At 41.4% G+C, this 288,358-nt stretch overlaps 3 protein-coding genes and 2 non-coding genes across 5 annotated transcripts; all 5 read left to right on the forward strand.

Annotated features, from left to right (window-relative positions):
- The first annotated feature begins 11,499 nt into the window (after positions 1-11,499).
- On the forward strand, positions 11,500-13,713 carry LOC128052658 (disintegrin and metalloproteinase domain-containing protein 29-like). Its single transcript, XM_052645232.1, has one exon. It carries the CDS (start codon positions 11,500-11,502, stop codon positions 13,711-13,713), a length of 2,214 nt encoding a protein of 737 aa, XP_052501192.1.
- Positions 13,714-25,442: 11,729 nt separating this feature from the next.
- LOC128052927 (U6 spliceosomal RNA) lies at positions 25,443-25,549 on the forward strand. The gene has a single exon (XR_008199878.1). It is a non-coding gene; the product is annotated as a U6 spliceosomal RNA (small nuclear RNA).
- A 10,312-nt stretch (positions 25,550-35,861) lies between these two features.
- LOC128052659 (disintegrin and metalloproteinase domain-containing protein 20-like) lies at positions 35,862-38,042 on the forward strand. The gene has a single exon (XM_052645233.1). It carries the CDS (start codon positions 35,862-35,864, stop codon positions 38,040-38,042), a length of 2,181 nt encoding a protein of 726 aa, XP_052501193.1.
- Positions 38,043-46,389: 8,347 nt separating this feature from the next.
- On the forward strand, positions 46,390-241,858 carry LOC128052660 (disintegrin and metalloproteinase domain-containing protein 20-like). Its single transcript, XM_052645234.1, has 7 exons — positions 46,390-48,465; positions 188,925-189,093; positions 197,679-197,789; positions 204,644-204,694; positions 205,639-205,822; positions 205,925-206,024; positions 241,673-241,858. Exons 1-7 carry the CDS (start codon positions 46,390-46,392, stop codon positions 241,856-241,858), a joined length of 2,877 nt encoding a protein of 958 aa, XP_052501194.1.
- On the forward strand, positions 158,325-158,396 carry TRNAW-CCA (transfer RNA tryptophan (anticodon CCA)). The gene has a single exon. It is a non-coding gene; the product is annotated as a tRNA-Trp (tRNA).
- Positions 241,859-288,358: the final 46,500 nt, after the last annotated feature.

The following is a 288,358-nucleotide window of genomic DNA, read 5'->3' on the forward strand; positions in this document are numbered from 1 at the left end:
TAAATGGCAAATAAGCAGAGGAAGGAATCCTCAAAATCATTTTTCATTAGGAAATTGCCAATTAAAACAACAATGAAATACTCCTACATACCTGTTAGAATGAGTAAGATCCAAAAAACGTACAATAAAAATTCCTGCTAAGGATGCAGAGCATTCATTACTGGTAGAAGCACTATGGTACAAACAAGTTTAGAAGATGGGTTATAAATTTCCTACAGAGTTAAATATAGTTTTACCATAAAATCCAAAAATCATACTCCTCAGTATTTATGCAAATGATTTGAAAACTTATGTTTGTACAAAAACTAGAATTTTTTTGATAATAAAAAATTGTTATCAGCTCTATCCACAATCAAAAAAAAACAAAAACAAATCAAAGTGACTTCCAATATGTGAATAAATAAACACGCTGATTTTATCAACACATTGGGATAACATTCAGTAATAAAAAGAAATGAACTATAAAGGAAATGGCAGACCACTCCAGTATTCTTGCCTGGGAAATCCCATGGACAGAGGAGCCTGGAGGGCTATAGTCCATGGGGTCACAAAGAGTTGGACATGACTGAGCAAATACACAGACACAGGAAGCAACAACAACAAAAAAACATGCATGAACTTTAAGTGCATACTGCTAAGTGAAAGAAAACAATCTGAAAAAGCTACGTAGTATGATTTCAGTTACATGATATTCTGGAAAATGTAATAAAAAGGCAATAAAAGAACTAGCGTGTGTTAAGAATCTAGGGTAAGTGCATAATTCCCCATTCCTTAGATATGGGCTGCACAAAATGACATCTTTTTAAAGAGTACAATATGAAAAAATGGAAAAAAGAGTAACTTTACAGTAGAGAAATTGGACAACACTACCAAGCCAGAAAAGGCTGGGAAAGATTGAAGGCAAAAGGAGAAAGGGGCCGCAGAGGATGAGACGGTTAGATGGCATCACCTACTCAATGGGTATGAATTTGAGCAAATCCAGGAGACAGTGGAGGACAGAGGAGCCTGGTGTCCTACAGTTCATGGGGGTCTCAAACAGTCAGATGTTTCTTAGCAACTGAGCAATGAACAACAAAAACAACCAAGCCAGATGATCAACTTCAACAGTGATATCAGTTGTTAGTAAGCACCCCGATATACTGTGATGAAATGGAAATTTACGTCTGTGACCTTCCTTACAAAAACTTATAATCTCAATCTAATCGTTTTTTAAAAATCAGATAAGCCTCAATTGAGGGGTATTCTGCAAAACAACTGCCCAGAGCTCCTCAATATGTCAAGGTCATCAAAAACAACAATGTCATAGCCAAAGGAACCTGAGAAGACACAATGGCTTATCATAATGTGGTGTCCTGGATGGAGTCTCAGAATTAAAAACAGGCATTAGCTAGAAAATACGGACATCTGAAATAAACGTGGGCTTTAATAATGTGTCAATACTGGTTTGTTAACTGTGAAAAGGGTAATATAACATTTAATTATATAATATATTAATATATAAGATATAATTATATAAATATATATGATATAATAAAAATATAGAAAATTTAATATAAGATGTTACTTATGAGGAAAATGGGCATGAGCGTATATGAGAACTACGTACTGTATTTGCAATTTTTCTGTAAATCTAAAACTGTTCTAAAAAGCAGTTTTGCTTTTTTTCTTTTTTGCTACTAAAATATCATGGTGATCTTGCTCCTTTCCTATGTTCAAGCCTCCAAGGCTAAAAAATATATCATTGAATTAACTAAATGAATCTTCAGTCAAAAATAAGATGAAGGGAAATAACTTACAATGAGATGGGGCGGGGCAGAATACTTTAAGCAATTTTCTCTTTTAAAACTGTTCAACTCAAGTGTTTAAACTGTTCAACTCAAATGTTCACAAGAATATTCTGTTTTAAATCACTAAATCTGAAAGAGTTTTCACACCTCTTGCCCTTACGCCAATAAAAAGGAACCAGGAAAAGTATCCATTTCAAAGGAAAGTGGAAGTGGCTATTCAGTTCATTATGCAAAATCTTGTGCTCCCAAAAAAACGGAGAAGTGAACCAAACAGAAGATAAAATATCAAGAAAATTGATGACAAAAATTACTTTGAAAGGTTTAGAAAAAAGCTGAAAATTCTTAGTATGTATTTTCTGTTTTCTTGCTTGCAGAAAAACAAATAGAATCAAAGTATTAAGGTGCAGATGTGTCTAAAGATATGGAATCACACAATAGAAACACTGTTTCAAAGACAATCTTTAATGAAAATCAACTTCCCTCCAAATCCATTTCAGAAAATTACTTCCTGTTTAGTATAAAAGAAAGCATCTTTTGTAGATCATTAAACAGAATGAACTGGAAACTTGTGAAAACATTGTTGGTTTTATTTAAAAATAATAAAACTATTATTTAGCAAATATTTAACATGGTAGGCATTGTCCAAAATATTTAACTTCAATTATCTCATTTAACCACCAAAACCATCCCAGGAAATATACATTTCATTTCTATTTTACAAAAAAGAAACCAACTCTGTGATAGTTTAATCAATACATCTAGTAAGCATAAATGCTGGTACTACAGCCTAGCAACAATGCTTCAGACTGATATCCACTTTATAACACTGCCTCCTAGTCATAGGTTACGTAGCCTACAGAAGCTTTGCTTCAATCCAAAGAGGATATAAATTCGTAGATATATATGTTGGGAAGATCCCTTGGAGAAGGAAATGGCAACCCACTCCAATACTCTTGCCTGGAAAATCCCATGGACAGAGGAGCCTGGTGGGCTACAGTCCACGGGGTCACAAAGAGTTGGACACGACTGAGTGACGTCACTTTCTTTCTATGCACACACATAAATGTATAAAGCAAACATTAACAGACCTAAGGGGAGAAAAAAAGAGCAACACAAAAATAGTAGAGGACTCCAACACAACACTTTTATCAACAGGTAGATTATCCAAGCCAAAAATCAAAAAGGAAACATTGGACTTAAATGACATATGTCAGTATCCCCTGCTTAAGATAAACGTCAAAAGCCTCAACAAAATATTAAAATCAGAAAACTGAATTTAGCAATACATTAAAAGGATCATAAGTCATGATCAAGTAGAATTTATTTCCAGAATGTAAGAGTGATTCAACAAACACAAATTAATTGGTATTTTTATACCACATATAAATGATAAATGATAACAAAATAATATGATTGCCAATAATCATTCAATCAACTTAACAGATGCAGAAAAATCCCTTGACAAAATTCAGCATCTATTCATGATAAAAACGCTCAACAAATGGGGTATATAGAGAACACTCTTCACAATAAAGGCACACTTCAACACAATATATGACAAACCTACAGCTCTTCCCACACTCAAGGTTAAAAAGTTGAAAGCTAAAAGTATTTTTGCTAAGATAAGGACCAAGACAAGGATATCTAGTCTTTCCACCTTTATTCAACTTAGTATCAGAAGTCTAAACCAGAGCAAATAAGCAAGAGAAGAAATGAGGCATCGAAATAAGAAAGGAAAAAAGAAAAGTATCATATTTGCAGATAACACATTATATATAAAAAATCCTAAGTACTCCACCAAAAAACTGTTGGAACTAATAAATTTAGTAAATTTTCAGAATAGAAAATCAATACATAAAAATCTGTTGCATTTCTATATACTAATAATGAACTATCAAAATGAGAGATTAAGAAAACAATCTCATTTTCCACTGCATTTACTAATGGATAAAGATACTATCTTTATACGCTTATTTGCCATCTCTATATCTTTTCGGTGGAATGTCTGCTGAAACATTTTGAATATTTTTTAAATCTGGGGGTGTTTTTTTGTTTGTTTGTTTTTTATTATTAAGTTTGAAGAGTTCTTTATATAAACCAGGTACAAATCCTTTAACAATTATTTGCAAATATTTTCTATCAATCTGTGACATGTGTTTTCATTCTCTTAAGATATTCTAGAGCAACTGTTTTTAATTTCATTAAGTTCCAATTTATTGTATTTTGTTTTATTTTACAACCGAGCTTTTGTTATATCTAAAAACTGTTTTCTAACAAACAACCCCAATCAAAAAATGGGCAGAAGATTTAAACAGACATTTCTCCAGAGAGGATATACAGATGGCCAACAGGCACATGAAAAGACTCTCATATCACTAATTATTAGAGAAATGCAAATCAAAACTATAATGAGGTACCATTGCACACCAGCCAAAATAGCCATCATTTTAAAAGTCTACAAATAACAAATACTGGATTGTGTAGAGAAAGGACAACTTTTCTGCACTGTTGGTGGGAATGTAAATTGATGCAGCCACTATGGAAAACAGTATGGAGATTCCTCAAAAAACTAAAAATAGGATTGCCATGCATGCATGCTAAGTCGCTTCAGTCATGTACAAGCTCTTTGTGACCCCACGGACTGTAGCCTGCCAGGCTCCTCTGTCCATGGGATTTTCCAGGCAAGAATACTGGAGTGAGTTGCCATGCCCTCCTCCAGGGGGTCTTCCCAACCCAGGGATGGAACCTGCAACTCTTTATGTCTCCTGCATTGGCAGGCAGGTTCTTTATCACTAGCATTACCCAGGAAGCCCAGAGCTGCCCTATAATCCAGCAATCCCATTTTAGGCATATATTCAGACAAAAGTATAATTCAAAAAGATACACGCATTCCTATATTCATAGCAGCACTATTTACAATAGCCAAAACATAGACAAAACTTAAACATCATTCATTGACAGGTGAATGAAATGAAGAAGATGTGGCATCCTCACAGTTACATCCTACATGGTCTGAAGAAGAATCAAGAGAACAAAGCACATCGATTCATATAAAATTAGTGGCCAGATTGGAGTTAGTGTGTTATATGCCAGGTGATCTCTGCGTGAGCATGAGGAGAACAGCAGCCACCAAAGGACAAAACACATTCACAGAACAGAGGCTTTGTTCTCTCCTCACTGTGCTTAGAAGACATACAAGCCCCTTAAAAATGGGAGAAATTTCCAGAGAAAAGAAAGGGGGCAAAATATTGAGTCCTCTGAGTGTAAATTCAAGCTGAGAGAAAACACTGAGAAGGCCAAGTGTAATTTGAGTTGCTGACAAGTCTCTCTCTAACACAAGGGAGAAAAAAATCCTAGAGATATTAGTTCAATTACAGAAAATCAAGAAGATGCGTGCCTACCATACCATTCTTTCAGTTCAGTTCAGTTCAGTCGCTCAGTCGTGTCCGACTCTTTGCGACTCCATGAATCACAGCACGCCAGGCCTCCCTGTTCATCACCATCTCCCAGAGTTCACTCAGAATCGAGTCTGTGACGCCATCCAGCCATCTCATCCTCGGTCATTCTTCTCCTGCCCCCAATCCCTACCAGCATCAGAGTCTTTTCCAATGAGTCAACTCTTCGTGTGAAGTGGCCAAAGTACTGGAGCTTCAGCTTTAGCATCATTCCTTTCAAAGAAATCCCAGGGCTGATCTCCTTCAGAATGGATTGGTTGGATTTCCTTGCAGTCCAAGGGACTCTCAAGAGTCTTCTCCAACACCACAGTTCAAAAGCATCAATTCTTTGGCGCTCAGCCTTCTTCACAGTCCAACTTTCACATCCATACATGACCACAGGAAAAATCATAGCCTTGACTAGACGGACCTTAGTCAGCAAAGTGATGTCTCTGCTTTTGAATACACTATCTAGGTTGGTCATAACTTTTCTTCCAAGGAGTAAGCATCTTTTAATTTCATGGTTACAGTCACCATCTGCAGTGATTTTGGAGCCCAAAAACATAAAGTCTGACACTGTTTCTACTGTTTCCCCATCTATTTCCCATGAAGTGTTGGGACCAGATGCCATGATCTTCGTTTTCTGAATGTTGAGCTTTAAGCCAACTTTTTCACTCTCCTCTTTCACTTTCTTCAAGAGGCTTTTTAGCTCCTCTTCACTTTCTGCCATAAGGGTGGTGTCATCTGCATATCTGAGGTTATTGATATTTCTCCCGGCAATCTCAATTCCAGCTTGTGTTTCTTCCAGCCCAGCATTTCTCATGATGTACTCTGCATAGAAGTTAAATAAGCAGGGGGACAATATTCAGCCTTGACATACTCCTTTTCCTATTTGGAACCAGTCTGCTGTTCCATGTCCAGTTCTAACTGTTGCCTCCTGACCTGCATACAGATTTCTCAAGAGGCAGGTTAGGTGGTCTGGTATTCCCATCTCTTTCAGAATTTTCCACAGTTTATTGTTTAGGGTCATAATTATAAAGTTCATCATCCTCTATTTCTCTTTATTATAATAGTGCTATAGTGATATAATTCACATTAAGTTCAGCCTTTAAAGTATAAGATACAGTGGTTTTGAGTATATTCACAGTTATACAGCCTTTACCACTAAGTATCTGTTGCTTTGTTCTTCTAGTTGTTTAGTTACTAAATCATGTCTGACCCTTTGTGACCCATTGACTGCAGTGCGCCAGGCTTCCCTATTATTCACCATCTTCCAGAGTTGGCTCAAACTCAGGCCTGGAAAATCCCATGGACGGAGGAGCCTGGTAGGCTGCAGTCCATGGGGTCGCTAAGAGTCAGACACGACTGAGCGACTTCACTTTCACTCTTCACTTTCATGCATTGGAGAAGGAAATGGCAACCCACTCCAGTGTTCTTGCCTGGGGAATCCCAGGGACGGGGGAGCCTGGTGGGCTGCCGTCTATGGGGTCGCACAGAGTCAGACATGACTGAAGCAGCAGTACAGCGCAGCAGGTCCATTGAGTTAGTGATGGTATCCAACCACCTCATGCCCTGTCGCCCCCTTCTCCTCCTGCCCTCAATCCTTCCCAGCATCAGCATCTTTCTAACAAGTCTGCTCTTCACATCAGGTAGCCAAAGTATTGAAACTTCAGCTTCAGCCTCAATCCTTCTAGTGAAGATTCAAGGTTGATTTCCTTTAGGATTGACTGAATTGATTTTTTTGTCCAAGGGATTCTCAAGGGTCTCCTCCAACATAATTCAAAAGCATCAATTCTTCAGTGCCCAAGCTTCTTTATGGTCCAGCTCTCACATCCATACATGACTACTGGAAAAACCATAGCTTTGACTACATAGACCTTTATCACCAAACTGTAGTCTCTTCTGTTTAATACACTGTCTAGGTTGGTCATAGCTTTTCTTTCAAGGAGCAAACGTCTTTTAATTTTGTGGCTGCAGTCACCAAGAAAATGAAATCTGCCACTGTTTCCACTTTTTCCCTATCTATTTGCCATGAAGTGATGGGACTAAAGGCCATAATCTTAGTGTTCTGAATGTTGAATTTTAAGCCAGGCTTATTACTCTCCTCTTTCACCTTCATCAAAAGGCTCTTTAGTTCCTCTTTGCTTTCTTCCATTAAAGTAGTATCATCTGCATATCTAAGGCTGCTGATAGTTCTCCTGGCAATATTGATTCCACCTTGTACTTCATCCAGCCCTGCACTTCTCATGATGTGCTCTGCATATAAATTAAATAAGTGGGGTGATGATACTTGACATACTCCTTTCCCAATTTTGAACCAGTCTGTTGTTCCATGTCCAGTTCTACTGTTGCTTCCTGACCTTTATACAGGTTTCTCAGGAGCCAGATAAGGTAGCCTGGTATTCCCATCTCTTTAAGAATTTTCCACAGTTTGCTGTGATCCACATAGTCAAAGGCTTTAGTGTAATCAATGAAGCAGAAGTAGATTATTTTGGAATTCCTTTAGTTATTCAATGATCCAGCAGATGTTGGCAATTTGATCTCTGGTCCCTCTGCCTTTTCTAAACCCAGCTTGCACATCTGGAAGTTTTCAGTTCCCATATTGTTGAAGCCTATCTTGGAGGATTTTGAGCATTACTTTACTAGCATGTGAAATGAGCACAATTACACAGCAGTTTGAACATTCTTTGGCATTGCCCTTCTTTGGGATTGGAATGAAAACTGATCTTTTCCAATCCTGTGGCCACTGCTGAGTTTTCCAAATTTGCTGACATATTGAGTGCAGCACTTTTACAGCAACATCTTATAAGATTAGAAATAGCTCAGCTGGGATTCCATCACCTCCACTAGCTTTGTTAGTAGTAATGCTTCCTAAGGCCCACTTGACTTCACATTCCAGGAGGTCTGTCTCTAGGTAAATGACCACACCATCAGGGTTATCCAGGTCATTAAGACCTTCTTTGTACAGCTCTCTGTGTATTCTTGCCACCTCTTCTTAATCTCTTCTGCTTCTATTAGGTACTTGCTGTCCTTTACTGTGCCTATCTTTGCGCAGTTTTCCCTTGGTATCTCTACTTTCTTGACAAGATTGCTAGTCTTTTTCATATTATTGTTTTCCTTCATTCCTTTGTATTCTTCACTTAAGAAGGCTTTCTATCTCTCCTTGTTATTCTTTGGAACTCTGCATTCAGATGGGTATATCTTTCCTTTTCTCCTTTGTCTTTAGCTTCTCTTCTTTTCTAAGCTATTTGTAAGGCCCTCCTTATACAACCACTTTCCCACCTTGCATTTTTTTTTCCTTGAGGATGGTTTTAATCACCACCTACTATACAATGGTACAAACTTCCATCCATAGTTCTTCAGGCACTCTGTCTACCAGACCTAGTCCCTTGAATCTATTCATCACCTTCACTGTACCTCCACTATATAGTCATAAAGGATTTGGTTGAGGTCTTCTTATATCTAAAGTAAATGTTTTTTCCACTGGACAGCATATAATTGAGTCCAATTTTTTTATACCCATTCAGTAACTCTCTGTCTTTTGATTGGAGAGTTTAATCCATTTATATTTTAAGTTATTATTTGATAAGGAATGATTTGATGTTGTGATTTTATTCTTTGTTTTCTATTAATCTTTTTTGTTCGTCTGTCTTCCTCCCTTGTTGCCTTCCATGTCATATTTTGTTGATTTTTTGGTATTTTACATATATTAATTCCTTTCTGGTTTTTGTGTGTGTGTGTGTGTAACTTCTATAGCTATATTTTTTTGTGGTTAACTTGGGGCTTACATAATATATCACTGTTAAAGTATGCAATGTTTTTAAGTGCAATTGCATGCAAAAACTCAACACTGTAACTTCTCTTCAGTTCACATTTTATGTTATTGTCATTATAACTTAGATATCAGTTTTACTGTGTAGGTTTTTTAGTTTTAGTTACTTATAGTTCTTTCATCTTTTACTTTGATGCATGCGTGCTAAGTGACTTCAGTTGTGTCCAACTCTTTGTGACCCTATGGACCGTAGTCTGCCAGGCTCCTCTGCCAGGCAAGAATACTGGATTGGATTAACATGCCCTCCTCCAGGGGATTGACTTTGATTCTAAAATTAAAAGTGTTCACCATATGAACACCCACTGTATGAATATCCAACATATGAACACCATATGTTCACCCACCATAATTAAAGTAATAATGTATTCTAATTTTGCTATAGATGGGTTTATATTTATGTGTTTTTGTATGAAATATGTATGTATATTTCATACTTTTTTATACTACCATGTTGTTCTTTAGCATTCTTTCAACTTGAAAAACTCCCATTAGCACTGCTTATAAGGCAATTGTAGCAGTGATAAACTCTGTCAGCTCTTGCTTGTTGTTTGGTGATGTCTTTGTATCCTCTTTATTTTTTTCAAAGACAGTTTTGCCAACTATGGCATTCTTAGTTGATAGGTTTTCCCCTTTCAACATTTTGACATCACCCCACTCCCTCTAGACTTGCAAGATTTCTGCTGAAATATCTGCTCACAGTTCTATGGTGGTTCTTTTGTATGTGACATGTTTGCTCTTACCACTTTCAAATTTTCTTGTCTTTAACTTTGCACAGTTTTAATGAATCTTCATTCTGGATTTAACTGTTGTCACTGGGCCATATTCAGATCTGGAGATGTGAAGAACAGAAGCCAATAGGCTATGTCTCCTATGTCATTTGGTGAAGGGGTGGGATATTTCAGGCTTTATGAATGATGCTGCTATGTTTAATATAGGGTTCCATTCTCTGTCATAGTGTTGAGCTGAGGTTGGATCAAATTGTTGGGATTTTGCTGCTGCCTCTGAAGGCAGATCTGTTACCTAGATGTTGAATGAGGGTTAGGCTGGCCTGCCAGGGCTTTATATTGCCAGTGCAAGTGGGCTGAACAGCCCACTAGTTCTCTGATTGTGGAATGTGTTTTGAGTTGGCCTACAAATATCTGAAGTTGTCACTCTGGGTGAATCAGTCACGTTTGACTTGCTCAAGAGTAGATGCTGGAGCATCTTACTGGTTCTTTGTTGAGTTTTTCATTCTCTGTCATTTTTCAAGAGAGAGGAAAATTATTTTTGAGGCTTTTTTTCCTGCTTTTGTCTATGCCTAATGGTGATTCTGTATTAAAGACCTCTCTAGCACTTAATTTGCGATAAATATGAGCTATGGCACCCTACTGCCATTCCTCAAGTCTGGAGAGCTCTAGTCAGTCTGTCTTTTGCTTTTTAGCTTTCAGAGGTATTTTTTGTCTTCCGTTTAATTATATCCAGAGTATTTAGTTGTATTTAGAGAAAGTAAGCAGAAAAACATGGGCCTACACCACTTTGTTCCAAAAGCAAAATTGGTTACAGATATTGAACAGTGTTCTACATTAAAATGTAATCAAATGTAAATAGCTTTTCAGTAACACTCCAAGGAACAATAAAAGTCAAGTTGACCATTATTTACTATATAAAGAATTTAGTTAGGCTTTATAGGAGATACTAACATTTATGAAAGACGTAGATAATACTCGAGTATTACTGATATGACAAGTCTAGTGAGGAGAGTAATGTAGGAAAGACAAAAGGAAGCTAAACATTTTATTGTAGGGAGGGAATGGTAGGTACTATAGAAAGATTTTAAAATAACAGGAGACATTTGCTGAGTTTTTGTGCTGTTGTTGCTTTTAATATGTATCTTAGGTAATTGAGTAATTTATGGCTTGAGGCTGAAAAAAGCAGGTGTTACTACTTATATCAATTTAACATATGTAAATTAGGATAATCCCAGCAATCCAGGACTTATGGTCACCTTATCCTTAAGATTTTTTTCTTTGAACTATTTATTGTGGAAATATTTACATATATACATATATTTAGAGAATAGTATAATGGATCCTTAATCGCCCATCATCCAAGTTCAATAACTATAAATCTATGGCCAGTTTTCAGTCTTATAGACTCCCCCAGTGCCTCTCTGCCTTATGAATATTTAAAAACAAATTCTGTGCAGTTTCTAGAGTCATTCTGTGATGAAAACAGTAATCACTTTTATTGTATGTGTTTCCTTTTCTCTCTTTCAGGCCCTTTTCTAACCATCCCCATCCATATGTTGTATTTTGTTTTACTTATAGTGCCGATGTTCTAATGATTCCACTCTTCCAGAAGACAAAGACTTAATGATTAGTTCTGCAGTTCAGAATAAGGAGCCAGACCAACTGTGACTCCCAGCCCTGCCTTCCTTCCTCTCTGAACCAATAATGGTAGCTTCATAATGACTGTGATCAAATCTCTGTTGTATATGAGGATCGTACCCCTGCTACACTGCCTTGGAGTGTTTCTGTTTTTTACAGGACACACTCAGGCTGAGAATTTCCAATATCACAGTCCCCCAGAAGTGGTCATTCCTTTGAAGATAACTGGCACTAGCAGAGGCATGAAGCCTCCAGGTCGGCTCTCTTACAGCCTGCATTTAGGGGGTCAGAGACACGTTTTCCACATGAAGGTCAAGAAACATTTGCTGTCCAGACACCTCCCAGTGTTCACCTACTCAGAAGAGGGTGCTCTCCTGAAGGACCAACCTTTTGTCCAGAACGACTGCTACTATCATGGTTATGTGGAGGGGGACCCAGGATCCCTTGTTGCTCTCAGTACCTGTCTTGGTGGCTTTCGAGGATTATTACAGATAAATAATGTTGTTTATGAAATTAAGCCCATGATTTTTTCTACCAAATTTGAACACCTGGTGTATAAAATGGAGAGTGAAGAGACCCGATTCCCAACTGTGAAATCTGGTTTTGTGCAAGAGGAAACTGTAGAGCATTTTGAGTTTCAAGAGACTGGTAATTTTACTCTGAAACAAAGTCATTTTGAAGGCTGGTGGATCCATTCATTCTTTGTTGAAATGGCAGTGGTGGTGGACTATACTCTATATAATTATTTTAAAAAGAATGTCTCAAAGGTGAAGGAAGATTTATTTGCTATTGTAAATATAGTGGATTCCATTTATCAGGTATTTGGTATGAAGGTGTTACTAATTGGTTTGGAGTTCTGGACTCAAAGAAACCTTGTTGAAATAGATGCTGTTCAGAGAGCTCTGAGAGATTTTTGCGTCTGGAAGGCTAATAACATTGATGCTCGCATAGAACATGACACTACACATATTTTTATGCAGAAGACATTAAGAGGACTAAGTGGTATAGGCTTTATCGCAGGAATGTGCAGACCACACTTCAGTTGCGCAGCTGTTACTTTTGCAAACAAAACCTTGGCCATTATTGGAATTGCAGTGGCTCATCATTTAGGTCATAATTTGGGAATGACTCATGATACTATATTGTGTGTGTGTTCAGCAGGTTACAATAGATGTATAATGCGTCATGACAACCCACCAATAGCGAAGTTTAGCAACTGTAGTTATTCTTTTTTTTGGGGATATGGTGTACAGAAGGCAAAATGTTTGCGGTACACTATATACACAAAGGACATATTTTCAAGAAAGCGCTGTGGAAATGGTGTTGTTGAAGAAGGAGAAGAGTGTGACTGCGGATCTTTTCAGCAGTGTTCAAGAGATGCCTGTTGTCTGACAAACTGCAGTCTGAGTTTTGGGTCTGTTTGTGCTTTCGGGCTTTGTTGCAAGGACTGTAAGTTCTTGCCATCAGGAGAAATGTGTAGAAAGGAGGTCAATGAATGTGATCTTCCAGAGTGGTGCAATGGATCATCCCATATGTGCCCAGATGATGTATATGTAGAGGATGGAATTCCCTGTAATGACATTTCTTACTGCTATGAAAAGAGATGTAATGATCGCAATGCACACTGTAGGCAGATTTTTGGCCAAACAGCAAAGAATGCAAACGACAGCTGCTACAGACAAATAAACACTCAAGGTGACCGTTTCGGTAATTGTGGAACCCAAGGCCCTTCCTATCTAAAATGCAATATGTCGGACATCTTCTGTGGAAGAATTCAGTGTGATAATGTGGCAGAAATTCCTCTTCTGACAGAGCATTCTACAATGCATGGAACTCGCTTTAACAATGCCACCTGCTGGGGTACAGACTACCATTTTGGGATGGGCATACCTGATATTGGTGAAGTGAGAGATGGCACAGAGTGTGGCCCAGAACATGTCTGCATTGGAAGGAAGTGTGTCCATATCTCTCGCTTGGATAGTAATTGTTCACCTACGTTCTGTAACTTGAGGGGGATCTGCAACAATAAACATCACTGCCACTGCAACTATAAGTGGGACCCTCCTAACTGCGTAAAACGAGGCGATGGAGGTAGTGTTGACAGTGGCCCACCACCTAAGAGAAAGAAAATACCCAAGATTTACGTGGCAATAGCATTATTTATTTCATTGTTAATTTTATTATGTTGTCTTCTGTTGCTTTGTATGAGGAAAAAGCCTAAGGGAAAAAAGGGGAAAAATCAGCCTCAAGAGGAAAATCCGAAGCAAAAAACTCCAAGTCAACGTGGGAAATAAAAACAATTACTACCCAAAAAATGTATCTGAATAGATATGCATTAAAAAACGTAACTCCTATAATGTTCCTACTTATTCTCCTTTATTTTAAACAATTAGAAATTTTATTTTTCTTGAGATTTATTTCTGTATATTTTCTAGAAAAAGGCATGACACATGGATGGTTTACCAGTTTTTAAGTTACTGCTTTTCAGCTCCTAAGCTGCTTCCCATTTTGTATTCTGCATTATAGTAACCACATTTCTGCAGTATCAGCCCTCAGATCTGTGGTAGGGTGAATGCCAGGGACTTGGAAATCTGGGTGATCTGCTTCCTGTATGTCAGTCTTATCTCAATAACAGATTTTACAGTGGCAATTATACTTCATTTCAATATCCTTTTAAAAAATTCAATCCAAAATAAAGGGAAAATAAAACAAAACAAAATTCAATCCAGACCAACCTCACTATGGGTCTAAAACAAGCTAGCAGAGCTGGCTAGGACTGAGCCCCAGATCTTTGATCTTTCTACCAATGTCTCAAATTCTTTGCACTAGCCTAGGAGTACCTGCAGGAAGAGCTTTGAGTCTTATTTTTGAGATCCATGGAGCCAGTCCTACAGTTCTCTAGATTCAAGTATCTCAATCTCTTCTTTTTACTCTTTGGCTCCATGAATGAAATCACCATCTTTAATTGGTATTTTATGGCTATTAACCAGTTACTAGCACAATGCCTCCCTTTACTTGCTGTGTTCCTAAGTAGCTTTGGTACCCAATTTCTTATATTCAATTATATCCCCCTACAATCACAAAGTATCCTTTTCTGGCTGAATTCTGTTGCAGTACTCATCTTGGTACTCTTGAGAAACCTGTATGCAGGTCAGAAACAACAATTAGAACTGGAGATGGAACAACAGACTGGTTCCAAATAGGAAAAGGGGTATGTCAAGGCTGTATATTGTCACCCTGCTTATTTAACTTCTATGCAGAGTACATCATGAGAAACACTGGGCTGGAAGAAGCACAAGCTGGAATCAAGATTGTCGGGAGAAATACCAATAACCCCAGATATGCAGATGACAACCACCCTTATGGCAGAAAGTGAAGAAGAACTAAAGAGCCTCTTGATGAAAGTGAAAGAGGAGAGTGAAAAAGTTGGCTTAAAGCTCAACATTCAGAAAATTAAGACCAAGGCAATCTGGTCCCATCACTTAATGGCATGGGGAAACAGTGGAAACAGTGTCAGACTTTATTTTGGGGGGCTCCAAAATCACTGCAGATGGTGACTGCAGACATGAAATGAAAAGACACTTACTCCTTGGAATGAAAGTTATGACCAACCTAGATAGCATATTAAAATGCAGAGACATTAATTTGCCAACAAAGGTCCGTTTAGTCAATGCTGTGGTTTTTCCAGTAGTCATGTATGGATATGAGAGTTGGACTCTAAAGAAAGCTGAACACAAAAGAATTGATGCTTTTGAACTGTGGTGTTGGAGAAGACTCTTGAGAGTCCCTTGGACTGCCAGGAGATCTAACCAGTCCATCCTAAAGGAGATCAGTTTTGGGTGTTCATTGGTAGGACTGCTGTTGAAGCTGAAACTCCAATCCTTTGGCCACCTGATGCAAAGAGCTGACTCATTTGAAAAGGCCCTGATGCTAGGAAAAATTGAGGGCAGGAAGAGAAGGGGATGACAGAGAATGAGATAGTTGGATGGCGTCACCACCTCGATGGACATGAGTTTGAGTGGACTCGGGAGTTGGTGATGGACAGGGAGGTCTGGCATGCTGCAGTTCATGGGGTCTCAAAGAGTCGGACACAACTGAGTGGCTGAACTGAACTCATCTTGGTATAATGAAGAAAGTGGGACTGAAGAAATATCCATTTTTTTGGTTTGTTTGCTAAAGTTTTTCTTTACCACTGCCCTCAACTATTTTGGGGAAATTACTGAAATCTACCTCAAGTTTCCAACAAAATTTTTAAAATTACAGAATGGTAATAACAGTTGCCTCTAAATTTCTGGGTTTCTTTAATTATAAAATGGAATAAGAGAGATACTTTCAATTTTAGGTAAGTCTCTGTAGACAAGCAATTTTTCTGAAAATAACAGCCATACAATGCCAAGTACATTTCTGAAAATGACATATATTTTGAAACAGTCACAGAAATGTGGAGGAAATGAAGATTAGAAGATTTAAAAATTACAAGGAAGAGAAAACAATTTGAAGTGTCAGTACGTTTTTCCCTGGAATAGAAATGTTTGTTCCATGTAACTTGATGACTTTGAATATTAATTAATGATCAAGTTTGACCTATCCAGTTCTAATTCCTCTGTTGAAGAAAAAGAAACCTGAAAAACTCTTGGTGTGTAGAATACACTAGATTCATAAATTAGGCACTTAAGGGCATCAAACTCATAATCAGTTTTTCCCACATCACTTTTGCTGAGTTTAGATTCATTTGCTGGGCAATAGGTTGAAGTCTTTAAGGACAGCGTTATCTGCAGTCTATTGTAGTTAGGGAGAGAAGACCTAGTGGAACGGAGTTGGACTCAAGAACAGGTAAGTTCTTCCCCTTTAAAACATTTGGCTGATTTTGAAGGAGCTTGAGGTATAAGCTAGAGAATTTAGTTTTGAAGATTTGAGTATTAGAACATAGTCACCCATTGGTTTTGCAGCTGAGAAAATACAGGCTTATGGGTTCCCAGTAGGAAGTACAGTAAGGTATATATGTCTTTCCAAAGCTACACTTATTTCTGACCAAAGTCAATTCTCTGTTGTATTAAGTTATCATTCAGCCTATCTTCCAAACAGGGAAAAAATATAAACTTCTCAAGTTGAAGGTACGTCTACTCTGAACTCCTATGGTTCCTTATATATGGAGCATGTGTGAAGTGAAGTGAAAGTCGCTCAGTTGCGTCTGCCTCTTTGCAACACCATAGTCCATGGAATTCTCCAGGCAAGAATACTGGAGTGGGTTGCCACGCCTTCCTCCTAGCATACAACAAAGCATTATTACATATATAAAAGGAAAAAAGGTCAATAACAAAGAGAAAACAACAACAAAGAGTAAAAACAAAGATAGAAGCCAGCTGAAGGATGACCCAAAGAGTGGAAAAGACGATAATGAAGAAAAATACCTATGACTACTATTTCAGAGAAACTAGAAGAAAAATGAACAAGACCACATGAAAGATGGTAGATTCATTTCACCAGAAAATTGGCATCTATGCAGACTTGTTATATACATATTCTAGAGCTTAAAAATAAAATATCTAAATTCAGAAAATCAGTGGACAGTTTGAATCATAGACTGCATTGTAAAATTACCTAAATTAGTTAACTATAAAAAAAAGTTAGTAAAAAAAATCAGTGACTAACAACATAGAAAAAACATTAAAATACAGAAATGATGTGTGAAACAGATCAATAAATCTGAAAACACTAAAAAGGAGCATCATTTGAGGAAAAAGAATTGAAGTAATAAAAAACATATAATGAAGGAGAGTTTCCCCAAAGTATGAAAATATATTAACCTACTGCTTTAAGGAAATCAATGGACTTCAAGCAGAACAAGCACATGGAAATACACACCTAACCACCATAATAAAACTATTGAACAAGAGGCACTGAGAAATCTTAAGAGCAGCCAGAGATTTTTTAAAAATCCATATCTTAAATGACAATAAAAGAGATGATTAACTTCAACAAAAATGATTGAGTGCAGAAGACACTGAAATAACATATTTACTCAGTAACTTGCCATTGTGTGTGCTGCTGTGTTCAGTCATCCAGTCACGTCTGATCCTCTGCGGCCTCATGGACTGCAGCCCACCAGGCTCCTCTGTCCATGAGATTCTCCTGGCAAGAATACTGGAGTGGCTTGCCATTTCCTCCTCCAAGGCAGGGATTGAACCCACATCTCCTGTGTGTCCTACATTGGCAGGCAGGTTCTTTACCACTGAGCCACCTGAGAAGTTACTAAACTGGAATTCTTTTGTTTGTGAATAGACTGTTCAATAATGAAAAACAAAACTTTCCTTTGGCAAACAAATCATTGCCAGCAGGCTAACACTCAAAGAAATACCACTTTGGGGTTTTTTGTTTTTCCAGTCAGGAGAAACATGATACCAGAAAGAAACGTGAATGTTCAGGTAGGTGCAAATATATTTGTCGCAAAAGTTACTGCTGCTGCTGCTGCTAAGTCGCTTCAGTCGTGTCCGACTCTGTGCAACCCCAGAGACGGCAGCCCAACAGTTTCCCCCGTCCCTGGGATTCTCCAGGCAAGAATACTGGAGTGGGGTTGCCATGTCCCTCTCCAATGCGTGCAAGTGAAAAGTGAAAGTAAAGTCGCTCAGTCTTGTCCGACCCTCAGTGACCCCATCGACTGCAGCCTTCCAAGCTCCTCTGTCCATGGGATTTTCCAGGCAGGAGTACTGGAGTGGGATGCCATTGCCTTCTCCGAGCAAAAGTAGGGAGGTATGTAAATAGAGATAAAAGGTCTAAGCTTCTAGCAGTACTGGGAAGAGGTAACTTAAGGATGTGTATTATACTATATGATGTGTAGATGCATGTTGCAAATCTAGGGTAATCATTCAAAAGGATTACACACTTAAGAAATGTATTGTAACAAGAGGCATAATAAATGACATTTATTTCTACAAATACAGGCAAGTGAGGGGAAAACAAGCATAATGCAGACATGTGGAATAAAAAAATAGATGACTGGTAGATATAAGATCTGTGTAAAATGGATCACATTAACCAGGTAGAAATGGAGAAGGAAATGGCAACCCATTCCAGTATTCTTGCCTGGGAAATCCCATGGACAGAGGAGCTGCAAGCTACAGTCCATGGGGTCACAAAAAATCAGACATGACTTAGAGACTAAACCACCACACCACCAACCAAATAGAAGACTGACGTATTTCAGAGTCAATAAAGTATAATTTCTAGCATTATGCAGTTTATTAGAAACCATTTAACAGCAAAGACATAGAGTGTAAAACTTTAAAAAAAATTCATGCACATGTTAACCGAATTAAATTGGTATAATCCTTTTAATGGGCTTTCCCAGGTGCTCACTGGTACAGAATCCACCTGCCAAGCAGGAGACGCAGGTTTAATCCCTGGGTCAGGAAGATCCCCTGGAGAAGGAAATGGCAACCCACTCCAGTATTCTTGCCTGGGAAATCCCGTGGACAGAGGAGACTGGTAGGCTATGGTCCATGGTGTTGCAAAAGAGCCAGACATGACTTAGCGACTAAACAACAACAATAACAGTTCTTTTCATATCTGATGACAAAGACTTTAAGGCATAAAGCATCATGACAAAGAAAGGGCAATATTTTGTGATGATAAAAGGTAAATTAACAGGAAGATATGACAATCTTAAATGTATATGCATCCACTAATAAAGACAGGGAAGTACAGAAATAAGCAAATCTACAATCACCAACAGGGGCACTTTTCAAACAGTTCTCTCAATAGTAACAGAAAGAGTAGAAAATAAACCCTGCAGGCCCAGGAGATTTTCAATACATAGTTAACAAACTTGATATGATAGATATACAAAGTTGTACAAGGGCTTCCCCACCTACAATGCAGGTGACGCAGGAGAGATGGATCCGATCCCTGGGTCCAGAAGATCCCCTGAAGGGGGACATGGCTACCCACTCCAGTATTCTTGATTGGAGAATCCCATGGACAGAGGAGCCTGGTGAGCTACAGTCCATGGGGTCAGAAAAGAGTTGGACACAACTGAGATGACCGAGCAAGCACACAAAGATACACAAAAACAAACTTGATAAAATAGGTATATAAAGATCAGGACATTTTCAATACATAATTAACAAACTTGATATAATAGTTATATAAACTTGATATAATTTAACCAAACATGGCTAAATTCACTTTAATTCATCTGCATATGAGCTATTATCAAGGTCAACCTAATGATGGGCCAAAGAGAAAGTCTCAACAAATTTCACATGGTTTTAATTTTAGAAAGTATATTTTCTCTAAACATTATAGTTAAGCTGAAAGTCAATAGCTTTAAGTGAAAGTGAAAGTGAAGTCGCTCAGTCATGTCCAACTCTTTGCGACCCATGGACTCTAGCCCACCAAGCTCCTCCGTCCATGGGATTCTCCAGGCAAGAATACTGGAGTGGGTTGCCATTTAACCCGGGTCTCTCACATTGCAGCCAGACGTTTTAACCTCTGCACCACCAGGGAAGCCCCTAATAGCTTTAAAGATAACTAGAAAAACTCCAACTGTCTGAAACAGTTCTGACTCTAATCCCACATCTGACCTCAATTAATATTCTGCACCCAACTTCAATGCGTGTATGGGGGTGGGCTGTTTCTTACACCATCAAGCAATTCTCCTGGGCCAGTTGGGTGTTCTACAATTCAACTCAGTTCTAATACTACCTTGAGATAGTGTCAGATCCCAGAGGTTAAGGGCTTAGTCCTATATGATTGCTTTCCCCTCCTTCAGATTCCAATCATAAGTCTAGACTGTAACCTGTGTTTCTGACCAGCCAGCTGTATATATGTTGGACGTTCCAATGACCAAGTTCTTTGAGATCAGTTAATTTGTCAGAACAGCTCACAGAACTTGGATAAAAATTTCACTTACTAAATTACCAGCTTATGATCAAAAGATATAACTAGAAACAGACAGATGGAAGAAATGCCTAGGGCAAGATACACGTGAAGGGTGAAAGGCTTCCATGGCTTCTCCAAGTGCACCTCTCTCTTTGAATCTCTATGTGTTCAGCAACCCAGAAGCTCTTTGAACTTCACCCTTATGGAGTTTTATGGAGGCTTCATTACTTAGATATGATTCATTAAATTATTAGTTATTGATGATCGAACTCAAGCCCCAGGCCCTTTCCCTTCCATGGAGGTGAGAGGCGAGGGAGATTGAAAATTTCTACCCAGTAATCACAAGGTTTGCTTTCTGAAAGTCGCCCTCATTAACGAAACAAAGGGCAACTTTATTCCTCTCAACCCTTAAAAAATTCCAAGGTTTTTAGTAGCTCTGTGACAGAAACAGGGAATTAAGCTCAAATATATATGTCTTCTCATAAATCACAATATCACAACTGGAAATAAACTATATATTTCCAAATAATTATATGTCAAGGAGAAATTAAAACAAATTAAGGAATAATTTGAATTGAAATCCAAATAACTACAATATATGTAAATTACACAGTATTTACACTAAAGCAGTGTTTTATGGGAGATGTGCAGTAGTATATAGCTCAGCTGCTAAAGAATCCGCCTGATGCAGGAGACCCAAGTTTGATTCCTTGGTTGGAAAGATCCCCTGGAGAAGGGAAAAGCTACCCTCTCCAGTATTCTGGCCTGGGGAATTGCATGGACTGTATCATCCATGGGATCACAAAGAGTCAGACACGACTGAGCAACTTTCACTTTCACAGCCTTATATACACATGTTGGATAAAAAAAAAAGGAAAAGACTGAAGATGCATTGATTTAACCTTATATGTCATGAAGTTAGAAAAATAATACTTTAGATTTAAGGCAATTAGAAAGCCATAATAAATTAGGAGAAGGAATCAATGAAATTAAAACAAATGCACATGGAGAAAATCAGCAAGCAGAAAATTTGGTTCATTAAATAAACTTAAAATATCAAAACTCATGAAGAAAATAAAGAAAAAACACAGGTTACCATGAGCATAAATAGAAAGGGAACATCACAAATGAACATGTATAATGAAAAAATGAAAACTTGACAATTTAGATAAGTAAGTTTATTGTACAAGTCAAATTACCAAATCAACATCAGAAATAAATATATTAAAGAGATTTAATTAGTGTTTCAGAGAATTGGTCAAATAACCTTTTCAGTGAAATCTTTAAAAACATAAGAAATATATACCATTACTTTCACAAGAACTTTATGAAAACGAATAGTTAAAATTGCTAAAATGATGATACACTCCAAAGTAATCTAGAGATTAAATGTAATCCCTATCAAAATACTAATGGAATTTTTCACATAAATAATTCTAAAATCTGTATGAAAATATGAATGATCCCAAACAGCAAACACCATAAAAAAGAACAAAACAGGGGTTATCACACTCCGTGACTTTAAACTATACTCAAAACTATGGTAATCAAAACAGTATAGTACTGGCAAAGAAGCTGATACACAGATCAATGAAACAGAATATAGAGCCCAGAAATGAATCTACACTTATATAGGCAATTAATCCACGACAAAGGAGGTCATACAATGGGGGAAAGATAGCCCCTTCAATAAATGGTGTTGGGAAGACTGGAAAGCTATATGCTAAAGAAAAAAACTGGACTACTTTATCATATTATAAATAAAAATAAACATGGATCAAAGACAAATATAAGACCTGAAACTGTAAAACTTCTAGAAGAAACATAGGCAGTACACTCTTTGACACAGCTTTGGCAATATTTTTTGCATCTGTCTCCTCAGGCAAGGGCAACTATTTCACTTAGTGTAATATCTTCAGTTTACATGTGTCAGAATTTTATTCCTTTCAAAGTCTGAATAATTTTCCATTGTACGTATTCTCCACATTTTATTTATCCATTCATCTTTTGAGAGACATCTTCATTTTTCTAACTTATTAGGGGTTTTTTTTTACATCTAACAAATATTTAAAAGGAGATGTGAGATATTCAGCCAAAATGATTTCAGAGATTAAGTGAAAGTTCAGGCATGAAAACATAAATCTGAAAGTCCTGGCATAGGCCTTGATGATGTCATACTGAGACAGAGTGTGGTCACGGGGATCAAGTTCAAGTTACCAGAAATACCTTCCCTTGTTCCTGATTTCACAGAAGAGAGACAAGATATTTGTGTGAATACTGACCAACAAGGACTGATCCAGTCCTTTAGGAGATTTCACCTGTGTGAATACTTTGCCTCTCAACCGAAGGAGTCAGATTTCACAGAGATTGTCTAGTCCTCATGCAGGGTTATTATTATACAAAGATGGTGCTTCTGGAGCCAAGAAATGGGAATAATTGGTTGTATTTACTGTTGTTTCTAGAAGTAATTGTGGTTCCTGGGGAACACCTGTCATATCTGCTAGAGCTAACATTAGGCAGCATCAACTCCTGGCCAGAAAGAGACTCCAATCCACCATTCACGGACCAACTGAACACAGGTCCCCTCAGAAGTAAACCAAAATTTTACCTCATTTTTGTGTACCTATAATACACCAGGCACTCTATAACAGTTATATCTAATTATCACAAGGGTCTTATGAAGTAGGGATACCGTCTGGTGTACTGTAATACTTGGGAAGATCCCTTGGAGACGGCAACCCACTCCAGTATGCTTGCCTGGAAAAACCCCATGGACAGAGGTACCTGACAGGCTACAGTCCACAAGAGTGCAAAAGAGTCGGACACAACTGAGCTACTAAGTTGCCACAGCAATAAATACTAGTAAATAAAAAGAGACAGAGACAGGAAAATAGAGTGTGGTCAGCATACAAGGGTGGTTTGCTAGGAATATTCAGGAACTTCAACATGAGATCATAGAGCTACAAGAAAACTCAGAAATTTTGTTCAAGGATAAAATTACTGAACAGAAGGAATACTTTACTGAAGAGACTCAAACTATAAAAGAGAGCTAAACAGAAATTTGGAAACTGAAGAATTCAATAAGTGAGATGAAGAATGCATTGGAGGCCTTCCCTGGTGGTCTGCCTGCCAATGCTGAGGACATGGGTTCAAACCCTGGTCTAAGAGGATCCCACATGCGGTGGAGCAAATAAGCCCATACATCACAGCTACTGCAGCCCACACACCCTAGAGCCTGTGCCTCACAAAAGAAGCCACTTCAGTGAGAATTCATGCACTGCAACTAGAGAGTAGCCCCTGCTCCCTGCAACTAGAGAAAGCCCACACGCAGCAGTGACAACCCAGTGCAGACTAATTAATTTATCTACTTACAAAATAACTGTAATATATAGTGGAATTATATGTAATTTTGTTCTGCATTTCCAAGTCTCCTGTAAATAAGCAAATAAACGTTTTAAAATAAAGAATGCATTAGAAAACATTAGAAATAGCACAGACCATATGAAAGAGAGAATTAATGAGCTAAAAGATGGAAATCTAGAAATTATACAGATTGTAGAGGAGAGAGAATTAAGATCTAAAAAACATGAAGAAATTCTATGAGAACAATCAAACTCTATCAAGAAGGGCAACATTAGTACATAAGGAGAAGGTGGGGAGAAGAGAGCAGAGAAATGAAAGAAGTAAACACTGAGAACTTCCTAATCCTGAGGAAGGAACTGGATATTCAGGTCTGTGAAGCTAAGAAAACAGCTAATTATTACCTCAATGCAAAAAGACCTTCTGCAAGAAACACTACATTAAAAAAACTGTTAAAATCATCCGTATGTCTTCTTTGGAGAAATGTCAATTTAGTTCTTTGGCCCATTTTTCTATTGGGTCATTGATTTTTCTGGAATTGAGTTGTATATGGATGGCTAACAAACACATGAAGAGATGCTCAACATCACTCATTATCAGAGAAATGCAAATCAAGACTACAATGAAGTACCATTTCACACCAGTCAGAATGGCTGCCATCCAAAAGTCTACAAGCAATAAATGCTGGAGAGGGTGTGGAGAAAAGGGAACCCTCTTACACTGTTGGTGAGAATGCAAACTAGTAGAGCCACTATGGAGGACAGGGTGGAGATTCCTTGAAAAGCTGGAAATAGAACTGCCATATGACCCAGCAATCCCACTGCTGGGCACACACACCAAGGAAACCAGAATTGAAAGAGACACGTGTACCCCAATGTTCATCTCAGCACTGTTTATAATAGCCAGGACATGGAAACAACCTAGATGTCCATCAGCAGACGAATGGATAAGAAAGCTGTGGTACATATACACAATGGAGTATTACTCAACCATTAAAAATAATACATTTGAATCAGTTCTAATGAGGTGGATGAAACTGGAGCTGATTATACAGAGTGAAGTAAGCCAGAAAGAAAAACACCAATACAGTATACTAACACATATATATGGAATTTAGAAAGATGGTAATGATAACCCTGTATGCGAGACACCAAAAGAGACACAGATGTATAGAACAGATTTTTGGACTCTGTGGGAGAGGGAGAGGGTGGGATGATTTGGGAGAATGGCATTGAAACATGTATAATATCATATATGAAACGAGTCACTAGCCCAGGTTCAATTCATGATACAGGATGCTTGAGGCTGGTACACTGGGATGACCCAGAGAGATGATAATGGGGAGGGAGGTGGGAGCGGGTTTCAGGATTGGGAACTCATGTACACCCGTGGCGGATTCATATCAATGTATGGCAAAACCAATACAGTATTGTAAAGTAAAAAAAATAAAATAAAATAAATTTTTTAATAAAAAATTTAAAAAATAAATAAATAAAAATTTAAAAAATTGTTAAAATCAATGGCAAAGTCACCTCAGATTAAAAGCTGCCAAAGTCAATGACAAAGAAAAATATTTAAAGGCAGTCAGGGGGAAAAGGGAAGTAACCTACAAAGAAACTACCACTGGGCTATCAGCTGATTTCTCAGCAGAAATTCTACAGGCTAAGAGAGAGTTGTTCCATGTAGGGTTCGAACTGTTTCTTTTTGACCTGCATACAGGTTTCTTGGGAGACAGATAAGGTGTTCTGTTATTCCCATCTCTTTAAGAATTTTCCATATTTTGGTGCTCGCTTCGGCAGCACATATACTAAAATTGGAATGATACAGAGAAGATTAGCATGGCCCCTGCGCAAGGATGACACGCAAATTCGTGAAGCGTTCCATATTTTTAGACATACGGATGGCTAACAAACACATGAAAAGATGCTCAACATCACTCATTATCAGAGAAATGCAAATCAAAACCACAATGAGGTACCACTTCACACCAGTCAGAATGGCTGCGATCCAAAAATCTGCAAGCAATAAATGCTGGAGAGGGTGTGGAGAAAAGGGAACCCTCCTACACTGTTGGTGGGAATGCAAACTAGTACAGCCACTATGGAGAACAGTGTGGAGATTCCTTAAAAAATTGCAAATAGAACTCCCTTATGACCCAGCAATCCCACTGCTGGGCATACACACCGAGGAAACCAGAATTGAAAGAGACACATGTACCCCAATGTTCATCGCAGCACTGATTATAATAGCCAGGACATGGAAACAACCTAGATGTCCATCAGCAGATGAATGGATAAGAAAGCTGTGGTACATATACACAATGGAGTATTACTCAGCCGTTAAAAAGAATACATTTGAATCAGTTCTGATGAGATGGACGAAACTGGAGCCGATTATACAGAGTGAAGTAAGCCACAAAGAAAAACACCAATACAGTATACTAACACATATATATGGAATTTAGAAAGATGGCAATGACGACCCTGTATGCAAGACAGGAAAAAGACGCAGCTGTCTATAACGGACTTTTGGACTCAGAGGGAGAGGGAGAGGGTGGGATGATATGGGAGAATGGCATTCTATCATGTATACTATCATGTAAGAATTGAATCGCTAGTCTATGTCTGACGCAGGATACAGCATGCTTGGGGCTGGTGCATGGGGATGACCCACAGAGATGTTATGGGGAGGGAGGTGGGAGGGGGGTTCATGTTTGGGAACACATGTAAGAATTAAAGATTTTAAAATTAAAAAAAAAAAAAAAAAGAATTTTCCATATTTTGTTGTGACCCACATAGTCAAAGGTTTTAGTGTAGTCAATGAAGCAGACATAGATGTTTTTCTGAAATTCTCTTGCTTTTTCTATGGTTCCTCTGCCTTTTCTAAATCCAGTTTGTACATCTGAAAGTTCTCGGTCCCCATATTGTTGAAGCCTAGCTTGAAGGATTTTGAGCAATACCTTGCTAGCATGTGAAATGAGTGCAGTTGTGAGGTACTTTGAGCATTCTTTGGCATTGCCTTTCTTTGGGATTGGAATGAAAACTGACCTTTTCCAGTCCCGTGGCCACTGCTGAGTTTTCCAAATTTGCTGACATATTGTCAGCACTTTCACAGTATCATCTTTCAGGATTTTAAATAATTCAGCTGGAATTCTGTCACTTCCGCTAGCTTTGTTCATATTAATGTTTCCTAAGACACACTTGACTTCGCACTCCAGGATGTCTGGCTCTCTAGGTAAGTAACCACACCATCATGGTTATCCCGATCATTTAGACCTTTTTTGTGTAGTTCTGTGTATTCTTACCACCTCTTCTTAATCTTTTCTGCTTCTGCTAGGTCCTTGCCATTTCTGTCCTTTATTATCCCTATCTTTGCATGAAATGTTCCCTTGATATCTTCAATTTTCTTGAAGAGAATTCTAGTCTTTCTTATTCTATTGCTTTCCTCTATTTCTTTGCATTCTTCACTTAAGAAGGTATTCTTATCTATCCTTGTTATTCTCTGGAACTCTGCATTCAGTTGGTTGTATCTCTTTTGCCTTTCGCTTCTCTTCTTTTCTCAGTTATTCATAAGGCCTCCTCAGACAGCCATTTTGCCTTCATGCATTTCTTTTTCTTTGAAATGGTTTTGTTCACCACCTCCTGTACAATGTTATAAACCTCCATCCATCGTTCTTCTTTCATTTTTATTCTGCTTGAAATATTTTCTGATTTTCCTTGTTATGGTTTCTTAAGTACACTTAGCATTTAAAGGTGGACATTTAATTTCCAAATACATGGGGTTTTTTAAGTACCTTTGATATTAATTTCTCATTTTGATATTAATTTCTCACTTAAATGCTTTCTTCTTTGCCATCACCCTCTGTTTTTTCAGTCTTCTAACTTTATTGAGGTTTTCAATGGCTAAGTCAAAGATCTCTCTTGGTAAATGTCACATTGCACTTGAAAATATGTGGGTTATTTTCAAATATCATTTGATATTGATTTCTAACATAATTTCACGATAAGAGAACAAACTCTATATGATTTCAACACCTTTAGACCATGAACTTTTTGCACCTTGTTTTATGTCCCTGAATAAGATCCAGTGTCTCCTAGTTTATAATCTATGGGAACTTGAATAGAATGTGTATCCTACTGTTGTGTGAAAATTGTATAAATCTTAATTATGTTGAATTGGTTCATGGTGCTTTTCATGTCTAATATATCCTTCTACCTTTCTGTATATTCACTCTATTAATTTTTAAGAGTTTGATAACAAAACTCCAACTAAAAATATTAATTTATCTACTTACAAAATAACTGTAATATATAGTGGAATTATATGTAATTTTGTTCTGCATTTCCAAGTCTCCTGTAAATGTGTTACCATACTTTCATAATTTAAAAAAGGAAAGAGGAGAAATAACAATAGTTTCCACAGATATACAAAGGCTTATAAGAGAATATGATGAATAGCTGTAAGCTGACAGACTGTATATATGACTGGTTTCCTAGTTAAAGAAATAGTTTTGGACCAGGAGAGAGCATCATATAAAAACTGAATTATGCAGCCTCAAGGCAGGGAAATTCCAGAACCTATGAGAGAAGGGTAGGATAGAGCCTTCCCTAGTGCCTTCAGAAGGAATAGAACTTTGTGGTTCTATTGATACTGATATCGGACTATTCACTGATACTGGACTTCTCGTCTCCAGAATTGTAAGGCAATAAATTTCTGTTATATCACTCATTTTGCTATACTTTGTTAGAGCAGACCTAGTAAAATAATAGAGAGATGAACAAAGTCACAGCCAATTTGGCCATTTTTAAAAGTAGTTGTGATGAAAGCCAGAGAGAAAGTGAAATTTTCCAAAATTGGAAATAGTACAGATATAGACATCCTAATGTGGAAAGGTAACAGAAAGAAACCAGCAGACTCCAGACTTGTAGACCTGCCAATGACCTTCTCTGGGTCCCAGACATAAAATCGCAAGGATTATCAATAACCTTGCTTCCCTGGTTTGCTCCAGCCAACCTGCTATTTATCATTAATTTATGACATCAAGTTTTAACTGCCATTTAGTAAATTTGCCTGTTAAATTTATTCCCACATTGTTCCCTTACTCAACTCTTTCTTCTTCTAAATTTAGCTGACCTTTTTAATGACAATGTTTCCATAAGAGATTAATTATGTGCACACATGAAGTGTCTCTGAGTTATTCAGTGACCTAAAAAGAAGTAGGGGAATGATCAAAGTATTGAAACTAAAGTGCTTATAATGTATGTTTGGAGCTCAGTGGTTGAGAGTCAGGAATACATACCAATTTATTCATACTTAAGAGTAATTAAAATTAAAGTTTGAAAGAGATGTTGGAGCCACAGTGAGGATGGGCTTTAGCCAGTTGTCACCATCTGTAGAACTAGGAGACTCTTGTTACTGAGCAGTTAAATCCAGAATTTAATCAAATCAGAGTCAAAACAGAAAGGGGTTTAGATTTCTCTTTGTCATATGAGGTCTGGAAAAAAAAAACTCTGTCCATAGAAATAAGCTTTACAGACTCTATGGACATGGCTATAGCTAGAAAAGACCACAGGAATTACTAATTCATCTGATAAGTCATCCAAAGAATTTGACTGTATAGATCTGTAGCACCAGCATTTATGTATGTCTGAAGACACACACACGTGAGTCTTTACCAAGCATTTAGATCATGAGAGGGAACTATGGCACTGATTATTTCATATTTTACTCTGGTTCGTTTGGTTGAGAGCCACAAAACTATGTTATTCATATTCTGGAGAAGAGTGGATTAAGCTATACATGAAAGTGCGAAGGGATGTGGTAACTGGGGTACAAAAGATAGATGAATTTGGTCAAACTGTGAGGAGACAAAAAGAATTTATGAAAAATGATGCACAACAGTCTACTTGGCAGGCTCTGTACCACTGTACACCTCAGTGCGTCATTAAAGATACTGTTATATTCTCTCAGAAGATGTGGCCTCTCTACTCATTGTATAAATAATGTAATGGGGGAAATGTAGTATTGCTTAAATATTCTTTGGAATTTGTTCTCCTGCTGCCTGCTTGTAAGATGAGATATTAGGAATAAATTCTGATGATATCATGCTACTTAAGTTCATGCTCAACAGTACTCTATCACTCATAAATATTTCATTTTTTAATCACAGTAATTCATATTCCATAACATTTCTAAAGTATATACCAAGAGAGACATGGAGAATAAACCAGCATATTAGGACTATACTTACCATTTAGAAATACCAGCCTCGAAAATTTCATTTAGTGACCATGCTTTCTTCTCCTGGGTTCTTAAGATTTTGTGAAATATTCCTCCCATTTAGTACTAGAAAAGTATCCAAGTACCCTAGGAACTCAGGTCACTTTAATGGTGACAATAGTGTTTGGCCTGAAACAAGTCTCCCACCAAGAATTTGCAACAATAAAGCAAACACAAAGTATCATACCAGATCCTGTATTAAACACCACAAAATGCAGAATTATTGGAATTTCAGTCAAAACTAACATTTTTGAAATGTAATAATTACAACTTGAGAAAACAAATAAAATGGAGCTTTCAGCTGAAAGCCCTATGTATTGATGAAGGAATTTAGAATCAGAAAGTGAAGAATATGAAAAACAAAACTCAAATTATTGCAAGCATAAAGAACTGAAATATTTTTTTACTTCATTCTTTAGTCTAAAGTATCAGACTATGTCATCCCAATTGGTAATTTCCTCCTTTGATGCATTCCCCCACTAGAACTCTATTTTCCAGCATTGTTGACAGTTTGTTGTAGGAATAAGGAAAGTAAGCAAAAAGGTTTAATCTAGTTTGAGTTGAGGATTTTAGGTGACAGTGGTTGAAAGTGATGGAGCCTAGAGGTAACCATGAAGATTAAAAGTAAAATGGAAAAAAAAAATTGGAGAAAATTAGAAAGATTGAATAGCAAATAAACATATTGAGTAATAGTTACAATTAATTTTTTATATAAGCATCAATACAGTCATGGGTGCTAATAAGATAACATCAGAGGTGAAAAGGAGTTGCAGTGGTAAAATAACCTGAGTGTTGTATGGGTTGTCTGCATGCTTGCTTAAAAGAAGATATGGCTAAAATTAGACCGTAAAGAATCTGCCTGCAGTGCAGGAGACCTGGGTTTGATCCCTGGGTTGGGAAGATCCCCTGGAGGAGGAAATGGCAACCCACTCCAGTATTCTGACCTGGAGAATCCCCAGGGACAGAGGAACCTGGTGGGCTACAGTCCAGGTGGTTGCAAAGAGTCAGACACGACTGAGTGACTAATAAATCAGTAAATCACACAGATGTCCAAACTCTGACATTTCCATAGGATTGATTGAGAGTTAGTTGGTGTAAGAGTGAAAAAGAAAGATAAATAGCGGTGCGATGAGACAGCTACTGGTTCAGTGGATTGAAAGTGGCTTAGGTAATCCAAGCAAATTGCAACCAGAACACTAGTGCATGTATCATACAGGAATTCTAAACACAAAAATTTTCTTTTTTGCTGACTTCACATTGTTGACAGGTTTAACAGAACTGGGTAGGAATAAGTATAGAAGTGTGAGGAGAGAGGAGGTTTCTGTTTCTTTTCATGAAAATAAAATTCCAAGAGGAAAAGAAAACTGATTCTAGAGAAAAGACATCAAATGTAGAACCAAGGTTTTTAAAAAATTGAGCAGAAATGGGCACATGGTCCAGGATATGACAGGTCCGCCTGGAAAATCCCATGGAAGGAGGGGCCTGGTGGGCTGCAGTCCACGGGGTCGCTAGGAGTCGGACACGACTGAGCAACTTCACTTTCACTTTTCACTTTCATGCATTGGAGAAGGAAATGGCAACCCACTCCAGTGTTCTTGCCTGGAGAATCCCAAGGACGGCGGAGCCTGGTGGGCTACCGTCTATGGGGTCGCACAGAGTCAGACACGACTGAAGCAACTTAGCCACAGCAGCCGCAGCAGAATCAGGCAATTAACATTTCTATAGGACCTACTATCAGAGAAGGCAATGGCACCCCACTCCAGTACTCTTGCCTGGAAAATCCCATGGATGGAGGAGCCTGGTAGGCTGCAGTCCACGGGGTCCCTGAGGGTCGGACACGACTGAGTGACTTGACTTTCACTTTTCACTTTCATGCATTGGAGAAGGAAATGGCAACCCACTCCAGTGTTCTTGCCTGGAGAATCCCAAGGATGGCGGAGCCTGGTGGGCTGCCATCTATGGGGTCGCACAGAGTCGGACACGACTGAAGCGACTTAGCAGCAGCAGCAGCAGCAGCAGGACCTACTATGAAGTCTGTATTTGGTCAGGGTGTTCTACAACCCTCAAAGGTGACTTCATTTTCTTCTGTTTTTGCAGTTTGTCCAGCTGTTCTTGATATCATTACTTCAGGCCGTCTGTGTACTTAAATGATTTGACAAAGATGGTTGGATATTCATTAGATAAATAAAAATGGACATTTTATGTGAAATGGTGAATGCAATTTTACAAATACCTACTGTGCATCTTTGCCTCAACCCCTCTGTCTCAATTTGTACTCAAGACCATCAAATTATTTAGGCTTATTTAGTTCTCTTATGTCTCCTAAGTGTGTAGAACAATGTCAGCAGATTATGTGCTTTATTAATATTTTATTCAAGGAAGAATGTAACATCAGTGTTGATAAACAGGCATTGTGCTAGTACCAGTTTCCTCATTTTTACAAATGTGTGATATTCCTGTAAAACTTTGTGTATAGGTATTCTTCATATAGGCTACATACTTTTTATAAAATTTGTACATAGGAAGGTTGAACTTGGAAGTTGGTTACCTTGTAATCCTAAAAATGAGGGAACTTAGATGTTTTTGCCCTTGTAGAAAATAATACCTGCCCCAACATTTTCCTCCCTCTTTTAGTGACTGACTGATTTTCCTTGCATTTCTGCATTTATTTGGCCTTCAGTATATGGTTGTCCCTTGGTATCCACGGGGAAGTGGTTTGAAAATCCCCCATGAATACCAAAATCCACAAATGCTCATGACCTTATGTAAAATGTTGCAGTGTTTGTGTATAAGCTACTATGCACATCTTCCCATATACCTCAAATCATCTCCAGGTTACTTCAACTAACTAATATGAATTAAATGTTATGTAAAAAGTTTTAGATAGGATGCAAATGTTACATAAATTTCTGTCAGTGTGCAGCTCAAGTCTTGCTTTTCAGAACTTTCTGGATTTTTTTCCTACATACTTTTGATTCACAACTGGTTCAATCTGGAGAAGTGAACTTTGTAGATAAAGAAGGCCACTGTGCTCCCATCTCTAACTCTTACTTTCTCAGCAAGCTGGATTTCCTCCAATTATATATTTCCAGATGATTTGAAAATGTTGTCCTTCTTTAGAGAATAATCAAATACAAACATATCTGAGACACAAAAAAGCATAGTAAGTTACCCAGGGCCAAGCAAGGAGTAGGTGAGAGTGTTAGGGTCTGAACCAGGCTTATGTGTATCCAATGTCCTTCTACTAGCTAAACCTTAGTAGAGTCAATACAGCACTCCTGGTTGAAGGGGTCATCTTCTAATAAATAAAATCTGTATGCTTGATGAAAATATTTATTTCAGAACTATACGAAAAAATTCCAAAATGGCATAAACTTTGCAGAGATCTTTTGAAAATATCCAATAAAACTGCCTTAATTTTTTTCCTTAAAAAAAAAATTACTGAACAACACCCATCACAATGCATGGTCCTCCCATCCCAAATATAAAACTGCCTATTATCGAGTGACCCCACTACTCTATGTGTAAGACAATTGATTCTCTGATCCTTAGAGTTGGACAGAATTAAAAGAAAAAGCAGAATATATTAAGAGGTGGCAAGAATACACAGAACTATACAAAAAAGATCTTCATGACCCAGATAATCACGATGATGTGATCACTCACCTAGAGCCAGAAATCCTAGAACGTGAAGTCAACTGGGCCTTAGGAAGCATCACTATGAACAAAGCTGGTGGAGGTGATGGAATTCCACTTGAGCTATTTCAAATCCTAAAAGATGATGCTATGAAAGTGCTACACTCAATATACCAGCAAATTTGGAAAACTTCGCAGTGGTCACAAGACTAGAAAAGGTCAGTTTTCATTTCAATCCCAAAGAAAGGCAACGCCAAAGAATCAAACACTGCACAATTGCACTCATCTCACACGCTAGCAAAGTAATGCTCATAATTCTCCAAGCCAGGCTTCAACAGTACATGAACCATGAACTTCCAGATGTTCAAGCTGGATTTAGAAAAGGTAGAGGAACCAGAGATCAAATTGCCAACACCCAGTGGATCATCTAAAAAGCAAGAGAGTTTTAAAAAAAATATATACTTCTACTTTATTTATTGAGTGTGCCAAAGCCTTTGACTGTGTGGGTCACAACAAACTGGAAAATTCTTCAAAAGATGGGAATACCAGACCACCTGACCTGCCTCCTGAGAAATCTGTATGTAGGTCAAGAAGGAACAGTTAGAACTGGACATGGAATGACAGACGGTTCCAAATCAGGAAAGGAGTAAGTCAAGGCTGTATATTGTCACCCTGCTTATTTAACTTATATGCAGAGTACATCATGAGTAATGCTGGGCTGGATGAAGCACAAGCTGGAATCAAGATTGTGGGAGAAATATCAATAACCTCAGATATGCAGATGACACCACACTTCTGGCAGAAGGCAAAGAAGAACTAAAGAGCCTCTTGATGAAAGTGAAAGAGGAGAGTGAAAAAGTTGGCTTATAACTCAACATTCAGAAAACTAAGATCACGGAATTTGGTCCCATCACATGGCAAATAGATGGGGAAACAGTGGAAACAGTGACAGACTTTATTTTCTTGGGCTCCAAAATCACTGTAGATAGTAACTGCAGCCATGAAATTAAAAGATGCTTGCTCCTTGGGAGAAAAGTTATGACCAACCTAGACAGCTTATTAAAAAGCAGAGATATTACTTTGCCAACAAAAGTCCATCTAGTCAAAACTATGGTTTTTCCAGTAGTCATGTATGTATGTGAGAGTTGGACTATAAAAAAAGCTGAGCACCAAAGAATTGATGCTTTTGAACTGTGGTGTTTGAGAAGACTCTTGAGAGTCCCTTGGACAGCAAGGAGATCCCACCAGTCCATCATAAAGGAAATCAGTCCTGAATATTCACTGAAAGGACTGATGCTGAAGCTGAAACTCCAATACTTTGGCCACCTAATGTGAAGAACTGACTCATTTGAAAAGACCCTGATGCTGGGAAAGATTGAAGGCAGGAGGAGAAGGGGAAGGAGGAGGCAGAAGGAGAAAGATTGAAGGCAGGAAGAGAAGGGGACGACAGAGGAGGAGAAGGGGATGACAGAGGCTGGTGGCATCACCAACTCAATGGACATGAGTCTGAGTAAACTCTGGGAGTTGGTGATGGACAGGGAGGCCTGGTGAGCTGCAGTCCACTGGGTAGCAAAGAGTCGACATGACTGAGCCACTGAACTGAAAAGAAAAAGGGAAAACAGAAGGTAGGACAGGTAATAATTAGTTACATGAATGAGAGAAAATAATGATATATGTATTTTTTTAATCTCTGTCCTAAGTAATGTGACTAATTTACCATTGAAATGGAAAAGAATCACTATAAAGTGGTAATTATACTCAGTCAATATGTATAAATAAAAATTCCCTTTATTTTTTTATAAATGAAAAGAAGATATATATCCTCCTTCCATTAAGGCCTTTTTGTCTTACTTATTTCTGCAGACATGTCCACACAGTGTCATATATTTAGAGGACAGAACAATGAAGCACTATCTGTCCTTCCTCAAGGTTCAAGAAGTGTCACCCTAGGCCAATCACCACTGCTTTGGACACCAACAGCCTCACTCTGCCTCACCTTACTTGACGGCAATGCAATGCAGTATCATGAGCCATGCCTTTAGCCAAACTTGTAGTTATTTTAACCCGTGCCCTTCTCATCACCCTGTGCCTTAATTTGCTCCTAACTCCCAGATCTGTCTCTGCTCTTGTCTTTTTTTTTTTTTTTTTTTTTTTTTAGTGTTATGGCTCTGGCATGGTGACTCTGACAGAAAACAGATCAAAGGCTTGTGCTGTACACCACCAGCTCACAGTGATGTGGCCTGCTCTGTTCTTAGGTTCTCACCACTGGCTCCACATGATGTCATAAATGGCTGGGGGTAAGACCCTAGTGTATGTGAGGATCAGTCTCCTCCTGCTCTGGTTGGAGGTGTTTCTATTCCTTTCCGGATCATCCTACATTGAGCACTCCCAACACCATGGTCTTCCAGAGGTGGTGGTACCCTTGAAGATAACATACACTGGCAACGGCATGAAGCCTCCTGGATGGCTCTCTTACAGCCTGCGTTTTGGAGGCCAGAGACACATTCTTCACGTGAAAGTCAACAAGCTTTTGTTCTCTAAACACCTACCAGTGTTCACCTACACAGACCAACACGGGCTAACAGAGGACCAGCCTTTTGTCCAGAATGACTGCTACTATCAGGGTTACATGGAAGGGGATCCAGAATCCCTGGTTGCCCTCAGCACATGTTTGGGGGGCTTTCAAGGAACATTACAGATACATAATGTTGTTTATGAAATCAAGCCCAAAAGTCTTTCTACCTCATTTGAACATCTGCTATACAAGATGGTAGATGATACAGAACTTCCTCCCAAGAGATGTGGATTAACAGATGAAGAAATAGCACGACAACTGAAATTTCTTCAAGAGAGTGTTAACTATACTTTGAAGCAAAGTGGGTATGTTGGCTGGTGGACTCACAGGCGTTTCCTTGAACTGGCAGTGCTGGTAGACCATGGTCGGTATCTTTATCACCAAAGTAATACCTCAAGTGTACAGTCTGAAGTATGCATGGTTGTCAATGGAATAGATAACTTTTTACAATCACTGGATGTTAATGTGGTTTTGGTTGGAATCGAGATCTGGTCTAAAGACAACCTCCTTCCAACAACAAACATAAGTATTCTCTTGGAAGAATTTTGCAAATGGAAGAAAAATAGTTTTAATACCCGCTTACCCCATGATATTGCACATATTTTCATAAAGGAAAATTATGGTCACCTTCTTGGCTTAGCCTATGTTGGAACTGTATGTAATCAACTTTATAACTGTGGGGTTGACAGCTTTCTGAATGACAAAGTGCAAGAGTTTGCATATATTGTATCACATGAGATTGGTCACAATCTGGGTATGCGACATGATGATAAAATATGTAAATGTGGAAGTAAAAAATGCATAATGTTTCCAAGTAAAACCGTGACAACTCGATTCAGCAACTGCAGTTATGCTTCATACTGGAACGTTGTTGGAAAAGTGAGCTGCATGCGCATTTCACCAAATCCAGAGAATATCTTCAGGCAGACACGCTGCGGGAACAGTGTGCTTGAAGAAGGAGAAGAGTGTGACTGTGGTTCCACATATACATGTGCAAAAGACCCCTGCTGTCAGTCAGACTGCACTCTGAGAGTTGGGGCTACTTGTGCTTTTGGCCTTTGCTGTGAGAACTGCACACTGATGCCATCAGGCACCGTGTGTAGGAAAGTAGAAAATGAATGTGATCTTCCAGAGTGGTGCAATGGGACATCCTATCAGTGTCCAGAAGATGTGTACATGCAGGACGGGACCTCCTGCACAGGCGGTGGTTACTGCTATGAAAAGAGATGCAATGAGCGCAATGAACAGTGTAGGAAAATCTTTGGCAAAGAGGCCAGGAATGCAAATGAGAATTGCTACAAGGAAGTAAATAGCCGAGGTGACCGTTTTGGTAACTGCGGTCTCACAGCCAGGTCATATATACCATGTGGAATCCCAGATATTCTGTGTGGGAGGGTTCAGTGTGAGAATGTGACAGAAATCCCCCTCCTGAGAGATCATTCTACTGTGCATTGGACTCGAATAAATGGAGTCAACTGCTGGGGTACAGACTACCATCTTGGGATGACCATACCTGATGTTGGTGAAGTGAAAGACGGTACAGAGTGTGGTGCAAATCATATCTGCATCGAAAGGAAGTGTACTTTTATGCCCAATTTCCAAAATGATTGTTCACCTGAGACCTGCAATATGAATGGAGTCTGCAACAACAGACAGCACTGCCACTGCAACTCCGAGTGGGACCCTCCCCACTGCCAGGAGAAAGGTATTGGAGGTAGTGTGGACAGTGGCCCACCGCCAGGCAGAGAAGAAGCGCAAGACCACCGTTACCTGCTGCTATTTCGCTTGACTCCTTTCTTTTTTATGTTATTTTGTTTGTTAATTTGGCTGTTTAAGAAACTAAAAGAATTAATTGGGCAAGAAGAGAAAAGTGCTCCAGCTGAACCTCAGTGAGAAGGACAATATGTTGAGACAATACTTAAGGAAAAAGTACTAAATGTTCTGATTTCACCTAAGGAAAAAGGGAAAAAGTTCCAACTTCATCTTAGAAATAAAAGCCTAGATTTGTGATTAAAAAAAAAAAATTCAAAATCTTTGAAATTTCTCACTTTTTTGTTTTTAGTTTAGTAGACATGTTACAGCATGTGTCAGAGATCATAGAAAACCCGAGATATTTCAGTATTCTGGATCATAAATATTACCAATTAAACAATGAGTAAAACTATGCTAATTCCAGAACATTTTGTTATTTTAAGCAATTTAATGGTTAATTTTTCATAAAATTACCTGTGTGTTTCCTGAGCAAAAGCACAGCTCACACAGTGTGTATGTGTGTGTACTTTTAATTTGCTATCTCTTAATTCTAAACATCCTTCTCCTTTGTACTCTGCTTTGTCACACAGTGAATGGAAACCTACGAATCTCATTTCTTTTTGCCAGTCCTCTTATTATTCATTTCTGCTAACAGAACTAGAGGGAGCCTGGGCAGACTGGACACCTGGGAAAATTTTCAGCGCTGTTCATGTCAGTGTTGTATCATGAACAGCTCTTTCTTTACAAGAAGGTAAATTTCAGTCTGCGTTTTATTACTATATACTCAAATATACATATACTGAGTTTTCATATCTATATATAATAGTACATTACATTATATTTATATATTAGTGATTCCTTAACAGACATTACTTTTCAGCTTCAGAGATACTGGCATGGCCACCAAGCATCTTACCTTTGTTTTCAGTCCCAGGTCCTTGAGTTATCAAATACCTGAGTCTTAGAGGGAGGCCTAGATCCATGGGCCCTATTCAAAACATGTAGGTTTATTAATACTACCTCTTCCCTTCAAGCCCCAGCCCAAGCAGTAACAGCTACATCTTCTTCTTCATAACTCATTGCTATCCCCGTGGTGTGCATTCCTCTCTGAACTCTGAGTGATACAGTATGTGGCATAATGGATAACACAGAAAGGAGTCTGACATCAGAAGATTCAAAATATTCACACTATGGTGCTTGCCATCTTGGGGACATAATTTAAACTTAGAATAACTTTAAAATCAGAAAAAAAGAGGAAAATTATATGTGCCACTCAAACTTCATAACTTTTATTTCTAAAATGGATGAAGAACATGCTTGTAATTCTCTTTAGGATATGTAAGTCATAGCAACCATCTTACCTCTGGAACAACCCTAGATAATACCAACTGTATTTTAAGAACCAAAGTTAAGGACATCGGAGAGCTGAAGCAACAACATAGAGTAAAAAAAACTAAAACTTCAGGCATCAAAAAGGATTTCTGAAAATTTGGACACTTGCTAGCTATGTTTTCCCCTGAGCACTTGCTGATACTGTATGTGATTTAAGCATTCGGTCTGGCCCAGTGAAAGGACATCAGCTGAAGGAAGAAGCACCCAGTGCTCTTAGTTACTAGCCAGGGCTAGATTCACAAGTTAGACATTGAGGGGCCGCTAAATCATAATCATTTTTTCCCATGTCTCCACCACAGCTGACCTCCCTGCTCATGCTGAGAGTCCATACCGACACCTGCCAAGCCCGCAGAGCAGTTCCACAACGGTTCTGGAGCAAGGGGCAGAGCTAGAGACAGGGGTGCAGTTCTTGGCTGTGAGAGACAAAAGGGGCTTGTGATCATGGCTGCATCTGAACAGAGACATGGATGCTTACACAGTCAATACACTGGGCCTCCATCTGTTCATGGGTCCTACTTGCTTCACATCCTCTTCCTTGTAGGCAAAGGTCCTGGGGCGATGCAGAGGGAGAGAAAAACACACACTTGATGGGAACAGAGCCAGATCAATTCTGGCTCTCAGGGCTTCTGCTCCTGAAACTTGCTATCAGACCCCCACCTCTGACAGGGTGTTGATGGCCACTAGGCAGAGATGAAGTCTTGCCTCACACAAGGCACTGGCTCTAGCCCCTTCATATGCAGCCCCATCACCTGCCAAGGCTGTAGTAACCAGGAAAGTCATGTATCTACATCAAGTCTGTACTATCATCAAAGGTACTGGACACACACAGCCCATATAAGGAAGCTCACATGTAAGAACCTCAAAAGATAACTGTTTTACCTAAATTATTAGAGGCAGAGAAAGTTAAGCAAAGTGAAAAGGCAGAGAAACTACTCTCAACTGAAAAAAAAAAAGCAACCACTGAAAATAATGAAACAGAAATCAACAATTTATCAGATAAGGAATTCAAAATATTGGTGGTAAAAATGTTAACTGAATTAAGAAAAATGATTTAAGCAGTGCCTGTTTTAACAATGAACAAGAAGATATAAAAACTATGCAATCAGACATGGATAATTCAATTATTGAATTTTTTTAAAAATTGTATAAAGAATGAATAGCAGAATGAGTGGTGTTGTTATTCAACTAAGTTATGGCCAACTCTATGACACCATGAACTGCACCATGCCAGGCTCTTCCATCCTCCATGATCTCCTGAAGTTTACTCAAATTCAGATCCATTGAATCAGTGATGCTATCTAACCATCTCATCCTCTGCCACCCATTTCTCCTCCTGCTCTCAATCTTTCCCAGCATGAGGGTCTTTTCCAATGAGTTGACTCTTCGCATCAGGTGGCCAAAATACTGGAGTTTCAGCTTCAGCATCTATTCTTCCTATGAATATTTAAAAGGTGCCTTTTATTCTCTCATGTCATGTAAGATCTCAAATAAAAATCTTTTCTCAGCGATCAAGTTACTTCCCATGGCTACTCCCTCTGATAGGGCTGCTGCTACTAAGTCGCTTCGGTCCTGTCTGACTCTGTGCGACCCCATAGATGGCAGCCCACCAGGCTCCCCCGTCCCTGGGATTCTCCAGGCAAGCACACTGGAGTGGGTTGCCATTTCCTTCTCCAATGCATGAAAGTGAAAAGTGAAATTCAAGTCACTCAGTCGTGTCCAACTCTTAGCGACCCCATGGACTGCAGCCTATAGGCTGCTCCATCCATGGGATTGTCCAGGCAAGAGTACTGGAGTGGGTCACCAGTGCCTTCTCCTATGATAGGGCTAAAGCTAGAAAAGACCATGTGTGTGTGCTCAGTTGTTTAGTCATGTCTGACTCTTTGTGAACCCATGTACAGTAGCCCACCACTCTCCTCTGTCCACAGGATTTTCCATCAAGAATACTGGCATGGGTTGCCATTTTCCCCTCCAGTGTATCTTCTGACCCTGGGATCAAACCCAAATCTCCTGCATTGGCCGGCGGGTTCTTAACCACTGAGCTTCCTGGGAAGCCCCGTGGGTACTATTAATCCAATTCCAAGGAATTCAAGGCCTTAACAAGTTCTTGTTTATTTTCTGATGCACAAATGATGACTGTTTCCCCAAATCCCTCCTGGAATCAAGCAGTCTTATTAATACAAGAGTGTCAAATTAACTGTAAAATGAAGGGAGAGAAAATGGGAACAACCTATGCCACTACGATGCCATCACCACCCACACTCTACTTTCTTCATCTCTCTCTGCTTTGTAATCTCTTTGTGCCACTTCTTTACTGACAACAGTTCTTGCTAATGGATGAGGCACACTTATTTACACATGTGAAATGTCTCTAAGTTATCCTTGACCTTAGAGTGAAAGTCATAGATGGTTACTGATGCCTCAATCCTTGAGCAATGGTTTAAACCAGATCAAACGTATTTCTGGAACTTGAAGCAATTCAACTGTTTCATGATGAGGTTCTGTGCTGACGAAATAATCTGAGATGAGGGAAACAGTATGAACAAAAGCTCTAAAGTATGAATAAAAAACACGAAACACTTATACTACGTGCAGGGAATACATGGGATGGGAATAAGGTCTATAGTCAGGTTTATTCATACTGAGGAGTAATTAGAGTATGATGGAGAAGGCAAAGCCAGAATGTGGAAGACCTTTATCCAATTGCCACGGTCTTTAGAACTGGAGGAGCCTTGTTGCTAAGCACTTCAATCTGGAACATAAAGAAAGAAGAGATGAAAGGGGAGAGATTTTTATTGTTCTTTGTCACGTGATGTTTCAATTTAAATCTTTGTTCACAGACCTTGGCGGCATAAACTATCACAAAGTTATAACTACAAAATACCATGGTAACCGTTAATTTTACCTGTGGTAAGTCTTTCAAGAATTTAACTGTGAAGGGAAAAGTGCTAGAATTTGTGCATGCATGAATTCACAAACACACATCCATACAAACACAACATGATTCTTTGTGAACTTTTCGAAACTAGAGGGGTGTCTATGACCTATATTATGTCCTATTCTGCTCTATTCTACTTGATTGAGAGTTGAAAAATAGTGTTAAAATGCATTTTTGCAATTTGGGAAATACTGAATTGAGGTGTAAATGAAAGGGAGGAAGCAGGTGATAATTATGATACCAAGATGACTGGATTTGATGAAGCTATGGAAAAGATGAAAAAAGGAATCTATGAGATAACGTGGCAGTCTAGGTTGAAGTGTGTGCTAGTATACGGCACTGTACCGCATTACTAGTGAAAGTGTTATATTCCCTCATGAGCAGGGCCCCCAGAGTCCCTGACTAGGACTATGTAATGACTATCATCCTTATCCTCATCCCATGTATTCCCATATGTAGAATGTAGAGGTGAAAATTGCAAGGATTCTGCTTTAGAGGTTGGTGTCCTAAAAAAGATCCCATTTAAGGAATCCATTTAAGGATCTTCCTTCATTATGGAGCCTTGATATTTTGTGAAATATGCTCCTCTTTAGTACAAGAAAAGTACCCTAATACCCCAGGATCTCAGGTTACTTAAATGGTGAAAAAATAATAATAATCTAAAAAGTTAAGTCCCCCACCAACTAGCTGCAACAATAAAGGACAGAAGTATCAAATTCTGCATTAAACACACACAAAATAAAAATTTTGTGGCTTTATGGTTTAAAGTACCATTCTTTAAATTCAATAATAACTACTCGTGGAAATAAAGACAGTAGATTGCTAAGCTGAGGGTCGTAGGTGCTGAAGAGAAAATTTAGAAAGCTAGCGGGTTAAGAAACAACATTATTATATCCAGGCAGAAAAGAAAATTTAGAAAACTAGCAAGTTAAACAATATTACTATATGCAGGCAAAAAAGCTCAATGCATTAAAAACAAAGTGTTGAAGAAAGTATCAGTTCATTATTTCATCATTTTGACTGAAATATCAGGGATCTCAGGCTTCCCAGGTGGCTCAGTGGTAAAGAATCCACCTACTAATGCAGGAGATGAAAGAGAATACAGGTTCAATCCCTGTTCAGGAAGATCCCCTGGAGTAGAAAAGGGCAAGCCATTCCAATATTCTTGCCTGGGAAATCCCATGAACAGAGAAGCCTGGTGGGCTACAGTCCACAGATGGCAAAGAGCTGGACATGACTCAGCACATAGCACACACACCAGGTACCTCATGCCAATTTTAGCCTGCCTTTTACTCATTAATCACCACAAACATACTCTGTGATTTACTTCCTGATGAGTTCTGCAGTTTTTGGTAAGAGTGTGAAAGCAAGTGAAAAAAATCTGCACTAGTTTGGGTTGAGGATTTTACTCAACAGTGGTTGAATTGATGGGATCTAAAACAAGACTACAGTAGTAAAATGTCAAATAAAGGGCCCTGAAAAGGGGAGAAATGATGAAAAGTTATCTTCATCCTTTATAAATCTGAGGAGTGAATTTTTATTAGGAGTAAGGTTGTGGTTGCTGCTGCTGCTGCCGCTGCCAAGTCACCTCAGTCGTGTCCAACTCTGTGTGACCCCATAAACGGCAGCCCATTAGGCTCCCCCGTCCCTGGGATTCTCTAGGCAAGAACACTGGAGTGGGTTGCCATTTCCTTCTCCATGCATGAAAGTGAAAAGTGAAAGTGAAGTTGCTCAGTCGTGTTCGACTCAGTTTCATAATATGTAGGAGTTAGGGCAGTTAAGGTGATATGAAGATACAGGCCATGTCCTTAAGTCAATGTCTAAACATTGTTGAAAATTAGCTATGAAATTAACCTAGACGTTCACTCACTTGGTACCCAGAAGATAAGTGAAATTATTGGTGGATAATACCTTAGTAAATCAGATGCCCAGTTCTTTGAGGTTTGTGTAGGACTGATCTGAGAATTGGTTTAAGAGTAAGAATGTATTGTAAATGGTAGCTTAGTGAGGGGCTTCCCTCGTGGTTCAGACAGTAAAGAATTTGCCTGCAATGCGGGAGACCTGGGTTCAATCCCTGGGTTTGAAAGATCCCTTGAAGGGAGAGCCTGGCAACCCACTCCAGTATTCTTGTCTGGAGAATTCCATGGACAAGTGCCAGGTGGGCTACAGTCCATGGGGTCACAAAGAGTCAGACATAACTAGACGATCAAGCACAGCACAGCTTAATGAGGGCTAGCTGTTTAGAGGTCTGGAAGTATGTTTGGTCATCAGAGCAAATTACTAACAAATGTGTAGTCTGTATGGCACATGGTGATTCTGAGAATGGAAATCTTCTCTGCTGGGCTACACATTGTCACCTTATCCTTTTGATTTAAAGGTTTAGCAGAATTAACTAGGAATAAGAGGTTTTCTGTGAAGAAGTGTGAGCACACAGGACATTGTTTCTTCCTTTTATGAAATGAAAATTCCATAAATGACAGGAAAATGATTCCAGAGAAAGGAAGTCAAGGAACATAGAAATGAAATATTTTCTAATTAAGCAGAAATGACTACAGGATCTAGTAGATGGTAGGTCCTTCCTTAATCACGCATCTTTCATTTTTATACCTAGTGTGGGAAGTAGACTAGATCAACCTGAATTAGAATCCTCAGAGCTAGCTTTTCCGTGTTTTTTGCAACTAGGCCAAGGGTTCTGACTGTAAACAACAGAATTATTTTCATGATCTAATAAAGACAGTGGATACTTCACTAGGTAAGTTAAAGCAAGCATTTTAAATATAAAGTATTGAAAGCGCTTTTAAAAATTCCAAATGTGCTGTTTCCCCTAAAACCTCTGTTCAAATTAGAGCTCTAGACCAGTTAATAATCTTGATCTGTGTGTTCTTTTATGTTTTCTAAGTGTATACCATCATGTATGAACATTACATGTTTTTGAAATGCTTTATTCAAAGAAGAAAGCAGAACATCAGTATTGCCAGCCAGGCATGTTATCAGATTTCATGCTAACAAATATATGATAACACATTTGTATTATGGAGATCATCATAGATGGTATTTTCATATGGTATATGTATTATCTGTTTTTATTATGAAATAATACATTGTGAGGTTGCACTCAGGAATTGATGACCTTAAAATCCTATAATGTGGAGACTTCGATGTCTTTGCCACTCTAAGACAATATTTCTTTACTCCAAGCTTTCTTCCTTCAAGGAGCCACTGATTTCCCTTTTACTTCTGAAGGTTAATTTGCATTCAGTACATTCCAATTTTCAGTTGCTACCCTCCCAGCTGCACTGATTTCCTTCCATTTTATAAGGGTACAGGTTTTTAAATGCTGTTCTTCTTAACAGTATAATAGAATATAAATACATTTGAGTTTCATCCATCAACAGCCCAACATATTCCCCCTCCCAAGGCCACCTTGGTCATTGAATTAGGTAGCATTACAGTAGATCCTCAAAGCTGTGAAAGTTAGCAATGTTGGACTCCTGCAATTTCATAGATTTAGGTGAAGAGAAATGCAGAGGGCTTAGGACAAATAATAACTTGTTACATGGAAATGCATTATATGGACAATGAGAAAAAATAATATCTGTGAATAATATTTATATGTCTCCTGAGTATTATGATTAAATAATCCTCACTTGTAAGTAAAAGGAAGACCTATAGTTTATTATCAAAACATCCAAATGTGTAACACAAGACTCCTTTATCAGAATATGATATTCATTCATCTTTCCAGTAAGACTCTTTTGTGTTATATATTGTGGAAATTTTGCACATATTAATAGATATAAAGAACTGTATCACGAATCACTATGTGCCCTTCCTCTAGATTCAACAAATGCCATCGTAGGCCAGTCACCATTCTTGTGTACTCACAGTCTCACTCTGCCTCACCATAACTTACGAGCATGTCAGGCATGTCTTAAGCCAAACTCTCATTCATCCTAACCTGTACCCTTCCTTTTTCCTCTGTCTTGGTTTGCTCATAACTCCCACCCAGTCCCTGTTCTACTCATTTGTTTTTCTTTTAGTGCTCCTGCTTTGACCGCATGACTTTGCCAGAGAACAAACTAAAGGTTAACATTGAATACATCAGCTCAGATGGAGGAGACCGAACCTTGATGTATCCCGTCCTGCCCTCTTTTTCTACCAATGGCTACATATGATGGCTCCGCAATAGGTGTTGGTGAGTTCCTGGTGTATATGAAGGTTACTCTCCTGCTTCTCTGGCTGAAAGGATTCCTCTTCCTTCCTGAATGGCCCCAGGTTGGGCACTCCCAAAGACTTGGCCCCCCAGAAGTGGTGATCCCCCTGAGGGTTACACCCACTGACAGAGGCATGAAGCTTCAAGGCTGGTTCTGTTACAAACTGCATTTTGGGGGCCAGAGACATGTTGTTCATATAAAGGTCAAGAAGAATTTTTTGTCCAAAAACTTCCCAGTGTTCACCTATGCAGACACGGGTGTTCTCCTGGAAGACCAACCTTTTGTCCAGGATGACTGTTATTACCGTGGTTATGTGGAAGGGGACCCAGAGTCTCTGGTTTCCCTCAATAACTGCTTCGGGGGCTTTCAGGGAATGTTACAGACAAATGACATTGTTTATGAAATTGAACCCAAAAGGTTTTCTCCTGCGTTTGAGCATCTAATATATAAGCTAGACAATGAGGAGACAAATTTTTCATATTTTAGATGTGGGTTAACAGATGAAAACATAGCAGGCCAATTGAAGTTTCAAGGAAGCATTAATTCCACTTTGATGCAAAGTGGCTATACAGGCTGGTGGACCCACAGGTACTTTCTTGAAGTTGCAGCGGTCATAGATCACACTCGATATGTTCATCATGAAAGCAATACTTCGCTTGCGCAGGAAGAAGTGTTCCTTGTTTTAAATGGAGTAAGTGACCTTATGAAAGCACTGGGTCTGGAGGTACTTTTCAAGGGAATGGAGATATGGACTGAAAAAAGCCTTATTGCCATAGAAAGTGTTAACAAGGCCTTGGACGACTTTTGCAAATGGAAGCAAAAGGGCTTCCATACCCGTGTGCGCCATGATCTGGCGCATGTTTTTGTAAAAAAGAATTATGGTGAAACTCTTGGCTTGGCCTTTGTTGGAACAGTGTGTTCAGGTCGTTATAGCTGTGGAATTGAGACTTTCCACAATGAAAGAATTTTTACTTTATCTTATATTGTGACTCATGAGATGGGTCATAATTTGGGTATGAATCATGATAATATCAAAATATGTAAATGTGGAGCACCAAGGTGCATATTGTTTCCATATGTAGCATTAACAACTAAATTCAGCAACTGCAGCTATGCTGATTATTGGAACCTCGGTCATAGAAGACATTGTTTGTACACAGCACCAGATCCACTTACAGTCATCAGGGAGACACGCTGCGGAAACGGTGTGGTTGAAGAAGGAGAAGAGTGTGACTGTGGACCCTTAAAGAAGTGTAACACTGATCCCTGTTGTCAGTTAAACTGCACTATGACAGCTGGTGTAAACTGTGCTTTGGGGCTTTGTTGCCATAACTGCACATTCATGCCACCAGGCACCGTGTGTAGGAAAGTAGAAAATGAATGTGATCTTCCAGAGTGGTGCAACGGGACATCCTATCAGTGTCCAGAAGATGTGTACATGCAGGATGGGACCTCCTGCACAGGCGGTGGTCACTGCTATGAAAAGAGATGCAATGAGCGCAATGAACAGTGTAGGAAAATCTTTGGCAAAGAGGCCAAGAATGCAAACGTGAGTTGCTACAGGGCAGTGAATACCCGAGGTGACCGTTTCGGTAACTGTGGTATCACAGCCACCTCATACGTAAAATGCAACATGTCAGACAGCCTGTGTGGGAGGATTCAGTGTGAGAACGTGAAAGAACTTCCTCTAATGAGCAATCATACTACTCTGCATTGGACTAAATTCAATAATAACACTTGCTGGGGTATAGACTACCACCGTGGGATAGGAACAGCTGATATTGGTGAAGTGAAAGATGGTACCATGTGTGGTCCCCGAAACACCTGCATCAGAAGGAAGTGTGTCTCTTCTTCCACCATTCCACGTTTTTGCTCACCTCAGCTCTGCTCTTTGAGGGGAATCTGCAACAACAGACATCACTGCCACTGCAATGCCGAGTGGGACCCTCCCACCTGCCAGCAAAAAGGCAGAGGGGGCAGTGTGGACAGTGGCCCACCCCCTGCCTCCCAGACAGAAGAAAGGGTAGAAAAGAGTAACCCGCTGCCATATTTACTGATTCCTTGCTTGTTTCTACTACCATGTCTGTTGCTTTTGCTTTTGCTTTTCACGAGACGAAAAAAAACAGATGATAAAGCAGAGAAGCCTGCTCCACCTAAAACTACGTAAAAAATAGACATGTGTTACGGTTTCACTTAGGATGTAAGCACAGAATATTCTAACTTTACCTAAGGAAGAAACACAGAATGTGCCCACTGAAAAAACAACAAAGAAGGAAAAACCAATAGCTCCTATTTCAAGAGACTACCAAAGCCTCATGATCTTTCCCAAGTATTAAACTGTAATCTCCTGGAAGTAACAATGATATAACATTTGTCCTAGATCATTGGCGGAAAATTCCAACTTTTCTAATCATTTGGGACCGTAAACAACCAGTAAACAAAATTTGCTAATCCATTATTTTAAGCGATTTTATGTGGTCAGTTTTTATGGAATTATTCTCTGTGTGTGTCTTAAGCAGAGACAGTCGGTGGATGGTGTTCATGTGTGTGCCTGATTTACTGTTCCTCTATCCCACATGCCCTTCCTCTTTGTACTCTGGCCTTGTCACACAAGGACTGGTAACCTACAAATTATATGTCTTATATGCCAATCCTCTCCTGTTCCTTTCTGCCAATGGCAGGAACTAGAGAAAGATTTGAAACCCGGGGAAAATTTGATTTGTGTTCATGTCAGAATTGCCTCATTAACAGCTTTTGCCTTAGCATCAACCACAATTTCTGCTATATACATATTTGGTTACACTCAGAACCAGCAAGACTATAAGTCTCAGACACACTGGCACTGCTACCAAGCATTGTAGCCTCACAGTTTTGAGTCCCAGGTCCAAATCTTCACCAAATCCCTGAGTTTCCTGTACCAGGTAGGCTAACCCTTTCCTCGGGGATCACATACTAGACCCACAGGACCTACTGCAAAGATTCCAAGAAGACTACCTCTTCCCTTTGATTTTAAAAGGGAGTTTAATTTCATTTTTAATTTTGGCTATTCTACTTCAGTTTAAGATTCTCCATTTGGTCTGAAATATTCATTTTTATTCTATGCCTTCACTGATATTCAGAGTGGCCTTTTCTACAGCTAGTATTTGGTCAAAATGTGCTTGACTCCCAGTAGCCAATGAGAGTTTCACTCTTTTTTAATAAATTTCACTGTGGCCTGGAAATGTTTCAAGTCTGCCCATACCATACTCCCATTGTTCTAAGTGGATAGTTACTCCTTAGCACATGTGCATAGCCTTCTAGACACACGCTGATGACTCTGATCCCAGGAGGAATTTTCTTAGCTGTGCCCTTCTTTGGTCTCATTGTTACATTTCTGAGGGACTGTTATTATGTTTGTTGCTATTAGATTCATAAAGCTGGCAGTCCACTTTCAAATGCTGGACACCAAAACCTCCACTATTTGCAACAATGAAAGAAAGTTGAAAGTGTTAGTTGCTCAGTCATGTCCGACTCTTTGGGACCCCATGGACTGTAGCCTGCCACACTACTCTGTCCATGGGATTTCCCAGGCAAGAATGCTGGAGTGGGTAGCCATTTACTTCAGGGGATCTTCCTGACCCAGGGATTGAACCTGGATTTCCTGCATTGCAGGCAGATTCTTTACCCTCTGAGCCACCATAGCAGATATTTAAACATGAAAAAATTACTAAGAAACATACATAGGATGTGTCATTTTAAGTAAAACTATAAATGAATAATATCAATTTATAAAAAGTAAACATCTGATTAACAAAATGAAATTAATAACAAATGTATAATTTTCTCTACATTTTACCCACAGACAGTAGTCCTCAAAGGTAAGCTGCTGAGTGTTAAACCTTAAGGAACAGATCTCAGTTATTCACAAGCAGAAATTACTTTATAGGATAAAACTAAAGGATAAGGTATTTCATTAATATTATGCATCCAGTAAAAATCTGGACAAAAACAATACAAGAAAGAAATACTGACTTCATGTACAGAGATTGAGCAAAAGTAACAAATAACAAGTATATCAAATTCAGCAAAAATGAGGAAATAACATCTTAAGCAGAAGGAAGAAAATAACATTTTCATAAAGTAGGGGTTTTTTTTAAAGGCAAGCATAGTTTATATAATTTCTTACTGGATATTAAAAAAAATAAAACATATGCTCATCACAGCACATACAAAAAAAAAGCGTTAAATAACATTTCAACTCTTCTGACAATGAAAAGTATTTCATAGCCAAGTAGGAATAAAAGCAAGCTTTCCTGACCTAATAATAAATGTCATTGAAAACTAATCATTAAACATTCTTTAAAATGAAGTTCACAGTGAAAAGGAATACATGAATGTTGTTTTTTGTCACCACTTACGTTAACTTTTAAATTGTTATTGAGGTATAGTTGATTTACAATCTGTTAGTTTCGGCTGTACAGCAACGTGAATGTCACTATTCATATTAACTTTTTATTTCAGGACCCAGAAAAATTAGATTGAGAATTTAAAACTATGGAACTGAAAAATAAACATAAAAACTGTCATTAAATGTAGCTTACATGAATTTCTACATATAAAATTCTACTATGAAAGTTCTAAAAGCTAAGAAAAAAAGTTTAGAAAATACAAAATATTTTAATCAATACGTAAAGGATTCTTACAGGTCAATACAAATAGCAGTTGTCATATATATTAAAAATCAGTGAATAGAGAAAACAATGTCGTAAAATGTAAACATTTAATGGAAATATAGGAGATGTATACATTTTCTGATAAGTTGAACTAATTTCATCATTTTTAAAGGAATTATTCCTACTGAGTTGAACGATTCTATGAAGACCTACAAGACCTTTTAGAACTAACACCCAAAAAAGATGTCCTTTTCATTATAGGGGACTGGAATGCAAAAGTAGGAAGTCAAGAAATGCCTGGACTAACAGGCAAATTTGGCCCTGGAGTACGAAATGAAGCAGGGCAAAGGCTAATAGAGTTTTGCCAAGGGAATGCACTGGTCATAGCAAACACACTCTTCCAGCAACACAAGAGAAGACTCTGCACATGGACATGACCAGATGATCAACACCGAAATCAGACTGATTATATTTTTTGCAACCAAAGATGGAGAAGCTCTATACAGTCAGTAAAAACAAGACCAGGAGCTGACTGTGGCTCAGATCATGAACTCCTTATTACCAAATTCAGACTCAAATTGAAGAAAATAGGGAAAACTGCTAGACCATTCAGGTATGACCTAAACCAAATTCCTTATTTTACAGTGAAAATGAGAAATAGATTTAAGGGACTAAATCTGATAGAGTGCCTGATGAACTATGGACAGAGGTTCGTTGACATTGTGCAGGAGACAGGGATCAAGACCATCCTCATGGAAAAGAAATGCAAAGAAGCAAAATTGCTGTCTGAGGAAGCCTTACAAATAGCTGTGAAAAGAAGAGAAGTGAAAAGCAAAGGAGAAAAGGAAAGATACAAGCATCTGAATGCAGAGTTCCAAAGTATAGCAAGGAGAGATAAGAAAGCCTTCCTCAGCGATCAATGCAAAGAAATAGAAGAAAACAACAGAATGGGAAAGACTAGAGATCTCATCAAGAAAATTAGAGATAACAAGGGAACATTTCATGCAAAGATGAGCTCGATAAAGGACAGAAATGGTCTGGCCCTAACAGAAGCAGAAGATATTAAGAAGAGGTGGCAAGAATACACAGAAGAACTGTACAAAAAAGAGCTTCACAACCAAGATAATCACGATGGTGTGATCACTCACCTAGAGCCAGACATCCTGGAATGTGAAGTCAAGTGGGCCTTAGAAAGCATCACTATTAACAAAGCTGGTGGAGGTGATGGCATTCCCGTTGAGCTATTTCAAATCCTGAAAGATGATGCTGTGAAAGTGCTGCATTCAATATGTCACCAAATTTGGAAAACTCAGCAGTGGCCACAGGACTGGAAAAGGTCAATTTTCATTCCCATCGCAAAGAAAGGCAATACTAAAGAATGCTCAAACTATCGCACAATTGCACTCATCTCACACGCTACTAAAGTAATGCTCAAAATTCTCCAAGCCAGGCTTTAACAATACACGAACCATGAACTTCCAGATGTTCAAGCTGGTTTTAGAAAAGGCAGAGGAACCAGAGATCAAATTGCCAACATCCACTGGATCATCGAGAAAGGAAGAGAGTTCCAGAAAAACATCTATTTCTACTTTATTGACTATGCCAAAGCCTTTGATTGTGTGGATCACAAGAAACTGTGGAAAATTTTTCAAGAGATGGGAATACCAGAGCACCTGACCTGCCTCTTGAGAAACCTATTTGCAGGTCAGGAAGCAACAGTTAGAACTGGACATGGAACAACAGACTGGTTCCAAACAGGAAAAGGAGTATGTCAAGGCTGTATATTGTCACCCTGCTTATTTAACTTCTATGCAGAGTACATCATGAGAAACGCTGGGCTGGAAGAAGCACAAGCTGGAATCAAGATTGCCAGGAGAAATATCAATAACCTCAGATATGCAGATGACAACCATCCTTATGGCAGAAAGTGAAGAAGATCTAAAGAGCCCCTTGATGAAAGTGAAAGAGGAGAGTGAAAAAGTTGGCTTAAAGCTCAACATTCAGAAAACGAAGATCATGGCATCTGGTCCCATCACTTCATGGGAATAAGATGGGGAAACAGTGGAAACAGTGTCAGACTTTATTTTGGGGGGCTCCAAAATCACTGCAGATGATGACTGCAGCCATGAAATTAAAAGACGCTTACTCCTTGGAAGAAAAGTTATGACCAACCTAGATAGCATATTAAAAAGCAGAGACATTACTTTGCCAACAAAGGTCCATCTAGTTAAGGCTATGGTTTTTCCAGTAGTCATGTATAGATGTGAGAGTTGGACTGTGAGGAAAGCTGAGCGCCGAAGTATTGATGCTTTTGAACTGTGGTGTTGGAGAAGACTCTTGAGAGTCCCTTGGACTGCAAGGAGATCCAACCAGTCCATTCTGAAGGAGATCAACCCTGAGTGTTCTTTGGAAGGACTGATGCTGAAGTTGCAACCCAATGCTTTGGCCACCTCATGCGAAGAGTTGACTCACGGGGAAAGACTCTGATGCTTGGAGGGATTGGGGGCAGGAAGAGAAGGGGATGACAGAGGATGAGATGGCTGGATGGCATCACCGACTCGATGGACATGAGTTTGAGTGAACTCCGGGAGTTGGTGATGGACAGGGAGGCCTGGCGTGCTGTGATTCATGGAGTCGCAAAGAGTCGGACAGGACTGAGTGCCGGAACTGAACTGAACTGATTCCTACTGAGATTTCAAGTAATTATTTGACCAGGGTAATAAGCAACCTAAAATTATGTTTACTGGAAACAATCACAAAGAAGTAATTATAATTTGGAGTGATGTTCAACTAATTTATTTGCATCAGCCTGGCTTCCACTGCAAAATAGAAAAACTCCTCCACTACATTAAAAAGGAAGATTTAATACTGGGAATTGGTTGAGTACAAAATTCACACTAAGGGCTAGAGAAAGAGACTCTAAACTTGAGTCTGAAAGGACTCATAGACCAAAATCATAAAGCTGGGTCCTCCTGAGAAACAGAACCAAGAGGTGATACAAATATGAGTGAACCAGAGAAGAAATGAATGGTCCTCTTGAGACAGAGACAATAAGTGGAATACCTGAACTTTTTTTTATTTTTGAGGTAGGCCTACCTTCAGAGTGAAGTGAAACAACAGCTCTCCTCAGAACTTGGCCCACCGGTTTCCCACAGGAAGTTACACTTTCTGCTCTCCATTTCACGCGTTCCTTGATGACAGAGCTCAGAATTGGTCACCGGAGTATGGAGGCTGAGAGGCCCCAAAATCTGTAGTCAGCAAACTGGAAAACCAAAAAGTAAGTGGAAGAGCTGTAGGCAGGGGTAACTTCCAGTTGGGAACCCAACTGGCAGTTCCATGAGAAAGGAAGGTGGCTTCAGAAAGAAATATCAAATATCCCATCTGCCTGTTGTCTCTATCTTTGAATACTGTTCATTCCTTTTCTAAGTCACTTATAATCTCACCTTGATAGTCTGTGTTCTAAGTACCAAATTATAAAGTTCACCAACACCAATTTGCCATATCTCAAAGTAAGAGAGAAAAGCAAGGAGGAAAAAATGATAATGCTGCTTAATTTATAATATATGCAAGGATATATAAAACAGATGCTATGTATGTGTATTAGGATGACAGAGATTCCGTTTCCATTTCTTGTTCTCTTTGCCCTCAGCTGATGTCTGTTTTGGCCAGGACCTTTACATGATGGGGTGACTCACTCAGAACTTTTTAAAAAGCCACTTTCTGCCTGATGAAACAGCAGAATTAATCTTATTGCATATTTCTCCCTGTGTTACTGAACAATGCAAGTCCAAGTGTCCGACACACAGTGAGGCCAAACAATGCTAAAACACTGGAGTTTGGAAGAGAGAAAGGTTTTATTACAGGGCCATGTAAACAGATGAGTGCCTCACGCTCTACAAACCCCCCAAATTACTGAAAGCTCTCATCAAAGCCCTTTTGAAAGCAAAAAAAGGTGAGGGAGGGATGAGGTTAGTTGTTGCAAATCTCCTGGCTTAGATTCTTTGATCTTGAGGTCAGGTCATGGCCAGGCGATGATGTTTCTGTAAATCTCTACCAAATGAATCTTGTTCTCTGACTTGACAAGAAAGGGCAAGCTCCCAAGGTACAACTTTCACCCTCCAAGGTCCTGATCTTGGCTAAGAGGAGACAGAGCTCAGTTGGCAGCTCCCTCAGGGCTGGGTCCCCAGACTCCACACAGCTGTCTTCTCTAAAGAAGCCAGGGGCCCAACGTAGCTGGCTCTCAGGCTTCTCATGACACCCAAAGTGAGAGACTAGGTCCCACAGACTGCGACCCAGCAGACTGCCACTGCTATTAGGTTGCAGAGAGCAGAATGGGAGAGAGGTTCACTGCTGCCCCAAGGCCTGGGCTGAGGCTAGTGGGTGACTTTGGTGAGGGCTCTGAAGCCCTGCAGGACACAGCCCCAAACATGTTCTCTAGGGCCCCCAGCTCATCTGCTGGCCCAAGGCTGGGTGACCTGAAGGGCCTGGAAGGGAAGGCCAGGATTCACCTCTTACCTCATTCCCCACCTCACGACCACCACTCCACTGTTGTCTGAATCCCCTCACTAACTGTGGTTTCTTAACAGTTGGTTGCCTTGGGCAGGGCCCACTGCTGCACTGCCCAATGGCTGAGCAGGATCCACTGCCTGGTAACAGGGTGCAGAGTAACGATGCGCAGCAATGACTGCCGTGCTAAAGGCCGAGCTCACTGTGCTCTGTTACACTTCAGGACACATCTTTTTATTATTATAAGTGATAAAATGGGGAGCTCATGTAAAGCATTTTTGGTGAACACTGAGACATGGAGATTGTCTTAAACAAGAACTAAACCAGCTACGTTTACAGAATTCAATTTTTACTAGAAAGAACAACCAATTAACAATAGTTAATCAGTTCTAGTTATCTGAAGGGTATTTTCTCTTAAAATGAACAAAGCCTATTGTGATAGCAACTGACAGTTATTTTTGTTAATGATAACATTTAAGCTTTCAAATATTAGAATTTTGCAAAATGTGGAACCACCACATTTTCTAACAATGTCTTTCCTGATGAGATTAGCTGTGACTTTTTTTAATGTTTTTCTTCTTTTATTGAAATGTATCAAATGTGGAAGCTTTTTGTTACTTAATAATTTTCCAAAGTGGTAAAATATTCATCCAAAAAGTAAGATATGCCAATAAATTTTAAATGTAACTGGATAAAATTATTATGGATATGCTTTCATTTTCATTGACTGCAGCTAACATTTAAGAAATTACCATTTGTTGAGTTTTGAAATAGTACTTGACGAAAATATCCATAATTATCCAAAAATATTGATACTCCTCTCTTTTCCAAATGCATTTTTATTTCTGTGAGGCTAGATTTTGTTCATAAACTTTAACCAGTAAATCACATGACAAAAAATTAAATTCAAACATCAGATATATAAGAATCCATTCAACATCTCTTTTATTAAACCTGACATTAAAAACTGTCACTTTTCTCTTTACATTTTTGCTTTGGAAAATATATTTGTTCTTCATTAAGTATATTAACATGTAATGTTTTATTACTATCATTTAAAATTAGCTAATACATGCTTTTTAATTCCTTCCTTTTAATTTTAATACAGCGAATATAAACATATATACCCAGTGTTCTCAAATACTTTCATTTCATATTATTTAATATAACTTAATGAATTTATCAGTAAGGATTCCATTCAGCTATAAATAATACAGAGATGAAAATAGGGAGTGAAACAAGACATAAGTTAAATTTCTCTTTCATGAAATATTGAGGATTAAGCAACTGAGAGTTAGAATAAAGTACCCAAAGTATTTTAAGACTGGCCTTACCAGGTAAAGCTCATGGTTTAGAACTTATTATGATCCAATATGGAATTCCAGCTATTAATTTCTATTCCCAGCATCACCTTGAAAAAATGAGGAGAAAAATACCAAACATACACACTAGCTATCTTTTAAGAAAGTCAGTCAAAAACTATCACAGGTTGCTTCCTCTTCTGTCTCATTGTCAGGATACAGTTATACATGGCCAGCTATATGTGGCTGCTTGGAGGCTGAAAAACCTAGAGTTCACTCTGGAAAGTCATATGTATACAACCCACACATTTGGAGGATTAGTTCAGTTCAGTTCAGTCGCTCAGTCGTGTCCCACTTTTTGTGACCCCATGAATCACAGCACGCCAGGCCTCCCTGTCCATCACCAACTCCCGGAGTTCACTCAGACTCACATCCATAGAGTCAGTGATGCCATCCAGCCATCTCATCCTCTGTCATCCCCTTCTCTTCCTGCCCCCAATCCCTCCCAGCATCAGAGTCTTTTCCAATGAGTCAACTCTTCACATGAGGTGGCCAAAGTACTGGAGTTTCAGCTTGAGCATCATTCCTTCCAAAGAAATCCCAGGGTTGATCTCCTTCAGAATGGACTGGTTGGATCTCCTTTCAGTCCAAGGGACTCTCAAGAGTCTTCTCCAACACCACAGTTCAAAAGCATCAATTCTTCGGCACTCAGCCTTCTTCACAGTCCAACTCTCACATCCATACATGACCATGGGAAAAACCATAGCCTTAACTAGATGGACCTTTGTTGGCAAAGTAATGTCTCTGCTTTTTAATATGCTATCTAGGTTGGTCATAACTTTCCTTCCAAGGAGTAAGCGTCTTTTAATTTCATGGCTGCAGTCATCATCTACAGTGATTTGGAGCCCCCCAAAATAAAGTCTGACACTGTTTCCACTGTTTCCCCATCTTATTCCCATGAAGTGATGGGACCAGATGCCATGATCTTCGTTTTCTGAATGTTGAGCTTTAAGCCAACTTTTTCACTCTCCTCTTTCACTTTCATCAAGAGGCTTTTTAGTTCTTCTTCGCTTTCTGCTATAAGGGTGGTTGTCATCTGCATATCTGAGGTTATTGATATTTCTCCTGGCAATCTTGATTCCAGCTTGTGCTTCTTCCAGCCCAGCGTTTCTCATGATGTACTCTGCATAGAAGTTAAATAAGCAGGGTGACAATATACAGCCTTGACATACTCTTTTTCCTATTTGGAACCAGTCTGTTGTTCCATGTCCAGTTCGAACTGTTGCTTCCTGACCTGCAAATAGGTTTCTCAAGAGGCAGTTCAGGTGCTCTGATACTCCCATCTATTTCAGAATTTTCCACAGTTTCTTGTGATCCACACAATCAAAGGCTTTGGCATAGTCAAGAAGGCAGAAATAGATGTTTTTCTGGAACTCTTGCTTTTTGGATGATCCAGCAGATGTTGGCAATTTGATCTCTGGTTCCTCTGCCTTTTCTAAAGCCAGCCTGAACATCTGGAAGTTCATGGTTCATGTATTGTTAAAGCCTGGCTTGGAGAATTTTGAGCATTACTTTACTAGCATGTGAGATGAGTGCAATTGTGTGGTAGTTTGACATTCTTTGGCATTGCCTTTCTTTGCGATGGGAATGAAAATTGACCTTTTCCAGTCCTGTGACCACTGCTGAGTTTTCCAAATTTGCTGACATATTGAGTGCAGCACTTTCACAGCATCATCTTTCAGGATTTGAATTAGTTCAACTGGAATTCCATCACCTCCACTAGCTTTGTTCGTAGTGATGCTTTCTAAGGCCCACTTGACTTCACATTCCAGGATGTCTGGCTCTAGGTGAGTGATCACACCATCGTGATTATCTTGGTTGTGAAGATCTTTTTTGTACAGTTCTTCTTTGTATTCTTGCCACCTCTTCTTAATATCTTCTGCTTCTATTAGGTCAGAGATTAGTAATGGTATGCAAAAAAAAAGGGTTCAAACAGCAAGTTAAAACTCTGTTCTTTCCCTAATTTGCTACATGATTTGTTTCCTATTGAACTTTCTGAAAGACTTTCCCTCAGCACTACTGTTGGGCCCTACTCTTAGGCCTTCCTCTCAGGTTAACAATAGTACCTACCTACTGGTACTAACAGTATGATAATACTTGGAAAGAGATTAGAAAACTGTATGGCATGTTTTATTCACTATTTGTGCCTAGTCATTCGTAGTGTCTGACTCTTTGTAACCCCACAGACTGTAGTCCAGCAGGCTCCTCTGCCCATGGGATTCTCCAGGCAAGAATACTGGAATGGGTTGCCATTTCCTTCTCCAATTCACTGTTTCAGTATTGTTATACTTGCATATGGATTCCCGCATGGCTCAGAGGTAAAGAATCTACCTGCACTACAGGAGACGCAGGTTCAATCCCTGGGTTGGGAAGATTTTTGGAAAAGGAAATGGCAACCAGCTCCAGTATTCTTGCCTGTAAAATCCCATGAACAGAGGAGCCTGGTGGTCTATAGTCCATAGGACTGCAAAAGAGTTGGACATGACTTAGTGACTAAAACAGCAACATTCTTAAATATAGGCAAGTTTTATTACTACATGCAAAAGACATGTTTTAAGAATTTTAAATATGATGATGTTCTTGGAGTACTTCAGGATAACCTAGATGACTAAAATTCATGATATTCCCTGCATATCATTTTTTTCTTATTGAAAAAGCTGTTAATACACATTCTAATGTATTTAGGGGAAAGAGTAAGATAACAATTTCCAGTTATGATACGTAAGAGAAATGGCTCTATATTACACATGTAATACAGAGTTTTTCTGTGGACTGTAAGATATAAAAAACCTCTGTTAATTCTTATGGATTATTTCAGATAGTTTCTATTTGTCATAATCGAATCGCCAGTCTATGTCCGATGCAGGATACAGCATGCTTGGAGCTGGTGCACAGGGATGACCCAGAGGGATGTTGTGGGGAGGGAAGTGGGAGGGGGGTTCATGTTTGGGATCGCATGTACACCCGTGGTGGATTCATGTCAATGTATGGCAAAACCAATACAGTATTGTAAAGTAAAGTAAAGTAAAAATAAAAATTTAATTAAAAAAATAATAAAGCAAACATTCAAGGCCATTCTAGCCTGATGGAATGAATAGGGCATCAGCATGCTAGATCTGGGAGTTCTACATTCTTAAACTCTCAATCTATAAGGACAGACAAACAAAGTAAGATGTGGACATGATCAGAAGCTAAGGGAATATAAATTTCAGGAAATCTGCTACTGTCAGAAAATGTTAGAGAATGTCCCTCAGGAGTAACATAGTTTTCTTGCCATTTCAATATTCTTACAGTGCAGTACTGAAAATATATCATTAGTTTTCAAACCACACTTGGACAGAAATTGACAGAAAGTGTTCTTGCAACTCTTAGATTTAATTTCAGTAAGAATATCAGGACAGATGTACAGAACAAATATATGGATACCAAGGGGGGATAGGGGAGATAGGATGAATTGGGAGACTGGGATTGACACATATACAATACTGATACTCTGTATAAAATAGATAACTAATGAGAACTCACTGTATAGTACAGGGAACTCTATTCAATGCACTAAGGTGACCTAAATGGGAAATCCAAAAGGGAGAATATATGTATATGTATGGCTGATTCATTTTCCTGTATAGTAGAAACTAGTACATTGTAAAGCAACTATATACTCCAATAAAAATTAATTTATATAATAGGTTCCAGTTTCATCCACCTCATTAGAACTGATTCAAATGTATTCTTTTTAATGGCTGAGTAATACATCAAAAGAGACACAGATATATAGAACAGTCTTTTGGACTCTGTCGGAGAGGGAGAGGGTGGGGTGATTTGGGAGAATGGCATTGAAACATGTATAATACCATATATGAAACGAGTCGCCAGTCCAGGTTCAATGCATGATACTGGATGCTTGGGGCTGGTGCACTGGGACGACCCAGAGGGATGGTACAGGGAGGGAGGAGGGAGGCGGGTTCAGGATGGGGAACACGTGTATACCTGTGGCAGATTCATGTTGATGTATGGCAAAACCAATACAATATTGTAAAGTAATTAACCTCCAATTAAAATAAATAAATTTATATATTTTTAAAATTAATTTAAAAAACACTCAGGGTAATTTCATTTCTTTCTGTATTTATTTTTTAATACAAGTTGTCAGCCTATTCTCCTGGACTACTAAACCTAGAATGAATATCAAAAATCTGTTAAATCTTCAGACAATGTTGGGAAATTTTGTGGTTGTTGTTGTTATGTGGTTTGGGGTTTTTCTTTTAAACGTTAGCCATGATGAAACTGACCTGATTAAATCATCCTGAAGTGTTCTTGCAACTCTTAGGTTTAATTTCAGTAAGAATATCACAGCACTCTAAAAAATTATCATTTGAAAAATACATTATTTTTAAATTATCTTCAAAAGTGCATTCTCTATCTCCTAAAGCACAAATCATTATAATATATCAAACTACCAAAACATAGATATTTGTAACTGGGTTTGTGGATGTAAAAATCCATGATTAGTTATGAATTTGGTGGAAATATCATAACAAAGTTTATTTTCACACATGTCCTAGGGGTACATCAGATCCTCTTTCTTTCAACTGGCTACTATACATCCATAAGAAATTACATAACTTGAAGTTTTTCCAAACAATATATATTTAAATAACATATTTTGATTTGAGATTTAGCTTTTACCAAGAGAGCTAATATGGGCTTCCCCGATGGCCCAGTGGTAAAGAATCTGCCTGCAGTGCAGGAGACACAGGTTCATTCTCTGGGTTGGGAAGATCCCCTGGAGGAGGAATGGCAACCAACTCCAGTACTCTTTCCTGGAGAACTCCATGGACAGAGGAGCCTGGCAGGCTACTACCCATGGGGTCACAAACAGCTGGACACAACTGAAGCAACTTAACATGCATGCACATAAGAGAGCTAGTATTACTTATTTCTTCACCTCTGAATCTGTCCTATTTACTATTAAAAACCAACTGAAACAGATTATGATCTGTATGGTATCTTAATCTTGTCATGTTCCATACTTAAGTTACAATTAGTTTAAAAATGGACTTCAGTCAGTCTGTAAAGTATCAGAGAAGCCCTTTTATCTGATAGGCCTTAATTTTGTTTATTGTTAGGTCAATAGGAGTCTATTATAATTTGTTTTTGTATAGACTCAGGTCAACAAACTAAAAATGCCATTCATAGTTTCAAATAATATTTAAAGACATGCAAATAGGTTAAAATAAATGAAGGGAAATATCACTTTCTAAACTGAAATTTGAAAAAATCTGAAATGAGAATATTACCATCAGTGATATTCTCAAATGGTGATATTCTCATTTCAGATTCAGCTCTCTCAAATGAGATCATTATAACATTTTGTTTAGGCAATATTATGACAGGCCATCTCATAATAAGAATGCTTAATTTGATGCTTGTATCAGCAGAATAAACACAATAATGATGTCACCTATCATTTGCAAATGACTTACACAGGATGACCTTCCACAAAAGGCTAAAACTAAGAAATATTTAAAGGCTCACTGAGTGCTATTTAATCATATTGCCTAATGAACACTATAAATTACAGAGCCAAGACAAACGTGGAAATCAGACTTTTAACATGTAGCAGAATATCGAAAAGTAAAAAAACGTTAGATAAGTGGATTTGTTGGGGTTTTTTTTATTGAGATTCTTTATATACATGGCTACAAAGAGTGTACCACTGAGCTATCTTTGAACACAAAATCTGATATTGGCAGTAACAGAGACTAAACATAAAGGTCTTTATGCAGATTAAAATATTATAACTGGTAGAAAATATAAGCATCTACTTGTTATTAAATATCAACCAAATTAATTTAATTTCCTTAGGAGTGAGCAATGTCAAAGGTTATAGACACTAAATACTTAACATTCTATAATAAAAGCTTTAAATGTTCTCTTGATTCTCTTCATCTACAAAAGCAGTTTTCCATGTCCAACCTTAGTTTGAACAAAATAATCAGGTTATAAATGATGCCAAGCTAAGGGAAAGTAGTCAAAACAAATCCCAAAGTGTTTAATTAGCATGTTGGCTCACTAAATCAAGACACCAAATAACCTATTGAACTTCATTATACAAAGAACTCGTTTAAACAACACTTCTGTAAGCTACCTGCTCAAATTTATCCTAACTTTATGTCTGCACACACTGGTGAATGAAGAATAAGCCCTAGATATCTTCAGATAGTAACATTTATAATTGCATCTGTCCCCGTAAAAGGTGGGGGCATTCATAATACTCAGATAACTGAGATCCCTTTTCCCAGAGGCTTTTTTCTCTAGAGGAAGTTCAGTTCAGTTCAATCGCTCAGTCGTATCTGACTCTTTGTGACCCCATGGACTGCAGCACACCAGGCCTCCCTGTCCATCACCAACTCCTGGAGTTGACTCAAATTCATGTCCATTTAGTCAGTGATGCCATCCAACCATCTCATCCTCTGTCATACCCTTCTCCTCCCACCTTCAATCTTTCCCAGTATCAGAGTCTTCTCAAATGAGTCAGTTCTTCACATCAGATGGCCAAAGGATTGGAGTTTCAGCTTCAACATCAGTCCTTCAGTGAATATTCAGAACTGATCTCTTTTAGGATGGGCTGGTTGGATCTCCTTGCAGTCCAAGGGACTCTCAGGAGTCTTCTCCAACACCATAGTTCAAAAGCATCAATTCTTTGGCACTCAGCTTTCTTTATAGTCCAACTCTCACATCCATATATGACTACAGGAAAAACCATAGCCTTGACTAGACAAGATCTTTGTTAGCAAAGTAATGTCTCTGTTTTTTAACATATTGTCTAGGTTGGTCATAACTTTTCTTCCAAGGAGTAAGCGTCTTTTCATTTCATGGCTGCAATCACCATCTGCAGTGATTTTGGAGCCCCAAAAAATAAAGTCTGACACTGTTTCCACTGTTTCTCCATCTATTTGACATAAAGTGATAGGATTGGGTGCCATGATCTTTGTTTTCTGAATGCTGAGCTTTAAGCCAATTTTTTCACTCTCCTCTTTCACTTTCATCAAGAGAAAGGGGGTCCTGAAACTTCACAATCTAATGCCTAATGATCTGAGGTGGAGCTGATGTAATAGTAACGTTAGGTAGGCAGAATAATGAAAAGGAGTCCAAAATGGTGGTGGCTAAAAGACAAGGAAGGGAAAAGCCTGCAAAAATAGAACAAAAGAAGGTCCGAGGACCACAGTGAGGACCTCAGGTAAAACAAACAACACTCCTGGCTGGCTCGATTTACATAGGACAGGCCCAGGGGAGAGAAAAACATATAAATAGAGGAGCCAAAGCTAGCTCGCTCGCTCTCTCCCCCACGTGCTGGGGCACTCTTCTCCTCATGTCTTTTGGATTGACATGCTCTCACGCCTCGAAGATGGATTTTCTTGCTATCTTCTAAATAAAATAGAGCTGTAACACTGATTTGTCTAAGAGCTATAACATGGTCCATTCGAGACCTGAGAGCTATAACATGGTCTATCCAAGACCTGAGAGCTGTGACAAGCCGAGGGGGCTTTAATGTCCGTCACCCCAAATCTTTGTTGTGACGAGACAAAGAACCGAGGAACATACACTCGCATGGCACCTATGGTGCCGTGACTCGGATGTAACCTGGCTGAAACAATCTCTGCATGGAAGAGGCCAAGCACAGCAGGAGCCCAACTCAGCGAAGCTCCCACAGTAGAGGCAGAACGTGAAGAAAATCCAGGGCAGGGGAAGGCCCATCGTGCTGGAAACCAGGACAGCAAAAAACAAACTCAGCAGAAAGCTCACACAGCCCAGTCTCAGATTCCAGAAGACTCCGGTTAAGGTAAGAAGTCCTCGTTCCTATGGCTGGAGGGACATGCCTAACGAAATCTTAATTCCTATCCAATCTCTCGTTTCTTGTTTCCTCAAACCTCCCACGAACAGACTGGCGGCAGGGGACACAATTGAGGGACTCTGGAGAGGCTACTCCTCAGCATGTCCCAAAGGTGCTATTGGCTGAGCCCCAGTAGCTGTTACACAAGCTGGTGGTGGTTCTTCTGTCCTTTCTCTTCTCTGTGCCAAGGATCAGACCAATGAAACTGAGCACTGGTCAGATATTTAGCAAATTTGCTGGCGGGCTATGAAGGGGATTCCTTGGCACGTTTTCCCCACTGCTTTTTCCTCCTCTTCTTCAGCCCTCTCCTGGGACTTGAGCCTGACCAAAACCCAGAATGGCTTCAGGTAATAAAGCTCAGGCTCTGGGGTCTCATTGCAAATACTCATTAAGAGTCAAAGCGATAGATAAGAGGTAGACTTGTTAAGATTCAGAGAGAAGCGCCCACTCTACAGGGTACCAGCCATGGAATGCGGCCTGGCATATGAGTGGGGTGAATCCATATGCTAATAAGTGAGAGGATCATCCCAGCCATTGGGGAACCACCCACTCCTCCATCTTTTGATAGTGCCTTAGAGCTGTCCTGCCACATCTGGGTGTGTCTGTTGGCTTATAGCTTGGAGATTAAGGTTGACTTGAATTTGACTTGTCATCTTGGACCCAACTGATTTTAATTGGTTTACATTATACCCTTGTGCTATGTCATTCTTTCAAAGGTTGTGCTCTGCCCCCTTCCCTCCTGTTTCATGCTCTTTTCCTGAGCCCCATCCAGACCCACAAGGTTGCCTCTACAATATTCTGGAGAGACAACCAGAAAATAGCTGGCCTTGGGAGGGAAATACTCTATAATATCCAACCCCCTAATCCTACCCAGTACTGGTCACACTGGAGATCTTGGGGATGCCCAACTCCAGTCCGGGGGTCCCAGGAGGTCATCACGCCTTGACCTGCCTAGGGATCTGGTCCTCTAAAGGTTGTCACGCCTCAACCTGCTCGGGGATCCACCAGTCCCAGGGGTCCCAGGAGGTCATCATGCCTCAACCTGCCCAGGGACTCAATTCTTGGGAGGCCATCACGCCTCGACCTGCCCGGGGATTCAATCTCTAGGAGGCTGTCACACCTCAGCCTGCCTGGGGATCTGCACCCTGACCCGGGGACGCCTGGCTCTCAGGTTGCAACAGTGCTAGGTAGGGTGAGCTTACATCATATCTATTCCCGTCCACGGTGGGCAAACTAGCAATGAGTTACAAACCCCTTAATTCTACCCAGCACTGGTCACGCTGGAGACCTTGGGGACGCCCAAACTCCAGTCCCGGGGTCCCAGGAGGTCGTCACGCCTCGACCTGCCCAGGGACCCAATTCTCAGAAGGCTGTCAGGCCTCGACCTGCCTGGGGATTCGATCTCTAGGAGGCTGTCACGCCTCAGCCTGCCTGGGGATCTGCACCCTGACCTGGGGACGCCTGGCTCTCAGGTTGCAACAGTTCTGGGTAGGATAAGCTTCAAAAAGCCTTACCCCTAAGAAAGTCCACCCATAAAAATCAAAAGAGGTCTTTTTCTTTTCTCCCTGTCATGACTGTCTTTCAGATGGGAAATAACCAGTCCACTTCCCAGCAGACACCCTTGAGATGCATCCTTGATGATTGGAAGCCGTTCGACCCTCTAGCTCTAAGGAGAAGTCACTTGAAATTCTTTTGTGCCACTCTGTGGCCACAGTATCCACTGAGGGACGAGGAACACTGGCCGGAGGATGGGACTTTACATTACAATACCATCCTGCAATTAGAATTATTCTGTAAAAGACAGGGAAATGGACAGAGATCCCCTATGTCCAAATTTTCTTCCAGCTAAGAGATATGAAGGAACTCTGTCTTAAGTATGCGATTGTTGTATGCCCTAAAAGTGAGCCCACTAGGCAAATGATGTTAGGCACAGGCAACCAAGAAAAGGAACCCCCTCATGAAGGCTCACCTCCCACAGCTCCCGAGTTGCCTGGTGCTCCTTGCTTGTATCCAAACGTGCCCCCATATCCGGGAGCACCCCCTCCACAAAAGCCAGCTAGAGTGTGTTCCTTAGTTGAAACTGGAGGAGAAATCGGACCAACCCGGGTCCATAAGCCCTTCTCCCTCTTAGAACTAAGACAGATCAAACAAGACCTGGGAAGCTATACAGATGACCCAGGCAAATATATAGATACATTCCAACATATTACCTTGGCCTTTGTCTTGACGTGGAAAGACATCATGGTCATATTTAGTCAAACTTTATCTGACCCTGAACATACTAGGGTCTTAAAGGAGGCCAGGAGGTATGCAACAGGGCTTCACATGTCCAGTGATAGGTACCCAGTATGGGAAACTACAGTCCCCTCCTCTGATCCTAATTGGAATTATAATGACCCTGAGTGCATCTGGGAAAGAGATCATTTTCTAATCTGTGTGAAGGCAGGACTGAAAGCAGCCCAGCAAAAAGTAATTAGCTATGCCTGGGTCTCAGCAATAACTCAGGGGCCCAATGAGAACCCTATTGCCTTTCTGGGAAGGCTAAAAGAGGCACTCCAAAAGTTTACCAACCTGGACTTAGACTCTTACAAGGGACAAGTGATTTTAAAGGACAAATTCCTGTCCCAATGTGCATCAGATATCAGAATTAAGTTACAACAGCTACAACAGCAGGACCCTGCTGCCTCTTTAGATGAGATGGTCCAGACAGCCACCAATACCTTTTATAACAGAGAACAGGAGAAGGAGGCCAAGGCCCAGAAGAAGGAGAGAAAGAAAGAGACAAGGCATGCCCAGATGCTGGCTGCCCTCCAGGAAATCCCTATGGCAAATACCAAGTCCTTGAAGGACAAGGCACGAGACAAATCCTGATCTGTAGACAGGCGGGGCATTGGGCCAAAGAGTGTCCAAACCGTGACAAGTCTTCTAGAATGGCTTGCCACAAATGCCATCAACTGGGACATTGGGCAGCACTCTGCCCTCGGGACCCAAGAGCCTCAAGGTCAAGCGCCAAGCCTACCCTCACGATGGTTCGAAGCAGCCCGTTCCAGCCAGCCCGCCTGTCACAGATAACCATCACGGGGCTGGAGCCAAGGGTGCAACTGGATGTGGCAGGTAGGTCTGAGAATTTCTTGGTTGACACAGAGGCTACCTACTCTGTCTTGATCTCCTACTCCGGAGCCTTCTCCCAAAACTGTACCATTTTGGGTGCTACAGGAAAAGCAACTACTAAAAGATTCACCCAAGCACTTCTTTGTTGCTGGGATGGACAAATATTTTCCTACCAGTTTCTGGTGGTCCCTGAGTGTCCTATTCCCTTATTGGGAAGAGATATACTCACTAAACTGGGGACCATCCTTGTGATAGGGAGTCTTTCAGCCCCTAGAGCCCTGCACCTCCTGGTTACTACTGAAGAACCCATTACACCTTTAATAGAGAGGGACCAAAAACTATGGGAAGACAAAATTAACCCCAAGGTGTGTGACCAGGGGATTCCTGGATGAGCCCACCAAGCTGAACCGGTCATCATTGTCCTCCGAGATCCCACTTGGTTTCCTAACTGGAAACAATACCCTCTCAAAAGAGAAGCTCGGGAGGGACTACAGCCTTTAATAAATAAATTTCTTGCTTGTGGGCTATTGGTCCCCACCAGTTCACCATGGAACACCCCAATATTCTGAGTAAAGAAAAAAGACGGAACTTGGCAAATGGTTCAAGATCTCCGGATCATAAATGAAGCTGTAGTCCCCCTCCATCCCACAGCACCCAATCCCTATGTAATCTTGGGAGAAATCCCACCCAGAGCCAAGTGGTTTACAGTCTTGGATCTCAAAGATGCATCTTTTTGCATACCACTGGCTAAAGAATCCCAATATCTTTTTGCCTTTGAGTGGGAGGCCCCAGGAGAAAAACACCAACAGATGACTTGGACAGTATCACCTCAGGGGTTCAGAGATAGCCCCCACCTGTTTGGACAGGCCCTTAGCCGGGATCTCCTAGATCTGGACCTGGGACCTAATGGGAAAATATTACAATACGTAGATGACCTACTAATCTGCTCTCCAGATGAGAAAAGTGCCCAACAACATGCAAATCAGGTTCTGAACTTCTTGGCAGAAAGGGATATAAAGTCTCCCGTGCTAAGGCACAGATGGTCGAGACAAAGGTCACTTACCTGGGAGTTCAAATTACACACGGGTCCAGGAGGCTGTCCTCTGATTGGGTACAAGGAATCCTCCAGTTGCCCTCCCCCACTGCTCGAAAACAATTACGAACTTTCCTGGGGCTAACTGGATATTGTAGAATCTGGATACCCAATTATGGCCTAATTGCCCAGCCCTTATATGAAAGCTTAAAGGGACGAGATGATTCAATCCCACTGATGTGGGGAACTCCTTAAAAGAAGGCAGAGGCTACACTAAAACAGGCCTTAACTCAGGCACCTGCCTTGAGGCTGCCAGACCCAGAAAAAGCATTCCAACTTTATGTCCATGAAAGAGAGGGAATAGCCTTGGGAGTGTTAACTCAAAGGTTGGAATCTGAGCCCCAGCCTGTAGCTTACTTATCCACAAAGCTCGATCCAGCTACCCGAGGCTGACCCCCCTGCCTTCGAAATCTTGCAGCTATTGCAATCATGATAGAAGATGCTTTAAAACTCTCCTTTGGGGGCAAACTAACTATTTTTACCAGCCACCAAGTAAAACAACTCCTAAATGGGAGAGGCCATTTATGGATGTCTGATCAAAAAATCCTCAGATATCAAGTAATGCTGATGGAAAATCCAGGCCTCACTATATCCCCTTGTGAGGTTCTTAACCCAGCCACCCTCCTGCCTACCCCTGAGGGCTCTCTCCCCTTTTACTCTTGTCTAGAAACCTTGGACCTCTGGACAAAACCCTGAGAGCGGTTGTCAGAAGATCCTCTGACCAATCCTGAGGAAATCTGGTACACTGATGGAAGCAGCTTTGTCTTGGATGGAAAAAGAAGAGCCGCGTATGCAGTAGTCTCCAATTTTGAGACCATAGAGGCTAAGCCTCTGCCACCAGGTACTTCAGCCCAATTAGCTGAACTCATAGCCCTGACTCGAGGTTTAGAGCTGGGAAAAGGAAAAAAAATAGCCATTTACACTGATTCCAAGCATGCCTTTCTGGTGCTACATGCACATGCGGCTATTTGAAAAGAAAGGGGCCACTTGACCACCCGAGGGTCCCCAATCAAATCTGATGATCAGATTCTTCGACTCCTGGAGGCAGTCCATCTTCCCACTGAGGTTTCAGTCTCCCACTATAAAGCATACCAAAAAGGGATCACAGAAGTGGCACAAGGGAACCAAGCAGCTGATCAGGCAGCTAGGAGAACAGCATTACAGACTCCTAAGTCACTTCAGTCGTGTCCAACTCTGTGCCACCCCATAGACAGAAGCCCACCAGGCTCCCCCATCCCTGGGATTCTCCAGGCAAGAACACTGGAGTGGGTTGCCATTTCCTTCTCCAATGCATGAAAATGAAAAGTGAAAGGGAAGTCGCTCAGTCATATCTGACTCTTAGCGACCCCATGGACTGCAGCCCACCAGGCTTCTTCGTTCATAGGATTTTCCAGGCAAGAGTACTGGCATGGGGTGCCATTGCCTTCTCCGCAGCATTACAGAACCATGAACTAACAGGGATTGCCACCTTAGTTTCACAGACTAATTTGCCAGAAATTCCTTAATATACTGAAGGTGAGACTCTTAAAGCTAAGAGCAAGGGCTTTCAAGAAGATCATATGGGATGGTTCCAAAAGGAGGGACTCCTTTTTCTGCCTGAGAACCTCCAATGGAAGTTGGTTAACTCCTTACATGCCACTACTCATAGGTCCTTCAGAGGAACAGGCTTCCAAACAACTATAAGACAGGTGGTCTCCTCTTGTCCCACTTGCCAATTAAACAACCCCCAAGGAACTCAAAGACCCCAGCTGGCCCAGCCCGTCCAACGACATAGGGCCTACCCAGGAGAGGACTGGCAGATAGACTTCACCCAGATGCCAGTTTCTCAAGGGTATAAATACCTATTAGTCATGATAGATACATTCACAGGATGGATTGAAGACTTTCCCACACAGACTGAGAAGGCTGAGGAGGTGGTAAAAAAAAAACTGCTCCATGAAATCATTCCAAGATTTGGTCTGCCCAGGTCATTACAAAGTGACAATGGGACATCATTTACTTCTAAGGTCACCCAAGAGGTCTCAAAAGCATTCAGTTCAGTTCAGTTCAGTTCAGTTGCTCAGTCGTGTCCGACTCTTTGCGACCCCATGAATCGCAGCACACCAGGCCTCCCTGTCCATCACCATGTGCCAGAGTTCACTCAGACTCACGTCCATCGAGTCCATGATGCCATCCAGCCATCTCATCCTGGGTCGTCCCCTTCTCCTCCTGCCCCCAATCTCTCCCAGCATCAGAGTCTTTTCTAATTGGGCATTACTTATTATCTCCATTGTGCCTGGAGGCCTCAATCTTCAGGAAAAGTAGAAAGAGCCAATCAATTCTTAAAATCAGTGATAAAAAAGATAACCCAGGAGACCTCCCTGGGATGGAGGGAGGCTTTACCATTAGCTCTCCTCCACACCCGCATGGCCCCTAAGGAACAGCTTGGTCTTGGTCCTTATGAGATGCTATATGGGAGACCTTTTGTTTATGTCAATGTCCTCTTCCTAGATCCAGAGGTTCAGACCCTCCAGTCTTATACTATGGCCATTGGGCAATTCCAACAGGATATACGCTTGTGGGATATGAACCAGGACCCAAAAGATTCTAAGGAGTCAAGACTATATGCTCCAGGAACTCAAGTTCTAATGAAAGTCTGGGAAGATGGGTCCCCAAAGGCTCAACTCCAGCCCACATGGAAGGGCCCCTACCCTGTAATACTTTCTACCCCCATAGCAGTCAAGGTACCAGGACATGACACCTGGATTCACTACTCACGAGCCAAGCCATGGAAAAAAACAGAAGAGGATACTCAATACACCTGTGAGCCCCTGGGAGATCTCAGATACCTATTCAGGACTACCAGTGAGTGCCATTCTAATGAATTCCCCCAAAATCTAGTTTCCGGGGATAAGATTTCTCAAGATAGCTCTAAAGAGCCAACACAGCTTGACAGAGATTGTACTCCAAAACAGACAGGAGATAGATCTCCTGATCCCTGAACAAGGAAGGAGGGACTTGAGCCATCCTGGCGATGTGAATTTAAAATTGACTAATGCCGCTACTAGTCCTTGTTATGCTACATTGATGATTCTTATGATTATTCCATGTACTGTCAATTGTCTAACCTGTTTCGTCTCTGCCCAGGTCAACAAGCTACAACATGCAGTGCCAGTTCAACAAAGATATAAAACTACAGCCGACCACGGAAAATACCACACACCCTTAGATGGACACTGCTATAAGGACTCTCTGAGGCTTGAGACTAGCAAGATGGGGAGGCCCAATACCCCTAGCCATCCCAGTTCAGCAGGAAGTAGCCAAAAAGACCTCGACACCCCTATTCCCAAAGAATTGGGCCTCCCATCTCTTGAGGAGGGAATGTTAGGTAGGCAGAATAGGGAAAAGGAGTCCAAACTGGCAGTGGCTAAAAGACAAGGAAGGGAAAAGCCTGCAAAAATAGAACAAAAGAAGGTCTGAGGACCACAGTGAGGACCTCAGGTAAAACAAACAACACTCCTGGCTGGCCCAATTTACGTAGGACAGGCCCAGGGACAGAAAAACATATAAATAGAGGAGTTAAAGCTAGCTCTCTCTCTCTCTCTCTCCCCCACGTGCTGGGGCACTCTTCGCCTCATGTCTTTTGGATTGACGTGCCCTCACGCCTCGAAGATGGATTTTCCTGCTATCTTCTAAATAAAATAGAGCTGTAACACTGAGCTGTAACACTGATTTGTCTAAGAGCTATAACATGGTCCATTCGAGACCTGAGAGCTATAACATGGTCTATCCAAGACCTGAGAGCTGTGACAAGCCGAGGGGGCTTTAATGTCCGTCACCCCAAATCTTTGTTGTGATGAGACAAAGAACCGAGGAACATACACTCGCGTGACAGTAATAATAGAAACAAAGTGCACAAAAAATGCAATACACTGGAATCATCTTGAAACCATCCCCATTTTCTTGGTCTGTGGAAAAATTACCTTGCACGAAACCCATCCTTGGTGCCAAAAAGATCAGGGACCACTGCTCTAGAGGAGTGAACAATTTCAAATGGCTTACAGCATAAACTACTTAAATAACTTGGCAAGCCAATCTGAGCCATGCCTAAGGAGTCAGCTTAGTCCCAGAGGAGTCAGGTCAAATGCTTGTCTTTAGCCATTCTTCAGAGGGAAGCTCTTCCAAAGGGAAAACCAACTGCTGAAAAGCTAGTACAGTTTCATTTTAAGCAAACCCTTCCTGAAGAAACTGGGTCCAAGGCATTTTCAGCCAGCTTCGGTTGAAACAGTCTAATCTCAAAATCAGACCTAAGTGCCAAATGAGGACTTGCATACAGAACAGGGGTCTTCATCAGACAAACCTTTAAATGGAATACGAATAAAGCCTGAGAGCTTTGAGAGAGTAACAGGCAGGAAGGCCAGGGGTCTCCAAATGGAGGAAATAGGCTTCAAGTGTCAGACATTTTTTATCTCTCTCTTAAATGGCAGGAGGAAACAACTAGTGTTATATTTTTTCTCCTTCTCTATACAAAGAGGTTTCTCTTAAAATGATACCTGGTTCCACCTGAACTTAACTTTTCTCAAACCTTGAGCTAACCAATGCATTTTTCTTATGGAGATGTTTGTCTTAAGCTATCTTAATGTACTGTGTATTTACCCTAGATTCTGTCTTCAAGTCAGTTAGACATGACTTGACAAACTATGTTAATGAACTCTATATTTGTATGGAAATCTGCCTTTCTTCAAGATTCATGTCAATTGTTTTATGGCCCAGGATGACTCACCTGGTGCCAATGTTATCTCAAAATGCATGCTGTGGGTGAAGGGCCTGGTGCCATTCTCTGAGTTTTGAGACATTTCCTTTCTTTAATTAGGAGACTATATAACATCCTATATATATCCTAGCTATATAACATCCAGCTAATGATTAGCAGGGGGGTACTCTTTCTGCCCCCTTGTGATGTCTATGTCAGAAGCTTCCTCCCTCTCTTTTATACTTTAATAAAACTTTATTACACAAAAGCTCTGAGCGATCAAGCCTCATCTCTGGCCCCGGATTGAATTCTTCTCCTCCAGAGGCCAAGAATCCCAGAGTCATCTGTGGTTCAGCAACAACCTTTCAGCTTCAAAAGCAGAGAAGGTGTGAGCTCTCAGATCCAGGAGAAAGATACACCTTCAGATTCCAGGATGGCAGGAAAAGCAGTGAGCAACCGTGGGCTCAACTTGGAGTACACACCTGTTGGTTCACTGTCAGAGTCTTCTCTGGGTCCCATTAAAGGAAGAAACAGAACAGGCTCCATCTTGAAAGCAGGACTCCATCTTGGGCTGGACTGTGGACTTTAAGCTATATGCCCACTATCTATGGAAATGACATACCAACTGGAAAACCAGACCCCCCAGATGGAAGAGCCCCAGGGCTCGTACTTAGACTCTCTGTAGCCAAAAATAATACCCTAATTATCTGTGTACCGAATAGAATCATAAATTCTATTATGCTTATTGGGGTATGACCACAGGCCTATTGATAATTGTCCACTGTTAACTACCTAGGCTTAAGGCATATGAATCAAGGGTTAGCTTTGATTGTATCTTTCTTTTCCTTTGTTCAGACTAGTTTCAGGGAATTTGGGGAGGTGGGTTTAGGCACGTATATTTAGGGTATATAAGGGTTTCACACAAACTGGTCAGGGTCCTTAGCTTAGAGGAGACTCTGCTTCGGGCCCATCGGTGTAATAAACTGCACACCACTAACTGCATTGTCCTTCTGAGTGAGTTTGTTTCCCAGAACGCGTGGCTACACCATCAGTTCAGTTCAGTTCAGTCGCTCAGTCGAGTCCGACTCTTTGCGATCCCATGAATCGCAGCACGCCAGGCCTCCCTGTCCATCACCAACACCCAGAGTTCACTCAGACTCCTGTCCATCAAGTTGGTGATGCCATCCAGCCATCTCATCTTCTGTTGTCCCCTTCTCCTCCTGCCCCCAATCCCTCCAAGCATCAGAGTCTTTTCCAATGAGTCAACTCCTCTCATGAGGTGGCCAAAGTACTGGAGATTCAGCTTCAGCATCATTCCCTCCAAAGAAATCCCAGGGCTGATCTCCTTCAGAATGGACTGGTTGGATCTCCTTGCAGTCCAAGGGACTCTCAAGAGTCTTCTCCAACACCACAGTTCAAAAGCATCAGTTCTTCGGCACTCAGCTTTCCTCACAGTCCAACTCTCACATCCACACACGACCACTGGAAAAACCATAGCCTTGACTAGATGGACCTTTGTTGGCAAAGTAATGTCTCTGCTTTTGAATATGCTATCTCCGTTGGTCATAACTTTTCTTCCAAGGAGTAAGCATCTTTAATTTCATGGCTGCAATCATCATCTACAGTGATTTTGGAGCCCAAAAAATTAAAGTCTGACACTGTTTCCACTGTTTCCCCATCTATTTCCCATGAAGCCATGGGACCAGATGCCATGATCTTCGTTTTCTGAATGTTGAGCTTTAAGCCAAATTTTTCACTCTCCACTTTCACTTTCATCAAGAGGCTTTTTATTTCATCTTCACTTTCTGCCATAAGGGTGGTGTCATCTGCATATCTGAGGTTATTGATATTTCTCCCGGCAATCTTGATTCCAGCTTTGCTTCTTCCAGCCCAGTGTTTCTCATGATGTACTCTGCATAGAAGTTAAATAAGCAGGGTGACAATATACAACCTTGATGTACTCCTTTTCCTATTTGGAACCAGTTTTTTTTCCATGTACAGTTCTAACTTTTGCTTCTTGACCTGCATATAGGCTTCTCATATGGTATTCCCATCTCTTTCAGAATTTTCCACAGTTTATTGTGATCCACACAGTCAAAGAAATAGAGGAAAACAACAGAATGGGAAAGACTAGAGATCTCATCAAGAAAATTAGAGATACCAAGGGAACATTTCATGCAAAGATGGGCCTGAAAAAGGACAGAAATGGTATGGACCTTACAGAAGCAGAAGATATTAAGAAGACGTGGCAAGAATACACAGAAGAACTATACAAAAAAGATCTTCACGACCAAGATAATCACGATGGTGTGATCACTCACCTAGAGCCAGACATCCTGGAATGTGAAGTCAAGTGGGCCTTAGAAAGCATCACTACGAACAAAGCTAGTGGAGGTGATGGAATTCCAGTTGAGCTGTTTCAAATCCTAGAAGATGATGCTGTGAAAGAGCTGCACTCAATATGCCAGCAAATTTGGGAAACTCAGCAGTGGCTACAGGACTGGAAAGATCAGTTTTCATTCCAACCGCAAAGAAAGGCAATGCCAAAGAATGCTCAAACTACCGCACAATTGCACTCATCTCACATGCTAGTAAAGTAATGCTCAAAATTCTCCAAGCCAGGCTTCAGCAATACATAAACCGTGAACTTCTAGATGTTCAAGCTGGTTTTAGAAAAGGCAGAGGAACCAGAGATCAAATTGCCAACATCTGCTGGATCTCGAAAAAGCAAGAGAGTTCCAGAAAAGCATCTATTTCTGCTTTCTTGACTATGCCAAAGCCTTTGACTGTGTGGATCACAACACCATAAGGGCCACCAAAATATTTACCTGAAATAAACAGACTGCCAGATAGTTCCCCAGGAAAGATGAGTATATCAGGGATTAGCAGAGAATTGAAGTTTGGGGTCTGTAACCACGGTGAACTACATTCAAGTCCCCACACAGCAAGGGAAGGACAAGACTTTTACAGAGAGGAAAAGGAAGTGGTGAGAGCTATAGTTAATGAAGAGCCCTTGACTTCTCAGTGAGCCTTTACCAGCAAAGAGACGTCTCTCTTCCTGTTGGGCTCTGCTATGTAGCAAGACAGGAGAGAGCCCCCTTCTGGTCTCCCAACTTTATTTAATTGAGGTTTCTGTTCATTAATTTTTTTATAAGTCTTTAAAAGTTTAAGTGTCCATATGCAATTAGACATGTTGCTGGCCAGAAGTAAGAAGATCCGGTCTACATCCCCAGCTCTACACAGTATCTCACAGTGCAGCACAGGACAAGCCTTCTATTGCTCTGATCTTTCATGCTCTCTACAAAAAAAAAAAAAAAGAATTAATGGTCTTTATTACCCTTTGTTCTTCTTCAGAATGACATGATATGTAATGGGATATGGTAAGTAGATGTGCCTGATTATTGTAAAATGGTTGAAAAGGGATAACTTCGGTAAAAAATAATCTTTAAAGTTTTTAACTATAGTCTCCAAATTGTTGTGAATACACTATGAGGTTCGATCAAGATTCTTGCCTCATCAAGAGGCCACACTTTGCCCCACATGGTCCTGCTGTCTGGCTATGTGTAACTGGATCAAAGTCCAGGGTAAACTCAATATAAAGTGAATCCTCTAAATGTGAAACACACGGAGATTTTTGTAGACAATAAGGAAGCACAGAAGTAGACAGGCAAAGAAACAGGAAATGGTAAACAGAAACTGGCAGCATTCCAGAAAGAGTAAGTAGGAAAAATAAGATGAACTCTATGATATCAGAGGCTAGGCTGGATTTCCATTCAAATTTTAGTATCTGCTAAACAACATTTGTTTCTATCCCAGCATTATTCTAATAGGAAAGAAAGGGTATGAGAGACTTAGGGTTCAAAACAGCAACTAGGTGAAATAAGATGGGTTCATTTCAAAAGAAACTTTTTAACTACCAGTGCACTCACTTCAAAGATTAGAGCTTTCATCTTTTGTCACAACAGTCTCTCAGAGTAGCCAGTATTAATTCCTTTTCTATTACAGTTCTTTAGTACTGAACTCACAATTTTCAAGTATACTCAAATCATGCATTTTCAGCAAAATGGAACAGTATAGTTTCAAATTAATGATTTAATTGAAATTACTTCTGCCCCCAGTGATTTCCATCCCTGCAAACATGGAGAACACATGCATTGGGAGACCTTACCAACTGACCTGGAATACTAACTGACACATTTCTCAAAAATTTTATTTTAAGAACTTGTACATTAATAAAACAGATTCCACACTTCTCTTGACAATAGAAAAAATAAGAAAAAAGGTCCATGGTGTGCTTGTAATTTTAAATTAGTGTCTTTCCCAGAGCTAACTCTTAAAATATAATTACATGCTGTAGCATTTTGTTTTTGACAGAAGCTATTGTCAAGGACATCAGCATCCACTGAAGTTGTTCTTGTTTACAAACAATTGGCGGTGTTTAAGTACCTCCATTGCATAAATATGAAACTATCTTAACATCCTTTTACTGGAACAGCACAGACATTGCTCAGTCTTTAAGTCTTCTCCTTCCTACAATCTGTCCACAAGCACTGACTTTCAATGCAAGAATTTACAGTCTAATCAAAATAACTGGGTTTCTGTTGCAAATGGATAATTCAGCCTAGTAAAGAGATACACAGAGCAAAAGACATGACTGAATATAATACATCACAAAAGATCACAATTAGGAAGAAATCATTGTGATATTCATTTTTAAAGTACAATTATTCACATAAACTCAAACTTAGAAATCCTCTTGTTTGTGACAACAAAGAGAAGTCCCCAAATTAAATATTACTGCTGTGTGTCTCGGTATATCTAGGAATTCTCCTCAAGTATCATATTTTTCTGTTCTTATTTTCAATTCATAACATGTAAGTACATAGGTAACTTAACATTTATAAAATACAGAAATATGGAAAGTCTCTTGCCACAGCATTTATTTTTGAATAAAGCATGACTTCTATAATAAAACAGCATTGCTTAATCCCTGATAACATCCCATCTTTATATTTCTCAATATTTACAAAAGGTAGAAAGATGATCAACAGCTATAAAATGCCCCTGTCCAACTAGTGTAATAGATCCAAGGTAGAATTTCCCTTTTAATCAAATCAGAGCACAAAATTTTAACATAATCAAGTTTTTTGTTTTTCATATTTTTACTACAGATTTGCATTTTGTGATTCCTTTCCCACTTTATAATTTTTGCCAGAATTTTAAAATTTTATTTATTTACTTAAAGAAACAAATGTTCCCCTCAAGCTGGGTGGATTTCTTGTTTATATAACTAACTGTTAAGCTCAGGAAGTTATACAATTCTTACACATCTCTTACACATCTCCTAGAACAGAAATTGTAAACACTAACTTCAAAACCTCCATTTCTAATAAGATTTTCATTTTCATGCTGAATACCTTAGGCCTGTTGAGGTTTCCTTGTAAACTCACAAATTAAACACTCTACCATGGAGTTTATGTTGTCATTGTGTGTTCATACATACATTTACATCCTTCTAGCAGTGAGTATTCAATGAAAATATGAATAAACTAGATGAATACAATTTTCCCACTGCCATTTGCTGTGTGATGTTCTAGAAATAGTAAAGTATTCACTCTAAAATTCTCTGAGTTTGAATTTTGCTGTTTTCACTTTTGGAGGTAAGTTCTTTGCCATTCTTGTTTAAACACAATTTTGACTTTCTCGGTTCAGTTCAGTCACTCAGTCGTGTCCGACTCTTTGCGACCCCATGAATCGCAGCACGCCAGGCCTCCCTGTCCATCACCAACACCCAGAGTTCACTCAGACTCACATCCATCGAGTCAGTGATGCCATCCAGCCATCTCATCCTCTGTCATCCCCTTCTCCTCCTGCCCCCAATCCCTCCAAGCATCAGAGTCTTTTCCAGTGAGTCAACTCTTCACATGAGGTGGCCAAAGTACTGGAGTTTCAGCTTCAGCATCATTCCCTCCAAAGAAATCCCAGGGCTGATCTCCTTCAGAATGGACTGGTTGGATCTCCTTGCAGTCCAAGGGACTCTCAAGAGTCTTCTCCAACACCACAGTTCAAAAGCATCAATTCTTCGGCACTCAGCTTTCTTCACAGTCCAACCCTCACATCCATACATAACCACTGGAAAAACCATAGCTTTGACTAGATGGACCTTTGTTGGCAAAGTAATGTCTGTACTTTTCAATATGCCATATAGGTTGATCATAACTTTCCTTCCAAGGAGTAAGCGTCTTTTAATTTCATGGCTGAAATCACCATCTGCAATGATTTTGGAACCCCAAAAAATAAAGTCTGACACTGTTTCCACTGTTTCCCCATGTATTTCCCATGAAGTGATGGGATCAGATGCCATGATCTTCATTTTCTGAATGTTGAGCTTTAAGCCAAGTTTTTCACTCTTCTCTTTCACTTTCATCAAGATGCTTTTGAGTTCCTCTTCACTTTCTGCCATAAGGGTGGTGTCATCTGCATATCTGAGGTTATTGATATTTCTCCTGGCAATCTTGATTCCAGCTTGTGCGTCTTCCAGCCCAGCGTTTCTCGTGATGTACTCTGCATAAATGTATACAAAATATTTCAGAAATAAATTACTTTTACTTGTAGCCATTCCATGCTATAAGAATAGCTCTAATTATTTCTTCTCTGGTAGTTAAAAATCCTTTCAGCAGTTGGCTGAGAAAAATCAATTACATGTTGATCTCAATGTTTCATTCTGGTATCCATTTATGGATTACATTTCATAGAATGTGCTCATAATGAAGAAAAACCATGCCATTGTCTAGATTTATTGTTTTAGCTGATAGTTAATTAAGCAAAACAAAGTCAATATTCATATATTTTCACCAGTGAGGAAGAAAAACAATTATAAAGCAGCCCCAGATGAGAAGGCATGATTCTGTATACATCAACGTTAGCTCTGCACCACTTAGTTGTTTAATATCTGGCAAATATACACTTCTTCTAAACTTCAGTTTACCTGTAAAGAAAGTTACGCTGGACTGTGTCTTTTCAAAAAAAAAAAAGAGAAACTTCCTAGTTTAATACCATGTATTTTAAGTCAGAAAACTGAAGAGCATAAACCCAATTTGAACACTCTGAAAACACATCATATAAAATAAGCCTGAACACCCTGATCCACTGCAAATGATTCAATTTACATAATGAGGCAGGGAAAGTAACACTAGAGGCTTAGTCACATGTTGTTTGTTTACATGGAAATCAAGGATTTCCTGCTGCCCTTTAAAGAAATGGAAAGAGATTGCTGGTTATGAAATTCTATAAGAAAACTCGATAAATCTTTCTTGATTCTATGTGTGGTTTTATACATAGCTAGACTTCCCTGGTGGCTCAGACGGTGAAGTGTCTGCCTGCAATGTGGGAGACCTGGGTTCGATCCCTGGGTCAGGAAGATCCCGTGAAGAAGGAAATGGCAACCCACTCCAGTACTCTTGCCTGGAAAATTCCATGAACTGAGGAGCCTAATAGGCTACAGTCCATGGGGTCACAAAGAGTTGGACACGACTGAGCGACTTCACTTTCACTTTCAACGTAAAATCAATTTATGAAGTATATGTTTAGCAATGTCTGGACAGGTAACAGGTGTCTGGGCTACAGGAATACATGTTTAACTTTACTGTCTTTACTGACTTCCTGATCTCAGAGAAAAGATTTGTGTTTTTCAATGGTAGCATCCTGAGACAGAGCCCTCCCTCTCATACACTCTGATCTTCTCCAAGACTTTAGAATGTCAATCTGAAACAGGTAATTCTGAGCTTTCAGTCAGTTAGCTGTCCACTACAAATCCCTACTCTCCTTCAGCAGGGTAGGGCTATGTCTACAAAGCGACTGCTCAGCCCATCTGCATTTCCCAGCTCCTCTTCTGGGGGAATTGTATTGTGGCCACATAACTAAATCTGGCCAGTGAACTGTGAATCCAGTTATATGTTACACTTTTGACATAAGAAGAGAATTTGCCTCATCCATCCGCTGTTTTTCTTTTTGCTAGCTAACAGCAAAGGACTGCAATGTTCCAGGAGATGGCAAAATCATGGGAGAGAAAGAAGCTGACTTCCTGAAGTACCATGTGAAAGGCAGACCTTACACGTCCCAGAGGACTATCATCTGAGAAATTAAGAACTACTGTGTTAAGCCAAGGACATGCAGAGTGCTGGGCCTTCTTTTTTTTTTTTTAACAGCACTTAAGACTTCCTTGTTTCAAACATAGGCAAAGACACTTGAGGATACACTTCTTATTAAAACAAACCCCAATTGATAGTTATTTTTATTTTGTACATAAGTTATCCTATAGAGATTTTCCTTATATAACATTAATTAGAGAATATAAAAATACCAGCCCTATCCTCCTGTTGAAATGTATTTATTCAATATTATACCTATGGCTGTCGCCATTGGTTAATTTGTTATGTTCAGTTGAGCCATGATGGCTCTGTACAGGGATAACACCTTGGACAGAAATAAAAATAACTGAAAAATTCATGCTCCATTTCTGTTAAGTCTACCCTTCAGGCAGCCGTTTCCTCTCTCTTTTCAGCTTAATGACTTCCCTGATTTTCATAGTGTGGTGGGAGGTATTCCCAGTGGAGTAGATCTTGCTGAAGCAATCCTACAGTATCTCTAGAAAAATTTCTGGTGAGGAGTGGGCAGGAAAATCAGTGTTTATCAAAATGTGCATCTATTTTTTAATTTATTCTCACATCTCAAAACAAGATAAAAGTATTATACAGTTAAGCACCGCAGAAAATGTTAGTCTAAATTTGGGTGTATATATTGTTAAGAGGGGCTTCCCAGGTGGTAAATAATCTGCCGGACAGAGTAGGAGTTGCAGGAGACACAGGTTTGATCCCTGGGTTGGGAAGAGCCCCTGGAGGAGGGCATGGAAACTCACTCCAGTCTTCCTGACTGGGAAATCCCATGGACAGAGAAACCCGAGGGCTACAGGCCATGGGGTTGCAAAGAATCAGACACAACTGAGCACGCACGTGAGCTTAGTTAAGAGACTTCTTCAGGGAACTTAACCAGTCATTACAATGGCAAAATCAACAACAAAAATCCCTTGAAACAACTTAAAATTATTCCGTTCAGTTACATCAGATGCTCCTTTCAGATGGAAAACACAGCTGTCCGTTATCATTAACATTTCACCCAAAAGCACAAAAATAAATTGCGGGAAAGTCATTTACAAAATTATAAAAGAAGTTTGGTTTTTTCCCCACCTCTACTGTATCTGTTACTCATACCAGCTATAGCCAGCTTTTAGTATGCATACAGTCCAAGAACATTTTGCTTTCCTCTGAAAACTGACATTTTTCCCTTTTGATAATCAGAGCAAAGCACTTAACCTCGTGCTTTGGCTGCCAGAAATCTTAGTGCCAGCTTTTATATTTGATCACAGCAATTGTGGCTCCCTTCATCATTGCTTCACATGTTCTCTTGTGCACTCTTAACTGTTTTTCTTTTCCCATTTCTGTCTCTCTGAAAACTCTATATCAGTTCAGTTCAGTTAAGTCACTCAGTGGTGTCTGACTCTTTGCGACCCCATGAATCACAACACGCCAGGCCTCCCTGTCCATCACCATCTCCCGGAGTTCACTCAGACTCATGTCCATCGGGTCAGTGATGCCATCCAGCCATCTCATCCTCTGTCGTCCCCTTCTCCTCCTGCCCCCAATCCCTCCCAGCATCAGAGTCTTTTCCAATGAGTCAATTCTTCACATGAGGTGGCCAAAGTGCTGGAGTTTTAGCTTTAGCATCATTCCCTCCAAAGAAATCCCAGGGTTGATCTCCTTCAGAATGGACTGGTTGGATCTCCTTGCAGTCCATGGGACTCACATGAGTCTTCTCCAACATCACAGTTCAAAAGCATCAATTCTTCTGCGCTCAGCTTTCTTCACAGTCCAACTCTCACATCCATAAATGACCACAGAAAAAACCATAGCCTTGACTACACAGACCTTTGTTGGCAAAGTAATGTCTCTGCTTTTGAACATGCTATCTAGGTTGGTCATAACTTTTCTTCCAAGGAGTAAGCGTCTTTTAATTTCATGGCTGCAGTCACCATCTGCAGTGATTTTGGAGCCCACAAAAATAAAGTCTGACACTGTTTCCACTGTTTCCCCATCTGTTTCCCATAAAGTCATGGGACCAGATGCCATGATCTTCATTTTCTGAATGTTGAGCTTTAAGCCAACTTTTTCACTCTCCTCTTTCACTTTCATCAAGAGGCTTTTTAGTTCCTCTTCACTTTCTGCCATAAGGGTGGTGTCATCTGCATATCTGAGGTTATTGATATTTCTCCCGGCAATCTTGATTCCAGCTTGTGCTTCTTCCAGCCCAGCGTTTCTCATGATGTACTCTGCATATAAGTTAAATAAGCAGGGTGACAATATACAGCCTTGACGTACTCCTTTCCCTATTTGGAACCAGTCTGTTGTTCCATGTTCAGTTCTAACTGTTGCTTCCTGGCCTGCATATTTAAAAAGAGAAAAGACACGTGGATTTAATTTTAAATAGATTTATTTGCAACTCTTCATAAGAACTATATAAAATCCCCTAGATATCTAACTCGGTCCTTTTATGGCTGATTCTCTTATTGTTTTGTTATCAGATGTCATTAATCATTAAACTAAAGAAACATTTAAGCATGTATGCCTCACCAAACCCCAGGCTAATGTCAGGGAGAGGAGAAGTAAATGACAATTATGGACCTACCGGTCATACAATTTACAGATCAAGTACAACTTGCAAGCCATGTATTTAGCAACTTTACTGTTATCAGTTAGGAAATTAAGTGAATATTTAAATTGAGATCTCAGTCAAGGTTACTTTAAATTAATGCTGACTATTAAATACTTATGGGCTTCCCTGGTGGCTCAGATGGTAAAGAATCTACCCACAATGCAGGGGACCTGGGTTCAATCCTTGGCTTGGGAAGATCCCCTGGAGAAGGGCATGGCAACCCACTCCAGTTTTCTTACCTGAAGAATCCCCATGGACAGAGGAGCCTGACAGGCGACAGTCCGTAGGGCCGCAAAGAGTCGGACACAACTGAGCAACTAAATATACACACTAAGTACTTGAAAAATAAAAACGAAAGTTTTTTTTCCCTGAAACTATCAGAGGGTAGAGCACTCACTTTTGTCATGATTTTTCTTTCTATCTTGATTTTAACTTTGGTCTCATGAATGCTAATGATTAGGGTTAGCTTCTGTGAACTCATATCTTTATTAATATTCAATACCATACTTTTCCAAAGATAAAAACTGGAAACTGTACTCAGCGAAAGCATTTTAAGAGAATTATCTGAGCTGGTGGTCTGCACAGGGACAGCATTCTCTGTGTGCCTCGTTACTTGAAATGTACCCTGAACTAGGCAGAATTATACATAAAAGGTATAATTTGTTCTCCAGAGTAATAAAATGCTACTGTTTGAAAATAGGGCAGTATATATAAAATGGAATGAATAGATAAATAAAAATACAAGTGTTAAAAAAAAAACTAAAGTTAATCCAGAACCCAAAGAAACAGATAATACAGAGAGCCAGAAGTTGGGTCTTAACATTGTATAATGATGGCATTTTCAGTATGCAGCAAAATACTCAGGTTTCTTTGGATATGCCAAGCAAAGATTAAATTGGGCTCATTAAAGAACTATAATAAACACTTCTGAGAAAGTTTCAAAAGTCTATTTTTTGTTGAAAGTTGGTAATTTCGAAGTTCCAATACTTTGGCCACCTGATGCAAAGAACTGACTCATTGGAAAAGACCCTGATGCTGGGAAAGATTGAAGGCAGGAGGAAACGGGGATGACAGAGGATGAGATGGTTGGATGGCATCACCAACGCGATGGACATGAGTTTGAGCAAGCTCCGGGAGTTGGTGATGGACAGGGGAGCCTGGAGTGCTGCAGTCCATGGGGTCACAAAGAGTCAGACACAACTGAGACTGAACTGAACTGATCTGAATTCATGTGATAAATATTTTTCAATAAACCAGAATATCAGTTTGATGTGCTATCTCATCTCTTCTTTTACAGTCACTGCAACAATATCTACCTAAACATATCCAGAAGATCCATTGTTTTCTTTTTAGTATTAGCCTTCTTTTTAAGTATAGTGAACACAGACATTTCTAAATAGACGAGGGAAATTACTTCAAGGGAGATTAGGCAAATGCTCCACCACAGCTTCTTAGAAAGCAGCACGTCTTCTGGCCTTCATGTTACCTCTGGATTTTGCTCAGGAGAGACAGCATCTACTCAGCAGTTTCTAGATTGCTGAGGAGTGTGCTTACACAAGTTTGGAGGAGAACAAAGCTTCTGCACTCTCTCAACTCAGGGTCAGTATCAGTGCTTTGCTGCTTGAATAAGAAACTGCAGTGCACATTGAACTAGGGACAGGGAATGTGTCCCATTCCTAAAAAGAGACGGAGCATGCACAACATCCTGTTTGGTGGAGAGAAGAGCATAGGGCCGTGGAGGTGACTGAGCTTATTTTTAGGCCTTGCTCTGCTGCAGAAAGTCATGTGACCATCCATCAGATAGAATGTCTGGCCTACATTACAAAACTGGTAGAAAAATGAGATGTGATAAACAGATAAGGAAAGATCTTAAAGATGCAAATTCCTCTGTAACAGCTGACCAAAACATCCCATGGAACCTCATCCTTCACATAAGCATGGCTTAGAAAATCCACACTTTCCTAATGAGTTCTCCCTCCTTCATTCTACCTTCCCCTAGATAAATCCTCAAATTGATTTGCCTTGAAGGTTTGGACACACTCATTGCGTGAGCCTTTTCTCTCTGTTTCACAAACACTACCATGCCTTTTCACCTGCCACTAATATATTCCAGATATTATAAAGACCCAAGACATGCCTGTTGAGTCAGAATAGTATAGATGTTGACTTCAATTTAGTTTTGATTATTTTCCAATAATTTAATAATTTGTTTTTGTCAGCCTAAGAATTCTTCAGAGTAAAAAAACATTCAGCTCCCAATTACTTGCTGCCCTTTTATGCTAACCAAGTGACTGTCAATGAGGTTTCCTTTCTTAGTGGCAGGTAAAGCTTTATAAGATAGATGGTCTCATAAAACTAAAATGCTTGAAAACATCTATCTTCTCCTAACTAACAAGCAGTTCATCATTTTTAAGCAATATAATAGATATCATCAGAGATTCGACATGAAGACTTCCTGCCTAAGTTAATACTAATTAGTTTTCACATTTCAATACTGAGGAATGGGGTTCTCAGAGATTATATTTGGCCAAACATAGAAAAATAAACAATTGTTACTAACATTGCTCTATTTAAACATTGTCACTCATTATCCTTTATTTTTCACTTGAACAAGTTATACTGAATATGTCTCAAATTCTCAGAGCCTCAGTAAAAAGGGTAGAAAAACGTTGTACAAAGACATCCAGACAGCAATTGTCACATTGATGACCTCAGAAGAAGCCTAGCTTGCACTCTTCCAGGGAACTGAGACCACTGCTTCCAGGATCAAGTTCCCCTTTTAATGGCATACTGAGGCAGAGTAGTTCCTCTACTGTCTTAATTTCTGTCACTGCCTCTCCCATGGGGGAGTCATGCTCCCTTCTCCTGACTGCTACAATTATATCTTCAAATGCTACCATGTCTCACCTATGGAATCAGTATATCCTGAGAGCACTACTCTACTAGGTACTGTGTCAGGACAGGAGGTAAGAAAAAGAAAAAGGAAAGGAGCTGGTATATTAAAAAAGTTTCCCTTCACACAAGATTAAGTTCAGGTATGACCGGGAAAATGAAGATTTCAGTGTATTCAAACTGATAGACCTTTCAATGTAGCATTTTTAGTCTGCTAATAACTGGCCAAATTATCTTTATGAAAAACAAAGGAGCATTTTCACTTAGATAAGTCAAATCTGTTATTTGTAAAATTTTCAGGTAGTTAATCATGCTTAGATTTAGCTATGCTCTTAAATACTGTATGCACAGTAACATAAAATTAGCAGAAGGCAAATAGTTCAGCCACCAAATTCTTGAGGTCTACCCAGATATTTCACATTTATATTGAAAATTACATTGAAGAAAATTACAGCAGAAATATTGATCCAGGAAATAATATTTTACAGAAGATTACATATGGAATAAAATTCATGTTGGATTACTTAAATCCAAATTATTTGTATCAGTACAGTATTTACATTAGTATAACATTCAGTCAGGCAAAAGATTGTTTTGTCTAAACTATCAGCTGTTTTACACTGAAGTGTTCAGTTCAGTTCAGTCACTCACTCATGTCCAACTCTTTGCGACCCCATGAATTGCAGCACGCCAGGCCTCCCTGTCCATCACCATCTCCCGGAGTTCACTCCAACTTACGTCCATCGAGTTGGTGATGACATCCAGCCATTCCATCCTCTGTTGTTCCCTTCTCCTCCTGCCCTCAATCCCTCCCAGCATCAGAGTTTTTTCCAATGAGTCAACTCTTCACATGAGGTGGCCAAAGTACTGGAGTTTTAGCTTCAGCATCATTCCTTCCAAAGAAAACCCAGGCTTGATCTCCTTCAGAATGGACTGGTTGGATCTCCTTGCAGTCCAAGGGACTCTCAAGAGTCTTCTCCAACACCACAGTTCAAAAGCATCAATTCTTCGGCGCTCAACTTTCTTCACATTCCAAGTCTCACATCCATACATGACCACTGGAAAAACCATAGCCTTGACTAGACAGACCTTTGTTGGCAAAGTAATGTCTCTGCTTTTCAATATGCTATCTAGGTTGGTCATAACTTTCCTTCCAAGGAGCAAGCCTCTTTTAATTCCATGGCTGCAGTCACCATCTGCAGTGATTTTGGGGCCCCCCAAAATAAAGTCTGACACTGTTTCCACTGTTTCCCCATCTGTTTCCCATGAAGTGATCGGACCAGATGTCATGATCTTCATTTTCTGAATATTGAGCTTTAAGCCAACTTTTTCACTCTCCTCTTTCACTTTCATCAAGAGGCTTTTTAGCTCCTCTTCACTTTCTGCCATAAGGGTGGTTGTCATCTGCATATCTGAGGTTATTGATATTTCTCCTGGCAATCTTGATTCCAGCTTGTGCTTCTTCCAGCCCAGCGTTCTCATGATGTACTCTGCATAGAAGTTAAATACGCAGGGTGACAATATACAGCCTTGACGTACTCCTTTCCCTATTTGGAACCAGTCTGTTGTTCCATGTCCAGTTCTAACTGTTGCTTCCTGACCTGCAAATAGGTTTCTCAAGAGGCAGGTCAGGTGCTCTGGTATTCCCATCTCTTTAAGAATTTTCCACAGTTTCTTGTGATCCCCACAATCAAAGGCTTTGACAGAGTCAATAAAGCAGAAATAGATGTTTTTCTGGAACTCTCTTCCTTTCTCGATGATCCAGTGGATGTTGGCAATTTGATCTCTGGTTCCTCTGCCTTTTCTAAAACCAGCTTGAACATCTGGAAGTTCATGGTTCACGTACTGCTGAAGCCTGGCTTGGAGAATTTTGAGCATTACCTTACCAGCGTGTGAGATGAGTGCAATTGTGCGGTAGTTTGAGCATTCTTTGGCATTATGTAAAATCATTATTTGAGCTTCCAAAACTCTGTTTCTCTCTTTTCCCTCAAGTTCCAAATGCTTCCTCTCTTCTGTACTCATGCTTCAACATTCCTGCCTCCCAATATGATCACCACTATCCCGTCAAATTATGCCTTACATCTCATTTGAAGTACATTTGATAAAATGTACTTTTGCAATTAAATTTTTCATGTTATTTCATATTAATAAAACGAAAGCAGGAAAAAGAAGTGATCTTTTCAAATGACTTAGTCAAGAAAACATGTCCCATTTACCTACTGGAAAGTATAAGTACAGAAACCACATCCAAATTCATAACCTCTCAACAATGCTGATACCTGCACCCTTGCTTTCTTCATAGCTTATGTGCATTCACGGATGAGGAATGGATGGTACTCTGATGAGTGACAAGCATTAGCTCTCAGAGGGCAAAAGATAGTTTAATAGCTTTTGAGGAAAGCAGAACAGGAACAATGAAGGAAATATGTTATTTAGAAGGGATTAAATATCATCAAGTTTCTTGGTTATCACATATAAATAACTAAATCTATTTTATGTAAATCAAAGTCCAATCTGAAATACACTTCCCTTCCAGAGCCTATCAGATGTTGTCAAGAACACCCAAACAGAAAGGAGATGACATGGTTAGCTTCTTGGTTACTCTGTACTATCTAAGCAGCTCATGGAGTGTGGAGCATGTGTAAGGAAGATGTCATGACTGAAAGCAGAGGTAATCACTTGGGCTGAGTACTCAAGTCCTTACTATGGAGAAAGTGGCTTTGTTTATTAGTTTGCTTTTGCAATTATTTAAAGGCTTACTGTGACTGATAATTTTTACATTTTTTACGTCATGAGTAAATGCTTTTAGATTCTCTATCGCAGTGCATTTCATGGTAATATTGATATGTTGGCATCATTAGTCCTGTGTTTTACCACTGTTTTCTAAGGGTACAGGAATACAGAGGATAATTACAACCAAGGAAGCAGCCAAATTTATGTACTAAACTAATCAAAGTCCTCAATATTTCATTGTACATTTTCCATCTGAGAATCCCTTGAAAGCACTGTTGTCATTTTATTTTCCACACTTTTCTGTGAACTGCTGACAGATAAATAAGCCCAACAAGATTGTTTAAATATTCTGAACTTCAGTTATTATTTACCAACTCCATGAAGTGAAGTTCCTGCTTCAGAATCATGAATTTAATAACCTCAGCATATCTTAGAATGCCATCCAGGAAAAAACCTAGTGTGCATTGCATCCTGAAAGCCAAGTAGGATCTCTCAATGCTCTAGTTAGAGAAAGCCAAATTCAATTTCCAAAATCCAAGTTAGTTATGCTTGGTATAAGCCTGCCAAATCTCCTGATCTTCACAATGATCATAGAGGATTTTTTTGTTGATAAGTAGGGTATTAGTGAGACAACGTCTGAATTGGTACAAATCTTTCCCATAATTCAAAAAATAGCTGAAAGCAAATAACATCAATGGTAAGTGGGCCAGTGATGCTAATTTTGATTGTGAAGGCCTATAAATATTATTTTGCAAATATTTTCCCTTTATTGAGGAAGAAAATTAAATCTCTGTTTGTTGAAGTTACTGCAACCTGTATTTCAATGTGTAGACTATGGATCTGATTTAGTAGCATCTACAGAAACATTAATCTAGTCCCCTATAATCATGATGAAAGTGAAAGAGGAAAGTGGAAAAGTTGGCTTAAAGCTCAACATTCAGAAAACGAAGATCATGGCATCTCCCATCATTTCATGGCAAATAGATGGGGAAACAGTGGAAACAGTGTCAGACTTTATTTTGGGGGGCTCCAAAATCACTGTAGATGGTGGCTGCAGCCATGAAATTAAAAGACGCTTACTAGTTATGACCAACCTAGACAGATATTCAAAAGCAGAGACATTACTTTGCTGACTAAGGTCTGTCTAGTCAAGGCTATGGTTTTTCCAGTAGTCATATATGGGTGTGAGAGTTGGACTGTGAGGAAGGTTGAGCGCTGAAGAAGTGATGCTTTTGAACTGTGGTGCTGGAGAAGACTCATGAGAGTCCCTTGGACTGGAAGGAGATCCAACCAGTCCATTCTGAAGGAAATCAGCCCTGGGATTTCTTTGGAAGGAATGATGCTAAAGCTGAAACTCCAGTACTTTGGCCACCTCATGGAAAGAGTTGACTCACTGGAAAAGGCTCTGATGATTGGAGGGATTGGGGGGATTGGGGGCAGGAGGAGAAGGGGATGACAGAGAATGAGATGGCTGGATGGCATCACTGACTCGATGGACATGAGTCTGAGTGAACTCCGGGAGTTGGTGATGGACAGCGAGGCCTGGTGCGCTGCGATTCATGTGGTCGCAAAGAGTTGGACATGACTGAGCGACTGAACTGAACTGAACTGAACTGGCTCAGATGGTAAAGAATCTGTCTGCAATGAGGGAAACCTGGGTTCTATCCCTGGGTCAGGAAGACCCTCTGGAGAAGGGAATGGCAATCCACTACAGTATTCTTGCCTGGAGAATTCAATGGACAGAGTAGCCTAGAGGGCTGTAGTGCATGTGGTTGCAAAAAGTTGGACATGACTGAGCAACTTTCTTTTCTTTCTGAAAAAAACAGCCTGCTTTTCTTGTTAAAGTCTTCACAAAACTATCCAATAAAATGTGCTTATAGATCACTAAGTGGGTGGTAGATTCCCATGAAATCTCAGAGAGTTAAAAAAGTGACTTTTTCAAAATTACTGCTAAAGTTATATAAGTTGAAAAAAGATACATATTTTTTCTTGTTTTCAAATTTTTATTGGCATATGGTTGATTCAAAGTGTTGTGTTAGTTTCTGCTGTACAACAAAATGAATCAATTATATATATACATCTAACCACTCTTTTTCAGATTCTTTTCCCATATAGATCATTGCAGAGTATTGAAAAGAGTTCCCTGTGCCATATAGTAGATCCTTATTAGTTACCTGTTTTACATATAGCGGTGTGTATCTGTCAGTCTCAGTCTCCCTATTTATCCCTCCCTTTCCCTTTCCCCCACCTACCCAGGCAACCATAACTTTGTTTTCTACATCTGTGACTCTACTTCTGTTTTCTAAATACAGTTCATTTGTACAATTCTTTTTAGATTCCACATACAAGGGGTATATGATATTTGTCTTTCTCTGTCTTACTTACAAGCTCTAGGTCCATCCATGTTGCTGCAAATGATATTATTCTGTTCTTTTTTATGGATCAATAATATTGCATTGTATACATGTACCACATCTTTATCTATTCATTGACCATTGGATATTTGGGTTGCTTCCATGTCCTGGCGACTGTAAATCATGCTGCAATGAATACTAGGGTCGTGTATCTTTTGAAATTATGGTTTTCTTTGGATATATGCCCAGGACTGGAATTGCAGGATCATATGGTAGCTTTAACTTTAGTTTTTTAAGGAAATTCCATACTGTTTTCCATAGTAGCTGTACCAATTTAAATTCCCACCCAAAGTGTAGGAAGGTTCTCTTTTCTCCATGCCCTCTTGAGCACTTGCTGTCAGTTAATTTTTTTGTTTTTATTTTTAATTTACTTTGCTTTACAATACTGTATTGGTTTTGCCATACATTGACATGAATCAGCCACGGGTGTACATGAGTTCCCAATCCTGAACCCCCCTCCCACCTCCCACCCCATTTCATCTCTCTGGATCATCCCCGTGCACCAGCCCCAAGCATCCTGTTTCCTGTATCAAACATAGACTGGCAATTCATTTCTTACCTGATAGTATACATGTTTCAATGCCATTCTCCCAACTCATCCCACCCTCTCCCTCTCCCACAGAGTTTAAAAGTCCATTCTATACATGTCAGTTAATTTTTTGATGTAGCCAATCTGATCAGAGTGAGTGATACCTCATTGTAGTTTTGATTTTCCATTTTTCTAATAATTAGTGATGTTGAATGTCTTTTCCTGTGCTTTTTGGCCATCTCTATGTCTTCTTTGGAGAAATGCCTGTTTAGATCTTTCACCCATTTTTTTGATTGGGTTGTTTTTTTGATATTGAGCTGCATGAGCTATTTGTATATTGTGGAGATTAATCCCTTGTCCATCACCTCATTTGCAACTATTTTCTTCCATTCTCAGCATTGCCCTTTTGTCTTGCTAATGGTTTCCTTTTCTGTGCAAAAGCTTTTAAGTTTAATTACATCCTATTGGTTTATTTTTGTTTTTATTTTCATTAGGAGATGGATCAAAAAAGACATTGCCATGATTTATGTCACAGAGTGTTCTGCCTATGTTTTCCTCTAAGATTTTTGTAGTGTCCAGCCTTATTTTTAGGTCTTTGGTATATTTCAAAGTGTATGGTGTGTATGGTGTTAGGGAGTAGTGTAATTTCATTCTTTAACATGTAGCCGTCCAGTTTTCACAGCACCACTTATTTTAGAGACTGTCTTTTCTCCATTGTATATTCTTGCTTCCTTTGTCATAAATCAGGTGACCACAGGTGCTTGGATTTATCTCTGGGCTTTCTGTCCTGTTCCAGTGATCTATATTTCTATTTTTGTTCCAGTTTTGGTTATTTTGTACCTTTCTGTCTATACTGTACCTTTGTAGTATAGTCTGAAGTCAGGGAGCTTGATTCCTCTAGCTGTTTTTCTTTCTCAAGATTGCTTCCGCTGAGATATACACTTGAATGTTATTTTAAACAAGGACTAAAGAGATGCTATCAAAGGTTTCAGTTTAGTCTTCTGTTTCCAGTGGGCAATCTCTCTTATAAATGAAAAAAATCAAACTGAAACACTGAAGCTTTTTTCAATCTTAACCTTTAGTATTTTAATTTACTGTGTGTTTTACTATTTCCTACTTCAATGTAAGGAACTGAAACCTGTTGGCAGAAGATATCTTAAGAGTAAGCTGATGTCACTGGGAGAGACTGAACTGATGGAGGACTGAACAAAAGCTAAATTAGTGCTACTTCTGCACTACTTTAGAAGCGTTTATTTCTGCTTTATTGACTATGCCAAAGCCTTTGACTGTGTGGATCACAATAAACTGTGGAAAATTCTGAAAGAGATGGGAATACCAGACCACCTGACCTGCCTCTTGAGAAACCTGTATGCAGGTCAGGAAGCAACAGTTAGAACTGGACATGGAACAACAGACTGGTTCCAAATAGGAAAAGGAGTACAACAAGGCTGTATATTGTCACCCTGCTTATTTAACTTCTATGCAGAGTACATCATGAGAAATGCTGGGCTGGGTGAAGCACAAACTGGAATCAAGATAGCTGGGAGAAATATAAATAACCTCAGATATGCAGATGATACTGCTCTTATGGCAGAAAGTGAAGAAGAACTAAAGAGCCTCTTGATGAAAGTGAAAGAGGAGAGTGAAAAAGTTGGCTTAAAGCTCAACATTCAGAAAACTAAGATCATGACATCCGGTCCCATGACTTCATGGGAAATAGATGGGGAAACAGTGGAAACAGTGTCAGACTTTATTGTGGGGGGCTCCAGAATCACTGCAGATGGTGATTGCAGCCATGAAATTAAAAGACGTTTACTCCTTGGAAGAAAAGTTATGACCAACCTAGATAGCATGTTGAAAAGCAGAGACATTACTTTGCTAACAAACGTCCATCTAGTTAAGGCTATGATTTTTCCAGTAGTCATGTATGGATGTGAGAGTTGGACTGTGAAGAAAGCTGAGCACTGAAGAATTGATGCTTTTGAACTGTGGTGTTGGAGAAGACTCTTAAGAGTCCCTTGGACTGCAAGGAGATCCAACCAGTCCCTTCTGAAGGAGATCAGCCCTGGGATTTATTTGGAAGGAATGATGCTAAAGCTGACACTCCAGTACTTTGGCCACCTCATGTGAAGAGTTGACTCATTGGAAAAGACTCTGATGCTGGGAGGGATTGGGGGCAGGAGGGAAGGGGGCAACAGAGGATGAGATGGCTGGATGGCATCACTGAGTCGATGGATGTGAGTCTGAGTGAACTCTAGGAGTTGATGATGAACAGAGAGGCCTGGCGTGCTTCGATTCATGGGGTCACAAAGAGTCTGACATGACTGAGTGACTGAACTGAACTGAAAATCACTGCAAACGGTGACTGTATCCATGAAATTTAAAGACGCTTACTCCTTGGAAGAAAAGTTATGACCAACGTAGACAGCATATTAAAAAAGCAGACACATTACTTTGTCAACAAAGGTCTGTCTAGTCAAGGCTATGGTTTTTCCAGTAGTCAAGTATGGATGTGAGAGTTGGACTATAAAGAAAGCTGAGCAGAGAAGAATTGATGCTTTTGAAACTGTCGTGTTGGAGAAGACTCTTGAGAGTCCCTTGGATTGCAAGGAGATACAATCAGTCCATCCTAAAGGAAATCGGTCCTGGGTGTTCATTGGAAGGACTGATGTTGAAGCTGAAACTCCAATGTTTTGGCCACCTGATGCAAAGAGCTGACTCATTTGAAAAGTCTCTGATGTTGGGAAAGATTGAAGGCAGGAGGAGAAGGGGATGACAGAGCATGAGATGGTTGGATGGCATCACCAACTCAATGGACGTGAGTTTGGGTAAACTCCGGGAGTTGGTGATGGACAGGGAGGCCTGGCATGCTGCAGTTCATGGGGTTGCAAAGAGTCGGACACGACTGAGTGACTGAACTGAACTGAACTGAGTGCTACTTCAGGACCAGAGCTCACAGGAAAATAGAAGAGGAAGGCAAGAAGAAAAAGAAGGAAAGCAGAGCCAAATCACTGAGGATGATTCAAATTACACCTCTAGGTTTCTACTCTATGAGAATTGTTCCACCAGAAAGACAGAGAGAAGGAAGCCAAATGTACTTACTGGTGACACAGAGACAAGGTTGGTTGTATTAATAAACACATCAGGCAAAGATGAGGGCTTCTGTTGTAACCCGATTTTTCCCTACTGACGACAGCAATTTTGGACAAGCTGCTCAAACTCTCTGAGTCTCAATGGCCTAATTTGAAAAAAAAAAGGGGGGGGGGGGGGGCGAGTGGTATATGTGGGTATAAAACGTGGTCATTAGAGGATGCCAATAGCATTGTTACTAGGTTTGAGTTAGAAAGCAGGAAAAGAGCTAGAGAATATTACTTACTCTTTTTAATACCATCAACAGCTAAACTCCTCTTCTCTCTTTTCCCTCTTTGTTGGTGAGAAGCTTCTTTCATTTCCTTTGGTTTCTGTTTATCAGTTTACACCTCTCATACATGTGATGCTCTCATGTTAACAATATTCACTTTCTCTCCATCTTAGCCACCCATACTTAAAACTGTCGGTCTTTCTAAAGCTGTAACCATGACTTTTGGCAGCAGAATCACCCAGATGTTTGCTTTCAGTGGGTATTTATGTGTTCATCCCCAAATGGCTGAATCTCACTCTCTGAGAGTGGGACTGAGAACCATGCTTCATAACAAATCCTGAGATTATTTTTACTGTAGCTTAGAAACCAAACTTTGACCTACCTGATCTCATCTAACCTCATCACATATTCTTTCTTCACTTTGAATAACTATTCATAATAAGTGTCTTTTTTACCTTTTGTTGGAAATTCCAGCACATAGACTGCTCTTCACCCTTTTCATAGTCAGCTCATGAGGAATCCAACTCCTGGCCAGAATAGCTGTGTGACTTTCCAAGCCTGAACATAGGCAGTTGCAGAAGATTTCCTGACAGGCCTCACAGAGGAGAGATGCCCTCCACCCACCAGGCTCCCTGCACAGCCTGTGTACTGCAGGCTCTGGAGGGAATGGCAGGCCACCTTGGCTGGCCTTGTGCTTCTGCAAATCTGTATTCCTAGCCCAGTGTCTTTGTTTGAAAGCCTCTTTATTTGGGGTCATCCACAGAGGACTTGCTTAGACACTGTCATGAAAATCTCCTTACAGGAGGAGGGGAAAAACTTGAAGACACTTCTCTCTATTCTACCTCAGGTCTCAGCACTGCTAACACTATCCCCTCTCTCCCTTGGGCTCTCACAGTAAGAAAACCTTTGGAACGTTTTGTCTGAGGCTCCCTCATCAGTGTGATGATCCTTACTTTTGTGCTCACCTACCGGCCCTAAGGTTCTTCCCCAGTGGCTCAGTGGTAAAGAAGCCACCTGTAGTGCAGGAGAGCCAGATTCAATCCCTGGATTGGAAAAATCCCCTGGAGGAGGGCATGGCAACTCACTCCACTATTCTTGCGTAGAGAATCCCATGGACTGAGGAGCCTGGAAGGCTACAAATGTTTATAGGGTCAAAGGTACATAGGTTCAAATGTAGACAGGGTTGCAAAAAGTCAGACATGATTGAAGAGACTGAGCATGCATGCACACACCTGCCCTAAACAAGGGACTCTCAAATATGGAGAAAAGGGAGCAGGGTGGGAGTTGAAGCTTTCTCCGGGTTAGCCTCTTGCTTTCACTGTCACAGTAAATGACTAAAGTCTTGACTGTTACCTTCATTTGTTGGCTTACTTTTAATTGGCTCCTCTGGCACCTGGCAGCTCACCTCTCCAGCTCAGCAGAGCTCCTGATAACATTAGGCTCCAACTCTTTTGTAATCCTTCCCAAATCTGTTATTTAAGTATTAGAGAACATCTGGGAAAAGCAAAACTTTAAAAAAGAATTAATCCTGAAATCCAACAGTTTTCCTCCCCAGAGCCTGTACAGGGCTGCTGGCAGCTGCAGAAAAAGCACACCACTGTCCAGACCTTTGCAACTATAACTTGATTATCACCAGCCTCAGCCAGGCCATCAGCACGGCCAGCAACCCTGCTAATTCCTCCTTAGTCCTGCTATTTCAGCCATCATCACCTGGTTTATATTTTCCTCCATATCCAACTTCTAACCTCCCTGCTTCCCCCGTGGGGCCCAGAAGATTCTGACTCAAAGCTGACAAAAAAAATAGGAACCAAAGGACAAAAACTCCCTCAAATTCCTCTCGCTGATCTTAAAATCCATCTTTCCACCTTTCCTTGTTTACAATGAAGTTCCCCTTCTATTTTTGACACCTAATAGCTTTATCTGTGCTCTATCATTTTTCACCTTCTCAAAAATTTTATTATATTGATTTTTCTCTCTCTTTCCTGTGTTAAATAACCTCTTGCACTCTACAAGCTGCTTCACATTAACATTTAAAATCCTCAAATTTCCTCCCACTTTAAAAAGAAAAGTAAAAAATAAGCAGCCCCACATCTTCCCCTAGCTAGAAGTGATTTTTTTTCAATTATTTGGAAATTCTAGCCTATAGATAGCTCTATTTTCTTGCTGTTTAGCACTTGAAATGTTGGTGGTACAACTAAGAGAGTGATTTTTTAAAATTATTTAATTCTGATTAACTTCTGTTTCAGTTTAAATAGACATGAGTGATTAGTGGCTGTCATATTGGACAGACAGAGCTAGATAAATACTGAAACTTAAATTTCAAAGCTTATCATGATAGCGTAACTAGCAGTGACAATAATGCCTCCATATAAACAGAATTTATGTTTTAAGGCGTTAGTTATGATTTGAAACAAACATAAAATGAGAAACTGACACTAACACAATAATTTTAGGGGCCTATTATTGAAAAAAATCAAGAAACATTGGTCTTAAATAATACCAGATGGACATACTTGATTTTTATGCATTCCACCCAAAAGCAACAGAATACACATTCTTTTCAAGTACACATGGAACATTCTCCAGGACAGATCACTTGCTAGGCCACAAAGCAAGCCTCAGTGAAATTACGAAGACCGAAATCATATAAAGCATTTTTTCTTACCACAACACTATGAGACTATTGCACATTACATTTTTAAAAACTGAAAGGAATAATAATTACACAAATGCTGATTTCAACTTCACTCTAACTACACGAACTTAGAGATGGTTGGATGGCATCACTGACTTGATAGACGTGAGTTTGAGTGAACTCCAGAATTTGGTGATGGACAGGGAGGCCTGGTGTGCTGCAATTTATGGGGTCACAAAGAGTCGGACATGACTGAGAGACTGAACTAACTAATACCCAAGTCATATAAAACTATAAAAATGTACATTTGATAATAGACAAGACTGAAGACAATGTCATAGAAATAATTTTAATTTAAAATGTAATCACTATATCTCTTCAGGATTTGGGAAGTAAAGTTATAAACAAATTATACAAAATATCATGTTAAACTGAAAATCATTTTAGGTAACAAGTTCTCTTTCAGATGAAATAATGAAATTAACTAAAAAATTTATATTTTGCTCATCTGTAAATTAAGTTTCCCCCCACATTCTATTTATTCCATTACTTTCTGAACAGCCTTATCTCAGCTTGAGGAATAGAATTTATACTACTAAAAAAAATGAAAATGCCAAGAAAGAAAGCTTTCATAAATTACATACAAAAGAATTAACAAAAATGTTGGTACAACATTTTCTATTTTGACAGATATGCAATATTTGAATATTGTCTCTGTGCTACCTGTTTTTTTAACATCGTCCAAGGGTAACACTTGTAAGGCTAGAACCATAATGCATCAGCTTTAATAGTGAGAAAGTAGCAAAGATCATATTATGGTTTTATATTTTAAGTCAGTAGATCCCCCCGATCCAATTCTCCTAAGCTGATACTCAGCAAAATAAAGGTTTAGATTGTCTTTCTATTGTTTTAAGGTGTGAAAACAGTAGCTGTGGATCATTTTTAGACTGGCATTAAGTCTTACAGTTGTCCCCTATTTATTATACCAGTAAAGATGGAGAGAAAGGTAAAACCAATATCTGACCATCTTTAGCAGGGTTGATTCTGGGGTTACTGAGCCATGTAATTGTAATTGTCTGATGTGATACAAAACCACATGCAGTTTTCTGTCTACTTGGGATGTTTTCTATCAGTCAATGACACCATGATTGATGGCTTACTTTCCCATATAAATACTAGAAAATTTTATGTAGTTGTGCCTTCCTCAATACTCATATTATTGACCAGTGAACTTTTTAGATGAGAGAAATTGTGTGCTCATCAACTATATACTCATGCTAGATAGTTAAGGGATACGTTTAACTATGAAGCAAACACTTCTGACCTTACGCTTACGGCATCGTAATGATTCTACTGTACTAAATATCTTACCAGTTGTTTACTCCTTTTTAACTTTGGCATCTGGCAGTGTTGATCATCAACACTGTTGTTGCTATTGTTTCCTGATATTTTTTCACAGCATAAAGCTTTGTTCAGAATGAATACATTTGACCAAGAAACCTGAAAACATCTTGATCCACAGCTTTCTAAATGTCAAAAATGTGCATTGAATTTTTGACACAAAAAGTTTCCCACCCCATCCCCTAAAACTTAAAAAATTAAATCACAAGAGGAAAAAATCAGATGAGAGATGATCCATTTTTTATTCTATTTGCATGTTTGTTCACTTATTTAATAAATATTTATTGAGTGCCTGCTACACACCAAACACTGGACTAGGTATCAGGGATCTGGTGCTGAACTAAATGCAGCTGAAGTTGCCATCTAATTAGACACATGCAGTAAATCACTAACTCTTCAAACCAAGTATATAATTTAAAATGATGGATATATTCTAAGAAGAAAAATAAATCACAATAAGATAAAATGGACAGTTTAAATTTAGGGTTCAGGGAAAGCTTCACACAAACAGGTGATTCCTACCCCTGTTGCAGGTCTTTATGTACATATTTGTGTGTATATATATAAAGATACATAGAGATCATATATATAAGTATGTATATTTATATTTATGTACACACACATAGATACTTTAAAATAAGTAGGAGTTGGATGAGCAAAGGTGGAGAGAAGAGAGGGGAAGAGAGATACAGGATATGAAAGAGGCCTCAGGTCAGAAAGAATTGACAGAGGCCGATGTGGCTGCAGCACAGAAGGAGCCCACAGGAGGTAAGCCCAGGATGGAGTACAAGGCCAGATTATGCAGAACCCTATTGGCTGTATTAGTGATTTTAAATTTTATACTAGTGTAATGGGAAGGCTCTGAAGGGTCTTAAAATAGTGGAGCAGCAGGTTCCCTGTGGCAGTAATATATCAAATTGTTACGGTGGGTCTGGGAGGTAATTGTGCAAGTGGGAAAAACCAAGTAGAAAATAGTAAAGATGAAATCTCCTGGGAGATGGCCGAGTTTTTTATACAAAAAATGTGAGTAGAAGCCAGAACTTTTTGAGGTGAAGACAGGAAACAGCTATGGATTGGTGAGAGGTGGAAGAAAAGTTTCTGGCAAGAGCAAGTGGATGGGTGGATATTTGAGGAAGGATGTTGGAGAAGGCAAAGATTTTCAGGGGCATCATGATGACTTGAGTGCATCTCTGTTTATTAATCTGAGATTCCTGTGAGCCATCCGGTAGAGCTGTCGAGGGAGAACTAAATATCTAAGTCAAAAGTTCAAAACTGAGGCTTGTGGGTTCCTGTGGCATACTGATGATGTTTTAAGTTGGGGAATGGATAAAACTGCCGAAGCTAAGAGTATTGACTGCAAGAGAAGACCCAATATCAGCTATAAAGGAACTTAACATATAGAATAAGGGTTCTCAGTTCTTTGTGTTATAAAATTTCCCTGGGGTATTTCATAAAATACAGTCCCAGTCCCACTGACAGAAACTTTGGTTCAGTAGTTCTGGAATGGAACTCAGAAATATCTATTTTTAAAATATTTCTTATAATTCTGATGTACCTGTTGCATTGTTTTCAATCTTGAAAAAACAAGAGGTTAAAAAAAAAAAAAACTCCTGCACAGTTCTATGTGGAATTCCTATACTCAAAAAAAATGAAAAATTAAAAGTCTGTAAGCTTAAAGCATGGAAAAGAGTGACCCAAAAATGAGGTTGGAGAAACATGCAAGGACCAAATCATGCTGTGTCTTGGAAGCTATAAAAAGAATCTGGGACTTTTTCTTTAGGATCAGGCGCAGACATAAAAGGCTTCAGACATAACTGATAGTAGCAGATACATGTTTTGAAGAAAAAAATAACTGCAGAGATTGGTCTTCATGAAGAAAACTGAATGGAGGGTCCAACTAACAGCTGTAATTGTCCTGAAAATTAGAACTAGGATGGTCATATTGTAAATGGAAAGAATGTAGGTTTGAGGAAAGTGTAGAAAGAAAAATGACCAGCACTTAATGATGCATATGATAAAAAAAAAAGGAGGGGGTAAAAGGGAAATGTCAAGGTCTGCTCAACAAACCCAGTTTTGGCTTATCTATGTGTATGGAAGATGGAACCCGTCACAGACACAGGGAATGCTGAAAGAGAAACTGGCTCTGGGGATGTCAGGGGAAGGAGGGAGGATCATGTGTGTTGTAAAAGCTTGAATGAGACACCAACAGAAAGATGTTAAATGGGCCCTACAGTGGAGACACATAAATATATAAACAGGCAAACAACAACTGAAGCTGTGGGTGCGTGTGAGACCACCTGAGAAGAAGAAATGGTACAATGAGAATCACTCTCTGAAAAAGAAAGGAATTCATTCCTATCCTGTCACAGGCAAAAACATTGCCTCCCTGACAAATACCTATTACATTAGACTTATTTGTTTAGGAAACAGGGAAGCATTAGAAAGGACAGCCGCAGAAATTTTCAACTATAAATAATGGACATGACAATAATGTGAATTAACATCTGAATCATTCAAAACCAGCTAGAAGAAGCTGAAGAAGATGAAGTTGAACGGTTCTATGAAGACCTACAAGCCGTTCTAGAACTAACATCCAAAAAAGATGTCCTTTTCATTATAGGGGACTGGAATGCAAAAGTAGGAAGTCAAGAAACACCTGGAGCAACAGGCAAATTTTGCCTTGGAGTTCAGAATGAAGCAGGGCAAGTGTGAATAGAGCAAACACCCTCTTCCAACAACACAAGAGAAGATTCTACACATGGACATCACCAGATGGACAATACTGAAATCAGATTGATTATGTTCTTTGCAGCCAAAGAGGGAGAAGCTCTATCCAGTCAGCAGAAACAAGACTGGGAGCTGATTGTGGCTCAGATCATGAACTCCTTATTGCCAAATTCAGACAGAAATTGAAGAAAGTAGGGAAAACCACTAGACCATTCAGGTATGACCTACATCAAATCCCTGTATAATCCCTGTATGATTATACAGTGGAAGTGAGAAATAGATTTAAGGGACTAGATCTGATGGACAGAGTGCCTGATGAACTATGGACAGAGGTCATAACATTGTACAGGAGAGAGAGATAAAGACCATCCCCAAGAAAAAAAAATGCAAAAAAATGGTCTGAGGAGGCCTTACAAATAGCTGTGAAAAGAAGTGAAAAGCAAAGGAGAAAAGGAAAGACGCACCCATCTGAATGCAGAGTTCCAAAGAATAGCAAGGAGAGACAAGAAAGCCTTCCTCAGTGATCAGTGCCAAGAAATAGAGGAAAACAATAGAATGGGAAAGATTAGAGATCTCTTCAAGAAAATTAGAGATTCCAAGGGAAAATTTTACTTCTTTAACTTGAAACTGTAACTGTAACTTAAAAATCAGAAAGAACTATCACTACAAAAAAAGGGAGAAACATTTTATTGATTAAATACATTTATTTTTTGTTAAATTTAATACATGACATGTGCCATCAACAATTGCTAAAAAATTATACTTTTCAAGAAAAAAAAATGGAAAAGCTTTTCTTTATCTCTAGATAGGAAAAATAAAATCTCTAAAAGCACACATTAAAACACCACCATACACACTATTTTAGGCTATGTGTTTCCTATTTGAGTTTTCAAATCATTGAACAAAGAAATGTATCTCTCAAGACACCGAGACAATAATCAAGTTATGGGGGTATTCAGGATCCTAGAACAGCTCCCTCTTAAATCAATTTATTATTTAGAGTCTCAAAGAATAAGGTAAAAATACACAAGTCAGAAACATAGAATTTTCTACCTCACAGGAATTCCAAGAACAAATAGCAAAGGAGGAATGGAAATATTTTTTAAAAAGAAAGAAAGTTGGAAGAAAACAGAAAAGGCAGAAAGGAAAGAAGGAAGGAATAGAAGAAGGATTGGAAGAGGAAGGGGAGGAGGAAGGGAGAGAAGGGTGGAGGGAGGAAAGGAAAGAAGGAAGGAAGCTGTGCCTCTGGACCCCGCCCACCGCTCACAGAGAAGGCTTAAAACTCAACATTCAGAAAAGTAAGATCATGGCATCCAGTCCCATCATTTCATGGCAAATAGATGGGGAAACAATGGAAACAGTGACAGACTTTATTTGGGGCGGGGGGCTCCAAAATCATTGCAGATGGTGACTGCAGCCATGAAATCAAAAGACGCTTGCTCCTTGGAAGAAAAGTTATGACCGACCTAGACAGCATATTAAAAAACAGAGACATTACTTTGCCAGCAAAGGTCCATCTAGTCAAAGCTATGGTTTTTCCAGTAGTCATAAATGGATGTGAGAGTTGGAACATAAAAACAGCTGAGTGCCAAAGAACTGAAGCTTTTGAACTGTGGTGTTGGAGAAGACTCTTAAGAGTCCCTTGGACTGCAAGGAGATCCAACCAGTCAGTCCTAAAGGAGATCAGACCTGAATATTCATTGGAAGGACTGATGCTGAAGCTGAAACTCTAATACTTTGGTCACCTGATGCGAAGAACTGACTCATTGGAAAAGACCCTGATGCTGGGAAAGATTGAAGGCAGGAGAAGGGGATGACAGACGATGAGACGGTTGGATGGCATCACCGACTCAACGGACATGAGTTTGAGTAAACTCCGGGAGTTGGTGATGGACAGGGAGGCCTGGCGTGCTGCAGCCTACGCAGTCGCAAAGCGTCGGACACGACTGAGCGACTGAACTGAACTGAACCACTGGTGCTGGTGCTCTGCACACTCCAGGTAAGGAACTCCATCTACATGTGGTTTTCTTGGCTCGCTCCTTCCTAATAATTCACTATCCCTACTCCCTCAACCAAGACGAGAGGAGGAAAACAGAAATTATAGGAAGCTATAGTTATGTCTGAGTCCCTTACATCTAGTTAAAGAAACAGAACATAGTAACCAGGGGAAAGCTAACCTTTGTAAAGAAAACCAAATAGAAAAATCCTGCCCCACGGTGTATGTTGAAATGGTCGTTTTTATGTTTCCCCCATGTTAGTTCTCTCCTAGAGCTGTAAAGAACTACTAGGTGGCTCAGACTAGTTGAGAATTTCTAAGCACACCAGCTTCTCATAATGTCCTTGCAGTCCAAGCGACTCTCAAGAGTCTTCTCCAACACCACAGTTCAAAAGCATCAGAAATAGGTGGGAATTAAGTTGTTTGTTGTTGGTTTTTTTTTCTCAAAATGACCGAAGACATTGCCCAAAGCAAAATAAAAGTAAAACCAGCTGTCCTGGTTTTCCCTTTGGAAAGCAAAGGAGCTTGCAGTCTCCCTCTTGATCTGACTTTCTAGTTTCTCCTCTGTTCCTTCGAATTTCCCTTTCATTTTTCTTTCTTTTCTCATAATTCAGGGATATTATGAAACAATTGGAATTACATATTTAGGATGATGTTACCATCAAGATAAATGCATCCAAATGCCAAAAAAGAAGAGAGAAGAAGAGAGTATAACATAATATAGCAGTGATAGCAGAGGCATTAGTTGCAGATAAGTCTGAATGCATATTCCCATTCACCAACATTCAATTTTTGTAACTTGAGACTAATTGATTAATTTTGCTGAGTTTTCTACTCAATGTCTGCAAAATAGAAATAATAAACCTCTCACACAGGGGGTTCAGTTCAGTCAGTTCAGTCAGTTCATTTGCTCAGTCATGTCTGACTCTTTGCAACCCCGTGAATCGCAGCACGCCAGGCCTCCCTGTCCATCACCATTTCCCGGAGTTCACTCAGACTCAGGTCCATCGAGTCCGTGATGCCATCCAGCCATCTCATCCTCGGTCGTCCCCTTCTCCTCCTGCCCCCAATCCCTCCCAGCATCAGAGTCTTTTCCAATGAGTCAACTCTTCCCATGAGGTGGCCAAAGTACTGGAGTTTCAGCTTTAGCATCATTCCCTCCAAAGAACACCCAGGGCTGATCTCCTTCAGAATGGATTGGTTGGATCTCCTTGCAGTCCAAGGGACTCTCAAGAGTCTTCTCCAACACCACACTTCAAAAGCATCAATTCTTCGGTGCTCGGCTTTCCTCACAGTCCAACTCTCACATCCATACATGACCACAGGAAAAACCATAGCCTTGACAAGACGGACCTTAGTTGGCAAAGTAATGTCTCTGCTTTTGAATATGCTATCTAGGTTGGTCATAACTTTTCTTCCAAGGAGTAAGCATCTTTAGATACCTAATGCAGTTCAAGGCCAGTATGGTAATAAAAAATTTTAATTCTTATTCTTACCTCCTTATGAGAAATCAATAAATATTTCACATTTTTCTCTATAATAAAAGAGTAGATATGTGTGAAATCTTGCTATATCAGGTGTGTACATACATATATATGTATATATATATATATATATCTCCATTCACTCTACCCAGGCAATCAAAAATAAATAAATAAAACAAGTCATAATTTCAAACAAAGAAATCAACATTAAACTGGGGAATAACAATGCTGTAGGTTTGCTGCTTTTTATCTGGGTTCAGAAATCCATGAAGTGAATAGATGAAATTTTCTAATGAAATGAAATCAACCACATTTCTTGGTCATCCTTAAACAAATTCTGTCACAAAATTTAGAAATGTCATATGCTAACCCAAGGCACACGCTTTAAGCTTTAAGGTATTACATATCTTTCTAGAGTATTAAAACCTGAGTCTACAACTACATGAGAGTAAAAATCAAATGACACAATAAATTATATCAGAATAATACTGTTTTTACAAAGCCCTTACTTCATTGTATTTGTACGTGCCCTAGAGGTAAGGTACACAGAAGTGGCCTGTAACATAAAAAGCAATGTAATGATATTAACCATCACCTAGGCTATATGTTCTTTCTATTTTATACTCCTTAATTTTCTTCTCTGTTTTTCTTTCTCTCTCTCCCTTTTCTTATTCATTCGGCACTTGTTGAATATCTACCTCCAGGCAGAGAACAGGTGATCATTTTGCCTTTAGAGATTTATTTGGCCACTATACATATTTTCTCCTACTGCAAGGCTTCTTCTGGACTTGTCCCCAAGGATACTTTATGAGCCTTACAAGGAATGACATTGATAACTTCAGTTTGATCAAGATCTTATCCTCTAACTTGATTCTATGTGTTTTTTGGATACTTCAAAAAATTTAGATGCATCTTAAAAGCAGGCATTTTCCAACTTAGAAAATATTAAAGGTAACGTACACATATTTGGAATACAGTTCTATGTGAGTGATTCATAAAAACAGAAGTATAAAAGTGTTGCTCAAATGACTGGTGTTGTGTACTAAATAATTACATCTCCATAAATTATATCATATGCCTTTGATGATCTATGCCTTTCTCAAACAGAGAAAAACACTAGCAGTAATTATGTAGGGATATATTACCATGTTTCTTTTTTAATTAAGTATCTTCAAATTCTCCCAAACCTGGCTCATTCAAGCAGGGAGCCTCAGAAACACCATTTCTCTTTGCTCTTCTTGACCTTGTCATCTTTTTTTTCCCATTAGCTGCTGCCATTATACTGTTCCTTGTTCCAAGGCTGTATCTGCTTTTCACTCAGAAGCCATCCAGACTATGTGAGGCAGGACAGGGGGAGGAGAAAAAGAGTAAAGCTTCAGAGCTGCTGCTTGGCCACTTTCTCACACCTGGCTCACTTCTCCAGGTATCCAAAAACATCCATCCCACGGACCTTTTCCAGTTATTTAACACATAATCCTCACCTCAGGCTCGCAAACCACAGCCCAGGCTATGAATACTCCAAGTCTTGGTTCCCTCTCTGTGCTACAACTTCATCTGCCTCATTTCCCCTTCTCCTACAGCACTTATTTGCTCTACTTGCCAACACCTTAAACCATGAACTTGAAGGATTGCAGGACTACATTTTTTGTTGTTATTTATCATTGCTTTTATTTTATCTTTAAAAGTAATTATTTTTCAGTTAAATATGGTTAGCCTACAAGCAGCTTTGAATAGTCACTCCTTCAAAAAATTCATTGAAATGACACGGGTCTTTATAAAAATAAAATTAAGTCCGAATCAATATTGAAAGACCTAGAAAGCTGTGGTGCAGTTACAACAATACTGCAAGGGGGTGGAGCAATTAGAGGTGAAAAGGAAGTAGGTCAAGGGTAGTCCAGTAGGCAAATACAACCATCAGCGGCACTTCAATTGCCCAAAGCCACACCCTCACCCCCAGGAGAAGCCTGGTGCTGTCCTTCAGTTAAAATCAGAGGAAAAAACCTCTCACCAGTGGGTTCTCTGCTGCAGAAGACCAAGAAGTTGGAAAGCTTTGTGGAAAGCTTGCCAAAATACCAGAAAACCTATGATGACAATAAGGAATGAGAAGACTCTTGCATGCCCTAAAGAAAGCCTTGGCTCTTTTCCAACACCTCAAATCAGTAAGATGATATATGCTGAATAAAAGCTGAGAGGTAAAAAATATGAAAAAAAAAACTTTTCCAAAAAGTTGCAAGTAAAAATAAGAGGGATACTTCAACAAGTAAACAAGGACATAATATCATAATTACTACTACTATTCTTTAGTTTAAATTTACATATAGAATTTCTAAGTGCCAGACATGGTACTGGGCTTCTCTGGTAGGTCAGTTGGTAAAGAATCTGCCTGCAATGCAGGAGATCCTGGTTTGATTCCTGGGTTGGGAAGATCCACTGGAGAAGGGGAAGAATACCCTCTCCAGTATTCTGGCCTGGAGAATTCCATGGACTGTGTAGTCCATGGGGTTGCAAAGAGTCAGATACAACTGAGCAACTTTCACATTCAGACATGGTACTAAGTCTATTATATGCATTAATTCATATAATTATCACAACAATCATAGGTAGCATCCCCATTTTATAGATGTGGAAAATGAGGTCTAGAAAATTCTAATGTGTTCATCAATTTCTTATAGCGAATACTTGAAAGAGCCACAGTTTGGGCCAGTTTTGCAGGCCTCTTGCATATTTGTTTTTCATGAATAAGTCACTTCTACATTAATATCTGAAACTCAGCAGTTTCTAGACTCTAGTTGCTCTAGTAAGCAACTCTGTTGCTAAATCTCTATTTAAAAAACATCTCTGCTAGCTAGCAAGAATTCTCATATGTGACTTAAGTCAGTGCCTGAGTTTGAGCTTTATAAACTTCCTCCAATGCCTCTCCTAATGGGGGCCTTGAACTCCCCTTCCTAAGGCAATCTACCACATTTGACAATGTATGTGTATGGATCTTGAGTTTTGAATAGGGTTGGATATTTTAATTTCCAGGTTCTGCTCAAGACTGTCATAACAAGCTATCATAGACTGGGTAGCTTAAACAACAGAAATTTGTTTTCTCAAAGTTCTGGAAGCTGGCAAATTCAGGGTCAAGGTGCTGACCCAGTGCAGTTCCTAGTGAGAGTTCCCTTTGTAGCTTGAAGACAGACACCACCTTAATGTGTACTCATATAGCAGAGAGAGCGAGCTCTGGTGTCTCTCCCCTTTCTTATAAGGGCATTAGTCCAAGTGTATTAGGGCACATCCTATGACCTCATATTAATTTATCACCTCCTCACAAGCTCTATCTCCAAATATAGCTGCACTGGGCTTTAAGACTTCAATATATGAATTTGGAGGGAACACATTCAGTCCATAACGCAGACCCCAAATCAAAGAGGTGTACAGAAAATCTCAAGGATATGTATCAGTGTCAGCTTCAGCCTGGATAACACTCCTGACTTTGAAGAAACACAGCCTTAAGGTTCAGTATCATGGCCATGACTGTGCTGCAGATTTGCCTCCACTTTCGTGTCTTCCAATTCAAAATGGATGGAAAGATTAAAAATATCAGGAATATACTCAAAATGTTCATTGCTCTGAGATGCAGTGGAACTCCTTGACTTTCTCTTATTTTATTTTTCCAAGTAAACACAAACTCTTGGATCACGGGAAATTGGTTTTTAGATATTTCTTAGAATTTTCTAACATTTTTCTTGCTCAATTAGTGATCCAATATGCATAATTGTTTTTACACAAAAATGACTCTAAAATCTGCCCAAAGGGCTGAATTTAAGAAATTAATACATGATTTTTTATCCATTTGTTAACTTGTTTACAAAATAATGTGCTGTTTTCCCAAATTCAGCTAATTTTGTTTTATTCTTTAATTGGTTTGCTTGTTTTACCATGGCATATGCAGAAATAAGATAGAAAAATTAAAAAGAGAAGAATAAAATCCATTTTAAATGCCCTAGAGTTTTCCTAGAGGCTCTAAAGAATTTGAGTATAGGAGAGAGAAGTTGTATTTGTATTGCCTGGAAGTTGCAATGGCAAATTTAAGAAAAATAAGTCATTCTCTGTCTCTTCTCATTATGTGAAAGCAAAAGAAATTTTTCTAAAAAAAAAGACATATCTCAACTGTAATCAGAAATCTTCCAGCAAACAAAAGTCCAGGTCCAGACGGCTTCACAGCTGAATTCTATCAAAAATTTAGAGAAGAGCTAATACCTATCCTACTCAAATTCTTCCAGAAAATTGCAGAGGAAGATAAACTTCCAAACTCATTTTATGAGGCCACCATCACCCTAATACCAAAACCTGACAAAGATGCCAAAAAAAAGAAAACTGCAGGCCAATATCACTGATGAACATAGATGCAAAAATCCTTAACAAAATTCTAGCAATCAGAATCCAACAACACATTCAAAATATCATACAGCATGACCAAGTGGGCTTTATCCCTGGGATGCAAGGATTCTTCAATATCCACAAATCAATCAATGTAATACACCACATTAACAAATTGAAAAAAAAAGCCATATGATTATCTCAATAGATGCAGAGAAAGCTTTTGACAAAATTCAACATACATTTAAGATAAAAACTCTCCAGAAAGCAGGAATAGAAGGAATATACCTCAACATTATAAAAGCTATATATGACAAACCCACAGCAAACATTATCCTCAATAGTGAAAAATTGAAAGCATTTCCCCTAAAGTCAGGAACAAGACAAGGGTGTCAACTTTCACCGTTACTATTCAACATAATTCTGGAAGTTTTGGCCACAGCAATCAGAGCAGAAAAAGAAATAAAAGGAATCCAAAGTGGAAAAGAAGAAGTAAAACTCTCACTGTTTGCAGATGACATGATCCTTTACATAGAAAACCCTAAAGACTCCACCAGAAAATTACTAGAGCTAATCAATGAATATAGTAATGTTGCAGGATATAAAATTAACACACAGAAATCCCTTGCATTCCTATACACTAATAATGAGAAAATAGAAAGAGAAATTAAGGAAACAATTCCATTCACCATTGCAATGAAAAGAATAAAATACTTAGGAATATATCTACCTAAAGAAACTGAAGACCTATATATAGAAAACTATAAAATACTGGTGAAAGAAATCAAAGAGGACACTAATAGATGGAGAAATATACCATGTTCATGGATCAGAAGAACCAGTATAGTGAAAATGAGTATACTACCCAAAGCAATTTATAGATTCAATGCAATCCCTATCAAGCTACCAATGGTATTTTTCACAGAGCTAGAACGCATAATTTCACAATTTGTATGGAAATACAAAAAACCTCGAATAGCCAAAGCAATCTTGAGAAAGAAGAATGGAACTGGAGAAATCAATCTGCCTGACTTCAGGCTCTACTACAAAGCCACAGTCATCAAGACAGTATGGTACTGGCACAAAGACAGAAATATAGATTGATGGAACAAAATAGAAAGTCCAGAGGTAAATCCACACACCTATGGACACCTTATCTTTGACAAAGGAGGCAAGAATATACAGTGGAATAAAGACAATCTCTTTAAAAAGTGGTGCTGGGAAAAGTGGTCAACCACTTGTAAAAGAATGAAACTAGAACACTTTCTAACACCATACACAAAAATAAACTCAAAATGGATTAAAGATCTAAATGTAAGACCAGAAACTATAAAACTCCTAGAGGAGAACATAGGCAAAACCCTCCCCGACATACATCACAGTAGGATCCTCTATGACCCACTGCCCAGAATATTGGAAATAAAAGCAAAAATAAACAAATGGGACCTAATTAAACTTAAAAGCTTTTGCACAACAAAGGAAACTATAAGCAAGGTGAAAAGACAGCCTTCAGAATGGGAGAAAATAATAGCAAATGAAGCAACTGACAAACAACTAATCTCGAAAATATACAAGCAACTCCTGCATCTCAATTCCAGAAAAATAAACGACCCAATCAAAAAATGGGCCAAAGAACTAAACAGACATTTCTCCAAAGAAGACATATGGATGGCTAACAAACACATGAAAAGATGCTCAACATCACTCATTATCAGAGAAATGCAAATCAAAACCACAATGAGGTACCATTTCATGCCAGTCAGAATGGCTGCGATCCAAAAGTCTACAAGCAATAAATGCTGGAGAGGGTGTGGAGAAAAGGGAATCCTCTTACACTGTTGGTGGGAATGCAAACTAGTACAGCCACTATGGAGGACAGTGTGGAGATTCCTTAAAAAACTGGAAATAGAACTGTCTTATGACCCAGCAATCCCACTGCTGGGTATACACACCAAGGAAACCAGAATTGAAAGAGACACGTGTACCCCAATGTTCATCACAGCACTGTTTACAATAGCCAGAACATGAAAGCAACCTAGATGTCCACTGGCAGATGAATGGATAAGAAAGCTGTGGTACATATACACAATGGAGTATTACTCAACCATTAAAAAGAATACATTTGAATCAGTTCTAATGAGATGGATGAAACTGGAGCCGATTATACAGAGTGAAGTAAGCCAGAAAGAAAAACACCAATACAGTATACTAACGTATATATATGAAATTTAGAAAGATGGTAACGATAACCCTGTATGTGAGACAGCAAAAGAGACACAGATGTATAGAACAGTCTTTTGGACTCTGTGGGAGAGGGCGAGGGTGGGATGACTTGGGAGAATGGTATTGAAACATGTATAATGTCATATATGAAACGAATAGCCAGTCCAGGTTAGATGCATGATACTGGATGCTTGGGGCTGGGCGCTGAGACGACCCAGAGGGATGGTAAAGGGAGGGAGGTGGGAGGGGGGTTCAGGATGGGGAACACGTGTATACCTGTGGCAGACTCATGTTGATGTATGGCAAAACCAATGCAATATTGTAAAGTAATTAGCCTCCAATTGAAATAAATAAATTTATATTTTAAAAAAAAGACATATCTCATAAAGAAGAGTCTTTTCTTTTCTCTCCTCATTATTTTAACCAGAGATATCATTTTCTCATGGTGACTATGGGAGTGTGACCATGTGTCACCTACCACTCTTCATTATATTTTAGCTTAATAGGAACAGGGTAATTTCAGCCTTGCTATTAGGTGATTGCAAATGTGCTTATTATCTGTGTCTCCTCTGAATCTGCAGGAGCACAACATGTTCCATCTCTGGTTTTGTTTGCCAGCAGGAAGAAAATATTTTTTCTTGGTCCCTGTTTATGCTAAATTCTAATGGGGTGAGAATGCCAGATCTTACTACAAAAAAAACAGGATGCATCAAAAATTAAATGATGTGTCCTCCATATTAATAAATTCGTAAAGCTTTATTAACAGCATATGTCAAGTACATTAGTGTTTTCTTTAACTCCAGAATTAAGGAGGTATAGACTTGATTCATTGCAAATATACTTTTACTTCTTATGTTATTTGCCAAGTTACTTATCTATAAAATGATCATTTAAAACATTATTTTTCTAGGCTTTGTGAATTATAAAAATCTTTTAGAATTCACATCACTTCTTACACATCAAAACAGAAGCTAACTTACTACCATATATATGTAAAGTGCCCTGTTTAGAATCTTTACTTAAGTTATAAGGAAGACAGTGTTCCCTACTAATCTTCGTTTGTTCTGAACTAAGCATATAAGTCCAAATTCTTAATTAAATGTATACCCTTCTAGACGTTTAGTAAATTTCAGGTGCAATCTGAAATTTCACCCTGTGATCTGTTGTAGTAACTGCCATATCTTCAGTCCCGAGCACCGTGTTCAGTACCCAAAAAATATTTACTGAATAAATAAATGAATGAATGAGTGGGCCTTCCATTTTTTCCCTCTGATTTTACTCAGCATTGATCAACACTAACAAAAACACCAGGGAAGTTTTCAGCAGGATGAAAACAATCTAGTGGTCACCAAATGCTGAAGGAATTTAGAATCAGGTAGGTCAAGATAAACCTTGAAGAAGACAAATCCTTAGCAAGCTCAGTGACACCCACATTAACAGATATGCAAACTTTAAAAGAAACTATGTACTTCAGTCATTGTGTTTTTAAGTAAAAATGCATTTCCATAAGCAAATAGTCACCATTTTAGCTTCATGATGAAGCAGTATTTCTAAATTTTTACACAAAGCATTTTTCTTGCTCTTTATCTGCTCTTTTGCCAAAAAACACTTTTCCCTCATTGAAAACTCACTTACAGTATAGGGTTCACCCAGGAAAATGGTCTCAGCTCTGCTTAAACTTTACAACTGTGAATTCTAGTCCATCAGATTAGTTTTAATCTATTCAGACAACATACATGTTACTGTATAGGAATAGGGAGGGAGGCCACCCAGAAAAAAAAACCATGTCACATGGAAGCTTCAGCTTCCTCTACAAACAAAAGCCACTTCACTGCCCTGTTTCTGCATTCATTCATCTCTGGTCCATACTTACATTTGGTTTATTGCTCTGTTTCCCAGTTCATTCATTGCCCAGTCATTTGTTTTATGCCTTAAAGTCTCAGTCCATTTATACGAGTGAACCAAAGGCCCACATATCTGCTGCTGACTCCCTCTTGTGTATTTTCCATTTCATTTATTGCATATGTCTGCTCTGATTGGTTCTTTTTAATATTTTCTCTTTGTTGATGTTCTCATTGCTTCCTCCATTGTTCTCTCAAGTTCACTGAGCATCAGACATGACCATTGCTTTTAACTCTTTATCAGATAAGTACTTATCTCCATTTTATTGAGGTTTTTCCCTTATTGTTCTTTCTTTGGCACAAATTCTTTTGTCTTCTAATTTTGATTGACTTTCTGTTTGTCTCTATGAATTAAGCAATACAGTTGCCTCTCCCAGTCTTGAAGGTATGGCCTTGTGCAGGTGCATCCTTGTGTAGACTGTACACGCCCAGTGGTTTTGACTAGAGGACTGGAGCTGGAGCCCGACATGGGTCAAGACTTTTCCTGGGGCACATGAGGGGCTGCCACCTTGACAGAAGAGCTAGAGCAAGAGCCAGGTGTGGGCCAGTGGGGCATGCTAGGGTGGTCATGGCAGGCTGGCTAGAATGCCAGTTTCTTTTTCATCTGCTGCCTCTGACCTGGGACTCAGAACAAGTGAGTTTGTATATAAGCCCATAAGAGTAGAGTCTCAATTTCCTCTAACCCTCTGACTCTCTACATAAGCCTTGCTTGTTTGCAAAGTCAGTTACAGGGGCTCAGCTTTCCTAATGCTGGTTCCCAGGGCTGGGGGTACACTGTGTGGGGCTTGAACTCCCTGTCCCTTGGAGGAGAACTCCAAGTCTGTAATATCAGCCACTGCTTGTGAGCCACTGTGCCATGAGTGTGTGTACTGACTAACTCCTGTCTCTGCCCTTCCTACACATCTCAATGTGGTTTTGTCTTTATATCTTTAACTGTAGAAGAGTCGTTAAGTTAGTCTTCAAGTCAGAGAGAATCGTTCTGCATGTAATTATGGTCTGGGTATGTGTCGGGGAGAAAGTGAACTCAGAATCTTTCTACTCTGCCATCTTGATCCTACCTCTCTGGGGAAATACTTCTCATTAAAGCCATCCAAGTTCAAAGATTTTAATTTCAAAAGACAGATGAAAAAACACTGTCAAGGCCCTACTGCTTAGATTGTAGAACTGTGCAGTCTAAACAGTGGCACTGAGTCAGCCATGTGGGAACAAACTGGACATCATATGTGTTCCAGTCATAATGTACATCTACCCATGTGCCTTTTTACTGAACTTTAACATTTATAACAAAGAGCAACTCCAACATACACAAAAATCTATAGCAGGAAACAAAGAGTTCATTTGTACAAATCATAGGCTCTACAGTATATGAAAATAAGTTCAACAAGACCAATTTCTTTCCCAAGTGATTTTTGAATGTTTAGTAATAATAATAGTTACTATTTGCTTAGCACATATAGGCAGACCTTAGAGATATTGCAGGTTCAGTTCCAGATTACCACAATAAAGTGAATATTGCAATAGAGGAGGTCACACAAATTGTTTTGGTTTCCCAGTGCATATAAAATTCATGTTTACACTATACTGGAGTCTGTTAAGTGTGCAATATCATTTTGTGCAAATATGCATAAACCTTAATTTTAAAATGCTTTGTTACTAAAGAAAGAAAAAAAGTGCTAACCATCATCTGAGCCTTCAACGGGTTGTCTTTTTTTTTTTACAACAGTAACATCAAAGGTCACTTATTACAGATCACCAAAACAAATATAATAATAATGAGAAAGTTTGAAACAGTGTGAGAACTACCAAAATGTGACACAGAGGCACAAAGTGAGCAAATGCTGTTGGAAAAATGATACCAATAGACTTGCTTAATGCAAGATTGCCACAAACCTTCAATTTGTAAAAAACATAGCATCTGTGAAGCTCAGTAAAACAACAATAAAATGAAGTATGCCTGTATTTTGTGTACTGTCTGAATTACTTTATATGTATCAAGATAGTTAGCCTTTATCATAACCCTGTGAGATAGGTACTTTTACCATCTATTATTTGTAGTTGGGAAAATGGAGAGAAGAAGAGATTAGTAAACATTCCCAGGACATGGGAGCCAATATTCAAACCCAGAAAATACGACAACCGAGTCTGTGATCGCAACCACTAGACCAAGAGTCAAGAGTATGCTTTTCAAACCTAATTAGACTTCAGTAGAATGAAGTTAAAAACTGTCACAACAATTAAAAATCACCTGTTATTATGTAACCTCATTTACACAAAAGCTAATAAAGCAGAGTTGTCAGATGACACAGGACATGTACTGTAATTTATAACAGTGCACATCTAGATCAGTGCATGCAAAATGCAAAGAGATGTGGCTTGCATTCAGTGGACAATTCATTTTTTAGCAAATTGATAATAGCCATGCTACACTGAAGAGAAATCTGTGATGCTCCAACTGACTCCCATGCCCTCCTGGTCACTGAGCACCACAAGGAATCCTTGTGAACATAAGGGACTCTCGTGTGTCCCTGGATAAATAGACCAGAGATTACAGCCCAGGCTACAAGCAGGAATCCATAGGGTAGACAAAGGTTTTTAAGATTGCCTGGGCAATAATCTTGCCTCCTAAGAAAAATAACCAATACTCAGGTATCACTCAGATACCTTTCCTTAAGGACCCTGAATGTGAGATAATTAAAAAATAAATGTAGTTATTTGGTATGAAAGTAAAAGAAGCGGTTTTAAGAAAGTTATATTAGTTTCTCACTGCTGCTGTAACAAATTACCACAAACTTAGTGGTAAAACTACACAAATTTATTATCTTACAGTTCTGGGGAGAGAAGTCCAAAATGGGGTTCACTGGTTTAAGATCTAGGTGTTGACAGCACTGGTTCTTTCCGGAGGCTCCAAGGAGAGGATTTATACAAGGAATAAATTTCCAGCTTCTAGAAGCCACTTGAGTTTCTTATCTATGTCCTTTCAGACATACCATTGTTCTGACCCCTGTTTCCCTCCTCACACCTCTAACTTTTCTGCTTCCCTCCTCACATTTAAGGACACTTGTCAACAGGCCCACCCATATAATCCAGGGTTATTGCTTCATTTCAAAATCCATAATTACATCTGTGAAGTCTGTTGCTACTTGAGGTAAATATACCCATAGATTGGAGGAAATTAGGACCTGGGCTTCTTTAGGGTGCCATCATCCTGCTTATCACAAGTAGAGCGCAGGAGGTGAGAGTTAAGCTCTGCAACCCAATGGAATGCCTCTTCCACCATGGACCAGCTGTGTTAGCTGGCAAACTATCTAACTTCTGTCACTGTTTTCTCCTCTTGAAAAAGGGAATCATGATAGTACCTACCTTATAAGTTTGAGATTAAATGGACTCATATGAAAAATTTAGAACAGTGCTTGGCATATAGTAATCACTGTATAAGTGATCTTTGAGACAAGAGAAAATTCGTATTTAATAGTCTCTCTAAGACAAGGGACATACAGGGAGAAGCTGAGGGATGGTTGACTTCTAATATTTCTTAAAATGCTACTAGTGCAACATTCTATATTCCCCTGCTAGATCACCGGGGGGGGGGGGGGGGGGGGGGGATTTTCCTCATTCTTCAAGTTTTAACACAGGTGCATTACCCTTCCAAAGCCATTTCTGATTCCTTATTCTATACTAGACTTTCCTGCAGTAGTGCTCCCAAATGAACTCTGGTTATACGGGTAATTGCTCTTTAATGTCGACCATCTCCCCAGCAGACTATTATACTGATGTCTCAAGGGCCTTTTGTAGGATGGATGGATGACAGAGGTGGGTGAAATCAATGGATTAAAAAAATTGGCCATCAAAACCTGAGTCTTTCAAAACCCCTAGATGTGCTTCACTACAAGACACTCAACAAATTTTTAAGTATTTCAAGAGAAATTTGAATCCTTAAAGATAGTGCCATTTTCTCTGCATCCTGATCCCAGTTTTATAGAAATTCACTTGAATGACAGAAATGCATCTCACAATGAGCTTTCCTGATACAATTTAAGTTTAAGGAACTGTGGACACAAAATGTATATAAGATTCATCACCACACTTAACACCTTCAGCACATTCCTAGACTGAAATTGTAACTTAGAAGATCAGTTATGCCTTTTAAGTCATGCCTTCAAGTAAGATCTTTAGTAGAAAATAAGCAAGACATTTTCTAGTCTTTTATTATACAGTATATTCAATCACAGAAGCAGTTGTATTACATAACTGTTTATTGTTTCAAGAAGCGTCTTGTCTTTATCCAGAAAGATTTATTAGTGAATCTAAGAGGATTTTGTTTGGTTTTTTCATCTTGTTCTTTTGTGAACTCATTTTTCCATGAGTTTCAGCACAAAAACTGGTTATATTTGGGAGCAACGGAGTTAGATGAATGTAATTTTTTGTTGATAGTATTGAGGGCGAGAATCCCCAAATCCCAGTAAAAGGAGACTGCTGTGGCATCGCTGTGAAAGGCCAGGATTCAAGCAAGAGAGGAGCCTTTAAAAGTCTCTCCACAGGAACCACTTGTCATTAATAACCGTAGCATTCCTAGTGGAACCCTAAATGACAAAACAGAGAGAGCAGTAATTCTCTCCTGGTCACCAAATATTTGGAATAGAATTATTTCGTATGTTAAGACCTATTGAAATCATGAAAAGATTTTTCTTAACAATCAGCTAAGACAATATTTTATTCCAAAGGTTTCTATGTCCAATGTTAATGTCTTCATACTTTTCAAAACCAGATAATATTGTGTTTCTTTTAAGTTACTAGAGTTGCATGCACACTCTTCTGTCTGGGGCACCCTCACAAAAGGATTGGCCTCACTAAAGAATACTTGCTACTTACCACTGTTGTTAGTTCTTGGCCTGTTTAATACTTCCTAAGCATATCCTTTCTTGTATATCTTTATGGAAAATAAAACTAGTAGATTAATGATCATAATTAAAGTTAATAATAACAACTAGTTCTCTGTTGAATGCCTATTAGTGATAGGGTCAAATTGAATATATTACCTAATTTAATTCTAATGAGAATTTTGAAAAGTATACATCAACTTCTATTCTATTTTGTGGATGAACTTTTCTGAAATTTTCATACAGTAAACAATTTGTCCAAGGAGATAAATCTAATAAATAGCAGAATATAAATTATGAGACCTAAACCATGGTATTATCTGATTTCAGAGCACAATTTCTTAACTATTGCCCTCTACCCTTCCCTCAAAACACATTCTCTTATGACCAATCCACCAAACATTCTTCTTGCAAACATCGATTATATATAAGGCATTGATCTAAGAGCTGAGTTTCTTTTTTTTTAAAGGAAACCAGTATTAGATTGTTCTTTAAAGACTTGGGATGTACTTTTCCCAGCCATCAAATGCCATTAACAGAAAAAGATGTTGTTTGTTTGTTTTTTTAAATGAAGCAATGTGCTCAAGGATCATACAAAATAAAGAAGACACTTCTAACTCAGGAGAAATCTAGAAAAACCACCAAAGGGAAGCACAATTTGAGCTGACCTTTAAGGATAAAAGAATTTTGATGCAAATAGTTTTACTTGTTTATTTGTTTAGGAATAGTACAATTCCAGAGTGTTAGTAAAGACACTATTCTTCAGAGGCTGTAATGGAAAATAATAGTAAGCAAATAAACAGAAAACCAAATCAGTCTGTGTCATAAAGAGCAGGAAAACTATTTTAATAAACGCTACCAACAAGATACCACTCAGATGGCTGTGAAACAACAGACTTTCCCAAGGTCTCTTAATAAATAGATTCAAAGAGTAAATCCTGTATAAAGACAGCAGCTTCCCACATATACCACCCTGCCTTACCATCAATCCACAAATGCTGCTGTCATGAGAGCTGCAGGGAATAAAGTCTGAAGCTATTAAGGAACGGGTTGAGTCAGAACAGGATGAAGGGGAAAGGCTATTCATGTGGGAGCAACTTGCAGAGCTGACCCCAGAGGATAATTGCTAGAGAAGGTTCTTCTCTGATAACCTTCATGCTCCAAGATCACTCCCAGCTGATGCTGAAGAAGAAAACTGCATCACATTTTTTAAAACAGGTTCTTGTAGATACAACCCAACATAGGTCCCAGTTTCCCTGTCAGAGTCAAATGTACATATTTAGCTTCAAAAATACAATATGCATTTCCATGACTACAGTGAGTTTCTGGCTCTCTGGCACTACTACTTGGTACAAAGTGGATAACTAATGAGAACCTACTGTGTAGCACAGGGAACTCTACTCAATGCTCTGTGGTGACCTACATGGGAAGGAAGTTCCAAAAAGAGTGGATATACGCCCACATTATAGCTGATTCACTTTGCTGTTTAGCAGAAACTAACACAACATTGGAAGGCAACTATAATAAAAAGTGTTTTTAAAAAAAAGATCAGATCATTTTCATTTTGACATTTAGATTTGCCTACACTAGAAACAAGTAGTCAGTATAAGGAAACAATTCTCATTTATTTTCATTTGCATTCTTGTTCTTTTGCAATCACCAACACAAGTTGAAATAGCGAGTTAATTTTAGTCACTGCCAGCACTGTAACTGAGCTCTCCCAGGCCCTCCCCAGGTCTTCACTTTATCCTATTGATTCTTCTTGCTCTAGTGGTGAGCGACTTCTACTTTCAAGGGGGCTTCTCATAGTAGAGGTTTTGGAAGCCCTTATCCATTCCACAGAGCTCACCTTGCCATTACCATCAACATTTGGAAAGAGAGGCAGCGTCTGGTGGGAGAGACCATGCTGATCCGTCTAACCTAGTCTCCATGGCTCCTACCTTTGTCCCTACTAATAATGACTCCCTGGAGTATTTTTCTCACAAGCTTAATTTCCTATCCCCACAGTGTGACTTTCTTTACAACCTCATCTGTTCAAGCGTGAAGCCCATTGTGAATGAGGGTAAAGTTCCTCAAAGCTCCTTTGTGCTTAGTCGCTTCATCATGTCCAACTCTTTGCAACCCTATGGACTGTAGCCCACCAGGCTCCTCTGTCCATGAGGTTTCCCAGGCAAGAATACTGGAGTGGGTGCCATGCCTTCCTCCAGGGGATCGTCCCAACCCAGGGATCGAACCCAGGTTTCCCACATTGCAGGCATATTCTTTATCAACTGAGCCATCAGGAAGCCCCTTCAACGCTCCTTTAAACTCTTTCAAATTAGGACATGTGTTGGGGCCTCTGTATTTGAAAATTTGAACTTTTCATAGTAGCTAAACACTTTTTCAGAACATACTCAGATACGAAGCTCATCCACCCATCACAATCTGCTGTCCTCTAAGAGACCTGTCGATTAAAACCTTAGGTTGACACAGACCAGCAAATCAAAACTGCAAAGGGTGGAAAATTCCTGCTGAACCCTTGTGAAAATGGCAAATTCAAGGGTAGAAACTGCTTATAAAGATAAAACAAAATGACTCTAATAATCATTCCTTCTAATTCAGCAGCAAAGAGTTTTGCAATTACCAATTCTTCCAACCCAAGTCTGACCCCTCTAGCAGAAGTTACATCTTAGGCTAAAAATGACATGATAAGCAGGAGAAAAAACTGGGAGATCAAAACTCGATTAGGTCTACAAGCTGTGCTGGCAGCTCAAACCAATCCAAAAGCACCCAATAAAATTCAGCATGTAGGTTGTTAGTTTTGCACTTTCTCCTGTCTTTAGAATAATACAAACTTTGTATAAATAATAAACTTTATATAAATATAATAGTATAAATAAAAACTCCATCTATTGTAATATCACCCTACACTGATACTTACTTGTCTCTAGCCAAAGGTACTCTATTTTTCTAAACAGTTTTATGTGGGTAATTCCTGTGTGCTTAACTCGTTGACTTGTTTAAATTGATTTTAATGAACTTAACTATATAACTATATTTTCCTTCCTTTGATTGAACTTACTGAGCATCCACTGTTACACACTGGGCACTGGGGATACCATATCGAAAATATAGATGTGCAAATGCCCTCAATGTTTCCCACCCAGTAAAGAACACTGATAAGTAGCATGTCAGTTCAGTTCAGTCGCTCAGTCGTGTCCGACTCTTTGCGACCCCATGAATCGCAGCATGCCAGGCCTCCCTGTCCATCACCAACTCCCAGAGTTCACAATCAAGTCCAAGTCAGTGATGCCATCCAGCCATCTCATCCTCTGTCGTCCCCTTCTCCTCCTGCCTCCAATCCCTCCCAGCATCAGAGTCTTTTCCAATGAGTCAACTCTTAGCGTGAGGTGGCCAAAGTACTGGAGTTTCAGCTTTAGCACCATTCCCTCCAAAGAAATCCCAGGGTTGATCTCCTTCAGAATGGACTGGTTGGATCTCCTTGCAGTCCAAGGGACTCTCAAGAGTCTTCTCCAACATCACAGTTCAAAAGCATCAATTCTTCGGTGCTCAGCTTTCCTCACAGTCGAACTCTCACATCCATACATGACCACTGGAAAAACCATAGCCTTGACTAGACGGACCTTAGTTGGCAAAGTAACGTCTCTGCTTTTGAATATGCTATCTAGGTTGGTCATAACTTTTCTTCCAAGGAGTAAGTGTCTTTTAATTTCATGGCTGCAATCACCATCTGCAGTGATTTTGGAGCCCCAAAAAATAAAGTCTGACACTGTTTCCACGGTTTCCCCATATATTTTCCATGAAGTCATGGGACCAGATGCCATGATCTTTGTTTTCTGAATGTTGAGCTTTAAGCCAAGTTTTTCACTCTCCTCTTTCACTTTCATCAAGAGGCTTTTTAGTTCCTCTTCACTTTCTGCCATAAGGGTGGTTGTCATCTGCATATCTGAGGTTATTGATATTTCTCCCGGTTTTTGTTAGTAATTGCTGTAACTGCAGACATGGTTGACACAGAGCATGAGATTAGGAACATGCATATGTTAAATCTAATTTAATTCTTTATGTCTACATAATTCATTTCATGAATCCTGGATTTACTTGTGGCTTTAGTATCAAAAATAAAAATTCATCTCATGAACAAAATTCATAAGCAATGTGCATTAACCTTTCTTAAAAAAGCCTTACTTACTAGGGTAAGTTCAGTTGGATTTTTGTTCTAGATATTCACTGAACCAGAGTAAATAACTGCAAATTGAATTGAGGCAGCATTAGCAAAACAATTGAGATAGATTTTTCTTTCCAAGAATTTTCAATATTTTCATATTCCAATGTTTACTTTTTCACACATGCAAACATAGCTAATGTTGCCATGGTGTATGAACAATCACTCTGTTCAAAATCCTACAAAACTGAAAATGAAAGGCATAAAAAGCAAGCATGCATTATTTTAATAGTACTTTTAGAGCTACTCTCTGGAACGAAAATATCAAATTGAGAATGCATCCTCACCTTGCAAAAAGAATAAGTGAAAAAAATGACATGAATGAAATTCATAAAATGAATGTGAAAATAGACTTTGAGTTTTTAGCAGTCAGATGTTTGTTTATAAGGTAATGTTCAGTGATCCAGAAAAGCCTGGCTAGAAGCTAATCCCCTGGGCTGCACTCACCTCTCTTCACCCTATCTAGAAACAGCTCAATAAGCTAAAATTATTCCCTTTTTGAAGATGCCAAGAAAGAACAGTGTTAAGCAGCAAAGCAGAGTCTCGACAATGAATGAAATAATTAACTTAAAAATGAATTAAATATTACTTACTAAAGTGTAATTGACAAGAATAGTTATTTCAGAAGATGATGGACTGGATGGCTCTGTTTAGAAAAGATTCTAATGACATAAACTATCTAGACATGTAAATCACAACCTATGAAGAATATTTCGAAAGTCTCAAAGCTTAATATCAACTATTTGCAACAAATTTTTTTGAGATTGCAAAAAGCAAGACTTTAGAATTTAAAGTTCTCCATCATATAAATTTGGTGGAAAATCTATAATATCTTAATTATAATGATAAATACATAAAGGTATACATATGAATATAAATATTTCTATTTAACTATAGAAATGTCAGGAAAATTATACATGATTATGTTAATAACAGAAAAATACCATCTCATAGAAAACTGAGCTAAAATAATGAAATGTAGATTATTTTTACCATATGTCATAAAAAGGTAAAACACTTTAATAACCAATTGTAGCAAAATAATGGTGAAAATATTATTCTTCTATACTTATTCTTTCCTTTATTGAGTTCAGTCAGTTCAGTTCAGTCACTCAGTCATATACAACTCTTTGCGACTGCATAGATTGCAGCACACCAGGCCTCCCTATCCATCACCAGCTCCCGGAGTTGACGCAAACTCATGTCCATTCAGTCAGTGATGCCATCCAACCATCTCATCCTCTGTCGTCCCCTTCTCCTCCCGCCTTCAATCTTTCCCAGCATCAGGGTCTTTTCAAATGAGTCAGTTCTTTGCATCAGGTGGCCAAAGGATGGGAGTTTCAGCTTTAGCATCAGTCCTTTCAAAGAAGATTCAGGACTGATTTCCTTTAGGACTGACGTGTTGGATCTCCTTGCTGTCAAATGGACTCTCAAGAGTCTTCCCCAACACCACAGTTCGAAAGCATCAAAGCTTTCTTTATAGTCCAACTTTCACATCCATACATGACTACTGGAAAAACCATAGCTTTGACTAGAAAAACCCTTGTTGCAAAGTAATGTCTCTGCTTTTTTATATGCTGTCTAGGTTGGTCATAACTTTTCTTCCAAGGAGCAAATGCCTTTTAATTTCATGGTTGCAGTCACCATCTGCAGTGGTTTTGGAGCCCCCAAAAATAAAGTCTGACACTGTTTCCCCATCTATTTCCCATGAAGTGATGAGACCAGATGCCATGATCTTCGTTTTCTGAATGTTGAGCTTTAAGCCAACTTTTTCACCTTCCTCGTTCACTTTCAAGAGGCATTTTAGTTCCTCTTCACTTTCTGCCATAAGCGTTGTGTCATCTGCATATCTGAGGTTATTGATATTTCTCCCAGCAATCTTGATTCCAGCTTGTGTTTCTTCCACCCCAGCGTTTCTCATGATATACTCTGCATAGAAGTGGAATAACCAGGGTGACAATATACAGCCTTGATGTATTCCTTTTCCTATTTGGAACCAGTCTGTTGTTCCATGTCCAGTTCCAACTGTTGCTTCCTGACCTTCATACAGATTTCTCAAGAGGCAGGTCAGGTGGCCTGGTATTCCCATCTCTTGAAGAATTTTCCACAGTTTATTGTGATCCACACAGTCAAAGGCTTTGGCATAGTCAATAAAGCAGAAATAGATGTTTTTCTGGAACTCTCTTGCTCTTTCCATGTTCCAGCAGATGTTGGCAATTTGATCTCTGGTTCCTCTGCCTTTTCGAAAACCAGCTTGAACATCAGGAAGTTCACATTTCACGTATTGCTGAAGCCTGGCTTGGAGAATTTTGAGCATTACTTTACTAGCATGAGAGATGAGTGCAACTGTGTGGTAGTTTGAGCATTCTTTGGCATTGCCTTTCTTTGGGATTGGAATGAAAACTGACCTTTTCCAGTCCTGTGGCCACTGCTGAGTTTTCCAAATTTGCTGGCATATTGAGTGCAGCACTTTCACAGCATCATTTTTCAGGATGCTTAGTAAATCTTTAATCCAATTTTCTGCTGAAGGGTGGGACTGTGTTCCCTCCCTGTTATTTGACCAGAGGCCAAACTATGGTGGAGGTAATGAAGATAACGGTGACCTCCTTCAAAAGGTCCCTGCATGCACTGCTACATTCAGTGCCCTCAACCCTACAGCAAGCCACCAAGACCCACACCTCTGCTGGAGACTCCTGGACACTTCTGGGAAAGTCTGGGTCAGTCTCTTGTGGGTCACTGCTCCTTTCTCCTGGGTCCTGGTGTGCACAAGTTTCTGTTTGTGCCTCCAAGAGTCAATTTCCCCAATACTGTGTACGTTCTGGCAGCTCTATGGTGGCCCTACAGGAGGGCTTATGCCATACCCAGGTCTGCTGCACCCAGAGTCCCTGCTCCTGCAGCCATCCACTGCTGACCTGTACCTCCACAGGAGACTCTCAAACACAGTTCTGTCTCAGTCTCTGTGGGGTCTCTGGGTCCTGGTGTGCACAAGATTTGTTTGAGCCCTCTGAGCATCTCTGGAAGGTATGGAGTTTGATTCTAAACACGAATTCGCCCCTTCTACCATCTTTCTGGGGCTTCTCTGCCCTTGGACGTGGGGTATCTCCTCACATGAACAGTATGAAAAGGTAAAAAGACAGGACACTGAAAAATGAATTCTCTGGGTCAGTAGGTGCCCAGTATGCTACTGCAGAAGAGTGGAGAAACAACTTCAGAAAGAATGAAGAGATGGAGCCAAAACAAAAACAACACCCAGCTGTGGATGTGACTGGTGATAGAAGTAAAGTCCAATGCTGTAAAGAGCAATATTGCATAGGAACCTGGAATATTAGGTCCATGAATCAAGGCAAATTGGAAGTGGTAAAACAGGAGATAGCAAGAATGAACATAGACATTTTAGGAATCAGCAAATTAAAATGGACTGGAATGGGTGAATTTAACTCAGACGACCATTAAATCTACTACTGTGGGCAAGAATCCCTTAGAAGAAATGGAGTAGCCCTCATAGTTACCAAAAGAGTCCGAAATGCAGTACTTGGATACAATCTCAAAAACGACAGAATGATCTCTTATTTGGGGAGGCTCCAAAATCACTGCAGATGGTGACTGCAGCCATGAAATTAAAAGACACTTGCTCCTTGGAAGAAAAGTTATGACCAACCTAAACAGCATTTTAAAAAGCAGAGACATTACTTTGACAACAATGGTCCATCTAGCCAAAGCTATGGCTTTTCCAGTAGTCAGGTATGGATATGAGACTTGGTCTATAAAAAAAGCTGAGTGCCGAAGAATTGATGCTTTTGAACTGTGGTGTTAGAGAAGACTCTTGAGCATCCCATGGACTGCAAGGAGATCCAACAAGTCCATCCTAAAGGACTGAATATTCATTGCAAGGACTGATGTTGAAGCTGAAACTCCAACACTTGGCCACCTGATGCGAAGAACTGACTCATTTGTAAAGACCCTGATGTTGGGAAAGATTGAAGGCAGGAGGGAAAGGGGACAACAGAGGATGAGATGGTTGAATGGCCTCACCAACTCAGTGGACGTGAGTTTGAGTAAACTCTGGGACTTGATGATGGGCAGGGAGGCCTAGTGTGCTGCAGTCCATGGGGTTGCAAAGAGTCAGACATGACTGAGTGAGTGTACTGAACTGAACTGAACTGAACTGAAACCCTGAAATTCGGCAGTTCCACTCTGTACTCTCAATTGCACTCATTTCACATGCTAGCAAAGTAGTGCTCAAATCCTCCAAGCTAGGCTTAAACAGTACATGAACCGAGAACATTCAGATGTACACACTGGATGTAGAAAAGGCCAAGGAACCAGGGATCAAATGGCCATGATCTGTTGGCTCACAGAAAAAGCAGGAGAATTCCAGAAAAACATCTACTTCTCCTTCATTGACTATGCTAAAGCCTCTGATTGTGTGGATCACAACAAACTGGAAAATTCTTTAAGAGATGGGAATACCAGACTACTTTACCTGCAAAACCTGTATGTATGTCAAGAAGCAACAGTTAGAACTGGACATGGAACAACAGACTTGTTCCAAATTGGGAAAGGAGTACATCAAGGCTGTATATTTTCACCCTGTCATTAATTTATATGCAGAGTACATCATGCGAAATGCCGAGTTGGATGAAGCACAAGCTGGAGTCAAGACTTCCAGGAGAAATATCAACCTCAGATATGCAGATGACACCACCCTAATGGCAGAAAGCCAAGAGGAACTAAAGAGCCTCTTGATGAAATTGAAAGAGGAGAGTGAAAAAGCTGGCTTAAAACTCAGCACTCAAAAAACTAAGATCATAGCATCGGGTCCCATCACTTCATGAGAAATAGATGGGGAAACAATGGAAACAGTGAGAGACTTTATTTGGGGGGGCTCCAAAATCACTGCACATGGTGCAGCCATGAAATTAAAAGACACTTACTCCTTAGAAGAAAAGCTATGACTATTCTAGAAAAGAAAGTCTAAGTCACTCAGTCGTGTCCGACTCTTTGTGAGCCATGGACTATACAGTCCATGGAATTCTGCAGGCCAGAATACTGGAGTGGGTAACCTTTCCCTTCTCCGGGAGATCTCCCCAACCCAGGGGTCAAACCCAAGTCTCCCACATTTCAGGCAGATTCTTTACCAGCTGAACCACAAGGGAAGCCCAAGAATATGGAGTGGGTAGCCTATCCTTTCTCCAGGGAATCTTCCCAACCCAGGAATTGAACCAGGGTCTCCTGCATTGCAGGCACATTCTTTACCAACTGAACTATGAGGGAAACAGCTTATGACTAGCAGTTATGACTAAACTAGACAGTGTATCAAAAAGCAGAGACATTACTTTGCCAACAAAGGTCCATGTAGTCAAAGTATGATTTTCCAATAGTCATGTATGGATGTGAGAGCTGGACCATAAAGAAGGCTGAGCACCAAAGAATGGATGCTTTTTGAACTGTGGTGTTGGAGAAGACTCTTGAGAGTCCCTTGAACTGCAAGGAGATCAAATCTGTCAATCTTAAAGGAAATCATGTCAATGTATGGCAAAACTAATACAGTATTGTAAATTAAAATAAAGGAAAAAAATTATTACAAAAAAAATTAAAAAAGAAAAAAAAATTAAAGGAAATCAACCCTGAATATTCATTGGTAGGACTGATGCTGAAGCTGAAGCTCCAATCCTTTGGCCACCTGATGTGAGGAACTGACTCATTGGAAAAGACCCTGATGCTGGGAAAGATTGAAGGCAGGAGGAAAAGGGGACGACAGAGGACACGATGGTTGGAGGACATCACTGACTCAATAGACATGAGTTTGAGCAAGCTCTGAGAGATGGTGAAGGACAGGGGAGCCTGGAGTGCTGCAGTCCATGGGGTTGCAAAGAGTTGGACACAACTAAGCAACTGAAGCACAACCCTCAAGATACTTTCACACAATCATGAGTTGACAACGCAAGACATTAATCAATCACAGCAGTGCTGTGAGGGTGGAAACTATACAGTTTATCCTAAAGAGAATGGAAAATAAAATACAATAGTTATGTACTATGAAAAACTGTGTAGCAGTTAGAATGACTGAATAGATGTCCATAGATCTATCTTATAAGCACAGAGTTTAAAAAAGTCAAATCAGAAATGAATTATATAACATAATACTATTTATACAACATAAAAAGACCCCAAAACATAAGTTTTCCAAGACTACTTCAATATTCCACTTGTTCACTTTCTTTAATAAATATTTATTAAATTTCTATTTTGCATATTAGTTGCTGGGAATATATTGATGAGCAATAACAGATACAATCTACAGTTTCCTGAATTCGAATCTAGTAGAGTGTTACAAGCTGAATTTTGTCCCCCTAAAATTTATTTGTTGCAATCCTAACCCAGGTACCTCAGAATGTGACTGTATTTGGAGGTAGGGCCTTTAAAGATGTTAATAAGTTAAAATGAGGCCATTATGGTGGACCCTAATGTAATCTGTGTGCTGTGTGTGTGTTAGTCACTCAGTTATGTCAGACTCTTTGCAACCTCATGGAATATAGCCTGCCAAGCCCTTCTGTCCATGGAATTCTCCAGGCAAGAATAGTGGAGTGGGCAGCCATTCCCATCTCCAGAGGATCTTCCCAACCCAGGGACTGAGCCCAGTCTCCTAAACTGGAGGCAGATTCTTTCCCATCTGAATCAAGGTAATCTGATTGGTGTCTTCATGAGAACAGGAAATTTGAACACAAAAGAGAAACACCAGGTGAGTACATTTCCAAAAAAGGACAACAATGTGAAGAGGCAACAAGAGAAGAGCCACCAAATGCAAGCTAAGGAAAAAGTCTAGGTAGTACCTCAAACATTTTCGAAGTTTTTTGCAACTTTTTCATGTTTCATCTATCACATGCAATATGGAGAAACAGATAATCTGATCTACAAAAAAAAAAAAAAAAAAGGCAGAACTTGCATCAACAAACTCTCCCAGAAAAACAATTAAAAATTCCAGGATGTTGATATATTAAAAGAAGAAAATAGCTTGAAAGCAACAGGTAAAGAACAAAAGCAGCAAAATGTGAGGAAAGTTGATACTGGAAGGATCTTCACTGGATGAGATTAGTATTTACCCTTGATCATTTCTCAGCACATTCAAAGATAATGATTATGCTAAGTAAAACAAGTCAGACAAAAAAAGACAAATACTATACAATTTCATGCAATCTAAACCACCAACAAAACAAACACAGACTCATAGATACAGAGAACAAATGGCATGGTGAACAGAGAGGAAGAGGATGTGGAAAGGGAAAGACATAAATACATGAGAGGTAGAAATGTCCAATAAAATAAGTAAGCCACAGGGATGTATAATATACAGTATAAGGAATATGGTCAGTAATACTGAACTTTTATAGGGACAGTGGGTTACTAGACTTGTTGTGCTGATTAATTCATAAAGGAGGCAAGTGTCAAATTATTATGTAATATACCAGAAATTACCATGATATTGTACATAAATTATATTTCAATTCAAAAAGCAATACTTAGAGCAGGAATTGAATGCAGATGGAAATATACTTAATAATGCAATAAATATGATTATAAATGTTCCATATGCTTATGAGAATCACATGAAATAAAATTTATCAGAATTCCTATGTATGCAGGGGACAAATATAAAACAATAATAAAACAGCATGTATTTTTGTGTGTCAATATTTATGTTTTATTCATACCAAGGTATTGGATTATATCTTAGCAGATCTGCAACATGTGATCCCAACACCTCTGACAGTGATAAATGAAGTGGCCTTAGGAAACAAATGTCCAAATGATAAAATGCACACATATTCATCAATAATACAGTGTTCTTAGAATAAAAGTAATCTGATTACACAATCATATAGCTCAATAAATATAGCAACAATTTTAAGATGAGCAATTTGTGCATATGGTACGTTTAAAGGGCAGTAGCAGCTTCATCTGGTGAATATGTAGAGTAACTTGATACAAACTGTGGTCTTTCATTATGGCTTGGTACAATGAACCATAATTCTATTCAACTTTCTTACTGAAAGGCAGTTTGTTGGGTTTTCTTTTCAAAATCACACTCACCATAATTTTTATAAAAAATTACATAGAACATACAATTCACATAATTAATGCCTCTCAAAGGTATATATTTTTAATTCAGTAATTAAATGTTTTGAGATCCTAGCTAGTGTATTCCAGCACTAAAGGACATAACAGTTTTGTTTTCAACTGTTTTCTATAAGAGACTTCTTACTTAAACCTGATGGAGTCTCAGACCAAAATATTTTGAGATCCCTCGAAGGTCATGAAGAATACAGAGAGCATGAGAAGTTTATGTTTACTTGGAATGTATGTAAATCAAATGAAAATAAACTAAGTCCGTTCAGTTCACTTCAGTTCAGTTGCTTAGTCGTGTCCAACTCTTTGCAACTTCATGAACCACACACAGCTGTCCATCACCAATTCCCGGAGTTTACTCAAAAACATCTCCATCAAGTCAGTGATGCCATTCATCCATCTCATCCTCTGTCGTCCCCTTCTCCTCCTGCCTTCAACCTTTCCCAGCATCAGGGTCTTTTCAAATGAGTCAGCTCTTCACATCAGATGGCCAAAGGATTGGAGTTTCAGCTTCAACATCAGTTCTTCCAATGAACACACAGGACTGATATCCTTTAGAATGGACTGGTTGGATCTCCTTGCAGTCCAAGGGACTCTCAAGAGTCTTCTCCAACACCACAGTTCAAAAGCATCAATTGTTCAGTGCTCAGCTTTCTTTATAGTCCAACTCTCACATCCATACATGACTACTGGAAAAACCATAGCCTTGACGAGATGGACCTTTACTGGCAAAGTAATGTCTCTGCTTTTTAATATGCTGTCTAGGTTGGTCATAACTTTCCTTCCAAGGAGTAAGAGTCTTAATTTCATGACTGCAGTCACCATCTGCAGTGATTGTGTTATTAGGTAATGCCCTATGTTCTCCAAAAAACATATGTACACTTGTACCAGTTGAGAAAGAGAGTTCCTATTGTTCCAGATCTCACCGGAAATTTTTTTCTTCCACCTTTAAATGTTTTGTTATGAAAAATTTTCGGTTCCTTATTTGTAAAAATAATGTCATTTTGCCCATTTTACTGGGTAGTCTGCAGATCTATCAAAATGTAGCTCATCTCTTCACTGTCTTTATATTGTCTCCTCTTTAAAAGGATTAGAATTAATGCATTAGAATGTATGAATATTTAGCCTTGTAGTTTGTGCTGTTTCCCTTCTCTGCCTTGATGTCATAATCTCCTAATTTTAGCCTTGTAGTTTGTGCTGTTTCCCTTCTCTGCCTTGATGTCATAATCTCCTAATTTTCTTCTAAAAATATATCCACATTTATTTTTTAATTAATACCCCTGGAATTTATTTTTGTGTATGAGACTAGGGTCATTATTGGATTTAATTTTTAATAATGGTGATAATAGGGATAATTTTTTCCTCATGATAACCCAGCATTCAAGCAACAGTTAGTGAACTGTTTTCCTTTCACCACTGATCCAATCTAACAATCTGATCTAACTCTGATCTTCTTAGTTGATTCCATTGATCTATGTACTATTCTTAAGGAAGCAACTGATATAAACACAGCACAGAATTTATAAGAAGGCTGGATGATGCATGTTCTAAAATCAGAAGTAAGCAGAAATCTGTTTTACTGATGTGGGCCAATCTCAGTGAAATGTGTTACAGCTGTGAATTCACTGAACAGGTGGGTTATTTTTTGTACGGAATAATTTTTAGCTTCTTTAGATTTCACCAGCCCATACACAACTTTTTAAAAAGTGTACCAGTATAGGCTGGTGAGGGGGAATACAATAACTGAAAAGCTTATATTTTTAAGTAAATACTTTTTAACATGGTAAGAGTTAGCATTCTCTCAATATCAACATCTTGGTCTCAAAAATAATGATTCTTCTTATTTTGATCTTATGGCAGATAGCTAGAATTCAATTTTTTAAAGAAGCAGATAATGAGAAAAGAGAGAAAATGTGGAATTTCTGACCCCCTTAACATTTGATGCTTCCAAGTTCAGAATGAACCAATTTCTATTTTACTTTCAATGTTCAGTGTCCTCCAAAGTTCTTCACTTATCCCTCACTCTTTTTCCCTCTTTTGTTGTACTTCAAGAGTACAGAGGTAAAATAGGGGCTATAATTCATTTCTTTCCTTCTCTCACCTTTCACATCCAATTTCTCACAAGATACTACCTAAATATCTCCCAAGGCTATTTGTTTCTTAAGTGTCAACATTCGCAAGCCATTGCCTGAGCTATTAAAATAGCGTGTGAATTCACCAGCATCTGGTTTTGTTCCCTTCAAATTCGTGCAAAACTCAACTGATCTTTTCAAATGCAGAAACAATGTTATTCTCAAGATTGAAATGTCTGTTTGGCTTTTCATGATCTACAGCACAAAATGTGAGCCCTTTATCATCCCATCTATCATCCGATCCCTACTTATACTTTCAGCCTCATCTCAAGCTATTCTCTGCCTCAAAATTTACATATCTGTAATTTCATTAACTTCACTCCCTTCCTCTTTGATCATCCTCCCTCACATCTTCAAAAGGAGCTAAGATGTTGCTCTACTATGAAGGTTTTCTTGCTCAACCCAACTCTCCAAATGCCCCCACTGATATATAAACCCATTAGATATTAGACTTTTTTTGGTTTCTTGTATGCAACAAGCACTCTTCCCCAAAGTAACTCCATTTTTCTTTCTCTTTATTTTGGCATTGATGTTATGAAGGCTTACTGTTTTCACTTTTTGTCATAATGAAGATTAAATTTTCATAGGTCAAACTCTGGTAATTTATTTTTGGATTTCCTGGTTTCACAGCACAGTCAAAAAATGTTTTCTTGTTAAAAATACTAATGCACATATTCTTCTCAGACTTGCAAGCTTTGAATTTTTACATTATATGTTGAAAGTATTCTGGGGTAAGGAATTAAGCAGAGCTTCTTTTTCCTCCCCATTATTTTAGTGTCATGATATATTTACTAGCAGGTTGTGTTCACTGTTCTCTATTCTGTTGGTCCATTTCTCCTTGCCCTCAATGGCTAGTCACTTATTTTAATGCTTCAAATGAACTTTAGAATAATTTTATGAAGTTTCACTCCTCAGTTTGAAAAAACTCTTTCTTTTGTTGAGTTTACATCTCATCTACAGACCCTTTAAAGGAAAATTCGTCAATTTAAAATATGGAGTTTTCAAGAATTAAGCAGTTTCTTCAACATATTCAAGTCTTCAAGTGCCTCAGCTTATTTCAAATGATATTTGTATATATGAGTTCTACACATTTCTTACTACATTCATCACCAGGCATAATATTGCTCATGTTCCTAGTGTGAATATAATACATACTTATTCGTATTTTCCTAGTAGCTTAGTTCTAGTAATGTTTTGATCTTGATATATTGTCGATGTAACTATGTTAATTACATTTCTGGGGTTATTGTCCCATTTTTTGGTGGGGTCTCTTGGAATTCAAAGTGTCCTGCCATATAACCTGCTGGTAATTGTATATTTCCTGTGGGTTTTCACTATTTATCTCATTCACCTTATTCTCTTTTCTAAGTTGTTTGTAAGTCAATTGTTGACTAATTTCAAGGACAAAGCTCAGTAAACCTTAGGATTAGTTTCAGATACAACACTGTTTATCTGCAGCAGAAGACAACACTAAGCTGAGATTTCTACTCATCTTTCCTCTGGCCATCAATACCTCCACCAGTTCTTAATTTCCTTCTTCCCTTTGTCTTTACTGTCTCCATACTCTGAAGTTTCTATTCTGAGAGATAGGAACTTTGAAATTTACCAGGCCTCTCCCACTTTTTTCCTTTTCAAAGGAGAATGAATTTGACAAGCCCTGAAATTCCCTGACCCACATTAAGGGCTATTCACCTGAACTGGTTGGTGGTCTGTGGCTTACATTTCACATTTGTTGCTGCTCTGCCAACTTACTACCATCCCATAGCCCTATTGTAGATTCTTCCTTCTAGATTTCTGTTATCCCTAGAAGCTTTCAGAAATGTGTCCACTCATTTTTCTCCCACTATCCTGTTTCAGAACGAATTGGAATCAGTAATTTATGAACAATTCTATGGATGACAATTTTCAAAATGTATGGGAAAAACTTGGACCCCTCCTTTCGTGTCCTACTGCTCCTACTTTTTTTTCCAACTTATTGAATCCTAGGGAAGAAAGTTTATTGATTTGTTTTATGCGACTATATTTCCCCAGAGGATGAGGCTTTTGTTTAGGAAAGACAGCTAACTCTAAAAAGAAACTGTTGACCAGTATACCAGTCAAAAGGCTGCTGCCATAAGCCAATTGAGAAATGGTGGAGCAGATTAGGGAAAGCTGCATGAGAACTCATCAAGACTGAATATATGCAAAATAAATGTATCTCTGATTCAGATACTATATGCTAAATACATATTATATGGTATACAAAAATATGGTATACATATTATATGGTATATATGGCTATTTTTGATTTTACATGAAAACCTTGTGAAATAGTTAATAATACATATAACTCTAAAATGGTGATCCTAATCCTCCAGAAATATACATAATTAATTCACATCCTCATAGATTCATGGGAAGCCCAAGAATACTGGAATGGGTAGCCTATCTCTTCTCCCACAGATCTTCCGGACCCAGGAACCAAACCAGGGTCTCATGTATTGCAAGCGGATTCTTTACCAACTGAGCTATCAGGGAAGCCCTCATAGCTTCACAAATATATAATAATTTGAGCCCAGGTCTGCAAATAATGGGCAATATATGATTTGAACTGTATTATCGGTACAGCATTTTCTTCAATAAGTTGTTTTGGTAGTCATCTTTTTTAAACACTGAAAATGAAAAGCATTTTATTGCATCCAATTTTCTTTTGTTTCTATTAATACCCTATGAACCTAAAGCGAGGCTTGAGACATTAAGCAATTCTGAAACTATATAACCAAGACAAGATTTCCTAACAACTGATAATGCCTAAAAGTTTCTTCCCTCTGTTTCAAAAGTATTTACAGTCTACAAATATTTCAGTTCTTACATTAATCTTTTCAAAAATTTTTATTTTAAAATTCAGTTATTCACCACACACAAAAATAAACTCAAAATGGATTAAAGATATAAATGTAAGACCAGAAACTATAAAACTCCTAGAGGAGAACATAGGCAAAACACTCTCTGACATAAATCACAGTAGGGTCCTCTATGACCGACCTCCCAGAGTAATGGAAATAAAAGCAAAAATAAACAAATGGGATCTAATTAAACTTAAAAGCTTTTGCACAACAAAGGAAACTATAAGCAAAGTGAAAAGATAGACTTTGGAATAGGAGAAAATAATAGCAAACAAAGCAACTGACAAAGAATTAATCTCAAAAATACACAAGCAGCTCATGCAGCTCAATACCAGAAAAACTACCCAATCAAAAAATGGGCCAAAGAACTAAACAGACATTTCTCCAAAGAAGACATACAGATGGCTAACAAACACATGAAAAGATTCTGAACATCACTCATTATCAGGGAAATGCAAATCAAAACCACAATGAGGTACCATCTCACACCGGTCAGAATGGCTGCTATCAAAAAGTCTACAAACAATACTGCTGGAGAGGGTGTGGAGAAAAGGGAGCCCTCTTACACTGTTGGTGGGAATGCAAACTAGTACAGCCACTATGGAGAACAGTGCAGAGATTCCTTAAAAAACTGGGAATAGATCTGCCACACAACACAGCAATCCCACTGCTGGGCATACACACTGAGGAAACCAGAATTGAAAGATACATGTGTACCCCAATGTTCATCACAGCACTGTTTACAATAGCTAGGACATGGAAGCAACCTAGATGTCCACTGGCAGATGAATGGATAAGAAAGCTGTGGTACATATACACAGTGGAATGTTACTCAGCCATTAAAAAGAATGCATTTGAATCAGCGCTGATGAAGTGGATGAAACTGGAGCCTATTATACAGAGTGAAGTCAGAAAGTAAAATATCAATACAGAATACTAATGCATATATACGAAATTTAGGAAGATGGTAATGATGACCCTATATGTGAGACAGCGAAAGAGACACAGATGTAAAGAACAGACTTTTGGACTCTGTGGGAGAGGGAGAGGGTGGGATGATTTGAGAGAACAGCATTGAAACATATATATTACCATATGTGAAATAGATCACCAGTCCAGGTTTGATGCATAAAACAGGGGTGCTCAGGGCTGGTGCACTGGGATGACCCTGAGGGATGGGATGGGGAGGGAGGTGGGAGGGGGGGTTCAGGATGGGGACACATGTATGCCCATGGCTGATTCATGTCAATGTATAGCAAAACCACCACAATACTGTAAAGAATTAGCCTCCAATTAAAATAAATAATTAATTTTTTAATTTAAAAATAAAATTCAGTTATTATTCAATGTTCAAAATATTTACAACTGAATATTTAAATCTGTATATAGCTTCATTGAAAGTGATATACAAAAAGTATTGAAAACTCCCATTTAAAAATAAAATATTTCATGGTTGAGGTTAAGGTATGTGCAAATTTCCTGTGTAAAGAATCTCAAAGTGTTGAGAGTTGCTATTCAGTTCAGTTCAGTCACTCAGTCATGTCCAACTCTTTGTGACCCCATGGACTGCAGAATGCCAGGCTTCCCTATCCGTCATCAATTCCCTGAGCTTGCTCAAATTCATGTCCATCAAGTCGGTGATCCCATTCAACCAACTCATCCTCTGTCAGCCCCTTCTCTGCCTGCCTTCAATCTTTCCCATCATCAGAGTCTTTTCAAATGAGTCAGTTCTTCACATCAGGTGGCCAAAGTATTAGAGTTTCAGCTTCAACATCAGCCCTTCCAATGAACACCCAGGACTGATCTCCTTTAGGATGGACTGGTTGGATCTCCTTGCAATCCAAGGGATTCTCAAGAGTATTCTCCAACACCACAGTTCAAAAGCATCAATTCTTCGGCACTCAACTTTCTTTATAGTCCAACTCTCATATCCATATATGTTGCTATTAGAATGAGTAATATGGGCTAACTCTGATGGGTGATTCTTTTGGTCCTTAAAATGAAATAGAGATATAGTAGCCAGGCAGAGAGAAAGTAATAAACTTGTGACTTCTAAGAAACAAAAATGAGGGCTAGGGTAACAGCTGCTGCTGCTGCTAAGTCGCTTCAGTCGTGTCCGATTTTGTGCGACCCCATAGACGGCAGCCCACCAGGCTCCACCGTCCCTGGGATTCTCCAGGCAAGAACACTGGAGTGGGTTGCCATTTCCTTCTCCAATGCAGGAAAGTGAAAGAAACAAAAATGAGGGCTAGGGTAACAGCTGCTGCTGCTGCTAAGTCGCTCAGTCGTGTCCGACTCTTAGTGACCCCATGGACAGCAGCCCACCAGTCTCTTCCATCCAAAGGATTTTCCAGGCAATAGTACTGGAGTGGGGTGCCATTGCCTTCTCCAGGGTAACAGCTGACCAAAGCCAAACACGGACAGAAACTACCAGAACAGAAGGGGGCAAGGAGCAGAGATCTGAGAAATTTGGGCTCAATCAAGATTCTGCCAGTTATTAACATGTATGTCATTCTGAAAATCATATGGTAATTCTGGGCTTCAATTTTCTTACCTGTAAAATGGTCACTAGTTCGCTAAGAGTCAGACACGACTGAGCAACTTCACTTTCACTTTTCACTTTCATGCACTGGAGAAGGAAAGGGCACCCCACTCCAATGTTCTTGCCTGGAGAATCCCAGGGACGGCGGAGCCTGGTGGGTTGCCATCTATGGGGTCGCACAGAGTCGGACACAACTGAAGTGACTTAGCAGCAGCAGCAGTTTTTCTTTTAGACCACTCAGTATCTAAATCTTCCCAGCCTGACAAAGATTCTCCACCATGTGATCCTGATGGAAGACAGAGCTCTCCTCTCAGTGCAAAAGCTTCAAACGTCAGAAAAGGCCCTCCCCACAACAGACACCTGTTCTTTTTTTTTCTTTTTTTATTTATTTTATTTTTTTTTAATTTTTATTTTTACTTTATTTTACTTTACAATACTGTATTGGTTTTGCCATACATTGACATGAATCCACCACGGGTGTACATGTGTTCCCAAACATGAACCCCCCTCCCACCTCCCTCCCCATAACATCTCTCTGGGTCATCCCCGTGCACCATCCCCAAGCATGCTGTATCCTGCATCAGACATAGACTGGCAATTCAATTCTTACATGAGAGTATACATGTTTCAGTGCCATTCTCCCAAATCATCCCACCCTCTCCCTCTCCCTCTGAGTCCAAAAGTCCATTATACACATCTGTGTCTTTTTTGCTGTCTTGCATACAGGGTCATCATTGCCATCTTTCTAAATTCCATATATATGTGTTAGTATACTGTATTGGTGTTTTTCTTTCTGGCTTACTTCACTCTGTATAGTCGGCTCCAGTTTCATCTATCTCATCAGAACTGATTCAGATGTATTCTTTTTAACAGCTGAGTAATACTCCATTGTGTATATGTACCACAGCTTTCTTATCCATTCATCTGCTGATGGACATCTAGGTTGTTTCCATCAGACACCTGTTCTGAACTAAGGACTTCAGATGATCGTCTCTGGGAGTGAAGGCATTTATGACCAAGTCCCATTCCTTGTTCCTTGGACAGCAGTGGTAACGCTGCTGGGGCTCAGAGCCTCAGTCATGCAGTTTGCAGTAGCTTCTGTGTGGCATTTTCTCACTGGACCAGTTACCTATTATGACCATAAGAATTAAGGCTACATAAAGCTTTATTCTTTCACACATATCCTCCAAAACTGGATTTCTAGGCATCTGGGGAATTCTATTAGCTCTCCAACATCATTTCAATTCATTTTTTTTTTTTTTTTGCCTAAGTCAAAGTCTACTCTCAGATGCCAGCATTAATGATTTGAAATTGTCTTTCATACAGAACCATTGTGACTACTGAATAAGATGATACAGGTTATATAATCAACACAGGAACTGGAAAGAAGCTTGTGTTCAAAAAATATCAATGTTATTATCAATTACTATGACATTACTCCTTGGCTGCTTAAGTGCTATTTTCCAGGAGATAAAAATATCATTCAAAAAAAAAAAAAAATATCATTCACGTATAAAATAATTTCAGCCCCAGTTCTTCCAAAGGTTTTATAGCAAAAGAAAAAAGCCACAGTTAAAAAAAGCATCAAGGTAAAGTAGCAAGAAAATGAACACTAGAGACAGATGGAATTTAATTCAAATCTGCTTTTTTTACTTTCTTGAGCAAGGACTTTTAATCTCTCTGAATCCTAGTTTGCCATCTGTTAACTGTGTATAAATAATTCCTAACTTCAAGGTTGTAGTGAGGATGGTAAAAATATATTAAGACATTTATCATGTTGCCAAATTTGGATAATTAGACTAATAAATGGTAGCTATTGTTGTTGCAGGAATTCTCTTTTCCTTCATTTAATGTATGCAGTATTCTCACACATCTTGCATAACAAGTCAGCAGTTGTAAGGATTTCTGCTAGATATTAGTCCCTTCAAACAGTTTTCATTTGAATGTTTATATTGGAAAGCTTATTATATCATTAGATACAGCAAGATATTGCAAAAACTTTTATAGAATATGTATTTTTAAATTATGTTTGCAAGTGACATGGGGCATTTGAGAACAACTCAAGGGTTATTTAGTTATATAGAAGTCACCTATGTGTATCTTTGTTGTAAATTATTTGAGTAGACCTCAGATATTCTGAAGTCACATGTTATCTTGCATTATTCTGTTCAACCAAAAGGGTAATCCCAAACATTACTATTTAGGGCACTAACCAGTCTGTACATATTAGCTAATTCATTTTATTATATGTCTTTGAATGACTATGTAAGTCTCGCATTAGTATATTCATTAGAAGCCTACATTTCCAGTAACTTTGTATGGAAGACAAGAGTTAATACTTTGTTATGGGGAAAAAAAAAGGAATACAGGCAGTAGAAAAAAAGAGTATTTGGGAAAATCACCATGGAAATTTTATATTTTAATTACACTTTCTGGTGAAAGAAATGGTACAAACTGCTTTAAAGTCTCTAGGAATACATTTTATGATTCATAGAAAAACAATTATTAAGGCCAAGAAATGTATTTTCAGACCAGTAGTTACCAAATGGCAATAAAATATCTAGAAGCTGGCCGAAGTCTGTGCATATCAGGCAGGCCTTGGGTTTATTTATTAACGCCTTGGAAGATGATGTTAACAGTGGAAGGTAGCAACTAAAAGAAACTGGAAATGACTCTGTTCTGCCTTTGATACAAAAGTAGTAACAGATAGATCTCTGACTGCTCAAATGAATTCAAAGATTGATAGGTCTGTGACAATACAGAGCTCCTTAAAACAAGGAGCATACATGATTCAACTTTTAGATAAAATGCACACATTTGAAAAATAAAAACATTTATTTTAAAAATGAATCGCCAGCCTAGGTTCGATGCAGGGTGCAGGATGCTTGGGGCTGGTGCACTGGGATGACCCGGAGGGATGGTGTCAGGGGGAGGTGGGAGGGGGGTTCGGGATTGGGAACACATGTACACCTGTGGCAGATTCATGTTGATGTGTGGCAAAACCAATACAATATTGTAAAGTAAAAAAAATAAGAATAATAATAATAAATAAAAATAAATAAAATGAGTTTGTTACCATAAACTTTAAAAATGTCAGTCTTCTCGAAATAAGAAGTGAACGGTGGAATGGTAAGCAAACACTGTGAATGAAAGCAAGTAATATGTAAAAAAAAAAAAAAAAAGAAACTAAATGCAGAATGGGAATGTGATATGTCAATTAACTTGTTATAGCAGAATTCCAATTAGCATTAAAAATTTACATATTTACAGATGCACAGATTAAAGCTTGAGTGAATTTGAACTTAAAAACTATTTTTGGTCAAACTAAATTTTGGTCAACAAAATTATAGGCTAAAGAAAAATAAGAATGTGCCTACTATAAATACACAAATATAGCCAAAGTTGCACTCAGAAATTCACATTCACAGTTCATGTAAAAATGACCAACAATAATAATTTGACCAATTTTCAATTTAAAAAGATGAAAAATAACTATATAAAGCTAAAGCAAAGAAATAAAAGGAAAGAAATAAAGACTCTTGAGAGTCCCTTGGACTGCAAGGAGATCCAGTCAGTCCATTCTGAAGGAGATCAGCCCTGAGATTTCTTTGGAGGGAATGATGCTAAAGCTGAAACTCCAGTACTTTGGCCACCTCATGCAAAGAGTTGATTCACTGGAAAAGACTCTGATGCTGGGAGGGATTGGGGGCAGGAGGAGAAGGGGATGACAGAGGATGAGATGGCTGGATGGCATCACTGACTCGATGGACGTGAGTCTGAGTGAACTCCGGGAGTTGGTGATAGACAGGGAGGCCTGGCGTACTGCGATTCATGGGGTCGCAAAGAGTCAGACACGACTGAGCGGCTGAAATGAACTGAACTGAACTGAACTGAATTCTGACTACTGGCCAAAGAAGTAGATACTTTTATTATTCTGGCTTTTTTCAAAATTTTATCCCTTTATTTTTATTTAAAATGTTATTAGTCATAAAAGCCAATATTTTATTCTGGCATTTTTTTTAATAGATAGAAAACTAAGGTACAGAGAAGCTAAGTAACTCTATTGAGATCACAATGGCAGGAAATAGCACACCAGGATTTGAACCAGAGCAGTCTGTCTCCTGGCCCTGGGCTCTTAATATTATGCTATGAAACCAATTAGTGAAATGAACTAACTATTAGTGAAATGAACCAATAAACAGAAAGCAATTTCAAACAAATATCCAACACATGTTTTTAACTTTAAAAACTAATTGTAAATTATATTTTAAGAATATTAGGAATGCTTTGATTTGGAAGGAAAATAGAGGTTGATTTTACCACCAGTTATTATGAAACACATTAAGTAGTAATCTTGTTCTATAGTTAAGACTATATATATCATTGTAGCATAAGACACACGTGACAAAACTTAACCTTATCAGAATGGAATATATTCAATGGTAAGATTTCAGTCAGTGATAAGAGGATTATACAGTAAATGGACAAATGTTTATTAAAAAATATTCTTATGTCCACAATGAATTACAAAAAGATTTAATAGTGAATTTTTAATTAAAAAACTGAAAAATATATACATGGACATTTATCTAATCTTGAGTTGGGTATTTTCTATATATAAAAAATGAGAAATGGGAATTCCCTGGTGGTACAGTGATTAGGATTCTGGGGCTTTACTGCCAGGGACCCGGGGTTTGATTCCTGGTCAGGGAACTAAGATTCCACAAGTCATACAAGCAAAAAAAAAAAAAAAAGAGGGGGGGAGAAATGGATAATCTGATGCTTTAAATATAAAAATTTATGAGTCAACACAGCAGAAATCACAAAAAAATCATGAAAAAGTAACTTGAAAACACAATATATGTTTAAAATATATACAAACCTACTATAGACACATAACTACTATAGCATTCTACCAAATCAGTTAAAGAAAAAAATTTAAACACAATTTTAAAGCATAAAAAGTAATTCTAACAAAGTTACCCCCTAAAAGGTACAAAAATGACTATTGAATAGGCACTAAAACAATGAAACTATCAAAGAAACACTAATTAAAACAATAAAGTACTACTTACATGTTTTCAAATTGTCAAAGTTTTTAAAATTTTTAATAATAGTTCCATGAATAAGGCACTCTTGGCCATTGTTGGTGACAATATAAATTGGTACAACTGTCACTGAATATAATTTGACAGAAAGAAAATTAAGGTACAAAAGCATTCACAAACATTTTTAAAGAATTCTACACTAAGAATTTTTTTTTTTAATTTGGTATATGATGTAGTAGTGGTGGCATGATTTCTAAGCTCTTACTCCTGCATTAGGTGGTTTCCTACTATTGATCTGTATCTATTATCTATTATCTATCATCTATCTACCTATCCAGCCAGCCACACACATACATACATACACACACACACACACACACAGAGAGTACTGGAATTGCACACAGAAAGGAAAGTATATAAAGCTGAAGCCATGCAAAAGCTTATTTTCTAAGGGAACAGAGTGAAAGGGTTTCTGCTTCTAGCAAGCACAAGTGCATAGTGCATAATTTATCATACATTTCCTTCCAATTTCACATAATAACTTACATTGTTCAGCCTTCAGTGGTAACTATACCAATTTGATTGCTTTTTTATGTCAGAGAATTACAGTGCTGCAAAGTCCATTATTTTTATATCATATTTAATAAGCAATTCATTTTAGAGTTTTTGATCCAGAGGAAGTGAAAACTTTTATCTCTTACAGATGGGTTTTCCCAGTAGCTTCTATATTTGAAAGAAAATGAAGCCTGAATACCTTGCTTACTCAATTGATTTTAACAAGTGCTTTATGTCACAGGGTCATGCTTTCACAGGCTCACCAGGAAATCTTCTTGAAATCTCAATGCTTGGAAGTTGGGAAGAATATTAAAAACTATGGAATGGTAATAAAAGGAAAACTAAATAAGCAAGTCCTTCCCTATGTCAGAACTTCTTTTCCATCACATTTACCTCAAGTCCACAGCTTCTGCCAGAAAGGGACATGGTGAACCTGCTCAGGATGAGCTTAACAGAAGACAGAAAACCAAAGAAGGACAGCAGAGGAAGGCCAGTGCAGGGCTATAGGAATTGCTGTGTGACCTGCATTTTAACTTAAAGGATCATCTTTGAGCTCCTGAGCTAATCTGTACAGAAATTTGTGATATTTAGTCTTCAAAGGAGGAAGGTTGTGTCTTGGGGGTGTTATATGCTCATGTTTATCATGACTGGTCCTTTCCTTCTTCTGTCTTCACCAATTTTAGCTGGTCAGTGAAAGATGGAGTGTTTTTAATTTCATTCTGTTTTGGTTAATCTATTTAATGAGACTTAAAAAGGGTTGAAATGTATGATTCAAGAAATCATTAACCTGAATAGATATTTATGGCTCTTCAAGTGATATCTATACTTTGAACAATAGTTCTAGAATGCTAAATATCTTTTAAATAGATGTCCATCAGCAGACAAATGGATAAGAAAGCTGTGGTATATATACACAATGGAATATTACTTGGCCATTAAAAAGAATGCATTTGAATCAGTTCTAATGAGGTGGATGAAACTGGAGCTTATTATACAAAGTGAAGTAAGTCTGAAAGAAAAACATCAATACAGTATCAGTTCAGTTCAGTTCAGTCCCTCAGTTGTGTCCGACTCTTTGTGACCCCATGAATCACACTACGCCAGGCCGCCCTGTCCATCACCAACTCCAGAGTTTATTCAAACTCATGTCCATCGAGTCAATGAGGCCATCCAGCCATCTCATCCACTGTTGTCCCCTTCTCCTCCTGCCCCCAATCTCTCCCAGCATCAGAGTCTTTTCCAAAGAGTCAACTCTTCGTGTGAGGTGGTCAAAGTATTGAAGTTTCAGCTTCAACATCAGTCCTTCCAAAGAACATCCAGGACTGATCTCCTTTAGAATGGACTGACCTCCTTTAGAATGGGCTGGTTGCAGTCCAAGGGACTCTCAAGAGTCTTCTCCAACAACACAGTTCAAAAGCATCCATTCTTTGGCGCTCAGCTTTCTTCACAGTCCAACTCTCACATCCATACATGATCACACGAAAAACCACAGCCTTGACTAGATGGACCTTTGTTGGCAAAGTAAGGTCTCTGCTTTTTTTTTAATATAAATTTATTTATTTTAATTGGAGGTTAATTACTTCCCAATACAATATTGTCTCTTCTTTTTAATATGCTATCTAGGTTGGTCATAACGTTTCTTCCGAGGAGTAAGCGTCTTTTAATTTCATGGCTGCAATCACCATCTACAGTGATTTTGGAGCCCAAAAAAATAAAGTCTGGCACTGTTTCCGCTGTTTCCCCATTTATTTCCCATGAAGTGATGGGAAAAGAAAAGTTATGACCAACCTAGATAGCATATTCAAAAGCAGAGACATTACTTTCCCAACAGAGGTCCGTCTAGTCAAGGCTATGGTTTTTCCTGTGGTCATGTATAGATGTGAGAGTTGGACTGTGAAAAAGGCTGAGTGCCGAAAAACTGATGCTTTTGAACTGTGGTGCTGGAGAACACTCTTGAGAGTCCCTTGGACTGCAAAGAGATCCAACCAGTCCATTCTAAAGGAGGTCAGTCCTGGGTGTTCATTGGAAGGACTGATGCTAAAGCTGAAACTCCAATACTTTGACCACCTCATGCGAAGAGTTGACTCATTGGAAAAGACCCTGATGCTGGGAGGGATTGGGGGCAGGAGGAGAAGGGGACGACAGAGGATGAGATGGCTGGATGACATCAGCGACTCAATGGACATGAGTTTGAGTAAACTCCGAGAATTGCTGATGGACAGGGAGGCCTGGCATGCTGTGATCCATGGGGTCGCAAAGAGTCAGACATGACTGAGCGACTGAACTGAACTGAACTGAACTCAGCTTAGAATGAGCACAGGTAGAATCACTGATCACTTCTTAGGAAGCAAGGTGATGTCTTACAGAGATGTTTTTCTCATCTGCAGAGATTGTTCACAGATATATAACCTATTTTGCATGACTGATTTTACTGTCCAACATCTAGAAACTGAAGATATCTCTTCTAGCTTTATACAACAAAGAAACATTTGCTTTAATCAACTCTTCTATAGTTAAACAAGAACAGAAACACCCTTTATAAGGTGTTTAAATGTATCATATATTTAAACCCTTTGTAAGTGTAATTAAACAGATTAACCAAAACAGACTGAAATTTTAAAAAACCACTCCATCTTTCTGACCAGTAAAATGGATCAAGGCAGAAACATCAATTTTATGAAAAGGTTTTTCTCCCTTAAGTCTATGAATGGTTTGATATTGAGGTTCAAAGTTACTTCTAAGTCCTTATACTCTACAAATTCTATAAATCTTACTTTCTCAGCAATGTCACTTTGTCAGCATCCTATAGGATGGCCAAAATTAAAGCATAAGAATAAACAGTGGTTCCCAAGCTTGTCAAAACCGAAAGAGTGGCCTATCTATAGGCTGGGCTGACACAACAAGAGATCACAAACTGGATGGCTTATAACAACAAAAGTATATTCTCTCACAGTTCTGGAACCTGTGAGAGCTAATTCAAAGCCCCTGGCAGGGAGCCTTTGTATAGACCCAGAGGTTCCTTGGCCTCCATCTTCACCTAGTTTCTTCCCTCTGTGTAGTGGCTTTGTTGAATTAACATTTACTAAGTGCTCCCGTGTCAGATGGTGAGCTGCAGTTCAACAAAAGGCCACAAGAGAGATTGAAATAGGGAGGTTTATTATTCACACTTCCTGGAGGAGGAGCATAGCATAATTTGAGGGAACACTTTGCGAGGCCGAGTCAGGAGAGGCAGAGAGCACAGGACCTGGGGCACACGCTGTTATTAGGGCCTGTGGATAGAGTACTTTGGGGTTATCAGTCTCTTACTCAGGGTCATTTATTTTTTATTAATGATTCAATGGATGATAGTGGTTGCGAGACACAGGCAAATATGAAAACCTCTGGAATTGCTAAAGTAGCTGCCCAGATCTTTTCTTGATGCATTAGAAACATACTCTGGCCCATATTTTATTAAATCTGGTCTCCAGGTGAGCAAAACAACACATCACTTGTATAATGAAAGCTCTTTTCATTAGAATGTTTTCAATAGAAAACATTTCTATTTTATAATGCTATAACGACACAGCTCACACTGACATTTTCCAGTGGATCATGACTCATAAATCCTGGTGGCTCAGAGGTTAAAGCGTCTACCTGGAATGCGAGAGACCCGGTTCGATCCCTGGGTCGGGAAGATCCCCTGGAGAAGGAAATGGCAACCCACTCCAGTACTCTTGCCTGGAGAATCCCATGGAGGGAGGAGCCTGGTAGGCTACAGTTCATGGGGTCACAAAGAGTCGGACACGACTGAGCGACTTCACTTTCACTTTCGCTTTCACTTTCACTTTCTAGTTGTTTACCACAAACAAACAAACAAAAAAAGAAATCCCAGACAGGCCATGTATACCCCCACTAAAAAAGAAGTTCTTATCGGTAGATAAAAACTGCCCTTTATCTTTCCAGCAGTACACAGCATTAGCAGACATGTTTGCAAGGTGATTTGATCAGTCATTTCTCCTCAGATGTCCCCTAGGTTAGAACTGTGTGCCAATCATCTGCTAAATCTTTTCCCCCAAGGTTGAACTAGTTTATTTCCAAACTATCTTTCAATTCAATCACTGTGTTACTCCAGGTTAATTATGTTATAACCTATGTCCCTCTCATTTAACATATTAAATTCTCATTACCACCTAAAATAATTTAGTACATTAAGGAGATAAGCATGGCAAAATACTGTTGCTAGAATTTAATCCTTCAGTATGGAATTTAAAATGTTAAATATTTTTAAGCAGTTCATGAGATTTTTACCACAGAATTACTCCATATAACATTGTCAGCAGAAACAATATAACAATTCAATAAGCAATTTTAAAAGCTCCATAAGTATTCAAGTTTTTTTGTCTTTTACTTGCCTGTAACTGTGATTCAGTAGTGGCTGTCAAGAACACAACTCATCATCTTACGGTATTGATACATTATCTTTGAAAATCAAAGCCAAGAATTACCTACATGTTTTAAACTGTCTATTGATTTTTCAACATGGTATAACACAGTATAGTTCAAAACACCTAAAAATCATGATAGTCTATGAAATGTGATGAAGTATTGCAACACTTAATTCTGTATCACCTTCAAAATTTTTAATAGCTTAAAATGACATACACATGTTTTCACCATGCAAACTAATAATAAGCATGTCTTCCACAAACAAACCGACAAAATAATTATCTTTCTTCCTAGGTTCTCTACTAATTTGCATTTGTTACTTGTTTATTTTTATCATCTTCAGACAAGTGACAGCCAGCACTAAAGTTTTCTGAAAAATATTGATAAAGTATAAAGTTGGTGGAAAATACACTTATTTATGGTAAGCGTTAAAAAATCTACTCCAAATAAAACAAAAAGACATCCAGACTTATGGACATGGGAGAGAGGAGAAGAGGGTGAGATGTATGGAGAAAGTAACATGGAAGTTTACATTATCATATGTAAAATAGATAGCCAGTGGGTCAGGTAACTCAAACAGGGGCTCTGTATCAACCTGGAGGGGTGAGATGGGGAGGGAGATGGGAGAGAGGTTTAAGAGAGAGGGGATATATGTACACCTATGGCTGATTCATGCTGATGTTTGACAGAAAAAAACAAAATTCTGTAAAGCAATTATCCTTCAATTAAAAAATAATTTTTAAAAAAACTGAAATTATCATGTAATATTATGTGAAAGATTTAATAAGGAAAGTATAAAGAATAAAATAATAAAAATAAAAGTAGAAATTCAAAAAACAGGAAAATACTAACAAGTAGAATGTCAAATAGATCCTGGCATTGGTGAGTATGTGTGTGTATTACACATCTTACTGATTACACACTAATGCATAAACGTGGGTATGCAGCCATATTAGTGACATATTTTCCCCAATCATTTGTTTACAATTAGCTTTCAGTTTTCAAAACATATATGGATTTTCCTCTGTGACTTATTTTTTTAACTTCTAGTTTCCTTTCTCATCTAGTTGTCAGAGAAATACTGACTGAAGTCAATTATTTTCTTATAATTTTAGAGATTTTATTTTTTATATTTAAGTTGTTAATCCATCTTGACCAAAAAAAAGGGTAATGAAAGCAAATTAAGTGGTAAATAAAAACATAAAGATTATCTACTTCATAATCACACCTCGATCACAGAATTACCTTAGTTCTACTCCCTCTCCCTACATCGATGAGGTTGACCTTAATTTATCCAGGCACAACTGGGAAGCAAGTGCGCTGGAAAGTTCTTTACCTGGAGTCAGAAAGATCTATGCTTTAGTCTTATATCTGTGTCTTTAATAAATGTGTGGCCTTTGTTAGGTTTTAATCTACATGGTGGAATATAGCACCTGTATCATAGACTTACTTTGAGAATTAGGCTTTATTTAAAGCACATGAAATAAGACCTGACATTTAGTATCTCTGCAATGACCCATGAAAACTTCTTATAACTAAATGTATAGCAAGTATCAGACACTACTATTATGCAGCTGGCTTTTATAGAGGTGAGATATTGAAAGCCCATTGGAGAAACATTCTTGTCTTGTACACATTTTCCCTTTTTATTATCTAAGTAATGAAAGTTCATTATTACCATGTGATGTTTAATTTTATGGGGCAAACTGACTGGGCCACAAGGAAGCCAGATATTTGGTTAAACATTATTCTGGGTGTTTCTATGAGAGCATTTTTAGATGAGTGTAACCTTTTAATCAGTAGATTGAGTAAAGCAAATGGCCCTCCCTGATGTGGGTGGGCCTCATCCAATCAGTTGAAGGCCTGAATAGAACACAAAGGATGACTGTCTCCCAAGTAAGAGAGAGTTCTTCCTGCTCGACTGCTTTCAAATGCAGATGCCAGCCTTTTTCCTGCCTTCAAACTCAGGCTGAAACATCAGCTCTCTCTGGGTCTCAAGTCTGCCAGACCTGAGACAAGAAGCACACCATTGGCTCTCTTGCTTCTCAGGCCTTTGGACCTGGACTGGAATTTGCTCTCTTGGGCCTCCAGCCTGCCAACTCATGTGGTGGATCTTGGGACTTGTCCCCTTTCATAATTGTGCAAGCCAATTTCTTATAATGAATTCTTTCTATACATACTTACATCCTATTGACTCTGTTTCTCTGGGAACACTAAGTCATAGAGTAAGTACAAATTAAATCTTATTGACTAGACAACAATTACATCCTAATTTTTATAATTAGGTTGCATTGAGGTTCCTTTCTTACTCACTAGGACCAATTTGTATCTACTCTTGTTTTGTCAAGAAGCCTGACTTCCTTAGTTTCACATATACTCTGATAATAATATCACCTTTGCAATAATTGTGGTAACCTCAGTCAGTCTGTTATTAATTGTGGTAACCTCAACCAGTCAGAGGTGTAGTGACTTATCCTTAGCCCCTTTTTCATTGCAGTTCTGTGCCATTATATGCTAAGTAGCATTTGATATAATAATTATAAACATTCATATAAACATTATCAGCTTCCAAATATTTTTAAAATTTGGTGGTATTTAATAAGACAAAAATATTTATAAAGAAAATATGACATAGTCCTTAAAGGTAGATATGAAATGAAACTCATATTTTCAAGTCATTTCTTCCTTCAGTTCAGTTCAGTTCAGTTCAGTTCAGTCACTCAGTTGTGTCTGACTCTTTGCAAACCCATGAATCGCAGCACGCCAGGCCTCTCTGTCCATCACCAACTCCCAGAGTCCACCCAAACCCATGTCCATTGAGTCGGTGATGCTATCCAACCATCTAATCCTCCGTCATCCCCTTCTCCTCCTGCCCTCAATCTTTCCCAGCATCCCAGGGTCTTCTCAAATGAGTCAGCTCTTCGGATCAGATGGCTAAAGTACTGGAGTTTCAACTTCAACATCAGTCCTTCCAATGAACACCCAGGACTGATCTCCTTTAGGATGGACTGATTGGATCTCCCTGAAGTCCAAGGGACTCTCAAGAGTCTTCTCCAACACCACAGTTCAAAAGCATCAATTGTTCGGCACTCAGCTTTCTTTATAGCCCAACTCTCACATCCATATATGACTACTGGAAAAACCATAGCCTTGATGAGACGGACCTCTGCTGACAAAGCAACATCTCTGCTTTTTAATATGCTGTCTAGGTGATCATAACTTTCCTTCCAAGGAGTAAGCGTCTTTTAATTTCATGGCTGCAATCACCATCTGCAGTGATTTTGGAGCCCCAAAAAATAAAGTCTGACACTGTTTCCACTGTTTCCCCATCTATTTTCCATTAAATGATGGGACCAGATGCCATGATTGTAGTTTTCTGAATGTTGAGCTTTAAGCCAACTTTTTCACTCCTCCTCTTTCACGTTCATCATGAGGCTCTTTAGTTCTTCTTCACTTTCTGCCATAAGGGTGGTGTCATCTGCATATCTGAGGTTATTGATATTTCTCCCAGAAATCTTGATTCCAGCTTGTGCTTCCTACAGCCCAGCGTTTCTCATGATGTACTCTGCGTATAAGTTAAATAAGCAAGATGACAATATACAGCCTTGACGTACTCCTTTTCCTATTTGGAACCAGTCTTCCTTGAATACTATTAAAAAAAAGAAAAAACTAATCCTAAAATAGTGCCTACTGTGATTCCAAGAATTTCTGAAACAGTATGCTGATGTCAACAATTAACAAAGACTTCCACTCCTATTCCCTAAGAAAACACATCAACATATAAGCTTTGATCAAAAACTTCAAACCCAACAGTGAGCATTTTTTTCAAATATGCTTAAATAGGACTTTCCTTTATCATTAAATGATGCTTTACCCTTTATAAATTAAGTGAATTTAATTTTTATAGAATAAGTATATTTAGAATTATTTTATTTTTAAAAATTATAAAATCACACAATTGATTTACTTACATATAGGAATTTTTATGCCTACCAAGGAAATGAAAAGCTATCTTTTACTTTAACTAGCATAAAGCTATTAGGCCAGTCAGTTCTAATGTAAATGTGGGAAAGGCAAATTTTACCCCTGTTGGGTTCAGTGGACATCATTACATTTTTTTCAAATTTTTTTAATTTGTTCTTTTATTGAATTATTGGAAAAGACTCTGATGCTGGGAGGGATTGTGGGCAGGAGGAGAAGGGGACGACAGAGGATGAGATGGCTGGATGGCATCACTGACTCGATGGACGTGAGTCTGAGTAAACTCCAGGAGTTGGTGATGGACAGGGAGACCTGACATGATGCAATTCATGGGGTCACAAAGAGTCGGACACAACTGGGCAACTGAACTGAACTGAACTTATTGAATTATAGTTGATTTACAATATTGTATTAGTTTCTTCTATATAGCAAAGTGATTCTGTTATACATCCTATATATCTTTTTTTTCAGATTCTTTTCCCTTAAAGTTTATTGCAAGTATTAGGAGAAAAAAAATTATTACAAAATACTGAAATAGCTCTCCATGCTACAAAGTAGGTCTTTGTTGGTTACCTTTATTTCATATATAGTAGTGTGTATATTTTAATACCAAACTTTTAATTTCTCCTTCCCCACCTTTTTCCTCTTTGGTAACTGTAAATTTGTTTCCTATCTCTGTGGATCTATTTCTGTCTTACATATAAGTTCATTTGTATCATTTTTTTTTTCAGATTCCACATATAAGTGATATCGCATTCTTGCCTGGAAAACCCCATGGACAGAGAAGCCTGGCCAGCTATAGTCCATGGGATCACAAAGAGTCAGACACACCGAGTGAGTAGGAGCATAAGTGATATCACATGATATGCATCTTTGGTTTGTCAGTATGATAATCTGTAGGTCCACTCACATTGCTGCAAATGGCATTATTTCATTCTTCTCATGGCTGGGTAATATTCCATTGTGTAAATATACCACAGATTCATTTATCCATTTAACTGTCAATGGACATCTGGGTTGCTTCCATGTTTTGGCTACTATAAATAGTGCTGCTATGGACACTGAGGTGCATGTATCTTTTCTGGATATATGCCCAGGAGTGGGATTGCAGGATCATAAGGCAACTATATTTTTAGTTTTTTAAAGAATTTCCATATTGTTCTCCATAGTGGCTATACCAATTTACATTCCCACCAAGAGTGTACAGGAGGGTTCCTTTTTCTCTACACCCTCTCCAGCATTTATTACTTCTAGACTTTTCAATGATGGCAATTCTGACCAGAGTGAGATCATACCTCGTTTTAATGTTAATTTGTATTTCTATAATAATTCACAGATGTTGAACACTTTTTCATGTACCTTTTGTCATTTGTATGCTTTCTTTGGAGAAATGCCTATTTACATCTTCTGCCCTTTTTTTTTTTTTTTAATTGTGTTGCTTCTTGGATACTCAGCAGTATGAGCTGTTTGTATATTTTGGAGATTAAATCCTTGTCAGTCACATATTTTGCAAATATTTTCTCCCATTTCATAGGTTGTTTTTTCATTTCGTTTATGGTTTCCTTTACTATGCAAAACTTTTTAAGTTTAAATAGGTCCCATTTATCTTTGTTTTTATTTCCGTCACTTTAGGGAGACAGACTCAAAAGTTTTATTTCCATCACTCTAGGAGACAGATCCAAAAAGATATTGCACAATTTATGTCAAAGAGTGCTCTGCCTATGTTTTCCTCCAAGAGTTTTATAGTATCTAGCCTTACATTTAGGTCTTTATTGAGTTTATTTTGAGTGTGGTGTTAGAGAATGTCCTAATTTAATTATTTTACATGTAGCTGTCCAGTTTTCCAAGCACCACTTATTGAAGAGGCTGTCATTTCTCCATTGTATCTTCTTGTCTCTTTTGTCATAAATTAATTGACCATAGTGTGTGGGGTTCTTTCTGGACTTTTAATCCTGTTTCATTGATCTGTGTTTCTGTTTTGGTGCTGGTACCATACTGTTTTGATTACTGTAGCTTTGTAGTATAGTTTAATGACATGGAGTCTGATTCCTCTAGGTCTGTTTTTCTTTCTAAAGAATGAGTTGGCTATTTGTGGTCCTTTTAGTGTTTCCATATAATTTTTTTTTAATTTTTTTGTTTTAGTTCTGTGAAAAATGCCATTGGTAATTTGATAGGGATTGCATTGAAGCTGTAGACTGCCTTGGGTAATATAGTCATTTTGATAAAAACTCTCCAGAAAGTGAGCATAGAGGGAACATACCTCAATATAATAAAGGTCATATACAACAAACTCACAGCTAACATCATACAATAAAAAGCTGAAAGCATTTCCTCTAAGATCAGGAACAAGACAAGGATATCCATTCTCACCAATTTTATTCAACATATTTTTGGAAGTCCTAGCTACAACAATCGGAGAAGAAATAAATAAAATGAACCAAATTAGAAAAGAAGAAAACCTGTCACTGTTCTCATGTGTATGATGCTATACATATAAAATCCTGAAGATGCTACCAGAAAACCACTAGAGCTCATTGATGAATTCATTAAAGTTGCAGGATATGAAATTAATATACAGAAACCTGTTACATTTCTATACACTAACTATGAAAGATCTGAAAGAGAAATTAAGGAAACAATCACATTTACCATCACATCAAAAAGAATAAACTCCCTAGGAGTAAACCAACATGATTTTTTTAAGATAATAATATATCAATATATTTTAAAATATAAATATTACCTTAAAATTCATTTACTTTATCACATTTTTATAATTCAGTTATGGGAATACTCTTGATTTATTATTCCCACATCTTCTTCTTTTATTCCCAGGGATACAAGTAACATAATGCAATTTTTTTTCTGATGGCTAAAACTCTTAATGTTGCTTAACATTCTTTTTCCTGTAAAAGGGAATTAGATTATATAAATGTGACATATGTCAAAAGGCAATTTCAAACACTAAAACTATAATCTTAACTGGAAATTACCACCCACCTGATTTTAAAGAATAAAGTTTTTAATCATTTAATATTAAATGTCATATTTTTATTTCAATTTTGCTAAATTTTATGTCAAAATCCATCTTTGGGTGTTTGGATATCAAATATAAATGTATGAATGCTCTTTTTCAGCATGTTGCATGTGTGCTAAGTCGCTTCAGTGGTGTTTGACTCTTTGCAACGCTATGGACTGCACCCTGCCAGGCTCCTCTGTCCACGGGATTTCCCAGACAAGAATACTGGAGTGGGTTGGCATGCCCTTCTCCAGGGGATCTTCCCCACCCAGGGATGGGACCCATGTCTCACTATGCTTCCTGCATTGGCAGGTGAGTTCTTTACCACTAACTCCACCTGGGAAGGCCCATTTCAGCATGTTACCAGACTCCAAATCACATTTTGTCCTTTTGGGGTTTGGACATAGCAAATAATTTTTATCAGAATTAGAACTCCAAGTCTGTGTTCCACAGTGTACCAAACCTGGAGAACAAACCATTCCAACACATAAAGTGCACTGGTGACCTGTCTAACCCTGACAATGATGATTTTGACATAGCAGAAATGAAGACAGCTAGAGCTATATGCCCTTTAAAAGCAGTCAAAATAATTCAACATCAAGAGAAAAAGAAAAAAACAAAATTGTCACGATGCAAATGTTTATTTCAACTTAAATATACTCCACTATAACCAAATACATTAAAAAGAGACTTTGTTTTGTGTATATAGAAAGCTGGTCAGTCTTTAGAAAAGACAAAGACTTGCTAGTGATCATTTAGTGTAGAACATCAGAAACAATGAGACTAAAGGAAAATAGATAATGTTAAGCCAGTTTCCTTAGCAACTAACCTATTGATATTAAAAAGGAAGGATTTCTGTTTGGAGGAGATATGTGCTCAATCTCTCAGTCATGTCAGACTCTTTGCAACCCCATGGACTGTAGCCCACCAGACTCCTCTGTCCATGGGATTCTCCAGGCCAGAATACTGAATTCCCTTCTCCAGGGGATCTTCCCAAACTAGGGATCAAACTCGGGTCTCCTGCGTTGGCAGGCAGATTCTTTTACCGCTAGTGCCAGGTAGAAAAACCCTCTCTGTAGAAAGTATGTCACAGAAAATAAAATGCAGTGATAAAATCAGATGCAGAGAATGTGGATACAGAATAATGTACAAGAGATGTACTAAAAGATTGGTGGGCTTTGATGCTAGATGAAACATGGAGTTCAGAGGAACATCATTTGTACTTGGATTTGCTGTCAGAGTTTCTTTGTTGTATAGCTTTTTTATTAGCATCCTCAACTTTAAGAAGGGCTTCCCTGGTAGCTCAGTTGGTAAAGAATCTGCCTCCAATGCAGGAGACCCAGGATCAATTCCTGGGTAGGGAAGAACTGCTGGAGAAGGGATAGGATACCCACTCCAGTATTCTTGGACTTCCCTCGTGGCTCAGCTGGTAAAGAATCCACTTGCAATAGGTTTGATCCCTGGGTTGGGAAGATCCCCTGGAGAAGGGAAAGGCTATCCCCTCCAGTATTGTGGCCTGGAGAATTCCATGGACTTCCTGTAGTCGCAAAGAGTTGGATATGACTTTCACTTTCAACTTTAAGAATACACCTATCACACATCATCTCATTTTAAAAACCATATTATGTTTAAGCATCAACAGTTTATATAAGAAAATTACTTTTTGTTCAACTACATGATTTGTAATTTAATTTTATTATATATGTAATCTAACATACAGTGAAGATTAAAAATGGTTCTCCAAACCACTTTTGACCAAAACCTACAACCACCTGGGGCTGTTGATAAAAATAGAGGTTTCCAGGGCCTTCTAAAGGTTTGATTACGAGTGTTCCTTGGAAACCACTGACATCACCTGTTTGTAAGCCCTTTAGCTTCCTGCTGAGTAGAATACACCACTGTACTTACTGTCAGGGTGCATACATGATTTCAAGTTATAGTTTTCATTTGTTACTTGGTGTAGGCCTTTGTGTATCTGTATATAGTGCTTGGGGCTTCCCTGGTGGCTCAGTGGTAAAGAATCTGCCTGCCAATGCAGGAGCCATGGATTCAATCCCTGGGTTGGGAAGATTCCCTGGAAAAGGAAATGGCTACCCACTCCAGTATTCTTGCCTGGAAAATCCCATGGACAGAGAAGCCTGCTGGGGCGGGGGGGGGGGGGGGGGGGAGGGGCGGGGGAGGGGGGCGGGGGGGGGGCGTGGGGGTGATGCTACAGTCCATGGGGTTGCAAAAGAGTTGGACATGTCTTAGTGACTAAACAACAATAATATAGTGCTTGACTTTTGTTTTTTTTAATCTTGGGAGAAGAAAAAGAAATTGTAATGGTGGCTTTCTATGAAACAAAATCAACCACATGTGGATGAAGCAGACTGTTAAGGCAGGTGCAGCCTGCCAGGTGTAATCTTCGACTAAGGTAAAAAAGTTCTGTTCTCAGGATATAAAAATAATAGGGATTGGTTTACATTGATTTTATTTTTTAATATAATTTATTTTAATTGGAGGCTAATTACTTTACAATATTGTATTGATTTTGCCATACATCAACATGAATCCGCCATGGGTGTACTCATGTTCCCCATCCGGAACCCCCCTCCCACCTCCTTCCCCATACCGTCCCTCTGGGTCATCCCAGTGCACCAGCCCCGAGCACCCTGTATCATGCATCGAACCTGGATAGTGATCCATTTCACATATGATAATATACATGTTTCAATGCCATTCCAAATCATCCCACCCTCACCCTCTCCCACAGAGTCCAAAAGACTGTTCTATACATCTGTGTCTCTTTTGCTGTTTCACGTACAGGGTTATCATTACCATCATTCTAGATTCCATATATATGCATTACAATACTGTATTGGTGTTTTTCTTTCTGGCTTACTTCACTCTGTATAATAGGCTCCAGTTTCATCCATCTCATTAGAACTGATTCAAATGTATTCTTTTTAATGGTTGAGTAATACTCCATTGTGTGTATGTACCACAGCTTTCTTATCCATTCATCTGCTGATGGACATCTAGGTTGCTTCCACGTCCTGGCTATTGTAAACAGTGCTGCAATGAACACTGGGGTACACGTGTCTCTTTCACTTCTGGTTTCCTCAGTGTGTATGCCCAGCAGTGGGATTGCTGGGTCATATGGCAGTTCTATTTCCAATTATTTAAGGAATCTCCACACTGTTCTCCACAGTGGCTGTACTAGTTTGCATTCCCACCAACAGTGTAAGAGGATTCCCTTTTCTCCACACCCTCTCCAGCATTTATTGCTTGTAGACTTTTGGATCGCAGCCATTCTGAACTGGTGTGAAATGGTGTCTCATTGTGGTTTTGATTTGCATTTCTCTGATAATGAGTGATGTTGAGAGTCTTTCCACGTGTTTGTTAGCCATCTGTATGTCTTCTTTGGAGAAATGTCTGTTTAGTTCTATGGCCCATTATTTGATTGGGTCGTTTATTTTTCTGGAATTGAGATGCAGGTGTTGCTTGTATATTTTTGAGATTCTTTGTCAGTTGCTTCATTTGTTATTATTTTCTCCCATTCAGAAGGCTGTCTTTTCACCTTGCTTATAGTTTCCTTTGTTGTGCAAAAGCTTTTAAGTTTAATTAGGTCCCATTTGTTTATTTTTGCTTTTATTTCCAATATTCTGGGAGGTGGGTCATAGAGGATCCTGCTGTGATTTATGTCGGAGAGTGTTTTGCCTATGTTCTCCTCTAGGAGTTTTATAGTTTCTGGTCTTACATTCAGATCTTTAATCCATTTTGAGTTTATTTTTGTGTATGGTGTTAGAAAGTGTTCTAGTTTCATTCTTTTCCAAGTGGCTGACCACTTTTCCCAGCACCACTTGTTAAAGAGATTGTCTTTTCTCCATTGTATATTCTTGCATCTTTGGTCAAAGATAAGGTGTCCATATGTGTGTGGATTTATCTCTGGCTTTCTATTTTGTTTCATCAATCTATATTTCTGTCTTTGTGCCAGTACCATACTGTCTTGATGACTGTGGCTTTGTAGTAGAGCCTGAAGTCAGGCAGGTTGATTCCTCCAGTTCCATTCTTCTTTCTCAAGATTGCATTGGCTATTTGAGGTTTTTTGTATTTCCATACAAATTGTGAAATTATTTGTTCTAGCTCTGTGGATAACGTTGGCAGCTTGATAGGGATTGCATTGAATCTGTAGATTGCTTTGGGTAGTATACTCATTTTCACTATATTGATTCTTCCAATCCATGAACATGGTATATTTCTCCATCTATTAGTGTCCTCCTTGATTTCTTTCACCAGTGTTTTATAGTTTTCTATATATAGGTCTTTTGTTTCTTTAGGTAGATATATTCCTAAGTTCTTTATTCTTTTCATTGCAATGGTGAATGGAATTGTTTCCTTAATTTCTTTTTCTACTTTCTCATTATTAGTGTATAGGAATGCAAGGGATTTCTGTGTGTTGATTTTATATCCTGCAACTTTACTATATTCATTGATTAGCTCTAGTAATTTTCTGGTGGAGTCTTTAGGGTTTTCTATGTAGAGGATCGTGTCATCTGCAAACAGTGAGAGTTTTACCTCTTCTTTTCCAATCTGGATTCCTTTTATTTCTTTTTCTGTTCTGATTGCTACAGCCAAAACTTCCAGAACTATGTTGAATAGTAGTGGTGAGAGTGGGCACACTTTTCTTGTTCCTGACTTTAGGGGAAATGCTTTCAAGTTTTCACCATTGAGGATAATGTTTGCTGTGGGTTTATCATATATAGCTTTAATTATGTTGAGGTATGTTCCTTCTTTCCCTGCCTTTCTGGAGGTTTTTATCATAAATGGATGTTGAATTTTGTCAAAGGCTTTCTCTGCATCTACTGAGATAATCATATGGCTTTTATTTTTCAATTTGTTAATGTGGCGTATTACATTGATTGATTTGTGGATATTGAAGAATCCTTGCATCCCTGGGATAAAGCCCACTTGGTCATGATGTATGATCTTTTTACTGTGTTGTTGGATTCTGATTGCTAGAATTTTGTTAAGGATTTTTGCATCTACGTTCATCAGTGATATTGGCCTGTAGTTTTCTTTTTTTGTGGCATCTTTGTCAGGTTTTGGTATTAGGGTGGTGGTGGCCTCATAGAATGAGTTTGGAAGTTTACCTTCCTCTGCAATTTTCTGGAAGAATTTGAGTAGGATAGGTGTTAGCTCTTCTCTAAATTTTTGGTAGAATTCAGCTGTGAAGCTATCTGGGCCCGGGCTTTTGTTTGCTGGAAGATTTCTGATTACAGTTTCAATTTCCATGCTTGTGATGGGTCTGTTAAGATTTTCTATTTCTTCCTGGTTCACTTTTGGAAAGTTGTACTTTTCTAAGAATTTGTCCATTTCTTCCAAGCTGTCCATTTTTTTGGCATATAATTGCTGATAGTAGTCTCTTATGATCCTTTGTATTTCTGTGTTGTCTGTTGTGATCTCTCCGTTTTCATTTCTAATTTTATTGATTTGATTTTTCTCCCTTTGTTTCTTGATGAGTCTGGCTAATGGTTTGTCGATTTTATTTATCCTTTCAAAGAACCAGCTTTTGGCTTTGTTGATTTTTGCTATGGTCTCTTTTGTTTCTTTTGCGTTTATTTCTGCCCTAATTTTTAAGATTTCTTTCCTTCTACTAACTCTGGTGTTCTCCATTTCTTCCTTTTCTAGTTGCTTTAGGTGTAGAGTTAGGTTATGTATTTGACTTTTTTCTTATTTCTTGAGGTATGCCTGTATTGCTATGAACCTTCCCCTTAGCACTGCTTTTACAGTGTCCCACAGGTTTTGGGTTGTTGTGTTTTCATTTTCACTCGTTTCTATGCATATTTTGATTTCTTTCTTCGATTTCTTCTGTGATTTGTTGGTTATTAAGCAGCGTGTTGTTCAGCCTCCATATGTTGGAATTTTTAATAGTTTTTCTCCTGTAATTGAGATCTAATCTTACTGTATTGTGGTCAGAAAGATGCTTGAAATGATTTCAATTTTTTTGAATTTACCAAGGCTAGATTTATGGCCCAGGATGTGATCTATCCTGGAGAAGCTTCCGTGTGTGCTTGAGAAAAAGATGAAATTCATTGTATTGGGGTGAAATGTCCTATAGATATCAATTAGATCTAACTGGTCTATTGTATAATATAAACTTTGTGTTTTCTTGTTAATTTTCTGTTTAGTTGATCTATCCACAGGTGTGGGTGGGGTATTAAAGTTTCCCACTATTATTATGTTATTGTTGATTTCCCCTTTCATACTTGTTAGCATTTGTCTTACATATTGTGGTGCTCCTATGCTGGGTGCATATATATCTATAATTGTTATATCTTCTTCTTGGATTGATCCTTTGATCATTATGTAGTGGTCTTCTTTATCTCTTTTCACAGCCTTTGTTTTAAAGTCTATTTTATCTGATATGACTATTTCTACTCCTGCTTTCTTTTGGTCTCTATTTAGGTGAAATATCTTTTTCCAGCCCTTCACTTTCAGTCTGTATGTGTCCCTTGTTTTGAGGTGGGTCTTTTGTAGACAACATATATAGGGGTCTTGTTTTTGTATCCATTCAGCCAGTCTTTGTCTTTTGGTTGGGGCATTCAACCCATTTACATTTAAGGTAATTATTGATAAGTATGATCCCATTGCCATTTACTTTATTGTTTTGGGTTCGAGTTTATATACCCCTTCTGTGTTTCCTGTCTAAAGAAGATTCTTCAGCGTTTGTTGGAGAGGCTGGTTTGGTGGTGCTGAATTCTCTCAGCTTTTGCTTGTCTGTAAAGCTTTTGATTTCTCCTTCATATTTGAATGAGATCCTTGTTGGGTACAGTAATCTGGACTGTAGATTATTTTCTTTCATCACTTTAAGTATGTCCTGCCATTCCCTCCTGGCCTGAAGAGTTTCTATTGAAATATCAGCTGTTATCCTTATGGGAATCCCCTTGTGTGTTATTTGTTGTTTTTCCCTTGCTGCTTTTAATATTTGTTCTTTGTGTTTGATCTTTGTTAATTTGATTAATATGTGTCTTGAGGTGTTTCACCTTGGGTTTATCCTGTTTGGGACTCTCTGGGTTTCTTGGACTTGGGTGACTATTTCCTTCCCCATTTTAGGGAAGTTTTCAACTGTTATCTCCTCAAGTATTTTCTCATGGTCTTTCTTTTTGTCTTCTTCTTCTGGGATTCCTATGATTTGAATGTTGGGGCATTTGACATTGTCCCTGAGGTCTCTGAGATTGTCCTCATTTCTTTTAATCCATTTTTCTTTTTTCCTCTCTGTTTCATTTATTTCTACCATTCTATCTTCTACTTCACTAATCCTATCTTCTGCCTCCATTATTCTACTGTTGATTCCCTCCAGAGTGTTTTTGATCTCATTTGTTGCATTATTCATTATGTATTGGCTCTTTTTTATTTCTTCTAGGTCCTTGTTAAACCTTCCTTGCATCTTCTCAATCTTTGTCTCTGGGCTATTTATTTGTAACTCCATTTTGATTTCAAGATTTTGGGTCATTTTCACTATCATTATTCAGAATTCTTTATCTGGTAGATTCCCTATCTCTTCCTCTTTTGTTTGGTTTGGTGGGCATTTATCCTTTTCCTTTACCTGCTGGGTATTCCTCTGCCTCTTCATCTTGTTTATATTGCTGTGTTTGGGATGGTCTTTCCATATTCTGGCAATTTGTGGAGTTCTCTTTATTGTGGAGTTTCAGCGCTGTGGGTGGGGTTGGATGGGTGGCTTGTCAAGGTTTCCTGGTTAGGGAAGCTTGTGTCAGTGTTCTGATGGGTGGAGCTGGACTTCTTCTCTCTGGAGTGCAATGAAGTGTCCAGTGATGAATTATGAGATATTAGTGGGTTTGGTGTGACTTTGGGCAGCTTGTATATTGAAGCTCAGGGCTATGTTCCTGTGTTGCTGGAGAAATTGCATGGTATGTCTTGCTCTGGAACTTGTTGGTGCTTGGGTGGTGCTTGGTTTCAGTGTAGGTATGGAGGCATTTGATGAGCTCCTATCAATTAATGTTCCCTGGAGTCAGGAGTTCTATGGTGTCCTCAGGATTTGGACTTAAGGCTCCTGCCTCTGGTTTTCAGTCTTATTTTTACAGTAGCCACAAGACTTCTCCATCTATACAGCACCATTGATAGAACATCTAGGTTAAAGATGAAAAGTTTCTCCACAGTGAGGGACACCCAGAGAGGTTCACAGAGTTACATGGAGAAGAGAAGTGGGAGGAGGGAGATAGAGGTGACCAGGATGAGACGAGGGGGAAAAAAAAGATGAGAGAGCAAGCTAGCCAGTAATCACTTCCCTATGTGCTCTCCACAGTCTGGACCACTCAGAGATGTTCACAGAGTTACACAGAGAAGAGAAGAGAGAGGAAGGAGATAGAGGTGACCAGGAGGATAAAGCGGGGAATCAAAAGGAGAGAGACAGATCCTGTCAGTAATCAGTTCCCTAAGTGTTCTCCACTGTCCAGAACACACAAAGAGATTCACAGAATTGGGTAGAGAAAAGAAAGGGGAGGGAGGAGATAGAGGCAACCTGGTGGAGAAAAAGTAGAGTCCAAAGTGGAAGAGAGCAGTCAAGCCAGTAATCTCTCTCCCTAGTAAAAATGGGTACTGAAGATTGGTTTTCTTAAAGGTACAAAATTGATAACAAATACCCAAAAGCAAAGATTAAAAATCTAGAGTAGAGGTTGAATTTTCAAAAATACAATACTAAAGAAAAAAAAAGTCACAAAAATTATAATATATATATATATATGAAGTTTGCTTTAAAAATAGGGTCTTTTTTTTTTTTTTTTTTTTTGCAAAGTAATAGTAGGTTATCAATGCATGATACTGGATACTTGGGGCTGGTGCCCTGGGACGACCCAGAGGGATGGTATGGGAAGGGAGGAGGGAGGGGGGTTCAGGATGGGGAACACATGTATACCTGTGGCAGATACATGTTGATGTATGGCAAAACCAACACAATATTGTAAAGTAATTAACCTCCATTTAAAATAAATAAATTTATATTTTTTAAAAATGAAAATTAAAGGAGTAATAGAGGATTTAAAAATTAAATTTTTTTAAAAAATTAAAGAATAATAATAGTAAAAATATATCTAAGACTTTGGTGTTGTTGTGGACAGTGTGGGGTCATTTTTCAGATAGTTCCTTGATCTGGCTTATACTTCTCAAGATCTATAGGCCTCTTCCCATGTAGTCGGTGCTAACTACAAGGTTTTAATCTATTGCACCTGTCACATCCAAGCCGGTTCCCTCTGTTTGTTTTAGCTTTTTCTGTTTGCTGGTCTCTTCAGTGTCTAATTTCCGCCCTGACACAAGGGGGCAGTGGTGGACACTTTTTTAGGCTCACTTGTTCAGTCGTGCTGTGGGGAGGGAGGAACGCTGCAAACAAATATCACTGGTGTGTCCTCACTCGGCCACACTGGGTTTGCCTCCACTCACGGCGTGTGTGCTTTCCCAGTCTACACTGCTTAGACTCTAGGTTGCTCTGCCAGGAACTGTCTGAGGGCGGCCCTGAGTTGTATGCACTTCCCAGGTCTAGGCCGCTCAGGTTCAGGTACTCAGATACTCCACAAAGGTGCAGACTTGGTTGGGCCTGCATTTTCTGCCCTTCCCTGGTGCCTCAGATATTAAAGCATCTGCCTGCAATGCAGGAGACCGAAATTTGATCCCTGGGTCGAGAAGATCCCCTGGAGAAGGAAATGGCAACCCACTCTAGTATTCTTGCCTGGAGAGTCCCATGGACGGAGGAGCCTGGTGGGCTACAGTCCACGGGGTCGCAAAGAGTCAGACACGACTGAGCGGCTTCACTTTCTTTCACTTTCAGGTCCGAGCAGCTCAGGTGACCAGGTGCTTGGCGAGCGCGGTTGCTGCACAACTTAGTGCCTCCCCTGTCCCTACCGCTCTGTTTTCTGGGTGTACAATTGGTGCACCTTCTCAGGCGCATGTTGACAGTTCAGAATCCCAAGAAGTCTTGTTTAGCAACGAAGCCTGCTTGCAGTAAGGTAGATGATGTCTCTCTGGAGCCGCGATTGCCCCCTTCCAGCTCTGGCTGCCCTCGCCTGCCTATCTCCAGAAGGAATTGGGCCAGTCCGCAGCTGGCTAGCTCTGCTCAGTCCTTTGTTCTGTGAGCGGGCCTGGCAGTGTCTTAGGTTAGGGCTTTTCGCGAGGTAGCTATCCCACAGTCTGGTTTGCTGTCTCAAGTTAGTCCCTCAGATTGCCCTCGGGGCATTCAGCTCTGGTCCTTACTCTAAGCAATGCAGCCGGCGCCTCCCTGCCCAGCCCCCGCTTGCTAGTGACAGGTGCAGGTGTTTGCGCTGCTTCTCCACTGGGAGTTACCGTTGGGCAAGTAATCTGTGGGTTTTAATTATTTATCTATTTTTCCTCCCAGTTATGTTGCCCTCTGTGGTTCCAAGGCTCGCCACAGACTCGCTAGTGAGAGTGTTTCCTGGTGTTTGGAAACCTCTCTTTTTTAAGACTCCCTTCCTGGGAGAGGATCTCTGTCCCTATCTCTTTTGTGTCTCTCTTTATCTTTTCTATTTTTTCCTACCGCCTTTCGAAGACAATGGGCTGCTTTTCTAGGAGCCTGATGTCCTCTGCTGGCATTCAGAAGTTGTTTTGTGGAATTTACTCAGAGTTCAAATGTTCTTTTGATGAATTTGTGGGGGAGAAAGTGGTCTCCCCATCCTATTCCTCCACCATCTTAGGAATGCCTCCTACATTGATTTTAAAAGTTTAAAACTTTTGCCTTGATCTTAGAGGTATGAAAATGATTGTTATACCTATGCTTTATCTGTTTCAGGATTCCATCACTGTGGAACGTCATGTTGGCCTCCTCAACATTCATTTTGAAGATGAGAAACATTCCAACTTTAACTGCTACATGTCTCTGACAATCAAAAAATTATCTATGCCAATTTTTGAAAACACCTATTTCTACTACCATCCTCAAACACTAAGCTGTATAAATTTCTTCCACATATACAAAGTACTACCATGCTCCAAGAGCTCCAGTATCATGACATCACCATATATGTGCATGCATGCATGCATGCTAAGTCCCTTCAGTCGTGTCTGACTCTTTGCAACCCTATGGGCTGCAGCCCACTAGGCTCCTCTGTCCATGAGATTCTCCAGCCAAGAATACTGGAGTGCATTGCCGTGCCCTCCTCCAGGGGATCTTCCCAAACCAGGGATCAAACCTGAGTCTCTTATGTCTCCCGTACTGGCAGGCAGGTTCTTTACCACTAGCACCACCTGGGAAGCACCACCATATATTGGGGATTATTAAAACAGTCTTTGAAACACTATAAGACTATTGTCCTAAAGGTTTTGGGAAACACTTACACATAATTATTTCTTTAGGTTGAATGGCAAGAGAAATTCCTGTAGAATCATGCTTCATCCTGTGAAACTGCTTGCAATTATTTTCTTATATTATGGTTTAGTTACTAGCCAGAATTACTTAGACTCATCATTGCTAATCACTTTAGAGCCAAGTTTTTACCCCTCTCATAATAAGTATGGAGACAACAATAGTAAAGGGTGCCTTATATTTCAATCATCTGTTGTACTCACTGTCTCCTTTTGTCTCACCTCAAGCAGTGAATCCAGGCATTGATTGGTAACACCAGTTATAGTAACACAGAATGATAAACATGCCCAAAAGCCTACTTCACAGTCTAGGAAAGAAAGGTGTTTCTGGTAGTCAAAGTTTACCTGCTTGTGGTCATTCCATAACCTGGCTGACAGAGACTTTATCATCTTCAGCATGTGGCTTCCAGTGTAACAGAGGTCATCTTTACCCCACTAAATATGAAGGGACAAAGAACATGCAAGAACATACATAGAAGTTTCTTATGGTCCAGCCCTGGAAGGGATACTAATCACTTCCATTCTCATTTCCTGACTGGAACTCAGTAGCATAGCCTTGCCGAATTGCATGGAAGAGTAGGATGTATGATCTAATAATGAGCCCCAAGAAAAATTCAATGTCAATTTTCTTAATAGCTAGCAAGGGGTATCTGCTATAGACATACATTGTCAAGTCTCAAACCCTTACAAGACAAGCAGAGAAGATTAGTACCCATATGGGAGAATGGTTTTAAAACATTTATGATATAAGTATGATGTTAGGTAAAAACTTAAATTAAATAATGTAGGATGTAGAAGTAGTTAAAATTACAACATTCCTAAATTTCAAGTTCTTGTTATATTGGCAGAAAATTAAGAAAATGAAAATCACATATTATTTATTTATATTAACTAAGTGAAAACTTTGTTTTTTATTTAGATTAAGTAAACTTGGGAAGAGAAAACATAACTGAAACTAAATTGAAGTTCCTGCATAGTGATTACATTTGTAGAACATATTTTTTCAGATTTAATATTGACTTTGTTGGGATTTCCTTGGTGATCCAGTGGCTAGGACTCTGAGCTCCCAAATGCAGGGGGCACAGGATCTGTTTCAGGGAAATAGATCCCATATGCTACAACTGAAGACCCAGCATACTGCAACCAACATGTGGCACAGCCAAATAAATAAAATAAGTAATATTTAATAATGACTTTGTTGATTCTTATATACAGGAAAGTTTAAGAGGAAGGGCTTAATATTCTACTAGAAATAATATCTTGCTACACTGAATTATATAACATCATAAAGAATGAGCCAAGTGAAAAACAAAACATTTTTTATATACTATCAACAAAAGGAGATAAATATATTTTATATACTTATATTATATGAGTTACTTAGAATAGTCAAAATCATAAAGACAGAATATACAATGTAATCGTCAGGACTAGGGATAGGTAGGGAAGAATGAGGAGTTATCCTTTAGGAGGTATAGTTTCACCTTTATTTCAAATTTACACAATGAAAAGAGTTATGGAGATGTCTTCATAACAATATAAATGGATTTAATACCACTGAACTATATGCATAAAAATGGTTACAATGGCATGTTTTTATGTTATGTGTATTTTAACACAATTTCAAAAATTAGGGAAAGGAAAAATCCCAAAGGATAAGTACACAAAGAAGAAAGAAATGATTCATTTGGATATTAAAACAAGGGCAAAACTCCTAAATAACATTAGCAAAGTGAGCCACTCAGTTACTATATTGAAAGCTCAGTGTGTTATGACCAAGAAAGAGTTTGTCCTTGAAACACAAGATGACTGAAGTTTATTAAGACAACTATTGATGAATGAATGTCAAGATTTTAAAGGAGAGAAATCTCTGATCATCTCAAAGTGTATTGAAATAGCAGTTGATAGAATTCAGCATATGTTCCTTTAACAAAAGCATTAATCAGACAGAGATAGAAGGAAGCTTCTTTAAGTTGCTGAAAGCATAAATGACATGAGCTGCCAGGGTGCAGCCATGTCACTCCCTGGCATTATCACTGTCAAAGGTGTCACCTTGACACCTGCAGACCTGCCTGGTATTTGGGGCTCCATTCCTGTGCTCAGTTCAGTTCAGTTCAGTCTCTCAGTTCTGTCCGACTCTTTGTGATTCCATGGACTGCAGGAATTCCTACAGTCTTCCCTGCAGGAATGCCAGGCTTCCCTGTCCATCACCAATTCCCAGAGCTTGCTCAAACTCATGTCCATCTAGTCGGTGATACCATCCAAACATCTCATCCCCTGTCGGCCCCTTCTCTTCCTGTCTTCAATCTTTCCCAGCATCAGGGTCTTTTCTAAGGATTCAGTTCTTCACATTAGGTGCCCAAAGTATTGGAGCTTGAGCTTCAGCATCAGTCCTTCCAATGAATATTCAGGACTGATTTCCTTTAGGATGGACTGGTTGGATATCCTTGCAGTCCAAAGGACTCTCAAGAGTCTTCTCCAACACCACAGTTCAAAAGCATCAATTCTTCAGTGCTCAGCTTTCTTTATGGTTCAAATCTCACATCCATACATGACTACTGGAAAAACCATAGCTTTGGCCAGACAGACCATGGTCAGCAAAGCAATGTCTCTGCTTTTAAATATGCTATCTAGGTTTGTCATAACTTTTCTTCCAAGGAGCAAGCAGCTTTTTATTTCATGACTGCAGTCACCATCTGCAGTGATTTTGGAGCCCGAGAAAATAAAGGCTCTCACTGTTTCCAGTGTTTCCCCATCTATTTGCCATGACGTGATGGGACCAGAAACAATGATCTTAGTTTTTTGAATGCTGAGTTTTAAGCCAGATTTTTCACTCTCCTCTTTCACTTTCATCAAAAGGCTCTTTAGTTCCTCTTCACTTTCTTCCAGTAGGGTGGTCTCATCAGTATATCTGAGGTTACTGATATTTCTCCCTACAATCCTGATTCCAGCTTGTGCTTCATCCAGCCCAGCATTTCACATGATGTACTCTGCACATAAGTTAAATAAGCAGGGTAATGATATACAGCCTTGACATACTCCTTTCCCTATCTGGAACCATTCCGTTATGCCAGGTCTTGTTCTAAATGTTGCTTCTTGACCTGCATACAGATTTCTCAGGAGGCAGGTCAGGTGCTCTGGTATTCCCATCTCTTTAAGAATTTTCCACAGTTTGTTGTGATCCACACAATCAAAGATTTGGTGTAGTCAGTAAAGGAGAAATAGATGCTTTTCTGGAACTCTCTTGTTTTCTTGATGATCCAGTGGATGTTGGCAATTTGATCTCTGGTTCCTCTGCCTTTTCTAAATCCAGCTTGAACATCTGGAAGTTCCCAGTTCATGTACTGTTGAAGCCTAGCCTGGAGAATTTTAAGCATTACTTTACTAGCATGTGAGATGAGTGCAATTGTGCACTAGTTTGAGCATTCTTTGACATTGCCTTTCTTTGGATTGGAATGAAAACTGACCTTTTCCAGTCTGTGGCTACTGCTGAGTTTTCCAAATTTGCTGGCACATTGAGTGCAACACTTTAACAGCATCATCTTTTAGGATTTAGCTCACAATTCCTATGAGCTAGCCTTAATCCTCACTGTTGGTTTAGCTTAGCAATTGGGATTGGTTTCTTAAAAAAGAGAAAACATTGGCTGTGGTTAATGCTTCAGTTATGTAGTTCCTAGAATGAAACACAGAGCCATTTTAAATCTCTGATGGGAATCATATCATATCACGGTCACTGTTCTGTCTGCTTGAGACATTCCTTGGGCATTTATTGCAAATAATTTTGAACTGTCTAATTGGGAAAACTACAAACCTTAATTTTACCTTTTCCTTCTTCTGAAAACTCTTTATCTGCCAATTCTTTTGTTTAGAAGAGTACATGCACTTTTTCTCTTTCGTGTATGATTTTACCTACACACACATATGAAAATGCAAAAACCATAGATGGGGGTGTGCTCAGAAAATAGACCATAGTTTGCGGGCAGGCAGAAATCATAAACGCGAGCTATACCACCACCTTCTGCAAAAGCAAAGAGAGGTTTCCAGCAGCCAACCTGATAAGCTATAAGAGAAGCCCCTCTGTAAGAACCAGAGAAGACATAAAAATTTGAGCATTCTACCAAAAGAGAAAGCAAGAAGGTAGTAAAACTTTGCCAATACAAAGACCAAGAGAAAAAAACCAAAGTTAATAACAACACAAACAGAACACCCCATCTGAAGGTAACCAGCAAAGATCCAAGGAGGTGTTTGCTGCTTCACGCATGTAGGAAGGAAGGAGGGAAAGAAGCAGAAAAGCGTCTGAAAGGGCAGTAAAGGGACACCATCCCTTCTGGCTGCTTCAGGACTTGAGCAGGATATCTGCAGCACACAAGCCTCTGGGAGTTCCCCACCTAAGGCTCTTTCCCACCAGGATCATGGCATCCCAAACCCTGAGTGATAAACCTACACATCTCCCACCACACTGCAACCAGACCCATGAGCTTGCTCCCATGTTCTCAGTGGCAAGAGCAGGTCCAGCGATTACAGTGCTCACAGAAATGCAGACCAGCACAAACTGGAGCTTTAGCACCACCTTTTGGAAAGCAAAAGCAGGTCTCCAGCAGCCAGCCTGGTGAGTAGCTTAAAAAAGAGAGAGAAAATATAAAGGTTTTACTATTCTGCCACAAGAGGGAGCAGGAAGCATGGACATGTTTGCCCATAAAAATCCTAGACAACCCCAGACACAGCTGCACCAATGAACAGTTCCCATCTCAAGACAACTGGTATATTTCTAAAATAATCAAGGAAATATGTCATCACCAAAAAGAAAATGATAGTTCAACAACCAAGCTCATGGAATATTATGGTCTGTGTGTGTGTGTGTGTGTGTGTGTGTGTGTGTGTGTGTTATCGCTCAGTCATGTCCAACCCTATGAACTGTAGCCCATGAGGCTCCTCTGTCCATGGAATTCTCCAGGCAAGAATACTGGAGTGGGTTGCCATTCCCTTCTCCAGGGTATCTTCCTGACCCAGGGATCAAACCCAGGTCTCCTGCATTTCAGGTAGATTCTTTACTGTCTGAGTGATTCAGATGATAAAAAATTCAAAATAGCTGTTTTGAGATCAGGCATCCCCATGTTCATATTGTAACCAAGCAGTGCTCTGTGGAGCCTTCCCCGGACAGACTCTACTGTGTTCTCTATCTGTCTTGTTCCTAGACTTTAGTCTCCCAGGCCTCCCCTTTGTGACAAAAGGTTTGCTCAAGAGTTAATGATTAGGAGAATGTGAACATGTCGGAACAAAAAACTGCAATTTGGCCAAGAAAACTAGTAACAATTTAAACAATAGATCAGCCACACAGCAATCACAGAATCATTAGTTCCACCCTGAAGGACATGGGTATCTGCGTGTATCTGACACACATTCCTGAGTTGTTTTGCAGATACTAAAACCTCCACCAGATGAATGTGACCTGGACTTAACAACTTAGATATGATGAATATAGTATATTGTATGAGAAATTAGATTATAAAAGGCTATGTGTTTCATTTTGGGTTTAATCTCTCATTCTTTCTGAGATCACCTGCTGTTAGGCTGCTGCTACTGCTGCTAAGTCGCTTCAGTCATGTCCGACTCTGTGCGACCCCATAGACAGCAGCCCACCGGGCTCCCCCGTCCCTGGGATTCTCCAGGCAAGAACACTGGAGTGGGTTGCCATTTCCTTCTCCAATGCATGAAAGTGAAAAGTGAAAGTGAAGTTGCTCAGTCATGTCCGACTCTTCGTGACACCATGGACTGCAGCCCACCAGGCTCCCCCGTCCATGGGATTTTCCAGGCAAGAGTACTGGAGTGGGTTGCCATTGCCTTCTCTGGCTGTTAGGCTAGACAGCTGCAAAGCCATAAGAAGTTCTATGGGGAGGCTCATGTGGCAAGGGACTGAGGTGTGCCAACAACCATGTGACTAAGTTTAGAAAGAGACCTGTCCCAGCCTTCAAAGGAACATGCAAGCCCAGTGACAGCCTTTTCTGCAACCTCAGGAGAGACTCTGAGCCAAAGGCACCCAGCTAAGCCACACCCAGATTCCTGACCCACAGAAATGGTGAGGCAGCAAACATTTGTTGGTTTAAGCCACTACATCTTGGGATATTTGTCATGTAGTGACATACAACTGATATGTTTCCTTGTGATCTATCTATGTTGTGACCACTCTATTTAATAAAAGGTGTTGAGTAGCTATCTAGCTTATTCTATCATCTGAATTCCTCTCACAAAACAGAAATTATCTAGTCCTTGAAGATTGTGTATAAAGTCTAGCATCCTTTGAATATGAAAGGACAGAACCTCAACTACTTGCAATTTTATTTTATTGGCCAACATTCAGTTCAGTTCAGTTCAGTCGCTCAGTCGACTCTCCATGAATCGCAGCACGCCAGGCCTCCCTGTCCATCACCATCTCCCGGAGTTCACTCAGACTCACGTCCATCGAGTCAGTGATGCCATCCAGCCATCTCATCCTCTGTCGTCCCCTTCTCCTCCTGCCCCCAATCCCTCCCACCATCAGAGTCTTTTCCAATGAGTCAACTCGTCGCATGAGGTGGCCAAAGTACTGGAGCTTCAGCTTTAGCATCATCCCTTCCAAAGAAATCCCAGGGTTGATCTCCTTCAGAATGGACTGGTTGGATCTCCTTGCAGTCCAAGGGACTCTCAAGAGTCCTCCAACACCACAGTTCAAAAGCATCGATTCTTCGGCGCTCAGCCTTCTTCACAGTCCAACTCTCACATCCATACATGACCACAGGAAAAACCATGGCCTTGACTAGACAGATCTTAGTCGGCACAAGTAATGTCTCTGCTTCTGAATATACTATCTAGGTTGGTCATAACTTTCCTTCCAAGGAGTAAGCATCTTTTAATTTCATGTCTGCACTCACCATCTGCAGTGATTTTGGAGCCCTAAAAAATAAAGTCTGGCACTGTTTTCACTGTTTCCCCATCTATTTCCCATGAAGTGATGGGACCGGATGCCATGATCTTTGTTTTCTGAATGTTGAGCTTTAGGCAACTTTTTCACTCTCCACCTTCACTTTCATCAGGAGGCTTTTTAGTTCCTCTTCACTTTCTGCCATAAGGGTGGTGTCATCTGCTACTGACATATAATTCCCTACAAGTGTCCATTTCATTCAGATATTTGGTATAGGGAGTTCATTGTATTCTATAATAATATTCAAACTCTTCTCTACATGTTATTTTAACTGACTGCTGCTGCTGCTGACTGACTAGAACTAACCAAAATAGTAATGAATGGTCTTTTAGGTGGTAGAATAATGCAATATGTTTATTATCATCTTAATAATTTTATGTTTTCCAATTTTAAAATAAAAATGTAATATTTAGGAATCAGAATAAAAACATAAACACATATAGTATGTAGGTATCTATGTACATATTTATATGTATATGTATTATATATATATTTGATTTTATACAGAGGAAAATTTGTTAGTGATTTACCAAAAGTATATTCAGTACAAAGAGATGTCAGAAATCTTCAGGGTAAGAAGTAAATGAAAAGAACTGAAAATAGAGAACATATTATTATTTTCCTGAGACAAAAGGGGAAAAGTTAGAGTTTCACATAAAAAGTAAACTAAAGAAAGGAAGGTTACTGTATCTGTTGCTTTTAAAGCCCAGGAACTTGCTTTAAATAATAAGCTTTCAATACTACTGAGTACAGAAAAGGAAGGTAAACAACGAACCCTTGATTATAAAGTATCTGAATATCTACTGTCCTCCTGGAGAGCTAAATTCAATAATAAAACTCAATAATTCCTAAGTCTAATTTATTATCTCATGGTAAATTAACTCCTTTCTCCTGCTGGGACAATCTGTACTTTGATAGCTTGATAGCTGATTTTCTTCTCTGTGTTCTTCTAAGGAAAGGCCTTTGTCAAAGTGCTTTCTCTTTCTGTGCCAAGGCCCTTAGCAATCTGGTGATAAGCCTCCTTTCAACACTCACTGGTGCCCACCAATCCACCCCCAGAATGTAATGAACTGTCTTCTGACCTTCCTTTTGATGATGTCCCTGACTACCAACCCATGGATCACTCAGTGTTCTTGGGCTTCCTGGGCAGCCTTCCAAGCCCATCCCCTGGCTCCAAATCTTTTTGGACGAGAAACAAATTTTATAGAAAATGACAAAATATCATTGAAGATTCAGCCCTTAGTGTTCCATTAGGGAACCCAATGATTTGTGTTCATAAATGTGATTCCTTTGCAATGTAAACTATACTTTCAAAGCCTTTCATGATTGGAGGGGCTAAAGATTCCCAGCCAGTCAGATTTAAGTAAATGGAATAGTCATCAGTAACCAGCATACTCCTCTGACCTGAACAATGCCTCCATGAGTTTTTAGGGTGCTGATAGGGGCTTGTCCCCAGGTGCCATTGTCACAGCAACTTCAGAGGAGAAAAAATCCTGAGCCCAGGCTTAGGAAAAGCCATCCCCAGAGCTTTTGGCCCCTTCACTGGCCCCCCTAGGCTAAGGCCTGTGAAAATGGCCTCTTCCAGGACCTCAATCCCTATCTCTCCACCAATCCTCCCTCCCTAATTTAGTTCCTGATGTCATTTTTCAAGGCCTCCATAGCCATGGAGGACCTGCTCAAATAGTGTGACTATATACTTCATTAGGAGTGGAAGGGGTATCCAGAGGAAGCCATGGAAGAAAGGAGCTTCCTTTTGGACACTGACAACCGGAAGGAAGTTACTCAATGTAGAGTAAGAGCATCTAAGAAATTCAGTTCAGCTCAGTTCAGTTCAGTCGCTCAGTCGTGTCCGACTCTTTTCGGCCCCATGAATCACAGCACGCCAGGCCTCCCTGTCCATCACCATCTCCCAGAGTTCACTCAGACTCACGTCCATCGAGTCGGTGATGCCATCTAGCCATCTCATCCTCTGTCGTCTCCTTCTCCTCCTGCCCCCAATCCCTCCCAGCATCTGAGTCTTTTCTAATGAGTCAACACTTCGCATGAGGTGGCCAAAGTACTGAAGTTTCAGCTTCAGCATCAGTCCTTCCAAAGAAATCCCAGGGCTGATCTTCAGAATGGACTGGTTGGATCTCCTTGCAGTCCAAGGGACTCTCAAGAGTCTTCTCCAACACCACAGTTCAAAAGCATCAATTCTTCAGCACTCAGCTTTCTTCACAGTCCAACTCTCACATCCATACATGACCACTGGAAAAACCATAGCCTTGACTAGACGGACCTTTGTTGGCAAAGTAATGTCTAAGGAATTATGAAGACCAAATTAGATCATGAATGTGAATGCACTCTGCAGCTTCTAAAGCTGGCATTCTTATTCATGTTTTCTTTAACCATTCCCTAGGTCATCCACACTACTCCAGGGTTCCTCTGTGCTCATTCCCTAGAGTCTGCAAGGTAATTGCTGGAGAAGGAAATGGGAACCCACACCAGTATTCTTGCCTGGAAAGTTCCATGGACAGAGGAGCCTGGCAGGCTACAGTCCATGGGGTCACAGAGTCAGACACGACTGGAAATGCACACATGCAAGGTAATTGTGCCACTTTGTCAGACACATGCTCAGACTGCATTGCCATTGTCATTCCTGTGCTATTTGCTTTCCCAAATGCACCTCAGTCCCTTTCTTCCTTTTTGGTCTCCCTCACATTGCATATGACAGTGATGTATAACAATGTGCGTTCACTAAGATTCTAGATATAAAAATAAGCTGATCTCATTAGTTGGCTGGGCAAAAAGACAATCAAATATAAGCTTCTGTATATCTCACAAGCCTGTGTATGGTTTCAAAAACAATTCCATTGCTGAAGTCTGCTAACATACATTCCTCAAAATATAAAAAAAAAAAAAAAAAGTAGGTATGTTATTATATCTAGTGCTTCTCTTATTGTATTACTGGGGAAACAAATTGGATGTTTTTACTCTATAAATGTTGCCTTAACCTCCAGCAACCATAAGACAATGATTTTTCAACAGAGTATCCCCTTCTCCCTTTATCGTGGCTGCTATTTCTCTGTAAGAGCTGTACATTCTTCTGTCATGGCCCATACCCTGCCGACACTTGACAAATGTCCTGTGGATGACTGATGGTCATGTCCATTGCATGGCATCTCCTGATATGAAGGCTCATTGGAATGCAGAAATGTTCTCGCCACTGAAAGGTTCAATAATCATACAGCAACTCACTTCTTGAGCACTGAATGTAGAAAGAAGTTTTCTCCATCCCAGCTACAGATTCTCTCTTATTCAGCTATGAAGATCTTGCTTTCCCTCCTTGGGGTTCTTGCCTTACTGTCCATAGTTCCTCAAGGTAAGATGGAAACCTTTCATTCCAAAGTTATGAAAATATAAGTGAAAGAGAATACAAGGTCTTTCAAGAGTTTGAAAATAAATTAGAAAAAGAGCAGATTGTACCATATAACAAAGAACGGGAGAGTAGTGGAGAGCTGGTGGTTAGGGCAACAGCTGTAAGGTGGTACCCTCCAGTGATTTAACCTATAAACTCTTACTTGAAGATTGTGTTTGATCTAAAGAAGGTGAAAGGAGGTTACAGAACAGAGGAAATTTGAGGAACTGAAAAAAAGTGGAAAATGAGTGGAGATTAGAAGGGCCCAGGTGAAGAGGAGGCTGCTCCATCATAATCTGTGGTTTACACAACACTCCGATCACTGATCTAGGTAAGGGCTTATGTGGAAATTACTTTATGTATGATGGGACTTAAGATTCCATCTTAACACTTAACCAAGTAACCAATTATGGGGCCTACTTATTGAATAATCAATCTAACCCTCCCAAGTTAACTTTAAAATCCATCAATACTGTGTGTTAAGTGTATATTAATCATTGGGCTTCTCACTGGGTTTTACATTACTATCAACTGACATCTTTTATGATGCACTTACTATTTTAAGATCACCTTTTAATTCCTAAAGAAATTCAAGAAATTCAAGATTTCCTTTATTGTTCTTGTTTCTTTTATGAGATAAAATTCATTCTTTTTAAGTGTACCATGTATGTGGTTTTCTGTATATTCCTAAAGTTATTCAACCATCATCTCTATCCAATTCCAGAACATTCCATGACTCCAAAAATGAAACTCCATATTCATTAGCAGTCATTCACCATCTTCCTCCTCCCCTCAGACCCTGGCAACTATTAATCTGTTTTCTGTTTCTATCCATTTACCTATTCTGGATATTTAACATAGTCAGATAACATGTAACCCTTTGTGTCTGTTTTCTTTCACTTAGCAACAGGTCTTTCAGAATGTATCCATATTGCAGCATGCATCAGTACTTAATCTTTTTCAACTGATAAATAGTATTATAGTAAATGGATATACCTTTTATTCATCCAGTCATCAGTTGATGGACATTTGGGTTGTTTCTAGTCTGGACCTTTTATCAATGATGTTGCTCTGAACATTTACATCCAAGCTTTTATGTGGATATATTTTCAATTCTCTTGGAAATATACCTGTGTTTTATGGTTACACTGTTTAAATTTCTGAGGAACTGTCAAACTATTTTTCATAGCTTCACTATTTTAAAATCCCACCAGCAGTGCCTGAGGATTCCAATTTCTTCACATAGTCACCAACAGTTGTTATTGTCTGTTTCTTTTATTATAGTCATCCTAGTTAATATAAAGTGAAATCTCATTGTAGTTTTAATTTGCATTTAATTTGCAACATTAATGATGTTGAGAATCTTTTAAGTGTTTTATTGACCATGTGTATATTTCTCTACTCAAATTCTTTACTTATTTCTTAATTTAGTTGTTTTTCACTAGTCTGTTCTTCATATACTTTTGACATTAAACCTTTAGCAGATACAGGTTTGCAAATATTCTCTCCTATTCTTTAAGCTGTTTCTTTTTATATATATATATATATTTGACTGACATTGCTGCATCACTGAATATGCTTCCAGGCTCGAGTTAGAAACAACTCAGACTCAGTTACCTCTGTAGGCAGATGACATGATCTTATATGTAGAAACCCTAAGATACCATCAAAAACTTAGAACTAGTACAAAAATTCAATAAGTTACAGAAAACAAAACCAATAAGCAAAAACCAGTTGCATTTCTACATATTAACACACTATTCAAAAGAGAAATTATGAAACCAATCTCATTTATAACAGCATCAAAAGAACAAAGTACTGAGGAATACAACTTAACCCAAGAGGTAAAAGACTTGTACACTGAAAACTACAAAATATTGATGAAAGAAATTAAAGAAGACGCAAATAAAAGGCTATCCCCTATTTAGCAGCTAAAAGAATTAATACTGCTAAAATGTTCATAAAACCTAAAGCAAATAATAAATTCAGTAAAATCCCTGTGAAAATCCCAATGTTATTTTTCACAGAAATAGAAAAAAAAAAATTTTAGAACAGCTTTTTAAAACTTTTAAACAGCTGAAAAATTTTTTTAAACAAAAGAAAGAGAGAAGGAAGAAAGAATGAGTCCTAAAATTCTTATGCAGCCACAAAATTCCCTGAATAGCAAAGCAATTTTGAGCAAGAAGAACAAAGCTGCTGGCATAGTAATTCATGGCTTCAAAATATATTACAAAGCTATAAAAATTGTAAAAGTATGGTACTGGCATAAATACAGATATGGAAGGACTTCCCTGGTGGGCCAGTGGCTAAGACTGCACTCCCAATGCAGGGGGCCTGAATTCCATCCCTGGTCAGGGAACTAGATCCCACATGCTGCAACTAATGATCTGGCATGCCGCAATGAAAATCAAAGATCCTGCATGCTGCAACTAAGACATGGTATAGCCAAATAAATAATTTTTTTAAAAAAGACATGTAGAACAGTGGAAGAGAATAGAGACCTCAGAAATAATCCCCCCCCAAAAAAAAAACACAGAGGGAACTGATATTCAACAAGAGTACGAAGACTACACAATGGAGAAAGGAGAGTCTCTTCAACCAATGATAGGAAAACTGGATAGCCATATGCAGAGAACATTTATAGAAAAAAATAAATTCAAAATAGATTAAAGATTTAAACAGGAGACCCGAAACTGTAAAATCTCTAGAAGAAAACATGAAGGAAGAGCTTCATGACACTGGTCTTTGCAATGATTTATTGGATATGCACAAGCGCCAAAGGCAAAATGAGATAAGTAGGACCACATGAAACTAAACAGCTTCTGCAGAGCAAAACAAACAATCAACAGAGTTAAAGGACAACCTAAGGAATAGGAGAAAATATCTGCAAGCCCTATACTCAATGCTGCTGCTAAGTCACTGCAGTCACGTCCGACTCTGTGTGACCCCATAGACGGCAGCCCAGCAGGCTCCCCCATCCCTGGCATTCTCCAGGCAAGAACACTGGAGTGGGTTGCTATTTCCTTCTCCATTGCGTGAAAGTGAAAAGTGAAAGTGAAGTCACTCAGTCGTGTCTGACTTGTAGCGAAACCATGGACTGCAGCCTACCAGGCTCCTCCATCCATGGGATTTTCCAGGCAAGAGTACTGGAGTGGGGTGCCATTGCAATAAGGGTTTGCAAATTCCTTGCAGAACACATGAGGAGCTCACACAACTCAATAGCCCAAATAATAATAAAGTAATTAAAAACGGGCAAGGGACCTGAACAGATATTTTTCCAGAAAAGATATACAAATAGCCAAAAAGAATACAAAAAGGTGTTCAAAGTCACTTATCATCAGAGAAATGCAAATCAAACCCACAATGAGATATCACCTCACACCTGTTAAAATAGCTATTATGATAATAATAATGATAAGTATTGGTAGATATATAAAGAGAAACCTTGTACACTTCTGTGGAAATATAAATTGAAAAAGTAATTATGAAAAAATATGAATGCTCCTTTAAAAATTAGAACTAGAAACCACCATAAGATCCAGCTATTCCACTTCTGAGTATATATTCAAAAAATGATATTGAATAGAGATGCTGAGGAGATAACTGTACTCCCATGTTCAATGCAGTATTATTCACACTAGCCAAGATAAGGAAACCACCGAAGTGTCTTGTCAATGTATGAATGGGTAAAGAAAATGTCTTATGTGGGTGTGTGTGTGTGTGGGTGGGTGGGTGGGTGTGTGTGTAGTCATACCACAGAATATTATTCAGCCTTACAAAGAAGGAAACTATACCATTTGCACTGACATGAACAAATGTCCTGAAGGACATTATGCTAAGTCAAGTAAGTGAGACACAGAAGGATCAATACTGTGTGATCTCATTTATGTGTGGAACGTAAAAAAGTAAAAGTCAAAGAAGTAGCAAGTAAAATGGTGGATGCCAAGGGCTGGAGGGGCAGGGAAGGAAATGGAGAGATGTTAGGGTACAATCTTCCAGTTATAAAATGAACAAGTTCCAGAGACTTAGTGTACAATACGGTGACTATAGTTAATAAAAATAGTTAATATAATGTATTATACACTTGAAATTTGCTGAGAGTAGATCTCAAGTGATATTACAATAAAAGAGGATGACGCATGAAGTGTTGGATATGTTAATTATCTTGTGGTGGTATCAAGTCAATATATGTTATTACATAATATTGCATTGTATACCTTAAATGTATACAATTTTTATCAGTCATTCCTCAATAAAAGTGAAAAACATATACACACATAAGAAGAAAATGTGATATATATATATATAAGATAAATTCAGCATTAAAAAAGAAGGAAATCCTGCCATTTGTGACAATATGGGAGGACCTGGAGGGTACTATGCTAAATGAAATGTCAGACACAAAAAGACAAATACTGTGTGATCTCACTTATATGTGGAATCCAAAAATGGCACACTCATACTAACAGGGCCTGACGGGTGGAAGAAACCGGGAGACATTGGTCAAAAGCTACAAAGTTTCATTTATGCAAGACAGAAAAGTTCCGAAGTTCTCCTACACACAGTGCCCACAGTTAACAATACAGAATTGTGTACTTGGATTTTTCACAGTCTAGATCTTATGCTAAGTATTCTTACCACAAATAATAATAACAACAATAATAATAATAGAGGAAGTGAGAGGAAATTTTCATATGTGATTAAAGTGTCTTATGATCTTGATAGTAGTGATGATTTCACAGGTGTAAAGTGATAAAGCGAAGATGCTCAAGTGTAAATAGTCACCAAACTTACTGAGTCGTGTACATTTCAACTAAACAATGAAAAAGACATATAACTACAGTGTCACCAACATACAACCCCCATTATTAATGAATGTAGTCATTGGGAATCAGAAGCTGCTATTATCTCCAAAAGATAGACAACCAGACATTAAGGGCATCCTGGTGAAACACACACACACACACAATCACCACCACCAGCTGCAGTACAGCCAGCTAAAGGAATCAAACATGAGTCTGGTCAAGCGTCTGAATTCAGTTGCCAATTTGCTGAAAATGCAGAGGACACAGGAACATGCTGATTTCTCTAAGAGTATGCAATCAGAAAAATATAAACTGTAGGAAACACTACAGGTTAAACACCCCAAGTTCTTCAACATAAGAACTGTAAGAAAACTATAAAAAATGGATTTGGGAAAAATCTGTAGGTTTAGAAGGAATATCAAAAATTATAAAAAGAAAAAACTAAATTACAGTATATAGGGATGAAATTCAAGTCCTAACACTATTTTTAAGTAAGGAAATGAATGCAAGTGATTCCTATAAAACTTAGGCTTCCTTGGGGTAAAGGGTTAGATAGAAACACCTAAGATCCAGAACTAGAAACCAGGGTGAGAGGTCATGGCATGTGGGACCCTGTGCAGGTCTCAAAAACCTCCTCAGTAAAGGAGGCAACGGCTCTGAGCTTAAACACACTGGAAAATGGAAACCAAGACCCAACTTCCCCATCCCATTCTCATTCTCAGTTGATGATTTGCTTTTTCACCAAGACAGGAAAAGCAACAAGTGACAAAATCCCCATTTCCCCACTACCATGAACCTTTACCTAATTTTATCTCACCCTGCCTTCTAAACTTCATACTCCGACCTAAGGCCAACCCCTTCACCTGTACCTGAGATTTCATCCCCACTCACTTTCAGACACTTCACTTCTAAAATTAAACACCCTTTCCTGAATCATGAATCCCCACACTTAAACGGATCATTAATTTTAGCATAGCCAAAAATATGCTGTGACAGTTCTTATCAGAAACGCTGCCCGTTTTCAGCCTCGGCTCACTAACTACTCTAGAAAAGAAACTCTCATTTATCTTTATTCAGTACTGCCAGTTTTCTCTTCGCCGTTCTTTTTTTGGTCATTTTTTCTGGAAAGTTCTTTATTGGTGTTGTTTTAGTATGAAACACTTCAAATATTAAAGTGTTCAAATATTAAAATATACAAGCACACAATACAGTGTTTTCTCTTTTTAAAGCCAGAAGCCTCATTTTTCAGGAAGGATGTCCTCCAGGACACCATAACTGCAGGATGAAGTGCAATGCTAACGAATACGCAGTTAGATACTGTGCTGACTGGGCCATCTGCTGCAAAGAGAAGAAAAAATTTAAGGAAAAAAAGAAGTGGTGAAAAGTCTAACTCCATCTTCTTCAGAAATCGAAAGATGTTTAAAACTCCCTTGTCTATATAAGCATAATTAACATGATGGATACCGGAAACTCATGGTAATTATATATGTAGCTGGTCAAGTTAAAGTAAATATTTCATAAAAGCTCACACTGTTTTCACGTGTGCACTTTTTCCGTAATTTCCTCAACTTATATCCACCACATTGTTATTTCATCTATAGTACGTATACCAGCCCCACCAGTTTCAAACTATTTGACCTTGGATAAGTTCTCTAGTCTCTCTCTATCCTGTTTCCTTATCTATACAATGGGATAACCATGGTACCTACATCATAGTGTTGTGAAAATTGCGTGAATTGTGTGTATGTGTGTGTGTGTGTGTTCAGTCATGTTCAACTCTCTGTGACCCCGTGGACTGTAGCCTGCCAGGCTCCTCTGTCTGTGGAATTTCCCAAGCAAGACTACTGTTGCATGGATGTGCTAAATTTGTGAAATTTGTTAAGAGGGTCATTTATGATTTTTGCATTTTTCTGAGTACATGGTATATTTCCAAAAAAAAAAGTGTTTAGGAAACTTTTAATAGGAAAAATTAACAAAGAATAAAAATATTGAAGAGAAGGAATTTGATTAAGAGATTATTTCCATGGGAGAGACAATGAACTCCTCTAAATAAAGAGAAATACAGCCAACACAGAAATATTGATAGGCTAAAGCCATCGTTTTAATGGGATGGTACATCTCAGAAGGTCCTCAGAGGAAGTCAGCAGGAACCTCAGATACAACTATTTCCCAACCATTGAAGGCAAATCCCTTTTATCAATGCAGCAAAGCATTGACACGTCACAGAATACATGAAATATTTCACTTTTATAACATGATTTCCTGCAAATACCTTTCGTTCGCCAGCATGTGTTAAAGAATCTTCTTATGAATGCATTTGCTCCACTTTTAACTGCCAACAAAAACAGAATTAAACACGCAGGGTCATAACGCCTTGGATAAGACTGAAGACTACACTTTACAACTTTCTAATGGTAAATTCAACAGGCTCCAAAGACCCCAGTCATGTCCCTTTTTCAGTTGCTCTTAAGTTATTTCCCAGAGATGTATTATGAGTCACTAGGTTCCACAGTCCCAATGCATGTGAATCACTCATCAACTATAGACAGGTAACAGGGCCCAGCAGATTTGCTTGGAACTATTTGCAACGGAAAACATTTAGACCCCAGGAGTCTGTCAAGGCCCCATGGCAGGAGACAGGCAGGAGACAGGCAGGATCTCGAACAGATAACAGTCTGATTATCAAGGGTCGTTTAAAGAAGGAAAGATCACCGACACAGAAGTATAGAAGCCCCTGGTTCTAGGCCTGCTTCTCATTGACTTTTTCCTGCATGCCTGCCTGCCTGCCCAGGCTTAATCACAAAGTAGTGGAAAGTGTTGGTGGCTGGTGAGTGTGAATGGGTCTGGAGGACCTGACGCCTAGATTTCAATCAGTGAGTAGTCTTTCTCCTCACCTCAAGACCTGGGTGCCTCTGGAGGCTGAGGGATCAGGAGTGGTAGGCAGCAGCTTAAGAGGGTGAGAGTGGCTCTGAGTCATCCTACTGAATTCCCCACTCTTGTGTATTCAACCTTACCAGTCTCTCCACCCAGCCTGCCCAAAGGCCTTTGTAGTGTAAAAGTAATCAATGTGGTCTGACCAACGGCCACTGGCAAGTGAATTTGCCTTTCACAAGCCCATTATCCCTGGGGCACCCCCTGGAGACAAAGGAGTCCAGGGGAGACATCCAAAGGTCCTGCCATCCAGAACAATGGCAGAAATCTCACAATTCTCATATGCCTCTCGAATACTTACCTATGGCCCTTAAATGATACCTTTAGAATGTGAAGCTTTCAGACAAAGGGTAAAAGCTCTCTGCTGACTTTAGCAAACCACAAGCAAAGTTGTTGACTCGCCACTTCAGTGACTTAAGTGGACCTTTCTCAGTATCAAGTTCCTGATTTCTTTCCATAGGACACAAATTTTGACCCCTCAAACCAACGTTCCATACGCTCCTATCATGCTTTAAAGTTAATATATTTGAACAACTTGCTCTATTGATTGATTCTGACCAGCATCAAATTTGCCTTGGTTTCTAACTGACTTCGAAGTGCAAGTTCTAAGAGTCCTAGAGGAACAGTCCCTCCCCCACCCGCTATGTATCCTCTAAAGGTCTCATGCTTTTGCTCTGCCAACGCCATCAGTTCAGTTCCCCCACAAAACTCACAGATTCCCTAGACCAAAATCCAGAACTAATGTCTTCTTTGAAACTTCTATGTGTCCTTAGCATCTTATCTCTGTTCCCTGGAACAGCCTGGAGCATCCATTTCTGCCTCTCTGTTTCAAGTTTCTTCATCCAAGTCCAGCTTCCTCCTCACTCTTGTAGGACCTCGTACCCTCTTTCCCTTGATGGTTCATAATTCCACAGGGAAGAGATTCCGTTTTACCTGGTGGAACATAGGAGAGCAAGACAAGGACCACAAGGACCAAGAGTAAGCTCCTCATAGCTGAACCAATCAGCAAAGGGACAGCTGAGAGCAGGGCAGAGTCGCCCTATATGTAGGTCTTGCGCAATAGTGAGCTGCGTGACTAGTGAAGCTTTTAGGAACAAGAACATGTACTTGCTCCAGTGAACAGTTCAATCCAATAAAGGTCTGTCTTTGAACATAATGTCTCACCATTAAAATGCACTTCTTGAGTACCACTTGCAAAGTGCATCACTTAGGACTGTGGGAACAGCCCTGATGGCCTGGTAGGATGTTATGTAGGTTTCTTTGTATCCTCACTGTACATTCATTTAACAAATGCCTATAGTATACAGAGAATGGTAAGGCTACCTTACCTAGCTGACAGTGTGTTTTTGATAGCTGTCTTCAGTCTCTCACCTTGAAAAAAAGAAATGCCAGGTAGCTATCACTCTTTGTTTTAAAATGCAAAGAACATGAAGCTTGGGTAGAAAAAAGGACTTTCTCGAGTTTATACGTATCACAAATGGCAGCAACACAGCTTACATGGCTCATGCATAGAGAATAATTAAGAATGGTCCAGCCCAGTTCTCATCTGGCTGCAATCTATTTAGGGAAATCAGAGCTTCCCACAGAGCAGGGCAAAGTCCTATAACACCACCAACATGAGTCTTCCATGCTGGGCAATGTGGGATATACAAAGAATTTGTGTTAGAACGCTTGCTTTGAAGGACTGAAGATCAAGTTTACAGTTTACAGTGCATTTTAAGCTTTACAAAACCTTCATCTGACCTTATATAAATACAGAACCCAGAATCAGACAATCCAAGTTCAGATCTGGACTCAGCTTGATGAGCTTTCAGTAAGGCACTTGCTTTGCCTTTCCAAATGTCAGCTCTCTCCCCTGTAAAACAGGCTGTACACCATTAATGCTTCCTATTACAGAGGCTTGTGGTGGGGCCAAGCAAAGCAATTCTTGTAAACTGTCCTTTGTAAAATGTACACTTCAAGGATGGTTAGACCCAGAGAACAGAAGAAGACATTTAAAGCTAGAGCAGAAAAAAACTAGAGATGGGAGAAATAGGGCTCCTCTAACAGGAGAGCAAAAGAACCAGGACAGGAACAAATTCTTCCGTCACTCCCTCCTGTGTGCTTTTCACGTCCATGAAAATTAATAGACAGGTACCACTTTGGCTTCATGCATTCCAGCTTCAGGAAGTGTATGATATGATTTTGATTACAGAGCTGGGGAAGACTCCTCAAAAGAACAGCAGAACAAAAAATATGTAAAGAAAATTCATGAAAGACACAAATTTGGGGACATGACCAAGTGAGCATGGATGCACTTAGGGATATGAAAACCACTTTCCAGCCTGGAGCAAGTGCAGCCAGAAATACATTCATGCACCCCATCTGGCTCTGATCTCCTCTTCTCTAGCCAAGCTTCTTGGCCTCTAACTACTCTTGCTGCCATGCCCTGCAGAACCCCAGCTCCTGCGGCTTTACACCTTCTCCCAGCACACCTTTCCGCCTGCATTCCAGCGAAATGCTGGCTTGTCCTCTGAAGGGTATGGCCTCCCAGGAGCTTCTGGTGACGAGTCATTCATCTGCTGAGGCTCCACGCACCATGGAACAGGCAAGGAGCATTTGTCGTAAGACTAAGGAAATGGCCTCTTAACTGGTGTCCCATGTCATTTTTACATATTTATTGCTCCTCTTTCATGCAGTTATCAAATGACCTTTATAGAACTGAAATTGGATCATGCATTTGCCACAAGTAAAACCTTTCACTGTCTTCCTATTGGGCTAAAGTAGAAACTGCTTACATGGACAACGTGCCCCCTCATCTGGCCCAACTGCCTCCTGCAGCCTTACCCGTCTCATGTGCCCACTGTCTCACATGGTCCACCTGACTGGACTTAACTTTTCTGAAACAAGCTCACCTCACAGCTTCTACCCATGCTGTGCACACATCCTGGAAATCTACATTCCTGCCCCCCAGTCTTCACCTAACATTTACTCATTTAAAGAGGTATTCTCAGTGTTCTCCATGGAATAAATTTTCCTGGATACTCCCTACCTAAATTATATTCTCCCCTGTTAAATTTTCTCATAGGAGCTTTTTTCATTATTAGCATACTAAATATTAGAATTTGTGTATATATTTTTTTTATTTAGTAGTTGCTTCATCACTTGACTACAAGTTCAGTGAAAGCATGGACCATGTACATCACATATACATCACATCAACCAAACCCAATATTTTTTCTAGGGCACTGGATTAAGTCCTAAGGCTGCCATAATAAAGCACTACAACCTGTGGGGCTTAAACAGAAGAATTGTATTGTCTCCCAGCTCTGGAGGCTAGAGGTCTGAAATCAAGCTGTCTTCAGAACTGCATCTTTCTGAGGCCTGTGAAGGAAGGATATGCTCCAAGCCCCTCACCCAGCTCCTGGCAGCCCCTGGCATTCCATGGCTGGTAGATGGTGTTCTCCTCAGGTCTTCGTATTGTCTTCCCTCCGTATGTGTTTGTGCCTGTGTCCAATTTTGCCCTCTTATACGGAAACAGTCATATTGAATTAGGGCCCATCCAAATGATTTTCAACTCAAACATCTGCAGAGACCCTATTTCCAAATAAGGTCACATTCACAGGTACTAGAGTTTAGGACTTCAGCATCCTTGGAGGATCACAATTTAACCCATGGCAAACATTAACTTTTCATCTTTCATTTTCCTGGGTAATTCTAGGACCCAAATGGCATCACAACAAACAATTTTTTTCCAGGACACTAAGGTTTTTTTCTTCTATCACACTACATGGAAGAAGATTCAGCCACAGATCTGCCCAGTAGAAACTCCTGGGCTTCTGAAAGCCACTGGAGAACACCACACAACACTTCAAGCAAGCTGAGTTTAGACATGAGGTCACTCCTCTCACTTCAGAGGCTATTTGACCTCACCACCCATCACAGCCCCTCCTACTGTCAGCAAGTAACTTGGTTTCTAGTTCAGTAAAAAGAGATGTCAGAGGGTTTTAAATGATTTGCCATTGACCTTATTCCTAGCCTACTCACTCAATAAGCAAGCATATATCTGTAAATGTATATGTTTTTTTCTTCTTTACTTTCTTCTTTGGAGGAATAAATACCAATTCTCCTGCCACATCTCATCCTTCCAACCTGCTTTCTCATTAGTTCCCTTTTAAAAAAAAAAGAACTTTTTGTTGTAAAATATATAACACATATATAGAAAACTCCCAAGACAAAGGTAGAGCTTCACAAATTATTATATGCTTAACCCCATAGTAAACACTACTCAGATAAAAAAGCACAACTCTGAAGTACCCCAGAAACACCTCCATACAACCCCATCCCAGTCATAACCCCCTCAAGTTACCACAACCCTTGACTTTTATTGTAATCATGTCCTTGAACTTCTATTTCTACCAGACAACTCACCGTTCTTACAAAAATAAAATTTTATCTTGCTTATTTTTTCCTTGATATATCTTTTGGTCTCTTTTTATCTGAGTGTTCTCCCTCCTGCTCTCTTACAATTTACCTGTTAAGTAGCCTAGGACACCTGGCCTGTAGATTTACCCACAACCTGGATTTTCCTGCCTGGGTACTCATTCATGGTGAGGTTTAACTTGTGCCTCTGTCCTCATATTTCCTGAAGATAGGCAACTGGATTCACAGGCTTGATCAGACTCAGGTTCAATCCCTTCAAAAGAACTGCAAGTTTTCTTGTTTCATCAAAACTTCATAATATCTGGTTGTGTCTCTGATTGTGCCTTTGGCAATTACGGACACTTAATGCCAAGAACCATTCATATGCTAATATCCAATGGCATTTTTACAGAATAGAAATAACAATTCTAAAATTAACATGGAACCAGAAAAGATCTCAAATACTCAAAACAATGCTGAGAAAGAAGAACAAAGCTGGAGGCATCATGCTTCTTAATGATAAACTATATCATAAAGCTATAGTAATCAAAACACATGGTACCAGAATAAAAACAGGCACATAGATCAATGGAAGAGAAATAAGAGCACCCCCAAAATTTTAACATCCTTCAGCTGTTCTCTCGACAAGAATTTTTAAGTATTTTTCTTTTGTTCCTTTTCACTTTTATGGGGAAAAGACAAATTTTACCTAACAAAATAATCTTACAAATTATTTACCACCAATCACAATTTAACACATTGTGTTAACACAATTTATCACATTGTGTTCTTAAACAATTACTTCAATGGTCTATGTTGTTCACACTGGGAGAGCTATAGACCTAAAATTGATTCCAAATAATGGTATACCTGAAACACTGTCCATCAACTATACTTCAATAAAAAATAAAATTAAATAAATTAATAAAATTTCACTCATAGACCTTTGTAACATGGCTCTACCACCCACTACGACCTCATCCATAACCATACCCCATGGTCCAGTAATACCTAAATATGTGTTCACACCTGCACACCAGACTTTTCCACCTCTGTACCCTGACTCTGCAGATCTACTTATCTTTCCTAGAGCCTTCTTTCATGTACTACCGGGATAATTCCTACTTACCCTTAAAGATTCAACTCTTCCAGGAAGCCTTTCCTGCTTCTCTCAAAGCTCATTTTGGTGCCCCAAGTTTCCATAGCATTCTGTACATAATCCCTGTTCACAGCTTTTACCTCATTAAGTGTGTATTAGTTGAGTTGCTCAGTCATGTCCAACTCTTTGCAACCCCATGGACTATAGCCCACCAGGCTCCTCTGTCCTTGGAATTCTCCAAGCAAGAATACTGGAGTGGGTAGCCATTCCCTTCTCCAAGGATGATACCTAGGGATGGAAACCAGGTCTCCTGCATTGCAGGAGGATTCTTTACCATTTGTGCAACCAGGGGAGCCTGTTACTTCATTATATGAAAATTATAACCTATGTGCCATGCACCAGTGAGGGCAGGAATCTTCTCTATTCTCTATGTCCCTGGAACCCAGCAAAGGGCCTGGCATAAAGTGCCACTACTGTTGGCCACCCTGAATTGAACGGAACTGAACCTTCCTGGTTTCCTGCTCTCTAGAGCTCTCCATTTCCATGCCCCATGCTAGACTTCCCCTCCATGCTCACAGTGATCATGGCCCTTCTGTACTTTCCCCACCTGGGTCTGTAACTCACTTCTTACAGACACGAGTCTGAGTAAGGACAGGGTGGGCTGCTGATCTGCTCAGAGTCGTGAGTAAGGCTGAGGATTTGGCACACACCAGGTCCACGACCGGTGCTGCAGAACTGCCTTTCCCACAGCCCTCACAGAAACCCACGGAGACAAGGACAGCCCTGCTTGCTACAACTGGGCTAGGGAACTCAAGGACCAGGAAGAGACTCAAATGCCCAAAGGAAAAAACCATGTTCTACAGACAGTCTGTCTGAAGCTAAGGAAGAGGGTAAACTAGCCCAGGGGCCTTCTGGGCATCTGGCCAGTGGCATAAGGGCATCTGATCTTGAAAGAAAGCACTGAGAACATTCTTCCTTGCATGTGGCCAGGGACCAGTTCCAAGCCAGCATCTCCTCACAGAATGTCCTAAGACTCCAAACATAATCAAATCTTGCTGAAGGCAATAGTGGATTCACCTGATTACACAGCCCCTTCCAGGCCGAAGTATCTCTGATTGCTTGCGACAACCAGACCCCACTTTCCTCTCGGAACTTCTCCAGGTCCAAACAGGAATTTCTTTAGTATCCTCATGTCATGGTCATACGTAACCAGCTGGTTAAAGGTTTTTCCTACATGGGTTTAGACTTATGCTTTGGTCTGAAGTTCTTGCTCAGAGCTTGTAGGCTGTTAGACACACTGAAACTATGATCTTAATCCTCACACTAAGTCCCACCCCAACATACAGTTAGAGGAACCTGGTGAAAGAGTGGAGGGTTCTGGATCATGCCTTAGAAGACCCAAGATTTAGGTCAAGTTTCCCAGTGATCAGAGAAGCTGCTGTGCTCACACCCTTTGCTCCTCTGGTCTGATGTCCCTCAGTTGCTAAGGAGATGGCAGCAATGTACTCCTACCCTCTGACTTTCATGGATTCTCCCATCAGCCTTATATGGCAGAATGGGCCACACTGTACCCCAATATCCACCCCAGCTTGAAACAAGGCTCTTCCCATCTTCTGCTGGGAAGTTCTAGGATCAGAAACATGTTCCTTCATCACAGCTTAAAGGCTTCCTCCTTTCATTGACCTCGATCTTCCTTTCGACATGTGCGCTTCCAGCTAAAAGGATGGTGTAAGTTCAGCTGGACCATGGGAGTATGCCTCAGGCCTTCCCCAGGAGTGAGATCTCTAAGGATGAGCTGGTTAAAATAGGTGGCTTATCAACAAAAGACATTGATTTCTCACAGTTCTGAAGGCTGGGAAGTCCAAGACCATGGTGCAAACAGATTCAGTGTTGGGTGAGGGTCTATTTTTTCACTGTAACTTTACATGGTGGAAGGGACAAAAGATCTTTCTGGAGCTTCTTTTGTAAAGGTACAGATTCCATTCAAGAAGGAATGGAATGGAATTAGGTTGTCTCCTTCACAACCTAATCATCTCCCAAATACAATCAAAACAGTAATCAAAATAGTATGGAACTAGCATAAAAATAGATACAAACCAATGGAACAGAAGGAAGAGCCCAGCTAAGCCCAAATACATTCATTAAACTAACATCTGTCAAGGTTGCCAAGGAATACACAATAGGAAATCTATGATGTATTTAATAAATAGTCCTGAGCATTCCTAATCCTGGGCATAGAACCATCTGTAAGTCTGGGGTTAGCATATGCAAATTATTATATATGGAGTGAATAAACAACAGGGTCCTACTGTGTAGCACAGGGAACTATACTTTATATGCTGAGATAAACCATATGGAAAAGAATTTTTTAAAGAATGCATATATATATATGTATATATACATATATATATATAACAATCACTTTGTTGTATAGCAAAATTAACATAACATTGTAAATCAACTATACTTCTATAAAAAATAAAATGGTGTTTGGAAAATTGGATAGCCACATGCAAAAGGATGAAACTGGACCCTTATCTTACAGCATACACAGTAATTAACTCAAAATGTATTAAAGACTTAAATGTAAGACCTGAAAGCACACACTCCTAGAATAAAACATGAGGAAATAACTCCATGATATTGGTCTTGGCAATTACGTTTTTAACATGAAATTCAAAGCACACACAACAAAAACAAAAATAAGTAGGACTACATCAAACTAAAGAATTTCTGTAGAACAAAAGAAGCTATCAACAAAATGAAAAGGCAACCTATGCAATGGGAGAAATGGTTACAAATCATAGATCTACAAGGTATGAATATCCAAAATATACAAGAAAGCTCACAGAACTTGACAGCAAATTTTAAAAAGCTAATTAAAAATAGGCAAAGGACCTGAACAGACAGTTTTCTACAAAAGACATACAAATGACCAATGGACAGATAAGTTTCTCAACATGCCTAGTCTCATCAGGGAAATGCAAATCAAAGTCCAAGGACAGGTTTCCCCGGTGGCTCAGTGGTAAATACAGGAGACTGGCGCACCGCAACTATTGAGCCTGTGCTGCAGAGCTCAGGGGCTGCAGCTACTGAGTCTGTGTGCCACAGCCACTGAAGCCTGAACACTCTAGAGCCTATGCTGCACACAAGAGAAGCCGCTGCAATGAGAAGACCACGTACCATGACGAGAGAGTAGCCCAAGCTCCCTGCAGCTAGAGACAAGGCTCCTGCAGCAATGAAGACCCAGCACAGCCAAATAAATCAACCAATAATTTTTTAAAATCCAATGATATGTATTTTCACACCTGTTGGGATGTTTATTATAAAAAAGACAAGAGATAGCAAATATTAGCAAAGATGTAGAGAAAAAGGAACATTTGAGCACCACTGATATAGCCTCTATGGACAACAATACAGAAGTTCCTCAAAAAAACAAAATTAGAACTGCAATGTGATTCAGCAATTCCATTTCTCAGTACATATTCAAAGTAAATTAAAATGATATCTCAGAAAATGTACAAACATACTATTCAGTATGTACATACATACTGAATGCTATTCAGTCATAAAAAGGAAGGAAGTCACGCCACTTGTGACAACATAGATCAACCTAGAGGACATCACACTGAGTGAAAAAACACTCAACATAAATAAATACCATATGATCTCGCTTAGATGTAAAATCTCAAAAGACTCCAATTCAGAAAACCAGAAAGTAAAATGGCAGTTTCCAGGTGTCTGGTGGGGAGACATGTTGGTCAAAGGGAACAAACTCCCAATCACAAGATGAAAAAGTACTGGAGATCTAAGGTACGGCATCGTGACTCTAGCTAATTACACTATATTGAATATTTAAAATTTGCTGCAAGACTAAATCTTAAATATTCTCACCACACACACACACAATGGTAAATATCGGAGGTGAGAGATGTGTTAATTAACTTGATTGTGGTAATCATTTTGCAATGTATACTTAAAATCATCACATTTCACTCCTTTAAATACATGCAATTTTCCTCATTAATTATACCTCAATAAAACTGGTGAGGAAAACATCATGAAGAATGGTTGGAAGACACAGATATGTCCATTATCTTGAATATGATGATGGTTTCACATTCGAGAATGTATGTGTCAAAATTTATCAAACTATACTTTAATATCTGCAGTTTTGTCATCTCTACTTCAATAAAGATGTTTTTTAAAATAGTGGCAGCTATTTTAAAATGATCTTAATAAAACATTGCACAGCTTTTTTAGTTTTATGAAATTTAAAATGACACAAAATATTTATGCACACATCAACTTATCATGTTGCATGTATCATGTGAAATGCCAGGCTGGATGAAGCACAAGCTGGAATCAAGATTGCTGGGAGAAATATCAACAACCTCAGATGTGCAGATGAAAACACCCTTATGGCAGAAAGTTAAGAAGAACTAAAGAGTCTCTTGATGAAAGTGAAAGAGGAGAGTGAAAAAGTTGCCTTAAAACTCAACATTCAGAAAACTAAGATCATGGCATCCAGTCCCATCACTTCATGGCAAATAGATGGGGAAACAATGGAAACAGTGACAGACTTTATTTTGGGGGGTTCCAAAATCACTGCAGATGGTGACTGCAGCTATGAAATTAAAAGAGCTTGCTCCTTGAGAGAAAAGCTATGACAAACCTGGACAGCACATTAAAAAGCAGAGACATTATTTTGTCGAAAAGGTCCATCTAGTCAAGGCTATGGTTTTTCCAGTAGTCATGTATGGATGTGAGAGTCGGACCGTAAAGAAAGCTGAGTGCCAAAGAATTGATGCTTTTGAACTGTGCTGTTGGAGAAGACTCTTGCGAGTCCATTTGACAGCAAGGAGATCCAACCAGTCCATCCTAAAGGAGATCAGTCCTGGGTATTCATTGGAGGAACTGATGTTGAAGCTGAAACTTCAAAACTCTGGCTACCTGATTCAAAGAACTGACTCACTGGAAAAGACCCTGATGCTGGGAAAGATTGAAGGCAGGAGGAGAGGGGGACAACAGAGAATGAGATGATTGAATGCCATCACCGACTCAATAGACATGAGTTTGAGCACACTCCGGGAGTTGGTGATGCACAGGGAAGCCTAGCATTCTGCAGTGCATGGGGTTGCAAAGAGTTGGATGCATCTGAGTGACTGAACTGAACTGCTATCACCTTACAAAAGCAGAATACATAAATATGGGTATATCATGTCTGTAACTACACAAGATAAAATATTAAACAAAAAACTAGACATACAATCAACTTTCTTGAGAAACACACATGTTGTGTCTGCAGAGGTGGGGCTCAAGTGTAACTTCTTTCCTTGTAATTCTCCATATTTTATGAATTTGCTAAAATTGCATTTCTGTTGTAACATAAAAGTCAAACAATTAACTTTATTTATTTAAAATACATAAAAATTAAAGAAATTTTTTAAAAAACAGGTCTCCGTTCATCTTTTGGAAAATCCAGGTTTTCCAAGGGGGTGAGCAGTGCCTTTGCCAATAGGAAAAGCTGTCAAACAGGACACGGCTGGCTGTTTTTTCCTCATATGAGCACTGCCAGCTCAGCTGCCTCAGGGGAGGTCAGTGAGGCATATCTACCTGGAGCAGATCATCCCCAGACCTGAGAGGTTTGTGCTGAATAGCATGCTCATCTTTCCCTCTCTGCTCTAGGACAGCCTGCATCAGACCCTGCCAGGAGCCTCCTCAACAAGAAGGGGCCAGCCATGGCGTCGCCCTTCACTGTGCTTGTGTTTCTCGTCTTCTGGGATACAGGACTAGCAGGTAAAACGGGAATCTTCCTGGGAGAATCCTTGTCTAGAAGAGCAGTTGCACTATGCAAACCTATGAATGTCCTACCACCATAATCTCGGTAATTGTTGAAGTACCTTGAATCTTGGCTCTCCAAACGGCAGCTGTACAGTTTGAGGCAAAAGTCTGAGCATCTCTGAAATGTAATTTCCTCATTTACCAAATGGAAATAATAATAACTTCAGAGTCTTGCAAGGATAAAATAAAATAATGTATAGAATATACATATGTACAGTTCCTGACTTACAAGAGTTATCATATTTTTATTAGTAATATTCCATTTTGTTTTGCTACTATTGTATCTCTACTCAGAAACATGCCTAGATATAATAGTCAATTTAAAGGTTTAATTTTTAAAGCTTTCTAATATACTCAAATTACTCACAGTTAACTTATCATTTGTAGATCCTTCAGGTACACAGGGAAACAGATTAGGAACTGCCATAAATCCAAGAGATTTGATGGGCTTCATGTGACATGAGAAATATCTGACTAGATGAGGTAGCAGCTGGAGAAATGTTAGGGAGAGCACCAGCTAGCCTCATACTGACCACATCCATTACTGACTTTGAAGATCTCATCTTGAGAATTCTCTTCATTTAGTGTTTGTTACTGAATCAGCTCACATCCGTATGTTGAAGGGTGCTACTTAATTTCTCAACCTCTCATGTATTCTCTAGGCAGATGAACCAGGTGTTCATATCATGTGACTCAACAGGCTGGATTTAGGAATCTCTAGAATCCAGACCTCTAGAAGCTCTATGCTAAGTCACTTCAGTCGTATCCGACTCTGTGCGACCCCATAGACGGAAGCCCACCAGGTTCCCCCGTCCCTGGGATTCTCCAGGCAAGAACACTGGAGTGGGCTGCCATTTCCTTCTCCAATGCATGAAAGTGAAAAGCGAAAGTGGAGTCACTCAGTCATGTCTGAATCTTAGCGACCCCATGGGCTGCAGCCTACCAGGCTCCTCCGTCCACGGGATTTTCCAGGCAAGAGTGCTGGAGTGGGGCGCCACCGCCTTCTCTGAGAAGCTCTCCAGGCCACTACAATCCACTATGGTTCATGGCAATGAATCCATGGGCTCTAGACCGTGAACAATCGCACAGAGTCTACAATATTCCCTTCAGTGCTGTATACACGCCCACCGCTCATTATTTCTAAAAGAACTTCTTGTTTCTTTATAGAGATCATTACACATTTCACATATAGACCATTATACTCCACATCTTCTTAGGCATCCATCTTGCTAACCTAGCAACCCTGACCTCCTCCTTTTTTCCTGTGTACGTTAGTCGCTTAGTCACATCTGACTCTTTGCAACCCCATGGACTGTAGCCTGCCAGGCTCCTCTGTCCATGGGATTTTCCAGGCAAGAATACTGGAGTGGGTTGCCATTCCCTTCTCCAGGGGATCTTCCTGACCCAGAGATTGAACCTGGGTCTCCTGCATTGGCAGGCGGATTCTTTATGGTCTGACCCACCAGGGATGCTCCAGGCAAAATAAATGGGGTAAACGCTTACTCAAAATCTCCACAGATGGCCAAATTTTAGCATTCTTTCTTCTTTCAACACTCTCTTACACGTGAAAAGAAACATTCAAATTCTGATGATTCTATAGGGTTGCATGTCCACTAAACTGTAGGTCCAGCTCAAACGCCTTGGGCTCCAATAATACATCCCATCCTCAGAATCACTTCCATCCTCCTCCGAACTCACACCACCACTCCATGCTGCATATACCTCACTGGACTTGTAATATTTTCTTCTCTCTCATGCATTTTTTGTGCTTCCTTTTTAGCCAAGACCAAAAATTCTTTGCAGTATCATACTCAAATCTGTACCTAAACAGTACCTGGATTTATAAAAAACTAGCTTGAGAATGAACAAATAATTAAATATTTTGTTAATGACTACATACATAGGTAATTTGTTTCTAGAATTTATTATTCGACCAATTTGGGCAAAGTTCCAAGTTATTAACTGTCTCAGTCAGTTCAGGCTACCATAGCAAAATATCATGCATGGCAAGGCCTAAACAAAATTTATTTTCTCACAGTTCCAGAGGCTGGAAAGTCCAACAGCAACTGAAGACCAGTTTCTGATACGAGTTACCTTCCTAGCTTGGAGACAGCCATCTTGTTTCTGTGTGTTCTGTCAAAAAGGCCACCAATTCTATTGGACCAGGCCCCCTCTCTTATAACCTCATTTAACTTTACTGTCACCTCTAAAATCCCTATATCCAAGAACAGTCACACTGGGGATTATGGTTTCAATATATGAACCTGTGGAGGACACAGTTCAATCCACACCTTTTTAAATTTTTTCAATTATAGTATCAGACTATGAACAAGTCTCTTGGAATCCACTTTGACAAAAATGGAAGGACTAGTCATTCTATAGTACAGAAAGGTCTATAATGAATAATATTTCCATTCATTTTCTTTCCAGGCTTGAATCCATTATCATCAGAATTATACAGAAGATGTTATAAAAATGGTACCTGCAGACTTGAGTGCTTTGGAAGTGAAATGTTAGTTGCCTACTGTATGTTTCAGCTGGAGTGCTGTCTCAAAGGAAACCCGGACCCCTGACTTAAGAAGCCAGTAAATACCAATTAACTTGACAGAGAATTTAAACTGAACTCTGACACTATGATGTGCCCACAGTTGTTGGTTTTCAGCATTTTTATAAGCCATCTGCTGCTGCTAAGTCACTTCAGTCATGTCCAACTCTGTGGGACCCCATAGATGGCAGCCCACCAGACTCCACTGTCCCTGGGATTCTCCAGGCAAGAATGCTGGGGTGGGTTGCCATTTCTTTCTCCAATGCATGAAAGTGAAAGTGAAGTCACTCAGTCATGTCCGACTCTTCGTGACTCCATGGACTGCAGCCCACCAGGCTCCTCCGTCCATGGGATTCTCCAGGCCAAGAGTACTGGAGTGGGTTGCCATAAGCCATCAGAACGTCAAAATCTTATAATCTTAGATTTGAAAAGCTGAGCTGATGTCTTCCTAAAGACACAAGGTTCTCATGAAAACAGGTTATAATATATTTTTCCTCACTTCAAAGTGATATTCACACCCTCCTCAGTGCCTATTTTATCTCTACTCATAGAAAGGTTGTCTACATTATTTATAGAGGCCCCAAAACTATAGAAGCATCTTTTTACACCTAGGCTTTACCCTACCATACCTTCAGTTCCCCATTCACCATTTCTTTGAGCCTCTCGCTGTAGAGGAACAGACCCACCCCAGCCTCTAATGACCTTGTATATCTCTCACATGGACCACTTTGACTTCACTTAAGGCTGCACGAGTCTTGACTGGGTCTGACCCTGCAGGTCTTGAAACACAAGGACAAAGGCTATGTTACGATAGGCTGTAACCAAGCAGGTTCTCATCCACCTCCCTGGTTTCAGAGAATGAAATCATGTGACTTTCCACCTCAACCCCCTTGGGTTCAGCTATCAGACCACTTGGCCATGGTTCAGAGTTGGCTTCTCCACAGCTGAGTGGCTCACCACCTCTGCCATTTGCCATCTGGCCACTCTGGAGGAGTGCCATCCTGTGAGACTAGGAGCTAACACACCTGCTGGTCTTGCTTTGCTGTGTATAAGTAATAAACTGTCCCTCTAGAATTCATTGCTTTGTTTACCAGTGAACCTTACAAAAGTACTACAGGTAGGGACTTCCCTAGCAGTCCAGTAATTAACTCTGCACTTCCACTGCAGGGGTTGATGGCTCAATTACTGGTCGGGGAACTTAAGATCCCACATGCCCTGAAGTGTGGCCAAAAAAGAAAAAAAAAGCGAAAGGAAAAAGCGTGTGACAGGCAAACCTAGCAACTCCCATTAGCGCGCTGGTTGTCCCACTGACTACTGTGATGCTGCTGCATATCTGCCTCACTGTTCAGTGTCACCAACCCGCGCACAGATGCACCAGTGAGTTCTGCACATGCTGCTCAGGATAAGCCGTGCAGTGACGGAAGCGGGCAGATTCTGGGTGTGCAGCAATCTTCTTCAGCTTCACTGCTGAATTCAGCTCAGACTCTCTTGTGATTCTGAGAGGACAGGGCTCTAACTGCAGAGAACCAACCACTGACCTAGAATAGGACTGAGAAAACTGTGCCCAAGGCCTGGCCTGAAGGACAGCCCTGCCTTTCCAGCTACTCACTGATACTGAGAAAAGAAAAAAGGATAACAGTGGTTGAAACGAATGAAGGGCTGTACAGGGTTCCACATTCCCAGACACTATTCAACCTTTGATAAAATCCAGTGTTGGTGTCTTTAGCAGGGAAGATACTAAAAATCCCCAAATTCTCCTGTGGAGTCATTAGGGAACAGGAGATTAAAAAGAAATGGGATTAGACATGACCTGGAGTGATAACCATGGTTCAGTATCCAGAGTAAGGAAGGCATCTAGATAGGACCCAAGAAAACTCTCAGACTCTGAAGGAAGCAGGGGATCCTTATATGAGCGCACTGACTCCTCTGGAAATGTCCTCAAAATACTCCACAATCCTTAGGCTTGCTTCACATTTTACTCTTTCACTTAAGATGTGCATTCTTTATACATAGAGATAAGCCAAAACTTGAAAATATCCCAGCCTGCTGACTATCTGAAGAGCCTCTCTTTTCAGCTGGATGAGGGGGCAATGTTAGAGAACCGTTAGAGACCCATTAGGAAAGTGGTCTCCAAAGCAAGAGCGAGAACCTGTATCTCCCTTAATACTTAATGGCAAGAGACATTCATTCATCAAGAGTTGAATATTCTAATTGTCAACGGCATTTTTTACAGAATAGAAATAACAATTCTAAAATTCATATGGAACCATGAAAGATCCCAGAGAGTCAAAACAATGTTGAAGAAGAGCAAAGGTAGAGGTATCATACGTCTTAGTAACAAACTATATTATAAAGCTACAGTAATCAAAACAGTATGGTACTGGCATAAGAACATACACATAGATCAATGGAACAGAAATAAGAGCCCAGAATAAGCCTATGCACATATGATCAAGAACATAATCACTCCAGGTCATCTCTAATCCCATTCATTTCACGTGAGCACCAAGAACACACAGTGGGGAAAAGATAGTGAAATGCGAATTAAAAAACACAATAAGATATCCCTTCACATCTATGTGAATCAGCCATCTGATCAGGTGTAAAGTGATATCTTTTTTATGACTAATATTCCATTGTGTGTGTGTGTATTTATCACATCTTATTTATATATATATACATACATATATATGTATAGATATATAAACAAAATATGCTATATGTGTGTGTGTGTATACACACAAATACATACAATGGAATATTACTTGGTCATAAAAAAGAATGAGCTTTTGCCATCTGCAACAACATAGATGGACCTGGAGGGTATTATGCTAAGTGAAATAAATCAGGCAAAGAAAGACAAATACTGTATGATATCACTTATATGTGGAATCTAAAAAATAAAACAAACCCATGAATATAACAGAAAAGAAACAGAGTCACAGATATGGAGAACATACTAGTAGCTACCAGTAGGGAGAAGGAAGGAAGGGCAAGTCAGGAGTAGGGGATTAAGAGGTACACACAACTATGTGGAAAATAAATAAGCTATAAGAATATATTATACAACACAGGAAATATAGCCACTATCTTATAAATAACATTTATAAGAGTATAACATTTAAAATTTTTGAATCACTATGTTGTATACCTGAAACTCAGATAATATTGTACATCAACTATATTGCCATTAAAATAATCACCAAAATAATAACTAAAAGATGTTCTTCATAAAACAGTAAATTAAGCAAAGAGAGAGGAATTAAGATGAAAAAGCAGTAATAAGCATGCAATAAGTTAATTATTTACATTAGAGCATACAAATAAGCAAGGACTATTAAAAATAAAATGATGTACCCCACTCCAGTACTCTTGCCTGGAAAATCCCATGGATGGAGGAGCCTGGTAGGCTGCAGTCCATGGGGTCACTAGGAGTCGGATATGACTGAGCGACTTCACTTTGACGTTTCACTTTCATGCATTGGAGAAGGAAATGGCAACCCACTCCAGTGTTCTTGCCTGGAGAATCCCAGGGGCGGGGGAGCCTGGTGGGCTGCTGTCTCATTCTCTGGGGTCGCACAGAGTCGGACACGACTGAAGAGACTTAGCAGCAGCATGAGTAATTTTAAAAAGTATAAAAATAAAGTTGAAACATTAAACAACAACATGAAAAGGGAGAAGAAAATTACTACAAGAAAACATTCCACAGTCTTTGTATTATTGGAGGAACATGAAGATAATGATTAATTTTAGAGATCTTTTTTAAGATAAGTTTACTGATTAAAAATAGATCATTGCTATAAGAATAAAAACAGAATGTGTAACTTCCAAACCAAAGGAAGCACAAACAATGCAAGCAAAAATCAATCAATAGATCAATCAGTAAAATGGTAAGTACAAAAACATACTTTAAGATTGAATTTTTAATTTGGCAATAACCTATTTATAAGAATGACAACACCTAAAGGCAAAGAAAGGAGGGACATAAAAGATGGAAAAAATATGTCAATTCTAGCAAAGACTGCTTATTGTCTACCCCAGTATACTCCTCTCCTATTTTCCTTTAGTAATTCAGCAGGGTCCCTGAAGCCTTTCACTCTATAGATGCAGCTCAGCAGTCCATTCACTAATGAGCTTTATCATTCCATATCTCTTTGCAGACATAAATACTGAGGCCTAGAAAGTAGATGTGCACAGCTGGGCAGAAATACCTCCTGGTTTACAAAGATTAGGGCTCTGATATATGTTTGGCTGTGTCCTTTAGCTTTGTATTTTGACGCTGGAAGAGTGGGTACCTACAACTGGTGGCTCAACGGTAAAGAATTCGCCTGCCAAAGCAGGAGGTATGGGTTTGATCTCTGGGTCAGAAAGATCTCCTGGAGAATGAAATGGCAACCCGCTCCAGTATTCTTGCCTGGGAAATCCCACAGTCAGAGGAGCCTGGTGGGCTACAGGCCATTAGGTCGAAAAAGAGCTGGACATGACTGAGCATCTAAACAACAAGTTTAGATTTATTACATCTCCCTGTTTCTTACCATTAGTGTGAAGTGAAGTGAAGTCACTCAGTCGTGTCTGACTCTTTGCGACCCCGTGGACTGTAGCCTACCATCCATGGGATTTTTCAGGCAAGAATACTGGAGTGGATGGCCATTTCCTTCTCCAGGAGATTTTCCTGACCCAGGGGTCGAACCCAGGTCTCCCGCATTGTAGGCAGATGCTTTACTGTCTGAGCCACCAGGGAAGCCCATCATTGGTGTAAGTAAGTGTAAATTTTAGTCGCTCAATCATGTCCAACTCTTTGCGAGCTCATTGTTAAGTAGTTAGAATGGCAAAAAGGAGTCCAAAATGGTGGTGGCTAAAAGACAAAGAAGGGAAAAGCCCACGAAAATAGAACAAAGGAAGTTCCAAGGACCAGAGTGAGGACCTCAGGTAAAACAAACAGCCCTCCTGGCTAACCCCGTTTACACAGGGCAGGCTCAGGGCCGAGGAGACAAAGGTATAAAAGGAGGACGTCTGTAAGGACTGAGGCCTCTCTTCTCTGTCTTTTGGTTGGTCCGCCCTCACTCCTCGAGCGTGCACTATCAAGGGTGTATTATACTTTGTTTTTCCTCATAAAACTGAGCTATACCACTGCTCCATCCATCGCATCAAATTTTTGCTGTGGCAAAACAGAACCAAAAATTACATGCTGCCCCAACATCTATGGTGCCATTTCTCGGATTTAACCTAGCTGAAACAACCTCAGTTCGGCCCTGCAAGGCGGAGGTGAAACACAGCAAAAGTCCAACTCGGCGAAAGCTTCTGTGGCAGAAGCTGAACGTGAAGAAAACCCAGCGCAGTGCAAGTGTCAAGACGCCCAGCGTGCTGGCAAATGGGACAGCCAAAACAAACAGCAGAAAGCTCATGTGGCAAGGTCTCCAATTCTAGAAGGCCTCCCGTTAAGGTAAGAGGTCCTCGCTCCTATGACTGGAAGGACATATGTTAAAAAAATCTTAATTCCTTTACAATCTCTCGTTCCTAATTTCCTCAAACCCCCTGTGAATAGGAGAGCAGCAGTGGGTGCAACTGAGGGATTCTGGAGAGGCTACTCCCCAGCATGTCCTGAAGGCTCCACTATCCTCTGTGCCCCAGTAGCTGTTGTCCAAGTGAGTGAGGGTTCTTCTGTCCTGAATCTTCTTTGTGCCAAGAATCAGGCCAATGAAAACTGTGAGCACAGGTCAGGTATTTAGCAGTTTTTCTGGCTGGTTATGAAGGGGATTCCTTGGCACTTTTTTCCCACTGCTATTTCCTCCCATCCTTCAACTCCTCTCTCCCAGGACTTGAGCCCAGCCAAAACCTATGGTGTCTGGCTTCAGGACCTAATGAAGCTCAGGCTCTGATGTCTCATTGCAAGAATTCAGTTAGAGACACAGCAGTAGGTAAGAGGTGGATTTGTTCAGATTCAGAGAGAAGCACATTCCACAAGGTGTGGGCCATCACAGAGGAGAGTGTGGTGAGCAACTGAGTAACTGAACTGTACTGAATCCCCCTAACAGGACCAGATAACCCACTCCTTTGTCATTCCTTCTTTTATTACCTAAAGTGAATCTATGACAATGAAATATTTACCACTGGAAACATCCTAAGCTCCTCTTATGGAGGAGTAGAGGAGGAAATCAGTGACTAACATCCTGTCAGAGCAATAAGAGGGTAAGGTTTATGACTGTTGCACCAGGTTCCCAGTCTCAGGGCACAGACTTGAACTGCTTTACATTATGATACTACTTCCATCTGCCGTGGACAAACCAGCAATGAGTTAAGATTACAACCCCTGAATCCTACCCAGCCCTGGTCACACTGGAGACCTTGGGGACACGCAACTCCAGCCCAGGGATCCCAGGAGGTCAACCTGCCTCAACCTCCCTCGGGATCTTGTCCCCGGGAGGTTGTCACACTTCAGCCTGCTGAGGGATCCACCAGTTCAGGCATCCCAGGAGGTCGACCTGCCTTGACCTTCCTAGGGATCTGGTCCTCGGGAGGTTGTCATGCCTCAACCTGCTCAGGGATCCACCAGTCCAGGAGTCCCAGGGGGTCAACATGCCTCAACCTGCCTAGGGACCCAATTCTCAGGCAGCTGACCTGCCTCAACGTGCCTGGGGATTCGATTTCCAGGAGACTGTCACACCTCGGTCTGCCTGGGGATCTGCACCCTGACTCAGGGGCGCCTGGCTCTCAGGCTGTAACAGTAGTGGGTAAGATAGGCTTCAAAAAGACTCACCCGTAAGGAAGTTCACCCATGAAAATAGAAGGAAGCCTATTAGCTGTGGGACTATGCCCGGTCTCAGCAATAACTCAGGAACCCAACGAGAACCCCACTGCCTTTCTGGAAAGTCTAGAAAAGGCCCTCTAAAAGTTAACCAATCTGCACTTAGACTCTTACAAGGGACAGGTGATTTTAGAGAACAAATTCCTGTCCCAGTGTGCATTAGACATCAGGATAAAGTTACAACAGCGACAGCAGCAGGACCCTGCTGCCTCTTTAGATGAGATGGTCCAGACCTTTTATAACAGAGAATGAGAGAGGAGACCATGGCTCAGGAAAGGGAGAAAAGAAAAAAGACAAGGCACGCCCAGGTGCTGGCTGACCTCCAGGGAAGCCCTATGGCAAACTCCAAGTCCTTAAAGGACAAGGCACAGGACAAATGCCTAATCTGTAGACAGGCAGGACACTGGGCCAAAGAGTGTCCAAACCGTGACAAGTCTCCTAAAACGGCTTGCTACAAATGCCATCAGTTGGGATATTGGGTGGCACTCTGCCCTCGGGACCCAAAAGCCTCAAGGTCAAGCACCAAGCCTTCCCTCACGATGGTTCAACAGGACTGAAGCGGCTGGCTCCAGCCAGCCCACCTGTCACAGATAACCATCACGGGACTAGAGCCAAGGGTACAACTGGATGTGGCAGGTAAATCCAAGAATTTCTTAGTTGACACAGGGACTACCTACTCTGCCCTGACCTCCTGCTCCAGAACCTTCTCCCCCAAAACCTGTACCATTCTGGGTGCTACAGGAAAAACAATTACACAAAGATTCACTTGAGCACTTTGTTGCTGGGATGGACATATATTTTCCCACCAGTTTCTAGTGATCCCTGATTGCCCTCCTCCCTTATTGGGAAGAAATCTCCCCCTGACATTGAAACCTTGCAGCTCTTCCAGTCCTGATTTAGAATATGCTTTAAAACTCTCTTTTGGGGGCAAACTAGCTATTTTTACCAGCCACCAAGTGAAACAATTTCTGAATCGGAGAAGCCACTTATGGATGTCTGATCAAAGAAGCCTCAGATATCAACTAGTGCTGATGGAAAATCCAGTCGTGGAATATCTTCTTGTGAGGTTCTTAACCCAGCTACCTTCCTGCATACCCTCGAGGGCTCTCTCCCCTTTCAATCTTGCCTAGAAACTTTGGACCACTGGACAAAACCCCAAGAGGGACTGTCAGAAGATCCTCTGACCAATCCTGAGAAAATCTGGCACACTGATAGAAGCAGATTTGTCTTGGAGGAGAAAAGAAGAGATGGATATTCAGTAGTCTCCACTTTTGAGACCATAGGGGCTAAACCTTTGCCACCAGGTATTTCAGCCCAATTAGCTGAGCTCATAGCCCTGACTCCAGCTTTAGAACTGGGAAAAGGAAAAAAAAGTAGCCATTTACACTGACTGCAAGTATGCCTTTCTGGTGCTACATGCACATGCTGCTATTTGGAAAGAAAGAGGCCACTTGACCACCTGAGGGTCCCCAATCAAATATGGTGGTCAAATCCTTAGGCTCTTGGAGGCAGTTCATCTGCCCACTGAGGTTTCAGTCCCCACTGTAAAGGACACCAAAAAGGGAGCATGGAAGTGGCACAAGGGAGCCAAGCAGCTGATCAGGCAGCTTCTGAGCAGCATTACAGAACCATGACCTAATAGGGGTTCCTTAGTTCCACAGACAGATAGGCCAGAAACTCCCTCATATACTGAAGGTGAGAGACTCTTAAAGCTAAGAGTGAGGGCTTTCAAGAAGACCATATGGGGTGGTTCCACAAGGAGGGACTCCTTTTTCTCCCTGGAACCTCCAATGGAAGTTGGTTAACTCCTTACATGCCACCACTACTTTAGGGGAAAAGCCCTTCCAAAGATTACTAGAAAGATCCTTCAGAGGAACAGGCCTCCAAATGACTATAAGGCAAGTAGTCTCCTTCCCACTGGCCAATTGAACAACCCCAAAAGAGCTTGAAGACCCCAGCTGGCCCAGCCCAACCAGTGACGTGAGACCCACCCAGGAGAGGACTGGCAGATGGACTTCACCCAGAGGTCAGTTTCTCAAGGGTATAAATACCTATTAGTCATGATACATTCATAGGATGGATTGAAGGCTTTCCCACCCAGACTGAGAAGGCTGGTGAGGTGAAGTCACTCAACCGTGTCTGACTCTTTGCAACCCCCTGGACTGTAGCCTACCAGGCTCCTCTGTCCATGGGATTCTCCAGGCAAGAGTACTGGAGTGGGTTGCCATTTCCTTCTCCAGGAGATCTTCCCGACCCAGGGACTGAACCTGGGTCTCCCTCGTTGTAGGCTTTACATCTGAGTCACCAGAGAAGGCTGAGGAGGTGGTAAAAAAAAAAAAAAAAAAAAAAACTGCTCCTTGAAATCATTCCAAGATTTGGCCTGCCCAGGTCATTACAAAGTGACAATGGGATATCATTTACTTCTAAGGTCACTTAAGGAGTCTCTAAAGCATTGGGCATTACTTATTATCTCCATTGTGTCTAGAGGCCTCAGTCTTCAGGAAAAGTAGAAAGAGCCAATCAATTCTTAAAATTAACGATAAAAAAGATAACTGAGGAGACCTCCCCAGGAGGGAAGGAGGCTTTACCAATAGCTCTCCTCCACACCAATATGGCCCCTAAGGAACAGGCTGGTTTTTGTTCTTATGAGATGCTATATGGGAGACCTTTTGTTTATGTCAATGACCTCTTCCTAGATCCAGAGGCTCAGACCCTCTGGTCTTATACCATGGTCATTGGACAATTCCAATATATGCTTGTGGAGTGTCAAGCAGGACCCAAAAGATTCTAAAGGGCCACCACTATATGTTCCAGGGACTCAAGTCCTAATTAAAGTCTGGAAAGATGGGTCCCCAAAGGCTCAACTCCAGCCCACATGGAAGGGCCCCTTCCCTGTAATACTTTCTACCCCCACAGCAGTCAAGGTGCCAGGACACGACTCCTGGATTCACTACTCACTAATCAAGCCATGGAAGAAGACAGAGGAGGACACTCAATACCCTGTGAGCCCCAGAGATACCTATTCAGGACTACAAATGGGTGTCATTCTAACGAACACCCCCAAAATTAAGTTTCTGGGGATAAGATTTCTCAGGACAGCTCTAAAGAGCCAACACAGCTTGGCAGGGGTTGTACTCCAAAATAGACAAGAGATAGACCTCCTGATCCCCAAACAAGGAGGGACTTGACCCATCTTGAATGAGATGTATTGTTTCTGGGTAAATACCTCCAGCTAAGTTAAAGAAACTCTCACAGTCCTCAAGAAAAACATTCAGTCCCTCAGTTCAGCTCAGTCACTCAGTCGTGTCCGACTCTTTGTGACCCCATGAATAGCAGCACACCAGGCCTCCCTGTCCATCACCAACTCGCGGAGTTCACTCAGACTCACATCCATCGAGTCAGTGATGCCATCCAGCCATCTCATCCTCTGTCGTCCCCTTCTCCTCCTGCCCCCAATCCCTCCCACCATCAGAGTCTTTTCCAATGAGTCAACTCTTCGCATGAGGTGGCCAAAGTAGTGGAGTTTCAGCTTTAGCATCATTCCTTCCAAAGAAATTCCAGGGCTGATCTCCTTCAGAATGGACTGGGTGGATCTCCTTGCAGTCCAAGGGACTCTCCAAGAGTTCTTCTCCAACACCACAGTTCAAAAGCATTAATTCTTCAGCGCTCAGCTTTCTTCACAGTCCAACTCTCACATCCATACATGACCACAGGAAAAACCATAGCCTTAACTAGATGGACCTTTGTTGGCCAAGTACTGTCTCTGCTTTTGAATATGCTATCTAGGTTGGTCATAACTTTTCTTCCAAGGAGTAAGCATCTTTTAATAGGATCTCAAAAAACGAGCTGGAGAGGTCTTGGGGTGGCTACAGTCTCTTTAGGGGATCCTTCTCCTAGTGAGGGGGAATTTGGACTTTCCTGACGCCCCTACTAATCCTTGTTATCACCATACTGATGCTGCTTATGATGGCTCCATGTATTATCAGTTGTCTAACCCATTTTGTCTCTGTCCAGGTCAACAGGCTACAACATGCAGTGCCGGTTTAACAAGAATATATAAAACTACAGCTGACCACGGAAAATATCACTCACCCTTAGATGGACACCACCATAAAGACTCGAGGCTTGAGACTAGCAAGAGGGGGAGGCCCAATGCCTCTCACCGTCCCAGTTCAGCAGGAAGTAGCCAGAGAGATAGCGATGTTCCTATTCCCCAAGAATTGGGCCTCCCATCTCTTGAGGGGGGAGGGTTAGGTAGAATAGGAAAAAGGAGTCCAAAATGGTGATGGCTAGAAGGCAAAGAAGGGAAAAGCCCGTGAAAATAGAGCAAAAGAGGTTCCGAGGACCAGAGTGACGACCTCAGGTAAAACAAACAGCCCTCCTGGCTAACCCAGTTTACACAGGGCAGGCTCAGGGCCGAGGAGACAAAAGTATAAAAGGAGGAAGCCTAGAAGGACTGAGGCCTCTCTTCTCCTGTCTTTTGGGTCAACCTGCCCTCACTCCTCGAGGGTGTATCCTCTGTTTTTCCTAATAAAACTGAGCTATAACACTGCTCCGGCCATCACTTTAAATTTTTGCTGCAGCAAGACAAAAATGAGGAAATTACACACTCCCCTCACACCATGGACTGTAGCCCGCTAGGCTCCTCTGTCCAGGAAATTCTCCAAGCAAGTATACTGGAATGGGTTGCCATTTCCTTCTCCGGAGCTCCTGTATAGGAAATTAGAATTGAATGCCTCAAGTCCAAGGGAGCCCCCAGGGCAGTTCATTATCAGAGTGTTCCTCTCCTTTGTAAAGCGCATCTGACTGCCAGATTAATTGTGAGTCATTCAGGGACCATTGCTCTTCTGATCTTAACATATCTAATATGAACCCCAAAGAGCTTTCCTTCAGGATAGATGAGATAATTTCCCATTTTTATAAGCTTTATGGTGCCAAAACACAAAAGACCCTGAAAAATTCCAACAAAAACACCACAAACAGATTCCAGCATTGAAGCATGTAGACAAACTGATTCCCTGATAGGGTAAAATTTACCCTATAAAACAAATGAATTAAATCCGACTAGGTGGATTAAATCCACCCCCACAAGAACCAGTTAGCTCTCAAATGAACTGCTTGTGACATAGTGACATTCTTTCCTTTTTTGCCTATAAACACTTATATTTTTTGGTTTCCTCTTTTTGCTAATGTTCACATAGCTTGGCCAGCTTTCTATTAAATATAATTTGCCTGTGGTGACAGTTAGGATCTGGTATAATGTAAATAATGAGAAACCCCGAAATAAAAGTGACTTAAATAAGATGGAATTTTATTCTCTGTCATATAAAGAGACCTAGAAGGAAGCTGAAATGGCTACCATATAGAGTAACAGGAAAAATACTAAAAGCCCTCCTATCCCTGATGCCACCAGCAAATCATGTTCAGCTTAGCCTAGGATGAGACCATCTGTATCACACAGCACCAAACTGCTGGGCACTGTGAGGAGCCTTTCTGTCTTTAAAAGACAGATACAAGGTTTATACATGTACTCCAACTACCAGATAAGCCTCAACATAAACATTATTTCAACTTTAGGAAGTATGTATTAGGACACAAACCAAGGAAAACCAATGTAAGACAAGCAGACTTCAAACTCATAGCAATAAAAAGCATCATTCTCTGGCCGATCCCTTACTGGTGTAATCATGATCATAAAATAATCCAACCATGTTCATCCTCCAGCAGTGCCTGAGGGGCTCAATGTACCCATGCTGCAACTCAGCTGACATAGAATATTTCAACCCCATGATAACTGTTTCTCATCATAAAGCAATATATTGTGAGATATGCTTTGCAAATAAATCAGATGAGCCTGGTTTATGTGAATCTGGTCCCTGGGGGATTGATAAGCTTTGGGAGAGTGGAAAACCAAGAGACAGACCCTGGATTACACAAACACACAAGTGTAATGAGTACCCCTCATTACAAGTAGCAAGATGGTGAAGTAGAAGGACATGCACTCACCTTCTCGTGTAAGAACTTCAAAACTACAACTCGCTGCTGAGCAACCATTGACAGGAGAACATCGAATCCCACCAAAAAAAGATAACCCACCTCCAAAGACAAAGGAGAAGCCCCAGCAAGATGGTAGGAGGGGCGAAATTGTATTTAGATCAAACCCCATACCCACCAGACATGCTTGGAGGGCTCAAAGAAAACCTTGTGTGCACCAGGAGACTCCACAGAGACGGAGCCAGACCTGCCTTTGAGTGTTTGCGTGTCTCTTTCGGAGGTACGGGTCAGCAGTGGCCTGGCGCAGAGGCAGGGGCTCTGGGTGCAGCAGACCTGGGTGTGGCATAAGCCCTCTTGGAGGAACTCGCTATTAATCTCACCATAGAGCTCCTAGAACTTACACAGGACTGGGGAAACAGACTGTTAGAGAGCACAAACAAAATCCTGTGTGCACCAGAACCCAAAAGAAAGGAGCAGTGACCCCACAAGAGATTGACCCAGACTTGCCTATGAAAGTCCAGGAGTCTCTGGCGGAGGCGTGGGTAGGCAGTGGCCTGCTTCAGGGTTGGGGGCACTGCTTGTAGCAGTGTGTGCATGGAGCCTTTTGAAGGAGGTCACCAGTATCTTCATTACCTCCACCATAGTTTGGATTCGGGTCAAACAACAGGGAGAGACACAGCCCCGCCCAGCAACAGAAAACTAGAGTAAAGATTTACTGAGCTGGCCCTGCCCATCAGAACAAGACCCAGTTTCCCCCTCAGGCAGTCTCTCCCATCAAGAAGCTTCCATAAGCCTCTTATCTTTATCCATCAGAGGGCAGACAGAATGAAAACTGCAATCAAAGAAAACTACTCAAACTGATTACATGGACCACAGCTTTGTCTAACTTAATGACTCTATGAGCTGTGCCATGTAGGGCCACCCAATATGGACAGGTCATGGTGGAGAGTTCTAACAAAATCTTGTCCACTGGAGAAGGGCACGGCAAACAAATTCAGTATTCTTCCCTTGAGAACCCCATGAACGGTATGAAAAGGCAAAAGATAGGACACTGAAAGATGAACTCCCTAGGACAGCAGGTGCCCAATATGCTACTGGAGAAGAGTGGAGAAATAACTCCAGAAAGAATGAAGGGATGGAGCCAAAGCGAAAACAGTGTCCAATTGTGGATGAGGCTGGCAATGGAGGTAGAGTCCAGTGCTATAAAGAGCAATATTACATATGAACCTGGAATGTTAGGTCCATGAATCAAGGCAAATTGGAAGTGCTCAAACAGAAGATGGCAAAAGTGAACATCAATGTTTTAGGAATCAGTGAACTAAAAAAGACTGGAATGGGCGAATTTTAATCAGATGACCATTATATCTACTACTATAGGCAAGAGTCCCTTAAAAGAAATGGAGCAGCCATCATAGTCAACAAAAGAGTCTGAAATGCAGTTCTTGGATGCAATCTTAAAAACAACAGAATGATCTCTGTTCATTTCCAAGGCAAACCATTCCATATCACAGTAATCCAAGTCTGTGCCCCAACCGCTAATGCCAAAGAGCTGAAGTTGAACGGTTCCATCAAGACCTGCTAGATCTAACACCCAAAAAAGATGTCCTTTACAGGGGACTGGAATGCAAAAGTAGGAAGTCAAGAGATACCTGGAGGAACAAGCAAATTTGACCATGGAATACAAAATGAAGCAAGGCAAAGGCTAACAGAATTTTGCCAACAGAACACACTGGTCTTAGCAGATACCCTCTCCCAACAACACAAGAGAAGACTACGCATGGACATCACCAGATGGTCAACACCGAAATCAGATTGATTATATTCTTTGCAGCCAAAGATGAAGAAGCTCTATACAGTCAGCAAAAACAGACTGGGAACTGACTGTGGCTCAGATCATGAACTCCTTACTGCCAGATTCAGACTCAAATCGAAGAAAGTAGGGAAACCCACTGGACCATTCAGGTATGATCTACATCAAATCCCTTACAATTATGCAGTAGAAGTGACAAATAGATACAAGGGATTGGATCTGATAGACACAGTACCTGTGGATGGAGATTCATGACATTGTACAGGAGGCAGTGATCAAGAATATCCCCAAGGAAAAAGAAATGCAAAAAGGCAGAATGGTTGTCTGAGGAGGCCTTACAAATAGCTGAGAAAAGAAGAGAAGCTAAAGGCAAAGGAAAAAAGGAAAGATATACCCATTTGAATGCAGAGTTCCAAAGAATATCAAGGAGAGATAAGAAAGACTTCCACAGTGATCAATGCAAAGAAATAGAAGAAAACAATAGAATGGGAAAGACTAGAGATTTCTTCAAGAAAATCAGAAATACCAAGGGAACATTTCATGCAAAGATGGGCACCATAAAGGACAGAAATGGTATGGACCTAACAGAAGCAGACGATATTAAGAAGAGATGGCAAGGAAACAGAAGAACTGTACAAAAAAGATATTCATGACCCAGATAACCACGATGGTATAATCACTCACCTAGAGCCAGACATCCTGGAATGCGAAGACAAGTGGGCTTTAGGAAGCATCACTATGAACAAAACTAGTGGAGGGGATGGAATCCCCGTTGAGCTATTTCAAATCCTATAAGATGATGCTGTGAAAGTGCTGCACTCAATATGCCAGCAAATCTGGAAAACTCAGCAGTGGCCACAGGACTGGAAAAGGTCCGTTTTCATTCCAATCCCAAAGAAAGGCAATGCCAAAGAATGCTCAAACTACCGCACTATTGCACTCATCTCACATGCTAGTAAAGTCATGCTCAAAATTCTCCAAACTAGGCTTCAACAGTACATGAACTGAGAACTTTCAGATGTTCAAGCTGATTTTAGAAAAGGCAGAGGAACCAGAGATCAAATTGCCAGAAAATTACATCCAATATCTTCTAATAACCTATAATGGAAAAGAATTTGAAAAGAACAGACATACGGATAGAGATACATTTAGGTATAACTGAATCACTTTGCTGTATGCCCAAAACACTGTAAATCAACTATACTTCAATGAAAAATAAAGTTAAATAAATTAATAAAATTTCACTCATGACCCTTTGTAACTTGGCTCTACCTCCGTCTCCAGCCTCATCTGTAACCACATCCCACCTTTCAGTGACACCTAAATATGTGTTCATACCTGCACACACCAGACTTTTCTGTACCTCTGTGCCCTGATCTGTGGATCTATTGATTTTTCCTATAGCCCTCTTTGCTGTACTTCCTGGATAATCCCTACTTACCCTAAAAGATTCATCTTCTCCAAGAAGCCTTCCCTGCTTCTCTCAAAGCTCAATTTGGTGCCCCAAGTTTCCATAGTATCCTGTACATCATTCTTGTTCACAACTTTTACCTCATTATATGAAAATTATAACCTATGTGCCATGCACCAGTGAGGGCAGGAATCTGCTCTATTCTCTATGTCCCTGGAACCCAGCAAAGGGCCTGGCATAAAGTGCCACTACTGTTGGCCACCCTGAATTGAATGGAACTGAACCTTCCTGGTTTCCTGCTCTCTAGAGCTCTCCATTTCCATGCCCCATGCTAGACTTCCCCTCCATGCTCACAGTGATCATGGCCCTTCTGTACTTTCCCCACCTGGGTCTGTAACTCACTTCTTACAGACACGAGTCTGAGTAAGGACAGGGTGGGCTGCTGATCGGCTCAAAGTCGTGAGTAAGGCTGAGGATCTGGCACACACCAGGTCCAAGACCAGTGCTGCAGAACTGCCTTTCTCACAACCCTCACAGAAACCCACAGAGACAAGGGCAGCCCTGCTTGCTACAACTGGGCTAGGAAACTCAAGGACCAGGAAGAGACTCAAATGCCCAAAGGAAAAACCCATGTTCTACAGACAATCTGTCTGAAGCTAAGGAAGAAGGTAAACTAGCCCAGGGGCCTTCTGGGCATCTGGCCAGTGGCATAAGGGCATCTGATCTTGAAAGAAAGCACTGAGAACATTCTCCCTTGCGTGAGGCCAGGGACCAGTTCCAAGCCAGCATCTCCTCACAGAATGTCCTAAGACTCCAAACATAATCAAATCTTGCTGAAGGCAATAGTGGATTCACCTGATTACACAGCCCCTTCCAGGCAGAAGTGTCTCTTGATTGCTTGCGACAACCAGACCCCACTTTCCTCTCGGAGCTTCTCCAGGTCCAAACAGGAATTTCTTTAGTGTCCTCACGTCATGGTCATATGTAACCAGCTGGTTAAAGGTTTTTCCTACATGGGTTTAGACTTATGCTTTGGTCTGAAGTTCTTGCTCAGAGCTTGTAGGCTGTTAGACACACTGAAACTATGATCTTAATCCTCACACTAAGTCCCACCCCAACATACAGTTAGAGGAACCTGGTGAAAGAGTGGAGGGTTCTGGATCATGCCTTAGAAGACCCAAGATTTAGGTCAAGTTTCCCAGTGATCAGAGAAGCTGCTGTGCTCACACCCTTTGCTCCTCTGGTCTGATGTCCCTCAGTTGCTAAGGAGATGGCAGCAATGTACTCCTACCCTCTGACTTCCATGGATTCTCCCATCAGCCTTATATGGCAGAATGGGCCACACTGAACCCCAATATCCACCCCAGCTTGAAACAAGGCTCTTCCCATCTTCCGCTGGGAAGTTCTAGGATCAGAAACATGTCCCTTCATCACACCTTAAAGGCTTCCTCCTTTCATTGACCTTGATCTTCCATTTGACAGTGTGCTTCCACCTAAGGGGATGGGTGTATGTTAAGCTGGGCCATGCCAATATACCTCAGGCCTTCCCCAGGACTGACACCTCCTCAGGTTTTCCAGGGATGAGCTGGACATGGGAACAAAGACCCGACAGGAGGACTGGTCTAGGCAAATGCATCTTTAAACCTTGTGATCCTGCAGTCTGTTGTGAGACCTTGGATTCCTGGTCAGAACCTGGGGCACTAGCCCTCAGTATTCCCAGGTTCCCAAGCCTCACAGATTAACCACAGAAGAGAAGGTAGGACAGATCTGTGTCCACTGATATCTTCCAGGATTGGTGTGATGGGGAGACCTTATTTTAATCCCAGGGGTTTTCATATAGGAAACAGAATCTCTTCCAACTTGTTTCTGGGTAAAGTATTTATTATAACTTGAATATCCTGAGTATTATGCAGTCCATGAAGGCAAGTGTACAACAGACTGCACATCACAAAAGAGAACATTCCAACAATCAAGGCTGTAGCAACATAACGATTCTGTTTTGAAAGAGGGACAAAATTCCTTGGGGAGACCTGGCAAAGCAGTACCCTCAGAAAACAGGCCTGGGAAAAAATTACTTTTTGAACATCCACCCCTGACCCTCATCTAAATTTTTTCCAGTCAAAAAATGTTCTGTGTGCCTTCCTGAACAACCGGATTTTCAGTTACTCCATCAGGGACGAGGAAGTGGAGACCAAGGACGCATCTTGCAGAGAAACCCAATTTCTACAAGTTTCAGTGAAAACCCACAGGGCACTAGGGAAGTGCCAGCCTGCCAAAGTCTCTCCTGCTGTCTTCCCATCCCTCTCCTCTCACAATTCCTTTGACTTATGATATTATACAGGTACGGCCAAGTCGTTTTCCATTCACTTTTGTCTCTTCTCCTCATACAAAGAGGAAGAAAAGAACAATCACCAAGAACCCACAGTCCCTGTATTTTCTGTGTGCCATCTCCATTTGTCCCACAGCAACTTATAAAGAGGAACACTGATTCTCATCTTACAGATGAAGCCCCGAAATTATGACACATTAAGTGACTTATCCAATATCACATATCTCAGAAGTAGCAGCGCACAGAGGCCAACTTGAATCTATCAGAAGCTAAGGTCTGGGTTCTTTGCACTAAAACACATAGCCTGCCTGTACCTCAGAAGAGAAGTTTTGGTGGGAATTGTCAAAGAAACCATTCTCATTCATTTATTCCCATTTGGAGAGCTGAGTTGAAGTACCTGAGCTTGGACCCCATATACAGAGTCTTTTGTAAGCTTTTTCAGCCAAACATACTCCCATTTCCATGGTTCTCACAAACCTCAGGCTCTGGCATGGCACAAACTAATGCCCCTCTGATAGCACCTTTCATTTCTGTGCCTTACTTTTTTTACCTGCTTGTTGCTGTTCAGTCGCTCAGTCGCCTCCCACTCTTTGCAACCCCATGAAGAGCAGCCCTCCAGGCTCCTCTATCCATGGAATTCTCCAGGCAAGAATACTGGCATGGGTTGCCATGCCTCCTCCAGGGGATCTTCCCCAGGCTGGGATGGAACCCGCATCTCCCGCACTGGCAGGCGTGTTCTTTACCACTGAGCCACTGGGGAAGCCCTTTTAGCGCTTACCTGTCTTGAAAATCTTCTCCTGTTCCTGGATAGCTTGACTACTCTGTGATGCATAGTTCTAATAAAGGCCAACCTCTGTAGCAGGCAGTAAAAGCAAATATTTGAGAAGAATAATTGGTAAGAATGTAGTCTTTGCTCGCTCCGCCCCGTCTCCGCAGGCTCCATCGCTTTCGGGCCTAGCGGCCAGAAGGGGTAAAAAGGGCGGGAAGACTTTTCAAAAGCCTGAAAATCCCTTAAAATCAACAAAGCAGGGGGCAGGGTTGGGGGGTGCCCGAGCATCCTCCTCAGAGAACCCACGAGGATGTCACTTCGGCATGCCTCCCACACCTGGGAGACTGTTGGTCCCAGTCCCTAGGTCTGGCGCGAGCCAGAGCCGTCCACACGCTTGGGTCCACGTGCCTCCGCGGGCCGTCCTCACCCGCACACAGCACATGCCTGAGCACTAGGCGTCGGTGTACCACGTGTACACCCGTTACGAATCTGCCCACTAAGTGTCTCACACCAGGCATGCACACGCCACGTGTCCATACATCACCTGTCGGCACACCTGGCGTCTGAGCTGTCCCCCACAAGGGGAGGGAGTGGGCTGCAGTCACTAGTGGGGCATGGGACCGTCCCTGGTGCTGGAGAACATTTGTGTCCTTGATCTGAGTGGTGGTTACACAGTGTTTGCTGTATGTTCAGTCACTGAGCTAAGTCTGTGATGTGTTTTTCTTTATGTGTATTAAATTTCATCTTTTGTCAATATTTTATGTTAAAAGTTTAAGAATAAGAGCCAGCCAGAGGACAGAGGATTTTTAGGATGGTGTGAGGTTTCTGTATGATACTATAAGAGGGATGAAATGTTACACATTTGTCAAAGCTGACAACATAAATCCCACAGGTGAGCCTTAGCATAAAGTACACATTTTGAGTGATAATATATGTCACTGTGGGGGGGTCATCATTTGAAACAAACATACCACTCTGGTAGGGGTGATTGACAGGAGGAAGCTGTTTGAACTTTCCACTCAATTTAGCTGTGAACCTAAAACTGTACTAAAAAAGATGGAGTCTGTAGATTTACAGACATATAGAACAGACTGTGATTGCCAAGAGGGAGGGAAGAGACGCATTGGGAGTTTGGGATTAGCAGATGCAAACTATTACCTATAGGATGGATAATAAACAAGGTCCTACTGTATAGAATGGGGAGCTATATACAATATCCTGTAATAAACAATAATGGAAAAGAAAAGTATAATGTTAATAGCTTAATAATTTTTAATGTAGTTGTAATAATGTAATAATAATAAAATTTAAAAATAAAAACCATGGGAGAAAATAAATTTGCCCATGCAGAAAAATAAACAGTGAAGTCACTGCATTCAGGAACTGTCTGACTAGTAAAATGAGACGGCTGAAAAGGAAGCATAATTCAGTTTGACAGGGTAATTCATTAAGGTTCGGGAGGATGTGCAGTGGACATTTTTTTCTCAAAGGTAAAGACAATAGTAAGGCAAGCAGAAGAATTCTAGAAAACTAAGATAAAGGAAGAAAGCACCAACACAGCAATACTAAATAGAAGAGAAGGAAGCCGTTCTGTTTCCCTGGCAGCTTTGTTCAACAAGACTTCAAGCAAAAGGTGGGAACACTTAACTCACTTAGGAGAAACTCCTTCCCAAAGGCTGGAGTGGTGATTTAATAAGACATCTGTGGATGGAAAGGAAAGGGTCTGTCCTGAACATATACTGATTCCCAGACACATGTTAGATCTGCTTTTTTTCCAGAACTGCGTGTAGAAGGGATTCAGAAGTATTTAGAAAATGTTAGGTTCATACTTCCCATCTTCCCTAAAGCACAATTGAATAATTTAAAATATATGAAGGACAGAGTTCTGAACTGAGTATCAAGACAGCTGAATATCTGATGTCAGCACAGCCCACGGCTTGCTTCCTTCCTTTGTGCAAGCCCACTCACAAATATGAGCCTTGTTTCCTCCCTCTCTGAAAGAATGAGGTGTCTTTGCTGTGGCTATGTCTATGCTATGGTCTACACTATGTCTACGATAGCAGATGGTTAGCATACGGCCTGGGCTCTATGGGCCAGAATCATATGCCCACTGAAGGGTCTCCTGGGAGCCTTTCCTGGGATCTTGCAAGGGCATCCTCAGCCCTGAACTAGCACTGCCCTCGGTGCTTCTAGTCCACTCGCCCACCATGTCTCTCCCATCCCCATTCCAACCTGCAGCCACGTCCTCAACCATACCCACTGTTGTAAACCAGAATAAAACTTTCCCAGTGATGTCTTGCATTCACTAAGAAGTCTCTTGGAGAGGGCCCACAGAAGAGAAAGAAGCACAGCTGTAGTGGCCGAATTTAAGAAAGGACAAGGAAGAGGAGAGGGAAAGAGCACAATGCATTTTGTAAGCTTTATCTCATTTCACCCTCAAAAAAAACCTCTTACAGTGCACTTTTAGAGACAAGGAAGATTATCTGAAAAAAAAACAACACTGATTCAAAAAGATATATTCACCCCAGTGTTCATAGCAGCCCTATAGAAGCAACCTAAGTGTCCATCAACAGAAGATACCTGTGTGCTCAGTCATGCCTGACTCTTTGCAACCCACCTGGACTGTAGCCCACCAGGCTCCTCTGTCCATGGAATTTTTCCAGGCAAGAATACTGGAGCGAGTTGCCATTTCCTGCTCCAGAGGATCTTCCCAACGCAGAGGTTGGACCTGTGTCTCCTGCATCTCCTGTATTGCAGGCAAATTCTTTACTGCTGAACCACCAGCAAAGCCCCATCAACAACAACAAAAAAAAATGATTAAAAAAGTTATGCTATATGTAAATATAAATATATACACATGCAATGAAATACTATTCAGCCATAAAAAAGAATAAAATTTTGCTATTTACAACAACATGGACTTGGAGGGTATTATAATAACTGAAATAAGACAGAGAAAGACAAATATGGTATGATATCATTTATATGTGGAATCTTTATAAAAAGATACAACAAACTAGTGAATATAACAAAATAAAACAGATTCACAGATAGAATATATATAGTGGTTACCGGTGGGGAGAGGGAAGAGCAGAGGGGCAATAAAGGGGTAGAGAATTAAAAGGTACAAACAGGTATAAAATCAGATACAAGCCTATGTTGTACAACACAGCAAATCTAGCCAATATTTTATAATAACTAGAAATGGACCCTTAAAATTTTTGGATCACTATATTGTATGCCTATAACTTTCATAATATTGTACAGCAACTCTACCTCAATTTTTTTTAATCCTAAAAATAAAGCAAAGAGGGAAAGAAAGAGAAAAAGAAAAGAGGAAGCTGAAACTCAGAGATGCTAAATAATTCATCCAAGGGCCTGTGACAGCAAAACAGGGTGTAACCAATAAAACTATGCTCTGCTGCCACTTTACAGACTCAGAATCCTACAGTCTTGGATCATTCGGGTACAAGCCTGGCTCAGGGGCAAGAATAAAGCCTAAGTTCATGCCTTCTTCTTTCCCACCATCCCTCCAGGGCGGCAGACCTAATGACCCTTCCCGAGAACCTCGGCCCTCTAGCTCCAGGGAAGCATTGTTCTGCTCTACTCCTAACAGAGGGCAGCCAACCCTGAACCAGCTCTTCCTCCTCTCAGGGGCCAGGAGAGAATTCTAACTCACCCACTGCAAAAACAGAACCTTCCCCAGAGCTGGTTCCCAAAATCCAGCTGACTTTCTACATCAGCCATCTAGAAAACAAAGTCACTCAGTGAACTGTTCTGGGGGGTGAGATTCCCTGCAGCGCGAGCCTCCAATAGGCAAATAAGCTTTCCCTTCTTCACTATGTCTGAACACCTACCTAACTCTTGGTCAGGCCAACAGTTGACACCCTGAGATCCTTTGCTTCTTGGAACACTGTAAATTCTTGCTGGCATCCTTTCCGGCCTTCAGTTAAGCCTGTTTTATCACATCGCCTCTCTGGGCTCCTGTGTTTTCAGTGGGACTGCAAAGGATGGGAGGAACAAGCAGACGTTTCCCTGCCATTTTCCCATCAGTGTCCATTTGAAGTGACACAGGCATAGTACTCAGTCCTGAGCATGGTGGTGCCTGGTCTCTCCCTTTCTTCTACCTTGACTGAGTCCTTTCTTCTCCCATGATTTGTAGAAGAGGAAGCCGCACAGAATGGCCCAGGGATTCCTTTTCCTGTAATCCTGAGAAAGCCTGTCTCCCCTGGGTATCCCTCCAGATAGAATGAGGCCAGTGTCCAGCCCCACCCAGCCTTGCCCAGCACTATAAAGGAGCCTCCCAGATAGCCACCCCCAGGAGGCTGTAGCTCTGTGTCCTCATCAACTATGAGACTCCGTCTCTCTGGGTTACTCTTCCTCCTGGTGATCTCATTGCCTTCAGGTAAGTAAGGATGGGTATGGGTCATGAACACTGAGGGTCTTCTGAGGTTGAGGCACTTGAAAAGCCCCATTGGTATAAATAAGCCCAGCAGGGAGACCACGGTATCAGTGAGCAGAGGGGCTAGAGGCAAGAGGTGGTTGAGTGTCATTCAGCCCCTGCCCTGATCATCTGTCGCTACCTCCTGAAAGTCTGCCGCAGCTTAAGAGAGAGGAGCCCTTTTCACCACATGCATAGATCACTATCCAGATATTTACAATCCTGTTTCCCTCAGCTTCCTCTGATTAGCGCTGGACTCAGTGGCCCTCACCAAAATGTAACAGCAGATGAGAGGACGGAGTGTAGAAGGAAAACCCCAAACTGAGAAGCAATTCACCAAAAATGAGAGGACAGCCCTCAGATTTCCCCCAGGCTCTTGAAGACTGATTTTTCTTTTGTGTGTACGTGTTTTTTCTCCTTCAGGGAACAGTGTGTTTAGAAACGATGGAGCGACAGTCCGTACTTGCACTCGACGTGGTGGCAACTGTTACTTTGGCTGTAAACTGGGATGGAAATGGGTCGCCTTCTGTCACAATGTATTGTCTTGCTGCATAGAACTGAAGTTTCATAAACCCCCTCAGGTCAACTTACCATGACCCTCACCTCATGTGTGCAAATTAAAAAGATACACAAATGGCTAAAAGGATGAGACCTCCAATTTGTGTGTAAGGATGGTTAACTGGGCTCTGGGTAATGAAAAGGGTCCAGATTATAACCAATTTACTGGCAAAATTGCAGACGTGCTTTCTTAAAGGGGCATTGTGGCAGTATGCTTTCCTACTCTCTTTTCTGCCCTCCAATCTCCAATAAGTAATTCCTACATCCAATTCAAAATCAGTTGATTAATGCATGACTACAGGCCCAAGTACATCATGAGACACTCTGGGCTGGAAGAGGCACAAGCTGGAATCAAGATTGCCGGGAGAAATACCAATAACCTCAGATAGGCAGATGACACCACCCTTATGGCAGAAAGTGAAGAGGAACTAAAAAGCCTCTTGATGAAAGTGAAAGAGGAGAGTGAAAAAGTTGGCTGAAAGCTCAACATTCAGAAAACAAAGACCATGGCATCTGGTCCCATCACTTCATGGGAAATAGATGGGGAAACAGTAGAAACAGTGTCAGACTTTATTTTGGGGGGCTCCAAAATCACTGCAGATGGTGATTGCAGCCATAAAATTAAAAGACACTTACTCCTTGGAAGGAAAGTTATGACCAACCTAGATAGCATATTGAAACGCAGAGACATTACTTTGCCGATTAAGGTCCGTCTAGTCAAGGCTACGGTTTTTCCAGTGGTCATGTATGGATGTGAGAGTTGGACTGTGAAGAAAGCTGAGAGCTGAAGAATTGATGCTTTTGAACTGTGGTGTTGGAGAAGACTCTTGAGAGTCCCTTGGACTGCAAGGAGATCCAACCAGTCCATTCTGAAGGAGATCAGTCCTGGGTGTTCATTGGAAGGACTGATGCTGAAGCTGAAACTCCAATACTTTGGCCACCTCATGCGAAGAGTTGACTCACTGGAAAAGACTCTAATGCTGGGAGGGACTGGGGGCAGGAGGAGAAGGGGACGGCAGAGGATGAGATGGCTGGATGGTATCACTGACTCAATGGACATGAGTTTGGGTGAACTCCAGGAGTTGGTGATGGACAGGGAGGCCTGGCGTGCTGCAATTCATGGGGTCACAAAGAGTTGGACATGACTGAGCCACTGAACTGAACTGAACTGAACAGGCCCAAGTATAAGACATCCACTGAACCTAATAATGGGCTTCCCAGGTGGCACAGTGGTAAAATATCTGCCTGCCAATTGCAAAAAACTCAGTTCTATCCCTGGGTCAAGAAGATCTCCTGTAGTAGGAAATAGCAACCCACTCCAGTATTCTTGCCTGGAAAACTCACATGGACAGAGGAGCAACTGAGCATACACACACAAGCCTAATAACAATAGCTGACCACATGCCAGTCCCATTTTTAAGTGGTTTCAGTCAGTTCAGTCACTCAGTCATGTCCAACTCTTTGTGACCCCATGGACTGCAGCATGCCAGGCTTGCCTGTCTATCACCAACTCCTGGAGCTTACTCAAACTCATGTCCATTGTATTGGTGATGCCATCCAACCATCTCATCCTTGGTCATCCCCTTCTCCTCCTGACTTCAATCTTTCCCAGCATCAAGGTCATTTCCAATGAATCAGTTCTTCGCATCAGATGGCCAAAGTTTTGGAGTTTCAGCTTCAGCCTAAGTCCTTCCAATAAATGTTCAGGACTGATTTCCTTTAGGAGGGACTGATTGGATCTCTTTGCAGTCCAAGGGACTCTCAAGAGTCTTCTCCAACACCACAGTTCAAAAGCACCAATTCTTTGACGCTCAGCTTTCTTTATAGTCCAACTCTTACATCCATACATGACTATTGGAAAAACCATAGCCTTGACTAAACAGACCTTGGTTGTCAAAGAAATGTCTCTGCTTTTTAATATGCTGTCTAGGTTGGTCATAACTTTTCTTCCAAGGAGCAAGCCTTTTTTAATTTTATGATGGCAATCACCATCTGCAGTGATTTTGGAGGCCAAGAAAATAAAGTCTCTCACTGTTTCTCCATCTGTTTGTGATGGGACCAGATACCATGATCTTTGTTTTCTGAATGTTGAGTTTTAAGCCAACTTTTTTACTCTCCTCTTTCACTTACATCAAGAGGCTTTTTAGTTCTTCTTTGCTTTCTGCCATAAGGGTGATATCTGCATATCTGAGGTTATTGATATTTCTCCCAGCAATCTTGATTCCAGCTTGTGTTTCTTCCAGTTCAGCGTTTCTCATGATGTACTCTGCGTAGAAGTTAAATAAGCAGGGTGACAATATACAGCCTTGACATACTCCTTTTCCTATTTGGAACCAGTCTGTTGTTCCATGTCCAGTTCTAACTGTTGCTTCCTGACCTGCATACAGATTTCTCAAGAGGCAGGTCAGGTGGTCTGGTATTCCCATCTCTCTCAGAATTTTCCACAGTTTCTTGTGATCCACACAGTCAAAGGCTTTGGCATAGTCAATAAAGCAGAAATAGATGTTTTTCTGGAACTCTCTTGCTTTATCCATGATCCAGCAGATGTTGGCAATTTGATCTCTGGTTCCTCTGCCTTTTCTAAAACCAGCTTGAACATCTGGAAGTTCACTGTTCACGTATTCCTGAAGCCTGGCTTGGAGAATTTTGAGCATTACTTTACTAGCGTGTGAGATGAGTGCAATTGTGCAGTAGTTTGAGCATTCTTTGGCATTGCCTTTCTTTGGGATTGGAATGAAAACTCACTTTTTCCAGTCCTGTGGCCACTGCTGAGTTTTCTAATATTGCTGGCATATTGAATGCAGCACTTTCACAGCATCATCTTTCAGGATTTGAAATAGCTCTACTGGAATTCCATCACCTCCACTAGCTTTGTTCATAGTGATGCTTTCTAAGGCCCACTTGACTTCACATTCCAGGATGTCTGGCTCTAGATGAGTGATCACATCGTTGTGATTATCTTGGTCATGAAGATCTTTTTTGTACAATTTTTCTGTGTATTCTTGCTACCTCTTCTTAATATCTTCTGCTTCTGTTAGGTCCATACCATTTCTGTCCTCTATTGAGCCCATCTTTGCATGAAATGCCACTTCTCAATTATGAAGCAAAGGGATATAACTGAATGTATGTTTTCATTGAAGTATAGTTGATTGATAATGTGTTAGTTTCAAGTATACAGCAACATTATTCAGTTATGCGTGTGTGTGTGTGTGTGTGTGTGTGTATAGTTGTGTGCTCAGTCACTAAATCATGTTAAACTCTTTGCAACCCCATAGACTGTACCCCACCAGGCTCTTCTGTCCAGAGGATTTCCCAGGCAAGAATACTGGAGTGGGTTGCCACTTCCTTCTCCAGGGGATCTTCCCAAGCCAAGGACTGAACCCATGTATTGTGTTTCCTGTATTGGTAGGCAGGTTCTTTACCAGTGCACCACCTGGGAAGTCCATTATATATATACACAAATTTTTAATATTCTTTTCCATTATAGATTATTATAAAATATTGAATATAGTTCCCTGTGCTATGCCCTTGTTGTTTATCCATTTTATATACAGTAGTGTCTGTTTGTTGGAGAAGGCAATGGCACCCCACTCCAGTACTCTTGCCTGGAAAATCCCATGGACGGAGGAGCCTGGTAGGCTGCAGTCCATGGTGTCGCTAAGAGTCGGACACGACTGAGCGACCTCACTTTCACTTTTCACTTTCATGCATTGAAGAAGGAAATGGCAACCCGCTCCAGTGTTCTTGCCTCGAGAATCCCAGAGACGGGGGAGCCTGATGGGCTGCCGTCTGTGGGGTCGCACAGAGTCGGACACGACTGACGCGACTTAGCAGCAGCAGTAGCAGCAGTGTATGTTTGTTAATCCCAAACTCCTAATTTATCCCTCTGTTCCTTTCCCCACTGGCAACCGTAAGTTTGTTTTCTGTGTCTGTGAATCTGTTTCTGTTTTGTAAATAAGCTCCTTTGTATCATTTTTTTAGATTCCACATATAAGTGATATCATATGATAATTGTCTTTCTCTGTCTGACTTACTTCACTTACTATGATAATCTCTAGGTCCATCTATGTTGTTGCTAGTGGAATTATTTCATTCTTGTTTATGGCTACGTAATATACAATTTTACATATATATATATATATATATATATATATATCTCTGACATCTCCTTTATCTATTCATCTGTCGATAGACACTTACTTGCTTCCTTGTCCTGGCTGTTGTAAATACAGCTGCAGTGAACATTGGGTAATGCAAGTATCTTTTCTTATGAGAGTTTTCATCTTTCCTGGATATATGCCCAGAAGTGGGGCTGCTGGATCATATGGTAGCTCTATTTTTAGTTTTTTAAGGAACAACTATGCTATTCTCCATAGTGGCTGCACCAATTTACATTCCTGTTAACACTGTAGACAGGTTTTTTTTTTTTCCCATACTATCTCCAGTGTTTATTGTTCATAGACTTTTTGATGATAATTATTCTGATTGATGTGAGGCAATACCTCATATAGTTTTGATTTGCATTTCACTAGTAACTTCCAGCTGGATGTATTGATTGGAGATTATAGTCCAATGAGGAATCAAGGATCCAGCTAGATCCGATAGCAAGTCCCTCAAAACTTCCCATGACTTCAGGCTATAATGCTTCTGGCTGTTAAGTTGTATTTTTGAGGCTACTCAGCAGCTTTCATGATTCAAGACCAGTGTGGCCTTAAGATTTCATATGCCAAACATCGCTGCTTTCACCACTGCAGTGGAAGCAATGGCCCATCCACACCCACACAAAACTTCCAGCTCTCTATGGGGGGTGCTGGTCCAGCAGCCCTTCCTCACCTCCCCTGCAGCACCTCTGACCAGGGGCAGACATCACAGATCTTCATCAAGACCCCTGTCATCCAGAGGAATGGGTAAAGAAGATGTGGTACATATATGCAATGGAATATTACTCAGGCATTAAAAAGATGAAATAATGCCATTTACAGCAACATGGATGGACAGACAGAGAAGGAAAAATATTGTATCACAACTTTTACGTGTGGAATCTTAAAAAAGGTTGCTGCTACAGGCCAAGAACAATGCCGTGATTCTTGGCCTCCAGAGGAGAAGAATTTGATCCAGGGCTGGTGATGAGTCTTGATCACTCGGAGCTTTTTGTGTAATAAAGTTTTATTAAAGTATAAAAGAGATAGAGAAAGCTTCTGACATAGACATCAGACGGGGACAGAAAGAGTGCCCCCTTACTAATTTTTAGCAAAGAGTTCTATACCTATCAGCAAGCTGCTAATTAGAGAAAGGAAACACCTCAAAACTAAGAGAGTTGCACCAGGCTCCTCACCCACAACATGCATTTTGAGATAGCATTGGCACAAGGTGAGTCATCCCAGGCCATAAAACAATTGACATGAATCTTGAAGAAAGGCAAATACATAGTTCATTAACATAGCTGAAGGAAGATATTTCCATGAGAAAAACGCATTGGTTAGCTCAAGGTTTGAGATAAAGTTAAATTCAGGTGGAACCAGGGTCCACTGACAACACAGCATTATAAAAGAAAAAAGAAATTAAAATGCCTGCCACTTGCAGTTTTATTTCCTCCTGCCTGCTTGAGGACCTCTGGCCTCCCTACAGAGGCTATTAACACTCTCAAAATGATACAAATGAACTTACTTAGAAAACAGAAAGAGGCTCACAGACTTAGAGAAGGAACTTGGGGTTCCGCAGGGGTTGGGGGGTAGGGGGAAGGGAAGATGGGGGAAAGGGATACTCAAGAGAGTTTGGGATGGACATGTATGCACTGCCGTATTTAAAATGAATGACCAGCAAGGTCCTATTGTATAGCACGTGGAACTCTGCTCGATGCCATGTGGTAGCCTGGATGGGAGGGGAGTTTGGGGGAGAATGGGTACATGTATATGTATAGCTGAGTCACTCTGCTATCCACCTGAAACTATCACAATACTGTTAATTAGCTATACCCCAAGAATTTTTTTTTTAATAAATAAAGACCCTAATCATCGTCTGCTTAGGAAAATAAAACTTAGCAGCTGAGTTTCAGATTTTCCCTTCTCCAAGGATAGGCCTGAAGGAAACATATCTGCTCAGACTCTTTCCTGCCTCTGATCCTCAACATTTCAGAAAAAAAAAAAAAAAAGCCAGAAGTCATCCCTGGTGCACAGGGTATTGTATTTTAGCTTGCCCATTGCATTCTGTCTAGAGAGGTTCCCAGGTGTTGGGCTATTATGCTTGCTCTCTTAAGCCCACTCACTAACCAAAAGAAAGAGAGAAGAGGTTTGTAGCTCACAAATGCCTATAAATGCAGTGAAATTAACACAAAAGGAGAAAATAAGACAGACAACTAGGTGAAGGAAAAAAAAAAAAACAAATATTCTTTCACCAAATTTCCAAAGGGTCCACAGGACCCCATCCCCACCCCAAAAAGACTAAAAATCCCTACCCTTTTCTTGTGGTTCCTAAGGCCATCATTCCACCAGCCTGAGGGGAGGAACAGCTCTCACTTGGCAAAAGAAGACATCAAAGAAGACGTGACCTTGTCTTTGCTTTTCTGCCCTGCAGCTTAGATAAGACTGGAAAGTTCAGAGTCATTCTTGCTGAAAACTGCATGTGAAACGAGTAAACTGTCACACACAAAGGCCTTTATGGATTCACCAGGGGTTCCATGGGTGTTAGAGGTGGCGGCCACCCACTCAGAAAACCAAAGCACCCCGTCCTGGCTCCCTGTCCCACAGCAGTCATGGAGAGGGTCCCAGATTCTCCACTCTGTCTCTGCCTGTCTCTGTCTCTCTCTCCAAAGTAAAGTAGAACCTGGGAGGATACAAGAAGGTAATGACTAATAAATCCTGGATTCTGCCGGCCTGGGGTCACCTAAGGCCAGGTCTGGCCCTGGAGCTGCTCTGCTCGTGCCAGCAGTGAACAACCACATGAGGGCTGCTTCTGCCCACCTTCAGACGGGGCCCGCAGGACACCTGGGGCAGGACCTGATAAGAGTCTGATGACAGAACGGCTGAGGAGCAGCGGGACCCACTGAAGCATAAGGACTCACAATGTTCCCTGGGCTGCCCGCCGCCTGGCGCAGATCAGGGGCCCTGATGCCATCAGGACTCATTAACGGGAGCAGAGCTGTGTACTCATTCAGAATGGGCCTCAGTATCAGACAATTTGGATTCAAATTCAGGTCCTTCCAGAACCATGTCTTAGCTTGGTGACCTTGACCAAGTCATTTACCCTGCGTTAGCCTCCATGTTCTCTGTTCCCTGGGAAGGGAGTACCAAAGGGAGAAGGAGGAGGAGGGGAAGAGGATAAAGGGGAGGGGGAGGGGAGAAGGAGAAAAGCGGGGGGAAAGAAGAGAAGGGAATAATCAGGGAAGTTAGTCTCCACAGGATGCCTGGGAACTTGAGTAAGATAAAAAGTGATTAGCATGGAGCCTGATACACAGCAGCGCTGGGTAATTGCTAACTCATAGGTGAGCCTTCCATTAGTGATCAGCACGGAGCCTGACACATAGCAGTGCTGGGTAATTGCTGACTCACAGGTGAGCCTTCAAAGTGATCAGCACGGAGCCTGACACACAGCAGCGCTGGGTAATTGCTGACTCACAGGTGAGCCTTCACTAGTGATCAGCACAGAGCCTGACACACAGCAGCGCTGGGTAATTGCTAACTCATAGGTGAGCCTTCATTGTGTATATGTGTGTTTCGTCACTCAGCCTCATCCAACTCAATGGACTCCGTGGACTGTAGCCCGCCAGGCTCCTCTGTCCATGGGATTTCGCAGGCCAGAATACTGGAGTGGGTTGCATTTCTTTCTCCAGGAGATCTCCCTAACCCAAGGACTGAACCCACATGTCCTGCTTGGCATGTGGATTCTTAACCACTGCGCAACCTAGGAAGCCCAGTACTCAATACAAACAAGTTGTTTTTTTTTTTTCAGACTAGTACTTGTTGCTGCTGGTGGTACTATTGGAGCTGGCCCGCTGCCCCCTGATTTTATCAAGTTCCCTCCTCACTGTGATGGGGCAAACCGCCAGGGCAGCAGCTCCCAGAAGCCCCTACAATCTAGGTACATTAACACGATGACCTATTCCTAAAGGTAGCCACTGCTGGAGAGGACGGCACTGAGGTCCAGCTCCTGGGAAGAAGCTCCCCCAGCTGGTATGTCCCTCCACCCCAGGCATGGCCACACCCCATCCTCACCACTTCCTCCTAGGAAACCATGTGGTTTGCAAGCAAAGCCCTGGCCCAGGAGCCCAGAAGCTCCCCCTGCTCGGGGAGCTCAGATACCACATGTCTCTCAGTCAAAAAACCCAAGCCATAAAACAGAGGCAATATTGTAACAAATTCAATTAAGATTTTAAAATTTTTTTTAAAAAATTATTTTTCCATGTTAAAAAAAATCTTTAAAAAAATCAGACGGTGGGCAGGATTTGGCCCACCGGGCTGGGTTTGCCAACCTCTGCTCCAGGGGATGTTTCAGCCCCTTGGCTAGCTGTGGAGGTCACAGGAAGTGCCGAAGCCATAGAGCCTGGACCAGGGTGTGTGCCCTCAAGGGGCTTATAATCTACACATATCCATGACAGATGAATAAGTACACGCAGGGACCCATGTCTTGGTATCCGTCAGTATCACCACTATCCTTTCCTTTGTTCCTTGGATATCAGTTGCCTGCCCACTGTGTGCCAGGCACTGCACTGGCCTGTGGGGGACATGGAAACAGAGCCCCAGCTCTGCCCTGGGGACCCCTGCTCCCACTACAGGCTGTGTGAGCAAGGCTTCTGGGACATTGACCCCAGGGCTATGTCAGGGAGCACATGGATGAGAAGGTGGAGGAAAACAGCAAGAAGTGGGGCCCCCCAAGTCACCCCAGACTTCTTTATCCATCATTGTGACCTTGGACCACTTACTCAACTCCAAACCTCAGCTTCTCCTCTTAAAAAAATCAATATTAAGGTACAATGGAGTCAGAATGATTCAGCAAAGAAAAACTTGACACTGTAATACTAAAGCATAAACAAATGCTTCATGTGTGCTGAAAATGTCAATTTGGGATTAAAAATTGTTTAATGTCAAACAAAGAGAGAAAATAATAATATTTGTTTCAAGTGATTGCTGTGAAGCTTAAGTGAGATATTTGCAAGGCCTCACATATATTAGATGCTTAATAAATCATACCTATATTGATTCAAAAAAGCCTTCCTTATAAACACTATTTCTGACCATTCTATGCAGTTCTGAGCTATGTTTAGTCCTTCCAAGGTAAAAACAAAGCATTCACAATGCAAAAAACTCATTCCTGTCTTCGTTTGTTTTTTGTACTCATTTATTCATCTAACAAAAATATAATTCATGGCAACTATGGGAATAGGCACCAAAAAAAAAAAAAAACCCTGTGTTCGCCATCTTCATTGAATTTATAGCACACTAGAAGTGATAAACCAGAAGTAAATGAATTAGAAAAGCAAACAAATCAATGATCATAAAAATGGTCACTTTCCATATCTCTCTAAATGATTTTTGTGTTCATTCACTCAGTCATGTCTGACTCTTTGCAACCTCCTTGGACTGTAGCCCACCAGGCTCCTCCGTCCATGGGATTTTTCAGGCAAGAATACTGGAGTGGGTTGTACCAATGTTTATTGGGTTATTTTTAAATGCTGCATTAATCATTACAGCCTGTAGGAAAAATCACAATAAAATTGTCTTTATAAAAACCTATTCCCCTAAACAATTTTTTTTTCCTTTTTTCCCCTATACATTTTAATGGAGCTTAGGGGCTTCCCTGGTGGCTCAGAGGTTAAAGCATCTGCCTGCAATGCAGGAGACCTGGGTTCGATCCCTGAGTCAGGAAGATCCCCTGGAGAAGGAAATGGCAACCCACTCCAGTATTCTTGCCTGAAGAATCCCATGGACAGCGGAGCCTGGTGGGCTACAGTCCACAGGGTCGCAAAGAGTCGGACACGACTGAGCGACCTCACTTTCACTTATACGACTTCACCAATTCTCAAAAAGCCTTGTATTAATAAAATACATGATGGTGAAATTATCTACTCAGTTTATAAAAGATCACACAAATGGTAATTGCTTTGAAGGAAGGTGTAGGGGCACATCAATCTATACATGGGTGTATGTACATATATACATAAGGGTGCATTTGTACACACAATCCGTGTAACCACACCCTGACCAAGATATAGGACACTTCCACCACCCCCAGAAGATTCTCTCTTGCCCCTTCTACATCAATAACCACACCAGACGGAACCACTAATCTAAGTTCTATCACCATCAGTTAGTTTTGCTTATGACTGAATTTTGTGGAAATGGACTCACTACATGCAGTCTTATGCGTTTGACTTCTTCCATTCAATACTGTGTTTATAAAGTTCATCTGTTATGTTGCCTGTCATGGTAGTTCGTTCTTTTTTCTTACCGTGTACATACCACGATGTATCTGTATACCAATTTCTTAGTGAATGCTGACAGTTTCCAAACTGGGTGTACCAATTTAACTCCAACAGCAGTGTGTGAGAGTCCAGGTTGCCTCATATCTTCACAAACACTTAGCAGCATCTTTCACATTCTCACCATTCTGGTGTTTGTCTACTGTCTTGCTATTTTAACTTGTATTCCTCTAATAAACGTAATATAGAGCATCTTTTCACGGACTTACTGGCCATCTGGAGAGCCTCAGTTATGAAACACCTGTTCAAACCTTTGCCCAATCTTATTGGGCTGTTTGTCATTTATTTACTGATTTGTAGGACTTCTAATACATTTGAGTTGACAAATATATTTATGGTAATGAATTGACCTTTGTCTGCTTTAAAACTGAGCTCCACAGTCCTCGTGCCACAGCTGAGTCATGAGCCCATCACTAAGTTAAAGACAGAGGAGCCCAGACAAGAGCTTGGGTTTCCTAAAATTCCATTACACTATGTCTCCTATTCCCTAACATATTGTAACATGTACACAGGCGAAGATGAAAGGGAAGGTGGGGGGAAAATGAGTGCCACAAAATGCTGTCAATCTTTTCATTTTAAAAACAATAAACAGCTGAATTGTTACCCTAGACTAGGTCCTGGAAGACGTAGGTAACTCGCTTAACACGTCTCGTTATGATTACATAAATGAATAATCTTGACCTGTCATATAGACCAGGTTTAGATCAGAAGATTAAGGGAAACCAAGCCATACCAAGGCAAAACCCATTTTCCTTTACGGAACAGTTCCTCCCACTCTCTGTACCAGGTGCGTGGCCAGTCAGCTCTTCTATTTTCATCCCTGCTTGTTTTGGGAGGACTTCACTTTCTCTTTTCACTTTCATGCATTGGAGAAGGAAATGGCAACCCACTCCAGTGTTCTTGCCTGGAGAATCCCAGGGACGCGGAGCCTGGTGGGCTGCCGTCTATCGGGTCGCACAGAGTCGGACACGACTGAAGCGACTTAGCAGCAGCAGCGGCGGCAGCACACGGACCATCTCTTAGGGAGCAATACCCCTCCCTGCCACCAGGTGGCAGACTCTACCTGCTTTCCTCCTTCCGCTGCCTTCCCAAGACTCCGAGACCACTGGGCGCACGCCCTGACCACTGCCCAGCATCTTCTCCAATTGCCCTGCTTAATAACCAGCTGCTTCCTTTCCTTTGAGGTCTTCATGATCAGCGCGACAATCAAAAGCAAAGTCGATGAATAAAAGCAGAGCTTCCTCTGGGCTGTGATTTCTCCACAATATTGTCCACTTTTAACGGACTCTGTTTACAGAATATGACAGTTTACGGAAATAAGGGCACAGACAGGTTAAAGCCGTGGTCCCAGTACACAGAGAGTGGGAGTCAGGCCCCTACATGAAAACTGAAGCCAAGGACCGCAACGACTAGAGTCCTGATCATGGTTGGGGGAGGGAGCAAAGTGGGACCAGGCTGTAACAAAGGCGTCACTCCGGCACTGCTGGGTCTGACCCAAGCGCGGGCCAGTGAGGCAGCCCGCTCACCTGAAAACACCACCCACGTCTGGGTCTGGAAAGGCCCTTAGATATCATCACCACAAGTGAGAAATCAGAGGGCCAGGGAGGGGAAGCAACTGCTCAAGACCACACTCATCAGTGAGACCAGAACCCAGAAAAGGCCTCAGGTCTCCTGAGAGGCAGCTCTGTGCTCCGTGCTCCACGTGTATTTAGGGAGGGAGCTACTCAAAATGATGGATCAAACCACCCTTCAAATGTTTAAAATCTTTTTAACCTTGCCTGTTTGGGAAATTGGAGATGTGCCAACTCGTGTAGGACTCAAAAGACATTGGATCGAAATTAAATGCAATCCGATGATGGGATTCGGATCGCTGAAAAGGGACTCGAATCGCTGAAAAGCCGCTAAGAGCCTTTGTTCCGCGCAGGTGAGAGGTGAGAGTGACGGCCCGGCAGTAAGGCAAGCCCCACGCTTCCGGCGAGCAGCTATAACCTGTTCTCACCACCAGAGGGCGCAGCCTGCCTGCTTTTCTCACTCCGGCGGACAGCGAGGATGTCCGCGCTTCTCGCATCCTGGGGGTCTTTGCAGCGCCCAAACCACCTGTCTCGCCATTTTTCCACTTGTAGGAGGCAACTTTCAACAACTTTTGGAAGAGTAGGACAAAAAACTGGATGCGTGTGAATTTGGATATAAACCTCACATCACACAATAGGAATCAGAGAAATTAAATAGTATATTGTTTGGTTCTGGGGATTTGGCTGGGAACAGAAAGAGAAAGGAGTATTTGTTCCAGTTTTGTGACGGAAATCAATTGCTGAATGTGTAAGACATGGAATCATTAGCAAATGTAAATTGATGTTTCAATTGGAGATGAAGTTTTTTTTTATTGTATATTAAAACATATATGTATATATAATATATACAAACATATATAACATATTATATAGCATATAAACATATGTGTAACATATGTATACCATATATTAAATATATAAAACATGCAGTCCCTTGGACTGCAAGGAGATCTAACCAGTCCATCCTAAAGGAGATCCGTCCTGGGCGTTCATTGCAAGGTCTGATGTTGAAGCTGAAACTCCAATACTTTGGCCACCTGATGCGAAGAGCTGACTCATTTTAAAAGACCCTGATGCTGGGAAAGATTGAGGGCAGGAGGAGAAGGGGACGACAGAGGATGAGAAGGTTGGATGGCATCACCGACTCAATGGACATGAGTTTGGGTGGGCTCCGGCAGCTGGTGTTGGACAGGGAGGCCTGGCGTGCTGCAGCTCATGGGGTCGCAAAGAGTCAGACACGACTGAGCAACTGAACTGAAAACATATATAAAAGGAAATAAATTAATTTGGAGAAAAAAGGGAAGGCAGAGCAAACGTAGTGGAGGGCCCTTGATGAGAACAGCACTGAAAGGTTACAGTCTTGGATGCGGCTGCCCAAAAAGGTGGTGTGAAGAAAAACAACTTTAGTTACTCACATCTGTAAAGGAAAAATAACAATCACTCAAGAGGCCATAAATAAGCTCATGTGGTTGGCACCATGTCACGGTATGAGTCAACAGATGTGGAATCTATTCACTGATAAGTATCAATGGGATAAGTCAGGTCTGTACCCAGATCTGTTTGACAAAAAGTGAGAAGAGACCTGTTCCAAGGCACATACGTGTTTTCTTATATAATATTTCCAATTTTAACAAGACCTTTGAAGTTCTCTGATTATTTATTTTTCATTCCATTTTTATATTTCGGTATACTTCTTCCTTTTCTTTTACTAACAAATATATTGTTCAACTAGTTTATAACAGTGAGAATGGGTTTTGAATCTGTAGGAAATATTTCAAAAGAATGACTCTCTGATTTTTGAAGGTGTGATTCAAAATAATGAAGCTTTAACTTGAGAACCGTCACCATCCGCTGGCTGGGTGTTACTTAAAGAGCGTATCAGCTGCAACGAGTCAAGAGCAGCTGAAAAAGGTAAAGACGGCTTCAGAGTCTCACCTTTGAGTACCACCCAGCCACCTAAAGCCTTGCCCTCCCACCATTTACCAGCCACATCTTAGCAGGACACCTGGCACTGGGGTGCCCGCAACCCTGCCCTCTCCAGTGCCCCCAGCTCAGGTAGGTATCAGGGATGGGGTCCCTCTCCTGCTGGGCTCTATGTACTAACACAAAGCAGCCAGCTCTGGATCTGGGCGGCCCACAGGGGGCGCGTAACAGGATTCTGAAACCCCAGCCTGCCCAGTATCCTGACAAAGCTATGCTGGCCCAAGTCCAGGCCTAAGGCCATCAACTTGATGTCTTAGCCCATGCAGGCTGCTCTAACAAGATACCGCAGACCAGGTGGCTTACAAATAGCAGAAGTTCACTGCTCATAGTTCTAGAGACTGAAAGTTCAAGATCAAGGTGCCTGCAGACTGGGAGCTCACTTTCTAACTTACATCTGGTGCCTTCTTTTTTTAACATTTATTTTTATTTATTTCATGTATGTTTTTGGCTGCACCAGGTCTTATTAAACAGTTGAGGCACGTGGGATCTCCTTCCCTGACCAGGGATTGAACCCTGGGCGCCTGCATTGGAAGCACAGAGCCTTAGCCCCTGGACCACCAGAGAAGTCCCAGCTATGTCCTAACATGGCAGAGGGGCTGAGGAGCTCTCTGGGGTCTCTTTTTTAAGGGCACTAACCCCCAGAGGGCTCCACCCTCACGACTACCTCCCAAAGGCTGCTTGTTCCACCACCATCTTCTCTGGGGGTTAGGGTGTCAGCAGGCGAATTTGGGGGACTCAGAATTCAGACCACAGCACGGGATGAGGCTCTGGGTTCCAGCCTGTTTTTGCTGTCTTTCAACTTCCCTCTATTTCTGACTCCTTAACTGAGTACATTCAAGTCATATCCCACACCTGAGGAAGAGCACAACATTTTCCTCTGTCTTGCCAAGAACCCAGAGATGGGCCTTCGGTCCAGTCCAATTGACCCACCCAGAACTGGACTCCGTTTTCCTCATTTTCTGCTCATCAGAAACAGTGGCTTACACAGTGAGTCTTCCTCTGGGGCTCTTTGCTTCCACTTTCCGAGGCTCTGCCCACTCTTGTTCACCTCCCGTCCAGAGCTGATCTCCAGCCTCTCTGTCCCCAAGAGACTCATCCTTCCCTGTGCCCGGGGCCCTGGGCTTAGATGCTCCTTCCCCTGGTCTTGACGTTTTGATGCGTGGGTGGTCGGGTCCTATGCCCGTGGGTGCCCTTGCCCTGCGTGGGCCCACACGCACCTCTGTCATCCCTGTTTCTCTGCCCTGCAGCGCTCTCTCTTGTTTCCTTTGGGCAGAAGGAGGTAACTTTCAGCACAATCCCTCCAGCATGCCCCTCCCCCACCTTGGAAAGCTGGATGGGTCCACTCCCACCACCCACCCCCACCTTGGCAGTTTGGAATATTCTTTAGGTTCCTTCCTTTTGCTGTAGAATGGCACACGGTCAAAGGACTGCGTGCATCCAATCATGACTGAATCATTCCCAGTATCAGCTAGACAAACTTTGCAGAGACCTACAAATGCCCCTATCCCTGACATTTCCACCAAACTCTTCATTTTCTCTTCCAGATTTGCTGACAAGGCACAGGCCCTCCCCACCAGCCCCTGCCCTCCAAAGGGCCCCCACTCCCGCCCACCACCGCCTCCCCGCAACCCCCCGCCCTAGGTGGGCACTCCCTAGATAAGACTCAAGCTTTCCAACCTACGGCGCCAGCGTGGGGAAGGCAGACAGAGCCTGTGGCCCCTCCGCCTGCTGCCCCCAGCCCTTCCCTTCCCTGGCACCATAACAGATGACTTCATGGCAGGACCCAGCTCCTATCAGCTCTGGCCTCCCTGGGACTGGAGCGGGGAGGGGGCCAGGAGGCAGCGGACAGCCTGAGCCATGGTTACCTTGGCGCAGCCTGGGGCTCTGTGGACTGTCAGCCACAGCCTTCAAGTCAGGGCCGCCCTGGCCGTGAGAGCACGTGGCCACGTCTCCCAGCCCAGCCTCCACCTCCTCTGAGCTGCACTTGGGGACAAGCGCAGCTGCGACCAGTGCCACCACTTCGCCAGGCACAGGAGAGCAAAGGGGATCTCCCTTTATCGCTTGAAATAAAAGTCCATTCCTGGTCCTGGGTCCCCACCCCCCAGACCATTTATTTCCACATCAAAAACTCTTTAAAAAGCAAAACATGCTCTCAGAACACTCTGTCTCTTCTCCCTGACCTTCCCTTCTCATCACAAACCTCTTCTTGATCAAGCTCTGAACCCCAGCTCCACACTAAAGCTTCACTCCTATTCGTGGCTCACTTTTTTTTTTTTTTTTTTTGCATTTGGTTTTCCCACTGTCTGATATTTAACCCTAGATTCTTTACAAAATTCCGCCTTGGACCCACGCGTGTGACTTTTTCTGGTCCAGACAGGCTCTGGTTGGACTAGCTCAAGCTGTGGCCCTCACGTCAGAGCTCAGGGCCCTGGGCCTGTGGCTGTGACTGTGGTCAGGATGTCAACATTCAGTAAACAGGCAAGTGAAAATGTCTGAGGTTTGTGAGGTCTCAATCTGATTGGAGAACAAAAGGCTCAGACTGCTTCTAAGGCAACAGCCAGTAGCTTCATCAGCTAGTGCTGGAAAATATTAGGCTGAATTCTCCAGGCAAGAATACTGGGGTGGGTAGCCTTTCTCTTCTCCAGGGGATCTTCCCAACCCAGAAATCGAACCCGAGTCTCCTGCATTGCAGACATTCTTTACCATCTGAGCCACCAGGGTACACTCACCGCCCCCCATAAACCCACCTTCCAGACTGATTACCTGGTAAGTCCACCGTCAATATTTTGTTTCCCGTTTTTAATCATCACACCTGGAGGCTCATGCTGGGGGCTGCGTAGGACGTAAATGTGACTTGCTCTGTCTTCCCCTCCCTAAGGATGCCCACAGGGGACTGAGTTGGCAGGGGGGTGAGAGGAAACGACAGAAATGGCCCCACCTCCTCCACTCATTGAGGGGGAACTGCTGTGTGGAGCTGGCTTGCTAAGCCCCTTCGGATACAACCCGTGGTTGGGCCCATCTTCTTCAAGTACAGAGACGGGGTTCTTTGTTTCCCAGCTGTGTAGCCTGAGGGGGGTCATTTAACCTTCGTAGCCTTCAGTTTCTCCTTTTCTGTAGCAGATTAAGGAGCTCTGTCTCTTCCTCCCAGGTGGGAGGACCAGAGGACACCCGCAGGGCAGGCCACCCTCACGCTCTGCAGAGCCTGACACGGTCTCCAGGCTTCCAGCCTCTCATCCCCAGCCCCGGACAGGGGAATATTGGGCGAGCATATTCCTCTGGCCGCAGGTCCATCACAGCTGGCCCCCTGTGTGCCTGTCTCTATGCCTTTACTTAACAGTTAGAAGTAAGGACTCAAAATGAGTTATCACGAGCTACTAGCTCAGCGGCATCAAGACGATGAACATCAAACACAGCCGCAAGGAGCGTGGGACGGGGAAACGTGGTCGAGGATGATAATATCGTTGCGGTACCAGCGGGATCATCTCCAGCCCATTAGGTCCTTGAGGGCTGAGGTGGGTCCTTACTGTGTCTCATTTCCTTCAGGATGAGCAGAGTCCCTGGCACTCACCTGTGGCAGAAGCCACGGGGTAAAGGCCGAGAGGAGTGGGAAAGGGAGGAACGTTGACCGTTGATGGAGGAGGGAGTCTTTTTTTTTTATTTTCTAATTGGAAGAAAATCGCTTTACAAGGTGGTATTAGTTTCTGCCGTACGAGAGTGAATCAGCTCTATGTGTACATGAATCCCTTCCCTCTTGAGACTCCCTCCCCTCCCCCACCTCTCTAGGTCATCACAGTGCATGGAGCTGAGCTCCATGTGTTGCACAGCAAATTCCCGCTAGCTTTCTATGTTACACATGGTAGTGTATACATGGCAATGCTACTTTCTCAGTTCATCCCAGCCTCTCCTTCCCCTGCTGTGTCCGCAACTGACAAAGGATTAATCGCCAAAGCATTTAATCAGCTCACACAGCTCAATACCAGAAAAACAAACAACCCAATTTAAAAAACGGACAGAAAACCTAAGCAGACATTTCTCCAAAGAAGACATACAGATGCCAATAAACACGTGAAAAGATGCTCACATCGCTCATTATTCAGTTCAGTCGCTTAGTCGTGTCCGACTCTTGGCGATCCCATGGACTGCAGCATGCCAGGCTTCCCTGTCCATCACCAACTCCCGGACCCTACTCACACTCATGTCCATCCATCTCATCCTCTGTCGTCCCCTTCTCCTCCTGACTTCAATCTTTCCCAGCATCAGAGTTTTTTCCAGTGAGTCAGTTCTTCGCATCAGGTGGCCAAAGTATTGGAGTTTCAGCTTCAGCATCAGTCCTTCCAATGAATATTCAGGACTGCTTTCCTTTAGGATGGACTGGTTGGATCTCCTTGCTGTCCAAGGGACTCTCAAGAGTCTTCTCCAAAAGCATCAATTCTTCGGCACTCAGCTTTCCTCATAGTCCAACTCTCACATCCATACATGACTACTGGAAAAACCACAGCTTTGACTAGATGGACCTTTGTTGGTAAAGTAACATCTCTGCTTTTTAATATGCTGTCTAGGTTGGTCATAATTTTTTTTTCCAAGGAGCAAGCATCTTTTAATTTCATGGCTGCAGCCACCATCTGCAGTGATCCATTATTAGAGAAAAGCAAATGGGAACTACAGTGGGGCAACACCTCACACAGGTCAGAGGGAGCTGCGCTATCAAGACTGTCCTGCCCAGAGTACCTGGGGATGGTAGAGAGAGCAAAGGGAAGCTTACACACCTGTTAGATGCGCCCCCTCAAGCCTGGCCACTTTGCATCCTCACCTCCAGGCCACAGTGATGACCTGGGCCCCCCAGGGGTTACGCTCATTACTCTGAGCAGCTGCCCCCATTCCCAGGTGATGCAGGCACCCCACATCTGCGGCCACGCCCCAGTCATGGCCCTGGCCCCTCCTTCTGGGTCCTCCTCGCTGTCTCTGGTCCATCAGCTCAGAGCTGCTGGCCTGACCCCGCCCCGGCACAGCCGTGACCATGGTGACTTCTGGGGGAGGGGGAGGCGGAGGGCGGCGGAGCTGTCAGTTGGGGTATTATTGTCCAGATCTGGGAGGCCACTTATCTGGGACGCCCACATGGGGGAAATGAGATAGTTTGGCGGCACTTTTCCCACCACTGTCTTATCTTAGCTGGAAAGAAGACAGTGTTTGTGTGTGAAGACATGTGTGTGTGTGTGTGCAATTTTACAAACTCCGTGGATGCCTGTTTGCATGAGGTTCAGTCCGTGACTTCTGACCATATGGATTATGTCCGTGTGATTTTGTGACTTGAGTACAGGGAGTGAGCCTCTGAAGAGTGTGTGTGTGGTGTGTCGGACGAGAAGTTGATGGCACAAAGGGAGACAAGGGGGAGCTTGGTGAGAAACAGCGCTGGAAAAAACATTAAAAAGATGGAAACAGGGGTTTCGCTAGTGGGACAGTGATTAAGAATCTGCCTTGCAGTTCAGGGGACCCAGGCTCGATTCCTGGTCTGGGAACTAAGATCCCACATGCCTCTGAGCAAAGAGGCCTCAACTATAGAGCCCATGTGCTCTGAAGCCTGCAGACCAAGAGTCGATGGGCCTCAGCGAAAAATCATGCATGACTCAAGGAAACTCGCACGCGCTGCAACTAAGACCCAAGGAGGCCAAATGACGTTTTTCAAAGGAAGATGAAAACAACCAGTTTTGGTGAAAGGAGGAAGAAATAGGCACTGTTATCATTTTAAAAACTGATATATAGTTGATACACAGTAAAATGTTGGTTTTGATATTCACGTACATCCTGAAATGAGCACCATGAGTCTGGTAACCCTCTATCCTCATACGAAGTTATCACAGTATTATTGCCCGTATTCCTTGTGCTGGACGGTAGCGTCCCCGTGACTGACTCACTGTGTTGTGTGAGGTCCGTGTCTCTTCTTGCCCTACACCTGTGGCACACACACCCACCACCCTCGCTGCTGGCACCCACGTGTCTACTTTCTGCGTCTTTCCATTCTGTTGCTTTTTGTTTTTTAGATTCTGTATGTAAGTGGGAGAATGTGGTATTTGCTTTTCTCTGCCTGATTTACTTAACTGAGCATCCAACCTTCTGGATTCATCCATGTTGTTACAAATGGCAAGATTTCATTTTTTTATGACTGTGTGTGCATGTGTGTGTGTATATTTATGACCCCACTGTGTGTGTGTACGTGTGTGTGTGTGTGTGTGTACATTTCTGACTCCACTGTGTGTGTGCATGTGTGTGTGTGTGTGTGTACATTTATGACTCCAGTGTGTATCACCATCTCCCGGAGTTCACTCAGACTCACATCCATCGAGTCAGTGATGCCATCCAGCCATCTCATCCTCAGTCGTCCCCTTGTCCTCCTGCCCCCAATCCCTCCCAGCATCAGAGTCTTTTCCAATGAGTCAACTCTTCGCATGAGGTGGCCAAAGTACTGGAGTTTCAGCTTCAGCATCATTCCCTCCAAAGAAATCCCAGGGTTGATCTCCTTCAGAATGGACTGGTTGGACCTCCTTGCAGTCCAAGGGACTCTCAAGAGTCTTCTCCAACACCACAGTTCAAACACATCAAATCTTCAGCACTCAGCTTTCTTCACAGTCCAACTCTCACATCCATACATGACCACAGGAAAAGCCATAGCCTTGACTAGACGGACCTTAGTCGGCAAAGTAATGTCTCTGCTTTTGAATATGCTATCTAGATTGGTCATAACTTTTCTTCCAAGGACACGACTGAGCGACTGAACTGAACTGAACTGTGTGTGTGTGTACATTGTTCTTTCTCTGTGCTATTCTCTATCATGGGAGGCAGTTTCCCTATGTTTTGTAATTTATTACTATGAAGCTATTTTCAGTGAGAATTCACCGTAGCCCATCCCGTCTCCTCACTCTACTGGGGGAACCAATACTCTCTAGGAAGAGGATTGTTTTCTCCAGGCAGTATTTTATTTGATTCTGCCAAACCCTCCAGGGATGCCATAAACTTGGGACCAATTCTTCCGTGGTGGTAATATATGCATAAAGTTCACCATGTAAGCATTTTTGAGTGTACTGTGCAGTAGCAGTGAGTACATACTTCGGTATGAGACCACCACCACCATCATCCCCAGGACTTTTTCATCATCCCCGATTGAAGCTCCGTCCCCATTAAACACTGACTCCCTACGCCCCGCTTCCCCTCACCCCAGGTAGACACCATTCTGTGAGTGTGACTCTTTCTCTCAACTTGACTACTCTTGGCACCTCGTGTTAGTGGGATGACACAATAGCTGTCTCTTTGTGACTGGCTTGTTTCACTCAGTGTAACATCTTCAAGGTTTATCCACCTTATATCACGTGTCGGAATTTCATTCCTTGTGAAAGAATTCTTAGGGATTTAGGAATTTTTAGATATCACTCTAAAATTAATAAAATGTTATATGTTATTATATCTCCATTTTTTAAATAGAGAGAATTTCATTTGTTTTCAAGGCTAGCTAATATTCCACTGTATGTATATGCCTCATTTTGTTTATCCATTCATCCATGGATGGGCATTTGAGTTGTTTGGGACTGACTGTTAAGCATATTTCTCTGCTGAGGGTAGGGTTATCCTGGGAGACGTTTTCCCACCTAAGGCCCCAGACACGCAAAGTCTCCCTCACCAGTGGGTAGGGAGTTTCTAGTTCCCACGTTCCCTGAACAGGGGTCTCAGTGCAGCTTCCCCTTTTCACAAGGCCTGTCCCTGTGTGGAACAAGCCTCTAACCAACCGGATCCATTTCCTGGTCAGAATCCACCCAGTCAGACTCCAGGGCCCACGATATCAGCTCTCACACCAACACTCTGGCTTTCAATTCCCTCTTCACCCCCAGAAACTCAGGCTTTCCCTTTCTTGCTTTAGAGAAGTGGTTTTCAACCTTGGCTTACATGAGAATCAACTGGGGACATTTTTAACATCCCAGCACACAACCCAAACCAATCACATTCAAATCTCTGGTAGTCAAAAGTGAGTTTATTTAATTAAAATTGTGCTATGTAAATAAACTACGAGAAGTATCTGACTATGTGAAAAATTATGGCAGTGAACCCAAATTATCAAACTCTGGTGACCTCCACAGTAGTCCTGAGGACTTTGCTAGGTGGCTTTTGAGTTATAGTCCCAGCCGTGAGAAGCTGTGGCCTGTGATCATACCTAGGCTGTGACGTTCATCTGGAGGGTATATTCACTATGGATTTAAACTAACCACCTTCAGCCTCCTACATGAGACTAACCCTTTGTGGTTCCACACCACTTCTTCCTATTGGGAAGGGACCATTTCTCAACAAAAGAAATGAGGCTGTCCAGTGTCAAGCTATTAATAGCAAATGCATGTATCATCTTCATCTTGTCACTTCTCCTGAAGAGTGCTGTTCCTTTTTAGCCTGTGCATGACTCCTTGGTTGCTATTCAATTATTTGCATCAACTCCAGTAAACCTATTAATCATAACAATAGCAACCAGCCAATATTAACACCTTGCCACTGAAGCTGCACTGCTGCCATCAGGGCCCAAAACCTGGACCCCAAATTTTTCATTCTTATTTTGTATTGTGTTTACATATACGTAACTTACATAATGAATATATAACTTATACCACATAATACAGGACAATAAAAATATAAAATATATATACATATTATACTATATAATATATAGTATATATTGCACTATATTTTATAGTTTGTTTTGTAGTATGTATTTTAAATATACACTATATATACTAAAATATATAAATATAATAATCATTACTATTATTATAAACTCTTAAACAAAGAGATAAGTGCAGAAAAACGCTCCAGTATTACCACCTCCAGGATTTAATAGATGTAGCTTGTCATATTGGCTTCAGATTTCTCTAAAGAAAATAAAAAACATTCGACATCTCTACCCTCCCCATAGGTAGTTTCTATCTTGAAGCTTTGTTTGTCATTTGCGAGCATATTTTATACTCTTCTGCATGTACTTATATTCGTAAACAGCATATGAATTGCATGCGTTTAAATTTTTTACACAACAGAACGTGTTAGAATCGAAGGACGATTAGTTGTCCGGCGCGCCTGCAGTGCCTCAATGGCCGCTAGATGTCGCTAGGACTCCACTCTTGCAGATCCGGTTTCTGCTTTCTCCTTGACCTGCTTGGGATTTCCGTCCGTGCAGGTTTTAACTGCAAGTTCGCAGTTGGAGGCTGTCTACAGGCAAGATACCGGAGTGGCAGCACCGTAAGCACTGATGCCTCCGATGATTTATTTGAGTTCTTTCCCTAGAAGACAGACCTGTGAGCCCCGGGGTGCAGAGGATGCGTTCAGCTGCGCCAACCTGGGCAGGTAGGTTTCGATCCCGGGCCTGGCTGTCCGGTCCCCTCACTCCAACCCAAGCCTTCCCCCAAGAGAATCACGGGTAGCAGATCGCTGCATCTCATGGAGGCACTCTGGCCCTTTGACGGAAGCTCCCTGGAAGCTGCTCTGGGCAAAGGAAAGAAAGCTTCCCTAAATCCACAAGGACAAGAAGGGAACCCACGCAGCCTGATGTTTGCCATCCCTGGAGGAGACCGAGCCGCGGGGTCCTCCCGGCTCTAAATCCACCTCCCACACTCCCCAGGTGCTGTCTAGCAGCCCCCAGAGACTCACAGGTCTGGGCTGCGACCATCTCCCATCCTGGTTACACAGGTGTCATTTTACCATTGAAGTGATTGTGGCTTAAGTCCCAGGATGGCTTAGTTGAGATGAAGCCTCCTCAGGTGGCCGATTTAGGGTCAGAGCACAGAGGCTGATCAAACCAGTCCCCATCCTAAAGGAAATCAATCCTGAATATTCATTGGAAGGACTGATGCTGAGGCTGAAGCTCCAATACTTTGGCCATCTGATGTGAAGAGTCGATTCATTAGAAAAGACCCTGATGCTGGGAAAGATTTAGGGCAGGAGAAGGGAATGACAGAGGATGAGATGGTTGAATGGCATCACCGACTCGATGGACATGAGTTTGAGCAGGCTCTGAGAGCTGGTGAAGGACAGGGAGGTGACATGCTGCCGTCCATGGGGTTGCAAAGAGTCGGACACAACTGAGTGACTGAGCAATGACAGAGACTAAGAAACTGTTTGGACCGTGGTCAGATCTTGGCTTTCCCTGAAACCACTGCGTAGATTAACCCGTGTCCTCCCCACCCTCACCCCATCCACAGAAGACCTCTGAATGCACGAGTCTACTTCCCCACACACTAAAACCTGCCGACAGATACAGCGAACGGTGATAAAGCAAGAGAAAGTCCAGGGAAGAGAGTGCTGCCAGTTTGACATCCCTCCAGGAGTTACTGTGGCCAGTGGTCTTCCCAGCAGACATCCGCTTTTCCTAACAATGATTTGGCCTAGAGACAGGGTCATGGACCAAGGGTAGGGCTCTAAGCCCCAAGAGGCCTGGGCCCCGGTGGCATTGCCCAGGTCTCGGGCTCCATCTGGCTGGCCCCTCCCAGACCTGCCCCCTTTCTGGCCTCGGGGGCCCTGGGGAAAGCCTGTCCAGGCCGTGGGAGTTTGGCTACCATTATCTGGCCCTTATCTGGGTCCACTTAGTTCAATGACTAGGAGCCGACCTGAGGGTCACGCCTGTCTCCAGAGAGTCCGTGCTATCTCAGTGACCTGCAGAAACCCTGGCATGAGCTCATGTTTTCTGACGACAGAGAGGACCCTGCCGTATCATGGCCCTGCACCCCCGCCCCCAGCGTCTGGCCAGAGCCTAGTGGAGGCTCCATGGCTGCTCACTGAAATAGCAACGCTGATAACTGGGGCAGACAGGAACGCACTGATGAATTTCCATTGAGAAAAGTGCCCCCCTCCCCCTGCCCTCCCCTCTGTGCTCACGTGGTCCCACTTTGAGGAGCATTCAGGTTCACAGGCTGGGCCTTTCTCAGACACGGCCTCAAACCTGTCCCCGCCCCATGACCGATCCATGTTGATGTATGGCAGAAACCAACACAGTATTGTAATTATTCTTCAATTAAAAATGAATAAATTTTAAAAACTGTCCCCACCCCTGTGAAGTCTTGCTGTGACCACAAACCCCTGGAAAAATTTGTCCTAAAACATAGTTGCTCCTCACTGAGGAAAATACTGTAAGGGTAGAAACCTTGTTTTTTACTCATCTGCTTGTTCCAGAATTTGACGCCACCCAGCACACAGTGGGCTGCTCAGTAGACAGGGACTCGGTTTGATTGGACTGGGGAGGGCTGGAAGAACACAGCCCACCCTCCACCTCCCCAACTTGCTGGGAACTTGGGCAGGTTAATTTCCTCTCTCTGGTTCACAGAGAGTCACTTTACACAGTCTTAAACCTTTGTTAAAAAGAAACATTTGGTGCATTTACATCTAATGTGATTACTAACATATCCAAGTTTACATCTACCACCTCTTTTGTGATTCCCTTTTGTCTTGGTTCCTCTGTTTGTTTTTCTCTCTCTTCTTGGCATCGCTTGATCTTGACTAATTGTATCATTCCTTTTTTTTTAATCCCTCTACCAGCTCGGAAGTTATAAGCCCTGTTTTTATCATGATTACCTTGGAGATCACAGCATGCAGGATTAAATTCTTATCAGAGTCTGCAGTTGAACAATTTGTTTATCCCACTCTCAGAGAGTATAACAGCCTATAGCACTTCAGTTCCGCTTATCCCTCCAGCTGCTTCTCTGTTGCTGTGCGTCTCAGTGTTTCCAGTCCTTCTTTCAAAGACCAATAACTACGGCTGTTGTTTTATACAGCGTATATTCATTCACTCTTACATATTCGCTCACTCACTTGGATCTCTGTTCTTTTTTTTTTTTTTTAATTGTTTATTTGGCTGCATTGGATCTTTAGTTGCAGCCTAAGAACTCAGTTGCGACATACGGGCTCTAGTTCCCTGGAGAGGGATCGAACCTGGATCCCCCGCATTGGGAGTGCAGAGTCAGCACCACTGAGCCACCAGGGAGTCCCTCTATTTATTCTTGTGTCTCAGTCATGCCCCAACTAACACCTGGCACAGCCAAATTAATAAGTACATTAAAAGAAAGAAAATTGGGACGGGACTTGCATTTGACTAGCACTTCCCATGTCGTCCCAGGAGGTCGTGCCTGCTGCCTGGGTCAGCAGGGAGGAGCTGGGGAACAGTGGGAAAGAACTCACCTGCCAATGCAGGAGACGGAAGGGACACAGGTTTGATTCCTGGGTGGGGAGATCCCCTGGAGGAGGGCATGGCAACCCACTCCAGTATTCTTGTCTGGAAAATCCCAGGACAGAGGAGCCTGGAGGGCTACAGTCCATGGGGTCGCAAGAGTCGGATATGATTGAGCAACTAACCAACAATAATAACTTATCTGTGTAAATACCCGCAACTGAGACCAGGTCAAGCGACCCCTGAGTCTTTCCTTCCTCAGCCCCAGCCTTCCCCGGCCCCGGCCACCCCTCTCTCAGCCCTGTGTCTGCAGCCACATCCGACCCCCGGGTGTCCCCAAGGATAGGCAGATGTGTGGGGAGACCTTTGGGAGATCAAGGGCATGGGTGGGAGAGGAAAACAGGAAGGTGGGCTGATAAGGAGAGAGTCTTGAGGGAACTGGGGGAAAACAAACAAACCAAAAAACAGCAGGTTTGGAGAAATCCTGGCCTGAAGAGTAGCTGTTGCTGGTCGTCGGCAGGGACAGCAGAGCTGGCCCAGGAACTCTGGGGCAGGCAGGAAGGCAGACCTGGCTCTCGCTGACTCAGTGTGACTTCTAAGGGGCATCCAGGGTGGCCCAGACTCTGTGCTCTCACTGCAGAGGGTGTGGCTGCGACCCCTGGCCAGGGAACGAAGATCCCACATGCCATGCACCATGGCAAAAAAAAAAAAAAAAAAAGACATTTATGCCTGTTACATTTTGCACAGACACAAACGTGGCAGGTCCCGGGGGACTGAAGTGACTTTTTCCGAACATGCCAGGCACACGCCGACCACAGGGCCTCTGCGCTTGCTTTTTCCTCTCTCTGGAATGCTCTCCACCTTTCATCATCCCTTCCCTTATCTTCCTCGGGTCTTCAGTAAAATGTCACCTTCTCCGTGATGCCGTCCAATCTACAATTGCAGTGGTGCACTGCCCCCCACCCCCCACACACACCTAAAGATCCTATCATGTCTCCCCCTGGGCCTGCCCCTGACATCTGTAGAGCCTGAAAGTGAAAGTATTAATTATTTAGTCATGTCTGACTCTTTGTGACCCTGTGGACTGTAGTCCACCAGGCTCCTCTGTCGAGGGGATTCTCCAGGCAAGAATATGGGAGTGATAATAAACAAATAGGACCTAATTAAAATTAAAAGCTTTTGCACAACAAAGGAAACTATAAGCAAGGTGAAAAGACAGCCTTCAGAATGGGAGAAAATAATAGCAAACGAAGCAACTGACAAAGAATTAATCTCAAAAATATGTAAGCAACTCCTGCAGCTCAATTCCAGAAAAATAAAAGACCCAATCAAAAAATGGGCCAAAGAACTAAATAGACATTTCTCCAAAGAAGACATACAGCTGGCTAACAAACACATGAAAAGCTGCTCAACATCACTCATTATTAGAGAAATGCAAATCAAAACCACAATGAGGTACCATTTCACGCCAGTCAGAATGGCTGCGATCCAAAAGTCTACAAGCAATAAATGCTGGAGAGGGTGTGGACAAAAGGGAACCCTCCTACACTGTTGGTGGGAATGCAAACTAGTACAGCCACTATGGAGAACAGTGTGGAGATTCCTTAAAAAAATGGAAATAGAACTGCCTTATGACCCAGCAATCCCACTGCTGGGCATACACACCGAGGAAACCAGAATTGAAAGAGACACGTGTACCCCAATGTTCATCGCAGCATGGAAGCAACCTAGATGTCCATCAGCAGATGAATGAATAAGAAAGCTGTGGTACATACACACAATGGGATATTACTCAGCCATTAAAAAGAATACATTTCAATCAGTCCTAATGAGGTGAATGAAACTGGAGCCGATTATACAGAGTGAAGTAAGCCAGAAAGAAAAACACCAATACAGTATACTAACGCATATATATGGAATTTGGAAAATGGTAACAATAACCCTCTATGCGAGACAGCAAAAGAGACACAGATGTATAGAACAGTCTTTTGGACTCTGTGGGAGAGGGAGAGGGTGGGATGATTTGGGAGAATGGCATTGAAACATGTATAATATCATATGTGAAACGAATCACCAGGCCAGGTTCAATGCATGATACAGGATGCTCAGGGCTGATGCACTGGGATGACCCAGAGGCATGGGATGGGGAGGGAGGTGGGAGGGAGGTTCAGGATGGGGACCACATGTACACCCGTGGCGGATTCATGTCAATGTATGGCAAAACCAATAGAATATTGTAAAATAGCCTCCAATAAATAAATAAATACATTAAAAAAAAAAAAAAGAATACTGGAGTGTGTAGCCATTCCCTTCTCCAGGGAGAAGAGATGGAACCCAGAGATGGAACTGGGATCTCCTGCATTGCAGGCAGATTCTTTACCAACTGAGGCAGCAGGGAAGCTAGAAAAGAGTAAAATGGTGGTCCCCAAAATATAGCCCCTTTTTTCTCCTCCCACACCCATTTCCACCTGGCCCCTCAAGATCTTCACACACTCACATGAGTATCCAGCAAGTGGCCTCTGATTACACTGCAGGCTTAGGGGTACACACATCTGTGTTCCATTCTACCTGCTAAGGTCAGACTTCAGGGAAATCCCTACAGGTCCTGGACGTGGACACTGCGCCATTTGGGCAGGAACTTTTGAGGTTCTTGGTAACCAGAGTGTGGCCTGAAAGTGGGGTTCAGTCTCCTTAAGGGTGCATCCCCTTGGCCTGGTCAACTCCTCTGGAGGCAGGGCTGGCCTCTAAAGTGTGGACCTGAGGGCAGGGGTCCCTCTTGCTCGTTCTAGGGATGCGACTGTACCCTCCCTTCTTTTTTTTCCCCTGTGGTATGATATAGTGCATGCTCAGTCACTCAGGCATGTCCATCTCTTTGAGACTCCATGGACTGTAGCCCATCAGGCTCCCCTGTCCATGGGATTTCCCAGGCAAGAATACTGGGTTGGGTTGCCACTTCCTCATCCAGGGGATCTTCCTGACCCAGGTATCAAACCCGCATCTCCTGGATTTGCAGGCAGATTCTTTACCACTTAGCCACCAGGGAAGCCCCTAAATATATTTTACTATTTGGCTTATTATTTGGTTCCCTCCAGGAAAGTGTGATCCCCAAAGAAGGCAGGGATCTGTTTCGATCAGTGATGTTCTCTGTACTTACAATGATCTCCTCTGTACTTACATAGTAAGTGCTCAATAAATGTTTGTTGAATAAATAATGGATTTGGGGAGTATGAGATACCAGAATAGAAGCCAGACTGGGGGGTTCTTGTCTTCATTAAGCTCCTCTGTTCTACAGAGGGCTTGCCAAACTCCTATTTTCAAGTTTGCAGACTCTAGAGAGGAAAATATGAGTTTTGTTCTTCTAGAGGACAGCTTAAAAGATGCAGGGGCTTAATTTCATATATGCTATTGACTTCAATACATGCAAACTCAATGGCTGTGTTTTGTGACCGAGACTCTCTCCTTGACCAAACTTTATAGTCAGGATCCTCTGAGCCCTCCTCTCAACTGGGTCTCCAGCTTGGCCCCCATCCTGTCCTCAGGCTGCCTGATCCAGTTGAGCAAGAATCCCCCCATTTTTGATAACTGAGCACCCTGATATCAATCACCACGGGTGTCTGATCAGGCTCCTCATACCCCACCCTTGCTATCTAAGTCCTTGTCTGTATTTTGCAAGAATCCTGTTACATCAGTTTAGCAAGAATCCCCCTAACCTTGATGTCTTCTCTTAGTCATTTTCCATTCATGACCCCCACCCTGCCCCTTGGGTAGAAACCCCCTTGTCCTTGTTGTAGCAGCAATTGAGCGTCATCTCTCTCCTGCTGCCACAGTCATGGCCCCCTTTTGCAATAGTCTTTTTATAAAATATAATTTTATTTATTTTTGACTGTGCTGGGTCTCCATTGCTGCACAGCCTTTTGTCTAGTTGAAGCCAGCAGGGGCAACTCTCTAGTTATAATGTGCTGGGCGCCGGCTTCCCTTTTTGTGGCGCACAGGCTTAGCTGCTCTGCAGCTTGTGGGGTCTTCCGAGACCAGGGATCAAACATACGTTTCCTGCATTGACAGGCGGATTCTCTACCACTGAGCCACCAGGGAAGCCCTGCAATAGTTTTGAATAAAGTCTTTCTTGCCGTATTTTTCATTTTCGTTTTTTAAAACTGAAGTATAGTTGATTTACAATGTTGGGTTAGTTTTTCTTACCCCATTTTCAAAAATTAAAGTCAAGACAGCAGAAGCAGCGGAGGTGGCTCTAGCTGGCTTGTGTGTCGCCCTCAGACCTCCATGTGGGGAGGCCCCCGGCCGGCCTGGGGTGGTTTGCCACCTGATCCATCCGATCCGGACCCAAGCGGGGCGCTCCCCGCCTCTCCACACCCACAACATCCCTCCCTTTCTCCAGGTAGTGGCGACGGTTCCCAGGTGGGCCACTGGGTGGCGCCGTCGGCATTAATGGAGGGCGCCGAGGACAAGCAGCGGCTGGAAAGGCGGCTTGGGGCTGGGAGAATCCTGGAGTGTTTTCATTATTTTGATTAATGTAACGGTTTTCATGGTGCATATTCACGGGTTAGAATTTATCAGAGTGTATACTTTAAAAACATGAAGGTTACTGTGTGCCAATTACAGCTCGATAAAAGAAGTTGTTCAACTTTTTTAAAAGAGCAAAGCATCGACACACATAATAACACGGGTAATTTTCAAAATCATTATGTTGAATGAAAGCAGCCAGACATAAAAGAGAATGCACTGTGTGGTGCTTAAAAATGGAAACTAATTCTCAGTAACAGCACATCAGTGCTTAAGTGAGGACAAGTGTGAAAGCAAGGATGAGTTACAAGGGGGCATAAGGAAACTTTTGGGGGAATGGAGGTATTCACTGATGCTGAAGCTGAAGCTCCAATACTCTGGCCACCTGATGGAAATAACTGACTCATTGGGAAAGACCCTGATGCTGGGAAAGATTGAGGGCAGAGGAGAACGGGTCGACAGAGGATAAGATGGTTGGATGGCATCACTGACTCAATAGACATGAGTTTGAGCAAACTCCGGGAGATAGTGAAGCCTAAAGTTCTGCGGTCCATGGGGTCACAAAGAGACACGACTGAGAGGTGAGGAAGCTGCCGAAGAAAAGTGAAGCTAGCAGAACTTGGTTCATAAGGTTTAAGGAAAGAAGTCATCTGCCTAAGGTAGAAATGCAAAGTGAAGCAGTGCGTGCTGATGAAGCTGCAGTAAGTTACCCAGGAGATCCAGTTAAGATCATTCATGAAGGTGGCTGCCTATCATGGAAGAATCTTGCTTTTCTGTTACAAGTTAATCACTGAAAGAATGCTGCCTATAAGCTTAAATGATACATAAAGGACCATCTCTGAAACACTGCCTCCCAGATAGTATTAAGCTAAAATATCTTGTTTAGCTCTCAGGAAGCACCCTGATCAGGCATACCTATGGATGCCTGCAGGAAGAAAGAAATTAACCCATCCCCTCTGAAAGCTGGCTGGAACCAGGGCTTCACCCCTTCCCCTTTGAGTACAGAGTAAGTCTGAACTCTACCTTTCGGAAGATGGCTCCTTAGGGCACAAATCGCCCACCTTCTGAAACCAACCAGGAGCCTTGCTGCTCGTGGTCAGAGGCCCCCAGATTGGGGAACTGTCCAGCAAGGCCTGAGCAACTGCCTGGACCACCTGTCCTCAGAATCTTCCCTTCAGAATTCCCTGAAGCAGCGCTGCCTGCAGCTTGGCAATTAGAACAAGGAACTGACATCTGGGAGCCAGCCGACAGGCTCAATAAAGTCACTCTAGTGTACAGCCAGAAACTTTATTTCCTCTCTGTTTGGGGCTTTTTCTCCAGAATAAGCCAATTTGCTTGGTATTTGAGTTGAGTATCCTGTTGGAGAGAGGAATGAGTTACTGGCCTTTTACTTGATTTGTGAGCCAGTTCGTTTGTTTCTTTGGATGATGGCACTCATGTGCGTTGTTTGTGTCTTTAAAAATTGAGGAATATTTTAACTATCCCTAAAGAATGTCCTCTGGGGTGCATTTTGGCTAAGTGGTCTGATTATAGCTATGAACCCATGACGGAGATGAAGATATTTTATTCTAACAATGTGTGGCCACAGTACCTGTTAGGATCTCCACAAGGGGTTTCAGTTCAGTTCAGTTCAGTCGCTCAGTCGTGTCCGACTCTGCGACCCCATGAATCGCAGCACACCAGGCCTCCCTGTCCATCACCAACTCCCAGAGTTCACTCAGACTCACGTCCATCAACTCAGTGATGCCATCCAGCCATCTCATCCTCTGTCGTCCCCTTGTCCTCCTGCCTCCAATCCCTCCCAGCATCAGAGTCTTTTCCAATGAGTCAGCTCTTCGCATGAGGTGGCCAAAGTACTGGAGTTTCAGCTTTAGCATCATTCTATCCAAAGAAATCCCAGGGTTGATCTCCTTCAGAATGGACTGGTTGGATCTCCTCGCAGTCCAAGGGACTCTCAAGAGTCTTCTCCAACATTACAGTTCAAAGGCATCAATTCTTCGGCGCTCAGCCTTCTTCACAGTCCAACTCTCACATCTATACATGACCACAGGAAAAACCATAGCCTTGACTAGATGGACCTTAATCGGCAAAGTAATGTCTCTACTTTTGAATATACTATCTAGGTTGGTCATAACTTTTCCTCCAAGGAGTAGGCATCTTTTAATTTCATGGCTGCAATCACCATCTGCAGTGATTTTGGAGCCCAAAAAAATAAAGTCTGACACTGTTTCCACTGTTTCCGCATCTATTTCCCATGAAGTCATAGGACAAGATGCCATGATCTTCGTTTTCTGAATGTTGAGCTTTAAGCCAACGTTTTCGCTCTCCTCTTTCACTTTCATCAAGAGGCTTTTTAGTTCCTCTTCACTTTCTGCCATAAGGGTGGTGTCATCTGCATATCTGAGGTTATTGATAGTTCTCCTGGCAATCTTGATTCCAGCTTGTGTTTCTTCCAGTCCAGCGTTTCTCATGATGTACTCTGCATATAAGATAAATAAGCAGTGTGACAATATACAGCCTTGATGTACTCCTTTTCCTATTTGGAACCAGTCTGTTGTTCCATGTCCAGTTCTAACTGTTGCTTCCTGACCTGCATACAGATTTCTCAAGAGGCAGGTCAGGTGGTCTGGAATTCCCATCTCTTTCACAGTTTTCCACAGTTTATTGTGATCTACACAGTCAAAGACTTTGGCATAGTCAATAAAGCAGAAATAGATGTTTTTCTGGAACTCTCTTGCTTTCTTGATGATCCAGTGGATGTTGGCAGTTTGATCTCTGGTTCCTCTGCCTTTTCTAAAACCAGCTTGAACATCAGGGAGTTCATGGTTCACATATTGCTGAAGCCTGGCTTGGAGAATTTTGAGCATTACTTTACTAACATGTGAGATGAGTACAATTGTGCAGTAGTTTGAGCATTCTTTGGCATTGCCTCTCTTTGGAATTGGAATGAAAACTGCCCTTTTCCAGTCCTGTGGCCACTGCTGAGTTTTCCAAATTTGCTGGCATATTGAGTGCAGCACTTTCACAGCATCATCTTTCAGGATTTCAAACAGCTCAACTGGAATGCCATCACCTCCACTAGCTTTGTTCGTAGTGATGCTTTCTAAGGCCCACTTGACTTCACATTCCAAGATATCTGGCTCTAGATGAGTGATCACATCATCATGATTATCTGGGTTGTGAAGATCTTTTTTTATACAGTTCTTCTGTGTATTCTTGCCACCTCTTCGTAATATCTTCTGCTTCTGTTAGGTCCAGACCATTTCTGTCCTTTATCAAGCCCATCTTTGCATGAAATGTTCCCTTGGTATCTCTAATTTTCTTGAAGAGATCTCTAGTCTTCCCCATTCTGTTCTTTTCCTCTATTTCTTTGCATTGATCGCTGAAGAAGGCTTTCTTATCTCTTCTTGCTATTCTTTGGAACTCTGCATTCAGATGCTTATATCTTTCCTTTTCTCCTTTGCTTTTTGCCTCTCTTCTTTTCACAGCTATTTGTAAGGCCTCCCCAGACAGCCATGTTGCTTTCTTGCATTTCTTTTCCATGGGGATGGTCTTGATCCCTGTCTCCTGTACAATGTCACGAACCTCATTCCATAGTTCATCAGGCACTCTATCAGCTCTAGGCCCTTAAATCTATTTCTCACTTCCACTGTATAATCATAAGGGATTTGATTTAGGTCATTCCTGAATGGTCTAGCAGTTTTCCCTACTTTCTTCAATTTGAGTCTGATTTGGCAATAAGGAGTTCATGATCTGAGCCACAGTCAGCTCCCGGTCTTGTTTTTGTTGACTGTATAGAGCTTCTCCATCTTTGGCTGCAAAGAATATAATCCGTCTGGTTTAGGCAGGGTTGTCTGGGACACTGTGTACTGTCATCCCTTCTGTGTTAATTACATCTTTTGCATCTCCTGTGTCATTGTCCTGGCCAAGGACTCACATTGCATGGGGGCTGAGTGGATGGTTCTTGGGAGAGATAAAACCCCAAGACCAAACGGGTTTCTCATTTCATTTTTTTAATTAAAGATTTTTTTCCTGTGGACCACTTTTTACAGCCTTTATTGAATTTGTTACAACACTGCCTCTGTTTTATATTTTGGTTTTTTGGCTGCAAGGCATGTGGGATCTTACCTCCTCGAACAGGGATAGAACCCACACCCCCTGCAGTGGAGGGCTAAGTCGTAAGCACTGGAGCACCAGGGAAGTCCCTCATTTCATTCTGCTTCAGAACCGTTTCTCCATTTACAGACTGATGTCATATGGAGGAAAGGAACAAAACAAACCCACACACAATAAAATTGTCTGCTCCTACCCTAAAGTGGAACATTTCCCGGGGAGAAGAGAACGCTTCCACTTGGTTCCTAAAATCACCAAAAGCCCATCACAGAATTCAGCCCACTTGGTTGATGCCAAGGCAAAAAGGCATCCTTTAATGGTTAGAGAGAATCAGTTGCTATCGATCATTTTCCGGCGGTCTTTGAATGGCTGTGTAGCTATTCTGTGAAGAAGGATGAAGAACGATGATGCAATCCTCTATGTGAAAGCTTCTGTGCTATTACATCAGGGTGGGGGGAGGTCTGACAGTTGTCACCTTATGGTAAATGAAACCTGAGGGAGAATCTGTTACATAGGAAGAGAGAGGAACAAGGGTGAGAATATGTTGCTCCAACTTCTGGCCGAGCTAGCTGTCCTAGCTGCTTCAGCCATCATGCCGAAACACCCACTCCTCCACCCCTCCAGTTACCATCTGGCCTCAGTTCCCAGACACCGGGGCTCAGGAAGCTTTGGACCGGCTCATCCTCCTTACGTGAATCAGTTAGAAAGTCCTGTGTTAGTTCCTGGGACAGAAGGACCTGGTCTCATATCACCTTCTAAGACAGGCCAACCAGTCTGGGCCAGGAGCCACTACTGTGTGTGCGTGGTGCTAAGCCTCTCTAGTCGTGTCCGGCTCTGTGCCACCCCAGGGGCTGTAGCCCGCCAGGCTCCTCTGTCCGAGGGATTCTCCAGGCAAGAACACTGGAGTGGGTTGCCATCCCCCCTCTAGGCATCTTCCCGACCCAGGAATCGAACCTGTGTCTCTTATGTCTCCTGCACCGGCAGGCAGGTTCTTTACCTCTGTGCCACCCGGGAAGCCCACACAGAAGTAAAATTTCTCTTTTCTTTTATCTAACTTTTTAATTTTAAATTGGAGTATAGTTGATTAACAATGTGATAGTTTCAGATGCGCAGCTGAGCGACACAGCCATATATATACATGTATCCATTCTCCCACAAATTCCCTCCTATCCAGGCTGCCTCTTAACATTGAGCAGAATTCCCTGTGCTGTACAGTAGGACCTTGCTGTTTATCCATTTTAAATATAGTACTTTTTTTTTTAATGTACACCATGATCCCAAACTCCCTAACTATCCCTTCCTCCATACATCCCCCTCTCTGCCAGCTATCATAATTTCCTTTTTTAAGTCTGTGAGTCTGTTTCTGTTTTGTAAATAAGTTCGTCTGTATCATTTCTTTTTAGATTCACATATAAGGGATGCCATACAATGTTAGCCTTCATCTGTTTGACTTGCTTCACTCAGGACGGCAATCTAGTTTATTTGAAGGGTCAAGCATGTACAAAGCACCAGTGCAGGGTGAGACCCAGAGAAGCGACTTTAAAAAACGCCAGCATCTTCTCTAGCTACATTTTCCCTGTTGTCCCACTTAGCAATGGACCATCCTCTCTATAAAATGCACTTGATGTGTCTTCCCCCAGGGTTGCTTCGGAAGTCAGATGGGAGTGTATTTGGAGAGGCTTTGTCAACTAACGCATCACGTGGGTGCTGTCCTTAGTGGGTCAGGGCCTGTCTCAGGACGATGTGCACTGTGGCTTCCCGTAGGGAGGGTCAAATTGGGGCTTCCTAGGGCTCATCGCATTCACGTGGACAGATGGTGAGCAGCTGAAAGCCTTGTCCCCACTGCTGACATCACCCCCACCTTACCTATTGCCAAAGCTAGGGATTTTAAAAAGCGCAAACTTCAAAGTAGAGAAAAGCATGTGATTCCACAGTCAGGAGATGCTGAGGTCATTTTGTGGTCCAAAGATGCCAAGAGGAAGCAAAAATGCCAAAAAAAAAAAAAAAAAAATCCTTCCTAACTACAGGGAGGCCTGGCGTGCTGTGATTCATGGAGTCGCAAAGAGTCGGATATGACTGAACGACTGAACTGAGCTGAACTGAACCACTCTGAAGAAAACAGTGGAGTTTCACTAGGCTTTGAGTTCTGTTCCCTGCCCGGAGTCATCCAGGGACTCTGCCCTCTACCTCCATCCTGCCCTCGGGTCCTGCTGAAATGGCCTGGAGGGCTCGGGGATGGTAAACAAACAACCCTCTTAAATCACATCCCAGCAGCAGACAGGGAAATGCACAAACCAGAGAGAGAAAGAGGAAAGAAAACGGCCATGATTTAGTCAAATCATACCACAAGTCTTAACTCTCTGAAAATGTTGTCTCAAAATCTGAATTTCCTGCCGCCCCCCGCCCATTCCTGTATTCCAAAATACCTGGACAAAGCCCTGAATGAATACATTTTAAAAGCAAGGCTATCATCAACGAAAGGCTTCCCTGGTAGCTCAGTCGATAAAGAACCTGCCTGCACTGTGGGAGACCTGGGTTCAATCCCTGGGTTGGGAAGATCCCCTGGAGGAAGGCATGGTAACACACTCCAAGATTTTTGCCTGGAGAATCCCCATGGGCAGAGGAGCCTGATGGGCTACAGTCCATGGGATCGCAAAGAGTCGGACACGGCTGAGCAGCTAAGCCGAACATCCATCAAAGAGAGTGAATGAAGGACAGCTAGAGAAATGAATATCGATGAAAGTTGGCTGGGTAATACTGAATCAAAGAAGCAAGTCACAGAACTAGTATGTACAACCTTTCTAATAAACCTTATAATAAGTAGAACCAAATAATCACCATTTACAGATTTGTAATTCACAATACTATATTTTTAAAGGCCAAATATGATATATTGGCCAAATTGATATATGTTCAATTCTTTAAAGAGTTCCTTTGATGTGGGCCATTTTTATAGTCTTTATTGAATTTGTTACAATATTGCTTCTTGTTTGATGTTTGACATTTTGGATTTTTGGCCATGAGGCATGTGAGATCTTGGCTCCCTGACCAGGGATGGAACGTGTATCCAGTGCATTGGAAGGTGAAGTCTTAACCACTGGACCGCCAGGAAGTCCCAATGTAAGTTCAATTTTGAGTGTTTGTTCCCTCTGGGAGGTAGGAGATAGACAGGGAAAAAGTGATGCACGTTCATGCTAACAGTGTTGTTACTGAGGTGGGTAATGGTGCCACAAATTCATTTCACTAGTATGTTTCACAGTCTCTCTTAAAATCTGAATTCCTTTTACAAAATCTCCTATAATATTTTCCATAGAAGTGAATATAAACATATTAAAGAATTCTGAAAAATTAACAGGGAGAAAATCCGCTGCAGTCCTACCATTTATCTGTATTTCAGCTTTCCCTCTGCAGTGGGTCTCTCTTTTTACTAAGTCATAGTCACACTCTACATACTTCTGCTTTCTGTTCTTAATTTGGAAAACTGTGGATAGCATTATCTAACATCTTCAAAGTCATCGTTCTTCATGGCTGCATTGTGACATATTTATACTTCATGGAAATCCGAGAATCTCGATGGCCTCTGTATAACATTTGTTTGTTGTTCAGTCCTGTCCAGCTTTTTGCGTCCCCACAGACTGCAGCATACCAGGCTCCCCTGTCCTTCACTATCTCAATCTCCTGGAGTTTGCTCAGATTCTTGTGGGTTGAGTCAGTGATGCTCTCTAACCATCTCATCCTCTGCTGTGCCCGTCTCCTCTTGCCTTCAATCTTTCCCAGCCTCAGGATCTTTTCCAATGAGTCACCTCTTCACATCAAATGGTTAAAGTGTTGGAGCTTCAGCATCAAGCTTTCCAATGAATATCTGAGGTTCTAGATGGACATGAATTTGGGGAGACAGTATTTGACACTGGCTGCTGTCTGCAAAATTCTGAAGTCAACCACTGCTTACAAAATTTTTTTTTTAATTTATTTATTTTTGGCTGGGCTGGGTCTTCATCGCCATTCGGGCTTTCCCTCGTTGCCATGAGCAGGCTTCTCGTTGCTGTGACTTCTCTTGTTGCAGAGCACGGGCTCCAGGGCGCTCAGGCTTCAGTAGCTGCAGTTTGTGGGCTCAACAGTTTGGATTGCCCAGCTCTAGAGCACAGACTCAGCCATTGGGATGCACAGGTTTAGTTGCTGCTTGGCACGTGGGACCTTCCTGGACCAGGGATCCAACCCGTGTCTCCTGCATTGGCAAGTGGATTCCTTACCACTGAGCCACCTGGGAAGCGCCTCAAACACTGGTTTTTAAATGAAGCCTCAATGGGCGGCCATCAGCCAACCAACCCAGGTGTGCTGGCTGTGAGCTCTTAATCATGTTCTAGAAAGTTGGCACCAAAAGAGACCTTGGAGACCTGTCCAAACTTCTTAGCTCATTAGTGGGGAGTTCGAGAGCAGGTGAGGATGTGATTCATCCCAGGAGCCTCAAGTTTCCAGGTACAGTCGAGGAGTCTGCCTCAGGCCAGTGCTGACTGGGCCTAGGATTAACTGCAGTCTCCACCTCAAAGAGCTCTTTTCAGGACTGAATTAATTATCTACTGCTGAGTAACATTAGCACACAGCACCTAGAAACACGTCTATCATCACACAGCTTCTGTGAGCCAGGAATCTGGACATAACTTTGATATCCTCTTCTCAGGGTCTCTCACAAAGCTGTACTCAGCCAAGATAATGGTCTTACCGGAAGGCTTGGTTCCGGGAGGGTCCACCTCCAAAGTCAATCATGTGACTGTCAGCAGGAGTCACTTCCTGTGGGGCTGCTAGACTGAGGGCCTTAGTTCCTAGCTAGCTTTTGGCTGGAAGCCACCCTCGTTTCTGGCCATGTGGGCCTCCGCATACACTGGGTGACTTGGACAACAGAAATTAATTTTAGACAATAGAAATTAATTTTCTCACAATTTTGGAGCCTAGAAGTCTGAGATCAAGGTGTCAGAAACCTTGGTCTTTTTGTGACCTCTCTCCTTGGCTTACAGATGGTTACTAAATTAGGTTCCTGAACCCAATTCTAATGGGGGGCTGGGTATTCCCCTAGACCAACAGATAATTCTCAGACACCAGCAAGGTGTCTTACAATTTAACTCTGTTCTGACACTGTCTACCCAGAGAGTACACCAAAGCCCACAGGGTAAGGGTTTGGTCCTACAAAACTGTTCCTCCTTGCCACTCCAGATGCTGTCGATTTGCTACGGCGGCTCTCAGAATTCTGAGAAACATTTTACTTACTAGATGACTGGTTTACTACAAAAGGATGTGACTCAAGTAACAGTCAGGTGGAAGGGACACACAGGGCAAACAATGTGCCCTCTCCAGGCATACTGCCCTCCCTGAATCTCCACGTGATCGCAAACCCGGAAGCTTGCCAAACTCCACCCGTTTGGGTTTGGGGGATGTTTCATTATATAGGCATGACTGACCAAATCACTGGTTGATAGAAATTGATCCCACCTCCAGCCCAGAGGTCCGGGGTGGGACTGAAAACTTCCAACCCTCCAGACACTTGGTTGGTCTCCAAGGAAACCAGCCCCCATCCTTAGGTGGGATCCAAAAGTCATCACATTAACATTTATCACTCTCACAGGAAATTCCAAGGCTTCGGGGAGCTTTTAGCCAGGAACTGTGGACAGAGACCAAATATACAAGAGGGGCTTCCCAGGTGGCGCAGTGGTGAAGAATCCGCCGGCCAGTGCAGGAGATGCTAGAGACACAGGTTTGATTCCTGGGTTAGGAAGATCCCCTGGAGTAGGAAATGGTACCCCATTCCAGTATTCTTGCCTGGAAAATTCCATGGACAGAGGAGCCTGGTGCAGAGTGAGACATGATATATATGAGAGACATATTTTGGTCCTCTGAACGACCAAGCATACTTTTTTATAAATCACGTTATCGCAGTCACCTGCTCACCACGTCCTCATGTGTTCTCTCGTCCTCTGTCCCTTCCACATGGTCTCTACAGTTCTTTTATAGGGACCCTGATCTGACTGGATGAAGGCCCACCATAAAGCCCTCCACAATTCAAGCAGCCACAAGAATCCTTTTAAAACCTACGAAGGATCATGTCATCCTCCAGATGGCTTCCACCTCACTTAAAATAAAAATCCATGTCCTGGGACTTCCCAAGTGGTCCAGTGGCTAAGACTCTGCACTCCCAATGCAGGGGGCCCGGGTTTGATCCCTGGTCAGGGAAACTAGATCCCACATGCAGCAGCTAAGACCCAGCAGAGGCAAATTAATTAAAAAAAAAAAAAAGCTCAGTCACCTCTTTGAAGACCTTATCTCCAAATACAGTCACACTCTGAGATACTGGGGCTTCAGCATATGAATCTAGAAAGGAACACGTGTGTTCAAGCAAAGTTGCTTCAGTTGTGTTTGACTCTTTAGGACCCCATGGATAGTAGCCCACCAGTCTCCTCTGTCCCTGGGATTCTCCAGGCACGAATACAGGAGTGGGTTACCATTTCCTTCTCCAGGGGAATCTTCCCAACCCAGGGATTGAACCCAGGTCTCCCGCATTGGAGGCAGCCGCTTTAACCTCTGAGCCACCAGGGAAGATATATGTAGTAGCTATTATGTAGTAGATAACTTCTACTCCAGAACTGAGCAGAAGTTATCCCTTTCTTTAAGGCTTACATGCTCTATTTCTCCCTATTCCTCACCACTCTCTTAGTTTCTCTCCAACACAGAGACCAAGTATTAATCACCACTGCTCATAATCCCTCAGCTGTTTTTTTTTTCTTAAAATAGAGAAATGGTTCTCTCATGGTTCTTCCCCCAAATGGGAAAAGAACCCTCAGAGCCACCAGCTCGAGGAAGTCTCTCATGGACTCCAACACGGCAAAGACAGGATATGAAATGCAGAAAGGGGCCCATGAGGCTCCTGTGGATCTGTGTGCCATTCACCTCCTCATTTCTGTGAAGGGTGCCCCCTGGGGTTGTGCTGTAAGCAAGCTGCACAACTGTTCAGTGCATTCCGGAGGCACAAGAAAGATACAGATGAGGCGGGCAGACGATGGCCCCAGATGGGACTGGGGAAGCGCACTAAGGCTGACAAAGGAGCCCATTCAGCTGTATGAGAAGAAAGAAGAGGAACAAGGAGGGCTTGGGATCCCTTGTGAAGGCAAAGCAGGAAACAAAAACTTTTACCTCCTTTCAGCTTTAGTCTACACCAAAGCACGTGACCCTCAGAGGGGAGGCAGCAAAGCAAACACCAGGAAGCCTCTGACATCCAGGATGAGCGACGTGCACCTTGCACTCGCCAGAGCAGTGGCTGGACTGGGGCCTGGCGGGACCCTGGTCTCGGGAGGAGAGGCCTGCTGTCCACGCCTGCTGTCACAGTGAGACACAAGCTTCCGGACACTGAGAGACAGAGACCAAGTGGTTTTGTGTTCCCTTCATTTCCTGACCTCCAGGCCCTCCCCGGGCCACAGGGTGAGGTTTGACGGGTGCCAGGGCATTGTGGTCAAGCTCTGGGGCAGCCGCCAGGACAGGCAGGGGCCCACTGAGGTGCTCTGCATTTGTAGTCATGGAGGGCAGGCGTCCTGGGTGGAAACTGTCCAGCTGAAGCAATCAACTGCCAGCATCCTTTGCACACTCAAGAGAGGCTTCCCCAAGAGGTCCTGCTGCAGGAGATGCAGCTTTCCCCTTCTCTGCCTGGCACATTTTCTGGGAAAGAGGAACACAGACCCTGGGAGTGGGGGGTCAGGACTCGACAAGGGTCACAGTTTAGTGCCATCTGCCCCCCAGAGAAGAGAAGCTGAGTGCACGGTGAGTGTTGAGGCCTCCTGGGGTTGTGGGGAGTGGCCAGGGCCCCCCAGGGCAAGTCTATGGACTAATTCAGAGGAATGCCTGGGATGACCACCACAGGCAGGGCCAGAAACAGGGTCTGAAAAGGGACAGAGGTAAGCAGGGCGCCATCCCTCCCTTGGGGGGCTCCCAGGGCACTTATCATGAGTGACCACAAGACATCAGCTCCAGTACTGGGGCCGGACAGGGCAAGGTCTCTTCCGGGACAGGTCAATACGTGCTTCAGGGAAGAGACGCATTTATTCTTAGCCTGGAGCTTAAGTGGAGATGAAGAGCTGGAGGGCTTGGGAAACGGAGGACACTGCAAAGACAAACTCTAAATTCCAAAGGCCCAGCTGGCCGGCCGGGCTAGGGCCTTCGGGAAGCCTCGAAACAGAAGCCTCGCTGGGTCTCCTGGTTACCCAGTCCTTCCCCTGCTCAGCCCCCTCCCCCAGGGCAAAGGGAAGCCTCGTTCAGCCCTTGCCCAGAGGGATCCTGGGCCTCTGCTCCCCCGTCCACCCCAGGCTCTTCCTCCTATTGCCAACATCTCCAAAATCTCACTCAGAGGTCTCTTTGGGTAAAGCCTTCCCAGATCCTCCTCATCACAGTACTAGTTCCGTCTCTCTCCTCTTCTGTTCCACAAGGCTTGTGGGGGGGGTGGTGGTGGTGGTGTGCGTTTGTGGTGTGTGTGGTATGTGTGGTGTGTGTCTGGTGTGTGTCTGGTGTGTGATGTGTGTATATGTGTGGTGTGTGTGTGTGGTATGTGGTTGTGTGTGGTGTGTGTCTGGTGTGTGTGTATGTGGGGGTGTGTGGTTGTGTGTGGAGTGTGTGTTGTGTGTGGAGTGTGCGGTTGTGTGTGGAGTGTGTGTATTGTGTGTGGAGTGTGTGTGGTTGTGTGTGGAGTGTGTGTGTTGTGTGTGGAGTGTGTGTGGTGTGTGTGGAGTGTGTGGTGTGTGTGTGGTTGTGTGTGGAGTGTGTGTGTTGTGTGTGGAGTGTGTGTGGTGTGTATGGAGTGTGTGTGGTGTGTGTGGAGTGTGTGTGGTTGTGTGTGGAGTGTGTGTGTTGTGTGTGGAGTGTGTGTGGTGTGTGTGGAGTGTGTGTGGTGTGTGTGGTGTGTGTGTGGTTGTGTATGGAGTGTGTGTGTTGTGTGTGGAGTATGTGTGGTGTGTGTGGTGTGTGTGTGGTTGCGTGTGGAGTGTGTGGTTGTGTGTGGAGTGTGTGCGTTGAGTGTGACATGTGTATTTGTGGTGTGTGTGTACACATATGTACTTGTGTGTGTTGCAGTGCAGCTCATCCGGCCCCTCAGTAAAATTCCAGCCCTCGTTGGCTGGGCTCTGGGGCTCCTCTGCTTTCTGCTGACTTCATTCTCCCAGCACCTGGCTCTAGGGGGATCTCTGCCCTGAGTGGCTTTGGTCACTACTCCTGACTGATTTTGCTGAACTGCAGCCAAATGAGCTGAGTTCATGTCCCAGCTTAAGTGTTGACCGGCTGTGGGTCCCTGGACAGATCACCTCACTGCCCTACTTCAGGGTCCCCATCTGTTAAAAGATCTTACAGGGCTGATGTAAAGACTGAATGATATTGTGCAATGAAAGTGCATGGGACAAATGTTATAGTGATTTTTGGTTTTTTTGGCAAAGCCGAAAGACATGAGGGATCTTATTTCCCACTTAGGGATTAAATCTGGGCCCTCAGCAGTGAAAGAGTGGAGTCCTAAGCACTGGGCCACTAGCAAATTCCTTTTTATTAATATTTGTATTTACTTGTTATATATGTATAACATACATTTTAAAATCTGTCTTTGAGAATTCCAAACTCCATTTCACTGGGAATGCAATGATAAGAATCTGTTTCAGTGAAGTGACTGCAGTTGAGCAAAGGGCACTGGCCTGGGGCTCCCAGCAACCCGGGGCTCTTTCTGGAAAGATGAAGGCATTCCTGTCATCCCCTTTGCAGCTCAAACCACAGATCAGGCTTTTAGAACTCCATAAAATATTTAAGGCACACTTTGGTACACCAGACTTTCCATAGCTGGCCAACGTTACTATAAATAAATGAATATTATCATTCATAACAACAAAAGGGGTGAGAGGCATGATTCCATTCTGTTGCCCTACCCCTGATCCCAACCTTAATGCAGCGTAAGGAGAAGTCAAGTGGCTTCATGTAGAGTCTGAACATTAGTAACCTGAGAAAAAAGAGTCTTGCCTTTAGGAAAACCAGCCATGACCCACTGCTTCCAGAGGAAAGGGCACTGGGGTCTCTTTGGCAAGGAGTGTTCCCCACCGCCACCCCAGGCTCTGCACTGCTCTCCGCTGGGTCCTCTCCAGAGGCCATGCTTTCAGGAAGAGTGTGGCTAACAGGAAAAAGCCCAACCAGGCAAGGGGAGGTCAAGTCTGGGAACAGAATCCGAAGAGCATGAGCTGGTGGAATGCAGGCCTCCAACCCAAATCAAGGGATGTGGCAGCCTCACGTGTACAGAAGGTGACATTTGAACCTGTAGGGTGGGACAGGTAGGGCAGAGAGCTCACTCTTCATTCAGTCGTCAGGGCGCCTGGTGCAGTAGCCAGTGACCAGGAAGCCTCACTCTCCCAGACCGCGGCTAGTGACCACGAGCCAGGGTTCCCATTACAAAGTGCTACTCCCCTTCGGCAGTGGATGTTCAGAACAGTGGAGAAGGTTGACATCCTGGAGAGCAAAGAACCTGTCAAGGCCTTCTCTGTGTCAACTAAAAAGTATGCGCAACTTGAGAGCTGTAAGTTAAGCTTTATGCGGAGCATGATGGGGACTGCAGCCCAGGAAGACCTCAGCACAGTCAGCTCTGAGAGACTGCTCCTAGAATGGAGGAGGGGCAGCCGGGCTGTACACAGTGTACACAACGGAGGGAGCGGGCAGTCTGAACTTCAAAGATCAGGTATCAAGTTAAGGAATTCAACATTGTGTGGGAAGATGCAAGCCTCTGGGCTCACTGAATTCATTCCTTTCATATGCACCTCAGCTGTCTGGGGCCCATCCAGTTTCCTTGTTCACCTTAAGGAGCGGCAGAAGGCTGCTTCCTGCATTTCCCCAGTTCCTCTACGGTCACCTTGGGGGGTGGCGGCAGCTGCTAGATGGCAATTTGGGGAGGCCTCATTCACGTTTGGAGGCCAGAAACCACTGATGGCTGTGACGTTTCTTGTTTATTGCTATGGCAGGAGACATTTTCATTTCACATCGGTATCCTCAACAACCCAGAACAGCGCCTAGCCTCACAAGGCCCTCCATCATGTCTAGGTGCCTTTCAATTTTAAGATTACTTAGACTCTTTTAAGCACTATAAAAATAAATAATAATGCGAGACTTCCCTGGAGGTCCACTGGTTAAGACTGAGCTTCCAAAGCAGGAGATGAGGGTTTGATCCCTGGTCAGGGAGCTAAGATGCCGCATGCCAACATGAGCATGAGTGCCTGTCTGACTCTTTGTGATCCTATGGACCATAGCCCACCACGCTCTTCTGTCCATGGGATTCTCTAGGCAAGAATACTGGAGTGGGTTGCTGTGCCCTCCTCCAGGAGATCTTCCTAACCCAGGGATTGAACCAGCATCTCTTATGTCTCCTGCATTGGCAGGTGGGTTCTTTTACCACTAGCGCCATCTGGGAAGCCCCCACATGCCAATAGGTGTGGTCAAAAAATTTTTTTTAATAATAATAATAATATTTCTACTGAGAGAAAATTTCTCGCCAAAAAGGCTCCCCTAATATTGATATATATATATATATATATATATATATATATATATATATATATATATCCACTAACACCCTTTCTTCATTTATGCAGCAAAAAATCCCATCACAAAAGGCACAATAGGTGGATTGTAATCATAGCATGTTTTTGACTTGGGAGCAATGCATCTTCCACAGATTCAGAACCAGCAGACAACTTCTCAGTAAGACTAGCCCAAGGGAAGTCCCTTAGGATAGACTGTTGGCAAAGCAATGCTGAGCAGGCTTTTCACTGTTTCCAGTCAATCCTAAAGGAAATCAACCCTGAATATTCACTGGAAGGACTGATGCTGAAGCTGAAGCTCCAATACTTTGGCTGCCTGATGCAAAGAGCTGACTCCCAGGAAAAGACCCTAATGGTGGGAAAGACTGAAGGCAAAAGGAGAGGAAGTGGCAGAGGATGAAATGGTTGGATGGCATCACCTACTCAGTTCAGTTTAGTTCAGTTCAGTAGCTCAGCCATATCCGACTCTTTGCAACCCCATGGACAGCAGCACCCCAGGCTTCCCTGTCAATCACCAACACCCAGAGCTTACTCAAACTCATGTCCATAAAGTTGGTGAGGCCATCCAACCATCTCATCCTCTGTCATCCCCTTTTCCTCCCTCCTTCAATCTTTCCCAGCATCAGGGTCTTTTCCAATGAGTCAGTTCTTCACATCACGTGGCCAAAGTATTGGAGTTTCAGCTTCAGCATCAGTGCTTCCAATGAATATTCAGGACTGATTTCCTTTAGGATGGACTGGTTGGATCTCTTTGCAGTCCAAAGGACTCTCAAGAGTCTTCTCCAACACCACAGTTCAAAAGCATCAATTCTTTGCTGCTCAGCCTTCTTCACAGTCCAACTCTCACATCCATACATGACTACTGGAAAACCATAGCCCTGACTAGATGGACCTTTGTTGGCAGAGTAATGTCTCTGCTTTTTAATATGCTGTCTACGTTGGTCATAGCTTTTCTTCCAAGGAGCAAGCATTTTTAATTTCATGGCTGCAGCCACCATCTGCAGTGATCTGGGAGCCCAGGAAAATAAAGGCTCTCACTATTTCCATTCAGGTATGACCTAAGTCAGATCCCTCACAATTATGCAGTGGAAGTGACAAGCAGATTCAAGGGATTAGATCTGACAGACAAAGTGCCTGAAAACCTAAGGATGGAGGTTCGTGACATTGTACAGGAGGCAGTGATCAAGACCATCCCCAAGAAAAAGAAATGCAAAAAGGCAGAATGGTTGTCTGAGGAGGCCTTACAAAATAGCTGAGAAAAGAAGAGAAGCTAAAGGCAAAGGAGAAAAGGAAAGATATACCCGTTTGAATGCAGAGTTCCAAAGAACACCAAGGAGAGATAAGACAGCCTTCCTCAGCGATCAATGCAAAGAAATAGAGGAAAACAATAGAATGGGAAAGACTAGAGATCTCTTCAAGAAAATTGGAGACACCCAGAGACTTCCCTCACAGTGCAGTGGCTAAGGCTCTGCGGTTCCAATGCAGGGGGCCTGGGTTTGAGACCTGATCAGGGAACTAGATCCCCTATGCCAAACTAAGAGTTCACATGCCACAGCTAAAGATCCTGCATGCCCCAACTAAGACCGGTGCAGCCAAGTAAATTGTTTCATGCAAAGATGGGCTCAATAAAGGACAGAAATGGTATGGACCTAACAGAAGCAGAAGATGTTAAGAAGAGGTGGCAAGAATACACAGAAGAACTGGTACAAAAAAGATCCTCATGACTCAGATAACCATGATGGTGTGATCACTCACCTAGAGTCAGACATCCTGGAATGCAAAGTCAAGTGGGCCTGAGGAAGCATCTCTATGAACAAAGCTAGTGGAGGTGATGGAATCCAGCTGAGCTATTTCAAATCCTAAAAGATGATGCTGTGAAAGTGCTGCACTCAATATGCCAGCAAATTTGGAAAACGCAGCAGTGGCCACAGGACTGGAAAAGGGCAGTTTTCATTCCAATTCCAAAGAAAGGCAATGCCAAAGAATGCTCAAACTACTGCACAACTGCACTCATCTCACACACTAGCAAAACTAATGCTCAAATTCTCCAAGCCAAGCTTCAGCAGTATGTGAACCGTGAACTTCCAGATGTTCAAGCTGGATTTAGAAAAGGCAGAGGAACCAGAGATCAAATTGCCAATATCCACTGGATTATCAAGAAAGCAACAGAGTGCCAGAAAAACATCTATTTCTGCTTTATTGACTATGCCAAAGCCTTTGACTGTGTGGATCACAATAAACTGTGGAAAATTCTGAAAGAGATGGGAATACCAGACCACCTGACCTGACTCTTAAGAAACCTATATGCAGGTCAGGAAGCAACAGTTAGAACTGGACATAGAACAACAGACTGGTTCCAAATCGGGAGAGGAGTACGTCAAGGCTGTATATTGTCACCCTGCTTATTTAACTTAGATGCAGAGTACATTATGTGAAATGCTGGGCTGGAAGAAGCACAAGCTGGAATCAAGATTGCCGAGAGAAATATCAATAACCTCAGATATGCAGATGATACCACCCTTATGACAGAAAGATATCTTTGTGACCTCATGAGCTATAGCCTGCCAGGCTTCTCTATCCATGGAATTTTCCAGGCAGGAATACTGGAGCTGTATACTGCCATTTCTTTCTCCAGAGGATCTTCCCAACCCAGAGGTCAAACCTTGTGTTTCCTGCACTGGCAGCTGAGCTACCAGGGAAGCCCTATGGACTGAATTCCCGCCCCCGCCGCAACATTCATATGTCAAAACCCTAAGCCCCATGACCTCTGACTGTGTTTGGAGACAGAGTCTTTAAAGTTAACTTCTTTAACTTAAAAGAAGTTAAAATGAAGTCAGGTCTACAGGTGAGCCCTAATCCAATCTGACCTGTGTAAAGAAGGTGGAATTTGAACACAGAGAGACCCCAGGGGTCCTCAAGCACAGAGGAGAAACCAAGTCGAGGCAGGGAGAGACGGCAGCCACCTCCAAGCCAAGGAGAGCAGTATCAGGAGAGATGAACCCTGCTGATGCCTTGACTTCAGACCTCCGGCAAATACCATCCCCATTTCTCAGGTGACACAGAGGATAAAACCAAGGCTTATCAAAGCCCAATGACTTCACACACCGACTAAAGGCCAGGGGCAAATTCCAGCTCCCAAAGCCTAAGCCTGTCTTTCCTCTCCTTGCCTTGCCTCACACCAGGGAAGGTCAAGGGACACACAGAGGCACGCCTGTGCACCTCACAGTGCTGCTCCTGGGACCCCTGGGAAGACCCCTCCCCCCGGAGACCACTGAAGTGCCTTCCGTGCAGGGACCACTGCAAGAGCCAGGGACTCCAGGGAGGCCAAGCCCATTACCCACCTATTTCCAATGGGCACCCAGTGACTTCCCTCACGGTCCAGCGGCTAAGGCTCTGCGGTTCCAATGCAGGGGGCCTGGGTTTGAGACCTGATCAGGGAACTAGATCCCCTATGCCAAACTAAGAGTTCACATGCCACAGCTAAAGATCTTGCATGCCCCAACTAAGACCGGTGCAGCCAAGTAAATTGTTTAAATAATTGATCAACTAAAAAGAGGGGGACCAGCTGGGAAGAGACCAAAGGCAGCTTACAGATAGCTCATTCCTGCCCAGCCATCTCCCTGGCTCCTAGCAAATTGTCTGTTTCTCTTGGCCCCACACTCCAACCTGAAGCCAGGGGCATGGGGAAGCAGCCATCAGCACATTATCACCGTGGCATTTGCTAACTCTGGCCCTGGAAACACCAGCGTGACGATGACCCCCCGCAGGTGATGCCCGCATCCTTTGTTGGCACCTGCACCAAGTGGCGATGTCAGTCATGTGGGTCCTGGAGGGACGGGCGTCACAGGCGCTGGGGTCAGGTCTGTGGTGCTTCGGAAACTCAGGCTCCAATCAGCTCTAGTCCAGATGAGCTCACGTCCATGTTATTCCTCCTCACCCTCCTCTACTCCCCACTAATGGGCTCAGCCACGTCATCTCTGAAGATCATTAAAAGACCAGCGTTTTGGATTCCATTTGCTAGATTTCATCTCTAGCCTGGAGTGAGTGTACAGCTCACATAATCACTGGGGTTCTCTGGAGAATAAACCAGGAGGTATACATATGAACAGAGAGAGAGGGAGAGAGGAGGGGAGATTTATTCTAGGAACTGGCTCCCATGCTTACAGAGGTCAGGAAGCCTCACAGTCTGATGTCTGCAAGCTGGAGAATGAGGAAAGCCCACGGTGTAATTCAGCTCAGGACCAAAGCCCTAAAACCAAGAGCATGCAAACTACATGGCACTGCCAAAAAAATAGTAAAGAATAAATTTAAAAAGAACTAAAGAAAGCTTCAGGACAACCTTGGTCGGAGTGTCTAGAACATGTTTCCTCAGCTGGGAGGGCTTCTGCTGCACCAGAACCTCACTGTGCCAAGGGCCAAGGAGTCGTCTCCACCTCCCAGCAGCTACAGGGCTCCCCTGGGGTGCACCCCCCCTCTCCCCAGGCGCACCCAGAACTGGGAGGCCAGGATGATCCCACAGCGGTCCTGCTGTGACTCCCTTATATCAGCTGAGCAAGGTTGGAATTTCCAAATGAAACCTCTCTGGAGAAATGAGATTAAAAAGAGAATACAGTTGAACCCAGAATTCCAACCAATACAGGAAGGATCTTGAGTTAGGTCAGACCGGGACATGTGAGACCTTGTGGGGTGAATGAATGTCAGCAAGGACCCTGACATCAGAGCAGCGGGGGAGGCTGCTGTCCTGCCACTGAAAGGGAAGGAGAGACAGAATCGAAGGAGAAGGGAGGGGTCAGAGTCGACGTGAAATCCAGCATGGTGGGGTCGGCAAAGAACATCTTCTGGAAGAAGAAACCCTATGTGCTGGGTGAGTTTCTGCAAAGCAGAGCCATCCTCCACCTTGTGGCTTCTCCTGCCATCCTCACTGTCTATTCCTAAATCTGCAGGTGGGTTTACTAAACTCACCAGGTTTACTGGGAGCTTCAAAAATCAACAAGGGTGGCAGGACTTCCCTCGTGGTCCAGTGGTTAAGACTCTTCTTTTACTGCAGGGGGTGCAGGTTCAGTCCCTGGTCAGGGAGCTGAGATCCCACATGCCATATGGCATGGCCAAATAAATAAATGAAAATAATAGCAGTCAAGAAATCAAACAATGGTGGAGCTTTATGTCTTCAGAAACCAAGCACTTCTCCCCCAGCATCGTCCTTTACCTGGGGATTTGTAACATCTAGGGACACCTTTAACATCCAAAGATCATCACAGTGGAAGGTTTCCATCCATTTTACCTGCATCTAAAGGGAAAGGACGCCCCGATTGAAAACCTAAAGTGCAAAAAAAGTGACCAAGTATAAAAGGGACAAGTCAACAGAGCACAGGTATTTTTGCCTGGATTGACTCACGCTTGTCTCAGACACAAGGACCCTGGTTCTTCTACCCCGGGTTTTTTTTAATTTTGGCTGCACTGGGGTTTTGCTGCAGAGCTCAGGCTTCTCTAGTGTGCTATGCAGGCTTAGTTGCCCCAGGGCATATGAGATCTTAGTTCCCCAACCAGGAAGCAAACCTTTGTCCCCTGCATTGGAAGGTGAATTCTTAACCACTGGACCTCCAGGAAAGCCCCTGTCCCTGGTGTTGAGCTGATGTGCTGGTTCACAGTGACAGCAGGCTCCAGGCTTAAGCTCAACCCGTCCTCCTGCCCTCGACTTCCTGACTGACATCTGGCCCAGTGCTATCAGCAGACTGACGGCAGCCAGAACCCTGCCTCCCACAGGTTCTGCTCCCTCTGTTGGCAGGAGGCACCGCGGTTTTATGGGTTTAGGAGCTCATTACCCCAGCCAGTCTTCCATGAGCCTCCTGCTCCTGGACTGAAAGCTGCTCCTAGCTGTGCTTATGCGTGCTTAGCTGCTCGGTCATGTCCAAGTCTCTTGCAACCCCGTGAAGTGTAGCTCTCGAGGCTTTTCTGTTCATGGGATTTCCCAGGCAAGAATACTGGAGTGGGTTGTTGTTTCTGATCGGGTCCACATGGGGTCTCACTGATAAGATGGCTCGTTATGTTGACCTCGCAAACAAAGAATAAATCACAGTGATCCTCGAGACTGACCAAATTGCCCAAATGGCATCCTGTTATCTCACTGGTGCCTATCTTCTCAAAGCTGCGAGAACACCAGATTCTAGACCCCCAGCTACATGACCATCCCTCCAGAGGATTTTTCATTGGTGGGGTATAAGAAGGACTCCGTCAGAAAGGGAGGACGCTGGTTCTCCTTAAGAGCCACTCACCCTCTCTTTCCCTCTAATAAATTTCCCCTTTCCTGTCTGACTGCGCGGCTCGCGCTCTTTTCCTCTGCACTCACCTTACATTCTGGTGCCGAAACTGGTGAGGGAAGGTCCACTGCAACTGGGTGGGTTCCCCTCGTGGGTTCCCCTCCCGAGCCCACCTCTGGTGGTCCCCTCCCATGGACCTTGCGGAGAAACTGAGACGAGCTCTGGGGCGGGACTCTCCACTTGCCTTGCTGGACTGACATCCACACCCCAGCCCATTTTTCATCCATCAGTTACAAGGGTGAGTGAAATCCCATTCTCTTGGATCCTCTCTCGCTTTCCAAGCCCTAGCACTAGGTGGGAAGATCCCCATGACCCTCGGCCCTCGGCCCTCAACCTTGCGCCCCGCCAGACTTTGAAATAGGGGACATCCATTTTAAAGCAGACTATTATAACTCTGAGAAAGTCCTGAGCATGGGGACGGGGACGCCTTTTCTCTCGGACCTTTCTCCTCGCTTTCTCTCGCCCATGTCTAACTTCCCTATTTGGCTGCAAAGGGAAATTCTCAATCCCAGCCTTCAAAATCTACTCCTTTAGGATGCCTTCTCCGAAACCTGAAAGCTTCAGGCTTCCAAGGGGAGATAAGACCAAAAAGACTTATTTACTATTCTAACACTCTCTGGCCGCCATACAGACTTGATAACAGGTTCCAATGGCCAGAAAACAGAACTCTTGATTATAATACTCTACAGGACCTCGATAACTTCTGCCGCCACAGTGGCAAGTGGTTAGAAATCCCTTATGTTCGGGCTTTCTTTGCTGTTCATTCGCTGTGAATTCTGTCCTACTTCTCAAATACTATTAGTCCACTCTGGACCACATCCTCCTAATACAATGTCTCCTGATCCCTGTTGAGACTTCTCGTCTTCCTTCGACCCTTCCAAACACGCCCCCCCCCGCCCCCCGCCATCCATCGCTCCCAATCCGCTTGCAGCTGCTCCAGATCCAGTTCCAAACCTCCTCCTTACAGAGCACCCCCCACCCCCTCCTTCTGAAGTGCAGGCCTCCACCCCTTCCCCCGCAGCTCCCAAACCCCTTCCCCAGCCTGTGCCTGATACAAGCTCTGAGACCTCAGCCCCACTGTCTACCCTCAGGGTCCCAAGGCTTTACCCTGACTTCCCTAGATCCCCTCTCCATGGGTCCTGAACAAATTTAAAACAGGAAACTTCACAGCAGGACCCCGCTCCTTCCCCTGCCCCCCTTTACAGGAAGTAGCCGGGGCAGAAGGCATTGTTCGGGTCCATGTCCCATTCCCCCTCACAGATCTGTGTCAGACTGAAAAGCGTCTTGGCTCCTTCTCCTCAGACCCTGATAATTATCGAAAAGAATTCGAGTCTCTGACCCAGGCTTACTACTTAACCTGGCGTGACATTTACATCATCCTTTCCTCCACTCTGCTCCCAGAAGAGAAGGAATGAGTGTGGCAAGCCTCTCAGGCACATGCTGATGAGATACACAGGACTGACGACACTAAGCCCGCAGGGGCCACAGCTGTCCCCCGAGATGACCCCAACTGGGGTTATCAGGCAGGGAGACCCGGACGAGCAGCCTGTAACCATATGGTTGCTTGCCTCATTGTGGGCCTTCAAAAGGCAGGGTATAAAGCCATCAACGTTGATAAACTCCGGGAAATAACTCAAAGACTAGACGAAAACCTGGCACAATTTCTAGCCAGGGTAGCGGAAGTGCTACAAAAATACACAAAATGAGACCCCACTTCAGCAGAGGGCACCATTGTTCTTAACACCCATTTTATCTCCCAGTCGTCCCCAGATATCGGCAAGAAACTAAGAAAGGCAGAAGAAAACCCTCAAACCCCTCAACGAGACCTTTAAAACTTAGCCTTTAAGATTTTCAATAACCGGGAAGAGCAGGCAAAGCTAGAGAAGGCCCACGGAGTCCTCCGAGCCAGCTGTGCCCAGCCTCCTCGGACTCGCCGCTGAAGACTGAAGGTGCCCAGAGCCCCAGGCCCCGACTCTCATCCCCTCTGCGGAGCCCGGGTAACTCTTACAGTCGCAGGTAAACCGACCTCCTTTCTCCTTCACACAGGGGCCACCTGCTCTGCTATGCCTGCCTACTCCAGAAAAACCAAGGTCTCCCAGGCCTCTGTTATGGGGGTTGATAGTTTACTATCCATGCCACAAATAACCAAACCTCTGCTGCTGCTGCTAAGTCGCTTCAGTCGTGTCCGACTCTGTGCGACCCCATAGACGGCAGCCCACCAGGCTCCCCCGTTCCTGGGATTCTCCAGGCAAGAACACTGGAGTGGGTTGCCATTTCCTTCTCCAAACCTCTACCTTGCACAATTCAAGATACTCCATTTTCCCATTCTTCTCTCATACTCCCAAAATGCCCCACTCTTATTCTTGGGAGAGACCTTCTCTCAAAATTCAAAGCCTTTATTACTATCCCAAGCCCACCCTCTGATCTAGCCTGGTTACTGCACCTTCACACCCACCACCTCTGACATTAACAACATTAACTTCTTCCTGTTTTTCCAGACAAAACTCGATAAACAATTCTCACCCCCAACTAGGAACTATACCACCACGCCTCTGTAATCACACTTCATATCTCTCCTTCCCTCCAGGTCCATCTCTATCATGTCTCAGGAACTGCAGGGCATTCTTTTATTTTCTCAGGGAGACTCCCTTCTGCATATCCTGTGAATACTCCTCTTGTAGGGGCTACACTGGTGACTTCACTTTCAGTTTCAGAGACTACTAACAAGTTCCCAGAAAGACTCCTATTTGCTTTCAATTTCAGCTGTTGACTTCTCACTCCTGGAATATTTTTCTTATGTGGAACCACTACTTACTTATGTGAAGTGAAGTGAAGTCGCTCAGTCTTGTCCGACTCTTTGTGATGCCATGGACTACATGTAGCCCACCAGGCTCCTCTCTCCATGGGATTTTCCAGGCAATAGTACTGGCGTGGATTGCCACTTCCTTCTCCAGGGGATCTTCCCGACCCAGGGATTGAACCCGCATCTCCCGCATTGTAGACAGACACTTAACCATCTGAGCTACCAGGGAAGTCCGACGTCTTCCCACTAACTGGACAGGAACATACACCCTGGTATATCTGGCTCCTAACAATCAGACTAACTCATAACTGACTACCCAGTAACCATCCACTAACTCATAGCTGACCCAGACGGACAATTCAATTCATTCCTCTCTTAATCATTTTAGGAAGAGCTGCTGGGATTGGGGCAGGGACCACAGGATTCACAACCTCTTTAAATTACTATAAGAGCCTTTCTTTCTAAAGACCTCACTGACAGCCTAGAAGAAAGAGCTAACAGCCTTATCACTATTCTAAACCAGCTAAACCCTGGCAGCCGTGGTCCTCCAAAACAGACGAGGATTAGAGCTCGACACAGCAGAAAAAGGAGACCTATGCCTGGTTTTGGAGGAAGCCTGCTGTTTCTACACGAATAAATCGGGCGTTCTAGAGGGAGCAGCAAGAAATCTGACAAATGAGGCCTTGAGAACACCCCAACACCTCAGTAATTCATGGGAAAACTGGTTAAGCAATTGGAACTGGATGCCCCAGGTCCTATCTTTTCTAGGCCCTCTCCTCTACTCACCCTTATTCTAACTTTCAGCCCATGTTTAATGCATCTTTTTTCAAAATTTCTTCAGGATCGCTTACAAGCCTTCACCAACTGAACTATCCACAAGCTACTTCTAAGTCACTCAGATTATCAAAAACTTCGACCCCACACAAATCCCCTTGACCCACATTCCAGCCTTTTCTTATCTCACCCGCCATGATACCCCTGTTCCGCAGGAAGTAGTTACAGAAGATTGACCTTCGGCCCTTATCCTAAATCAAAAAGGCTGGAATGATAGGGTCCACATGGGGTCTCACTGATACGATGGCTCGTTATGTCGACCTTGCAAATAAAGAATAAATCACTGTGATCCTTGAGACTGACCAAACTGCCCAAATGGCATCCTGTTATCTCACCGGTGCCTATCTTCTCAAAGCTGCAAGACTACCAGATTCCAGACCTCCAGCAACGTGACCATCCCTTCAGAGGATTTTTCATTGGTGGGGTATAAGAAGGACTCCGTCAGAAAGGGAGGACGCTGGTTCTCCTTAAGAGCCAGTCACCCTCTCTTTTCCCTCTAATAAATTTCCCTTTTCTTGTCTGACTGTGCGGCTTGCTCTCTTTTTCTCTGCACTCGGCTGACAGTTTCCTTCTCCAAGGGATCTTCCTGACCCAGGGATGGAATCCCATCTCCTGTGTCTCTTGATTGCAAGTGGATTCTTTACCCTCTGAGCCATCAAGGGAGACTTGCTCCTGGCTGAGTGGAAGGCAGAAAACTGAGCTGGGATTCGGGCTGTATATCCGGCCCCCAACAAATGTTCAAGCCCTTCTCAGCTCTTGTTGCAAATTCAAAATTTGCAAAATCCTCCCTGATGACTGACCCACTATTTCCCTTCACACACACACAAATTAGATGATTAACAATCAAAAGATACTTTATTCATCCAGTCACACACACATGTGCCAATTAGAGGAGGTTTTCTCACCTACGCAGAACCCAAGATAAACAGATGAGGTTGGAGGGCTCACACAGGTCAACATCTGGAGGAAACAAAGGACTCTTTCTCACCACGGATTTCTAATATCTGAAGACATTCTCAAGCAAAAGAATAATTCATGAGAAATTAAAGATCTTCTTGCGGACTTCCCTGGTGGTCTAGTGGCTAGGACGCCAATGCAGAGAGTTCGAGTTTGACTCTTGGTCAGGGAACTAGATCCCACATGTCATGATTGAAGATCCTGCATGCCAAAACTAAGACCTGGTGCAGCCAAACAAAAAATATATTTTTTTTAAAAAAGATCTTCTCGGAAGATTAGTTGATTTTTGAAACGTACTTATCGGGCATCTACAGCAAGCAAGCCTTCTGTAATCCATAGAAAACTTAGACCATCCTCCGTGGTGATCTCACTGGCCTCTAACACCAGCCAGGGCAATGATTCTGCATTTATATGGGAACAGTTTACTCTTTACTTCCTCTTAGCAAAAACAGTCTCAGAAACGATTTCTGCTGGCATATGGAAAAAAAACTTTTCTCCCATTTGACCCCCACGTGATGGAGAACCCTGAACTTGGGTACTTCCCTGCGGTCACTCTTCCTGATGACTTCACTGACTACATGTTCCATATTGACTGCTGATGGCATGGCGTTGCTTTTTCACAGACAGTGAAGTCAACTGATTTATCTCTAGGGGAAACTTGGAGGATAGAAGCAGTCTGACGCAGTCCTGGAGACCCCCAAGTATGGGAGCCCAAGCAGACTGGTCAGTTCTACCTTAGACCTCCCTGTGAGCTTCTTGGCAGCCGTGGCGTGAGTCCAGGGGGCACAGTGTACTAATGGTGGTGTGGGTGACCTCAGAAAAAGAGACAGGAAACACGTGGGCTGAGTCAGGAGGCTTAACTGCTCAAGTGCACGTGACTTTGGCATATCGCCCAGCCTCTCCTTGGCTTTCTCATCTGGAAAAAGCCTACCTCACAGGGCTGCTAAGAGGCCTCAAGTAGAAAAGTTTTGAGGGTGAGGGTGCGCTGTAAACCCCAAGGAGCTATATGAGCACAAACACACTCACGTGTGTTGTCAGCACTTTTGGATTTGATCATTTTTCTGGTGCTGGCTGCTCAGTGTCTTCCGTGTATTAACTCCTGCCGTGGACTGAATCGTGTCACCCCAGATTTCACAAGTTGAAGCTCTAACCCCCAGTGGGATGGTATTTGGAGATGGGATCCCTGGGGAGTAGTCAGGTTTAGATGAGGTCATGATGATGCCTTTATCATAAAAGAAACCAGGGGGCTTCCCTGCTGATACAGCAGATAAGAATCCACCTGCCAGTGCAGGGTTCAATCCCTGGCCCAGGAAGATCCCACGCGCCGTGGAGCAACTAAGCCCGTACACCACAACTCCTGAGCCCGAGCTCTAGAGCCTGTGAGTTGCAACTGAAGATTGTGTCCCTAGAGCCGTGATCCGCAGCAAGAGAAGCCACAGCAATGAGAAGCCCAAGGTCTGCAATGAACAGTAGCCCCCCTCACCACAACTGGAGAAAGCCCACACAAAGCAATGAAGACAAGCGCAGCCAAATATAAAATAAATTAATTTTAAAAAATTTTTAAAAGAAGAGAAGCCAGACAGCTTGCTTCCCCTCTCTCTCTACCTACCTGTGTGGAGGAGAGACCACAGAGGATACAGAAAGAAGGGCCATTTGCAACCCTGATAGCTCAGTTGGTAAAGAACCTGCCTGCAATGCAGGAGACCCCAGTTTGCTTCCTGGGTCGGGAAGATCCCCTGGAAAAGGGATAAGCTACCCACTCCAGTGTTCTTGGGCTTCCCTTGTGGCTCAGCTGGTAAAGAATCTGCCTGCAATGCAGGACACCTGGGTTCAATCCCTGGGTTGGGAAGATCCCCTGGAGAAGGGAAAAGTAACCCACTCCAGTATTCTGGCCTGGAGAATTCCATGGACAGTCCATGGGGTTGCAAAGAGTTGCACATGACTGAGCAACTTTCACTTCACTATTTGCAACCCAAGGAGAGTGCTTCACCAGATGCCAGCCCTGCAGGCACCTTGAGTTTAGACTTCTAGCCTCTGGGACCGGGAGAAATAAAGTCCTTTTATTTAAGCATCCCTATCTATGGTATCGGGCTTCACTGGTGGCTCAGTGGTAAACAATGCATCTGTCAATGCAGGAGATGCCAGAGATGAGGGTTCAATCCCTGGGTTGGGAAGATACCCTGGAGGATGAAATGGCAACCACTCCAATATTCTCGCCTGGAAAATCCTATGGACAGAGGAACCCGGCAGGCTACAGTCCATGGGGTTGCAAGGAGTCAGACAACACTCAGCAACTAAACACACATATATTAATAAAATGTATTAATAGCTACAATGATGAAATGTACAAATGTGAAGCGTATATCCTCCAAGTGTCTTGAAGGCAGGTTGTGAACAGATAGGTTAGGGGCTCCTGGAGAAGGAGAAACAGGAATGGCCTTCCTGACATAAGAAACCCATTTTGGCCTAAGTCATTTTGTGATCTAAGCCTGGCCACAATGCTTGCTTTTGAACAGGTCTCAGTAATTAATTATTTCTAAGGGAAAAAAAGGAATCCAGGAACAGAGAAATGGCAGTCAACAATAGTGCAATGATCAAGCAGAGTCCCAGTTCTTCCTCAAAGGGTACCTAATAATACAATGTATTAATTATAATCAATAATCATACATAATGATATAATATATTGATACTAAGCAATACACAATAATAAATCTTTGAGTTCTACAGGAAATAAGGCCTCCACTAGGTAGGAGTGGAATGGTAATGTTGACCCTCCTCCTGACTTCAATCTGCTAAGACTTGGACTCTGTCAACCTTTGCTCTGATTCTACACTAATTCACCTCTGCTCAACCCCCTTCATTAATATGCATGTACCAATTTTGCTGCTCTGGGAGACACCACTTTGGGAAAGATCCCTTGTGTTCACCTTTGACTCAAGTAATAACACACCCTTCTTCTGATCTCTGGCTTGGTTGTGTCTATGGGCTCGACATCCACCAGGAGGTGAACCTAGTTTTCGTGTAACAAGATCTCTGTGCAGGAGACTATTGGCAGCTCTTCCCATCAGTCAGGGCCCTCTGGGAAGCTCAAAAGATTCTGGTTCATGGTAGAACCCACCGCTTCTGCACTGTAGGTTTGGATGAATTGGAGACAGGGCCTAAGTGGGGAAAAGAATCCTCCTTCAAACCCTTCCTTCCACTTGCTAGAGGTTTCAGGAGATTAAGCTTTCAGGCTCACAAAAGCCCTAAAGGAAGAACGTATCTGTGCTGTCAGCCTCCCAGGAAAGGGACCTCTAGGGCTAAGGGTGCTGGTTGCAACACAAATTCCAATTACAGTTCTGCTTGGCTTAAATAATATCCCTCAGATGGGCTTTTTGACCCACTGGGAGCTAAATCTGCCCATTGGGAGCACCCAGATTTATTTGAGGGATTGCATGGGGGCTGGGATGTAAATCCTAAGGGAATGAGTGGAGCCCTATTCACCTAGTCCTCACAACTGTATGCAGTAAATACAACCATCATACTAGCCAAAGGGGAACCTGAAGAACAGAGGGTTTGAGTCACTTAAACAAGTAAAACAATAAGAAAGAAGCTTTGTATTCTATTATATTACAAGTTAATCACTAAAGGGATGTTGCCTATAAGCTTAGATTATAATAGTACTTCTCTGGAACCCGTTCTCCCAGGTAATGAGCATTAAGCTAAAAATGACTTTGTTTAGCTCCCAAGACACACCTTGACCAGATCCACCAGTGAACCGCTGCAGGAAGAAATTAACACATTTAACACATCCCCTCAGGAGGCCCTCCAGAACCAGGGCTTTACCATCTCCCCTTTTACTATAAAAGAAACCTGATTTGGGACTCTAATCCACCATCTTCTGGGCCTGCAGGCTTTCTGAATAAAATTCCTATTTCCCGCCCCCACAACTCAGCTCTCGACTTATTGAACTATTGGCTTGTTGTGCAAGAAGTACGAGCTTGGACTCAGTTCCACGTGGCAGGCTCCAAACTGTCTCCTCCCAGCCAAAAGCACTGATGCAGGGGCTACATGATCACAGGCTCAGAGCTATGATCCATACTGAGAGTGCTCCCACCCAGATGGGAAACCCTCATGCCAAGACACTTTCTCAACAAGGCAACCTGAGCATCAACCATACCCACTGTGTCAAGTTGCCACCTCCAAGACAAATGCCGAAGCTCTTGGATCTGAGAAAAGAGAGAACTTTCCAAGCAGTCTTAGGAGGGACGAGAGCCTGAAGTAGAAGAGCTGTTCTGCAAAATGACACAAGACAAACTTCAAAGCTGCAGCCGACTGACAGGGATTCTCTGTGGCTTGGGCTACTTCTCCAAGTGGTCTGTGTGCATTTTAACTGTAATCTCCTGAGGACAATTGCCTTAAGCAGAAAAAAGCCACTCTTCCTTCCTAAAACCCCACCACAGATGTGAGTTATGGTGCCTCCTATTGCCTGAGGAACTTACTGTGGCTCACATCAGGAGCTCCTTATTGCCAAATTCAGACTTAAATTGAAGAAAGTAGGGAAAACCACTCGACCATTCAGGTATGACCTAAATCAAATCCCTTATGATTATACAGTGTAAGTGAGAAAGAGATTTAAGGGCCTAGAGCTGATAGAGTGCCTGATGAACTACGGAATGAGGTTCGTGACATTGTACAGGAGACAGGGATCAAGACCATCCCCATGGAAAAGAAATGCAAGAAAGCAACATGGCTGTCTGGGGAGGCCTTACAAATAGCTGTGAAAAGAAGAGAAGCAAAAAGCAAAGGAGAAAAGGAAAGATATAAGCATCTGAATGCAGAGTTCCAAAGAATAGCAAGGAGAGATAAGAAAGCCTTCCTCAGTGATCAGTGCAAAGAAATAGAGGAAAAGAACAGAATGGGAAAGACTAGAGATCTCTTCAAGAAAATTAGAGATACCAAGGGAACATTTCATGCAAAGATGGGCTCGATAAAGGACAGAAATGGATGGCCCTAACAGAAGCAGAAGATATTACGAAGAGGTGGCAAGAATACACAGAAGAACTGTACAAAAAAGATCTTCAAGACCAAGATAATCACGATGGTGTGATCACTCATATAGAGCCAGACATCCTGGAAGGTGAAGTCAAGTGGACCTTGGAAAGCATCACTATGAACAAAGCTAGTGGAGGTGATGGCATTCCAGTTGAGCTATTTCAAATCCTGAAAGATGATGCTGTGAAAGTGCTGCACTCAATATGCCAGCAAATTTGGAAAACTCAGCAGTGGCCACTGGACTGGAAAAGGGCAGTTTTCATTCCAATTCCAAAGAAAGGCAATGCCAAAGAATGCTGAAACTACTGCACAATTGCACTCATCTCACATGCTAGTAAAGTAATGCTCAAAATTCTCCAAGCCAGGCTTCAGCAATACGTGAACCATGAACTTCCTGATGTTCAAGATGGTTTCAGAAAAGGCAGAGGAACCAGAGATCAAATTGCCAACATCCGCTGGATCATGGAAAAAGCAAGAGAGTTCCAGAAAAACATCTATTTCTGCCTTATTGACTATGCTAAAGCCTTTGACTGTATGGATCACAATAAACTGTGGAAAATTCTGAAAGAGATGGGAATACCAGACCACCTGACCTGCCTCTTGAGAAATCTGTATGCAGGTCAGGAAGCAACAGTTAGAACTGGACACGGAACAACAGACTGGTTCCAAATTGGAAAAGGAGTACATCAAGGCTGTATATTGTCACCCTGCTTATTTAACTTCTATGCAGAGTAAATCATGAGAAACACTGGGCTGGAAGAAACACAAGCTGGAATCAAAATTGCTGGGAGAAATATCAATAACCTCAGATATGCAGATGACACCACCCTTATGGCAGAAAGTGAAGAGGAACTAAAAAGCCTCTTGATGAAAGTGAAAGAGGAGAGTGAAAACGTTGGCTTAAAGCTCAACATTCAGAAAACGAAGATCATGGCATCTGGTCCCATCACTTCATGGGAAATAGATGGGGAAACAGGGGAAACAGTGTCAGGCTTTCTTTTTGGAGGCTCCAAAATCACTGCAGATGGTGATTGCAGCCATGAAATTAAAGGACGCTTACTCCTTGGAAGAAAAGTTATGACCAACCTAGGAAGCATATTGAAAAGCAGAGACATTACTTTGCCAACAAAGGTCCATCTAGTCAAGGCTATGGTTTTTCCAGTGGTCATGTATGGATGTGAGAGTTGGACTGTGAAGAAAGCTGAGTGCCGAAGAATTGATGCTCTTGGACTGTGGTGTTGAAGACTCTTGAGAGTCCCTTGGACTGCAAGGAGATCCACCCAGTCCATTCTGAAGGAGATCAGCCCTGGGTGTTCTTGGAAGGAATGATGCTAAAGCTGAAACTCCAGTACTTTGGCCACCTCATGTGAAGAGTTGACTCATTGGAAAAGACTTTGATGCTGGGAGGGATTGGGGGCAGGAGAAGAAGGGACAACAGAGGATGAGATGGCTGGATGGCATCACTGACTCGATGGACGTGAGTCTGAGT

The sequence above is a fragment of the Budorcas taxicolor genome, chromosome 8 (genome assembly GCF_023091745.1).
Source record: "Budorcas taxicolor isolate Tak-1 chromosome 8, Takin1.1, whole genome shotgun sequence".
NCBI classification, from domain to species: Eukaryota; Metazoa; Chordata; class Mammalia; order Artiodactyla; family Bovidae; genus Budorcas; species Budorcas taxicolor.

Excerpts from the sequence above, each read along its gene's own strand:
- LOC128052658 (XM_052645232.1), top strand. The coding sequence starts at position 11,500 with ATGACTGTGATCAAATCTCTGTTGTATATGAGGATCGTACCCCTGCTA.
- LOC128052659 (XM_052645233.1), top strand. The coding sequence starts at position 35,862 with ATGGCTGGGGGTAAGACCCTAGTGTATGTGAGGATCAGTCTCCTCCTG.
- LOC128052660 (XM_052645234.1), top strand. The coding sequence starts at position 46,390 with ATGGCTACATATGATGGCTCCGCAATAGGTGTTGGTGAGTTCCTGGTG. Across the intron at positions 48,466-188,924 it reads CCTCCCAGACAGAAGAAAGG|AACCCCAGCTCCTGCGGCTT; the intron begins GTAGAAAAGAGT and ends CATGCCCTGCAG. Across the intron at positions 189,094-197,678 it reads ACAGGCAAGGAGCATTTGTC|GACAGCCTGCATCAGACCCT; the intron begins GTAAGACTAAGG and ends TCTCTGCTCTAG.